The sequence below is a fragment of the Eucalyptus grandis genome, chromosome 10 (assembly GCF_016545825.1).
Source record: "Eucalyptus grandis isolate ANBG69807.140 chromosome 10, ASM1654582v1, whole genome shotgun sequence".
Taxonomy (NCBI): Eukaryota; Viridiplantae; Streptophyta; class Magnoliopsida; order Myrtales; family Myrtaceae; genus Eucalyptus; species Eucalyptus grandis.
The window spans coordinates 9,364,124-9,615,361 of record NC_052621.1 but is presented as its reverse complement, the minus strand read 5'-3'; the positions used below and the strand labels follow the sequence as shown (position 1 = coordinate 9,615,361).

At 39.3% G+C, this 251,238-nt stretch overlaps 19 protein-coding genes and 1 long non-coding RNA gene across 45 annotated transcripts; 7 read left to right on the top strand and 13 right to left on the bottom strand.

Moving 5' to 3' along the window:
* Positions 1 to 1,876: 1,876 nt before the first annotated feature.
* Positions 1,877 to 4,453, bottom strand: LOC120288895. Of its 6 annotated transcripts, none has more exons than XR_005546804.1 (3): positions 4,237 to 4,453; positions 2,536 to 2,661; positions 1,877 to 2,348 (listed from the first exon to the last, which is right to left on the bottom strand). XR_005546804.1 is itself a non-coding variant. In XM_039303131.1 (3 exons), exons 1-3 carry the CDS (start codon positions 4,357 to 4,359, stop codon positions 2,098 to 2,100), a joined length of 432 nt encoding a protein of 143 aa, XP_039159065.1. In that variant the 5' UTR covers positions 4,360 to 4,453; the 3' UTR covers positions 1,877 to 2,097. The 6 variants fall into 6 exon arrangements, 1 of the variants encoding a protein (XP_039159065.1); XR_005546803.1 differs by having other exon boundaries at positions 4,241 to 4,453; XR_005546805.1 differs by having other exon boundaries at positions 2,536 to 2,593; positions 4,241 to 4,453.
* A 1,906-nt stretch (positions 4,454 to 6,359) lies between these two features.
* LOC104421601 (ENHANCER OF AG-4 protein 2) lies at positions 6,360 to 19,756 on the top strand. 4 transcript variants are annotated; one of them, XM_010033611.3, is made up of 13 exons: positions 6,666 to 6,801; positions 6,966 to 6,992; positions 7,381 to 7,457; positions 8,899 to 10,890; positions 10,973 to 11,456; positions 13,290 to 13,398; positions 14,067 to 14,179; positions 14,265 to 14,452; positions 16,086 to 16,779; positions 16,861 to 17,374; positions 18,496 to 18,591; positions 18,705 to 18,802; positions 19,492 to 19,756. In XM_010033611.3, the coding sequence occupies exons 2-12, from the start codon at positions 6,969 to 6,971 to the stop codon at positions 18,770 to 18,772; spliced, it is 4,359 nt and encodes a 1,452-aa protein (XP_010031913.2). In that variant the 5' UTR covers positions 6,666 to 6,801; positions 6,966 to 6,968; the 3' UTR covers positions 18,773 to 18,802; positions 19,492 to 19,756. The 4 variants fall into 4 exon arrangements, with proteins under 4 accessions (XP_010031912.2, XP_010031911.2, XP_010031913.2 ...); XM_010033610.3 differs by lacking the exon at positions 6,966 to 6,992 and having other exon boundaries at positions 6,360 to 6,801; positions 10,982 to 11,456; XM_010033609.3 differs by lacking the exon at positions 6,966 to 6,992 and having other exon boundaries at positions 6,361 to 6,801.
* A 2,366-nt stretch (positions 19,757 to 22,122) lies between these two features.
* LOC104421600 lies at positions 22,123 to 27,659 on the bottom strand. 5 transcript variants are annotated; one of them, XM_039303589.1, is made up of 4 exons: positions 26,939 to 27,659; positions 26,183 to 26,362; positions 24,743 to 24,824; positions 22,123 to 23,287 (listed from the first exon to the last, which is right to left on the bottom strand). In XM_039303589.1, exons 2-4 carry the CDS (start codon positions 26,199 to 26,201, stop codon positions 22,489 to 22,491), a joined length of 900 nt encoding a protein of 299 aa, XP_039159523.1. In that variant the 5' UTR covers positions 26,202 to 26,362; positions 26,939 to 27,659; the 3' UTR covers positions 22,123 to 22,488. The 5 variants fall into 5 exon arrangements, with proteins under 5 accessions (XP_039159523.1, XP_039159522.1, XP_039159524.1 ...); XM_039303588.1 differs by having other exon boundaries at positions 26,183 to 26,316; XM_039303590.1 differs by lacking the exon at positions 24,743 to 24,824.
* A 1,973-nt stretch (positions 27,660 to 29,632) lies between these two features.
* LOC104421599 (photosystem II stability/assembly factor HCF136, chloroplastic) lies at positions 29,633 to 35,535 on the bottom strand. Its single transcript, XM_010033607.3, has 8 exons — positions 35,069 to 35,535; positions 34,390 to 34,625; positions 34,152 to 34,282; positions 33,204 to 33,336; positions 31,746 to 31,868; positions 31,497 to 31,571; positions 30,351 to 30,466; positions 29,633 to 30,044 (listed from the first exon to the last, which is right to left on the bottom strand). The coding sequence occupies exons 1-8, from the start codon at positions 35,451 to 35,453 to the stop codon at positions 29,978 to 29,980; spliced, it is 1,266 nt and encodes a 421-aa protein (XP_010031909.2). The 5' UTR covers positions 35,454 to 35,535; the 3' UTR covers positions 29,633 to 29,977.
* Positions 35,536 to 36,726: 1,191 nt separating this feature from the next.
* LOC104421598 (succinate--CoA ligase [ADP-forming] subunit alpha, mitochondrial) lies at positions 36,727 to 42,863 on the bottom strand. Its single transcript, XM_010033606.3, is given in 8 exon segments — positions 36,727 to 37,082; positions 37,085 to 37,165; positions 37,767 to 37,848; positions 38,711 to 38,772; positions 39,065 to 39,188; positions 40,946 to 41,116; positions 41,467 to 41,676; positions 42,596 to 42,863. Coding segments are annotated over 8 exon segments (999 nt in total). The 5' UTR covers positions 42,809 to 42,863; the 3' UTR covers positions 36,727 to 37,026.
* Positions 42,864 to 45,356: 2,493 nt separating this feature from the next.
* Positions 45,357 to 74,819, bottom strand: LOC104421597. Its single transcript, XM_010033604.3, is given in 16 exon segments — positions 45,357 to 45,951; positions 48,243 to 48,419; positions 48,975 to 49,889; positions 49,999 to 50,522; positions 53,265 to 53,397; positions 53,476 to 53,897; positions 53,900 to 53,956; positions 53,959 to 55,452; positions 55,455 to 56,506; positions 57,498 to 57,769; positions 60,045 to 60,265; positions 62,507 to 62,770; positions 63,027 to 64,525; positions 65,291 to 71,280; positions 72,092 to 72,812; positions 74,283 to 74,819. Coding segments are annotated over 16 exon segments (14,277 nt in total). The 5' UTR covers positions 74,621 to 74,819; the 3' UTR covers positions 45,357 to 45,753.
* A 2,007-nt stretch (positions 74,820 to 76,826) lies between these two features.
* Positions 76,827 to 81,272, top strand: LOC104421596 (endoglucanase 5). The gene is made up of 11 exons (XM_010033602.3): positions 76,827 to 77,085; positions 77,177 to 77,389; positions 77,788 to 77,988; positions 78,190 to 78,276; positions 78,410 to 78,574; positions 79,009 to 79,132; positions 79,285 to 79,448; positions 79,717 to 80,050; positions 80,187 to 80,231; positions 80,455 to 80,496; positions 80,593 to 81,272. Exons 1-11 carry the CDS (start codon positions 76,876 to 76,878, stop codon positions 80,877 to 80,879), a joined length of 1,872 nt encoding a protein of 623 aa, XP_010031904.2. The 5' UTR covers positions 76,827 to 76,875; the 3' UTR covers positions 80,880 to 81,272.
* Positions 81,273 to 86,151: 4,879 nt separating this feature from the next.
* Positions 86,152 to 94,965, bottom strand: LOC104421595. Of its 3 annotated transcripts, none has more exons than XM_010033601.3 (13): positions 94,403 to 94,965; positions 94,073 to 94,150; positions 92,908 to 93,065; positions 91,569 to 91,644; positions 91,068 to 91,135; positions 90,681 to 90,939; positions 90,072 to 90,155; positions 89,846 to 89,952; positions 89,691 to 89,744; positions 89,514 to 89,597; positions 87,373 to 87,536; positions 86,804 to 86,954; positions 86,152 to 86,702 (listed from the first exon to the last, which is right to left on the bottom strand). In XM_010033601.3, exons 1-12 carry the CDS (start codon positions 94,731 to 94,733, stop codon positions 86,810 to 86,812), a joined length of 1,608 nt encoding a protein of 535 aa, XP_010031903.2. In that variant the 5' UTR covers positions 94,734 to 94,965; the 3' UTR covers positions 86,152 to 86,702; positions 86,804 to 86,809. The 3 variants fall into 3 exon arrangements, with proteins under 3 accessions (XP_010031903.2, XP_039159544.1, XP_010031902.2); XM_039303610.1 differs by having other exon boundaries at positions 86,152 to 86,710; positions 90,072 to 90,167; positions 94,403 to 94,964; XM_010033600.3 differs by having other exon boundaries at positions 90,072 to 90,167; positions 94,403 to 94,963.
* A 2,852-nt stretch (positions 94,966 to 97,817) lies between these two features.
* On the top strand, positions 97,818 to 102,982 carry LOC104421593 (eukaryotic initiation factor 4A-3). Its single transcript, XM_010033599.2, has 8 exons — positions 97,818 to 98,219; positions 99,012 to 99,252; positions 99,335 to 99,415; positions 99,821 to 99,928; positions 100,034 to 100,153; positions 100,817 to 100,984; positions 101,269 to 101,355; positions 102,556 to 102,982. The coding sequence occupies exons 1-8, from the start codon at positions 97,903 to 97,905 to the stop codon at positions 102,667 to 102,669; spliced, it is 1,236 nt and encodes a 411-aa protein (XP_010031901.1). The 5' UTR covers positions 97,818 to 97,902; the 3' UTR covers positions 102,670 to 102,982.
* Positions 102,983 to 109,532: 6,550 nt separating this feature from the next.
* LOC104421592 (MAP3K epsilon protein kinase 1-like) lies at positions 109,533 to 126,824 on the bottom strand. Its single transcript, XM_039303126.1, has 24 exons — positions 126,551 to 126,824; positions 125,448 to 125,582; positions 123,982 to 124,002; positions 123,685 to 123,758; positions 123,494 to 123,584; positions 123,332 to 123,415; positions 122,737 to 122,838; positions 121,799 to 121,930; positions 120,650 to 120,721; positions 120,128 to 120,231; positions 118,661 to 118,751; positions 118,098 to 118,487; positions 117,009 to 117,335; positions 116,887 to 116,923; positions 115,717 to 115,904; positions 115,535 to 115,618; positions 115,141 to 115,238; positions 114,965 to 115,048; positions 113,108 to 113,880; positions 112,618 to 113,003; positions 112,406 to 112,540; positions 111,046 to 111,452; positions 110,470 to 110,584; positions 109,533 to 110,057 (listed from the first exon to the last, which is right to left on the bottom strand). The coding sequence occupies exons 1-24, from the start codon at positions 126,608 to 126,610 to the stop codon at positions 109,881 to 109,883; spliced, it is 4,167 nt and encodes a 1,388-aa protein (XP_039159060.1). The 5' UTR covers positions 126,611 to 126,824; the 3' UTR covers positions 109,533 to 109,880.
* Positions 126,825 to 131,812: 4,988 nt separating this feature from the next.
* On the top strand, positions 131,813 to 135,669 carry LOC104421591 (ABC transporter F family member 4). 4 transcript variants are annotated; one of them, XM_010033596.3, is made up of 4 exons: positions 131,813 to 131,971; positions 132,488 to 134,729; positions 134,995 to 135,043; positions 135,169 to 135,669. In XM_010033596.3, exon 2 carries the CDS (start codon positions 132,512 to 132,514, stop codon positions 134,705 to 134,707), a length of 2,196 nt encoding a protein of 731 aa, XP_010031898.2. In that variant the 5' UTR covers positions 131,813 to 131,971; positions 132,488 to 132,511; the 3' UTR covers positions 134,708 to 134,729; positions 134,995 to 135,043; positions 135,169 to 135,669. The 4 variants fall into 4 exon arrangements, with proteins under 4 accessions (XP_010031898.2, XP_010031896.2, XP_010031899.2 ...); XM_010033594.3 differs by having other exon boundaries at positions 135,165 to 135,669; XM_010033597.3 differs by having other exon boundaries at positions 134,990 to 135,043.
* Positions 135,670 to 138,218: 2,549 nt separating this feature from the next.
* LOC104421590 (alanine--tRNA ligase) lies at positions 138,219 to 148,819 on the bottom strand. 2 transcript variants are annotated; one of them, XM_039303444.1, is made up of 24 exons: positions 148,591 to 148,819; positions 148,301 to 148,527; positions 147,760 to 147,998; positions 146,933 to 147,073; positions 146,354 to 146,500; positions 145,957 to 146,109; positions 145,391 to 145,520; positions 145,123 to 145,219; positions 144,814 to 144,934; positions 144,127 to 144,186; positions 143,689 to 143,739; positions 143,511 to 143,606; positions 143,153 to 143,254; positions 142,499 to 142,621; positions 141,925 to 142,068; positions 141,764 to 141,835; positions 141,552 to 141,627; positions 141,118 to 141,260; positions 140,913 to 141,021; positions 140,636 to 140,823; positions 139,777 to 139,866; positions 139,255 to 139,437; positions 138,988 to 139,167; positions 138,219 to 138,577 (listed from the first exon to the last, which is right to left on the bottom strand). In XM_039303444.1, the coding sequence occupies exons 1-24, from the start codon at positions 148,722 to 148,724 to the stop codon at positions 138,506 to 138,508; spliced, it is 3,078 nt and encodes a 1,025-aa protein (XP_039159378.1). In that variant the 5' UTR covers positions 148,725 to 148,819; the 3' UTR covers positions 138,219 to 138,505. The 2 variants fall into 2 exon arrangements, with proteins under 2 accessions (XP_039159378.1, XP_010031895.2); XM_010033593.3 differs by having other exon boundaries at positions 148,301 to 148,819.
* Positions 148,820 to 151,112: 2,293 nt separating this feature from the next.
* On the top strand, positions 151,113 to 161,914 carry LOC104421589. Of its 4 annotated transcripts, XM_010033588.3 has the most exons (8): positions 151,113 to 151,531; positions 152,524 to 152,931; positions 153,744 to 153,817; positions 153,911 to 154,309; positions 155,066 to 156,437; positions 157,935 to 158,056; positions 160,437 to 160,578; positions 161,040 to 161,914. In XM_010033588.3, exons 1-8 carry the CDS (start codon positions 151,354 to 151,356, stop codon positions 161,684 to 161,686), a joined length of 3,342 nt encoding a protein of 1,113 aa, XP_010031890.1. In that variant the 5' UTR covers positions 151,113 to 151,353; the 3' UTR covers positions 161,687 to 161,914. The 4 variants fall into 4 exon arrangements, with proteins under 4 accessions (XP_010031890.1, XP_010031894.2, XP_010031892.1 ...); XM_010033592.3 differs by lacking the exon at positions 151,113 to 151,531 and having other exon boundaries at positions 152,872 to 152,931; positions 153,744 to 153,824; XM_010033590.3 differs by lacking the exons at positions 151,113 to 151,531; positions 152,524 to 152,931 and adding an exon at positions 153,275 to 153,470.
* An 804-nt stretch (positions 161,915 to 162,718) lies between these two features.
* LOC104421588 (probable splicing factor 3A subunit 1) lies at positions 162,719 to 168,177 on the bottom strand. 5 transcript variants are annotated; one of them, XM_010033586.3, is made up of 4 exons: positions 167,953 to 168,177; positions 164,478 to 166,731; positions 164,052 to 164,353; positions 162,719 to 163,270 (listed from the first exon to the last, which is right to left on the bottom strand). In XM_010033586.3, exons 2-3 carry the CDS (start codon positions 166,632 to 166,634, stop codon positions 164,084 to 164,086), a joined length of 2,427 nt encoding a protein of 808 aa, XP_010031888.1. In that variant the 5' UTR covers positions 166,635 to 166,731; positions 167,953 to 168,177; the 3' UTR covers positions 162,719 to 163,270; positions 164,052 to 164,083. The 5 variants fall into 5 exon arrangements, with proteins under 5 accessions (XP_010031888.1, XP_010031887.1, XP_010031885.1 ...); XM_010033585.3 differs by having other exon boundaries at positions 162,806 to 163,501; XM_010033583.3 differs by lacking the exon at positions 162,719 to 163,270 and adding an exon at positions 163,282 to 163,874.
* Positions 168,178 to 168,994: 817 nt separating this feature from the next.
* Positions 168,995 to 172,413, top strand: LOC104421586 (large ribosomal RNA subunit accumulation protein YCED homolog 2, chloroplastic). Its single transcript, XM_039303815.1, has 8 exons — positions 168,995 to 169,127; positions 169,335 to 169,381; positions 170,268 to 170,447; positions 171,192 to 171,281; positions 171,440 to 171,532; positions 171,593 to 171,673; positions 171,855 to 171,900; positions 172,128 to 172,413. Exons 1-8 carry the CDS (start codon positions 169,058 to 169,060, stop codon positions 172,184 to 172,186), a joined length of 666 nt encoding a protein of 221 aa, XP_039159749.1. The 5' UTR covers positions 168,995 to 169,057; the 3' UTR covers positions 172,187 to 172,413.
* Positions 172,414 to 172,661: 248 nt separating this feature from the next.
* LOC104421587 (anamorsin homolog) lies at positions 172,662 to 176,620 on the bottom strand. Its single transcript, XM_010033579.3, has 8 exons — positions 176,466 to 176,620; positions 175,789 to 175,936; positions 174,695 to 174,861; positions 174,476 to 174,580; positions 173,986 to 174,148; positions 173,767 to 173,903; positions 173,237 to 173,311; positions 172,662 to 173,067 (listed from the first exon to the last, which is right to left on the bottom strand). Exons 2-8 carry the CDS (start codon positions 175,928 to 175,930, stop codon positions 173,029 to 173,031), a joined length of 828 nt encoding a protein of 275 aa, XP_010031881.1. The 5' UTR covers positions 175,931 to 175,936; positions 176,466 to 176,620; the 3' UTR covers positions 172,662 to 173,028.
* Positions 176,621 to 179,117: 2,497 nt separating this feature from the next.
* On the bottom strand, positions 179,118 to 183,056 carry LOC104421584 (delta(24)-sterol reductase). The gene is made up of 3 exons (XM_010033577.3): positions 182,957 to 183,056; positions 180,232 to 181,503; positions 179,118 to 179,787 (listed from the first exon to the last, which is right to left on the bottom strand). The coding sequence occupies exons 2-3, from the start codon at positions 181,477 to 181,479 to the stop codon at positions 179,332 to 179,334; spliced, it is 1,704 nt and encodes a 567-aa protein (XP_010031879.1). The 5' UTR covers positions 181,480 to 181,503; positions 182,957 to 183,056; the 3' UTR covers positions 179,118 to 179,331.
* Positions 183,057 to 195,413: 12,357 nt separating this feature from the next.
* On the bottom strand, positions 195,414 to 205,112 carry LOC120289197 (tricalbin-3-like; the record flags this gene model as incomplete). Its single annotated transcript, XM_039303827.1, is given in 10 exon segments — positions 195,414 to 195,850; positions 196,228 to 196,337; positions 196,423 to 196,794; positions 196,797 to 196,869; positions 198,881 to 198,979; positions 199,065 to 199,174; positions 199,365 to 199,567; positions 200,342 to 200,360; positions 202,050 to 202,291; positions 204,301 to 205,112. Coding segments are annotated over 9 exon segments (2,019 nt in total), but the record flags the coding sequence as incomplete, so codon positions are not given.
* A 2,592-nt stretch (positions 205,113 to 207,704) lies between these two features.
* LOC120288701 lies at positions 207,705 to 209,794 on the bottom strand. The gene is made up of 3 exons (XM_039302796.1): positions 209,361 to 209,794; positions 209,072 to 209,185; positions 207,705 to 209,040 (listed from the first exon to the last, which is right to left on the bottom strand). Exons 1-3 carry the CDS (start codon positions 209,783 to 209,785, stop codon positions 207,705 to 207,707), a joined length of 1,875 nt encoding a protein of 624 aa, XP_039158730.1. The 5' UTR covers positions 209,786 to 209,794.
* A 9,048-nt stretch (positions 209,795 to 218,842) lies between these two features.
* LOC120289007 lies at positions 218,843 to 227,547 on the top strand. The gene is made up of 8 exons (XR_005546942.1): positions 218,843 to 219,032; positions 219,591 to 219,667; positions 220,876 to 220,975; positions 221,658 to 221,728; positions 223,461 to 223,523; positions 224,498 to 224,542; positions 227,144 to 227,209; positions 227,537 to 227,547. It is a non-coding gene; the product is annotated as an uncharacterized LOC120289007 (long non-coding RNA).
* Positions 227,548 to 251,238: the final 23,691 nt, after the last annotated feature.

Below are 251,238 nucleotides of genomic sequence, written 5' to 3'. Positions count from 1 at the left end.
CCGCGTGGAACATGTTGACGTTGGCATCAAATCCGAGAACAGAGGATGGCCGCAGTGCTCATTTGACAGGCAATGGTAGAAACGAGCTGCAGCAGCAAAGAACGATAGTGACCTGCCACCGATGCGCGAGCAATGGCCGCGAGGTGGTGTCCCTCACCTGAAGCTTCGCAGGCTGTGTTGAAGTTATATTTTCATAGTTATATTTTGGGCTTGAACCAATAATCTAAATTGGTCGAATATGAATCAAGTGTAAGCCCACAAAAGCCCATATAAAATTGAGCTTTGATGTTTTAAACTTTTTTCTAGCAAAAGTTATGATGCGTTTGTTTGCGTTTCGTTTAAAAATTGTTACGAGACGAGAAATAGAAAAAAGTGTTTATTCCAGGGAGCGATTTTGAACAAAAACGCGTTTAGTAAACTTGTTAGGGAATAAAAAATAAACGAAACACGTTTGGTAAATTTGTATAATTTTTTTATTTCTTTTAGTTTTTCTATTTTTCTTATTTTTCCTTTTTTTTCTTCTTTTGGCGGTCGGCAGGCCTCGGCCATGTCCGGCGGCCAAGCCGACGAGGGCGGCGGCCTCGCCCGGCCACGGCGAGGCTCGCCGGCCCCGGCGAGGCTTGGCCTCGCCCGGATCCGGCGAGGCCGAGCTCGCCCCGGCGGCGAGCTTGGCCTCGCAGAGCCACCGCCCGGCGACGCCGACTCGCCCAGATCCGGCGGCGAGCTCGCCCGGCTACGACGAGGCTCGGCCTCGCCCAGGGGGACGGCGAGCCTCGCCGTGGCCGGGCGAGGCCACGGCCCTCGTCGGCGGGTCGCCAGGCCATGGCGAGGCGGCGGCCGGCGAAAGAAAAATAAGAAGAAAATAAGAAGAAAAAGAAGAAGAAAATAGAAAAGTGTTCCTCAAATGTGTTTGAAATAAGAAACACAAATTTGTTGTTTCTTATTTACATTTTTTTTTGTTTAAGGAACAAAAAAAAACGAAAAAGTGTTCAAAAAAAAAAAAAAAAAAACACAAACAAACGAGCCTTACTGATCCATTATCCACTTCTAATTCTAAGACATTTAAGTTGCATTTGGCGATCAAAATAAAATTCTAGTTAGAATAAAATTTATTCTATCTTATATTTAATGCCTATTTAAGATAGAATAAAATAAGATATAAAAATGATATAAACCGAAAAATATTATCCCATAGATAAAGTGGGAAATGCGGAATAGGATTTAGTTCTTTTCTCTCAAATAAACAAATTTCTTAAATTAGTAAATTAAAATTATATTGCAATATAAATAATATTTGAATTCTAATATAAGAAATACAAAATAAAAAAATAAAGTATAGTTATATAATTTAATCTTATTTTTATATATTAATTTAATTATATCTTATGATATAAATTCACTATATAAACATATATTTATTACATATTTTAGGTGTTTTAATATTTTATATATATTAGTAATATTTTATATCTAATAAAATTTTGTTAGAGAATGATGGAATGGGAAGAAAGAAATAAACAAAGAAATTAATTAAAAAAAAAGAGGAAACTAAAATAAAAAAAAAAAAAAAAAAAATAAAAAGTATATAAGAGTGCCATGAGAAATTTTTATTATCTCCATTTGTAGAATTTGTGATTCACATGCACGTTTATACTAAATAATATATATAATATGATATGAATATATCCAACTTTATTATTGTAATCATCAACAATTGATAAGATATAACAAAATCCTGAATTTCATATCATATCCTATCCAATCCTCTTTGGTTAGAAATCCGAATGACAAAACGTAGCTATAAAGTATATCCATCAAAAACCGTCTAAGGGAGGAACCGAGCGGCTTCGTTCATGTCGATCAATACAAATGCTTAGCATGGCTAAATCAGGACTAATGCCCTCACAAACCCAGAATCAACATAATATTTAATAGTCTCAAGAAAGAAGTACACAAGATTATTCCACAAAAACCAAGCTTCTAACTATCCCCAACAACCAAAAAAGAAAAAGAAAAGATACAACCACCATGAATCAAATTATATGTATCTTCAATCCTCTAAACAGCTATTGTATTACAAATGGTAACGGTTGCTTCTTAATCCTCAGAAAACATCACCTCAGAAGCAGCTCTTAGAGAGAATGCTAGAGCAGTAGTAACTCGACCGACTTGAGGTGAGACATCATCATCACGCAGAACAAGATTCCTCCCTATCCAAAGGCATTCAAAGCCAGTTTCATCTCCTTGCTTTGGCATACTGAATAGCCATGTGATTTCCATAATCCCACCACTAGCCAAGCAGGACATGCTTCCACATCTTTGAGCCATATGAATTTGCATAAAGTTAACTGGCCAGAAAATTACTTAAGTGCTCAACCAAAAATGGAATTCCTACATTTTTCATAAAATAAACCAACCAGAGAAATTACTAAATACTTCTTTTCCACATGACTTCGAGTAATATTCGCAGACAGCAAGATTCCTGAAGCTGCCCGACAGTGATATAGCAAGTATTTCTGGGATCAAGAGTTGTACCACTTCTTTGAGCACCAACGTAAGAGCCAACAAACAGATTTCTCGCTTCTGAGCTTAGCTGCCAGACTTACTCCAGTTAAAATAATTCGCATGCATCTGCATTGGCTTTCTAACAAATAAACAGAGCTGGAAGACAGGAAAGTGGACCTTCGGTTTCAAAATTTTTGCATAAGCAACACAGAACTTCAAGTTTGCAGTATCAAATGCGATAGCAAGAGCATCTTCATGTTTATGATGAACTTTTACAACGTGATGGACAAGGCAGTAATCATTACATGTAGCATATGCGGAACCTCGAAATATAGCTTGACGAAAGCTACATAGTCCTGCTTAAAGGACAACCAACGAACAAGGCATCTTTAATCAACAACATCAAGGAAACAATCAGGTCAATGAAGAAAGTTTCAGTTTCTAGGCCTTCCCTCAATTAGAGCCATTTCTCAATGTGAGTGGTTTAGAATTGTCAAAATGCCCTCCTGTGGGAATTGGTAGCTGATAGGATTCATGTCCATGCATCTAGAGTTGCTTGTACACCTGCCTTAGAGATGCTTATTCTCTGTTTTTTAGTTGCTTCATGACTCTCATCACAACCTTTGAATATAAAGCTAAGTTTCGATATTAAGAATATTGAACTTGTGTGGGATTTTAATTTTGCTATATAGTTCCAATCCTAAGATTAAAGAAGAAAATATCTCGGTAGTGGCCTGATCATACAGACCCTACCATCATTTTACATAATAGTCTCCAGATTTGAATCACTTGACAATTGACATTATAAAATATCTGACCTTTCTTCTAATTCTAGGATAGATATGAGGTGAACCTTTAAAGTCATTCTTTGATTTTTGATCTCACAAGATATCATGTCAGTGACATCCTTCAGACACTCATCAATACTAACAAGGACCTGATTTTAACATCCATTCTTGCGAGTGATCAATCTAAGTCTTTTTAACTTATAAAAACTCAATAGCAGAGCGCCAAGTAGAAGAACAAAGAGCAGCAAAGAAAAATCCCAACAAACCTAAAGCTTTGGCACTTCAACCTGCGGGGCAGGTACCATATCCAAAAGAAAACTGAGTTTTTAATCGAACTTGTCCATAAGACCACTGCAAATTCCTTTTCAATTCTCATGATTTATGAGGAGACAATTACATTTTGCGATAGTAAGTATCATTCCAGTAACACCTACCCGATTGGCCACATTAATGAAGTACTGAATTGCAGAATTCAACGTAAGTTCATGAAAGACCAGCTACACAGGACTAGCGAGCCACTACTCGTGCTCCACTCTAAATAATCCAAAGAAACATACCAAGCCGATACTGCAGTGACGACGCTACTTCGCGCTAATCCACATTGTTCCAATTACCCTTTTTTTTCTTTCCCCACTCTATCAAATTCGCCATTCACTAGGAACTACATGAACTCAGCACCAAAGCTGATATCCCTGCAATTTAGCGCCTTTTGTGGGTCAATCTACAATTTAATGTTCTCAAATCACGAGTTCCAAACAGCAGAGACCAAAAAGAAACGCCCGCTCTCGATCTGCAGCCACTTCACCGGACACGACCAAAAATCAACGGAACGAAAGCTACAGATGTATGAATCCGCGGAAAACGGGGATAAAAAAAGGAAAAAAGTTAACTGCAGGGCGAAACGGAAAAGGATAGAGATGAACATCAGAGCGAGCAAGCGTACGGACAATTTCCACGGAATCCTGGGCCCGAAGCGAGGCTCTTCCTCGTGGGCGAGCCGAAGAAGCCAAGCCTCTCCGACCTTGACGCGTGGCAAGCGATCGCGATACGAACGGCCGCCGCTCATGGCTTCCGGAGCCGCGTCCGATCACTCCCCCCTCTCTCTCTCTCTCTCTCTCTCTTCTCGACGGGCCTGCGTATAATTAGAAAGGCGCGGTAATTCTGTGCGAAAACCACGTGTGATTTATGAGGATATTAGATATTAAACTTATATTCAGGATATGACCTCGAGAGGAAATCATAAAAAGAAAATCATTGGTATCATTGGAAATAATCAACTAATTAAGAATATTCTCATTATCAATCATAATTTATATCTACATATGTTTGTAAACAATTTTTCGTTATTATTTATGCAAATATTTTTCATAAATAAATTTCATTATTGATGATAACTTATATTTAAATATTTTTGTGACTAATAATATTTCGTTCATTTCGTGGGCAAGAAACACACCAGCAGCAGCGTGCGTTATTAGCAGCGCAAGTAATTGTATTTTGAAAATAAAATTTTAAATTATCTATTTTTCGTAAAATAAATGCATTCAATGAATAAATTATCTAGATATTTCGACTTAAAAAATTAAATTATGCAAGAGTAATATTTAAATCAAGAAAAATACTAAAATAAAAATCAATTCAAATATATTGCTCCGGCACCAATTAAGAGGATCTTCATAGAAGTCTCCTGTTGAAAATAACTTATTTCTTTTGGATTTTTCAAAAAAGATGGTAATGTTATTTTCTTATTTTGGTGTAAAAGGATGAAAAAAAGAGTGAAGTCCTCGTGAGAAGTTCAAAGAGTCAGAAATTAGAGTTATTCGATACATTTTTTTAAGCGATTGCAGCAATTTTAGCCATGAGAGGCAATGTTATTATTTTAAGGGATAAAAAAAATAAAAGCCCTACAGCTTATTAAAAGTGTAATCCAGTTTAAAAATTGTCCTTCCATTCATTGCATATTTTGAAAATTTTAGGATTTTGTAACAGATTTTAGGACTTAATTATACTTTTAAAATTAATTTTAGGGCTTTCATTATATACTGATCTCTAATATGTATATCTAATAGCTCGAAACCTCATAATTGAAACACCTATGTTATTGAATTAACTTACAATCACTTTCAGAGAGTCGTTTTGCTCGGTTTTAAGGCATCATAATTTTAAAATATATTTTGGCAAATGTAAAACCTATTTATGAGGCAATTGTCACATGTTAATGACAAGATACAGTTCAACCACAATTCCGTTAGATAGGATTAATGGGAATTTAAAGAAAAAAACAAACAGTGCTTGTTAATAACTTTCTTAGTACAATGGAGAACTAAGAAGCTCTTAAAGTTAACGATGTTCGACCCTCCAAAAGAAAAAATTAAATGGTTATGAAAAGTGTAGTAGTCAACTATTCGACGAAAACGACAAACTGACTCGTGAGGTAACAAAATGCACCAATGATTGATAAAAATCTTAAATTGAGTTGATGATTGTTTTGTTTTAATTTTTCTAACGTCTATGAGGTAGTCTACTCCAATTTGATAAAAGGTTATTCCAATAACGAATGCGTTCTGATTTGTTAGAATTGGCATAGATTAGTTCTAAAGAAATGCGATTTCAATCATTACCAAAGATATTCTAAACGTTTGCTAGTGAATATAAGCAAGCGCCACTCTCTGCCCACTGCCAACCTTGTCTCTAAATTTGGCAACAATAACCAATCACGTGAAGTTTTAACATCGGCCGATTTATGGGCATTTTCCATCTCAAAAACATTAAATGAGACGAAGTAACCCTAAATATTTACACGGGGTATACATTATTTTAAAAACGCTTTTTGATTGAGTTATTACATCACGTGCCATTATTACATGGTATTAGATGATTACCAGCCCAGAATTCATCATAGATCCACACATATTCTCGTGAGATTTCGGTTTTCACCATTGCGGTAAAAACTTATTTTTAACTCGAGGTCAAAAGGGGAAGAAAAAGAAAAAAGAAGTAAAAAGGAAATCCAAAATCTGCACAAAAAAAGTTCACACTTGCATTTGCCAATTTGCCAAAACTCTTCTCTGTCTTGCACATCATAACACACAAAATCTTCTCTCTCTCTCTCTCTCTCTAACCGCCTCAATCTCTCTGTCACACTCCTCCCCCCCTACGGTTCCTCGCTTCGATTGCGAATGCGGCGAAGCCCTCGCCTCCCCCGGCCTCCGCCGCCCATGACCTAGCCGCCCACCACTCGCCGGAATCCACCTGCCGGCGGTGTCTCCGGCGAAGCGCCCCAGGCTTTTTCCCCTCTACGCTGCCGGGGTCGCGGCGTTGAATCGGCTCGGGCTTCGATTGGGAGGGGCTTTAGGGTTTCCGATTCCGGTGTTTCGGCTGAGCAATCGAGTGGCCTATGGCTGGAGGACGCAAGAGGGGAGCGAGCAAGGAGAAGAGTAAGCGTCAGTTGAGTTTGGGCGATCTCGTTCTTGCCAAAGTTAAGGGCCACCCCGCCTGGCCTGCCAAGGTTCGCGCTTTTGTCTCGGTTTTCGCTCGGTATTCCTTCGATCGTTTCGCCTTTTTGGACTTCTGCTTGGGCGTTCAAGCGCAAGTTTTTGGTTTTTTCGTTTTGTTGCTTTCTCGTGGTCGGAAAATGGTTTAGTTTGATTTAATTCTGCTCATATTGTGCAGTGAATGGGTCGTCGGCCGTTGTGTTTGGTGAGGCTGGTCTTTTTTGGCTCTTTTACTTGCTCGCATTTTGCACTGTTTCTGCCAGGCCCTTTGGAAGCGAACCTTTCTTGATGTGGTTCCTTGGATTAGTTGGAAATAGAGGCGAATGGGGTTTAATTTTTCCATTTGGGTTTTCCAAAATGAATTGGCATATCCAAGCACTGTTTTTCGTGCTTTACGTTGCGGCTTACTAGTGATATAGGTTTGTATCCGGGCTATTCAGTAAGATCCGAAGTGGCTTTTTGTGTTGATGGTTATCGTTCAAAGTTTGATGCTGTATTGATACCTTGATTATATTGACCATCTCAGTGGGATATGGTGCGCATCTTTTGTGTGACGGTTGCTCTGTGAATGATAGTTGCTTTTGCGTCTTCAGATTGGCAAGCCAGAGGATTGGCAGCAGACTCCTGACCCCAAAAAACACTTTGTGTATTTTTTCGGAACACAAGAAATGTAAGCTCTATGAGCTGCTTGTACTGCTTGTTTATTTATGTCTGAGTAGTTAGCTTAATGGCTTTATTGAGTTTTGTGTTTACTTTTCTTCCTTTCATTCAGTAACTAAGTATTGTGTCTGCGAGCAGCTCTCTCCGTCATTTTTTTTTTTTGGGGGGGTAAACCCTAAAGGTTTTTTTTTTTTTTTTTTGATTTATAGACTGGCCTAGTTCATGTACTCGTGGTCCCTCATGCCCCTTTTCTTTGAAGAAGCAGACACCGACAGAAGAATGAGAGGACAATCTGTTGATTAGAATCTCTTCCTTCTATCATTTTGCCTCATGCCATGCTTTCGATTGTTTCTTTTTAAAGTATATCTCTGTCCGTAGAAAGTATCTTTTGATGAACCATAGAAAAAGGAGGTTGTGCTCTAGCCTTGGTAATTATTAGGAGCTTTCGCCTTGAGGAGTGAAGTCACCCATTAAATCAAAGTGTGAGTCATAATTTATCTTTACACTTTAGATACAAATGAAGAGCTGCCTTCTTTTGGATGCAGTTACTCTACAGGCTACAGTCTGTTGGTGCAGGAATAATGTACAAAGATGAAAGGACATGTAAAGTAAAGGAATACTTTATAAGCTAGAGTCTGTTTTCTTTTCTCATCAGGTCTCTTTGATGGCTTTGCCATTTTCTTTTTCATTTTTGTTATTTATGATTTTGGATCCCAACCCCACTTTGGGGAAAAAAAATCTTTAGTAGGTCTATTGAATAAATGCAAACGGTCAGATTTTCGAAAGCCCACATTTGCTTCATGTTTTAGCATCTGTGACCCACTTATATTCTTGCAATGAAGTTGGATTTTTAATTGTTAGTTCGATTGTTTTGCGGTGTGGACACACATACAGGATCAATGGATAGGTAACTACCCTGTGAAATGCTCTCACAAGGTAGTTACTTCTTTAAATCCTAGTGTTTGAGCATAATGGGACTGAAACTGGGCGGTGTCAATAACAAATGTGTCATACTTTGTATTAGTAATTATTATGTCATTGTTGTCCTACTAAAGTTCATATGAAAGCACTTGTCCTTGTAAGTTGGTCAATCACTTTTAAAGCTCCCATGCTTACATTGCGTTTGCCATTTACTTGGAATCTGGTGCAACAATTGTAATTTTATCCCATGTTGGCTGGAAAAGCAGGCTTTGCGAGTTGCATTTGGGTCACCCAGCAAAATAAACCCTTAGATTTTTTAGCATATGTTTTTATCAAGCTAAATTGCTCTTAAACCTGTTTTAGACTTTTATGTTTTTTAAAAGAAAAATGGTATAGGTGAAGTTGACCAGTGTTATTTCTTTCCAATGATTTATAATTCATATTTCATCTGATAAATTAACCTCGACTCGTTGTATAGCTTCACATACCATTTTGTAATTTGGGCATCTTTTTATTTATTGGCGTCACAGAGCTTTTGTTGCTCCTACGGATATCCAACTATTCACTAGTGAGACAAAGACCAAGTTGGCGGCTCGATGCAAAGGTAAAACAGCCAAGTACTTTGCCCAAGCTGTTAAGGAAATATGTGCTGCTTTTGATGAGTCACAGAGAGAACAGTCAACTAGTATGAGGGGCGACACTGATGCATCTGACCAGGGGTTTGAAGTTGCTGCTAATGATGGCTTAGAGCAGGAAGGGGCAGAGGTTGATGCAAGTCTTAGATGCGATCGATATGGAAGCATTAAAGAAACAGGCAATGGGGACAGCTCTGGTGTGAGCTTAAAGTTGGCGACCTGTCGTCCTGAGCAACATGAAGGTGATCATCATGATGTTAAGCCTATTACATCATCGCATGATGATGGTGACTCATCTCCTAGGGTATTCCGTAGGAAGAAAGAAAAAGTAAAGGATGGCCTGCAGTCAAAGGAGAAGTTAAAGTTGAATTTAGATGAAAATTCTCGCTCCACTAATCAAAATTCTGCTAGTGGCACAAAGCAGCTTGGTGGTGGATGCAGAGCATTGGCAAATGGGCATAAAGGAGAATGGGCTAGTGGGACAGCAAGCATATTGAAGAAAACAGGCGAAGAACGTAAAATTAATCACACTTCTGTGACATCAATGAAGGAAGCTGGCTACTCTGGTGGTGCAAGTCATCTTGAGCAACTTAAAGGTCAAACCAAAGGAAAAGTGATCTCTGGTGGCATTAGAGAAGGATTTTCCTCAGATGCTGGAAAACTAGACTTGGTTGTGCCTGTTATGAGGAAGGCAAAAAAAATGGACAAGAATTTTGAGGAAGCAGATGCCAAAGAAGATGTAGAGACGAACTCTGAGGATGAGGATGAGGATGAGGATGTGCCATTGGGGAATAAGGAGGTTGTGCTTGCACTCACAAAACCTATTTCAGGGCTTAATGGTGCTCTACATCCTCACAAAGATATGAAGCATGAAGAGATGGGGTTGGATGCCAAGGGACATTTCAGAAAAAGCGTCGACAAAACTACTTCCAGTCCTAATGTTTATGGTGAAAAAGCAATTAAACAGTCTGAGGATAAAAAGTTTGTACTGCATGCAAGAGAAGGCGATTTAATCTCAAAAGGGGAAGTTGGTATTGTACGATCTGGCAGCTCCGGTGATGAAACTGTCCTACCTCTGACAAAGCGGCGTCGCAGGGCATTGGAAGCTATGTCTGATTCTGCTAATTCAAGCATTGATGAAAAAGAGGAAAAGCATCGCTCACTAATAAAAAATAACGTGCCTTCTAGAAGCATTGAAAATTCATTTAGTAGAACACAAAAGAAACGAAGAGCTGTTTGCCTTGTCGAAGAAGGGGATGATGAAAAGCCCAAAACTCCAGTTCATGGGGGATCTGTCAAGAATGTTATGGCTACATCAAAGAATCTTGGTAATACTAAGGCTAGCGAGGCACGCCGTGGGGGCTCCAATGTGGCGCAGGAAAATGCTAAAAATGTAGCTGGAGTTGAAGATGGAAAACAAAAGAAAATATTGGAGGTACATGAGAAGATTTTATCACCTTATAAGCCAAATGCGTCTGAGAAGAGACCTAAACGGGAAATATCTTCTCATGTCTCTAGTAGTCCAATGAAATCAGAATTTGAGCAGACATCACTTCCGAATGTTGAAGCAAACTTAATATCTCCCAAGAAATCTCCCCGCATTCTTCCAGTTACCAAACCAGTGCTAGAGCAACAGAAACCTACTAAACATGTGGTTAAGCTAGCTAATAATGGAACACAAAGACAGGCTTCATCTGGTCCGGATAAGAGTTTAGTGCGGAGCTCTGATTTGTCAAAAAATTCCCAAAATCATCCTACATCTCAGAGAAATAAGGCAACTTCCTCTGCAGAAAGGCTGAAGAGTACTCCCAGAACAAACACAAGGACAGGTGACTCATCCTCTCTGGCAGATAGTGGCACTGAGTGGAATGGTCTGCAGGATGAAAGGTAAGAATTTATTGATATCTCTACTTTGCATTGCTTGTAGGGGTAACTAAAGGTCATTATTTGATGACTCTGCTTTGCTTAGCGATGTCAGGACTGCTGAGTCTGCTACGTCTATGAAGCATCTGATTGCTGCTGCTCAGGCAAAACGAAGACAAGCTCATTCACAGATTGTCTCTTTTCCCAACTCTAGTTTTTCTACTTTTTCTCACCCCGACGGGCAAGGACCAAGCCCAAGTCCCTCTGCTGTTCAGCATTTTATGCCTGCCTCCAGCAGCTTGATACCATCAGAACCAGGGGGATTGAATCATCAGAAGAGTTTGACTTCTCCATCTACTCGTGTTCCCCTTTATGGATCACAGAATCAGATTGACACTGAAGATTCTGAAGATAGAAGAGTTAGTTCTGCACAAAGGCATCCTTTAGGCTCACTGAGTGGTGGTACTGATGCAGCTGTTGCGCGCGATGCTTTTGAAGGTATGATAGAGACCTTATCGAGGACTAAAGAAAGCATTGGACGTGCAACTCGGCTTGCAATCGATTGTGCCAAGTTCGGATTTGCCCATGAGGTATGTCTTTTGGTGGAACAAGCTTTATCAGTTGCTATTTATAAACCACACGTGCAAAGTATTGGCTTTCACATGGAAATGTTGACAATATGCATATGCTTTCCTTCCATCTTCTTGTGATGTTTTTTCTCAAAAGTAATAATTTTTCTAGTGTTATGAAAGCAAAAGAAAGTGGCAATGTGTCCTTTGGTGTCTTACTTGATAATATGTTAAGATACCAAAGAATTTTCAGCTTGGTTATTAGTCTGACTACTGCCTGTTGCTTATAAAGTTTAACTTGCTTCATTGTACATGGGTTGGCATCCTTTAAGTAACTTTTTTAATGAAAAATATTATCGTTAAAAAAAGAAAGCCAGACTCATAATTCATTGTGGTGCCGGTTCAACAATGAATACATAGACTAATTCCCAGCGGCATCACAACATAACAAATTGAATGGATTTATGTGTTCATTGTCGAGCACTGCTACCATGATGAATTCTCAATTTGAACTTAGCTTATGGAGCATAATTCGATATGTCTAAAACTTTGGTGTTGGGGACTTGAATTTTCATTGATAGACTTCCATTGAACTGAATACCATAAAAATCTCATTTTTGGGTTTTAGGAGCTACTATTATTATTATTATTATTATTTTGAGTTTTTAGTAGAAACTTTGAGGTGACAAGAGCTCTAGTTTGGTTATGTTCATTTGATCCTTACTATCATGCCCACAAGATCTGATAATCTTTGATTACTCAATTTTCTTTAGATCAGGATAGAATAAGTCTCCCTAGCATTCAAGATCGAGGTAGAAAAAGTCTATGAAATGGTACCTGTTGTTCTCAGGGTGGATTTTTGTGCAGCTTTAAGGCAGTCTGAGATTCCATGTAGAGCTTGTCCTTTTGATAATAATTTTTGGTTTTTTGGAGGCAGGTTGTGTGTTTTGATGGAGGCTTGAGACTGTTGCTTTAGTGGAAAGATGTAAAATGCATAATTAAGGGCATATGTTGATTTCACATTGTATGCTTAGAATATGAATATCTGGATCCTTGACATTTTCGTTTCTTATTTTTGAGTCAAAAGGATTTGTAGAAACATTTTTCAGCAAGCATTTGGATTTTACTCCTTAGTTTTAGAAAGAGCATTAGAGTTATGGACTATGGAGTGGTCCATATAGCATGTTTTAAGAAGAATTACGGAGGAAAGGCTTTTCGCTTTTGCACAAGAGTTAACTTCAATTGAAGTCTGTAACTTCTCCACCACTTATATGGTCGAGCAGCATTTTCACATTGTAGGCGTCATTAGTTTTCTATTTGAAGCACAGTGGTCAATTTGCCTGCTCATATCATGAATTTTTGGATGCCTTAAATTGTTATCATGGGTGAGCTTTCTCCATGTACAAACTTAAAGTTTTAAAATTTTTTGGATGGTAGGAAAGATTTTCCAGTCTTTTTCTAAATGTTACTGTGAGAAATAATTAGTATTATACTATTGGTCTCCAGTCATAGCATGGGATGAGAAAACCTTTTTTATATGGCCAAGATGAATGAAAATATTGGAGGTCCATGTTTACCACCCTCCGGGTGTTATGTTATATTATTATTATAGATGCCAGGATTTGTCAAGCTAGGTATGTAAGGAAATCTCTATTTTTAGAATGTCTAATGTCGAGAGGTTGTTTGGCATGCATAACATTGGCCTTTGCGATACTTATGTGTGTTTTAAGTCTCCTCTATTTAAGAGCAATAAGATGTTACATATATAGCTCTATTGCTGATTTACCATGGAAGTCCTTGCATTCGAGTTATGAACGAATTATGAACTGTTGTTTGTTTGATCATTTTTTGCAGGTTGTGGAACTTCTTATTCGGAAATTGGAAAGTGAGCCTAGTTTCCACAGAAGAGTGGACCTGTTTTTTCTTGTCGATTCTATTACTCAATGTTCGCATAACCAGAAGGGTGAGTTAATTAGCTATGAGCATACAAATGTCGCTAATCCTTTTTTTCTTTTTGGTTCTTGTTCCCTTTTTTTGAAGTTTTGACTAACAGTGGGGAGATAAGAGGTGTTTTAGAGAGAGAGAGAGAGAGAGAGAGAGAGAGGGGTGTTTGGTTTGTGAGGCCTTTGTTTTGGCTGTTTTGGCATGAAATAAAGTAGGAACCTTTTTTTTTTCTATAACTAAAAAATTAGGAGCTTCTTAAAAACTTTATTTGGTCTGGCTGAATGATGGTAGAATGGTCCTAAATTCTCAAAGCACGAAATAGCATATCTCCAAAATGCTTTTGACTTTCTAATGAGTAAGAGGCATGATTGCATAGATAAAGCCTAAACCAGATTGGACAAAATGGCTAGTTTTTGTGCCTGTTCCTCTCCCCCACCAAGAATGTGGAGACCAAAGAGTTTGTGATTGTTCCTTTTATTTCAATCTATTTTTCCTAGCCAAACAGAAAGAAAAGAAGACAAGATCAAAAAGCTATAGCACTAAATGATGCATTTGTCGGTAAAATCCGACGACAACAAGCTTATTAATTTGAGGATTAGCCTCCAGATTTTTTCATTTATTGACTCTGGATTTCCGGAAGCAGCAAGACGATTGAGTATTTATCCAGTGGTTTTGTACAAACTTTAGGTATTGCAGGAGCATCGTACATTCCTGCTGTTCAAGCAGCTTTATCACGTCTTCTTGGAGCCGCTGCTCCACCTGGAGCCGCTGCTCGTGAAAACCGCCGCCAATGTCTCAAGGTTTTTTTCTTTTTTGTTTATTTTCAGTGGAGTAGTTCTTTAAAATTTCATTTTCCCCCCAAAGTTAATCTTTTCTCCCTAATAGGTTTTGCGGTTATGGCTTGAGAGGAAAATTCTGCCTGAATCTATTCTTCGGCAGCACATGGATGACATTGGAGTTTCCAATGATGAAACAACTAGTGTATCCTCACACAAACGTCCTTCTCGTGCTGAACGTGCTGTGGATGATCCCATTAGGGAAATGGAAGGCATGATGGTTGATGAATATGGGAGGTTTGTGATGTCCTTCTTGTCTTTCTTCATGTTTGGGATTATTTTTTACCCTGTTTTGGGTGTTCGTATGAAGGTTATGCTCTCTTTGGATGACATGGTCCACATGAATTCTCAATATAAGCTAAGCTAGGCTAAGCAAAAACGTGAGAAATCTCATGATTTGTCATGAGCAATTCGCATGCTTAGGTTCTTGTGGATAAGTCTTGATATTACCCATCTGCATTGGCTTGCTTATGTCAAAGTTCGGCATTCCTGCTTTACTTGTCTTTTGTTATTGTATCTGCTTTGTACTTTGAGACCTGGACATGCAGCATCGGTTCAATTATCTTTCATTTAGTCTCGAGGAAGTTGGTAATAGACACACAGACTGTGGAGATTTTACTTCTCCTTAGTGGGTTTCGTTCTTCCTGACCAGTCAGGAAGTTAGAAAAAGAGGGAACCATCACTTGTTCTGAACTTCTCCTTTCTCATAAGTATATAGTGTTGGTTAAGGTGGAGCCTTGCCTCCTACCTCTTCAGCCTGGCCTAATGCCTATAGTTATAACTAATTTCTAGACAATGATGAGTTATTTGGTTTGCAGTCTTTTTATTCTGTTTTGTAGTTTCAGTTAGCAGAATCCCGTATAACTCTGAAGTGAGAATTAAACATAATTTGGCCATAAGATCCTCTTATGATCCATAAATGATTTCAGCCTAGGAAAAGGAGAGGACATATGGTCTCTATTCTCCTGAAGCTGAAGTTGTTTACATAAGTTGAATGTGGTTAGCTTTGTAAATGGCTTGCCATCCCCTCTGGTGCCTCTTTATTGAATTATCTATCTAAGAAAAGGAAGTTAAATGTAGTTAGGTTTACAGTCTATTCTTGGCACTAGCTTAACTACTTTACACTGCTTGTGTAAGTGTGTTAACACGCTGTCGGTTGTGGACAGTTGACTGCAAGAGTCATAGTTTCTCACACTCATCCTCTTTCCCCATGAAATCCTGCGGTATTTAGATTCTGACCCTTGGATCCCTTGTTACCTTGCGTTGACAGTAGAGAGCATTGTCGATAATTTGAGGATACTATCAGTGCTATGGTAAGCTTATTAAGGTTATGGTCAGAATTCCAACTGATAAATCAGATTATGGGGTGCCACCTGCATTGAAGGAACCCTTCACCTTATGGATAGGCATGTGATCTGTTGAGCAATTACTCAGGTGTGAATGGAGTGTTAAAGATCGCGTGGAAGTCATAAAACCTAGTTTCTTTTGATTGCTGAAAATCATTAGAACATTGCTTTGCGTTAGTAATTTGGGGGATATGGGTTTCTGTATGTTTGACAATACAATGCTCTCTGCTGGAACTCTTGGAATATGTAGCATTTGTTACCGTTAATTTTTTGGTAATGATTTTTCTGTTTCTTTGATAGCTCTTTGAACTCTATTGGAATGTACCGTTTTGTTCACCTGTATGGTGCCTGATCTCATAGCTTGATTGCGATGCCTGTAGAATGTTGAGACAGACATTTATTAACACCTGCTGTTTTCCTTCTGAAGTTAGTGAACTACTGTGGCAGTGTTTTTATGGGTCTTTTGGTTTTCTAACCTTCACCTTCTATTATAAAAAATCATTTGACTTTTGCTTTTCTACCAGCAATGCTACATTTCAGTTGCCTGGTTTTCTACCGTCTCATGTATTTGAGGATGATGATGAGGAGGAAGACCATGAAGATCTTCTTAGTATTCCTTGTAAAGAAACAATTGACGCATCACCAGTTGAGTCGACTCTTGGATCAGCAGAGCAAAGAACATTTGAAGTTACTCCAAATGACAGGAGACATTGCATCTTGGAGGACGTGGATGGTGAGCTTGAAATGGAGGATGTTTCAGGGCCCCCTAGGGAAGAAAAACCCTGGATCCCACATGGTGCTGAAACGGAATCACAAGAGCCTGGATCTGACGTGCTGCAAGTATCTGGCCCTGACAATTCTGTTGAGTTCAGCTCTCTTTCAGAGGGCTCGCCACCATTGCCACTTGACTCTCCCCCTCCACCACCTCCTTTGCCATCTTCTCCTTTTCCGCTTCCTCCACCACCACCTCCACCGCCGTTATCCCCCTCTCCGCCACCTCCGCCGCCGCCACCATCTCAACCATCTCTCCCGCCACAGTTACCTCTTCCTCCAGCACCTCCCTTAGGGCCTCCTCCTATATTGGTAACCCAAACACCAATGCCCCCTCACCATTCACTTCCATCTCAGTCACTTGTGTCGCTTCCATCATCATTCCATTCTTCACCACATTTGGCATATCAACCACCTCTTCCTCGTGAATACTGTGCTCCCGCAACTGTAAGTGTTGTTTATCTTGGTCCTGTTATTTCTCAGTGTTCTATTAGAGTTCGCCTTTAGGCTCACACTTCTATATTGCAGGGAAACCAGTCAGTGCAAATAACTGCAAATAATCCTCATGGCCTTCCTCATGATGCTTCTGCAAAGGGTGACTTAGCAGCACAGCAATCATCTTACTTTGCTTCGGCTGGTGGCAGCTGTCAAGAATCTTCTGGATTTAATGTTTCAAGGCTGCCAGATTATGGGCATGGTGATTCGTATTTAAATCCTCAAGCTTCTCAAGCCAATCAACAGTTCCAACAAGGAAGTAGGCCTTATGCTCAAAGACCCTTGCATGCTGTGCCACCTCAAAGTGCCGTGCCACCTCAAAGTGGGGCATCTCATTATTCATATGCAAACCCACCCCTTCAGCAACATCCTCAGCACCCATACCCTCACCAATTTGCTTTGCCGCCCTCTGACAGTGGGAGGCGATTTGGTGCTGATGAACCATGGAGAATGAACTCTGGTGAATTTAATGCCGATAATCAAAACGGTCCTTGGATAAATGGAGTAAGAGGTCCTTCAGGATCGGGTGGAGTTTATCCTCAAGAAGGTACTGTACGATTATTGTTAATATGTCTATTAGTGTTCTTGTAGTGCTAAACAATTTTGTGTGCAACTTACTGGTATACTATGGTTTTTGTTGCATCACATCATGTTTGCGTGACAAGTAACTCTTTTTAATCACGGTTACGTTAGTAAGTGTTTGAATCCTTATTTCATGTGCACCAGGAGCTCTCGGACTTAATATGTCTATCAAGGGAACCCAAACATCGGGCAGCCCTTTTAGCATGAAATTTTCACCTGATATTTTTGAACTGGTGTTACGCAATTGTTTAAATTTCTTCATGCTCTGTATTCTTTCCTTTCGCATACGATAATTTTAGACATTTGAAGATTTGTATAATATAAACTTGTTTCTCAATTTATCTGGAAGATTTCTTTCTTTCCTCGTAAGACTTTCTCTATTATCTAGGCTGCATATATCTTGCTTGAATAGAAATTAGCCTGATGTATGTATAATCTTTTCATTTCCTTGTCCTTGGTCTTCCTTCGAACCTCTTTTCTATTGTTTCTACTGCTATCATAATCAAAGGGGGTTATTGTTTAACTAGTTCTACCCCAAACTTTTGGTGTCTTTCAAGTTCACCTGTAATGTAAGAACAACTATTAGGTGTTGAGAAATTTAGGAATGAAAGTGTAGAAATGTGAGTTTGGAGATCTCTCCATCCAGATGTCTAATAATGGAGCGAATCTCCATTCCTCTTGACTCTTCTCTGAATAAGTTTTGGGTTGTTTATTGTTAACAGTGTAGACAATCTGGAATGTCCTCCATACATGCATGTTGAGATGAAATGAGTGGACTCTAGATAGCAACGGAAGATTTTCTCTTAAGTTGTATGTTTGATTGGGTATGCCTAAGTTGACTGCCTTTGATGTTTTGGACAATTTAAGTGAACTGCTTGTCTGCTGGTACACTACTTGGTTGGATGCTCACATGTATGCTCAATTTTCACACTTCCAAATGTACGCATTCCCATGTGCTTCCTGCCAATAAAGTTTGCTGAAATTTTTCTCTTGGGTTCCTGGAAAATGCAAGTTAATTAAGATACATGTTTGTTTAATGAGAAGACATTCTGCAGGTTTTTATACTCATATGTGTTACCATGGCAGGTTACTTTCGGCCTCATTTTGAAAGACCACCAATGAATAATGTGGGTTTTCAGCATTCATCAACTAACAATCATTCAGCTGCTCCACCAGCCCCAGGTGGTGATGTGATTTTGGACAGCTGGATTAAGATTTCCAGTGAATTTTTGTTACGTTCATTACACAGGCTCCAATGATTCCTAGAATGACTGTTTTATTTATTAATTTTGCAGGTCACGGTCCTAACATAATGCAAAGTAGACCAAATGTATCTGCCCTTAATATGTGGAGACCAGCTTAAGAATGTGAAAGTAGACTTCCAGATAACCTGGTGAGTTATCTATAGAGAAATCTGCATCTGCCACAGTTATCCTGTGTAGTTCCATTAGGCAAGTGGTCTTTCTATTCCATTGCCAAGATGAATTAGTTTCTTTCTCCTCCTCTTCCCTCCAGCCCTCCCACCCTGCCTCTCTCTCTCTCTTTTCTCTCTCTCTCTCTCTGATAGTGTTAAAGGAAATGGCTATGAAAGATCATTTGGGAGAAAAAATTGGACAAACACCTGAAGCTTAACATTGCTTTCAATGGAGACCATTTTATCTTGCTTATTTGGCTACTTTTGAAATTGAATGCTGAGGGCTCACCATGAAAGTCATCATATACTGTGGCAGTAGAATTAGACAACTGGGCTGCCCAGCATAGTCTTTGGTCATAACTTTCTCTCTTTAAAAGATATGCTTTTTTCTTTTCTCTCTTTAAAAGATATGCTTTTTCTTTTTTGAATTTTACTGCAGTCTATTGTTTTAGACTTTCTGATGATGTTGATAAAAAAATAACCTAATTCGGTCTAGCTCAATGATGTTCACTTGCCATAACTGTTTATGTTTTTGCTTATAAGTACCATGTTGTTTGTGAAGTTCCTATCAGATGAGTTGGATTGATTTTCCCTCGAGTTGTTTGTACACATAAAAACAGATTCCCATGGAAACGTTTTGATCTTAGTTTTTGGTTTTGCAATCTCAGTGTTGCAGGTACTTAAACAATTTGGACTCCTTCAAATTGAGGTACTGCTTCAACCACTCAAATGCAGTGTTGAAGGATCTCGAGACTTGCAGGATGGTGTATATTGTAGTCTTTCCTGCCAGATGTATCCTGGGAAAATCCATGTATAGGCCCATGTTTTTTGGTTAGTACATCTTGTTCTCAATACTTGTAATTATGCAGGTATATTGTACAAGAAACAATTTTTGAAATGAAAAAGAATAGTTGGCAATTCATCTTTCCTTTTTATTTTTTCCACAAAAGCTTTCATGATTGAATTTGTTCAAATGCCTTTAGTCATCTCATGGATGTGATTTAGTCAGTTCATGGACTTTTTTGGAGTATCCCTTCTCTTTTGGAATTTGGTCATATTATTGCTCATGTAAATGTATATTGTTGCTAGTCTTAAACCTTTTTGCCACATGGCTTCATGGAACTGGACCATTGTGTTTCCTTGGCCTTCTTCAGCCAACATTTTGTTGCCTGACCTTGACCTCGACCTCTTGCCATTTTCCTGCACCGCTGCGTGGTGATACCCTACTATCTGATCCTGGTAAACCACCCATCCTGCCTTTCCATGTTCTATAGACTCGTATGTAACTATGACAAGAGGCAAACCTTACTCTGGTTCAATTTGTGGATGGCTTGGATGATCCCATTTAAAAGGAATGATAATTGTAGCCTGCTGGATGAAAAGATGATGGATAAAAGATCTCTGCTAGGTATGACTTTAACTTCGCCTCAGTTGTGCAGTTTCAGCAGTAAGAGCGCCTAGAAATATGGTCAATTCTTTTTTCTAAAGGATTCTGATAATTATGATATTAATATGCGTCTATAACTGCTCCCATCTTTGGATCTACATCCCAGCACACGGGTAATGAATGGTATTGGGATCTAATCGTCTTTGGCGTTTCTTTGCTAAGTTCCTCCAATGCAGTTTAATTGATTTTTTTCTGTTATTATATACCTGAATGCTCTGTTTAACATAATTAAGTAAATCCTTTTCTTGATTGCTATTTTTGTCTGTTTGGCATTGTGTATGGCAATTCTTCTTTTTTCATTTACTTTTATTACAATGATGCCACGATCCGAGAGTGATGCTGCAACTGGGGTGTTTACTTGCAGTCCAGACAAAAATGTCCACTTAAACTGATTATGAACTTACACAGTTGGGAATGATATGGGCAGTTTGAAAGTTGAATTCATAAAGCTTTAAGGAAACTTATTAACATTTCAGGTGGGTGCATGTCTTGATTCTATATAACTTGGAAAAATTTAATATTTGTTATGTGCGTAGTTGTTTTTTTTTCTCCCTTTTGGTTTATTTCTTTTTGGAATTTTGTCATCATCCGAATTAGCTTTACTTCCCTCGGATTGAAGTAGTACTTGCGCATGAAAAGCAGACGAAGAATTTGAACCTTTTCAGTTTTTAAGCCCTAAGTTTGGTTGCCTACCAAATGCAAGCTTTTGGCCGAATCCTTGGATATTTGTTCTTCAATTTGCTGTTAGCTGACCAAATGAATTTTAGTCGAATGGACGGTCTAAAGCAATGCTAGTGGTACTCAGAATACGAGTCAGTTTCTTTAGTTTCTTAAGTAATTAGTCTTGTTAGCTCTTAGTGGTCTTATAAGATGGGGTAGCTGCTTCTGGGATTTGATTATTTTCCTTTTGTCCTTTTTTCTATTCACCTTTTTTTTTATTCCCTTCAAGCGTCTGCCTCCATTGTTTTGAAGGGAAAGCTAGTAAAGTTCAGATCGCCAAATTAACTGCTTCTCTGGTTGAAGAACACAAAGTGAGCTGAAAAAAGTTAAATGGTAAGCCCTTCGATGCCAGGATTCTACCTTAATACGTATGAGCTGAAAAAAGTTGAATGGTAAGCCCTTCGATGCCAGGATTCTACCTTAATACGTATGTGTTGATGTTATTCAAACAATACCACCTCATCCAATCTATGGCATCTAACCGAAAAGTCCAGTTTTTCCCTTCACAAATCACCTTTTCCAAACCAAATCTCGACTGCGTAATTTGACAGGATGAACGTCTTCCGATCACAGCGTTGGCCTTAATTCTATTCCCACAATTTGTAAGCCTTCGATTTTGCCTTAATACTTCCATATTAAATGTCAGTTCTACCACACTGTTAACTGATCGGTTAATTTCACGCAAGTTAACGACCAACTATTCTAATTGTCTCTCGGAAAAATTCTCATAGCAAGTACCAAGGAATTTCCTCAAATGCTGAAGAGTCCAAGAACTATTTGGTAAGTCGATGTCCCTAACAATTCACTACTTGAGATTTCACGAAATTTAAGTCCAGCCCGAAAAGAAATTTACCACACTTCATATCGTCCCTAGTATTGTCTATACACCGATGTGCAGAAACGAATTGTGCAAAGTAGTCCCATACTGCCGGGGACTCGTGCATGCAACTTTCATTAATTTCACAGATCATATAGATTTGATTGAATCACCAGCACGTGGGAGGATTCATGAACATCACTAAATGTTTTCTCAGCATACCTCTTGCTGACTTTTGCTTCTTAACCTTTGTACCCAGGAAGCGAAATTACAGTATTGAGAGTGAACACAGCGAGAAAGCAGGAGCACTCCAAGTTAAAAAGCACTGATCTCGGGTTTTTCATCAATCAACATGGCATAATCTACCTCTAACATCCCCCTTGACTTTGAACATAACATTGTACAACAGTAGATGTTCAATAAGATTATGGTGTCCAATTCAACTTCAACATAGAAACAAAAGTAGACCTAAATAAATCCAGAGTTAATGCTCCTGATGAACTAACTACATTTTGGTGCAATATACATATGTCAACTATCTTCTGAACACAAAGCAGGATTGACATGTATCGTATAACTTCTTATCCTTATCTCTCTCCTTCTATGTACCATTATGTGCGTAAAGCTGTGGCAAAAATTGGATCTGAACCAGGAAAGTGAGTTATTTACCTCTATTAGCCATTAATCGAGTGCAGTTTTGTTTCTTCGGCCAGGTTTTGGCAAACCATCAAATATGGGTCTTGCTCTGGCCACAGTAGAAAGTGCCTGAAAGTCTGGCTTCAAACTCCACTTAGATGTGGGCCAGATGGACGACAAGCTACTATTGCTTTCCTGATCATGCAAATTTGATGTGCTTGATGACTTCCTCACAACAGCAAACCCATCGACCACGACCGAATCCCCTAACCCTAGAGGTATAGGATTCAAACTGCCTGCTTCTGCATCACTGGCCACAGAAGTTCGGCTTGCAGCTTTGGATCTCAGAGCTAAGCCCTTACTTGATGTGGCTGAAAACCCACCACCACTATTATCCTCCAACAACATTTCAGGCATGTTCGATTTGGACAAAAAATCCGCTTCTGACTTCTGACGCCTTCTGATCAATTTATCATTCCATCTCTCAGACTCACCTTCTCTGTCCTCTGCAAATGCTGCATCCTTGGCAAGTTCACCATTTTCATCAAGAAGAGTGTTAACTAGACTCCTGGTCTTCCTATGACGGCTTAAGGGTGGGTTAGAAGTTGGCAAAGATTTGGTAAATGGACCATCCTCTAAATAATGAGAACCTCCTTTTCTGTAAACTGCCATCTCACAACCTTCAGATCTGGCTTTCTCATCTGATTTGAGTCCATAATATCCTTGTAATGAACTCATAGCAGGGGAAACTCTCTGCTGAGGAGTCTGCATCCTTAGGGTGTGGAAGGACTCAAAAGGATTGTGATGGCCCTGCCGAGGTGGGGTCAGCTCAAAGCTGCTCCTTCTGCACAAATTACAAAGTAATTAGACAGTGATCCCTATGTATCAAGATTCACAATCCCAAGAAAAAATATACATAGAGTATCATAAAAAGGGAAATCAACTTGCATTCTTCTTCAGATTTGCAACATACATAAGCAAATGTCATAAGTCAGGATGGAACAAACATTAGCTGGTGACTTTGGTTGCAACTAACTGTGTTACCAGTATTTCGTTCCCTCTAAGGTAAGGGTTTACATCCTTAGTGATCATCTAATATCCAAAGACGCATTTCAATTAGGGACGCTTCCGGCATCAAACACTAGACTTCATATTCTAATTCTTAAAAATACAATTTGATTGATTAATCAGATTATCCATCAAAGATTTAAAAAATTTATAACATTAACACTTTCGCAGCAGCATCACATGGCATTCAACATTAATGGTTTTTGGAAGATTAGGCAATAAGTGCCTCCAGTGAAGACAAACCATCAACCCAGAGTGGAGTACGGTGGCTAGGTCAGATTCTGGGTTCTTCTACAGCTTTGATGAGTATGTTATAAACTATTTTGAGTTATGAGATCACTGAGTGATGGTCCACAATAGCCCAATGGATGGAAACCTCACTGAAACAATCGAATGGCCTATGTGGATATACTGTAAGTGCTTTCATAATCTTTAACTTAAAAATCGTCAGATAGATCAGACCTGAAGACATTATCAAGTCATGAACTCAATGGTTTCTTGAATAAAAATTAATATAATCGCAAAAGACTGAGCGTCAACAACTGATTAGCCCACAGAAGCATCGCTTAGAACATCAGCCCTGCTAGTCATCAAGTCACCATTGCGCAGCACAGACCAAAACAACCGTTGGAGACAATGTAACTGCCATTTTGATATTACCGATGCCCTTGACAACTGTAAATGGACACTTTAATTTCTGATCATAGAAACAAATCCAATCCCTTCGGTTTAGCTTCAGTAGAGAAGCATCCAAGTAACATCCTTACAACACAGACATGACCTTACAACAGCAATGACAACCTGACACTGCCAAGTCACATCCTTAATTGACTAAGTAAAATAACCTCTGCATCACATCTGAAACTTTGACAACCATCTAAAGCATCACTATCCTGCCTTAAGATTTTTGTGCCACAAATTAATTAAGCATTGGACTTGTTTAATGGCCCCTCAGTTTATATGTATATAGTTCTTTAGTTTTATAGAAAAATGAAACATGTATATGAATTAAATATCAATCTTGTATTTAAAAATCTCAACATTTTTATGTGCTACCTGAATATGCTCAGAGGCCTTACTAATTATACAAACTGCAAAATGGGTAGAAAAAGAGAAAGATAAGACAGTGAAAAACTTGCATGCAAAGCAATTATAGCAGGAAATTTCACCAAACTGAAGTAAACAGAGTGGTGAACCTCCTTGTCTCTTATTCCACAAAAAAATGACCAACCTTGTCTCGAGGTAATTACTGGAGTACAATTTTCCCCATTTTTTCCTTTGGTGTTGGTTATTGAGAGGATCCTTCCTCAAACCTCCAAGCATAAATAACAAAAAAAGCAGCATGGTGTGGTCAACTAATTTTTGTTATTCCAGCAAAAACATCTCCCATGAACCATCTCGCATATTTACCATGGAAATAAGTATAGCCAGAAAGATGTGAACTAAAGTATTGTACAAGCAACCAAGCAGCATGAATGATGTTGTTTGACTTGATTAACAAAATCAAAACAGTTGCTACTGATAGAAAAGAGTGATGACTATTTCCACAGTACACATATGCAAGGAATAAACTCCAATCAAAAAGATGATATGGCCAACAGACCGTTTAAGTTTGAAAAATGTTTTCCTTTAACGTAAAAGCAAAATTCCAAGTTTTTCATTTTTTACTGGAAATTAACTTTTCTTCCTTGTAAATACAAAAATTAGCTCTAATCTTTACCTGCTCCTGAAAGGTATATTTGGTAGGTCCTTAATTTGCAATTAAATAGGTCAAGCTCAGAGAATTGTGAAACAGCAGATGGATGATATGGCCAACCTATCATTTTAGTTCAAAAGATGTTTCCCCTTAATATAAAAGGCAAAATCTCAATCTTTTCCATTTTTACTCCAAATTTTTAACTTTTTTCTCTCGTAAAACCAAAGGTTAGCTCTTACCTTTACTGCCTGAAAAAATAATTTGGTAGGGCCTTAATTTAGTAATGAAATAGGCTAAGCTTGGAGAATTAGGATGTGCTGAACACTCAAACTCGACATATTCCATGGCATATACATGCAACTAGGTTTTTGGACATATACAGTAAAAAAGGTTGGAATTTATTTGGGACCAATGGGTCATGCCAATCAAAATCTAGCTTGCCCCAATTCCACAAAATAAATATGATAATTTGGGTTTCTTAGCAGATTTTTCTCCTTTCTCATTCTAAAACTGGCTTTCTTCTTCCATGAAACACCTGATACCGACATTACCATTGGATCCTGTCTATCTTGTAATCATGAGATGGTTTAGGTACACGCCATTAACATAGAGTTCCACATAATGATAGTAGTAAAAAACCCATTCAACAAGTTTTTGTTCGAAAAGACCTATCTGCCACTGTGGCTGGTCAGTCATATGAACAAGATCTGTATGGACATTGCTTAATTGCACCTTGCCTTTCATTTACAAAATTGTCTCATAAGTTCCCTTGTGACAGCAACTATAACCACAACTTAAACTAATGTTTAGCCTTCCGGAATTATCTCTGGTTGCTGGCAAAAAGTACTTTATCTTCCAGCTGCAGTGAGTTGTACACAGAACAGAAAAGGGACTGGACCTCCGCATAGGCCATACTGCGATGTATATCAAGCTACTATAATAACTGCCATATAAGGAAAATAAAGGAATATGTACCCTGGAGTATCTGAACCATTTGACAAACATGTAGTAGAGGGAGGATGCCTTCCTGGCAGAGGAATTTGGAGTGACTTGAGAGCAAACATCTGAATATCTGTGGTTAGGCCATTCAATCGTTTAATGTCAGCCACCTGAAGGTATCAATGGAGAAGCGCTCCCTTCATAAGTGACCATCATCTGGGTAACAGAAGGAAAATCGAAAGGGAGACAATAATGCACATAAACTAAGGACAGAAAAGTCTGGACAATATATGTGCAGGCTTGCAAGCGTGCCTGCTCTTTGTTGAGGTCTTAAATGATACGTGAGAAATCAGCCATTGAAATGACAGGGGGGCCATCAAAACATTAATCTACTCAAGCTAGTCCCAGCGATAATTTCATCACCGATATTCATGTTCTCACCTCTTGAATATCCCCTGCTACTTTTTATTCTTTCACTTGGCAATAAGAAAATCACGTTCTTATTATAAATGTGGAAAGATCAATATTTCTGAACATTTCCATCCGTTGATCACCTTCATACGCTACTTCAGGGAAACGTAATAGAAGAATCGCTAACAAAACCGCACATCAGGTGTTCTCAGCGCATTGCATAATCCAATGGAATTGGGATCAGAATCAGAATCAACTCCAAGCTCAAGTATCTTGATCCAACAATCCCCCACATAAGTGCCACCTAACGACGAATCGTCCCTTCCGACACTCATTTATATCATTCCAATTACGAAAGCGCAGGCAAGTTAGCATCCGTACCTCGACACCGTATCTGATGGCGACCCCGGCAAGAGTGTCGAATTTGGAAACCGGATGTTCGATGTAATTAGCACCGGACGAGGACGACGACGAGGCCAGCCGCGAGGGCGATCCCGGCGAGACCGGATACAGCTTCACAGCCGGCGAATCGCCGTCTCCACCGTACAAATCATCCTATACCCGCGGCAGCCGAAGAAGCCGCCGCCACCGCCGCCGTCTCCTCCATTGCCATTGCCATTGCCATTGCCATTGCCGGCGATCCGATCCGTGGCGTTACCGCCGTTGACGGAGGAGAACAGGAACTCGTCGCGATCCGCGCGATTTCCGTTCCGCCGCTCCTTCGCCATCCCCCGATACCATCCAAAAAGAACACAATGGCGAATCAGGGAAACGGAAACGAATCGAACAAGCGATCGAACGATGCGACGACCTCCGGAGCTTCGCGGACGTTGCGGAGAGAGAGCCGGGGGGCGCAATGTCGAGACCGGAGACGGGGGAATTCGAGGGTTCGATCTGGATGGAAGAAGGGGGGAAAATGGAAACCCTAGATCGGGAGGGACGAAGGAAGAAACATGCGAAGGAGGGAGGGAGAGAGGGAGAGAGAGAGAGAGAAGATGGTATCTTCTGGTTTTGCACTTTGGTCCCAAGGATTGCGGGCTGAACTGAAAATGTTGAGATTGAGAGGTCTCTCTGCTCACCCTCTCCCTCTCCCTCTCCCTCTCTCTCTAGGGGGAGAGCTGTGCCTTCTCCTTCAATTCAGGGGAGAAAAACGAAATACATTTGAATGCTTTCTTTTTTTTTAAAAAAAAAAAGGGAGTTATGTAAATATATTATAAGAAAAAGATTTTCCATGATTTGCTTGTAGAGTAGTTAAAATGATTATGATACAAATGGTCATTGAATTTTGACTTAATATGTAATATCATTCTTGAAATTTTCATTTGTTTGATATAACCCATAAAATTTATTCCGATATTTTTCATACAATGTAAAGATAAAATTGAACATTTATCAAAAAATTTAAGGATCATATTAAATAAATTAACATTGTATATTAAGTTGAAATTCATAAATCGCATTGCATAGAAAATATTTGTGTCATTTACCCAATTGTCAAAATAAGAAAAATATTTTATTAAAGTAATCAAAGAAAAGTGAAAATTTTTATCATGCAAATTTTTTTCTCTCCACATAAAATATTTTTATTGTTTTTAAGAGTGAATATTTTCCCCTCTCAATAAAATTACACTTACTAGAAGTTTCAACGGTTTGGTTGCTCAATTAATGCTTAAAAACAATTTAAAAATGATTTTAAAAAATTTAGGTCAACAGTCATGCTAAGGCATAGTGCATATGAATGTGTAAGTATATTAGGATAAAGGACTGAGTACAAAAGTAGAGTGATAGAAGAATGGCCTTTGCGGGATAACTCATGAGGAAATTCTTCTTCTTTATTTATTTATTTTTTTAAATTGAGTGAGACAATATTGCAAAATCAGCACACCATCTTATAAACTGTTAAGTTTGATTTATTTATAAGATCTTCAATTCTACGGTTAAAGAATCTGATCCAACATGAATTCATCATGAAATTTTTTGAATCGGACGCAACACAGCCTAACTAGAAATCGATGCACATGGGACACGTTTTAATCGGAAACATATTGTGATTATAATCGCGCAAAATGACGCAAATGATGCGCACAAACGTGCACCGTCGACCTCTCGCTCCATTCCTCAGAATAGAAATGAGAAGTCAATGCTGCGGCACCTATCGCCACCAATCAGACTTAAACACCATGAGTAGTATCATCTACAGGTGATCATAGGCTCGGAGGCTCATTTGCGTAGGTCGGATCAGGCTCTGAGGACTCAATGGACTGGTTAAGGCAACCAAATGCCCTTTCGGCTCCTTCCTATCTATGTAAATATGTTCATATTCAATGAATTTTAAATGAATAAAATTTAATGTTTTTTAAAATAATAGATCGATCTACAATTTTTTTTAAATGTTAGATTTTATAAGTACTGTCGGCTATTTTAAAATTTTAAATTATTTGATAAATACGTGATTTAATAATTTAATATTATATCAATTCCCGATTTTTGCCTCGGTCCACCGCAGGAAAAGACCAACACCAACACCGCCATTATCGCCACCGCATCCACTCTAACTCAGCCGACAACACCATTAACTCCAAACGCGGAGCAATGCAACTTACATGAAGGCCGCCACCACCAGCACTAGCGCCACCGTACAAACTCCATTGTTTTTCATGAGAGAGAGAGAGAGAGAGAGAGAGTAAAAGCCACCTGAGGCGTGCCGGTGCAGGTAACTAGGGAGAGCTCTGAGGCGATTGCTTCGGCGGAGGAGGTGATGGCGTGGTCAGAGGAGGAAGCAAGAAGGGGAAGGGAAGTATTGTATTCGATCGTATTAAGTAAACTAATATCTATACAAAAAAAAAAAAAAAAAAAGCATTTGCTTTGTAGATGAAATAGATAAAAAGGTTATATTGCAAAATTGAAGTTCACGAATTCAGCTCATCCAATTGACTAATATCTTTGTTCCTGCTCCTGAATACATAAGCAAATTTAATTGGACAATTACACTTGCAAAAGAATTGCTGTGCATTGGGAGAAGGTGATGTTCACCAAACTTGTCAAAATTACGATGAGAACTAAATGCTGGGTAAATGTAATCAAAAGGTATAAAGGGCATAAGAGCATATCAGCGAGATATGGGCTTACAAAACTTCTTATAATGCAATACAACACAGGCCTGAAGAATAAAAATTGGCTAGCACGGCCAGAAATCAGACATAAGTGAAGGGTATCTGTTCATCTACAAGAAAGTTTGTTCAATCTCTTATCTTGAATGGTCATCCAACCACGAAGCAAATTGGCCCCGTGGATGCGATCAGATTGGCAATCCAACATACAAATAAAGAGAACTTAATCTATAAACTTACGGGAAGATGGTGTATTGGCTGCTCAGAAAGAAAATCATCACAAACTTTAAAGCACCTAGAAGATGCAACTTCATCCCAGATACCGGAGGAGTACACCATCGTTACCCAACACAAATCCCTTCTTGTCATTTATGAACCTGAAAAAGAGAAATATCATATGCCAAACTTGCAGGGCAGTCTTTCCGAAAAGCAAAAATCATGTCATAAGGAATTAAAATATGTAAGGAGGCAGTTAAGAGAGTAACTTCATCTCTGATATTTTTTACAGCATGCGCAGGGAATGATGGACTACCGATGGAAAGCACAGGAAGAGCCAACATACTGGAAATGTGTAAAAATTAAGAGGTATAGATTTTGAGAGATCAAATCAGAATCTAACTTTTCTTTTCTTTTTTTTTTTTTGGGGGCGGGGGGACTTCAAATATGATAAATAACAAACTCACTTTACTGAATAAAGATTGGCAGCGATGTTGTCAGCAGCTTTTTCACGGATCCATGTCTTGCCACCATTGTTTGTTCTCAATAGAATCCCACTACCCCCTGCTGCCCAAGCCTCTTCCTGCAGCAACAGTAATGTGATCAGCACATGATGATGGATGAACGAGGAAGATCATACACTTTGGTGGAAATTTGTAAGACCAAACCATTCTAATAAACAACATAGAAAAGGCACATATTGATGCTTGTTTTCTCCTTTTAATTATTCAACTCTGAAGAGCTTCTCAACAGTTCGTTTCTATCCAATGAAAATTTGAACTTGCTCATTGATCATTGTTGATTGGTCAAATGATTGAAAGTTCTGATAACAAAACCTCGAATAGCAATTTCATGCAAGAAAGCTTCCACATTTGAATAATATCACAGTGAAATCAGAGTGGCAATATGAATCACCAAACTTGTATGTTCAAGGAGTTATTTCATGTCAACACTGTGATTAACAATATATTTGTTAGCAACAAAGCTGGAGAAGGAAAAGCTAAAAGGTGACTCTCAATGGAACTAGAAAGATTTCATCCCTAAGCTTTTTATAAGATAGTAGAATGAGATTAGCATCCAATTCATATATTTCCATTCAAGTACAGATTTTCTTTCATTTAAATTTCAAAAAACTGCAAGACTTGTGTGTTTATTTGAGTGCCAGAAAGACACTGAATAACTGGAACAGGCATCAATTCAGGCAACATTAAAGGCTGATGTGTGGTCATAAATCAAAAATATGTTGATATTGCTTAATAGAACATGCAATTTAATGTTAAAATCTTGTATATTTACTATGACAATTTGGTTGCATTGCATATTAATACATACAATAGGTGGCTATATGAATTGGAGAATGTGAAGAATGATGGATGAACATCATCTTAGACAACTCATGTGTAAAGTCCTATGAAGCATGTCCAATGTACCATATCTTGCAATTTAATAGGCTTGATCTTTGTGTATGAGAAGTAACTTCATTAACACAAGTAGAGAAAAAAATCATCTGCATGTTTTTAAATCGAACCATCCTAGGAATGGCATGACCCGTCACAGTAAAGGACAGATGTAACCATGCAGCAAGATGACCCTAATAAAATGCATAACATTACCAGGGAACGGTAGCCAACATCAAGAATTCCAAAACCACGACTTTGTACAGAGACCTCTTCAAAGTCCTCCCTGATCTGAGAGAAAACATGAGATCAAGTTGAAGAAACCAAGCATTCTTTTTCCTCTCAACTAAATTGATACTCCAACATTACACTATGCCAAAGACTCAATAGTTTGCTAGATGTACAAGAGTCCAAGAAATCAAAATAATTTCATTTGGAGCCCATAACATTACTCCATTAACTTACTCCAGTGCCTTTGCTGAGATAAAGTCCACCGCCACGAGCAAGAAGCCAAAGACCACCATCTGCCCTCCATCCCATGTTTTGAATTCTTCTTGCGACTGCCCTATTATGGGGTTGCCAAAATGGCTGAAAATAATGGAATGAAGTAAGCAATGATCTCAAGGTTCAATAGGAATCAATGAAGCACACGACACAGAGCTGCCCCATGAATGACGAATGAAAAGAAATGTGATTTGAACTTTCTAGAGGGTAATGACTAACTAGCAAGTGCAAGGTAACACTAAATGAAACTTCAGGAAGTGATTTTACATGGATAAAACAGTATTTGCGGAGATTTTAGTTTGTCCAACCTGGATTAATCATTTCTTCATACATTTCTCAATATCATTTCTAGATACCAGTAGCAAATCTGTGAAGCATCAGTATAAACCTCGCTGGATGTTTACACCAACCAAAAACTTCTCAAGCTCAACATCCCTGCAGTATCATTGCGTATATCCTGCGTATATACTGCCTAAGGACCAAAGGCATTTGGTCCTGTTTGTAAGGTGGGGTGTGTTTCAGGGTGTTTGCTGGGTTCAAATCCCAGCTTAAGCAAAACATACATGAATACTGCCTAGGGTAGCAAGATATCATTTTTCTCCAGTTAAAACCCACTCAGATGGCATATCATGAATCTGTGCTGAGAAGTTAAGCACTTATATTTTACCCATTTATATGACCAGATTTGAAGGCATCTTATCAGTTTTCAAATGGCCAATGGGAACTTGCTCTACCTCTCTATTCTCTATACAGTAAGCATATCTCAAGCTAAATGTCTCTGACAATTCAGAATTAGATCAATGACTTCCAGCAGAATGCTTCCTCAACCAACAATGAAATCCCCATCAGCCTGTTATTATCCCAATCAATCTTTTGATCAAACTTTCACTAGGCAGCAAAAGAGATCAATAATTAGGGATGGGTCATATAGGTAACAACTTCAGTGCTTAACAGAGGTACAAGGGGTTCCAAGATGAGAGATACATGTATGACAAGTGCAAATCATGAAAGCGTCATGAATTTAATAAGAGGCAGAAATGTCTTCTATCTACTCCCGAGGGTTTTTGTAGAGTAGAGGGATTGGACGCTAATATACATCTTTACATCTGATGAGGACCTCACACATGCATCCTGAGCAATCAATTTTCTGTCAGTGAAGACCTTTCTACTCACTTATCCTGATGAGAGATATTGATTGCAATAAAAAACTTACCAAGCATAGCAAACATTCTCAGAGGTTCCTTAATTTTAGGTTATAAAGAAAGGATCATACAAGTGTTTGGCCAATGATTGCCCCTAGGGATCCCGGTTAAGCATTGCTAACTATAGTCTCATTGACATGATCCATCATAAATTGGGCATAGCAACTTCCATATGTTTTTTGCATGTTCACACACAAAAACAAAAACAGAAAAGTACCTGCCCAGGCTCCCAAGTCAGGTAGAAATTACCGCGGCTGGAGACAGCGACATAGTTTCCCTCAGGTGACCGGTTAACTGTGTTAAAAGTTCCAGTATAGTAACTCGCACCACTGATCCCACTGGAAACTGTTCTGCATATGCAACAAAATTATGTAACCCTCTTCACCAATGAGGTTAACTTGATAGACCGGAATTTTTTTTGACACATTCAAAGAACAAAGTAAGTACAAGCTTTGCTTCAGAACAGCTACAAACCAAAGTACTCATTATGACTGCAAATGAACAGTATCTATAGGAGGCAGAAATTTCAAGTTAGTGGAATTTGCTTGAAGTGAAAAACCTTGAATTTCTCCAATAACAACCATACACGTGGCTCTACTTTGAGCAATAATATCTTTTCCTACCCCATAAACACTGACTTACACTGTGAGAAACTGATGCACAAACAAAATATTTTATGGAAATATCTCGCAAAGAAGAATGTGATTGTGCAGGAACTGATACACATACAACATATTTTATAGAAACATCTAGCTTATCCAACCAAAAAAAAAAAAAAATAGTTGCAATCACAGCATAAGAACGGTATTATAATTAATCAATTAATTAACTAAAATAGTTTATGACATAGATAGAATGAGAGAAAATCTAATTTCTCAAAGAGGTTGGCAATTTTTTCTAGCAATTGCACTGACCATGAAGTCATCCATTCTTCATGCAGGGTAGAGTTCTCAAAGAGTTTGAAACGTTAAAACAAGCATATCTAAGTCAAGAGTTGAGCATTTCTCTTAAAGCAGCATGATAATCCTAATTAAGTAGAATCTCATTCACTTATACTGGGGAGGTGAATATTACATCCATATGGACAAGCTTTGACATTTCATTAATTTTAATAAAGAAGGCTTTGCAAAGCAACCGCTAAGACATCTTCGGAGTGCAAGCTGACCTATTCAGGGTGGCTGAAACAGTCTCTTGAACCGCGGCCCTCCAGTTATAGCCTTTGTTCGATGTGATATATATTGCCCCTTGGTCTGTCACCATCTCAGCACTCTTTTCTCCAGTTGCCTTGATGTATACCTAGAGTTTAGACATCATGATTGACAACAATGTCATTACCTTGCCCATGGAGTTGGATCATAAAGCAGACTCTCCGAAAGAGCAATTTAAACAGTAGGAGCTCATACAATGTCTCCAGGAAGTTGAGAGCTCAACGGTATTCTATCCCAGGTTTCTCCGGCATCCGAGGTGTACAAAAGAATAGCAGGCTTTCCAACAATCCATCCTTCTTTTCCTTTGAAGCTAATGGAATTAAACCTGTAGTTGAAATCCTCATCTTCTGCTGAAGCTATCGAACGTGGAACCCAAGTGCTTCCGCCATCTTTCGTTTCCAAAATGGTCTGCCTGGTCCCCAGAAGAAAACCTAAGCATCACATCAGGCAAAAAAGGCAATCAGTGGATAAGATTGAGCGGCTAGTATGATTCTGCTCCTTCATACATCACCCAAGTTGCCCGATCCTTCAATAAATGTAAACAGAAATCAAACAGGGAAAGTATTTAGAAGCAGATTTTAGCTCCTGCTGTTCTCAACAAGCTTCCCATTTACATTTCCAGTCACGACCAAACCACCTTATATTTTCCACGATAGGCTAATGGACTCCCTCCATTGCATAAAATTGTTGTCAGCAGGAAACTTATCATTGAAGTTTCATAAGGTACACTAGATTGACACGCCTTCCAAACCAAAACGCTCTCGCCATCGGAAGCACATTTCCACCACAGAAATTTGCAGAGCACTACGGAGGCTGAAAGCGCAGCAATTCTAATCGGAAACAGACGCAAAAACCGAGGAGCATTTCGCCGTACCGTGGCTCGAGTCGTCGGGGACGAAAGCGATGTCGAGGAGGACGACGCCGGGGTCGATCGGCAAGTACACCCTCTCCCACTCGGAGAGGCCGTCGTCGTCCGCCCTCGCCGCCGGGAGGGCGGCGAGAGAAGCGGCCAGCGACAGGGAAGTGAGCGTCGCGAACTGCCTGCGACCGACGGGAGCCGAAGCCGACTGCTCCGACGAAGAAGACGAAGACGGAGAAGAAGAAGAAGAAGCGGAGGACGAAGAGGAGGAGGAGGAGGAGGAGGCTCTGGTGAGGAGGCGAGGGGAGGAGGAGGAGGACGGCGGCTGGAGGAGGCGAGGGGTGGCGCCGCCGCCGGTGAAGAAGGAGGCCAGGGATGGCTTCAGTGCGATGATCGCCATCTCTTTCTCTCTCTATCTCTCTCCGTCTTTCTCTCTCTTCGAGCGTGGTCGCTCGCTTATCCGGACGGGGGTGAGTACGCTCTCTCTCTATCAACGGCTACGCGGGCGATTTTCGCCTCCTCAAATCCAATTGGATGGGGGGACCCACCGCCCTCCCAGTTTCTGGATCACTTTATTTCTCCATTTTATTTCCTTTTCTTTTTAAATCGATTTCTCAAAGCTAAAAAATGAATGCCCATAATCTACTGCATATGCTTCAAAAATGAAAATACATAATTTCATGGCCTTCTTGAACTAGCTTTAACTCTTTGTAGTTTTCTATGTTCCGCCTTTTTTAAGCATATGAGATTTGGACTTAAATTAAATGTGGATCGAATTTTATGAAAAACCATTAATACAGAAAGTCTTTTCAACTTCTAAAATCTTAATGAACAAGTAAACGTAAATCTATAAAATATTCGAAATTGACCCATAGTTTGGTTTTCATAATGTATTCGAATTTGCATAATTCTTTCGGCATGAAGTAGTTAACAAGAAATATAAAATAAATGTGTTATAACACGAGCAATCGAGAACTACAAAAAATCTATCGCATCACGATTGATTTGCGACAGCATTTCTCTTACGAATAAATGTGTTATAACATGCATTGAATTCGAATTCATCTGAGCCTCGGATATCACAATTATTGATTTTTACGAGCTCACAAAAATAACGAATAACGATCTAACGATTATGATGCACCGAACCCGACGGTGGCAATTGGCATGGCTACTCAACAAAGAAAAGGCCAAAAAGTTGACATAAGGACGTTGGATAATATTTTGCAAACAATAAGGCATATTCGTTTCCAAGTCCCCTTTGTCTACCTTATCTCAAGATGATCCCATGTCATATCGGTCGCCAACCAACTTGTGAAGCAATTGTTCAGACAACGAGAGTCTCCTATAATAATAATAATAATAATTCAAAGGAGTACAATGAGCATCGAGAACAATGGTAATGAGATTGTACTGAAACCGGCTCGGAGAGTATCGCCTTGCAAAACAAAAACCCATTAGTTCTATCCTTCGGGTGCCTACTTTTGTACACATCCTTAGAGACGGTTACCTCAAACTCGGTGGCGTGTTTTAGAAGCTGAATCATCCGCCACGATTAAGGGTGACAGGATGAAACTTAGCCTAAAGCTCGCTTTGATGATGAGTTTATAGAAGAATCTCACTCACCAAGGGAAAAAGAAAGTGGGGATTGGAGAAGAACACAGAGGAAAACATCAGTAAATAAAATGACCAACGTCCTGCTTTCCGATGTATTAAGGAATAAATTTCTCCCTCAATAGAGAACGGGGAAAATATGACTCTGATGAATACAACATTACGGTATCAACACTAGTCAGTCCTCGCTTGTCTATAGTGTTTATTTATCCAATGATTTGCATTAGTGAAAGGGAAAACCCCAAGCATGAAACGAACAAACATCTCCAAAGACAGATTATATAGAGAAAAATGGAGCATCGACCTTGTTTAAGATTCTGCAATACTATATGAAGCCAAAATGCTGAGAGTGAACCGGATCAATCGACAAGGCCTCTCTGCTTGAAGACCTCTAACATGGCCGCACCAATTTTGCGGGAGACTCCACCACTGTAACACCAGCTTCCCTTAGAGTCTTGATTTTGTCTTGAGCAGTGCCCTTCCCTCCGGACACAATAGCTGTAAAGCAAGAAGAGAGCATTGGTAAGAATTACAGAGAGCAGGATAAGGAGAAGGAGAAGGTAAGTATCAAAAAGTTCCGGACACAACAGTTTAAAGGATCTGAAGGAGAAGGTAAGTATCAAAAAGTTTCATGAATGCCGGGACTCGGTGAACACAGGATATTTGACACACTCGCCCCTAGACAATTTAGCTGTCACTGTTTCACCTATATAGAAGCCCCTCTTCAAGGCAGGGTAAGAATTACAGAGAGCAGAGTCAGAGGAAGAAAACAGTTTGCTCCACTAGCAAGATTGATACAGAATCAGGCATAAAATTATAAATGAGAACTAGGACGGTCTGGTCTAAAGGATGAATGCTTGGAGGGAAAATGGATAATCAAGATAAAGTGAGCACTGGACGACATTATGTTGGCTTGTCTGCATAAAAGCTAGCTAAGTTCCTAAAGGACTTATCCCCCGTCATGCTCTCCTCTGAATAATTCCTGAATACTTAGAAAATGCCAATTCTACTGAACTTTTTTGGTTCAACAAAGATAAAATGAACACTGTTAATATAAGCATGAAATGCATCTAGAGGTCAACAAAGAAAGAAAAAGTACCTCCAGCGTGACCCATACGACGCCCAGGGGGAGCAGTCAGTCCAGCGATAAATCCTACAACAGGCTTCTCTGTCTTGCTTTCCTGTTTGATACATCACATTAAGTAAAGATGTCGATACATAGACTAGAAATAATTAGACAGCAGTATACTGCATATAGAAGTAACCTGCAGACTCTGGAAATAGTAACCACTATCCTTCAGATGTCTCAAATCTTAGTTGTATTTCAGAAAAACCCGTACAATATTGCATTCCAGGAAACGCAAACAAATGTGCCGAATTACCACTTTCACACCACGATTTAGAAATAATGCAACCAGACATGGAAAATTTTAACTCCATGAAGAACATTCTAATGAGGTATCCATGGTAAAGAAGTACCCAAGTCCATAAGCTCAAGAAAGCAACACAGGCAGTAAAAAAAATAATTTCTGAGCCAATGATTTTCCTCCAGCAGCATTTGACTGTTCTCTATCATGAAATACAGAGGAAATTTCAATAATGTCCCAGAAAGTAAACTAAGAAGTGAGAAAGGTGGAAACCTACTACCGAATTTGATCTATTTCATAATAATGACATGCCAACTATTTATCTTTCTTGCTGCTAGCAGCCAATTGGTCATGTGGACATAGGTAAGCAAGTTGAAGTTTTGAATGAATGCTCCAGGAGCTACAGGGGAAATCAGCTCAGCAATATCATTAAAATCGAAGAAGTGGAAATTCATGCCTTACGCCCAAAAAAAAAAAAAAAAAAAAAAAAATGATTAAGCGATGAAGAAAAGGCCAGATTACAGAACCCACATGTATACATAGGGATATACTATGTACAGCAGCAAAAGCTATTTGATGAAGCAATCCATAATAGGGACAACATAACATTTTTAGATTGCAAAATTTTGTAAGCAAACTGCAAATATTATGTTGGAATTGACCTATAATTTCTGACCTGAATTAATGCAGCAGCATCCTCTTCTGCAGTGCCACCAATTTCTCCAATCAGAATAATCCCTGAAGCATGCATAAATTGGTGAGTAACTACCTTCGAATCTATCGCATTCTTTTTTCTCATCAGTCAGCAACTGCTACCAGTGTTACAATAGTAAGGCAACTTAGGTAGAGCAATCAAATCATTATATGGTAGATAGATATATGCAAGCAGCATGTCCAACATTAAGTTCAAGATTTTTGGAACTTCAAAAGAACTCTTATGAAATCAACCAATCAACCAATCAACCAAAGGGCAAGAAGAGTCCACTCAGTGAAACTTCAAAATTATATGGATGAAAGACATGCGATCTACCTTCTGTCTGAGGGTCTACAAGAAACTTCCTAATGCAATCAACAAAATTTGTCCCGTTGAATGGATCGCCACCAATGCCGACACAAGTTGATTGTCCCAGGCCAACAGCAGTTGTCTGGAAAACCTGCAAAGAGTTATAAACAGAATCAGTTTTGTGCCAATCTGTCTTGACATGAAGATGTACAGAGAGACTAATGAAATCGAACACCTTTACATAAACACATGGAACTCAATCTACAGCAGGGTTTTCAGAAGCCAGTGGCCTGGGGTGATCAAAGATTTCAGGATTCACCCTTGCACACAAAAATAAACCAAAACCTCTCCTATATGTGTACATGGTTCAAGCCAGCCATCAGGGCAATGACTGTGGATTCGCTTATTTCTTCACCAACCGCCAATCAAAACAGTGAAAGGACCAATAGTTGCAGAAGCCTAGAATGTGAGGATCAACGTAATGGCAGAGATTCTTACACGGTTTGAAGTTCGAAGTTCAATGCAGTTCAGAGATAATTGTTGTTTAAACAACGCAAAGTATGAAGATGCACAAGGACAGGAGATCTCATATCATGGAAAGATATTTAAAGGGTCTAGCTTTTTCTGAGGGTGAACAACATCACTTCTCTTTTCATTTGATTATTTTCTGAGTAGAATTCAATAGAAAACTTGCATTTCTTTATTTTAAGACTCTGGTCCTCTTTCTTGAGGAAGTAATTTTTATGGGGATTAAATAACATAATTGTTTCTATTCTCAAATATTATCCAGTTTTATTAATTACTTGAAAATTAAAGTTCATCTTTTGTTTGTGATCCTACAAAGGTTCAATATCTCGTAAGCTGAAGTTTGTCATGCATCTACAAGTAAATAAAACTTCATTTTCTCCACATTTTTTTTGTTATCCCACAAGAAATGCTTAAATCCTTAGACAGGCTAATGGAAGTGGGACACACAAAGTACGAGGGTTACTATGTATTTTGATTCTCTTTATATAAGTTTGGGTTACCTCTCTTTTTCTCTTGATCAGTTATTGAGTGAGTTGTGTCTGATTCAGTGACAAATTCTTAACTACCACATTTAACACTTCAAAATCACATATTCTAGGGAATTTCGTTGAGTTTAATGTGCATGAAACACAGGCATTCGAAAAAAACTCAGGACAACCCACTAAGAATAATACAAAGCAGAGCAACTGCTTACTGCCACTTGATTTGCTGAACCAGGGAAGGCTAGCAGACTAGAGATTTTCCTTTTTTGTTCCCTCAGAATAATAATAAAATAGGTTAAGGACTGCAAACATCAAGTCCTACAAGACCCACTATCAGGATTTCAACACTAAATCAGTTTTAAGTGATTTGGCTGAGATACTTTGCTAAAAGTGGCCCAAGTATCTTTTTCTGATACTGAATATAGAATTCAGCCAAATTTTTTACGTTAGCAATACCATAAATGTACTAAGGATGATAGTAGAGGTCCCTCAAAAAAATTCTAATAAGTTGCCATGCCAACAAACAATTTGCATAGAAAATCTCCCGATCAGAAGAGCCAAAGAGTAGAAAATCTCCAGATCAGAAAAGCCAAAGGGAACAAGAGAAGAATATCTTTATGGCAGGAGGATCTAATAAACAAAAAATATTACTTTTAATCCCTCCACTAAAAATGCTCAAGTTATGCACATGAAATGTGAGTGCTCATGCATGCACCTGTTCCTATGTAGCAGTTATGTGTGCCTTGGGGCCAAAAAGAAAGATTTACACTTTCGTGAACTCAAAAAGAAATGGCATTGTATCGCCTTGTCATATCATACCAAAAGCATCTATCCTTACTTTGGAATGTATCAACTTATGAAAAGACAACCTATTGATGTTAAAGAAAAAGAGACTTACTGCTTCGTAAGTCAAGGTACCGGATCGAGAAACTATTCCTATACGACCAGGCTTGTGAATGTATCCGGGCATGATCCCAATTTTACATTCACCGGGCTTGATGATACCAGGGCAGTTTGGCCCGATCAACCGAGTTTTCGATTGGCTGTTGATAGCAGCCTTGACTCGCACCTGAAATTGGAAACCATTAGCTTTAACAATTATGACAAGCAAAGGGTGAAAATGTTTAATTCCACCATTTCTGATATATGTTTGCGTGAGTAAATACTTTATTGTAAGAACAAAATAGTAATCATTTCAACTTTGGGAAAATCTTTCTTCAATCAAATTATTATTCTACTGTTTTGTCCTTTAAAGAGAATTATTTGCTAGATGAGCAGGAAGAGTCAGCCAATCCCCACACATTATCACTTAAACATGTAGAATATTACCAAGACACTTTATGCTGCCAATACAACTCTCAGGAATAATTGCCTAATGGCTGCATAAGAGCAGTGTCACATAGGTAAACTTTAGCTTACCATATCATGTTGCGGAATCCCTTCTGTAATACATACAACAAGATCCAATTCAGCTTCCACTGCTTCCATGATAGCAGCGGCAGCAAATGGTGGAGGAACATAAACAGCAGAAGCATTAGCCTTGGTTTCAGCCTTCGCTTCAGCAACTGAATTGAATACAGGAAGTCCCAAGTGTTCTGTTCCACCCTTCTTTGGTGTCACACCCCCCACCTGTATACAATTTTATCCCATGAAAATTAAAAAGCAGCTAGAATCACAGGCAATAAAATAGCTGCATCACCCCATCTGCTACGGAAGTGAGATGAGCTGAAAAATAGAGCCTTCTCCAACAATAGTCAAGGTAAGCAAAAGTAAAGATTTAAAAAGCATCCGAACTTCAATAGCTTGGTAAGACAAATGAATGACCAAACGTCCAATGAATATCCAGTAATAATTCTGCTTCTGCCTGAATATCGGATTTTTCCATTACTGGATAACAATAATTGCCACATATAACATGCCTCAAGTGTGCTAGGCAGTTTACGTTTACAGTTCCATTAATCAAAAGTACAATCGAATCTGCTACAATATGTATGACCAAATGCATAGATTACCAGAACAGAACAATAGCATTTGAAATGTGCGTTCAACAAAGCCCAACTAAAACAAATCAGAATGTGAAACTGCATGAAGTAGCTAAGATATCCCAGAAAGACCCAATTCACGAGCTTTAGCAGAAAGACACAGAGCCATCCCCCATCGCGACTCACAAGCCGTGTCGTATTTCCAACTCTTCGAACGCATGATCCATAAAAAAACAAGCCCCGAACAACACCGCCGAATCACCTCGTGGCCCGGAAGAACAACAGTGACATAACCCCAGATCGCCGACCGATCTCCCCATACCTATCGACCGAGACCTAATTCACCAGGTATAAATTAAGCGTTCTCATCGGCACAAGATCAAGCTTCTTACGCCGAAGATCAAACCAAATCGCATCTCCTTCTAACGGAAAAAAAAAATAGAGAAAAAAGAAAAGAAAACGCTGACCATTCTCCTACCACGTCGAGATCAAAACGAATACAAAACAAAGCGCACGCGAGCGTGCCATTACGTCTGCTTAAGGGAGAGAGAGAATGAGAGAGGCACCATTTTCGTGCCATACTCGATGGCCTGCTCGGTGTGGAAGGTGCCGTTCTTCCCGGTGATGCCCTGGCATATCACGCGGGTGCTCTTGTCCACGAACACCGCCGGCTGCGGCGGCGCCGCGGCGGCCGCGTAGCCCCGGGCCAAGCCGAGGAGAGGGGATGGTTTCTCCGACGCGATTGAGCCGATCAACTTCGCGGCGGCTTGCCGAGCCATCGCCTCTCTCTCTCTCTCTCTCTCTTTCTCTCTCTCGCGATCGAATTGAAGTGAGGAACAAGGAGGGAGACTTTTCTTTTAGATGGGCCCGATTTCCGTGCAATGCTAGATTATGTATTTTGGGCCCCAATTGACTCGGCCCGCTTAGTCAATGCTAGAGATTCATAACATGAGGCCCAACTTTTAGGCCCAAACCCGCCCATCAAAATTATTTTCTTTTGTACATGCACATGATAACCATTTTTATTTCTGACTAAAACTATTTTTTTGTTTTTGAAAATAAATTTAAAACAGAAATCCGTTGGATAATGCAGTTTCATTTTCTACTTTTAGAATAGATTTTTAATTCAGAAATAAGTTGGGAACAAAAATGAGAAATCGGAATTTTTTACTTATTTATTTTTAGAATCGAAATGAGATATATTGCTTACCCTCCCTACTAGCCGAGCACCCACCTATTGCTATCCATTGTCTGTCGACTACGGTTGATCGCTACTGCCACCCAAGATGAAGAAATTTTGTGTCGATATCAAATAAATTTCCATTCCAGAAATAGAAATTATGCGTTATTGTTAAATGCATATTTTTGCTTCGAAACTTGTCCAATGAATAAAAATACATTCACGCCCTTAATGTCGCCCAATCAGATCAGACCAAAACTGGGTTCTCTCAATAAAAGTTATTGTCCAAACCCGCCCACAAACACTTCCGAGTCCCCATGGCTCAGACCCAGATCTGGGGGATGCAGAGTCCCGCAATGAGTCCAGACTCCATCTCGGTCATTTTCATTTTCGATTCCGGACTTACAATAATCACGTCTAGCAAGACCGAAATAGCTATTACGATTGTGATAGAGAATGCGTTAATTAGCACGGACAGAGCACGAATGTCCTATCGGTGGTGTCCGTAAGCTGAAGATCGAACTCACCTTTAAATAGGTATACATTTGCGTGCAACCGCCCAAGTATCTTTTTGATATGACGAGATAAGACTTTCAGATTGAAGTACTACTGGTAAAATTATCATTAATAAAATAAATAATTAAAGCAAAATAGTCCCCGTACACAATTGTCCTAGGCACATCTTCACATGCAATATTAATACATACACTATTATATATTAATATGACCTCATAATAACCTCATCTTGATTATTCAAAATGGCATATTTTGGAGGTTAGAGGAAAAGTATCATAAAAGTTTTAAACCTTTTGTATTAATGCCATTTTAATTCTAGACATTTTATTGGAATTAATTCAATTTTGAACCTTTTAACTTGGTGTTCATAAACCTTTTATTGATGTCAATTTAGTTCTAAAATTGTTGATTTAATGTCAATTTAGCCCCAAATATTTTGATTTAATGCCAATTTAGTTATTTTGGCTAATTTTGACTAGATGTTATGATGTGAACATTGGCAGCTAACGTGACATGACTAATGTTGACGTAGACAACTTTTAATAATATTTTAATATTTTTAGAATTATTTATTTATTTATTTATTTTCTCTTTGTTTTCCTTTTCCTTTTTCTTTTTTTTTCTTTCCCTCCTCCTTCCTCCAGCCGACGATGAGCTAGGCGACTAGCTAGAGATGAGAGCCAATGAGTTTGAGGACAGCCTCGCGAGCGAGGCTCAAGTCCTCGCTAGCGGCTATGAAGGCGATCTCGTGCTGGGCAAAGGAGGCTTACCCTTGTCAAGTTTGATAAGGGTCCGACCTCATCGGCCATGGGCGAGGCCGAATCTCGCTAAATGGGGTGAGGTTGAGCCTCACCTAGCCACTAGCAAGGGCTTGAGCACTCATAGGAGCGACCTCACGTCTCTAGTCGGCAAAGGCTTCGGCCTTGCTAAGGGCTAGGCAAGGCTCGACCTCACTAAATTTGGCAAGGTTGGGCCTCGTGCTACCTTGCATTGTCACCGGAGACGGCTCGAGCCTCACCAATGATTGGCAAGGCTTGTTAAAGGCCAATGAGGTCTTCCCGACCCTTGCCCCTAGCTAGCGGGGCAATCGGCTAGAGGAAGGAGGAGGAGAAGCAAAAAAGAAATAAAAAGAAAAAGAAAAGAAAATTAATAAATAATTCTAAAAATATTAAAATATTATTAAAAATTATTCATATTAACACCGACTATACTACGTCATTCAACCGGCATCCATATCTACAATATTAGGTCAAAATTGGCCAGAAGAATTGAATTAACATTATATCAAAATGTTTATGATTAAATTAACACAAAATCAAATAAATTATGACTAAATTGACACCAAGTGAAAAGAAGGATTTACACCAATAAAAGACTTAAGACTGAATTGACACATAAAAAGATTTAGGACTCTTTTGACACTTTTCCGGAGATAAGATGAATCTCTATCGTGCTCTTTACTTATATCACAATTAAGATTTTGCGCAACTTGATAGAGACAATATACGAGGGTGACTCGGTCTCTTCCAATCAAGTCTAACCGAAAACGATTGAAATTATACGAGCCTCCAAGTATTAGCGAAACATAAGTTCATGCTGCATCTGCTTGCTGTGCAGCTTGCCCGCCCCGATTTCATATTAACAATAATAAATTGCCATCTCTGATTCTCAAATCACTAATTACAATGTCGTGAGCATGCTCACACCAGAGATTCCAGGTCTTGAAAACGCCGACAAAAAATCGATTTCTATACCGTTGTCTACATCATGTATTTCGACTGCATTCTGTACATCAACAGGCGATATTTACTGTACAGCAATTGGCACGGAAAGATTTCTACGAAGCCAGAACCACAGGATGACCTCGTCTAATATTTACTTGCTAATTGAGATGCTACCGACATTAAATATGCACTCACAAATGACGAGTTCATTCGCTTGAAAATTCCACCTATGAACAGTTCAATAGATGCCGTTACCCTTTCATGCAGCAAAGAGAATGTGAGGATGCCCATACTCAGTCTGTGATCAAGGCCGAAATATTTTCATGGTTTTCATCACCTGAAGACGACAGAAGGGACACCTTGAAACAGCAGATGAGCATCTACGGCAGAGGACATGGCCACAGGGAACAATGGCAACATCCACTTCAGCACTCAAACATACCCGACAAACCCACGCCGCCTTGGCCATGTCAGCTTCTTTAGAAGCCACGTCAGCCTTCTCCTGCAGAAATAATACGAAAAGTTGTTGATATCATGTTGGTTTCAGTAAAAAGACATTCCCATACATAGAGTAGAACACCTGGGATAAATTATGCAGTCAATGGGATTTTACAATGGAGAGCAAAAACTTGCATTCTTTATTGCAGATACATAGGTTGCTTTTGTGGAAATGACAATTGTGATCTGCAGTTAATAATCTAGTTTTATTTAATGGTACCATGGGTGGACCAAAATATGACTAAGGTTGTGCATCTTCATTAAAGAGGAATACCATATGGAAACAGTAATGCTGAACAGGTACACAAGGCAATCAAAATAAAAGTTACGCGACAGCTCAGGAGGGCCCCTAGGTGACTTTCACGGTTTTAGCAGGAATACACTAATACAATCTGACCATGTATCGTTGGGGTGATTTTCTATGAAAACAGATCACCCCTTCCAGATGATGCCTCTTACACTCGTGCATATTATATAGATGTAAGAGCATACCAAATCCACTACAGAGAACACTGCTTAACTATGCCCCTGGATATACAACCATGTTAACAAAGTCTTGGTCTTTCCCCTGTCTGGACAGAGATCGACCAGTTTTGACACCATTATGAAAAGTGTCGATGTTCGCATCCATGTCAAGTCAAGGAACCTCTGCATCTTCCATACGACAAATTAAACATTATCACTCTCAATGGAAGCTCATTCTGAATTTGCAAAAGGTGCTGAGATTACCAAGAAGCTAACACTTGCCATTGTCTATATTGCAGTGTTCAACACTGGTCCGATTTCTCAATCTTCTGGGGTGAATTCTTTTGACTTGACATGCTCTTCACCCAAACCCAAAAAAAGAGAACGACCTAAACAAGGGAATGTGGCCTTTGATAGCTGAAAATAAGTTGCTCATGACAATGGCTAGAAGTGCATCTCGAGGACCATTACTGAGTAATGGTAGAATACTGGGGTCATCTCTAGGCACTAAGAAGACAAGATGAAGTGCATGTGCCTCAGGCTTACATGCACAACTTCATAGATGATGGTCAGCTGATATCCTCTGTCTAAACCAATGTAGTCAAAAGCACTCACATTGCACGGATAGGTGCTTGGGTAAGGAGAGGCCATGACTTCTCACTTCTAACCAAGGGCATCCAGCTAAAAGCGCATTTTTGGCTATAAAACAATCATGCGCAAAGGGTTAGAAGTGCCAAACTTGATACTTCAGTAAGTTTTTGAAATCTAAAGTGCCTCAAAAAACCTTTTTCTCCATTATTTAAGAAGGTTCAGCCATAGGGGAGGGTCAAAAAAAAATTTGGGACCAAAACACCTTTTGGCCTTTTCAAGCAGAAGCCTGTGGTTCTTTCTGCCCTAGTTAAGCTTGCAACAGCAGTGTTCTGGCTCACGAGTATTTTGCTCTACAAATATGTAATTTAAATATTGTCTACTTCCCTTTAAGATTCTTAGTACATCCTTATTTTGAAAAATGGCAGCTTCCTCCCCTTCATTGTGCATTTCTTTCTACGCCTCTGGCAGCAGACAATTTTAGTTGCTAGCGCCTAAGGTGCATCGTTCACCTTTTGGATGACAAAAACACCAAATTTCATCATCATTGAGCAACTCAGAAAGCCTCCCTTCCTACTGCCTTTCTAACCCAAATTGGTAAGCCTATTGTTTCTCTTTCATCTTCTATCATCTGAACAGATCGATCCTGGTCGCACTAATCATACGTAAGGTACCTCTGGTGTTTTCTCCAAAATTTTCTGTTCAGAATCATTTTCTAATGTCACCCTTCCTGCTCACTCTACGACTTCTGTTAGAGGAATTAAAATAGAGAAAACTGATTATTCCCCTCTTTCTATTAAATCTTATGTTGGACAGGAAATAACTAGTTGCTGTGTCACTTTTCTCCCTGGTTCTGTATCCGTTATTACGTTCATTCAAATCTTCTGTTACTTCACTTTCCTATCCTTTCTACTGTTTCATATGTTTCTGAAGCCCTTTTGTATCTGCGTCAGAGAGCTGTTATTGAGGAAGAGATGTTGCTTTTGCAACAAAACAATGCTTACGAACTTGTGCACCTCCCTGCCGCTATGTTTGTTGCTGTTTGTGAGTTTATACAGTGACATATAACCCTGATGCTTCAATTGACAGGATGAAAGCTCATTTGGTAGATAAAGGATACTCTCCAAGCCCCTGGTGTAATATATAAAGACTATCTTGTTGTTCGAAGCACAATTCTACCACACCAGCATCATATACCAATGCAAATGAGAGAAAGGTGCAGATCAAACATGCAACTGAAACCTGTTCAAGTAGAAGTGCTGCTTGAGATTCCTTGAGTTGATCCTGCAGGGAGATGGTATTTTGCAGGAGAGACTGCTTCTCCACATCCATATGAATCCCTGCAGCAGAAAGCAACTCCTGAACTGCTTGAACCAGCTCTCCAGCAGAAACTCGGCCATATCGAAGTTCTTGACAAGACTGCACATGTGAACAACAGAAGCATTATTAGCGACAGTCAAAGCCTAAAAAGGGATATCCTTTTCACGGACTATGTTTCTCAAAGTACATGGAAACAATAGGCAGCATTTATGAAGATGGAATAGCATTTCCAGCAATAAAATAGCCAATGAAGGATCCTTAGCTCAGGTACAGCAGGAAACTGCTTTTCATAAACCTTGGAAGTAACTCATCCTATAAAAACAAACAAAAGATACCCGAGTCCAGAGTGCACAGATTAGGAACGGCATAGACTAAGTATGCTTGCCTTGCCATATTGCTTATTCCTTAGTCCATTCTAAATAATTATTTCCTGAAGTTTTCCAACTTTCCCAGGAATAACTAAACTATAATTTCTTGCTCTGTGCATATGGCACAGAGTTGAATGTAAGAAAATACAGTGTAAAAGTTCAAACTTTTATCAGCTAATTTCACCCCACTACAGAGTTGCCAGTTGTCACAAAATGGGATCAGCAGAGTTTTCTGCACTTAAGAATCTATAGTATCAACCAAGCACCACACAAGAACTAAGCCAACCTGTGAGGATCTCGCTCTTTCTGTTCCAGAATTTTCTGACATCGCTATATGAGTCCTTCTACCAATAACTGCAGGGGCATCATCCTGTAAGCTTGATGATGAAACGGCAATTCCCATGGAAATATTTTTGAAAGAGAAGACTTGTGAAGACAAAAGCAGTTCTGTCACTCCAGCCATTGTTTCCACCTTCAATCTGTACAATGCCTGTCCTGCCGATGGACTTACATCTTCTGGAACCCTACCATATCGCAACTTTTCTCCATTCTGCAACCTCCAAGCCACTATTTCTCCTCTATAGAAGGGTCTCAACGGGTGAAACTGCACTTGCATGGCATCTTGAGGTTGTATTTCTTTTCCTAGCAAACTATTGCTGCAGTGTCTTTGTTCAAGTTCTCTCTTGTCGGAACATATTTTCATAACATCGACAACAATAGATTCAGAACCTTCAGGACTGAAAAACAATGACGCAATCGGCAAAGGAATAGGGGACCCTAAAAGCTGGCTCACAACAATTGCAATGACATCAAGTACAGAAATACATGCTGGAGGCTCAGCGATCATAATGCAGGCCTTTGCCTGGTCAACAAAGTAAAGAGTTCGATGGGGAGATCCACCCTCCCACCCAGGAAAATAGGATTCCTTGTCTACACGTGTAATTTCAATATGACCTGGAAGAAGAATAAACTGAGTATTGAGGCTCTTTACAAACTGCAATTTCCCTGCCACAGTGTCTAAGGTTTTTTGTATGAGTTCCAAATTCAGATGACTAAGTGCAGGTACATATCTGGACATGCTTTTTACAATGGTACATATAGCACTGTGAAGAGATAGGCTGCGCAATCTATTTTTGATGGCTGCTAGTGGAACTGATCTGATGCAGTCCAAAGTTTGCAACTGCTCTCTCTGACAGAGTTCCTGCAAAAATATGCCATTTCCGCTAAAGAAGCAACTCAATAAAATCACTTGCATTTCTTGCTAAAAGAAATTGACTAGCATAAAAAGAATTAATACAATATCATTTTACCTCAATAACAACATCAGACAGTTTTCGGATGCCAAGGGCTTCACATATCTTGTCAGGAATAAGAGGATGGACAAATCTTAACCTTGAAGTATCAATATATTTGACGAATTGGGAGCCATGAGAATCAATGTATACACATGACTGCGCGTGCACAAGTCTGCAGCCATCGTCAGGGACTACAGCTTCTGATTTCAATGCAATGCCATCAGTGACGTTCACATCAACAATCCCATCAGAGAAGAAATACAAAATTTCCATTACAGCACGAAGTTCATTTGGATTTAGACGCTGATATCCACAAGTCTTCTGGAGATCTGACAGAAGACTCTTTGCTGATTTAACTGAGAGCATGTCTTGAAGTCCCAAATCTTTAAGAAGCTTAATATAAGGAAGATATATAGAAGGAAGTTCAAAAGCAAATGGCGACAAGTTAATCGTGAGACGCACAAACAGAGAATCAGCTGTCACCAAGCGTGTACCATTGGCAGCAGGCAAAAATGCCACTTTCTGCAATTCTGTAATATCTGCAAGTATGAAAATAAAATCAGGAAAGCAAAAACGTAAAGACAGCTTGCACGTATCAAATTCTATAAGCACAGAGACTAATGTTATTGAACGCACACAATTTGCATCATTATGCTAAACAGATGCAAAAACACCTAAAATAGGTCAATGCAATCAATAGATATACTTGAAGATGAATATTAATTCCAGCCTGCAACTTGCTTTCCTGTGTCTCTGACATTTGGGGAACCACAACCAACTGATCTTAAAGTTTAAACTGTTGAGTAAGGCAGGGTTTAATAATTACATGTAGCACTCTTCCTAATGAATCGTAGTAGCCTAAGAGTAAATTGTGGAAAATAACAATGGGGGAAATAAATTTAAAGGCTTAAAAAGATTTGAAGGCTGTACTTCCTGTTATTATACTGTGTGAATTTTTGTAAAACCACAACTAACCAATCAAAATGTTAAGCTGCTAGATAATTTGCCTTTTTTTGGCCTTGATAATTTGCGCGTGACAAAAGATATCACATAGGTGCAGCTGATGTGGTGCCAACAGCCCTATCATATTAGGAATGCAAAGGCCTTTCCTTTGAAAGGAGACTTGGGAAGAAAAAGTTTTGCTATTGACCAACCCATACCTTATTACCAGTTCCAGTCTCTTTAACAATAACATGTTCAAAGAATTTTTTATTTATCCCATCCTTTCATAGAAGAATGATGTATAAGGATGAAATGGTAGATGAAGGCTAATGCTAATGCAAATATAAGGTCTAATTCTGTTTAGATTAGCAAAAACCAGCTAATCCCTCAAAATTGTTGAAGAACCAAACTAGAGCTTTCTTTGCAGAGAGAATGCAAATTGACAAGACCACATCAAGAGAGTTGAAGCCCAAAAGCTTTAAACCCTCTATTTATTTGATGTAAATCTAAAAAAGCACAAATAAATCCCCATGAGTTTCTCTACACTAAATAAATCAACTCTAATGAAATAGCAAACAACATACAGAGAAATATAATAGACCATACTCAATAGTAGACAAGTCATCTTTCCAGTGATACCAAAAAAAAAAAAAAAGTTATCTTTCCAGTGATATCCTTGGAGAATGGCCCAAGTGCTTCAATAGCTAGTAGTAAAGATTCAGTGCGTGGAGTTTATGGAAATCAAAGTTGAGTGGCCTAAATCCATGTGACCAAAGTACATTGACTGTCTGTGAATAGTACCCTTCAATTTTCAAAGCATTGACTGTGATGTACATGGTTATTTTTTGTTATAACAAAAAGTTTCCTTTTTATGTCGAAAGTGCCCATGTCAATATTCACGATTTTACCTATAGACTGTTCCTAAATATCTTGTTCATTCGCAATGAAATATCTTCTTTATATGCACGTTTTTGGGTGGGCTTAACAAGGCCCTTTCAACATTATTCAATTACATAATGAGTTGAGTATTATTATCTTCTCTACAACTGAAAAATTTAGTCAACTCGAATAATAGTTTGATATCTTTCATGTCTCTATCTACGGATGGAAGCAGGCTGATTTAATTGGGCTAAACTTATAATGAGTTTTAAATTTTAGGTTATGGAGTGAGTTTGGAGTGCAATGTAATAACAACCATACTGGGTCAGGCATGGGTTTGGGATTTGTTTACAAATACACCAGAACTGGAACTCACCTATAATATTACCAAAATGTCCATTTTGGGGGAAAAACACAAAATTATCAGGTGAATCCCATAAGACCTGAAACTCATTTTATTTTTCAACAATATTTCAAACTCAAGGCATATTTTGATCAATTAGATGTGTTAAACGGGTTGTCCTGTGACTTGTTTAATAAATCTGTTGTGTTTGGGTTATTACACAATTAATTAACATGTCTTGCTTGGGATGGACATAAATTGGACATGACACTAAAATGACTTCATTATTGTCACATCCAAGGTTTCAATGAGCCTTATATTCATATAGAATCCCTCCACCAGATGGGGATTGAGCTCTTAGATTAGGTTTTCTGACGTGATTTAGTAAAAGTGCTGACTTTCTAGCATGGCTGTGAGATGACTCATTATGCAAGCTTTAATTTTTCAATATGGTCACTGACATGGCAAACTTAATCATGTGACAGTCAACAAATATATCTGTAATTTTAGTTACTCCTAAAATCATAATGGTTTTGTTGATCCATCTGAAATTTTTAACTTCTTTATCAATTCCTTAGAGCTGATTTACTTGTCCACGTTCCAGATCCAACAAAGTTCGAGATTGAGATTTAATTAATTGGGCATTATATTCACACTGGTAATTCCTTGTTGACATTTCTCTCATATCTTAATTTATACAGAACCTTGCTTCTATAATAAAGGTGCATTCTGAGGTGTGAAGGAAACTTTCAAGCATGGATAACATTTTCCGGTGGTCATTGTACTTTGGGTCATTTGCATTTGGTTCACTAAACTTCAATTTCATCCAGTAGAAGTATTGAGATTCACTTTGGATGTTAGAAAATTCAACCCAAAATTTAATCTGTTAGTTGTAGGAAGAATACTTATATGCAAGACCAATGAAACTCCATCCATTAGTGATGTACAATAATGCTTTAACACCTCCTCTTATATGTGAATCGGACTAATACTGTATGTAATAATGCCCTTGGAAATGAAGAACGGACAGCCACACAGGCGAGATATACTTAGAACATAAATGATGTGAATAATTTCACATGAAAATTTTTTAAGCCTGAATAGAAGATGATAGTACCTGAAGAAGAAAGGGAATCCCACAACTTATCCAGGTATTTTAGAATCACTAGGGTTGCATCATTAACTGTCATCATGCCAGATGCTATTGGCCAGTGAGCAAGTGTGTCTTCGCCTCCATTTCTTCCAATAACCTAGACCAAGATTTTCAATTTTAATCATTAGTTGTGTGAAGAATGAAAGTTAAACCAATTCAAACAAATTAATTGTACCTGCAAATGTTTCAGAACTCTCGAAAAATCTGGAGGGCTTTTTAGGTAAAGTGATCCCCAAGAGTATTCAGGTGGAATAAAACTTTGTCTGGTCAAAATGGGAGAGCAACTCCAAGCCAAAGGCCAATCCTTCAACAGAATGGCATCACTATATGAAGTAAGCACTCTTTTGCCACCTTTCCTGCCAGCAACACTTGGAAAACCCAGCTCAGCAGGAATGCACGCAATCTTGCCAAGATTATTGCAAAAGTTGTTACCATATAGGACAGCGAAGTTAGCGAAAATAGAATCAACAACAGATCCAGCCAATGCATATATTTCCGTAGGGACTCCATTCTGAGAGTTCACCAAGTCTGTCCCAATATCATCTGAATCCCCTATGCCTTTCATCCATTCAGTTGCTAGATACTCGACTCTTTTGCACATTCAAGTATTATGTCTACTTCTGTCGCAGTTCGTAAACCTATTTTCCGTAAGATGGAAGCCAACTATCTGTAGAAAACCTTTCTCCAGGAAATTTTCTCCTCTCACCAGAGAACACAGATGCCAATAACGAATCACTTGGATCAAACAAATCCTTAGCCACAAATAAATCTGGGGAGAACTCATCAGCACTTCTGATAAATTTAGTCTCTTTCAAAGACTCAATTACACTAGATTCCACCTGGATATTTTGCCAATTCATGTATATATAGAAAAGTATATCCTCCTGCTCAGCCTGAGGTTTCTTGTCATACCCAGGTAAGGCAAACCTTACCAAAATCTGTTGATCGTGCAACTCAGGGATACCAAGTGCTCGAAGTAATTGACCTTCAGTGGATTCTGTATCATAAGCAAGGCAATGCTCATGAGAGGGCTTAAGAAATGAATTAGAAGATATGATACAATGGTTTTCATTGCACAATCCTGAGTATGCTCCAGCAACTGTTTTATAAATAGGCAGCAAACGTATTGCTTCAAGTTCTTCTGAATCATAGATGGAGCGATTAGACAAGAAATCGTTCGCAAAAAGGCTAAAGAGTTCATCTCTGTCTGAAGCCGAAAAGGACGTAAGTTCAGGAACATAGCTAGCCTTTCTAGCTGCAACTAACTTGGATGTGATGACTTTCCCAAGTGAGTGGCCCAGTGGAGGGAGACAGTTGCAAGAAGCAGCACACTCGATAAAAGCTGTATCAAATGTTGGTATACTGCACTGATTCAACAAGGACAACAACCATGGATACTTAAATTTCACAGCTTTGAATGCAGTAATGTAGGGAAGAGTTGAAATAGATTCAGAAGGGCTGTTTAGTACAAAGTCAGTTCTATTATCTTCAGAATCAACAATTTCCAAGGAAGATGGATCTGTCAGTGGCGGAGGAATAAAGATGAGATGACTTTCTTTTACACGGCACAAAATTGACCTTCCAAGAAAAGCAGGTATTAGAGGCCAATCAGAAAAGAGAGAAAGGTCTGACAATGAGCCATTGAAATTTTTCCAGAAAAGTTTAATCCATTCAGGGGAAGGACCTCCCTCAGTACCAGACCCAGGTGTATTTTCCCATGAAAACCAGGGAGCCAAGTTCGTCGCCATAACATGAGCCACCCAATTCTCATGGAAAAGCAACTTCATATGCCTAGAAAGTAGTGGAAGAGAGAAATTCTGCAATTTTAACAAATACTGAAGAGTAGAATTTGAAAAGATTTCAATCAAAATGGATCGATCCATTACTTTTGCATGGATAAATTTTGCGGCTAAAGGAACCATCAGCTCTTGTTGTTCCCTGCTTCCAAGCCACAATTCAGTGATCCCCAGCCTAGTAAGATGTTCTGCTGCTGTTGGACATGGTAAGCCCTTAAGTTCTGCAGCTACGAAAAGCAGTTTATGGTCTACGATTCCATTGCCGCCATTGGAAATAGCAGAATTGCTGTTCCTCGGAATTAAGGGCACTCCAGCTCTACCAATATCTTCAACCACTCCTCTACTGAAATCAAAAAAGCTTTCCCCAAACTTGTCACCATTTCAAGTGCATCTCCGGAACTATTGGCACCATGAGTAGATTGATTTGGACTTTGGAAATTAGAAACTGACAAAGATGCAGCACCAGCGCCTGCAGAAGTAGATTTGTTAGAAATAGAATGGTTATTACTCCCCCCCACTGATGTACTATCTTCATTAGAATTAGTCGGTTCTGTGAAATGAATATCTGATAGGCAGTACTCCATAACATCCACATAGGTGTCAACAGACCGAAGAACAGGAGATGATGAACGAGCTCTTAAGAGGTCACGCACCATCTTTGGTTTAATTTCTTGAACTGTAACACCAACGGACTGAATCTCAGCCACCAATTCCCATGATACAGAGAAAACTGGATATTGCTCCTTGACAAAGTCACAAACTGTGGCGGGAAGCAAGTTACCACCCACCGCACTCCCAGGCTGTGAAAGAAACATTCCCTCACTAGCTTTTACCAGGTTACCCGAGTATAACTGCCACACAGGGAGGTCAACTGCACGAGCATAGAAGGGCCTTATCAATTGCTGCACTATGCATTCCCAATCCGCTCTAGGTCCATTAATTGCCACCAAACCACTTTCACTGGTATGTTGATCTGTCAGAGCAGACTTAGGCCAAAAAGAATATATCTGATCTCCATAGGCCTTCACAGACAAACTAAGTACATGGGCTAAACCAGGTTCTATAACAGAATTCGAAGGCTCTCTCCTCAACTTCTGCAATTCCATCACCATTTCAGCGTATGAATCAAGGACGCATGACATCAATTCTCTATTCCAAGTCTCAATTAACTGATCTCCAGCATCAAGCACTATATCAACCAATTCCTTCTTATCTTGGTACCTGAAGAGATAACGACCTTTGTTGTGGCAGACAAGGAAACAACCGAGGACTGTGACTGGTAAGTGTATATCACTAGACAAAGGAAGAGGTGACAGAATGGAGCTGCCTGGACAAATAACAGGATGACCATCGCGGGATACATGCGCAGCAACTCCAGCAACAGGTGTAAGATTGTATGCCATATACTTCCTGCATTTTATCATTCATGTAAAAAGACTCCATTCTGACAAAAATATTGCAAAATCTACAGAGATGTGAATAGGAGGAAAAACAGAAAAGCAGACAGGACAAAGAAAAGCTACAGTTGGAAAGACTCATACTTAAAAGCAGATGGCATTCATTAATTAACAAATTCACAGAACAAAATGATGAAGTAGAGTGTGCCCATTTGTTTGAATACACAGCTCAAGAATGACAAATAAGTAGCAGTGTAAACCACCAGAAATACTTCTTCTATATATCTTGGCAAAGATTATATTATCCAGAATACCCCTCAGGAACTACTGGGAAGCAAACTAGAATATCACACACTGAGTAAGGAAGGGAAAACAGTCAGGAATGCAGAGCACCAACACTATGAGAAAAGAGTTTTGTCTTTAAAGTTCAACGGCACATGCAAGGTTGGTAATTCACATGCCGCAGACATAGTGATATCAGGGATTAGTTACTGCTGATGCAGACAGTGGTTGTTGACATCATCCACTGTGCGGTGCCACTAAGGGCCAACTATTGCCACAATCAGCCAGCACTTTTGGCAGTCAAATAATCCAATGCCTGACCAATCAGCCAATCACCATCCTAAGACTCAGAGATACTACACATGCTCCACTTCACACACCAAAAATGCCTTTTCTTAAGCTGCTTTTAATAAAACATTGGTGATCAAAGCTTTTTTAAAACAGGCAGTATTTTGTGTCAAATAGATAACCGATGAAATTCAACAACCACCACTTCCATACTATGCCCCTTGTAACATCCACTTGCATATGTAAGAAATGACTTTCAGGGGGTTAATTTTTATTCAATGACATAAAATAACACAAAAAACAATCAATGTGTAGGATCAATCTGCTTCTTGGGAAACCAATAGCCAAGAACTCAGAGAGAGAGAGAGGGGTACATCCCCAATTCAAACTGTAAATCAAAAGAAGTTGTGAATATACTGAAGTTTAAAGAATACCTATCAAGAGCCATATTTCTAGTCTGGCCAGAACCAAGGCTAAGCACAACAAGCCATCTGTCAACAACTCTAGTAGCTCCTTTATGGACAATCACATCTATACTTTGAACTTTTGTACTTGTGTTGGAGCTGCTAAATAACCTTGATATCTGAAATTTTCTCCACTTCTTCTCTGAAAAGGGGTTTCTAGTGACAGCAAATGATGAATCAACAGAAACTGAGTACTGCTCTGATGGCTTTGCATATCCTTCCTCCCACGTTGAGATTGTCACCTATTCAAATGCACACATCAAGTTAGACATTGGAATCACATTACACAGAAGGTTGTCCAACAAATAAGCATCACTGGTGTAGAATCAATAGATACATGATTGCTGTCACTCCGACAAATTACTGTTAAGAGATGTCTGGGTTTCTCCCCTCACTAATCCAGGTCTGAGACAGGAGGACTTCACTAGAAGTGCTGCCTAAGATAGAATAACATCATGTGGATACATCCAAATAGATAGAACATGTGTCTCCCAAAAATACCTAATGCCTTCTTTCAGTAAGTTCATTTGCAAAGATCTTTTCCCCCTAATATGCTTATCAATTGCAGGTCTCTATTGGCTAGCCCATTGATTTTTTTTGGGTGTGTATAAGTTGTCTTTAAGGCTTGGATTAAGATCACTCAGCTAGACCTGACAGCTACCTTAACTACAACTTGAGGGGAAAATGATGTGCACGACTGCACAACTATGCGTGAAGATGACTATCTTCAGTTTTAATAGCATTCACCCTGGAATCTGCTTGCTTTCCCCACATGATGTTGCCAGATATGTAAAATGTTCCAGGAAGAATCTCCAAAATGCTAATCTTACTGATGAAGCCATCATCAAAGCAACTCAACTCCAAAAGAAGCTTGAAGTCTAATTAGCTGTTAGCTGTCTAAGATAGATGATTGACGACAACAATAAAGACAACACCAATTAGAGTCTTATCCATGGAAAGTGGTCAGCTATTTTAATATATTGCACCATGCTCTCAATTGTGTATCAACTGAGAGATCTAAGTGCTCGAATTTTATTTTATTTTTTCACTTTATCCTTTTCAGTCTTCCCACCCATATTTAAGTCTCCTTCTTAAAACACATCTTCTCCTTAGACATCCACAGGTAGCCGTTCCACATGTGAAAACCACCTTAAAAGAGCTTCTCTGATCTTAACAAAAATTAAGCTACCGTAAATCCAACAAAGCATTCTGATCTCTATATATAAATGTGCATGTTTGTGTTTCACTGCCTAGCACTTCGTGCCATAAGCAGTGCAACATTAAAAGCCATTGGGAAGACAATTTTTCTGTATGTTTTAATACAGCTTGGTAGTTCTAGGCAACATATTTCTCAAGCTATTGCTACCTTTCATGCACGAAATTACATCAATTAAGTTCTTGGGAAGTTAAACCAACCACAGACAAAGAAATTGGAAAGGTACATCATCATGAAATTTTCTTTAGTTATCATAAAAAGGAGGGAATGAGCAAGCATGTAGATGAAGAGTGTTGTAAATGCTTCCCTAAAGTATGGCACTGTTTTATTTGTACTGAAACAAGTGGAAATGTAAGACTTGTCGATTATGAAAATCTGGAGACAGGCTTGGCAGAAGGTTCCAGTTACCAAAACTGGTACCGTTTTTTAAAGGACAATAAGTTAGATATAAGTTTGAACACTCTCAATTAATGTGGAACTTGCAATTTAAACCTGAACTCCCACTTTGCCCAGTGGAGTAATTATGCTTTCAGCAACCAATTTCTAAGCTCCTACTATAATATCCCAACAATGCAAGCTCATTCTACGGTTAGATAAGGAATTATTATTCTGTTAAACCACTAGAAAAAGGAGTTCGCATAAGTATGTAAGATATTAGTTTTGCAATCGTAATTCAATTGAACAGAGTTTTGAACACAAAAAGGAATAATCCTCCCAATAATGTAAAACCACTTTCAAACAGTTCTTTCATTAGTTAAACTTCTTGGGAAACCTTCTTTTTTTTTTACCAAAAAAATATCTTTTCTGAACTTTTTATGATATTGGTCACTGCTCAGCTCAACAGTTGTCAGTTCTATGAGAAAATAAGGCTTCAAAAGCATTATTTGTAGCATCAAAGTTTGCCCATGTTAAGAGTCTGTGAGATTTTGTGGGACCACTACCAACTATTCTAAAAGTTTAAGCCGCTAGATGAAGGCACAGTTTAATATTTAATAACTCTTAACACTCACCCTCACGCGTAGACTGGACTTTGGCCTAAGCCTAAAGGCATGGAAATATATAATTGGGGGGCAAATAGGGGCCTGGAAAGATTTGAACTCAAGACCTCTTACTCTAATACCATGTGGAATTTTGTAAGACCACTGCCAACTGTTCTAAAAGCTTAAGCTGTTAGATGAAGGCGTGGTTTAATATTTAATTACTCTAACAGAGTCAAAAAGCAAAATCGGTTTAATAGTACAAGCAAGGTAATGCATTACTGAGACCTGAGGGATCTGCGATGTAGTTAACTGTTTCCTAACCTGCAAGACTGACTTTAAAAACAGAAGAACTCTTGATGCATGCTCCAAAAATTTGTCAGTTTTCGACTCAATGTTCTTCAATCCCATTTCAAGTCCATCCTTCATGCATTCCTGTGAAAAGGGCATGCGGACCAAAGTAGAACCAGATGGTGACCACAATTCATCTTCATCAATCAGCAACGCACTAAACTGATCACGAAATCGTGCCGTCAAATTAGTACCTGAAAAGCCATCAAGCAGTAAGCTTCAATGATTCAGCTATTAGCACGAAGCGCAGAGCACATAGTGCCAGAGGATTATACATTCATCCAATCAACTGGGTAAATTGATCTTAGAATATTGAAAAAGTAAAGGTTCTACAAAATAAAGTACCAGTAGAAATATCTACAGATTGGGATATGAATATGGCAGTGAAAATGTCAATAATAGCACAAAAAGCAGGTAACATGATGAGATCATTTTTCCCATATATAATGAAAATACAGAATCTCAATCAAATTTAATTCTCCCTTCAGTCTTAAGCCAAGCTAATACAGAATAAAACCAATGAAACAAAATATGGTTCAACTTACTCAATGCTGACACTGAGAGACAGCCGAACAAGGGCTGCCATCAATCCCTAAAGACAGGCCAACATCCATTTCCCATGCATTTTAAGAACTTGTATTTGACTAAGGCTCAGTTTGTTTGCAAAAAACAAATAATTAGAAAAACACTTTCCTAAAAATGACTGCCTCGTATCACTTGAAATAATAAGTCAATGGAAAAAGTTTCATTACCGACAACAATTTATATCTAAACATTTCATAAACAATGAAAATATTGTTCTTTCATTTTTTATTTTATTTTTTTGGGTAAGCAATACACGTGGTGATTTTAAGGAAAATGTTTTCCAAATCATTCATTTTCCACGAAAGAAATGGAGCCAAAGTTTTTAAACAGATAAAAAGACAAACATTGACAAATTCTTGATCAATTGAGCTTATAATAGGTATAAATAGGTAATACTAAGATATAGTTAAACTCCTATTTGTTTTAAAACAACATAAGCCTTTAGAACTGACAATTGCGCCTCAAGTTTGATCCCTCGTAACCCCTATTTAGCCCTTTTTAGGTTTCCTTCACTATGCACAAAGTGATTCAACAATTCTTTCACCCACAAGCATCAGGTTTGCATGCATAAGGCCTTCGCTGTCAAATTAGAGTTCACGTGAGGGGGAGTGTTTTAAGGTATAAGTATCTTCTGCACCTTTTCTAACAGCTTTAACCTTTTATGACAAGAGGTTGTAAATATATATATTTTTTGCTGGAAACAAATACAAATCTATCATGAGAAGATCCTGCTACATCTCTTCTGAAACTGAGGAGGGTACAACACCTACACATCCAACTCCCCGGCAATTTAGAATGTAAAAGCTTGAATGTAGATACAAAAGGCTAAGGCAAATGTAGATAAAAGGCTAAGGCACTTGTTGTGGGACTTCAAGGGTAAAAATCATGAAAGTCACCCAATTAAGAGTTGACTTTCACAAAGGTAACTATCTTTGTGCATGGGACATGCTAATCTTCATATTCTTCCAATTTTTTTTTTGACAACTGTATAAGCAAATCCTTTACATTTCTTTTGCAATAAACAGCATGCACTCTCCATCTTGCCCAATTAAACTACTTTTTTCAAGCCATTGAATTAGAACCTAAATCCCTCACCGGAATTCAAAAATCCCTAATCCCTCATTTGAAGTTGCAAAATTTCATGATTTGTACACATAATCCACTAATGATGCACAAATAAAACATGGTAAAATCACCTCAATCTACTTATTCCTACTCCCCTGCAATCGCATGACATTTTAAAAATAATGGAACTGTCAAATAACACTTTTTAGCTATTGCTTCTGGCTGACCTATCATATCCTGTACTGTACCTTGATATAAAGTCATAACACTTAATTTTCCTATCAAAATATTAAGGAATCAATTTGAATAGCATTTGACACACAAGTTTTAAGACTTTCAGCACACGTTTCCTAGTTCTCATATTGGTGACTCACCTTATGATAACAATGACTATTAACTAAGGTGGTAGTGGGCTCTGCACTACTTCCAGCCCAAAGATCCTCTAATCCCCCTAAATCAGGAAACTGTTAATTACTGAAGAACGTGGCCTAATCTTGTATTTCAACAGTTAAAAGACAAGTAGACTAATGAGCCATGCAAACCAACAAAAGAACAAGAACTACCAGAGGCAGTTTCTCTACTATTGTTGCTGTCTTCTGGGAATATAAGAGTTACTAAACCCATCAGCTCATTGCATCATCCAGTTAATCTCCACCGGTCCATAGCATCATTTAGTTTTAACAACAGATGAAGGAAGGAATTAAATCACATTGAACAAAGAAAGGATATGGGGGAAGTACAACAACAAGATATTAATAAGAGAAGCACAAAACAGAATACATCACCTCTCAATGAAAAAGCTTTTGCTGCTGGAGCAAAACTTGAAGGTGCCCCAAGAGCTAAACCCCGAGGATCAAATATATAGAAGTAGCCCGAAGAGATGACATATAGGATATCACAAAGAGCATAACAGCTTAACAATCCCAAACCATAATTTAGGGTATCACCACATAGCCTCCATGGAGGGCGAAGTTGAAGACTGCTTATTTCCTCAGTACTCAAGGTAACACCTTCAAGAATAGCCACTAGACCAGGACCTTGGAACTCCGCTGAAATTGTTTCAACAATATAAGCACGATTGAAGATAACATGAACAAAAAAAAAAAGAAAAAAAAAGCGGTCTCTGCTGTATGATATGACCATCATTACTAAACCTGTAACACGCAGGCAAGGATCTCATGGGTGTGGCAAGTTCTATTCAATACTCCTTCAAAAAGCAATTTCCTCCATTTTGGAAGTACAGGAAATATCCTAGGCAAGAAGAAAAGAATTTGGATAAAAAGCATAGGCGTGGCTTGGACATACCGAGATTATGCTGCATCAGAGACTGGCAAGCATGTTTTCGTTTGTCAATTATCAGATGCAGTTTCTTAGCTTTACAGCAATCTGCCAATTCAAGAAGGTCAAACAATAAAAACTCATCACCCCCAAAAAAGGCCAAAAGCTCTTTTACTTTGCCATAATCCATGCATGGTAGATCTCTAGTCGTCTCTTCATCCACTAATGAGAGGCAACGAAGTGATTGGATGCCCAATTTACTTGCCAAATCATTGCTGATACAATCATGCACAAACCGTTTCTCTAGAAGATTGCTAGTGTCGATCCAAGGAGCATCATTATAAACGAGGTCCCCAGCCCACCTCAAAGCTCCTGAAGAATCAGGAACCAAAATGGAGGTTCTAGATGACTCAGAGAGAGGTATATCCAAGCAATAATCACCAACAGCTTCTAGGATACGCACAACAAAGTTTAACTGATCTAATGATAGTGTAGAGCCTTTCAAATCGTTTCCCAAATTTTGTAGCACACGAACGTAATCATGAAAATCAAAACTAGGTTTAACACCTAACGCCAAGAGCAAGTCCCTAAATTCCACCAGTTCAGATGGAACAACATACAGATAAGGATAGAACTTCACTGGTGAATCAAAAGCCAGGGCACTTGCTGGTACAAAACTATCTCCTGTCCAGACCCAGGAAATACCATCAAGTGCTGATTTTAGCACTTCAACATCATCAGTACCCATGTACTTTTGTAATTCTCTATAGAGGGATAGGACTCCCTCTTGTAGAGCATCACGAAAAACAGGTTCCACAGAAGAATGTAATTTAAGTTGACCATAAAGCTTTGATATCTCAATCAACTGCGTCAGTAGGATTGTTACAGGTGGGGGATCCATCCAACCAAGTTTACCTATCAAGTACATCGAGCAACAATCACCACCAAGTATGTGCATTGTTGAAGATACTATCCACATCTGTGATTTAGGCCTCACAATGCTTGGTGCAGCCACTTGACTGGTGGATTTCAGCCAGGGAAAGCCCTCAAATGGTGGATCCAAACAAATAGGACACCAAGCAATACCCTTCAATTCAGACCAGAACTCTTCTTCTGATATATCATCAACTACTGTGTCAAAGAATGGAACAGGGTCTGCTTTGTCTTCATCTCCATTGGAGTCAAAATTATTATTACTTCCATAAAATGCACTGTCGCCAGGAAGTGTGCTCAAATTGGATAACTCATTGGAAGGTCTTCCCCCTCCATCACCTGAGATTTTACATGCTATATTATCTAGCATGCCAAGCAGCTTTGTGCCATAGTTAAGAGCCTCCAAATTTCCACTATTGTAGAGCAGTGACACTGATCTTGCACAATCGAGCAAAGTAGTATAATTAAACGTTCTTCGAAGTCCAAGATCGATTAAGATGTCCAAAATATCAGGATCTGAAAACTTCTCAGAAGGAAAGAAAGCTTCTATATGCAGTATCTTCTGCAGCTCAGACACACGAGGGTCGTAAAGCCTGACAAAATATCAGCCAGTGATTAAAAGAAAGCATCAAGTAGTTGAATTTGATGTATTTATTTTCCACTAATTAGGAACACACCATGAAAAAAAGTCTTACCTAGTAGCAGTTATGTCCATAAAGCAATAATTGAAAATATATTATTAGTTTTTAAAAATAAGTGAGGAAAAAAGTGCAATTGCAGATACACAACTTTTATTTATAAACAAACATATACATATACATATACATAACAATTACCTTCTCAGTAAGCAACAGCTCCCTGAACCAACTTTTTCATTTAATAAAGAAAATGGCATGTATGATGAGCATATGAAGCATGAGGAAAACAACGCTAACTATAATAAATAACCTAGTTAAGTAGTGTTTATTGTTAGAAATCCCACCCTAAAACCGTAAGCTATTTGATGGAGGGAGATACATACATAAAAGCCATTATAAATCTTGTATACAAGCAATGTCATAGTGTAATGCCCTCCCAATCATATGCATGCCAAATTGGAACCATGTGGAGGCCGGACTTGGAGTAGATGAATTGGGAGCAAAATAAGCAAAAACGATATAAGAAATGGAGCATTTTATGGACCATGAAGACTTGAAACTCGACTATTTACAATGTCAGAAATCAAATCTTAAAGCTTAATACAATAATAGGATAGAGAAAAGTAGAACATTCAAAACACACTTAAAGCATCCCTGATAGATTTCAACCGCATCCACTAGCACTACAAAAAGATAATGAAGAATAACCCAATAAAGTACCTGGATGGCTCAAGCCAACATCCGTCCGCTGCCAAAACAAAAGGTATCACACAAAGAATAGATTTAATAGAATTATCTTCATCAATCAAAAGCTTAATGTCGTGCAGTATTGCTGATATAGCATCTGGCTCATTAACAAACTCTGACATGTGCTTGAGTGCATAATCCTTGTAGAATTCCAACTTTTCTGGCTCTTGAACTTCTAAGTACCTTTTCAGAATGATTTTTTCTCTCTCTGTCTCTGTACGTATGAAGTCATCATTCAGGAGATCATCACGTACACCATTAGGTTTAAGCAATTTAATTGGTCTATTCAAGCTGACAAGTTTTCTGCTTCTATATGATTCAAAAATCGGAAGGGATCTGATAATACTGATATGGTGGTCATCCACTTGCTCTTCAAAAAACCATTTGGACTGAAGAATGAAACTCTTCAGTTCATGCAGCTCACCTTCTGACACGTCACTGAAAAGGCTATAGATGTTCTCGGGCTTACCAGTAATAGAACTAAAAGCTTTTAATATGCCAATCGCTGTTGGAGGTTGCACAAACTTGTCCAGCTGAGGATGTTCAATTATCATGTCGGGTCTTAAGAACTGACAACCCACTTTCACCAATAGACAGGACATATTCTCGCTCCACCCATGATTTATTAACACATTGGAATTTTCTGTGAGTCGACAGAGAAAATTGCTGCCAACAGGCAGTATGGGCCACTTTGAAAACAATGACAGGTCATGACAACTTAACTTTAAGTAGCTCCAGAATAGATTCATCCATTCGAAGCTTGGGTGGCCTTCATGTCCAGGCGACCAGTTCACCTGTGTAGCATTCTGCCATTCTGCTGGCAAAAATTTCACAAAAAGTTTCTCGAGCAAGTGGCTTGAGAGAAATGACAAATTTGAGTCTCCCCTTTTAGCTATATCACAGAGCTTAACATGAACTTCTTCTGGAATCCCAGAATCAATTAGCTGATGTGGAAGGAAATCTTTCAAAAGGCCATATTCTTCTCCTTGGGCAATGTAAATTCTTTCCCCAATCCCATTCTTGTCAAAAGTTGTAAATGAACCATCAGCAAGAGGCAAAAGTGGCAAACCATACAGATTTTCGGTTTTAACTGTTCCATTTAGATCAAGCAAGCAATACTCAAGGGTCAAAATAACTCCATCCCGATTGCTGAAATTTCGTCGCCGTCGAATCAACAACGACCTTAGAAAATGAGGTGTGAGGAAATGCAGTGAAGGGCATGTCTCTGCAAATTTCTCCACAATAGGCTCAGAAATCATCACTAAAGGTAAACCAGCATCCGACAATGCTTCAGCAAGCTCATATGCCTTATGGAACTTAAAATCAGGAAAAAGAGCTTGTTTGGCTGCTATCCACTGGCCGCCCCTAGCTTTGGTGTGCAGTACACGAAAACCAAGGTTAGCAATGGAAGCATAAAGTTCGTGCACCATTGATACCCAAGGTTCTAATCTTACTGCCGTTGGCCAAAACGAGAAGAACAAATCACATGGACCTATCTCCACTGCAAGTTTCTCAAGCAAGTGACCATACGCTGGGGCAGCCACATCCTTAAGGAGGTAAAGATTCCAATCAGAGCGTTTTTTGCCATGCCCTGCCATGTCATTCCCAAACCAAATGTCTCTCCTGTTTGATGACAACTCAAAGTATGCATTAACATGTGCAGGAAGACCTGTGCTGATAGGAAGTGGGAGAAAACAGAAGGCACGGCCCTCAAACTCCTGCTTATCCTTAGTTGATGCCACAGCTACTTGAAATAGCTCTGGGATGATCAAGGAAGCATCCTCCTTCCAAGAATCAGAATCACTTTTATCTTCAACTGTTTCAGAATGTAGATGAGCAGCAACACAAGCCCAAGGAACAAAATTAGCAGACTTGCCAGTGGAGGTTGCTAAGTTGTCCTTAGATCTCCCGCCACTCAAACATTCACTGGTAATCCAGAAGTGTGATAGAGCACCGCACGAGCCTTGCTCCCTGACGATAACCTTTTGACATCTGCAAGGGTGATCCTTACCAATGGATTCAACCAATTTTCTCACAAACTGACCTTTATCCATTCCACTGTGTTTATTTCCATCAATAAAGCTAAAAATCTGATGCGATGCCTGATGTTCTGCTTGTGGCTCTTGGATCACATGCTTTTGCACACGATGGAAAAGTTGCATCTCGTGACCAGTTCCCTCCTTGACAAAAATGCTGATAGTTTTGACATTGCGTAAGAAAAGCAAAGCATCAGAAACAACCTCAGAGAAGGAAACAAAGAGAGACATGACATCTTCGGGAGTGTAAGTTTCTTTCTTTATTTGGCTTCTAGAAGCAACAGTTGCATTCCTAAGGGGAAAGCGGAAGAAGGTACCAGGAAATGGATGTTGCAAGTCACAGCCAAAGTGCAAGAAAGGAGAGAACTGATCAGGGAATTGTTCCAGAATATTTCTCCCTGCAAACCTGATTCGCAAGCCTGGGTGAGAAGGAGTGATCCCAGGCAAGTTACAAGCATGGGGATCAAACATGACAAGATTTTCCCCCGAAACAAATGCAGGAATGTCTGTAAAGTGGTATACACAATTAAATCCCAGCCCAAATCTTCCAATAGCAAAAGGCTTTTCTAGTTTGCTTTCCTGACCAATTCGTGAGATGGCATATAGATCTTGTGGACTAAAAACAGAGTCATTAAAGCAGCACAATGCAGGCCCCTGCAATTCTCCCATTTCGGGAGAGAGAACAGAAGAAGTCCCATACTGGGTTTTATCCAAGAGAAATGTCACCTCTGAAGCACCTGCATCCTCTGCATTCTGGACAAGTTCAAAAAGGACTCCTGGTCCATCTGCATACATTTCTAGAATATGTTTAAGTCTCGTTGTCAAGGCTTCATGCTGTCCAAAAGCTTCAGCAGCTCCGTATAAACTTAAATTCATGGAATCAGCATTCTCAGCTAGCAAGATCCTCCGGAGAGAGCAAACACCAAGCTTCTCTGCAACATCATTGGAAATATTCCCATGAACTAATTTTTGAACCCTTGTCTTTGCATTTAAGACACAGTTAGATCCACTACCAAATGAGCTATCAGAATAATCCGGGCTTAGCAACCAGGGTGCATCATTATAAACCAATTCGCTTGAAGGGAAGAGTCTGCCAGAGACATCTGGTAAGTATATCTTAACTTGATCCTGGACCTGAACTTCGGATAGATGTTGCACAATCAGAATGGCAGCCCTGATTTCCCGGGGATCAAGAGGCAAGGAACCTTTTCTCATAGCCATTCTGTGTAGGATATCAACATAATCGACAGGCTTCAAGAACTCCCTAACACCAAGCTCTAAGAACAATTCTCTAAACACAGCTAAGTCAACAGGTATGACACGAATATAAGGAGCCAAATGAAGAGGACCATCAAGGACAACCTCATCTGATGTTGAAAATCCATCTCCAACCCAAATCCACCTACTACCTTCAAGAACAGCCTTTACAATGTCCATTTCATCTGTGCCAAGCAGACCTTTCAATAATGAGTATATCCTTGGCATAGCCAAAGCCAATTCTTGCCGGAGCACCAGGTCATCCACAGTCTCATTATTTTTCCCAAGTTCGAGCAGCTGGGCAGCAATCACGCTTCCCCCAGGCATGGAAGACCATCCAAGCCCATGTGACAGGGCAGTGGATGAGCACTCCCCATCCAGTATCCGCATGCTTGCAGAAACAAGCCACAGGTCCCTCTCCAAACGTACAAGCTTTGGAGGAGCCACATTGGAAGAGACAACAGGCCATGGCAAAGACTTAAATGGGGCAGATACCAGAACAGGGCACCAGCAGATCATTCGAAGATCATTCCAAAACTTTTCAAGGTCAGACTTCAAGTTGCGAGGTCTGAACGCAACAGCAGCAAGAGAAACCATTTTATTTACCTTTCCCTGTTCATCCTCCAACTTGTCTGGCAGCCACTTCATTGCATTCACCTCTAGAAAAGAAAGCAGCACTTTGCCTCTGTAATATGCCTTCTGTGGATCCTCATGGACCAACCTCTCCACCTGTTGTGCACTTTCAATTATTGTCTCCGGGGAAATCGATGTCCTTAGACCCAAACCTTGCAGCATGTCCAAAATCTCAGATTCTTGAAAAGAACCATGCGGGAAACAATCAGAATTTTCCAGCAAAGTATATATTTCTTCTACACGAGGATCATATAAGACTGAAGGACATTTGATCAAACCACTCTTGGTTGGAACAAATTCCAAACTTCTCAAGCATTCCCTCAGAAAAGGGTCCTCAAGACACAATTGCGGCAGATTCTTCAACACCGAAAGCATAAGGCCATCGCGGGTTTCAGGTTGCAAATCCCTTAGTCTACAAAAGACCTGCTCTCTGTAAAAACGCGCCTTTCCCATTCTCTCGATTCCATAATACTTCGAAAAGATCTCCTCTTCAGTTGTTGAAGAGATCATAACAAACTCAACGCCCAGAAAGCTCTCTGGGATATCCAATGGGGGTAAGTACTTATGAGGAACTTCTAAGTCAGCATACTCAATATTCAGATCAGATCCAGGCGAATATACCTTGTAAATTGGAAGCTTCCTGCACTTTTGAAGGTCAAGATCATTCACACGACCTCCAATGTACCACTTAAAATCGAGAAGAAATATTCGAAGAACATCCCTTTCTTCTGCTCCGACACTCTGGAAAGTTTGAGTTATTCCACCATTCAAAGAGATAGAGTCAAAAATAGATTCCAGGACACCTGTGATGTTACTTTCCCATATAAAGTGCGACAAATCGTGATGTTCAACCCCGAAGTCAGGACTGAGTATCTTGCATCCAAATTTTGCTAGGATATCTTTCATCTTGTCACTCAAATCATTCCCCCTAATCAGTCTTGATCTTCTAGAAGCTCTACACAAATGACCAGATGTGGATGGTAAAATTGGCCACTCACTAAACAAAGACAACTTTTCACACTCAGCTTTTACATACTGCCAGAACAACAAAAACCATGACGGAGTTGGATGGTCTCGACAATTCTCTGGGTCCCAGAACACAGTGTTCTTATACTTCCAATCCCCAGGTACAAAGCTGGGAAATAATTGTATGAGATGATCAATGCTGAAAAGAGTAAGATTGGCCCTTGAGGATTTAGCAATAGATGTAAGTCTGCCCAGTAAGTGGAGAGGGATATTGCGATCAATCACTCTATCCAAGACTTTCTGAAGCAGCATGAACTCAAGTTCATTGCAGACAAAGTAACATGACCCTTTTGAGGCATCTGATAATGAACAAAAGTCACCATTTGCAAGAGGAAGCAAAGGAATGTCATAAGCATGAGTGCCAACATCAGCATCAATCAAGTCCTCAAGACAATATTCCAACAAAACAAGTTTGGCAGACTTGCTCAGGGATCTTAGAATTCTGCATCCTTTCAGGTGCTGCCGTACATTATGTGGAGTGACTACTTTCTGTTGAAAAATGGATGCATAACTCAAGATCATACTAAACAATTGATGGGACAAAGAGACAATGGGCATTCCTAGCTGAATCAAGGCTTCCCCAAGTTCTTTGCTTCCATCAAATTCTGCATCATGAAGAAAGGCCTCAGAAGGTGAGACCCAATTTCCTCCTTGAATCTCAGAATATAACACAGGGGCATTGGCAATGTTTCTGAATATGTACTCGACTAAAATATTCCATGGCTCTTCAAATCTACCAACAGGCCATAAGGAATAGTATAAATCAGTTGGACCAAGTACCTGTTGAACACCAAGCAGCAACCGTGCAAAAATAGGTGCTACAAGATCTTCCAGAAGAAGCCTGTTCCAGACAGAACGAACTTTCCCACTTCTATCCATGTCATCTCCATACCAAATTCCACGACGATTTGATGACACCTCAAAATATGCATTGACTTGCACTGACAGTCCAGTTCTCACAGGCAACGGAAGAAAACAAGATGCACCACCAAGCTTGAGAACACTTGTCTGCTAAAAGAATAAAGAGCATGAATTATTTCTCTGAAGGAAGCTCCTCAGGAAGATACTGAACTGTGAAAGCAAAGAGGGACTTAGACAGTTTCAAGGGCATCCATTCAGCAAACTGGCATAGCAAAAATAAGCAGGAAAGGAGAAAAGTTTCCCTAAGATGACATATATAAAAGGATTTGTATTTTAAGGAGATGACACAGTCAACGAGTGATAATCAATGTTCCCAGTTATTCCAATTGACAGAAGTGAACAGGAGCTTTGTCGACTTGATTTTATCTTAAAAACTGATGCAAGCAGTCTGCCTCGCCCTACTAGGAATAACCATGGAGGCAGATCGTCAGGAATAATATGTGTATGATAAATACATGTGAAAGTGTAAGAGATTCTCAGGAAAATTGTTAACAGTTTTTTAACACATTTCAGCACAGCTGCAGGGCGCAGTTTCAATTAATTCTTCTTCTAATAGATATTTTAAGAAAGAAGTAAAAAGACAGTCAAAAAGCCAATGTTCCATTTACAGCTCAGATAACAAGTCTATGTAAATAAGTGACGGCAAAATATTCCCTCACTAACGAAATTCCCAACAATGGATTAGTTATAAAATCATGCCAACACTGCCTTTAGATCGGCTTGGAATCTGATAATATTATCTCCTTGAAGACATCAACAAAATGTACAAAATGAATGCAAATTCTACACGAGAGCTCCTCTTAAAATAAGTACATCCTGTAGTCCCATAGAACACTCCCCAAATAGATAGAGAGCTGCAAATAAGTTTCTCTATGTTGAGAGAGAAGGAATTGCGAGTTACATCAGATGGTGATATGCATGCTGCAACAGAAGCCCAAGGCAGAAGGTGCATATCATGTTCTCTTGAAGCAGTTGATGCAAAAGAAGAAATTCTACTGGATCTGGATGCCATTGCTTGAACTATGTAGAACGTATCGACCTTCTTCTCAAAATTATTCCCACTGGATGTTTCGCTCAGGAAGTCCAGTGAGAAAGAATCCATCTCGCTATCTTTAGAATCAGCTGATTTTGACATGGTAAGAAATGCCTGACGATGCAAAATTGTCTCGCTATTCGCAGAACAAACAGAACAAGAATAAAGCTTCATAGGCTCAGGTTGTCCAACGTCCCAGATATACATTTCAATAGACAGAACGCTCTTAAGAAAAAGCAGCGTTAGAACTCCCTCCTCATACAGCTGAGTGAACATTGAACGGATATCATCCTCCTCGTAAGCTTGCCTAGAAAGCTTACTGTTGACAGCCTGATCAGCATTTCTCAGTGGAAACCGAAATAAAGTTCCAGAAAACGAACTTTGCATGTCACAACCAAATGCACAATATGGAGAAAACTGATCCTTATATATTGAAATAGCTGAAGAATTGACAAAGTCAATCCTTTTTCCAGGATTTGCTGCAGACACCTGAGGAAGATAAACACCCTGAGGATCGAACAACACAACATACTTCCCACTCACGAAAGAGGGCAAATCAGTTAAATGGTACACCGAATTGAAGCCAACCCTGAGTGACAAAATCATAGTTAGGATGAAGTCAAGAAAAGATTCAAAAATCAATGGACTGTGACAATGTTTCTAAAAAATAGAACATCAACGGATCTATTTCACTTAATTAAAAAACACATGATGGGAAAGAAAATCCAAATGGCATGCTTAATTAAAAAATCTATGATGGGAAACAAAATCCAAATGGCATGCTTGTCAATCAATGAAGGAACGTTGACATAAATACCCGAAACCAAACAAAAACACAAAATTAAATCTAAAGCTAAAATCAACGACGGCATGGAGACTTGATTGCCGCTTCAAATTCAATTTGGGCATCTAATCAGGTCAATATTGTTTCGCGGTATATGTCCTTGTGCTAGTTTTAGTCTATGATTGACCGATTGCTTACATCATCAGCAACTATAGATTGTTACTTTCATGATTATGTGACATAACCTTAGGCTTATAGAGCTGCTCATGAACTTTTTACCAAAAAATACCAATCTTCTACCTGTGGATGGACTAATTTTGCTAGTCCATTTTCATATAACATAAGAATTGACCTTGCTCAACTTTGCATGTCGACAAAAAGTACTTCTTCAAACCAACTTGATAAACGATATCTTGTGCTTTTTATGTGAAATTCCTCCACAACAAACTATGAAAAAAAAAAAAAAAAGATATCCCCATTTACATTTAGGGTGTGTGAAACTGCAGATATCCTCTTCTACCAGAACCTAGTTAAAAGTTGCCACTTGGTACAAGACACTCGTTACACGTCCAATCAAGGAAATTGTATGCACTAACTCTACTCGTGCTATGTAGGTGATTTGAAAATTGAAGCATTCCATATTGAGTATGCTTAACAAGTGCCCCAGGACAATAGTTAACAAGATGCTCTTTACCAACATGCTTCTAAAATGAGTTATTTCTTTTGGAAGATAAGAAGTACACAATCTCTAGTGAATGACTGAACCATATGATGTGAACTGCATCTATTAGTAACCCATATACCCAGCTTGCTACCCAATTTTGAACCCAAACTGTGATTCTCTCAGGAAACCCAAACAGAAATCTTGCGACAGGTTATAGTTCTAAATCAGACCACACATCTTCCACATGCTCTAGAAGTCCAGAAAACGTGCTCAGGACTGCAAGAGATCAAAAGCTGCACTGTCCTCAGTGTTCATAATCCTGATTAATCACATGCAGCAACAGCTGAACCACTCATCCCATTGCAGAATCCAGGAATGCATCAACAACTTAGTACTCCCAAAAAGTATTTTACAAATGGGAGGAATTGCTGCTACTACAGGGTTCTCATAATTTCAAACAAACTACCACAGTTCCACTCTCTTCCTGATCAGTAAACTCTGACACTTCCATGTTACAGTACCAGAGCCACTCCCGCTAGAGGAAATACCGAACTCAGCACAAAACTCCAACCACATTCATCATCCATGTAATATGCGGCGAACGCACGTACCCGAAGCGGCCAGTCTTCGTCGCCTGCGAATGCTTGCTACTCCCACCGATCCTCGAAATGCTGGCGAAGTCCTCCTCCGAGAAGATGGCGTCGTTGTAGGCCAGCAGGGCGGGGCCCTGCCACTGCGCGAGGGAGTCCGACAGGAGCGACCCCGAGCCGTGGGCGCGGCGGTCCAGGCAGAGGCGCACGGTGGTGGCGCCGGCGTCGTCGGCGTTCTGGATCACCTCCTTCAGCACCGTGGTGCCCTCGGGGTAGTTGAGCAGGACCTCCCTGATGCGCCGCGTCAGGTCGACCTTCTGGCCGAAGTCCTCGATGAAGATCGCCGGCGAGGCCGCCATCGCTTCGCTCGCGGCGGGCGGTTCGATGATCGGGCGGCGATGAGCCCGGCGCCGGTGCGCGGCGGGGCTTCAAGGCATGGCGCCGGCGAAGACGTTCGGGAGGATCGCGATCGGAATCGGAATCGGAAGGTTGGGGAAGTCGGTGGAGGATTCTGGATTGGGGAACAAGCGAGGATCGTCGGTCTGGTTTCTTGTAAAGGCCTCCGTTCGCGATTACGTCACGGTCGCCGTCAGCACGGACATGAAATTAAAACGGCGTCCTGGATGCACGGGAGTCGCCGTCGGTAGTGGCTCGGCTTTCCGTCCGCAAAAATTTTTACTTTTCTTTTTTTTTTTTTGAAAAATATGATTCGGAAGAAGAGGAGGAGACGGTGGAGTTTTTTTCTCGGGCCCCGTTCAAACGGGCCCACGTCCCGTTTACAAAATATTCCCATCACTTATGGTCTTTTTAATTTATCTACTTTTTGGTTCAGATGACTTATGGTAATTTTTATCAATGTCGTTTACGATTTTTAGGATTTTTTTCTACGAAATTTACGAGCCCAAAAGGTAATCTAGGATATAAAAAGTATCCTGCGAACCAAAAGATTTGTTAACAAACTTATTTTGTCATTTATAGTTTGAATGTTTAATGTGAAAATAACACTTTAATTTACGAGATGAAAAAGTATTTTATAGACTCAAAAAATACTTTGCGAACATTACAAAGCCAAAAGGTATTCTACAAAATAAAAAAGTATTTTATGAACAGAAAGATTATATACAAACTTGTTTTGTCATTCATGATTTGAATGTTTAACGCAAAAATGATATTGTTATTTATGAAGCAATAAAGTATTTTACCGACTCAAAATGCCTTTTACAAACTTTATTTATCATGTACAATTTAACATGCGATATTATTACAAAATACCTTATGGGTGAGTAGGTAGGTAATTTACGAAATTAAAAAGTACCTTACAAAATTTATTGAACATGTACGATGCAATAAAAGATACTATTGTCACCAAAAAAAATAATAAAATAAAATAAAAGATACTATTGACAATAAATACAAATGAAGAAAATTAACTCATGCAACCAAAAGATTTTTTTAATCGAAAGGGTAGCTAGAGAAACTTTATTCAACTTCATGACACAATAAAGATAAATTACTACAATTTATTTGAAAAGGTAATTTATGAACTAAAAGTTATCTTAGGGTCCACTCACATACAGTTTACTAATAAAAAGATCATTTACGAACTTCATCTAACAATCATTATATAATATGAAATATTACTGAAGTTACTTTATAGAAGAGGATTTTACGAAATGAGAAGTTATTTTAAAAACCCAAAGGGTAGTGTACGAGCTAAATTTATAAATGACATTACCAAAGGGTGAAAAGTAAATTATAAAATTAAAAGATTTTAACAAAATTTATCATTTACCAAGCACTTAAGTTCTCATATTACGAAATCTATAACTATATTACTAATCAAACAAGTAAATACAAATTCGACATACAATCAACGTCACGATGAATTTAGACTAACCACGATCATGAAGATAACCAAAAATTTCATTAAATATCCAAAGTTGATATCACATACTCCAAAATGGTGGACAAAAATGGTACTTTAAAAGGAGTCCACCAAAATAAAAAATCTCTTATTCCATGCATATGCCACGGAATAGAAATAGGTTGACTATCTGCGATCCTATCTTATAAAAATTTATATTCATTTCCTAATAAAAAATAATTTGTTACCTTTATCATATTTTTTTTTACTTATACTTCATTTTTGGTCAACATTTTTTTTCTTATTCTGAAATTCTTGCGCGCACAAACGTGTGTGCCTCAACTTCGCTTCCCTCTCCTCCTTTGGTCGCCTACCGAACTGAAAATCTTGAAAAAAGAATCATAATTATCGGGAAAAAACGCTCCTGATTAATTATTCCATTATTATAACTCCCTGTAAAGGTACTCGTTGGATTACCCGACACGGAGACCAGATGGGCGGCCCAGATGGACCCACGTCACTCGTCTTCCTCTCAGCTTGCAAGCGCACCGACGTGGGCAGCTCCAGGCTTTCTTCTTTCCATACAACGTGAAGGCTACCACCACCTCCTCCTCCAACCATCCTCCAAGAAACATTCAAGCCTTCTCTCTCTATGTCTCTCTTTCTCTCTCTATTTAAGATCAAGCTTATGCACATTCTCTCAACTGAAATTTAGAGAGAAGGGGGGAGGAGATCACGGTGGAGCTAAAGATGAAGTCGTTCACGGGGCGTGTTGCGGTCGCGGCAGCGATATTGATCTCACTCAGCATGTCCGGCAGCTCAGCCACGGCTGCTGGCTACGGGGATGCGGTGGAGAAGAGCTTGATGTTCTTCGAAGCGCAGAGGTCGGGGAAGCTCCCTACCGACCAGCGGGTCAAGTGGCGCGGCCACTCCGCCCTCCATGACGGCTTCTCTCAAGGGGTCAGCCTCTCTCTTAGTCTCATCGGTTGTCACGTTTTGCTATTCATGTAATGCAAGCTGAGAAGGTGTGGGAATGATCTGAACTTGGCAGGTGGACTTGGTCGGAGGCTACTACGACGCCGGCGACCACGTCAAGTTCGGGCTCCCCATGGCGTTCACCATCACGATGTTGGCATGGGGAGTGGCCGAGTTCAGGAAGGAGATCACCGGCCTGAACCAGATGGACCACACGCTGCGGGCCATCCGCTGGGGCACCGACTACATCCTCAAGGCTCACCCGCAACCCGACGTTCTCTGGGCTCAGGTACGCACCGCCATATATACATCCCATTCACCTGCCGGCTGCCGAACCCGGCACGCCTCTCGATGGTCGAGCCGAGTCTCTCTCTCTCGCTACCATGATTTGAAATGAAAAAGGCAGTCGGATGCAGTCTTATGAACTCCCGACGACCGACCCGAATTCATGTTGCTCCATTTGATTTACTGTCGCATTGCGTTCGAAAATTTCTATGAAGATTAGCAGGATCTTTCAAGAGAGATTGGCAAAACGCAATATGGGTGTTTGTTGACCAAACTCACGTATATATACAACGGCTAGTTAGTTGAGAAGAGTCTTGATTTCTCTCAACAACCTCTTTTATATTTCAACAGAGCCTTGACGATTTGCTTCCATGAAGCTTAGAATCCTTTCGGTTTTTTCAGGTGGGTGACGGCAATTCAGACCACTATTGCTGGGAGCGAGCTGAGGACATGACAACTCCTAGGACCGCTTACAAGCTCGACCATGAGAACCCCGGCTCGGACCTCGCTGGCGAGACTGCTGCCGCCTTGGCGGCGGCCTCCATGGCTTTCCAGCCTTACAACTCCTCCTACTCCAATCTCCTCTTAGCCCACGCGAAGCAAGTGAGTCAGCAGCTCTCTCAAACAACGGAGGCAAAGCTGTTGATGGGATTTTGAAAATCATGTTTTGGAATGAACTCACCACTTAAACTTACTGTCCAAGGATGATATTTATCTAGTAATCGATTAACTCAATTGAAAAGAAAACAATTATGTTCTACTTATACATTATGCTAAAGCAAGTAAGTGCAAATAAACGTGCAGCTGTTCTCGTTCGCGGATAGATTCAGAGGCCAATACGACGACTCGATCCAGTCTGCTCAGCAGTTCTATCCATCCTCCAGCTATTCCGTAAGCACAAAAGAAGTCTTCTTTCCATTTTTTTTTTTTGTGGTTATATAGTTTGTTCAATCACCTTTTAATTGGACAAATTATCGATATTTCGAGATTTATTGATCTGTTTATTAACTTTTGAACGTTGAAGGATGAGTTGCTGTGGGGGGCGACATGGCTGTACAGAGCAACAGGTGACCAAAAGTACTTGCAATATGCAATTGACAATGCAGAATCGATGGGAGGGATCAGCTGGGGAGTGAAAGAGTTCTCCTGGGACACCAAATATGCTGGCGTGCAAGTCCTCCTCTCCAAGGTAATTTCTCATTAGATCCGGCTGGCGGGCGGGCGGGCGGGCGGGCCTAGTGACCTTAAGTTAAAAGGCCCAGCCAGCTCAACTTTCAAGGCTAGGTCCGAATATTTCGATCTAGGTTCGGGGCTATGGGCGGGCTTGGATAACACATTAGACCCGCATGCCCTAGCTCAGCCCAGACTTAGCAAATGATCATCTTTGAGATAGCTCAATTCCTGGATTTTCAATCTAAATTCACATCATCATGTGGCCATAGCTACTTTTAATAAGGTGCTTGTCTGATCCGACACCTGCTAGACAAGACCGATTGAACCGATGCATCTGCTTTGCAAAGATTGATCATCGGCTCTTAATTTTTTTGAGTTGATCTAGTTCCATAATCCCAATAGCTTAAGTTGATTTCTTGTACTTAAGTCACTTGGCCTCTCTGATGGCAGGTACTGATGGACAACCCGTATAGTCCGCATGCTTCGATTCTAAAGCAATACCAGGCGAAAGCAGAGTACTTCATGTGTGCCTGCATGCAGAAGAACAACGGTTACAATGTCAACAGGACTCCAGGTTGGCTGCACAATCTCTCTCTCTCTCTCTCTCTCTCTCTCTTGCTCTTCCAGTTCTTCAAATCGCTTAAGCTACTTTCGCGTGAAAGCATCCGATGGATTTTGAGTTTACAGATGCGCCTACGCGACGATTTACTGTTCTGTGATCCTCAGGTGGGTTGATGTACATGCACGAGTGGAACAACATGCAGTACGTGTCTTCCGCATCGTTCCTTCTTGCTGTTTACTCTGGTTACTTGTCCCCGTCGAAGGCCAAGGTCACGTGCCCGAACGGGGAAGTTCAGCCTCAGGATCTTCTCAACTTTGCCAAGTCTCAGGTATCCACATACCAAGTTACTTGCTTACCAAGGAACATCAATAACAAGTTCATTACTGAGTATTATCGACGAGAATGCACTTTGGTCGGATGCATCCTAGTTTGCCGAGAAACTCAATATGCTTTCGCTTTCATTTTCTGATCATACATCAAGCACATAGGTCAGAAAAAATGAGGCACTCACTTTACATAGGAACGTGTCTGATTATTTACTAGATATCCTCCCAGTTTTTTTCTGAATTGACTGTATTATCGATTGAATCCCGCAGGGCGATTATATCCTTGGGAAGAATCCTAAGTCTATAAGCTATCTGGTGGGATACGGACAGAGTTATCCCACGCATGTTCATCACAGAGGCGCTTCCATCGCCCCTATCTCTGTCCTGCAGTCTCCAGTTAAATGCGTGCAAGGCTTTGATGCGTGGTACCACCGCCCTCAAGGGAACCCAAACGTGATATACGGTGCCCTCGTGGGCGGTCCGGACAAGAACGACGGGTTCTACGATGACAGATCGAATTACGAGCAAACCGAGCCCACTCTTTCAGCCTGCGCTCCGCTCATAGGCCTCTTCTCCAAGCTACAAAGCGCATACGGAGCGCCAGGTAAAAATCTCAGGATACGTGCCCAACATAACATCAAACCAGTGAGAACTAGGGGGGCTACTGTACTTGAGCTGCACTGAAACTAAACCGTGTGTTCTAATCTTCTCTGCTTACTTAATTTGGCTCCTTGGTGTAGGTTCCTATCAAGATCAAAGACCAGTGACTCCTTCAACATCGCCTGGTGAGTCGACATTCTTGAATTTTTTTTTTTCCTTATCTTCTATTGAACTGCATGTTCTGAAGTATTACATGTTTCGACTTACTTATCGTCTTAGATTACACTAATATATCGGTGTATTTTTTACTAGCATAGCTCCAGGAATACTATTTTCTTCTTACCATCAAAGCTAAAACTTCACTTTCATAAGGGGAGATGAAGATGAACGATTCTTCTAATTTTGCAGGCAGCTACTCCCAGAAAACACCACCGGCCTACACAGTTCCGAGTGAGTGACACGAACTTGTTTCTCATGTTCCAGAATGTGATTTAAATCAAAGTCCTTATAATTTGAATGTTGTGAAACTTTTCCCAACTTCTACAGAGTCCCCTGTTCAGTTCCTTCACTCGATAACGAGTTCGTGGAGTCATGGAGGGGCGATGTATTTCCGGCACCAGGTCATCATCAAGAACACATTGCAGAAGCCAATCTCGGATCTTAAGCTCCAGATGGAGAATCTCTCAGGGCCTTTGTGGGGACTCACACCCTGCCAAGAAAAGAACATCTATCAGCTCCCTCAGTCGCAGGTCCTGAAACCTGGGTCGCAGTACACGTTTGTGTATGTTCAGGGTGGTCCTCAAGCTAAAATTTCAGTTGTAAGCTACCATTAATGACTCTAAAAATTGAAAAGTGAGTTCAGAGCAGAGTTAGGAAGACCTCTCTGCAATTTTTCTGATTCAAGGAGGAAAATTTTCCTTTTAATTGGATCGCAACTGTAACACGGAAGTTTCCTTCATAATCACATAAACATGAATTACATTTTGCAAAGGACCATGCGCAGGACAATGGGCATGGGGCCTAAGTGTATGGGGGGTCGGCACGGGCAAAGATCCAGGATCGAATCCCAGATAAAGCAAAAAAAAAAAAAAAAATGCGCAATGATTTCTTCCTAATCCTGTGCTATCTTCATTTTTTTACATAGTGTGCCGGTATCTTGATACGCCTGACAATGCCTTAAAAGGGCACAGTTGAAAAATCAATATCAACTGTTAGATTACATGAAAGATGAGATTTCGGTTCCTTTATGTAAACCTCATTGCAGAAAACTCTCGAACTTCTGCCTTCTCTATCTTCAAAGACAAAATTACAAGTCTGAAAGATATGTCCTCATTCTTGCAACTTGAAAGGGCAAGAAACCGCTTGAAACATGTCGCTCTTTCTTTCCCACTTTCTCGAGCTTTCATTTGCATATGAAGTTTGAAGGTCGCCGCTCTTTTTGCAAATAAAGCTGTTTTGCTGCACAAGGAGAGTGACTGGTGATTGGTGAGAAACAGAGCCCAAAGAAGGAGCTCCAAAGAGGTGAGATCAGAGTTCTCCACTTAATAAACCATTCTTGCATTTTAAGGTGCCAAAGTTCAAGGAGATAGTTTTAGGCTTGGATTTTAAGGAGCATTTGCTCCATGCTTCACATGCTAGTAGTGTTGGTTCTCTGAGTTATGTTGTGAATAGTACTAGGCTTGATTTTTCACGTGCAGTCCGGAGAATGGATACAGTTAATTCAGGTGAATATTGTGATGCTGTGAAGTGGATCCTCATGATTTGTGGGTGACGACAAGGGTTGAGGCGTTTTTCAGAGGATGCAATTCAGATAGTGTAGCATAAACTGGATTTGCAAACCAGTGGCTCACGCCGGAACTTCAAGGATGGTCAATTTCTAAGCAGTCATGCCTTTACTTCTTCCGTTTGTGCTACGCGTTGGAAGGCATTTTATTGAGACGCGATTTCGTTGATGATAAGTTGGAAATATGGTGATAATAAAAGTAGCTAAAGACGTCACGCGGTCTAATGACTTGGTTAGTGATGTTAGCCCAGGACATCGTGTTGATGGCTAGACGCTTGTTGAGGTCTTGGGAGAGCCATAATGGATGATAACCACCATCACTTGGCTGCAAAATTTGAGCAAGGTGGAGATTTCCGATGCTAGATACAAGTCTGATATAAATAAGAGATGGAATTCTTCTTGATTATTATACACTAAAGCAAACTACAGGAGAGCTAGGGTTCTCTCTCCGTGAATTTCGAAAGTGAGTTTTTGGAGAGATTTGGAGATAACACGGGTTTTAATTTGACTGAAATCTAATGATGTGTTATTGATCGAGCATATACTCACTATTTACTACACTCATAATGGAATTCCTGGCTACTTGCTCTCTCTATGAAGTAGGTACCGAAACTTCCCCCGCCTTCGGATTACCCAATGTTCCTCCATCTTTTGAAAGTTCTTCATGCTTAATAACTTATTGCAATATCCGTCAGCTGTTATTTCCCAACAGGAGCATGTAGAAGAATATTGTCAGTTAGCTGCTATTTCCCTCTAATGCGTTGTTCGACAAATTTAATGACTTTTCCTATGCGAACATAACAATGCGCTCCTTGTTGCGGACGGCGATGTTGGATTCCGAGGGAGTTTGAATTTCACAGCTGTCTTTAAAATAAAAAGAGATGCTACAAGCAAAACGCTATATAAAGCCTGGAGTCATTTCGGAGCTTGAGGATCGAAAATGGAGCGGAGGCTTTACAAAGCAGCAGCCGAAGGGGATGCGACTTCTTTGCTTGGTTTGCTGGAAGACGATCCGCTGATTCTCGACAGATGCATGGTGTGACCTTCCAAATAGACTCCATTACAAATAGCAGCAATGCCTGGACATGAGAAATTCATAGGCGAGATTCTGGATCAAAAACCTAGAGCTGGACTCTCAGAAGTTATCCCCCTGCACCTCACGACAGCTAAAGGTCATCTTGGAGTGGTGAAGAAACTATTGAGCGTTAATACGGATATGTGCTACGCTCATGACAAATATTGTAGGGACCCTCTTCACCTTGCAGCGGTTAAAGGCCAAGTCGAAGTTCTAAAGGAACTGGTTTGACAAAGTCCTGATGCAGCACGTCATAAGATGGATTTGACAAGACTATATTGCATTTGTGCGTGAAGCATAATAATTTGCAAGTTCTGAAGCTTGTGGTGAGACTGGGAGATCACGAGTTTGTTAATTTGAAGAACAACAATGACGACACTATACTGCACCCAGCTGCCACAGATAAGTAAACTGACGTAAGTAGAAATGCACAAGCCCCATCTTATAATATAAAGCACCTATAATTGTCTTCTCTTTTGTATCTGCACAAGCCGATCGGTTTAATCTTGGGTTGACCTTCTCATATATTCCCTTGATACATTCGATCATTGTTTTGTGCGGACATTAAATTTCTTGATGTCCTATATCACAGTAGAAGCGAACTCTCCAAACCTGAGCGGTGTGACGGCATATGTCCTTTTAGCATAGATTGGAAAACCTGGAAGGCACTTGGACAACATAAGAATCCAGAGCGACAAATGCAGATGTCCATGCCCTCTCTAGGAGTCAAATTGAACCCCTGATGATGGGATCCTTACCTCCAAATATGAATAATCAGCATATCAAATTCCCCGTGCGGCGAAAATGATGGAAGAAGAATCTTCATAAGCAGTACGATAGACTTGAAAGGAAAAAGAACGCACTGATGGTTGTAGCATCTTTAACAGCAACAACGGCATTCCAAGTCGGAGCCAACCCTCCGGGTGGTTCAGACTACGTGCCAATCTTGGGGGTTAACTCAGCAAGCTTTATTGCATCCCTCAGCATCATCATGTTACTTGTCAGCAGCCTCCCTTTGAGGCGTAGGTTTTTTCATTTTGGTTCTGATGGTGATCGTGTGGATCGCTATCGCACCCACAACGCTCACCTATAGTTTCTCAGTATTAGCTTCCATGCGTGAATGGATTCTGACGGTCGAGATAATAAAAGTTGGAATCTTTGTGTGGATGGGCTTTATGAGTCTGATTTACGTGGGGCAGACGATGCGCCTGGCACTAAAGACGAATTGCTGCGTCGGGAAGATAGTCAAACGGAGAAGATCTTCTTCCTCGACGCTCGAGCGCCAGGACAGCATCGTTTGATGAGGATGCTCAACCATAACGGTGTAACGCACGGCTGCCCAAGTGTTCAGGGGAATATGCAAATGGGAACATGGTCAGGACTGTATTCAGTGCTCCTGAGTGCCTTGCAGCATATTATAAGAGCAGAAAGAGTTGCCCGGTTTGCTTGCTACTTTTCCAAAACACAACGGTATTGGCTTCGTACATGCAATAAGAGTGAGAAATATGTAAGTTATGGAAGAAATTGTGTCTCTAAATTATTCGGTCTCGTTTCAGTTCAAGCACCTCTTTTTTTTCACTTGACTTCTTGAGTTAATGAATGTTGAGACTGCGCTTGTGTTTTCAGAGTAGCAATTGTTCAATTTCCGTTCTAGACGAGTATGTACTCTACGTAGGCTAACTGCATGACTTGCTTGCTGTGCTCTTTGTCAAGAATAGAGATGTTGTCTGTAATATTGATTTTTCTAACATTTAGTGCGAAATTCTCAGTGTGGAAATAAAAGAATTTTGTTTAAAAAATAAATAAATAAAAGTGATAGTTGTGAGTCTGCATGAACTGCAATCTACATTCAAAATGGTTTCTAGGCTAGGCTTCTAGACAAGTACACACTCAGCTTAACAGCGGGTTGAAAAAGGAAAAGAGAAAGGCATGGATAAAATATTTGCATTGACTTTACTTATGGGTATATGTTCTCAGTTGTGCTTTCTTCATAACTCGTGGCTATTGGATTATTGAATTTTCCTTTACTTTCATTTAGGAAAAATATCAAAAAAGTCATAAACCTATTACTTTAATATCAATTCAATCGTAAATTTTTCAATTAAATATTTTTAGTCACAAATATTTTCACATTGGTACAAATTCAATATATCTAACCAATCTTATTCTTTTTTTTTTCTTTCCCTTTTTTTCTCTTTTTCCTCCTTGGACTTTCCCCACAGTGGTTGATAAGGCTCTAGCAAGGCTCACTAACCATTGGGAGAGGGTCGCGAAGCCCTTGCAAGTGGCCAACAAGAGTCACGGCCCTCACCCAAGGTTGCGGGCGAGGCATGGGGGCCATAGGAGAGGCCAGCTTCTCCCTAGCCTTGCCATTGGTGAAGGCGGCCTCACCCACGGCCCTAGGCGAGGGCCCTAACCCTCGCTGGTGGCCAGGGAGGGGTTCGCAACCTCACCCAGAGGCTAGTGAGCCTCACTGGAGTCTCGCTAGCCACTATAGGGAAAGTCCAAGAAGGAAGAAGAAAGAAAAAAAGAAAAGGAAAAAAAAATCAAAAAAGATTTGTTTAAAAAATTGCCTCGCCAACGTTGGCTAAACAACTGGTACTAGCCGATGTCCACATCAGCATCAGCCAAGTAAAATTGGTCGGATGGACTAAATTGATACCAATGTGAAAAAAATTAGGATTGAATTGATTCAATGAAAAAAGTTTAAGATTGAATTAATACCAATGCAATAGGTATATGATTTTTTTAGGTACTTTTCCCACTTTCATTTACCTGGCCTTCAATTTACGCACACTTAACTAGTCTAGAGGAAGGGCGAATACACGAAAAGAAGATGAGATTTCAGTTCCTTACTCATACCTCATTGCACAGAATTCCCAAACTCTTTCCTTCTCTAACCTAATGGATATATTCCAGAGACGAAATTGCAAGTCTGAAACATAAGTTCTCCTTGCAATGGATATATTCTAGACACAAAATTGCAAGTCTGAAAGATATGTCCTCCTTGCAACTTAAAAGTGGAAATAACCGCTTCAAACATATCACTTTCTTTCCCACTTTTTTAAGCTTGTATACCGGATAACAGCTTAAAGATTGCCAGCTTTTCAATGCACATAAAGCCTGCTTCCCTGAAAGATAGAGCCTGAAAAGACCTCCAGAAAGATGAGTTCAGAGTTGTCGAATTATGAACCCAGAACATTGTCCCTACTTCAATCACCCATTGTTGCATTTTAAGGTGCCAAAGTTCAAAGCAATCAATATTGACTATAACGCTCATCAAAGTTCGCTACGACAGAAGATGGACTGACAAAAAAGGATGGATCGGTTTGAAAGGCTGAAGGACCGTTTCGACAGATACGTAAGATCTCAATATGTACATTCTGCTTAAGTACATCTCAATATTCACACAGAGAGCAAAAGAAAAAACAGCAAAATTTCCATTCTCTGATGGGCTGAAATGTGGAACTGCGAGAAACAACGGCTTGAGCATTTAAAACTTAACGAGATGACACATATATGAGATGGGCTGACAAAGCAAGACGCAACTAGGGCACACCGAATGGGTTAGTTATGGAGCTAAGAACGGAGGCTGCGGCGGTGCACCGAATTTCAAATGCACCAATTTCCACTTCAAACATTTGGTCCATTCTCCAGTGCAAGGATGGGAAAGATGTCGAATGACAAAGCTGTGCCCTGTCTCCTCCTTGATGTGCTTCCTTTATGTTCCCGACATCGGAATCGGATGTGATTCCAGAATCCGTAAGCGAGTAAAGATATCCAAAATTCCAAAAAAACCTATGAACATGGGAAGGGCAAATAGCATGTCAATATAGGGAGACAATTAGTTTCACCAAAACGGGAGACATTTACAAGAGAAAAACAGTGAATCTTATTACCTTCAACTATGACCCCCACAATGGTTCCAAAGAGAAATATTTCTCGCTTCGGGTAGGAGCAGCTGAGGGTCCGGGTGGAGGTGCATGCACTATGATCGGAAGAACCCACTCACTTTTTTCTCTTCCCTCTACCAAAAGAGGATGCTCATACCTAAATTTGTAAAAATCGAAGAATGTATCAATTACTCAATGGTATACAAGTTGGGTCTGATTAGGGTTCGTAGCAGGAACAGGATTATTTTCCAACTAGTAGGATGTCGGTTGGAACAATACTGATATAACATAGCCTTCAACTTTCTCATCTAATCAGAATTAAGCAGAAACTAACATCAAGAGAAGTTAAGAGAGAATTACAACTGGTCGTCCAATAATACATTATTTTGTAAGCTGACTAGCAAAAATGACCTTTATGCAAGAAACACTAACTTCCAAATGTTACATAAGAAAACCTTCTATGCAGTAGCTGAGTAAAATCAGAGAAGACACCTCACATTACCCAAGAATGTCATGCAGGAAAAAAAATCAAAAAAAGAAAAATAGATGTGTATATTCATACTGCTTTGTCATACCTCGTCCAGTCCACGTTCTTTGGGGTGGTATAAAATTCAAATCGAAGAGCCCATTGCACAGAGATGCGGGGAGTGGAAAAGGACATGGGCCCATCCATAGGGATGGAAAAGAGAAAGCTAGTCTGCACCAAATCTGCAACAACCTCGTGGTGATCACTCTGAACCTATAAGCAGAAGATGAAGCAGAAAATCAAAGGTAGGGTAACAATATGGGAGAAAAAAGAAAGAAAACAATCAATGCACTCAAAGTAGCACCAAGGTCAGGCACACGGAGTTCTTCATGTTAAAAATTAGCATCTCAAATTCCTCACTGTTCCTTCATCAGCATAACAAAAGTATCAGCAGTGACAGGCAAATGTTTTAGTGACCTCAGCAGAATTAATCTGTATCAGGATCCTTTTGAGTCATAAAAAACTTCAAACTTATACTAGTGTGACAAAGAAGAAGTATCTTCTTTATCACCTCCTTCTTAGAGGACAAAATGTGTCCAAAGTTGAAACCTTATCACCCAACTACCTTGCTCATACTCTCACCATTGTTCTGTACTGATGGAGCTTGAAATCAAAACTGAGGCACGTGCTCACAATGGATCAGTATATGATAAACAATATCAGACTCTGTCTTTAGACTTGGAAGCCCTATAATATTGGTCAATACTTTCCCACTCTCTGTAGGTTGCCAATCATCAAAATCCTTTGTCAAGGCTCCCCAAGGGAGCCTTGGGCAGCACTTAATGCTATTGCACTTTTCTGTATAGAGTGCTATATTGCAGCACTGGCAGCACAGTTACCCCCAAATAGGTGTATTAGCATGAAATGCATTAAGACAAGCTTCCCAAATACGACCACAAAAGAAGAAAGCTGCATGAACATGTACATCATTGCACTTCTCGTGAGTTTATATTTTGGCTTTGTAAAAACTAGTAATGCTTACTAAATTTACCTTCGCTAAAGACCCAAAAAAAAAAAAAAAAAAAATCCCAGCTTTGAATCATCTAAATTTGGTAGAAAGGATTGCATATTTAAATATTGAAAAACTTTCTCTCTTAAATCATGCATCAAATTTACATGCGTAACTAGTATTTAGTCAGAGAAAAAGCTGGAGGTCAATTCATTCAGCTATATTTCTAGATAAAGACTGCGTGCCTGACTTCTAGTGACTTAGTTTGTGAGAACAAACGTCTTCTAACACGGTATTTGAGCACATGTTAAAGGTTCGAACTCAGACAATCCTTCTTATAGTTGTTCTGCTCGTTTTACCACCTGCTGTAATTTTGTTCGTCTTTCATTGTCTGTTGGAAGTGGTTAAATTTACATGCTGTATTCCAGTTGTAAAATCCGCCTTACATGCGAGAAATAATAAACAGATGTGCCCTGTTGGCTTTTTTTTTTCTCTACAAGTTTAAGCTTTTGGCAAAACGGTCTCCAAATGCCAAATGGAAGTTCCCCAATTGATAGCTTTACCTAATTTTATTTTTTTCGAAACAGCAATCTTTTTTCTTTTTGGCTTTCTTGTTAGTGATAATCAACAAATACAAACTTGATCAGCATAAAGAGAGATGCAGAAAAGAAAAATTGCATCAGAGATTAAATTCATGATCTGGTCCTTGGTTCCAGTATTATTTTGGTCATACGTTCTTCCAGTTTAATGCGTTACATTCACAACACCATGTGATGCATAGACAGTGTGAACTAAGAAGGATGAACTGCCAAAGCCAAAAGGCAAACTCTGTTCTCATGCCCTCTCTTCAAGTCAGTTTTCTTACATTTTATCTGACACTAGATATTTTGCAAAAAATTCAAAAGTATCCTTATTTTTCAGATAAGAAAATAGAGTTACCACTGCACCACCGGCACATAAAAGCCGTGCACTTGAACAATGACAACTGTCCACATATATTCTCTATCAAAGATACTAATGTCAACTTCCCTATCCCTATGGCTGATTGTGCAGACAAATTTATCTGGGCGTTCCATTCAGAGCGATATTAAAATATGAAGGCTACTATATTACACTCACTATACTTGGTTCATGATGAAAAAGTAAAAAAATTGGCAAGAAATATTGACAATATATAAATAACTATAGGTGGATATAAAGTTTTGAGTCTAAGAAAAGGTGCTTAAAAAAACTTATGATACCTTGGTGATGGTAGGTGAATTTTTCCTGGAAGGATGGACAAAACGCCTATTTATAGTCTCTGACATCTCCAATGTTATGGAAACCTGCAATGGCTCCAACATTTTATCAACATGTTAAAGGAATACAGAAGCTGCCCCCTTATCATTATTTTTATATCACTTCTTAGATGCAATTACCTCAAGGCATCTCCGGGCTCCTTCCTCAGGAAAAAAGGTTAGAGTTCCACCAATCTGTGAACAATGACTTATTAGAGATAAAAGAAAACAAAAGAAAACCCGGGAGGGTTTTTTTTTTGGGGGGGGGGGATCCCAAGTCACATCACTGTCATCACCGTGTCACTGAAGTAATAAGTTGAGTCTGAGTTTTTTGGAGAAAATCTGAGCAGAACACGGTCATCCATTCTGATATTGTAGGATCTTGCTCGAATAAATCCTTCCTCTACAAAGAAACATTTCTGAAAATAAGTTCATTGACCTTTTGCATCAAGCAGCTATGACAAAAGATGTAATGGTCTCACAATCATTTAGTAACATCAAGAAAATGTTGCCAGAGTCTACCTGCATCAGGGGTAAATGCTCCCTCATGGTTATCTGTTGAAAGAGATTTTCCAAGCTTTGACCGATCATTTGGAGAGGCAACACCTGAAGTATGGGCTTCCACATCCATTTGCAAAGTTAATTCAGTTAGCTTTGTCTGGAGTTGATTGAGTCATTATGATAAAGAAACAAAGAAGCTTTTCATTCTTCATCAGCTAACTTCAGAAGCTTCTCAAAATTACTGTGGGCATTATTGTCAAGATACTATCCTAAGATCTAAAACCTAAAGAGTGGCCCAATCCTAACAAATTCCTAATTTTCTAGGATCATTTTCCTATCTTATGTCCAAATCATAAGATTGGTATGATCATATCTGCAGATTCAAAAGCCATTGTACTTGATATGTCTTATTTTAACTTATCACCATGTTTATACTTCTATAAGTAGTGAGCTTTCCTACAGCACAAGAGATACAACTTAGAGGATATTATAGTCAGCAATCTGATCACAGGATATGATCCTTTAGACACATCCTGATTTTCTTGTTCATCATCAGAATTGTATACTTATAATCAGGACTTGTCTGCAGCATATGTATTTTACAATATAATTCTTTGTAAGCATAATTACCATCATCATTGTCATGGAGGATTTCTGCTGCAGACAGACGAGGAATTGCCATATTGGATGATAGACTCATCCGTTCACCTTCTGCATATGATATATCTCTGCTTGAAGATCTTGCTATAGACGACTGCAAGGAGAGTGAACTCCCAAAGGTTCTATGTATATTTTCTCTACTGGGGTTATATGAGGAGACAGATGATATCTCATCTCTTGAACTATCATAACCTTCCTCCACTCCATCATATATGTCATTTGCTCGAACCTATACAGTATATCAAATTGTCAAATGGTCTTCTCATTTCAATGCCTCAGTAAATGCTGTTGCTGAATACAGAAGCTATTAGCAATTCCAATGGGAGGAAACGGATAATGGAAAGAATGTAGACCTACCCAGTCTGACTCGCCATCCATCTCTTTCCAGTAAATATCCAGTTGAATGGTTGACAAAGGAACAATACCTAAAAAGAGTTCAAAAACCAAAATTGGTCATACAGATAAGATACATAATATCCATCAGAAATGTTTATATGAAATGTGTAAGCAATAAAAAAAAAATTAGCGAAACTGTGCGAGGAAATGTATCCTTGGAAGTAAAGATGACCAGGTTTAGTGTCATCATCAAAAAGCCATCTATTAGACAAAAGAAGAAACAGCCAAGAAATTGACAAAAACAGAAAATGGATAAATTGCCTTATCCAAATCTCAGAAATCAAAGATCGAATGAGTTACATCACATCTTAAGCCCTTGTGATTGCATGTTAGGTAAGGAAAAAAAGTTCCATTGTCATATAGATCCAGAAGGCTATTTACAGTGCTATAACCATATTATGATCAAGAATTATGTGCAGATAGGCTCAACTTACCACAAGAAATTGCGAAAGATATACTCACCTTCACTTTGACCTTCATCCAATAGCAACCCACTGTTTTTCTGATCAACCCAAACTTGTAGCGGCACACGAACTTCCTGTAGTTCACATCATATGCTCCAATAAGAGACATATTGGACACACTACACAACAACAAAACCAGGGCATAGCCTTAAGGCTCATTAACTAAACAGCCACATCATTCATGTATGTCTGCACATGGTGGTAAACAAAAGTAAGTTGAACTATAGACAAAATTAGTCCAATCTGCATGAATAGAAAAGCAGTTTTCATAGCAACTCCATATTTGAAGCACTCAATACAAAACCTTTGAGAACCAACTTGAGCACCATAAGGCTAGCAGGAGGTCTTAAAGAGGATGATCTACAGAAAGAGGTATAATGTAAACAAAACAGATTTTAAAGATTTAATCGAGGAAATATATACGGACTTGTACTGTGAAACTAACTTATTTGTGCCAGATGAGAATCAGAATCACAACGAGAATCTTTAAAGGAAAATAGGCTGCTTAATTAAAACCACATCAATCCATTCCATAATTAGTGGTATTCCACCTTACAAAAGGTGCAATCATAATGCTATTTCCTGAAAGCGCATGATAGAGTTTCCACAAAGTGCATGGGTGGAATTAATAAGCAACTTAACTACAGAAAGAGCCAAAAAATTTCATAGGATCATCTACCAAAGGTTGATCCCCTTGACTGTTATGTTTTGTTGAACGTTAAGTCTGCTCCTTAGCAAAAGATAAAAACATGTTATCTCTATTAAGACATACCACTATTACAGAGCGAGGAATAGCAGCCTGTCAAGTGAGAAGCTGAACTTCTTGTCTTCTCCTTTCCACTTTTTCATAGTTTCAGTAATGCTTTCCCAAAGTTAAATTAGATCCCTTTTCAAGTTTTCCAGTTTTCATGATTCTCACCACATATTAGTAAACACAATATTCAGCTCTTCCTAATCCAACGGGGAAGAAGAATGTCACATTATATAAATCAAAAGACCGAATCTGCCGATTATTAGCAAATCAGAGATATCGCAACTTCAGAAGAAAGTGCCTCATAAGAATCAAGAATGAAATAGTTGAGAAAGATAGCTACTTGTTCATCGCTCAAAGGAGATTTTAGAACTCGAAGAAACCAATTGATATTGCAACAAACTCCATCCCTCATTCTAAGGGAGAAAAAAACAGGCGTAATGTAGTGACGTGGACCTACTTCAAGTTGCAACCAAATGATCATTGAGTACAGTTCAAATGACAAACGGGATAGCAACATTATTTAGCAATCTTTTGGTTAACATGTATCAAATAACAAATATGAAGAATGAATTAAAATACAAACCAATTCAGGGAGATCTTTCGCTGATTCCCTCTGAGAGTGACCAGTTTCAAGAATCTGCCATTGTCCTGATAACATAGTCTTTATATAGTACAAGTAACGAATTGTAGCACCTCTGTACGATGGCGGTATGATGCTTGGCAGCACAGCTCGAATCACATCTACCAACAAGAAGAAAAGCTGATTTGTTAATACACAGAGAGATGATAAAAAATTTCCATATCACACCAAAGAAATTAGTAAAGCATGAAGCACACAACAATTTGAATGATGAAGCATGAATGACAACTTTCCAAGACAACAATGGGTGGTTTTTGTCTCTCATTCAATAGTGAATGGAACCTTGAGCTTTCTAGTACAAATATTATGAAACTAATCTGCCAGTGGTCTAATGAGCCATATAAAATCATGTGAGGAAGAATTTCTCACATGTCGCCTCATTCCAACTAATATGTAAATGAGGTACATAGTAGTCTACTCCAAGGAGACACCCTTAAATTATGCTTCGCATATGTGGTAAAAATTCTTCTATCCCTGGATAAGAATCCCAAATCATCCCTCAATCATCAGGAATCCTAAACTCATTGCTTAAACATTGATCAACAGGATACTAGTAAAATGAAAGCTAGACAGGCTAGAATCAAAGTGACAGCACGGATAGTACTAAAATATCAAGAAGAAACCCAGCTCCTTCTGGTTGATTATTCTAACATAATATAGATTTGGTCATCTTTTGGACATCCAGAGAATGCATGTATCTAGACTAGCTAAGCGATACTGATCTAGAAACGGATTAGCCCTTTTCTATTATAGTCACTCAACTTTAAGTTTATGGACAAACTTTTTTCCCAGATTCATGTGCTTGGATCGACCAGCGAGCTGTGAAAGTCCTTTCACCAACAGTAAATGATTTTTCCCTCTTCTGAGTAATAAACCTGTTTCCCATCTGACAATATTTTCTTCCCTATCAGTACCAGACTTCATGCAGAAACAACAGTAAGAAAGGAAGATTCCATATTCGGTGGAAGAAAAACAATGAACAATCTTGTAGCTACAGATTTACATGTAAAATCTAGGTTAATTATTTCTTTTCACCATGCGAATTTCTTCATCATCTGTCTAACCTTTTCATGCAAATGGAACAACAGAAAAAAGAAAATGCACTTACAGGTTTTAGTGGTGCCGCAAGAAACAATCTGATTTGAGAATATGGATGGCACCGAGCAGTCCATAAAAGCATATTCACCTGTAAACGACAAATTTAACTCATCAAGCCTTCATACTCCATGATTAATCTCTATAAATTCCTCTTGTGGGCACCTCCTCTACAGCCACTAGGATCAAGTCAAACAAGACATACAGTACAATATTCCTCGCCCAATACTCTTTAAAACCCCAGCTAATTCCTACGGAATTCGCAATTCCCGACACTCTAACAACATCCCCGATGCTCTCTTCCCGTCAATTTCATCGACAACAACAGAATCCCAAAGAGTACCTCTGCGTTGCCTGGACTCCGGCGAGGGCTTCTGCGTGGCGAACCATTGAGAGTCCAACTTCTCAATCCCCCTGATCTCGAAGCCGAGGCGCTTGATCAGGAGCGAACAGACCGAGCCGTTCTTGACCACACCGCCCGCGTCGGGAGTCACGATCTCCACCGTCGCGACCACCGCATCGCCGGGCCTGTACACTTCCTTGTCGGTGCGGAGCTTTATCGAGGGCGAGGCGAGCTCGCTCTTGGGGGCTCTGTGCGGGCTGCCGCCGGGCTTCTTGGCATCGCCGCCGCCGCCGCCGCCGCCGCCGAAGATCGAGAACCTCGGCGGCATCATCGCCGGCGGTGCGAGACTCCGGGCGGGGGGCCGCCTTCTACAGATCCATCGACGAGATCCGAGGTGCGGATTCCACGCCCGGACGGAATCGCGGAGCAGTGCGGCGAGAAGGAGCGAGAGAGAGAGAGAGGGAGAGCGCAGATCGGAAATGCGTTTGGATTCGAGGCAGATCCAGCAGGAGATAAAGAGAGAGAGTGCAGTTATTTTAGTTGGGCCGAAAGAAATGACGATCACGGGGACATGGCGATGATGGCGGTAGGCGGATTGAAGGTGAAATTCGACCACTGTACTTGTCACGTGCAAGTCTCTAATCTCACTATCAAATAATGACACAAATAATTCTTCATCTTACGAAACGTGCAATGTAACGGTAAATTTTTAATTTATCATAAAAATTTTGATACATATTCAACTTAATTCATGAATTATATAAAAATATAATTCTAATTCACATATATTTTCGAACACTAAATCAATATGTATCAAAATTTAAATATCATATTAAATAATTTTAAAAATTCGAAGATTACATTACACATTAAACAAAAATTCATAAATCATTTTTTGTCATTTTTCCTATCTATTTGTGCATTAATAAGAAGATCCGTTCATTTCGTATAAAATAATTTTCACAAAAACATTTTATGAATTTTTCGACATTTATTTTACAAAAAATGAACCGGTCAAAGAAAATATTTCCCATCAATAGAAAAACTTCCAAAATAAGAAAAACAATTTCCTCACTTACTTTTTCTTATCTCACATCCTACTAGCCTCTTCTCCTTTCTTTTTTTTTATTTTTTAATTGATTTTTAATTATTTTTCTTTTTCTTTCTTTCTTTCTTTCTTTTTCCTTCTTTTCACGCAATCACCAACCATAAGCAAGCCTCAAGCTCGTTGCTCGCCAAATCGGCGAGCTTGAGTTGGCCACTCATTAGATCTCACAAGCCCTTGGCTCACAGGCGTCAGGCCTTGTCAGATTAGCTTGCCTTTTTAAGGCGAACAAACATCAAGCTTGCATATGATAAGAAGAAAATAAAAATAAAAAGAAAAGGAAAAAAAGTACAAAATATTTTTTTAATTAAAATTAAAATGAGTGCGTAAAGAGAAATTGAATCGAATTTTCCATATCAAACTCAAAATAAAAAATAAAAACCTCTAGTTCATTTTCATATTTCGAACGAATATAGGAAAATATTATCATTTTCCTAAAAAATAACTTCATGAAAAATATGTTTTAGAAACGCAATATTTATCTTGACACAAATGGAGCTTTAGATGTTAATTCATGTTTTGATATCAAATTACCATGATGATTTTGCCGACCAAATCCTCGTTTTTCTTCCAATTTCCCCTCTACCCGGACCCGGACCGCAACATTCGCACGTTGCGCCGCTACATCAAAGCCCCATGCGGTCTCGACAGCCGTCGTCCAGGAGCACAACCGCCACCGTGTCTTGACGTCATCCTGGTTGTCTTGAAGGTACTCTTTCCATCTCATTGGTTTTGTTAATAATACACGTGCGATGAGCAAATCATTTGTACTCGAAAATAGATCGTAAATTATCTCTCAAAAATTAAAAAGAAAGGGCGACTCTCATGTTTTATTAAAGCTTTATTTTCGTTGAAGTACGCTTATGAGGACATACAACGAAAGAAAATTCTCCGTTGAGAATAAGTATAATGTAGACAACTTATTAACTGAACTATTTTAATAAAACCGAGTCCAATTTGATAGATTGATGGATCAAGACTTAAGTTATTCTCAAGCTCTATAAACCTTTTTTTTATGGAGGAATCACACTTCTATGGCATATCCCAACAATTAAAATATTTATTTTCGTATTATAAGTAATTTCTCCTTCATTCAAATGCAATTACACTAAATGATAAAATTTTACACCACGTTTCAAATTGAAAAAGGAAAGAAAAAATCACAATGCTAACAATATCACATCATCTCAAACACGAATGTCCATCGCATTGTAATACGTGTGTATATATGTATGTATATATAGCTAGCTATATTTATTAACTTTTAGCGACGTTTTTCCAAATAATCATATTAACTCATTCAAAAATAACAACAAAACTTAGGCAAAGAATGAAATCTGCAACATAAAAATAAGAAAATATCCAAGGAGACATATGACCTCTTTGTTATTGCAATTCATTTTGTGCGATACATACAATTTGTTTTTATATTTTTTCAAATAGTGGTTTTTGGTTCGGTACATAAAGGAATAGCATTAGAATGAAGCGTAGATGAGAATAGTACTAGAAAATAAAAGATCACGGAAAATCATTCTAATATACATGGGATATGCTATATAAGAGTTAATATTTGTGTTTTAATTAAGGCTTCGAATTTTATTTATTAAATTTTTTGATAAATAAAAGACTTTAATTAATGAACATCCACAATGAATGCACTCCAAGTCAATTTCAATATGATACATTATATTAGATGATACTCTAAATACATGCGACAAAATTCAAATTTAACAGCAAAAGTGATCTATGCACAATTTAACGGCAACTGTGGATAAAGCTTTGAAAAACGAAAAACCCGAACAATCCTAATGAAGTTCGTGCTTAATTTAGGAATGTGAATGGAGATTCGAAAGAAACTTTTTGCTTTATATTAACGGAAAAGGTATTTACAAAAGCACATGAATATATATATTTTTTTCTCCCAATCTGTACTTTTTCGTTGGAATTACATAGCTTAGAAAAATTCCTAACATAAATACTTACCTTTTACCAAAAAAAAAAAAATTCCTAACATAAGAGCCATAAGGATTTTCCATATTTGGAGTGGCAACTCCAATATTTATTTATATACAAAGAGTTTCTCAATTTTAGGGATAAAGCAAATAGATATTTAAATTTTGCCAGTAAGATAAGGATGGATCGACCCACGTCATCTTCGAAAAGATAATAGATGAAATTAAATTATTTATCATTTTTTATAATAACTAGGATTTCAATTTCAAATTTAACTGATATTTTAGCCTAAGTTAAAACCCCGTTAAATCTCGATAACGATCGTCGCGTGAAAACCTAACGTATAAACTAGGGGCATTCATCTTTTCCCCTCCACAGCGAGATTTCTAGAGAGAGATTCTTTTAGAGAGAGAAACAGAGAGGCGGAGACAGGGTTGCGAGTATGGCGGCGGCGGCCACTGCGAGCGTGGTTCCGGCGAACCGGTCGAGGAGGGCGACGATGGCGGACGACGAGAAGCTCGTCTTCGAGACGACCCCGGGCGTCGAGCCGGTCACGACCTTCGACAAGATGGACCTGAAGGACGACCTGCTGCGCGGGATCTACCACTACGGCTTCGAGAAGCCCTCCGCGATCCAGCAGCGGGCGGTCATGCCTATCATCCAGGGCCGCGACGTCATCGCCCAGGCCCAGTCCGGCACGGGCAAGACCTCCATGATCGCCCTCACCGTCTGCCAGATTGTCGATACCGCCAACCGAGAGTACGTCCTTCGCTTCCCGTAAACCCTAGTTCGTGTTCGTTCGTTGTTATCCTCTGTTACGCCGATTCTGCCGGTCTTTTCGGCTCGCCCGTGAGTCGTGAATAGTTTAGGTTTTGTCGTCCGTTCTAGCATAGTTCGTGTGCTCGAAAGGATAGTAGGCTTGATTAACAAATTTCTAGAGACTGTTCCTTTGGTTTCACGTGAATTCCCCTCGTGAAATGGTTATTCTGTTTTTCTGGTGATGCTCTCTGAACTATTGAAAGGCCTATGTTAGAACACTCTGAAGGGCTAGGATTATGATGGCTAGAGAAACAGCCGAAGTTGCCTGAACTTTTTCTGTGCGTGGAAATCACGTTGAGGAAAACCTTTTGCCTGATAGCGCTTCACTTTTTAGCCTTTCGGTACTCCGCAAATGTCTGGCGAGTCTGCGCTGCAATCTGATGTTTGGCAACGCATCGCGCGATTTTGATTGGACATTGTGATTTTGATTTGTTCATTATTCAACTTTCCTTTGAAGTGTAAAAAGGCATTGTTAGAACAGTGGTGATATTCAGGTTTGCAGGGTCTATAATCTTGTAAGAGCAAGGTGGAATTTAACTGTAACATAGGTCGTTATTCTTTTACTGTATGTCAAGCGACATTTTGGTGTTATGGACGACTTTGGTGGGCGGTTCTTATTCCTTGCTTCGGATGCACTTGGATAGATCTATGAACGTTGGTTTATTCTCATCCTAGCCAAATGTCATCTCTTTATTATTTGTGATACTTATGTTGGTCTATGTGGCTATGCAGGGTCCAGGCATTGATCTTGTCACCGACTAGGGAATTGGCTTCCCAGACAGAGAAGGTGATTCTCGCTATTGGTGATTATATGAATATACAGGCACATTCTTGTATAGGAGGCAAGAGTTTGGGTGAAGATATCAGGAAACTAGAGCATGGGGTCCACGTGGTGTCTGGCACACCAGGCAGAGTCTGTGACATGATCAAGAGGAGAACTCTGCGCACTAGAGCTATTAAACTGCTGGTTCTTGTAAGTGATTGACCTTCTTTGTTGCATCAATAATTTTTCTTTTTGTTTCCATCAGTTTTAAATTTGATTTGCGGTTTGCCAGGATGAATCTGATGAGATGTTGAGCAGAGGATTCAAGGATCAAATTTATGATGTTTATAGATATCTTCCACCAGAGCTTCAGGTAATGTTTTTTTAGCAGTTATATATCACGTTCGTTCTTTGAATTGAATGTTTTGTCATTCTTGGATATGCATCGCATGTAGTACAGATGTTGTAATTTCATTGATTTAAATTTGTCGCATTGGTTTTCCAAGAACATATCCATATATTGGATCCCTTCCTTTTCTTTCCGTGTTAATTAAGGCTGTAAATCAACTTTGGTAGTCCACATTATTTGGTTCATGTGCAGTTATGATTGTCACTGTCACAGTACGCCAAAAAAATTGTCCCGCTTATATTTCACTTATACGCATGCAGCATCTTCATTCCCAAAAGGGGGGGAAGGGCTTTTTACGCTTGTTGCTGGCATTGAAGTTCAAGGATCAATGACTTGGTCGAAATCTAAATTTGTGGAATCTGTGTGTAGGTTGTCTTGATTTCTGCTACACTTCCAAATGAGATCTTGGAGATCACTGGCAAGTTCATGACAGATCCTGTGAGGATCCTTGTGAAGCGTGATGAATTGACTCTGGAGGTAATTACTTCTTGTGCTTATTTTTAGTGTACGCACTTGAGTGCGTGACACATTTGGCCTTGAAGCAGAAGACTGACGATCTTTTGTTTTTGCAAATGATGACAGGGGATAAAGCAATTTTTCGTTGCAGTGGAAAGAGAGGAGTGGAAATTTGACACATTGTGTGATCTTTATGATACCCTGACCATAACCCAAGCTGTTATATTCTGCAACACCAAACGGAAGGTAAGGGTTCCATCACTTTTATGTCTAAGTATAGCTATGTATCTTTGTAACAAACAGTTCTCTTGTGCAGTCTTATTGAAGCCTCATTCATTTCCTTTGATTTGTCCAAGTAGGCAGTTTATGTGTGTTTTGGTTGGTTGAGTATATGCATTTGGCATTAGGCTTTGTTTGGATGACTGTTTTGAATTACCATCGGTAGCATGATTTATTTGCCCTTATTTACGAATATATGGAGGTGAGAAGTATATCTATGGGAAAGTAGCATAAACATGCAGTTTGCATTTACACAATGTTTCCACTAGAATAAAATAACCTAGTCGTACCATATGTGTATTGCATACTCAAATGGCAAGGGGGTTTTTCTTATTTGTACAATAGCGCTTCACTGATTTTTTTTTGGATTAGTATAATTTTTGAAGTATAAAATATGGTTGACTCTGGTTTTACTAAGTTCTGGCACATGCTGATATATGCACTTGGTGTTGTAAAGTATTTGAACATTCTGCTTCCCCCAACCTCACTCCAATGCTTTACTGTCTCTCATCCTTTCACATGAATACAGTTTTGAAGTATAAGAAATACATCTGTCAGAGCCATGGCTTTAGTTTGTATTTTTTGGTTAACTGTTACCTATAACTTCCTGTGTCATGCACATTTGGATAGGTGGATTGGCTGACAGAAAAGATGCGAAGCAATAATTTCACCGTCTCATCCATGCATGGAGACATGCCTCAGAAGGAAAGAGATGCAATTATGGGAGAATTTCGGTCAGGCGCAACTCGAGTGCTGATCACCACTGATGTTTGGGCCCGTGGACTTGATGTTCAGCAGGTTTGTCTTTTAGCAAGTATAGTGAATAGAGCACAAATATATCTGAATGGTTACTGTTATGAATGTGTTTGCTTATTAGTTAATTTGCTCCTGTCACCATAAATACTTATATTTAGTGTCACTGGTACATCTTGATTCATTGCTAATTGGCTTGTAGCTTTGGGGGATGGACATAATATGGCTGGATAATGGAGTTTTTAGTTAAACTTGTGCTTGTAAATCATCTTGGCAGTATTGTGAGCTATGAATTGAAATTGACCGTCCTTATAATTCTCTCTATTCAGGTTTCACTGGTGATAAATTATGACCTTCCAAACAACAGAGAGCTTTACATTCACCGCATTGGTCGATCTGGACGATTTGGGCGCAAGGTAAAATTTCTCTCAATCCCATTTTCCGGGGTCTATCATGGTCAGCAGTTGTCTCCTTTCCTCGTGTTGCATTAATTAATTCCAGATTTGTAAAGAAACGGAAAAAGAAGAGCCTTTTGTGGTCTGGGATGATATTCTTGTTCTGATTGCCCTTACAAGTCAAGGCACGCCTTACCTCTGTGAAACCAACACATCCATAAGCCTCCTTTTTTGTCAATGAGAATTGGTATGAGAGAGATGCCAATAGTCTGCTGAAGTTCCTGAGTAACTTTTATGGTAGGGCATTTGGTTCTTAAGAGCAATAGCAGTCTATTTCCTAGAGTTCTGACCTTAGTGGAAAGATTATCCTGTAATGCAGGCATTATTGGCAGCTTAGAAACCAGGTGTGCAATGTCTCTTTTGAAAAAAATACTGAAATATGGCTGTGCTGCTCCAGAGTGGTTTTAGAATATGGCACTCCAATGACCTCCCCTGAAAACATACTAATATGGCTATGCTGCTTGTGGTTTTAGAATATGGAACTTTGATGACACCCATGTGGTTCCATTATGGAGCTGCTCATGAAATTTTAGTCATGTTCACTGACTTCATATCTCAGCTTTTTTCCTTCCCTTTTCTCTCTTTTAGTAAAGTTGCCAGTCTGGGTGATTGATCTGCTCCTTCTCCTAGCCCCCAAAATCATGATGATTTGTGTAGGGTCAAGTTTATTCCCTAACTTTGTTCCCCCAAATTATTTGGCAGAAAAAGGCTGCCTGATTTTTCTTCAATTTTATGGCAAGGACATTTCTTGTGTACTTAAATATGTTTGTGTTTGTTTTTCCATCTCTAATGGAGGACGGGACCATCTTTCAATGAGGCTTTTGTGTTCGTGATGCTTGATGCACTTGGTTGTCCTGCAGTGTTTAATATTCTTCTTCTGCCTTTTTATATTATTTTGAAAAGGATGTTTCTTTGCATAAGATTGCAAGAACTTTATAAAGCTTGGTTTGCTTATTCTGCTCTATGAAGTTGATGTTAATACCATGCTTTTCGCTAATGATTTTGTGTTTTTATGTGTGCTATGTTTGTTTATAATTTTTGTGCACTTCAGTTGGTATCATGCAAATCATGCCCTGGTTATGGCGCCAAAAGAATTATCTTTCGACACTTTTGCATAATAAATGATTGAAACGACACTAATCCTTTGTTGTTGTTTGGCAGGGTGTTGCTATAAACTTTGTCAAGAGTGATGATATCAAGATCTTGAGAGATATAGAGCAATACTACAGTACCCAGATTGACGAAATGCCCATGAACGTTGCTGATCTTATCTAATTGGGAAAGCACTTGATTCTGCTCAATGGTCTGGATGTCGATGAAGTGTGCTGCTGTGTGCGGTTTCAATGGATGCAACATTGATTTTTTTCACTTTTTCTCGATGGTTTGTACGATGGCAGAATGCTCCGATCTTTTTGTGTTGGGAGGGTGACTTGTTTAGTGGTAAATATCTTGACATTGTTGGTGGACTTGTGGATTTTGTGACTCCTTAGCTGACTATTAGTAAATATCTCAACATTGTTGGTTGACTTGGGGATTTTGTGACTCCTTAGCTGACTATAAATGGATTGAACAGGAACGTTGAAATGTAGGGCGCCATTGGTAACGTTCCAGTTTTTCTTTTTTCTTTTCTTTTTTTTTGTTCTTCTGAATAGAAATAGAATGGAAACGTGTTAAATAAATTTTTTTGTTCTTGAAAATAGATTTGAAACAAAAACAAGAAAGAAAAAAAAATCAGAAACAAAAAGAAAAACAAAGTCAATTCTTATCCCTTTTTACTTCGTGCATCAAAGACGTCTTTATCTCTCTTTTTTCTTTCTGTTTCGTGAAGTTTTGTCTCCTCCCTGCATCGATTGATTAACGGTCGCTGGAGATGATGGAGTCATCAACACCTTTCCTCCTCTGTTGATGCAATTAGTCCTGAGAAATGATAGGTGTCTCACTTTCGCGTTTGTTGCTCTCTCTTTCGTAATTCTTGCTTTGTTTTTTGTTGCTCCCGTCTTTTTGATTGGGCTTGATTTTTTTGCTCAATTGAGCAAAGCTATTAGTTCTAGACCATTTGCATTTTGCCATTCTTTTGATTTCTTCCTATTATAGCTCGTTTCATGTCGTTTTTGGAGGTCCTCATGCTTCCGCCCTCAAGTTACAGACCTCCGTCACCGTACAGACCGTTCCTTTGATTTCTTCTTGTTTTCTCTTTCCTTGGACTGAAATTTGGTGAGATTTACGGGCGTTCGGTGGATTACGTGGGCTATGTTGCGTGATTTGCGTAGATAAACATGTTGGCTCGCTTGGAGAGCAACTCTCGATTGGGGTGAGGGTTTTAACGATAGGAAAGAGATGATGGCGCGAATTCTCTGTGCTGTGTGAAGGTCTTTCATTGGTGCATTGCGTTTTCGCTTTCATTGGTGCGGGAGCTATTAATCCTAGAGTTTTGTTGCATTTTTCGCTTTCGGTGGTGCGAAAGCTATTAAGGCTTGCCTTACAAATTTATGAGCCGGGTTTGCTCAATTGAGAGGTTTGCCGGATTTTGACCGCCAAACTCGTGGTAATTGATTTACACTCTAGGTTTCTCTGTTAGCATCGCTCTGATTACGTGTTAAGCAGATTTTGGAATAAGAAATAAAGAGGGAGTGCCAAAAGTTGCTGGGTTTATACCTGCCAATGTTTTGTATGTTAGACAAGTGGAGTGTTGTGGACTTTCTTGGGGTGCATATTCTATGGAACAAGCCCAATATGCTGTGTATTGAGTTTGATGAAACACTCGTTTCCTTCTTCTGTTCTGTCTAGCTGATTTATAGGCACAAAATCCCTAACATTCCTGCCCCTTCTTTTTAGGAGTGCTGGAAGTGAGTTCCAATCTATCATATGGCCTTTTAGTTAATTAGCCAGTATCACTGCAGGGGTTTTCCTTAATAGTCTTGTAGTGCAAAGGGTTAGAGCTTCACTTTGAACTCGAGCACTGGAGCATGAGCCTTCTATTAACGAGTTGCTTAAGTAAAGTCATGATTAAAGCTTTCTCTTATCTGCACTTCTCGACGTTTTGATTTTAAAATGTGATGAATTGAGTCGAGTAACTTTTTCGAGAGAATTACCAAAAAAGTCCTAAGTATTTTGCAATTATAACAATTTAGTCATAAACATATTTTTTGGCCAATTGAGTCCTAAACATTTTACAATTGTGCCAATTCAATCATAAACTTATTATTTTGGTCAATTGAGTCATAAACCTTTTATGATTGTGCAAATTCAATCATTCCGACCAAAATTGACCGGTCGACATTGATGTGGCCACCGACCGACATCGGCAACAAATTTTTTTAATAATATTTTATTTTTTTGAATTATTTTATTAATTTGTTAATCTTTTTTACCTTTTTTCTCTTCTTTTTTTTTTTTTTCCTTCCCTCCTCCTTCCTCCTCCCCCCTCCTTGCCGGCGAGGCGGTTGGTGAACTCACCTTGCCATCGTTAGGGCAAGCGGGCGAGCTCCCGGCCGACGTGGCAAGGGCTCGCCTCGCAAGTTAGGCAAGGATGGCGAGGACCCTTGGCCGTTGTTGGGGAGGGGGCTCACCTAGCCACTAGCGGCAAGGGCTCACCCCGCCAACCCGAGCAATGATGAGGCAAGTCCTCACCAGATCCGATGAGGGGGGCCTCTCCTTCGCTCGGGCTAGCGAGGTGAGCTCTTGCCAAATCCAACAAAGGCTTGCCCCTCCAATAGTGGCTGGGGAACTCTCCTCGGCCAACAATGGCGAGGCAAGCCCTCACCAAATTTGGTAGCAAGGGTTTGCCTAGCCACTGGTGGGGCGAGCTCACCCTCACCCAGTGACGGCAAGGCGAGCTTGCCCAACCGCCTCAATCTGACAACTGGCGAGGGCTGGTCAGTTGCTGGAGCCAAAGGAAGAAGGAGGGAGGAGGGAGGAAAAAAAAAAAAGAGGAGAGAAAAAGGTAAAAAAGGTTAAAAAAAATTAATAAAATAGTTCAAAAAAATAAAATATTTAAAAAAAAATTGTTGCCTCGTCGACCGGTGGCCACGTCAGCGCCGGCCAATCAATTTTGGCCTAAAGGATTGAGATAGTACAATTATAAAATTGAACTTAAAAAATAAGTTTATGACTAAATTGGCACAACTACAAAAGATCTAAGATTTTTTTGATAATTTTCTTTAACTTTTTCTAATGCTAACATTGGCTAGAATACGGCAACTTTCACAAGTGGTGTGGGCTTATATGGGAAATGAATAGATTGGGACTTGGCTTTACCACCTTTTTACATTTACAATTAATTGGTGTGAAGAGGTTTGTAAATTTGGTTTCTCCTTTAGATTGCCGTAATTTGCTTTATGCAGTATTCTCCAAGATACAATGTCCCTCTGGTTATCATTTTCACTTTGGATTTAGTTATTCTTGTTGTTTGAACCTATAACGATTGTGCTCGTGAATTAGGTATTTGGGATCAACTTGTATTGGAAGGTTTTGCAGATTTCTTTTGTTGTAGTTCTAAGCATGTCGTTCCTTTAAGTTCAAACTCGATGCCAATTGTTACATTGCATTTTTGGTTGGAATCTAGTGCCAAAAAAAAAATTGTTTTTGGTTCAAATGGAAACCCTAAAAAAGAAATTGTTGTATTTGATAGCCAAATGTTGGGTGATTACAATGTTATAACCATGTTATGATTTAATGTAGTATTGTATGTAATTCTTACATGATTACGTCATGATTTAATATATGGTTCCTATGTTTCCCAATTAGTCAAGGTTAAAGACATCCCAAAAAAAGGCATTCACCACAAAGTGGATTAAGTCTTTAACCAACTTATATGTAAGTTTATTGATAGAAGTGGTTTATAAGGGAAATCACACATCTTTTAATTACAACAAAAAGAGGTGAAATAACATACGAGTTGAATTCAATAAACAGATAGGACTCCAATATAACAAAAGACAATTGAGGAACAAGGCAAACAAACTAAAAAAAAAATGATAGCTTTAAGAAACATCTTTCACTCTTTGGATTTGGCTGGGATAATATCAACAAAATGTTATTGTCAATGATCCAAGTACATAGGAATCTCACATCAAAGTATCATTTAACTTTTGGTCATTTTGAGATCATTTTAAATATAAGTTTTAATATGTTTGATTATGTTGTTACGGTATGTCGTCATTGTGAAAATTGTAGGATAATAATGAGTGGACAAAATTCCACGAGGATAGATTTCCTCTATATCTCAAGCTATGTTTTATTTTTTGTGATACATATGCTACTAGGGAGCATATAATAGGAAATGCAGAAGATTTGACACTATTGGAGAAAGATGTCAATGTTGGTGGTAATGTAGATGGTAATTCAGTGGATTTTAGTAAACACCATATTGATGAGGGAGTATTTACAGGTAATTATACAACTCTACTTCAATTCATAACAAACACAAGTTGGATAGGACTCCAAATACCGATAAGAAAAGAAAAACTAACCCATATGATGTTGCTAGCACTTGCAAAACCTTATAAAAGATGATCACATCTATAACAAGTCAATCTGTGAGTGACTCTGCCACCTCATAGGTCACATCATTACCTATAAACCCATTCTTTGTATCTTCTGTGATTGATGTCTTAGTTAACATGTCTGAGTTATGACAATTTTACAACAAAGTAGTGGTATATTAGTGATTCATGGAGAGAGGTTTTCATCAAATTTCCAACTGAGAGGAGAAATTGACTTCTCCAATATCTTTAATAGATATTGGGAAATATACTATGGATTACATTGGATTTTTATATTGGGTTTCATTACTCTTTGACTTATATTATTACTTGTTATTTGGATTTTAAAGATAATTATGTTGACTCTTATATTTGTTTTCATATGGCGGCATCAATGCGATGAATTGCTTAACATTTTTAAATTTGATTTGCTTTCACTTTATAATTATGTTATAGGCTTTTATTTGTATGATGGTATAACCGTATAAGTACTATGGAAGAGGAATCAAGTAATGTATTTAATGCGCGGATAGCATCGGTTGAACAGTACTTGAATTAGTTTGATATAGACATAATGATAACATAGTTGTGCACTATTACGATGGGCAGGTCTTTGCATATGAAATAACCTATTAGGGACAATAAATTGTTGAAAGTTGAATGGGTAAGAGAGATTGTTTATGGACATTCAAATAGAATATATGAAGTCTCTCGAATATAGAGATATATTTTATTGAACCTATATGATTTAATGAGGATACAAGATTAATTGAAAGATAATCAGTATGTTAAAATAGATGAACAAGTTGGGCTCTTCTCATCTTTAGTTGGTCACAAGAACTCTATCAAATATTTATGTGAGAGATTCCAACGTTCGGGAGAAAGAATTAGCTTTTCACTAGAGTGTTGAAAGTAGTTCTTAAATTGTCAAAAGAGGTTATCGAACCACCTTCCTTTGATATTATTCTGAATGAAGATTCTTATGAATCTTAACCTTAAAACACTATTTCAAGGTATGATTTCCATATAGATTTTACATCATCAAATACATGAAATTGAAAATCTTGTATAACAGTAAACTTTTATAAAACCACAGGGTTGCATAAGTTCTATTAATGGCATCCACATTCATTCTTCTATGCCTGTGTCGAAGTAAATCCCATTTAGAGGCAAGAAATGGACTACGACCTAGAATGTATTATATGTTTGTTCGTTTGATATGAAATTTATTTTTGTGTATACTAGGTGGGAAGAATCTGCCAACAATTGTTGGGAGTTCTTGGCAACACTTGAGACTCCTCAATTGCAATTTCTTTATCATCACTTGATATTTGTTTTGTCTATAAGAAATAATCTTGCTTATGATTGTGTTGCAGTTGCATATTATAACAATTTCATATATACTTTATTATAGGCAAATATTACGTGGTAGATTTTAGTTATGCAGCACTTCCAAGACTTATAACTCCGTATAAAGGTGAACAATGTTATTTGAACGATTACAAAGGTAAAGAGAGATGGTCCAAAAAAATAAGATAGTTGTTCAACCATAGGCAATCTTCATTAAGAAATGTCATTGAGAAGTCATTTAAGACATTAAAAAATCAATATTTTTTTTTTTTTTCCCATTTTGAGGCATATGTCTCCATTTACAATTCGGAAGCAAGTACTTATTGTAATTGCATATTGTGCTCTTCATAACTACATTTGTAACCAAGATGAGATTGACGAAAACTTTTCTTTATATGGAGATTCGGAATACCTATTTGGACTTAGACAAGTGAAGGTTGTATATGATACATCGCATGAAAAGGCAGTTGAAATAAACACACTTAGAAAAAAATATTGCAAATAAAATGGCAAGGCAACTTAATATGCCTGAGATTCCATGGTTTTATATTTCCAATTTTTGTAATGTTAAACATTTCTATAAGTCATCTAATTCTATATCATTATATATCGTGATTCTATTTCTTAGGCTATGCCACTCTCTAATAAATAGCCAACGAAGGTATTTTTTTTTTAAAAAAATTAATAAGCATGAGTTTATGATTCCGATTACACCTTCTTTCAAAAACTTTATATAATCAACTCTAACTGACATTTTGTAAATTAAATGAAAAAATTGGAAAAAAAAAAAATTGGGAATAGAAATTTTTGGATTGTCTGAACACGTTTTTGTTTTCTAATATGGGGATAGAAATTTTGTGCAATTATCGTACACCTTTTGCTCAAATTTTTTTCCCAAGAACAGAAATAAAATAAAAAAAAGTTATTTCTAAATGGAAACTGTTTTTAAGAACATAAACGTTACCATATATACCCATAGTGTCTCAAGATTTGAATTTTAATTTGTTTGTTATCATCAGATTTTTAGGGTACTTTTAATATGAAAATAAATTATTTGAAAAATATTTTTCTAAAAAGATTGTTTGTATCTTATAAAAAAATCAATTAACTAAAATTAATTTCATTGTCTACTTTTCTTTGATATAAATTCTTTATGACAATTAAAAAAAAAAAAATTATTAACTAATTAAAGCAAAGCAAAAATTATCCACACAAATGTTTTAGGCTTAGTGTCAGAAGGATCTTGCAATCAAACGAAACGGTCAGTGCAAGTCTCAATTACGTCTAGGAAGAAGCTCAACGAAATAGATGGTACAAAACTTGTCATTGCATTGAGAGAAGGAAAACATTATATGACAAATTGGCGACCCAAAAAGAAGCACCAAAAAAAAAAAGAAAAAGAAAAAAGAAAGAGGACAAAAGAGGTGGCCAGCAAACAAAAATATAGCCACCATCATCAGGGACTTTTCGCGTCCAACATCAATGAGGGCCTGCAGCGTCTTCTTTGAAACCGACAATCACTCGAAAACAAAAAAAAAAAAAATCCAAAAGAAGAGAAAAACTGAACAGCACATACATATACATACAATCCCTCCTAAGACAAGGCAATGTACAAAAGGAAGAGATAAAACTAGCCCAAAAGAAAACCAGAGATCACAAGACGGTATTGATGTGAAGCGCCTTGAGAAGGGACGTCGCCATCTGTTTAACTAAGACTTGACCTCCGGAGCTCTGCCCATCTCTGCGTTCCTCAATCAGGTTTTGAAGTTTCTGGGGCAAATTGTTTTCCACAATCAACTGCTTGGGCCGGGGGTGGTGCTCATAAACAGCCTACGACAGTAAGACCACAGAGTCAGTAAATAATGCATAAGCAGGCATGGAGACGCTCTTCCAAAACAGATATGCAACACGACAACCTCTATTGTCAACAAGAGAGTTGTCGGCTTGACAATAAATGAAGTGGTCAGCATTTTGTTCACGTAATGGTAAATGAAACCGATTTTAGATGCAGAAATTAGACAGTAAAAGAATAGACATGCATCATTATGGGGGGAAAGTTGACAACTCAATTTTCTTCTAACCAAAATTCGAGAATTTAAAGCTTCGAAAATGTAACTCGTTCCAACACACTAAGAGGCATGACGAAAAGCACACGTAAGAGCCATGGAGAAAAGCACAAAGCAAAATATGCCAATAGCAACATGCAGACTAATAAGCAAGAGAGAAGTTGAAAGATACGCACCTTAATTAGCTTGAGCAGATTAAGACGGGCAATAGCATCCTGATGGTCTAGCCTTGCAATGAGCAAAGGTGTTAGACCATTAACAGCTAATGTTGTATTGATCCGAGATGATTTGCTGCATGAAGAAGTATACCGGTTATTTAACAAACAATGAAAGTTAAAGGATGCATAGGCAGATTTCTTGACAGAAAATCAGTGACCTCCCACAAGATATAGCAGATTGCACACTACTAAGAGGTAAACAGAAATAAATAGGAAATTGACCAAAATCAGCTTTAAACTGGCTTCTCCCACTCCAGTCTACTTCAGATGAGAGACATGGATACAATCACTGGATACCTCTTACTTTCTATTGAGTCCACATGGCCGTCCTCAGCAACCAGACTCATGATCAGTAGGATCATGGGTCTAAAAAGAAACCGCCTCTCCAAAGATAGAATTACTATCTTAAAAAACATACAGCAAAAATCAATGAAATAGAGCAAAATACCAAGTCTGCTTTTCCTCTTTTTGGACTAGTTGCAGGGTAGGAGAGGCAAGTGAAAGGACCAAGAGTCACAGACAAATAAAACTTACGTAATTATTTTCAAGAAAGGCTCCAAAATGTGGACAAAATGTTGCTCTGGACAACTCTGGAAAAACTTCACCAATTTCTGAACCGCTTCCTTTTTCAACAATGCCTGCTCCACTCTCCGATTGTCATTGTCAAGAGCCAAGCAGACAGCAATGGAATCTAATGCTGTTACAGACCAAAACTCGTCATCTAGCAGACTTAGATACACATCAAGTCCCCCATGGGCTCTCAGTTGCTCCCTTGAATTACGTGATGCGTGAGCCATATCACACAATAAAGGCAACGCATGGGGCTTCAATGGAGAATCTGTCACGATAAAATGCATCAAATGTGGAATGATTCCATTTTCCGCAGCTTGCTCTTGTCTCCTCTTATTTATCTTGCACAAATTGAAGAGTGCATGGAGAACCTTGCAAAATAAAGAATAGAGTTCACAAGCACATTACAAGGTGTAAAACTGTAAACAGCAACTAATCAGAATCCATAGAACAAAGGCATGGAAAAGCAAAGGAACTAAACAGTAGAACTAGCTTTGCTCTTGGATATTGAAACTGAATGACTCTGGCAGAACACACAATGAGAATAAAGAAACGTGATTGCAGGCTGAAACATCATTTGTTTAGATCTTTTGTCCCATGTAAAGTGGTTAATTCACCAGCAAGCTAATAAATGCCATCCGGACAAAAATTCAAAATGAAAATGGTGCTCCCAAGTTTAACTGAAAGGTTGCTATCTTCTTTGAGGAGCCTCAGCAGACGACAAACCACTAAACACCCCACTCATTTAGCAATAATGTAAGTGTTGACCAGTTGTAAAGCAACAAAGTCACTGGCAGGGCAAATCTGAGGTCAAAGGAAACTAGAAATTAGCGAACATGCATTTTCTCCAAAGAAGAAAACATGCATCATCTCCCACGTGTTATTCCTTGCCTCATGTGTCCAGAGCAGTCAATACACCATAGTTTTTGAACTTCAGCAATTGCTATAACTTAAAACCCTAAGCATTGGTCTGTCTGCTTTAGACCTGCCCAGCACCCCTCTGGTTAGAGTCAATGTCCCAAAGCCCAATATTAATAACTTTTGGTTATTATAAAAAATAAGTGGACCGGTTGGAAAGAATAGTTTAATTAGGCGTCCATTACAGTAAATACACAAGTCCTGCACTCTAAAGCACACTTATACAACAAGGATTTTCGGATAAAGTGAAGCAGCAAGATATATATAATTGAAATTGTGAAATCCTACACCAATTATCTTTCAGAAATCAAACGAACCCTGATCAATTCAGTAAACTTAAAGGAGCAAGAGAACTGGAGTTTGCCTAAGAAAGGGTATAATTAGAAGAGATGAAATGAGTACATACCTCATGATGTATCTGCGATATAAGTGGTCCATCTTTAAGTTCAAGGTTCGGAATCAGATATTTAATTGCCTCTGCACGCTGGAGACTTTCTAAGCAATTTGGGTCCATTGACAGATGATTTATGCACTTCAGTATCTTTGAGACCAAATAAAAACAGACAATTATCAGCATGTTCATAACATATAGGAAAAGTACATGCACGATAAGTGTACCTTCAAAAGAATGGGGCGCTCTATCCGATTAAACATCTGGAAAAGACGAAGGAGCAAACCCTGGCTAGACATGTGTGATTTAACAGTTGTATCCGCTTGTGCAAACTCAAGTAGAAGGTCAGCAACCTTTTCTAGGTAGTCTCGGGCTACATCTGCATTCAGAGTTGAGACCACATGCGAAAGCAACCCTGACGATGCAGCACTTCCTGGTCTAGCATTCAAAACACCAGAACCAGATAGCACACCTGAAGTAGTCTGAGATGCAATTCCAGATGTGGAAGTAGCTCCCTCAGATCCAGGCGGTCCTGTCTTCTTATTTACTGTCTTGTGTGAAGCTTTAGGAGTAGAGTCAACATTCACGTTCTCCCTTCTGTGCCCAGTGACTTCTGCTACATACAGGACATAAAATATAGATTTAGGTTTACAAAAATAGGAGATTAAGGCTAGATTTATGAGAAGAAATTTGAATCAGTACTAAAGTATTAATGACCTGCAAATTCAGCCATCACATAATCTAGTTCTCCATTTGTCTTCTTGTCATTAGCAGCATGGAGTAAAGGCAATATGCTTTCATGTCTCTCTAACCCAGATATGTGCCGAACATACTCGAGTTGGCCAGAAAAACGTCGGGAAGGGGGCTCCTTCTCCAACAAGCTAAGAAGAGGTCGTACTTGCTCTTGCTGAGAGGTAACCAAACTGGAATGCCCATTTGATGCACCATCGGTCAGTTTCAAAGGCTTATCTGTGGATGTCCTATTAGCGGAATTGGGAATGCGTTGTTGTCTAAGTTCAAGGTCGCCTCGTGAAGAGTCAACTGCTAAACTGATAGATTGTAGCCTCTCTAGGTCTACGGGAAGATGGCGGGAATCAGATTGACTGGCATCTAAGGTCTGGGAATTCGAAGTTGAAACACGTGAAGGTTCCTGCACTCCAGCTGGCAGAGAATGATCAGCGATTCCATGCCTAACCTTGACATTATCTGGTTGGTCAGCTGCAGAAACCAATGCCTCACTCTGCAGAAAAGTAGGATGACTAGGATCTAATTGACCAGACCGTGGCCTTCTAGGTAAACCATCCCCTGGAAAGCCAGTCCCTCCAGATATAGAAGCCAAGCGAGCAGCCTCATTTAAGCTATATAGTGTATTAATTAGCCTCAAAAGGATTCCATTCTTAGCAGCGATGCGGCAAAATTCATTCCGAGGAGTCGAGCGCTGAAGCTTAAATACCTGCCACATGCCGTCAATAGCCAGATGAACCATTTCCCTGCATTACAGAACATTTTGCCTTAATACAGTGCCAAATTTAAATTGATAAGGTCAAAAGATGGTGACAACAGCCCAAATTAAAGCCAAAATCTCCAGAGAAGTAGATCATATATAGATCATAAATGTTCACCAAAAAGCTCAAGTTGTTAGAAACATAATTCAAGAAGCACAAGGCATGCACGAGAACGTCATCAGCAACCTAAATGCACCACTAAGGATAATCATTCTTCCTTGCTTTAAAGCCATAAGCCACCAGACAGGCTCTGCAAATAAATTACTTGATGGCTCCAACTTATGAAACTAAGTATTAAAGTAGAAATGAACAAATAAAAAGAAAGGATCAAACTATCATAAAATAGAGATGCTAGGATCCAGCTGATCAAGGAAGCTTGGCCTTACCTTCATTTATAAAGTTCGAATGGTTTGATGTATCTAGAGTTGTCACTAGTATAGTGTATCATTATGGGATTGAGTATGGAAAGGTCCTATTCCGACTATCTATATCAAGAACTTTCCAACCACCACTTATTGGATCTCCAAATTACAGAATATTAAGCAAGCCCACAAAAAATACTTGAAAAGGAACTGAAATCCAGTGCAGCTGATTTTTTACAAAATCAAATTGAAAGTCACGCAAAAATTATTGTTATGCATTTCATGAACGAAATTGTAGCACTGGCTCACCGCATTTTAGGCATATTCTTCACAATTTAGGTTAAGTAATCACATACTGGTCTATAACTGATATTGTAGAACAACTTATACATGCTATAACACACCACATCGTCCAGCTTGAAAAATCTTTTTTGACTTTTTTCCCCCAGTTGTATAACCTTAAGTCCTCCAGCAAAATTCATAGGCTAAGATCCAAGGGTGCAATTCTGTGATTGATCATCTTGTCAAATTAAGAAATCACTATAAAAAAATACCAACAGTTAGTAATTTGGCATCAGAGTATGTGCAAATACAATAGATCTTAATTTGCATCCACATATCAAACTTGCTATTGCTTTTCCCTTCATTGCCTACTTCTTAATATAGCCTTGATATAAAGTCAGTAATCAGAGTAGAAGACTGTAGACCTGTGTTTAGCATAGTCAGCCTCCAGAAAGCCCACAAGGACAGGTATTCCCGAGCAAGCTAGGAACATTTGCAGTGTTAAGGAGCTGCATTAAGCATCAACCAATGATCACTCACCATCCTTAACTCCTCCCATCACAACACGAGAAGCCAATACTAATAAAAAGCATAAAAATACCTGGACTGACAAAGCTGCTGGAAAAAATAAGCTGCCTCCATGCGAATTTCCCGAGCACGATCAGGGAGGGGTATGGCAAAGCCCATTACCACAGGGATCTGTAAATGGACAGACTCACTAATAAGGTATCCAATTTCAACAGAAAAATACCATGGTAATTTAACCAAAAAAGCGAAATACGTACACAAAAGAATATTGAAATTACATGCCTTGCTTATCATTGCAGATGTGAATATAAATCCCAAAAAAATTCTCAAAAAGAGATGAGATCCAAAGCAAAATACCTCGAATATACTCATCTTAACAAAAATCTATCACGGGAACTGCATATAGAACAAGTTTCTGGATATTGAATTTACATAAAGATCACAACCTGAATGTTTAGAGCACTTACCAGACCAACAAGGCAAGCATTCTCCTGAAAGTCAGTGTTATCCTTAATTATCTTATTTATAAGTTGAAGCACCGAACATATTACCTGCAAAGGTAGGAAAAGTTGTTTAATAGTGCACTGCTTGCAATGCTTTATGAACTGTTGGAAAACCAAAGATTAGGCAAGAAAATCATATAGCATACACGATTTTTAGGAACTTCTAGCAATTCTATTAAGGGAAGCAAGCCATGTTGGCTGACAAATATGAGTTTCTGATCTGGACGCTGGTGAAATATGCCAATGAGCTTTAGGCAGGCAGAAACAATCACATCTTCCGATTCGTCTGGTCTCAAAGATCCAACTAATCTCCCAAACTCAACAGCCTGAAATGCAAAAGCAGACCAAAGATAGTATTAATTCATGTCAAGAAAAAGTGGACCACCGAAAGATTCTACTGCACATGCACATACCAGTATTTACAGCATGACTTGCGGACACAGTGCAAATACTCACCACAACTTTGGAATAAGACATGACAAATATTCTTTTGATGAATTAATTAAGCAGGAACCTCTCAATTATACCCAGCAGACAAGTAAGGATCCTAAGGGGAGCAAAGTACCACCAACTATCTAATTCCATCAGATTGCAAATCACCTCCATGCATGATTCAATCCTAAAAAGTGCATATGTATGTCATATCAATACAGCAGGTTTTTATCAAGAACAGAGACTGCAGTTGAGCTGAGAAGAAGTGTTATCATCCTTAATTGCTAATTCAACTAGCATCATAACCAGATAGAGACTGCCCGTTCACAGTTGGTATATAAAATGCAATATTTGATACAGATCATTTTCAAATCAGTTGTCCTCCCCAGATAACCACCCCCAGATAACCACCACCAATCAGTTGTACAGCTTTGTCCCTTGCTCATAAATAACCACCAAACAAGGGACAACCCAATAGTATTGGCGAAACGCTACAAGACACGAAAGATGCAATGAACAACTTACATCTACACCCAAATTGATGCATTGGTGGAGGACTAGGTTCTGCTATAGCTCAAGCCATCAAAGACTTCAAAAAGTACATCATCTAAGCAATAGAATTAAAGCAGAAAAGTGCAATAAACATGCAACCAGTGTCAGGTCTCTTCAGCTTCTACCAATGTTAATAGCCAGCAGATATAGACTGAAGTGCTTATGATCTCACTCTTTTTGTCATGAAAGACCATCATCATTGCATAAAAAATTATCATATTCAGTTCCAAATGCATCATACTAGGCAAAGGAAGACAACAGGGAAACATTAGATTTCAGAAAAGGAACTAAATAGCCGAAGTGGTTAAAGGGGATCAAATTAAACCTGCAAGGAAATAGATGTTCTCCCGGCAACTTTTCGTCAAAAACCTGAACAAAAACAACAGAAGCACAATAGTGAGAGGAAGAAATATTAAGAGACCAATAAGATTTGCTCAGGATCCTTTGCTCATACCAAACCATCAATATCAATCACATCGTCCTTCAAAGCATCTATCATTAGGCGTAACAAATTACCACCACCATTATGCTGCTCATTTTCATTTTCCATTTGTTTTTGAACAATTGTAGCCCTCAATTTCGTAGCAAGGTCATATTTCCCAGCTTCATCCGAATGCACATTGCCTTGAGTTGCATGTGATGTGGATGCTGATGAAGATGAGGCTTCAGTTGCTCGACCATTCATGGCTTTATCAATGGGATGGAATAAATCATCCAAGGAAGCATCTCCCGGAGTATCACTGAATCTACTCAATTCATTTGTGACGGGCATCTTTGCAGCCTTCAACAAGATCAAGAAAACCAATTAGATCAAACTATTAAATATGAAAACTTAAAGATTGAGACTCTCAAGATGCAAATGTGTTTTTATGTTCAATCAGAGGATTACAATATCAAAGAATTGGAAAGGGTAAGAATCATAACCAATTCAAAGGTGTCTCCTAACAGCCTCTTATGCATAAACAATAGATGTTCACTGTCAGAAGAAAATGACTCAGATCAAGAACATTATGTCCCTCCTTTGATTTTTTCTATCGAATTTAAGGATGTGGGAAATAAAGATAAACAAAAGGTCAGATGACAAAAATGTTATCTACAGGTCTTCCTCTCATGTAGGCCGAGATTACAGCTAATATCGAAGCATAGAAATTAATTCTGTTCATAGGGTAAACTAGGGGAACGAAGAGAGTCAAATATAGAAACTTCAGCTTTTATAACATGTAGACAATGTGAGATAACTGCCCCCTTAGAAAAACTTTTTGCTTTTAAATGCACTAACAGTAAGAAATCCAAGTTGAAAGGAATTCCTTCTCTACTTTATCTACCAATAACATGTAAGAACCTCGTGGTTATAACTCCTGGTTGACAAAGTTGATTGCAAAACTTATGGGGTTTTCAGACAGCGTCCATCTATTTTGGAAAAGAGACGCAACTGAATAGTAACGTGAACCATATCTCGCAGATTTTCATGACAGCCAGCGTTATGACAACATGCCAGCAACCAGTATAACAAATCCAGATGCAGTGATTTATGCAACTTTACCTTCTTGAAACTGTCTTGAGATTTTGAACTAAAACCAAATGAACCATTCTCGGCATGCTTCGAATTTCCTGTTCCTTCACTTTTTGTTATCTTTCTCTGACTCAACTCAGGAGATCCAATCTCACCATTACCGAGTGCTTCATCATGGTCACCCTTCTCCAGGTCCTCAAGAGCCAGATGTTCACATGAGGTGCCTATCTCCTTTTCTGCATTCTCCACTGTGGAACCAAGTTGTGGAGACGACTTTTCTAGTATGGCTAAAGTGGGAACTTGATATGATGAGAGATCATCTTCTGTATCATCTGCTTTGACAGTATGATCTGGAGAATTATCTTTATCAGATTCACCTATATCCACCTCCACCTTTACATATTCTTCTTTCACCAGATCCTGAAATCCAGGGAACAAACTATTGACACAAAAGCAGAGATAACCATGAAGAAATGCATTCTCCAAGCAGGCGCACATAGCAATAGACTAGTGTATTTTGCAGGCTTGAAAAGCACGTCTATCCCAAGAGACATTACAAAGAAAAAAGCATTTTGGAAGTCCAAGGAAATTACTTCTACTTTTTCTGCGGCAGGGCTTCTACTGACACCCTCATTATCTGCATTAGCACTTTCTGGATCCATTGAAACATCTTCCTGTATATTTCTGGGAGCAAAGAACTATTTCGAGATCAGCAGCCAAAAGAATTTGCAAGTATAATTAACCCAACCACACAATAGTTTTTAAGAGGCCCTAGCAGTTCAAACCAACAAAGAGGAACTTTCATGAATAATCTTAAAAGAGAGTCAGTAAAGGTGTTACAAACCAAAAGATTAGGATAGAAAATAAAATAGTTGTTGGGAAAGCCACATGCACAACAGCTCTAAAATTTGAGGTCAGTGCAATCATGTATGACCTCAACACAAATATTCTGTCCCACTGAAACCATGCCCTAGTATCAAAAGGATAAAAATCTCTAAGAGACTGAACTCTTCCATCAGATCCATTTCGTAAGCCTCAACATTTTGAGGATACAGTTTCCAGTATCAATTCCTCAGTCTTATTGGTTTTGCAATAGTACAAAACTAAAACCACAATTCATTCTATGTAAAGTAAATGCGCACGTCAAATTTGAAGCATGCTATTTCTATTTATGTTAACAGGGAGATATGACACAAAGCCACATTCCTATTTATGTTAATGACACTTCTTTTTTATCTGCAACTATAGTGCAAGCTTACTAGCAACCCCACCATTAAACAATTCAATTTGTCTTTAGAAGAATTACCGTAACGAAGGACCTTGTTTAGAGTTTCCTTGGCCATTGGAAAATGAAGATTCCCAGTAAAATCAAAGTTTAATGAAATAGGGAAGTCTCAATTTGGACAATAGGTGCGACTGACATTTAGGAAAAATGCAAATCATGACTAAATATCAGTGTCAGAGTCAGTCTCCAATCAAGTTATTTAATAGTTTCTTGAAAGTCCAAGACTAACAAATGAGATATTATAATTCCCTCATTTGTAATCCTATTCCAGTTATGATTCCTTTCATATCTGCAGCCTTATAACAGTATAATAATCTCCACTCCAATTCATTAGAAAAACTCTCTCTCGTGTGCACGCGAGCGAGTCAGAGACGAGGACAGACAAGGAGTAATTATGTTTTTAGTCCTAGCGATTAACGCTTAAAAGTAAAAGCCTATATTCTCAGGTAAAATTTTTAAACAATGAACATAAGCTGATCATGAGCCCAACCTTCACACACAATACAGCAAGCAAAATTGTTATACAAACAGATCCGGATGACAAAAGCTATCCTGAGGTAATGTTATTGAAACAATATATAGAAACTCTGATGCCCGTGTAGAAAAGGGGGTGAGTTCAAGCAGATTTGACCCAGCAGGTTTCAAAAAAGAGTTCCGTAGTTCAGCCAAGCCTAGTCATATCAAGTGATATCAGCTCCAATTACTAAAGGATACTACATGCAAGAGTTTACACAAACTTTTCCAATACAAAGAACAGCGCCGTAATTGTACATACCTCAATGTTCCACTATGACGAAGAGAAGATTGCAAGGCACGCCTACAATTTTGTATCCAAGGATGAGAAAGTAATGTTTTTGCATCAGGCCTCTGTCGAGCATCCTGGAATAAGGGAATAGGTGTATGTAAAGAAACTTTAAGAACCATTTAAGTGTATTCTGCAAAATATTTTAGACAAGATGGCACTATGAGTCCACTACAGAAACAAAATCGAACTTCTTGAGAGTGTTTATAACAAAGTTAGTCCAGAATCACTCAGAAGATTACCCCCCAAAAAAAAAAAAAAAAATATATATATATATATATATATATAAAAAAATATATATATATATATATATATAAAATTCCATTATATCAGAACAGGGAAACCAAGAATCTAGATACCTAATAGTTGAATCCGGCATCTATCTTCGCACTATACATGCCCGTCTTCCATTGAATTACACATTTCGCCCCACAGAGAGAGAGAGATCCAAAAAGATTAGATCAAGCCTTTATTTGCTAGAAAAAATCCACATACCTTCTTAAAACACTGACGCAGAAAATCAGTAATATCAGGAGATAGACTATCAGGTATTGGAGGATGATCATCCTGAGGAGGGGGAAAAACAAGGAAAAAGCCATGTGAAATGATTCTGTCTCCACAACTCTAATAATTAAAAGATTATAAAAGGCAAAGAGAATATCTTATTCACACATTCTCTAAACAATGGATCAGTCACGTGCTTCATTGCTCAAGTCTCTACAACATTATGCATAGGAAAACAAAAAAATCGATTGAAAATTCCCCCTTTCAAAAGTGCTGCAGTTACACAAAAGCACTACACATCCTTCCAATTGGTTATACAAGATTGCCAAAAGTAATTCCAAATTGCTAGTTTGACCCCATTGATCAACTAGAAAAGTCATGTACAGTACAAAACATATGTACAATATCCCTCTTGATGCTTCCAGAAAGGCAAACCAACTATTTCTTAGAAAAACACTCTCCCATAAAGTACCAATCTATAAGAAATCTCCATTAGGCTAGAGGAGATACCAAGGAGGGAAAACTGTCCAATAAAAACTTCATTACGTATATAGCTAGATTTAGCAAAAAGGTGTAGCAGTTACCCATGACATCATATATTCTCGTCAGCTGTGCTATTTCATATTCTTAAGTCCATATTCATTTTCCCCTGACAATTTTTATTGTCAAATTTCTAGTTTGTTTTTCACTTTGTAACCGCTTCAGTTTTCATGATATGACCCTGACATAGATATCACACGCATCGCAAGGGGCAAGACAAGCTAACTTATGTTCTATTCAGTAGAAATGCAGGGTAATATGCTCAAATTAAAGGCGCAAATGATAAGAATGTCAAAAATCAAAGTTGATGGGGGTAGATCTTAAAAAATAGGGAGTGGTTGGAAAACATCACAACTTGCCCAAAGTTTAGGTGAAAAGAAAAATACACAATTATTGTGTGAAAAAATTTGCTCGAGTTAAAATACTGAGGGTAATGGGTTGCCAAAATCGAAAGTCCTAGTGGAAAACTGTAAGTAGTAAAATGTTAAGAGGTCTCTTGCAATTATCCTGACACTGATCTCATAGAATTTCAAAAGCAGGAAGGATTCTCCACAAGCACACTCATCGATGAATGGCAATTTAGAAAACTATAAGAAAAACCTGAACGATCCGGAAAAGAGCTGGCATGGGTTGCAAATCATAGTAAGGTGGAACACAAGTGAGAAGTTCGATCACCGTACAGCCAACACTCCAAATATCAGATGCAGCGCAAACCCCTGACATTTCAATCACCTGGAGAATTAACAAGTTTCACAATAATGAGCTTTACTGCAAATCCCACAATAACACAATCAAGAGAGGATCGCCAGCAAAGAATAGAATGCGTTTAAACAAAGGCGTAATTCAACTAGTCTAATTAGTGAATTCGATGACCTGCAGTCATTCTAACCAAATTTGCTAACACAAACAGAGACCAACATGCAGTGCCAGGGGGAGTTCCAAATAACGAACCACTTGAAGCATTACTAAGCAACACAATGATAGTCACTTATCTTGACATAAACTAAAGCATATCCAGACTATATCAACTCCAATTACCAAAATTCTTTAAAAAGTTATACGTATTTACATGTCAAATGATAGCTAACACATACTTATCAATTGAATTACAATGGATTTATTAATTTCTGCCATCTCAATAGAGCATCACAGTTACAGCAGTTACCAACCAGCAGAATTCTGCGCAATTTTCTGGTGAAAAAATAGAAACAAATCAATTGATCACCAACCGAAAGACCTTAGTTTATATTATTTCTGCGATCCAGTTCTGGAAGTTTTGGTCTTCATTACCAGATAAAGAAATTCAGGTACAATTTGTCAATAACATGATAAAAAATTTTGTTGTTAATTCTGATTACTCTGTATTGCTGCGGACACATATGTGGACGTACTGGGTTTCTTACAAGATTATACAGCACTTTTCCCAAAACCTACAACAGGAATTTTAGAAATATCATCTTCTTTCTGAAAAAAAAAAAAAACATGACATATCAAATAAATCTGAATAATTTATACATAAGATACAAGCATATATATACCTCGGGTGCCATCCAATAGGGTGTTCCAACGACAGAGTGAGTGTTCACATCAGCCTCATTTAACTTTGTCGCAACACCAAAATCAGCAAGTTTGACAAGTCCCTGAGAGTACATATGAAGGCAGGAAAATCTCAAAAGTGGGTAATATAAGGAAAAAAACAAAAGCCATGGGAGATGTAACAGGAGATAATTGCATGTCCAAAAGCAGAGGAAAATAAGGAACATGATAGGCATAAAAGAAACAAATAAAATCTCATGACGCGTGTTTAATAACCCAAGTGAAAACGAAATTAATGTAAGTAGTAAGCTATCTATCCCATTGGATTCTTCTAGTCTGTTGATAACCGTGGGCCTCACGGAAGGGGTAGACCCTACTTATGCAACTAGTTAGCTGGAAAGGAAGAGATCAAAGCAGACAGAAACATGGATTACTTGGAGGGAGCATAATGATGCTAGGGCTGGGACTGAAGGAAGATTAAGGAGCATGGAAAGTCAAATAAAGGGAAGAGGTTCCCCCTAAAGAATAGGCCCATTGATAGACCCGGAAGATTGAGAAATTATTCAATCTTACTTTGACGTAACTATAAAAGATTACCTCTTTCGTAGTCAAAATGTTTGCGCCCTTAATATCCCGATGAATGACACCCTGTTCGTGTAGGTAAACCAGCCCTTCCAAAACCTGTGTAACATAGAATGATACAGCACTAAAACACAATATTAAATAAAGAGAGAAACGCAAACAGGGATATACTCAAACCTGAGCTATGTAGACAGCAACCAATGATTCTGGAAAAGGTCCAAACTTGTTTGGCTTGATAATGTTTGCAAGTGATCCATTTTCCACGTATCTATGCAAAAGAAATTAAATTGAGTAAAAAGCTACTATGAAGTCCTTTTCTGCCAAAAATGAGACAGTTTCTTCAAAAATAACTTTTTGAGTCTACTCACTCAAGAATAATGTGGAGATGCGACTTTGTTTTCAAGGACCCCAGATATTTCACAATGTTTTTATGGTTCAGATTCTGCAAAGGCATAGTTGCAACACACATAGGTTAAATACTACTGTCAAGATGCACTCACTTCATAAATCAAACAAGAGCTTAGTTTTAGCAGTAGAAGAACCTGCAGAGAATCCAATGTTCTAAACTACAAGACGCACTACAAACATATAACCTTATCGAGAAAGCAGATTGCAGAAAAAGAAGTGCAATTCAAAAATTTACAGAAGTAAAGATTGAAAGGTACCTTCAGTAAATCAATCTCTTGCTGATCCAGTCAAATATGTCGCACGTGAGATTATATGGAAAGAAAATAGCAATGAGACAGGCTCGAAGCAAGTAAATGTAAGCAGCATATAAAGAAAACAAGCCCTCAAGGCAGAAATGCCCTGATAACAGCTTATAAAATCTACAATTGTCAAAACAAATGTAGATACTGCTAATTCCTAGAATATATAATATACTATGTTATCTCCATCTGCACCCTTAGAATCATCGACAGAAACTAGCCTCAAGGTTCCGAAGCTGGTCAGAATGTAAAGAGAGGATAGGTTAAAGCTTCTACTGAAGTCAAAGACTAGTTCTGCAATATACTAATGCATAATGGCAAGTGTTCCCTTTAAATGTAAGAAATCACTTCAACCGCAGTTATCATTCCCAAAAACCATGTGCTCATTAACAATATTATCCTATGCAGGATGAAACTTATGAAAACTATTTGAATAGCAGGATGGAAAAGGAAATACAAATCTTGGTTCGGTACTTCCAGTGCAATGCTGATGAGGGTGCAAATATATTATCACAACGCTCCTTAGTATAAGAATGAGGTTTTTGCTCCTTGAGATGCTAGTGGAGTGTTCCAGGACTAATTACTCACTCTTCAGGAGGTAGAGGAGACAATGATTTTATCCACCGATGCTGTCATGTCCATAGGACATCATGTATGTGCATATGCACGTGTCTATCTATTCATTTACCCAGAACAACTGCTCTATGCAAACAAATTAATGTGATCAACATGGTAGTCATTACATGACTAAGGGATAAGCATTTAATCATTCCATATGTTGTTGTTCATAAGTGACCAGTAACTTTTAATGTATCAATTACACAGTCCTTGATGGGGAAAAATCAAAATAGAAACACATACATTCGAACAAAAAAATTCAATATCAAATGTTTACTCGATGACAATTTCCAGTCCCTCAGTCGATAATGTTGTTTACCAGGATAGCATCTACTAAAACTAATGTGGACGATTAACAAATCACCCATGCATTGAAACTCAATAAATTAATAAGTCATTTGTACCTTTTTATTTCTTTCATTTTTTTATTTTCCTAGAATACTACAGCAAGTCTGCAATCTTTCCACATTAATAACAAAGCTCAATGAACAAAAAGACAGCATTTGAATTTCACAGATCAGGCAGCAACAAATAATCTGGCCACCCATGGGTTAGTAATCTTCACAAGATTTTTCCAGCCATCCATAAAGCAATTTCACATATTCAGCCATCAACTTTCTCTTCTTTCCCTATATACCATTAGACTTTTATAGCTTAAAGAAGACTTGGACGAGATGTTCCTTAGCTACAAGCTTAAATTTTAGAAATATTGGAGAAATGGAGCTATTGTAAGCTTTCACTCATATTGAGTTATCGAAAGAGAGCATAACAAGAGTCAAAGAATAGCAAAGATCAATGGTGCACACCATAATAATGTTAAGATCCTCTTGGGCAATGTTCTCCAGTGAAACTTGCTTAATTGCCACAAAGTCTCCATTCTCCAAGTCCAAACCCTTGTAAACTCGACCATATGCTCCTTTCCCAATCTCATCTCCAAGCATCTACACCAAATGTCCACAACAAAATTTAAAAATGCTATCCCTCAGAGTCAAAATAATATAATGCATCCAATAATATTCCCCATTTTGCTGAAGAAAGGAAGTATGATACACCAAGAGATAATTACTGACAAGGGCCGCGCAAGATATCTACCACAGACTATTTTCAGATAATGGGAGACTGAAACGGATCTCACTCCAATATCAGAACAAAAGAATAACTTTTAAAGGCAATTCGTAGAACAAATTTAGGATATAAATAGAATTAGAAAAGCAAAAAACTTAGAAAAAAAGTGGACAAAACCATAACAAGATTTACTTATTCATCAGGACTTGACAAGCGCCACTGCACATTCTACATAGCAAAGCACATTCCAATAGGAAACAAGCACAATTATGACTACCCGGGAGAAAATTTCGGTAAATGTTTAACTTTTCTATTTTTCACCCACGAGGATGTTCATTCTGGATGCATACAAACTACAGCTCTTCACGACATACATTAATATTCAATCTGCTCAAAGCGCCACCACCCGGTTTGTTTTCCTATACTTCTTTCAGGGATAAGCAAGTCCCGAAATTACTGAACTTTGGAATTTAACGAGTAAAACGGCAATTCACACGCGTGGTTTAATTAACTTGTCCAGAGAGTAATTAAGACGAGACTGTCGTACAAGGGAAATGAAGTAAAGACCCAAAATGCTACGTGTTAGCTCAGCTTCCGTGCAGACGAATGCGGAAATCGAAACAGAGTGCTCTCGCAATTGGCAATGCCATCAAGCTTTGCCCGATCAAAAGCAGAATCAAAACGAGAGAAACACCGTCGCAAACAAACACCGCCCCCTGCCAACCCCCACCCCAATTCTACACTCAACCGCGCTCGGTACTAATGCCAGAACCCCAAACGAATCGGCCACAGGACATGCAAATTCCGGCTCGTGATCGCGAGGCGAGCGGGCGGAGGAACTCACGTATTTGTTGTCGAGGGTCTTCGATTTGTGGAAATGCGAGGTGGTGATCTGGCGAGACATGTCTGCTCCCTCCTCCGAAGTCCGTCCCCTTCACATAAGGAACCGCGACGGCGGCGGCGGCGACGGCGGGGGAATCGCGCTAGAGGAGCGGGGAGAAACCCTAGGAATCGCACATTGCCGGCGGAATTGGCGCGGCGCAGAGCATCGGTCTCCGGCGACGGGGAGAGGGGCCAAAACCAAAAAGCGCACGAAGGAGAGGTGACAGAAGAGAGAGAGAGAGAGAGAGAGAGAGATGCTGGTGACTTTTAATTCAATTTTTCGCGTTATTTATTTATATATTATTATATTATTATGACCCCTTCAAAACACGAAATAACGAAATTGGAAGCCAGCTCGGATTCCGACGAGCGCCTGCGAGGACTGGCCTGTTTTTGCCTATTACCGTCTTCGTCATTAAGATATTTCCCAAATTGGACCGCCAAGTGATGCTTTTTCCCAACTTGAGTCTCCAAAGGCTTCGTTTGGTAAAGCATTGATGGCAAAAAAGAGAGAGAGAGAGAATGAGTAGAAAAATATTTAAAAAAATTTGAATTTTCTCTCCACTTCCCTCCTCACAAAAAAACTAGCCTATTCATAAATTTTGCACTCAAAATTATCTTCTTCCTCCATTTTCCCTCGCTTTCCAAACACGAGATGAAGAAAGACCAAACTTATCCATGATCCTGTGAGCAGTGCCACGCCGCATTCATTGTACCCGAATTGACGGTCAACGTTGACAAGTTTTATAGATTGATGATAGCTGATAAGACAAGTAATTTAACAATTGATGTTGGTAAGCTTGAATTTAATGGCTGACTAGGTCGTACGCTATTTTTTTCGTACAGAAGGTCCTAGAAAGGTACATTGGTCCACCTCATATAAGCATTTTACCAATTGTGATAAAAAAAAAAAGAAAAAGAAAAAGAAATACGTGTTTATAAATAAACAAATTATGGACCAATCGAGATCCTTGTTGGTTTATTAATTTCTTGGTTTGTTTTCGAAAATTTAATTTGGCATGCAGCTTGTTTCATGGACCAATTGAATCGCACTCTAAAGACATACGTGTTTATAAATGAACCATCATTTATTTAATGTATAGGTCATTTCATTCAAAGAATTCGATTCGGTTCATAAAAAAAATCACACATAATAAAATGAATCATCATCGCTTTCAAAAATTTGAAAAATTAAACACATTAATTTAAACTTCAGTTACTTTATGCTTTTTCCCTATAAAATTAGTTAGGTTGAAAATCATGTTATTAAATTACTATAAATATTTACTTGCAAGCAAATAAGTGGTTAGTTTTACATTCATTATATGATTTCAATAAATATTTACTCTCAATCTCTCATGGGTAACTCCGCAAAACTCATTTAACTATGTAGGGTCCATTTATTTAAAAGAACTATTTCCGGAAAATTGTTGGATAACGAAAAAAAAAACCATTTTCCATAGAATGAAAATAAGAAATTTAGATAGGGGAAAACAACTTCCCTTTTTTGCAAGAAAGATATCACTTTTTCTAAACCACCAAACAAATTAAAACTAACTATTTTCTTTTTCAATAACATTTTGGTGAAATAAATACACCTTTCAGCAATCCCAAGTCATTTTAGGATATATAAAATAGAAACAGAAGAGCATGTCCCTTTAAAAGAAAGGAGTGGACAAAACCAGAACAAGCTTTTCTTGTTCAAAGGAATGGACAAAACCAGAACAAAGCTTTTCTTGTTCATCAGGACTTGACAGACGAGCATCACTCCACATCCCACACAGCATGCACATTCCAACAAGAAACAAACCAATCCAGGATAAAATTTCCGTAAAATGTCTGAACTTTTCCCATTTTTCACCCGCAAAGACGTTCAGAATCCTGGATAAAACTATGAACGAGCCACCACCAGGTTCATCTTCCTATATGCTTCTTCAGGGACATAAGCAGAGTCCCGCACGGCATTCAACGAGTAAAAACGGGCGATTCGTATGCGTGGCTCCGTTAATTGATCGAGAGAGCAATCGAAATGAATGCGGGAAATCGATGAGAGCAGCGCTTTTGCGGAATCAAAGCGAGAGAAACAACAACGTCGCGAAGAAGACCTAAAACCCCTTTCGATTCTACGCTCGAGCCCCGCTCGCTCAGCACACGAAATCCAGAAACCCAAGCCACGGGACATGCGATCGCGAGATGATTGAACAGAGAGAACTCACGTATTTGTTGTCGAGGGTCTTCGATTTGGGGAGATGCGAGGCGGTGATTTGGCGAGACATCGCCGCTTGCTGCTCCGGCGCCGTCCCTCGCAGTCGCACGGAACCGCGACGAGGGCGAGGGGAGTCCCGCCGGCGGGGAAGATGAAAGCCCTAGAAATCGGAGGTTGCGGATGGAATCGGATCGGCGCGGAGGAACATCAGTTTCCGGCGACGGAGAGGCCGAAACAGACGCAGAGCACCTGCCCCGTTAAAAGTGGAGTTTTGTCTACAAGTGGGTTCTGTAAAAATTTCAACATTTCTCTCTGCTTTCCCCTGGATATTGGATAAAAAATAATATATATATATATATAATATATATATTCTGGATTTTTCACCCCAATTTTCTTCCCCTCCGCTTTGGCAAATTTTTTAAGAGTCTTGAGGAAATGTAATTACATTTCCAGAGGCCTCTAATGCATTTTCAAATGCAAATATAATTCGTCTCCGCTTAACTTTTATGATTCTAGCCTTTAATGAGAATATATCTAGCTGCTAACAGGCTAATATAGTGTCCAACAAACATACGCAGCTTAAGTCAGGCAATAATCGCCTCAAGTCACGTGACCTCATTGCACGATCTAAGATGGCGCACTTTAGGTGGTGCAAACCAAGCAATTACCAAGATTGGGCAACAATTGAGTTGTGCTAAGAAATAGTTTAAGAATCTTTAAAATGAAAAATAGCACGAGGTTGTATGTATTTTGCTTGCACACGGCCCTAAAAAAGGTAGACCGGTCCATCTCGTATAAGATTCTCCCTATAGCGATTAAAGCAGTAATTAAAAAATATATATCTGAACCCTTGTTATGGTATTGAACAAATTATAGATCCTCGTCAGTTTATTAATTTCTTGGATTGTTTTCAAAATTTTAATTTGCCAGTTAGCTTGTTTCATGGACCGATTGAATCGTGCTATGATAAATAAATCATCACCAAATTCAAATTATCAAAAAATTACCACACAAGGAGATAAGGGCAAGTCACTGAACATAACACACGTAGTGGGCCATATTCGACAAATCCAAAAGCAACAGCAGTCGAGGTAGAGGCAAATCGAAAACTTAGGTCAACATCTTGCCTTCCCATCACGATGATTAATTTTTGTCGGATGATTTTAACCACTACGTAGATAACCAGGATGTCTGGTGCATTGAAAATGTTGGCTGGACCTATAGTACCGTGCCTCTCCTTAATGAGCTGATGCAGAGCTTGCTTGAGCAAATCGACACCTTCATTAATTTGAGCTACATGTTGCGTTGTATGTCTTAGCATCCGCAAAAGCAACTTGTTAGACGACTCTCTTTTACAAAAGTGCAGACAATAAGTATCAAGAATACGATTGTTAATACGATATGCTTAGTCACATGTATAGAGCATTCTTTTAAATCTAAGGGATGGTCGAAGAGTAGACCGGTCCACCTCTTACAAATGATTCCATCTATATATCAAAATATATATATATATATATATATATATAAGTTATTTTATTCAAATATTTCCATTCACTTCATCAAAAAATTATATTTTTTTTCCTCACAAGATGATTGAATTGACAAGATAAGCATTTGCCTCACGATATAATATTTACTCGAAAGCAGGTAAAAGGGCAAAAAGATTCAAGAGGACATTGACAGAGGCAAAAGTTTCGAAAGAATTAAGTGGTCTGTTTACGTTCTGCATTATATGCTTGGTCAATGGTCATAAATAATTACCACAAGCAAAAGTACTCCAAGATCGTAATAATGTATCGGTGTAAGGAATTCTTAGCCATGGCACTGTAGTTATCGTCTAGGATACCCAATTTTCCATGAATCTATTACATAGATGCCAATTCAATTATAAATTCTTCACTTTTGCTATATATAACCTTAAATCTTTGTTAGATATTCCAATTTAGTCCTTACAACTATATCTCACCATGAATTAATTATGTGGTATCTGGTCATCATTGTCTATCCCAAGTAGCACATTGACTACTTGTAGGTTGTCGTCTTAATGATTTTTGACAAAAATTATTGATCGGAAATACTACATTAGAATTTTCCATAACGGTCTAGGATTGTATTTGGCAAAATTGAAAAATTTGGAAGTAAATTGACATTCGCACAATAGGTTTAGAATTGAATTGGGTAATTTTCCAATTGTTGCCCCATTCCTACCGCGCATAAGATCTATACTTTGATCTATAGTTTGTGCATAAAAAAAATGCACACTTTGCCGTCAACAACAAAAGATTACATTGACTGATCATCAAAAAAGTTTAGAAAGAAATTTGCCAAATTGAAATATTTATGGTTAAATTGACAACGATACCATTTTATATTTTTAGACAATTATCTCCTTAAAGATTTTAAATTTTCTCTTCACTTTCCTCTTCAGGAAAAAGTCTAAATTATTCTCAATTATGACTTGATTACACTTTTTGTAAGTTTTATAATTCAATTGCACTTTCATGACAAGTTTTAGGATTTATAATGCACTTATCCCTAACATAAATAGTCAAAGTTCACCAAAAAAATGTATTTGTATTAGGAATTGTCAGCTACAATGGTAGAGGTATCGTATTTTTTCAATAGCACACTAGATCTACATTCCAATCCCATGATTTTGTACATAGAAAATGCACGTTCCATCGTTAATTACAACTATATATCGACTATCAACATACCAAGAAAGGCGAAATGGATTTAATTTTGCACAATAGAGCCATTGAAATTTCACAATTTAATTGTCAAGAAATCGACTGTCGACGAATAGATCCGACAATGAGAAGATTAGCCGGGGATCCATCCACAAGCGGACGGCCCGCTAAGCCCGCCCCGACTCGATAGGCCCAAAACGCTAATGGGCGGCGGGTACCATCGATGCACGAGGCCCGATTTGTGGCCCGGCCCGGCCCGGCCCGAGCCCGGCCCCGAGGACCGCCGCCTCTATTTCCGGAATATCTACGAGAAGACGGGTCGAATTCGGGCAAGCAACCGTCGAAACCAGCCGAAACCAGCCGAAACCCTAGTCTCTCTCAGCAGAGGAGGAGCTCGCGGAGCAGCAAGGTCCTGTTCGATCGCTCCATCTTCGCCGCGGCTGTCGATCGCCGCCCTCCTCTGGCTCCTCCGCCGTCGGCAGCATAGGTAAAGCTTCGATCTTTGCGTGGATTCTCGATTCTCGATTCTTGATTCGTTTCGCGTTGTACGAGCTCGTGTCGGGTCTTTTTTCGCGCGCGCTTGATCCGCCTGTCCGGCTGTGGGCCGCGAGGTTCGATTCGTCGTCGGTTCGATCGTGTCGTCGTACTCCGATTTTTCTGGTAATTAATGCCGTCGTTTTTCTTTTTTCTTTTTTGGCTGTTGAGGAAGATTGCGGAATTGAGATGCGCTGGTTTTGATTTATTTTGTCGTAATATTCATTGTTGTAGTTCTGCAATTGAATCATCTAGCTATCTTGAACCGGATGTTCATGGTTTCTGTGTGTCGGGTTCGATGTGTTGGCACGTTGTTGTTTGTATTGTTCTCTGTCTTTCTTCCTGCTGGCTAAAACTTTGATTAGGAATCCGTGTTAATCTTTTGAACCATTGCCGTGATATTTATAAGAATGCTTTTTTTTTTTCTTGCGGACCTCATGACTTAAAAGTGCTTTCTTGATATCTGTAGGTTTAGACAACTATTTTTGCTGCTATGGGGAAGAAGAAATCCGAGGAATCGGCGTCAGTCGCGAAGGTTAAGGCAGGCAGCAAGGACGGAGCAAAAGATGGCAAGAGAGAGAAGCTCTCGGTATCAGCCATGCTAGCCAGCATGGACCAAAAGCCCGAAAAGCCAAAGAAGGGATCATCGTCTTCTGTGAGCAGTAATGCTGGTAAATCAAAGGCAAAAACGGCTTCAAAACAAACGGCTTATATAGATGGACTTGACCTTCCTCCCTCTGACGAGGATGAAGACTATGCATCTGATGAAGAAAGCAAACGACTCAGCCGGCAGCAGAGGGCCGCCGAAACAAAGGCCCTTGAAACATCTGTAAGCGAGAAAGAGATAAAGAAGAGAGAAAAGAAGGATGTTCTTGCTGCGTATGCTGCAGAACAAGCTAAAAAGGAAGCTCTGAAGGATGACCACGATGCTTTCACTGTTGTTATTGGCAGTCGAGCTTCTGTTCTTGATGGTGAAGAGGAAGCAGATGCTAATGTGAAGGATATTACTATTGACAACTTCTCTGTCGCCGCCAGAGGGAAAGAACTTCTTAAGAACACGGCAGTGAAGATATCTCATGGGAAGAGGTATGGTCTGGTTGGACCAAATGGCATGGGCAAATCTACATTGTTAAAGCTGCTTGCTTGGAGGAAGATACCAGTCCCTAAGAATATCGATGTTCTTTTGGTGGAACAAGAGGTAACTGGTGATGATAGGTCCGCTTTGGAAGCAGTTGTATCCGCCGATGAAGAGCTTGTCAAGGTTAGAGAAGAGGTAGCCTCATTACAAAACTTATCTTCTGCCGATGGTGCTGATGGGGAAGGTGAAGCCGGTATTGCAGATGATGCTGGGGAGAAACTGGCTGAGTTGTATGAGAAATTGCAGATCTTGGGGTCAGATGCTGCTGAGGCTCAGGCATCGAAAATTCTAGCTGGGTTGGGATTTACCAAAGAGATGCAAGCTCGTCCGACCAAATCATTCAGTGGTGGTTGGAGAATGAGAATATCGCTGGCTAGAGCCCTTTTTGTGCAGCCAACTCTTCTGTTACTGGATGAACCCACCAACCATCTTGACCTTAGGGCTGTTCTATGGTTAGAGGAATACTTGTGCAGATGGAAGAAGACTCTTGTTGTTGTCTCACATGATCGAGATTTTCTCAACACCGTGTGCACTGAGATCATTCATCTTCATGACCAGAAACTCCACTTCTATCGTGGCAACTTTGATGATTTCGAAAGTGGGTATGAGCAGCGGCGGAAAGAAATGAACAAGAAGTTTGAGATTTATGAGAAGCAGGTTAAAGCTGCCAAGAGGTCGGGAAACCGTGCTCAGCAGGAAAAAGTCAAAGATCGAGCAAAGTTTGCTGCGGCCAAGGAAGCATCAAAGAATAAGGCAAAGGGCAAGGTTGATGAAGATGAACCATTACCAGAGGCACCGAAGAAATGGAGGGATTACAGTGTGGAGTTTCACTTTCCAGAACCTACTGAACTTACTCCCCCGCTCTTGCAGCTAATTGAGGTCAGCTTCAGCTATCCTAATCGAGCTGATTTTAGGCTCTCAAATGTCGATGTAGGTATTGATATGGGGACTCGGGTTGCTATTGTTGGGCCAAATGGGGCTGGGAAGTCTACTTTACTGAATCTCCTTGCTGGGGATTTGGTTCCAACTGAGGGTGAAGTACGGAGGAGTCAGAAGTTGAGAATAGGCAGGTACTCGCAGCACTTTGTGGACCTACTGACTATGGAAGAAACACCGGTTCAGTATCTTCTCCGTCTTCATCCGGAACAGGAGGGTCTTAGCAAGCAGGAGGCTGTCCGAGCAAAGCTTGGAAAGTTTGGTCTTCCCAGTCACAATCACCTCACTCCTATTGCGAAACTATCTGGAGGTCAGAAATCTCGTGTGGTCTTCACTTCGATATCAATGTCGAGACCACACATATTGCTGCTTGACGAGCCGACAAATCATTTAGATATGCAAAGTATTGATGCTCTGGCCGATGCACTGGATGAGTTTACTGGTGGAGTCGTACTCGTGAGTCATGACTCCAGGCTTATATCACGTGTTTGTGAGGATGAAGAGCGAAGTGAAATTTGGGTGGTAGAAGATGGAACTGTTCAATTTTTCCCAGGAACATTTGATGAGTACAAGGGGGAACTTCAAAAAGAAATCAAAGCTGAGGTTGATGAATGACATGCTATGCAAAGTGGCCTAGGTATTGTTAATTCTGATACCAGTAGGCGCAATTTTTCTTACTTATATTATAGATGTACTCGTTTGTATTAATGCTTAAGAAGAGATGCAACAAAATGGCCTGTCCTGTATTGCATTGGAACATTATTTTTCCAGCATAAGATTGTAGTCCTGCAAGATGAAGATATTCCTTATACTAATGTGCGAATTGATTTCTTCCGTCTTGTCACATGTTAAACTTACTATGCCATTTAATATTTTCATGTCTTTATTTTCTCTTAGTGCAGTCCTGGCAGGAGCCATCTGCATTTTTGGGAGAAGTTAAGAAACATTACTGTAAGTTTCCTTTTCAAATGTCACACATGTGCATATGCATTGACAACATTGTGTTCATTAGCGTTTTTATCTGTCCATGAAGTTTCACCGAGTATAAACCTCCTTGATGAAATATTTTCAGGCAGTAATAGCCATGGAAAGGTGGGAAACCTGGAATTTCCAACGAGGACGTGCATTCTATTCACCAGTCTTTGTCATGCGCTGCTTTTCCTTGTACATGCAGCTGCGAGCGCACCATTATTTTTTAGAGTGAAACTTCTGCATTTTGTGAGCCGAAGATTTTGTCCCTCGTCACCTCACAGCATCTTATCTGCCTTTGCCGGTACCCTACTCTGAAGGACCCAAAGGATCAGACCCTGAGCATCTCCTTATCATCGAGATTGATGAATGGAGAAATCTATTTATAAGGTGGCTAGGGGACAGAAATCCAAGTTCCTGTTGTGAAATTTTTATTTCTTTTATATTGGACCGGTTTTGCATGGCTATGTCGGTTTCATTTTTAGAGCACGGCAGTTTTCCGTTGCATATGTACATCAGATATTTGTTTCGACGCATATGTACATCATATATGAGATACCAACGCATAAATAAGATTTTTCCGTTCAGCTGCGCACAGGTGGTCAGCATATTGGAAGTTTCCTTGAATCTATGTGGCTTTAAGCATAAATAACATTTCTTGAGATGTTAAACATCTCTTTGTTATGTAGAAAAGGAGCGATTTTATAAATATTTTAACAAAATGATCGCTGGAAGAAAATATTGTCATCATTCATATTTTGAAGAAAATATTTGTTAATTAATTTATTTTTTGCGAAACAAACAGAATGTAAATTATAGAATGGGCAAATCAATACTTACATATACTTCAATGAAAATGACAGCAATTGGGTAATGAAATCTCAAAACTACCAGACTGAATGGATGGCAGTCTTGAAATAAGGGATAATGTCATGGGAAGTTTCCACACCCTTTTTGCTTTGCATGATCTCTCTCTCTCTCTAGATATTTTTCCCAATCGTGTCATTGTAACTAATTTTTGACCAAAAATAGAACTCAAGCTAGAGCGAATCAAGTACGGAGGTTTCGGGTTATGAGATCTCTTAAGGTTTCGGGTTATGAGGTTCAAGCGTCAGTCATAAAATAATCAGCTTATATAGAGTCTTATATTATATAGCATGCCATACCCTCCTCCAGTTTGTTTCTAAAGATCGATGTCCCGATTGTTTAATGCAGCCTACTGCTCCGCGGAGAATTCATCTCACGGATGGGGGATCGATGCTCGCTATACGATGCTATTGAGTTCCTCCTTAGGCAATCGTTGTATGATGCTATCTAGTTCCCCCCTATTCGGAAATACATCTACAGGCGCTTGCTAGCCCCCTACTAATGGTGGGGGGCCAGTCGGTCATCCAACATCGGTGGTGCTAGAGTCAAATCTAAATTCAAATCACTCCTATATGGAATGGGCTGACCAAGCATTAGAGGAATCAACAACTCTTGGTCCTCAAACTAAAGGTGTGTTTGGATGGGCATTTAGAAAGCCCATTAAGCCCCCAAAGCCCCTTCAGCCAAAATATGGGTGTTTGGCAACCAATTTCAATGAGCTTTCAAATGAAAGCCAGCCCTTGGAAATGCTGAAAATATTTTTTTCTTCCTAAACTATCCTCATTAATTTTTTATATTTCCGTTATTGCCCCTATATTTATTTATTTTTTAAATGAAGAAGGAGCAGAGCTAGATCCGCGCCGCGATCGTTGATCGAGGTCGCTCGAGGTCGGGCGACCTCCGCGAGGGTCGCGCGACCCCCGAGGGCCGCCATGGGAGGTCGCCCACCTCGGGCGACCCTCGGCGAGGGTCGTGCGACCCGAGGGGCCGCCTCGGGCGCGGGGTCGCTTGACCTGGGGGCTGCGCGATCCGGTGGCGCCGCTGGGTCTCGCGGTCGCGGCGAGGGTCACTCGACCCGGGCGGTGGTCGCCCGGGTCGCGCAACCTTGCTCACCCGAGGTCGGGCGACCTCTGGCGCCCTCGGGCCGGGTCGCGCGACCCTCGCCGGAGGTCGCCCAACCTCGGGCGACCTCGGTCGGCCTGCCGGCGCCGGATCTGGCTCGCCAGCGGCCGTAGCCCTTCGCCGAGTCCGCGAAGGGTTTAGCTGAATTTAAAAGAAAAAGAAAAAGAAAAAGAAAAAATATATATATATACCCAAAGCCTCTTGGAAAGTTCTTTTTACCGAACACACATTCAATTAAAGTCTATTTGCAAAATTTTTTTACCAAACACAATTGCATTTTTCCCAAGTAGCTTTGGGTTAGCATTTGCATTGGACTCAAAGTTCATTGCAAATTCTAAATAAAGAGACAAAGGAAAAGTAATGGCTTAGCTCTAGCACTTGCACTTGACTCCTTTCGTTCGATGATTATTTTGTTGAAAAATCTAACGGAATCTAACTGAAGCGCTGACCTGGCTGTCGAGTGTCATGCTGGCTATTACATGGCAGCCATGTGGCGCCTATAAGGCCATTGAAACACTAAAATAAAAGAAACTGTAGAGAAGAAATTTGAAAAGCAGAAGAAGAATTCAAGGTCGGGGAGAGAGGAGGGGAGGCCGGTATAGTAATTAGGAATCTGAATAATAATTAATCTGTAAGCTGCTATATTTGGCAACACCTTCGATTGGAATAACTGAATTGAATTGTACAGCTGTAAAAACAACTGTAGATAGTAGGAAATTGAGGAATTTATAAATGTGTATTTACCTCGTCAAATTGAAGTCTGTCTCAATTAGTCTCTTTTACAGCAGTACCTTTTCTCTTCTACTTTTGCAACGCGCGCAATTCGTTGTAATCTGGCAAATGCCCTTTGAAAAGATATGAGGTTGTCATGTGAATGACGTATGTTTTATGCAATTAACAAAGATGCCATTGGTGTCTTCCTATTCGGTACTGACGAGTGACGAGAGAGCAATCAACTCATTTGATTTCCAAGACCGGTCATAGACAACTACAATGTATGATGTTTTAGCTTCTTCCGTTTTTTTCCGTCTATTTCTCAGCAATATTTACCACGGGATAATACTTCTTAAACTAAATGTCCACATGGTTTCCAAGAAAGCTAAGTCTAAAATTCGATCCTGATCATGCAGCGTCAAGTCTACAAGCTTTAGGAAAAAACAAAATGGTATTACGTGTATATATTGATTAATATGCCACTTGCCAATGGGTCGGAATCACGTGAAGTCATGTTCCACCAGCAAAAGTTCATTGGGGAAACGAAAACGCTTTGAATAAACAAGTATATCTGTTGCATAAGTTTATCGAGTAATGAAGAAAAACTTGTTTCCTGGAGAACCCCTATGAAGCATGTACCAGCTGTAGTGCTTCCCCACTAATTTTCATCCAAGAGGTTTATAGTAACCGTACAAGAATTCAGTTGTCTACCAGCGATTCTTGACCTCAAGTAATCTGCCATCATCTCAACTTCATCGATGCAAATGAGACTGCCAGATTCATGGCCTCGTCTAGATGTGAAGCATCCGTCCCCTAACAAATGAGTCAGCATAGAGAGTTAAAGCTCGTGACAGAATAATCAGGTCAGGGTCCAATAACAATTGAATGCAAATTATTCTGGGGAAGAAGATAACGCAACATTCAGCACCAAAATTTTACATTTGGAAGAAAGCAATCGGTGCAATTACACTTCTAGCTAATGCCCAAGTGAAGCAAACTTAAGCCACTTCAGTTTTCCTAGCTTAAGCCCCATGATTCCAGGCACTACTTCCACACCAAAGGTTCAAGAAAATTAAGTAATTTTTGTATTTTATTCGCTTTTAACACATCATCGTTCTCTATTCCAAGCATACCGCCCTTTTATTTCTTGGGACCAGTGAAGACTCGCATGTCAACTAGCACAGCATCAATAAATTGAAGTAAAGACTGTAAAAGCACATTACCTGGCCTGTGGCAAGACCCCCTTTTCCTTTACCGCATCGGCCCTTAAGTGGCCCCAACGCTTCTTCCAACCATTGTGATACTTCCAACTGCTTAGCATTCCCACCTTTCTCCGGCACACCAGCACACACGACTACCTTGTTTGTAGTTTCATCTCTACTGAAAACCATAGCTGAGATCCCCTGTTCATTTTTTATTGAAGCGACGTCACATATTTAGCGGGAGCAAACACAAGTATCCTTGAAGATCAGCAGGGGAAATATTGATACCTTCTGTTCCAGGACCTTAACAACAGCTTCACGAACAGCAGCTGCATCCAAACCAACATCAACCCGAGAGATGCAGAATCCCTTCCCACCAGAGATGGCAGCTTCAGCAGTCTCCAAAGAGACCTCCACAGCTTTCTTCGTATTTGCTTCTGCAATCTTCTTTTGTGCCTTCCTCACTTCAGACTGAGAGAATGCCATTAACAAAACGTTATTAAAAGTACTTAATCGATTCATTACCTATTCAAAAACAAAAGTCCTTGATACTGCCCATGAAATGTTTGCCAAAATGAAAATCACAATCATTTGCAAAAGTTTCAAATCACCTAGCTCTCACAACATAAATATCAACAAATTAGACATGGTATCCAAAGTCAAATTCAACTTGAACATAGTCAATCCCTTTTTACAAATCTACTACTCGTTTTTAATTTTTCACAGAAAGGACTGCACACGATGAGGAAAAAAAAAGTTTGAACCAATGGAAAGGACTGCATAAATAGACCGGTAGTGGCCAGATTCTACCTGAAGAGCAGCAATCTTGGTCCTGATGTCGGCTTTTCTAGCTGCAGGTATAGCTGCCGAATCCACACGACTCTTCAAGGAAGCTACTTTCTGCAAGGATGAGAAGCTTTAATCAGTGGAAGTATCGACAGATTCATCACATATATGATAACTACAGATGAGATGACAGGGAAAAGGAGTTTCAGGCAACAAAAACATCCTTTGCGATTGGAAACAAATTCCACCATTTTAAACACATGACGTAAATGACATCTCTATGGCCAAGAAAGTAGATAGACACAATGAAAAATTAGAAGTTCTGTGATAGGTGCACTGATTCGCCTCTACAATGGGAAATGGCACTGATGATGTCATTTAAGAAACCCTGATTCAAACAACTTAGTCGGTTATATCTCATATCTGCTTAATATTAATAAAGTCAATCTAGTCCTGTTGTTTGTTCTGCAGGAGAGGACTGCCCTAGATGGATATTCAGTGATGTGATCTTTATGGTGTCACTTGAACATAGGTTAATGCCCAGAGAAGCACGGGAGGTACGAAGAATTTGGCCCAAAAGAAAGAAAAACCAGAGATCGGTCAATTACTAGCTATCTAAAAAGCATGAAAGTTGCATCCTTCCAAACTGAATGCAGGTGAAGAACTAATCACATAGACAGTAATTGAAATGATAATACGAAACAAGCAACCAGAACACAATATATGTGAAGACTGCACCACAATTCTCATACTAAACATGTGAAGCATAAGAACATGGAATAATTGGCCAGATATGCTTAGGAGAGAATGACAAAAAGAAAGAAACTTTTGGTTGAGAATTGCTTGGACAAATGCCTAATGTATGTAATGCTTCTACAAAAACCTTTTCCAGCAAGCTTCCTTCAGTTCTGCATGCATCGGTTACTTCCTGTTCAATCGAGTCTGCCAATTCGATTGCCTTAAAAGCACAATCAGCCGTAACAGCAGTTACTCTTCTGATTCCTTTAGCAATTCCCTCCTCAGATAAAAGAGCAAATGCCTTAGCTTCCCGTGTATTTGATATATGAGTACCTATAGACAGAAAATGAAAAGGTCAATTCTTATACATAAATCTAAATCCTGAACTTAACGCTAAGGAACAAAATACAAGACAAAATTACCTCCACAGAGTTCTGCCGAAATCGATAGCCATTCTTCATTATCTGGCTCAGCTAATAGTTCTTCGACTTTTCGACCAATAGACACAACCCTAACTGGATCAGGGTAGATCTGTAACCAAGAGTGAAAATTAATGAACTGTGATCTAAAAAAATATAAAATGGAGCCAATTAAAAGAAAAGAAAAAAAGAAACTTATGTAACTAACCTCCCCAAAAACAGCTCGCAAACCGTTGATCCCCTTGGCATCGGGAAGTGGTGTCTCTTTTGCATATACATCTAATTCAGCTTTTATTTGCTCATTAACAATTGACTCTATTCTTCTTAAAACTTCAGGATCCACAGGCTTACCTGTTCAAGTTTAAATAAATTATTTTTGGACACAAGTAGCTTCCTGACAATGCTATCTTTTTTTCTGATACAGTGGTAATTCATATAAAAGGTACTGAGGGAATGCCAAACCATTTACAAAATCAAGAACAGGAGTCTAGGATGTCTAGAATTGGCATTTACGTCAGACTGGGTCTCTCCGCATACCAAAATTTCAAAGTGAAAAGCCAAGAGTCCCCGATTTTTACAAAATGAATCTCTGTGTTATCAAAGTATCTCCTGTTTTTTTCCTTCCAATCAACAATATCTTACCATGAGAAAAGTCAAATCTCAATTTTTCAGCCAGAACGATGGATCCTTTCTGGTCAACATGAGTACCAAGCACTTCCTGAATTCACAATGAGAAGACAAACATCAGATACTCGAATATACAAGGAGAGGAAACACAAATAAGCTTGTATCTAAATTTGAAAATTAATCAAATGGAATTCGCTAGCTCCATTCCACTTGGAAATTAAGCATACCCTGAGTGCAAAATTCAACATGTGTGTACAGGTATGGTTTGGGGCTATAAGTTGACGCCGTTCATAGTCCACCTGCGCATTGTATAAAAGCAATGAGCAAAACAGACGAAACGTGACATAGGAAAATTACAAAGTAGTAACTAATTTAACTGTGGAAATACCTTACAAATGACTTCATCACCAACATTCAACTTTTTCCTCTCCCCCAATAGGGAACCGATATGAAGAACAAAACCTCCAAAAAGTTGAACATTACAGACTTGGAAGGTGCCAAAAGGCCCATCAAGCACTCCAGTATCATAAATCTACAGGCAATGATTTAGTACAATGAAGAAGGTATGTTATAAAATATGAATCAAACTATGCATGGCAAATTAAATCATGACGAACACGTGGCTATTTTGTACAATGTAGAAGGTATGTTAGAAATAGAAGTGAAACTATAAAAGGTGAATTAGATACAGGCAAGCAGCTAAAAGAAAAGATGTTACAAGTATGGGTTTTCTCAGCCTAAATCTGTGAAAAAGTATGAGCATGCAAATCTGTTGCAGATTTTCACCACAAAGGCAAAAGCTTATTTCTAAGAGCCAACCTAAGTTAAAAGTCGTACTTGCTGCTATACAAGTATGCACACTGGTCAATCATATCATTCAAAAGAAATAAGCCAACAATAGGGCACGAGTCGCCAATTTGATCTCAACAAGCCAATAATTGATCCTGTGAGCAACACAATACCTGACCACCTTGCTCAGCATAGAAACTAGTGCTATCCAGAACTAAGCCCACTTCTTCGCCAGCAACTGCACCTTCCAGGAATCCAGTACCAGAATAGATGGCTTTAATCACACTCTTGTGGTCCTGACATGAACAATAAAAAACCAAGAGAAAACATATTACAGTTCCAGCTCCTGATCCCAAGTTTTATATAGATAGATAAATTATGTTCTATCCAGTGAAATGTAACAAAAAAGGTCAAAGCTTAGATTAGTCGATGCAAATGCTCAAGATCACACTCAAGGAGAGGTGATAGAAGCTGCATTTATCTTAATATTCAAATGACAATCAGAGAGACAGAAACACTCATAAAGAAAACTTGCTTCTCTACTTCATAAAACATTTCACACTTCAAAAACAACACTAAGTTCAGATTCAGTGAGTAATTAAAAAAAAAAAAAAAACTCTTGGTTAATCTTTTATCAACTGCCTCATTATGTCAAATGAAAGAGAGAATTTGCTTCTTTTAGCAGCAGCAACTACTTTAGAGTTTGCCCAAAAAAAAGGGACAGATCGTAAAGCCAAAACACTCACTACCACTATATGGCTCATTTTATACAAAAATAAAACTATTAGCAAAATGATATATCCTGCCCTAAAATCCATGTAACTAACCTGGAACCAAATAAATTTGAAGGAATCGTCAGTCTTAGTAACCCCTTTCTTGGACAATGTAGAGGTTGCTTCAGCATCCAAGACAATAGCACCACCAGCTTGCTGTATATATCCACAGTCAAAAAATTATTTACCACTAACAAATGGTTATAAGTTTAACTCATTTTTCCTTCACAGTATTAAATTCAATTTCAACCAGAAATTTAGAAAACAAACCCTCCACTCCCCACTCCCCTCCATAAAACAAGGTGGTTAACCGCCTTAACAAAACTCCATTATTTTTCACTCCATTGCCGACCACTTCGGAAGACTTAAGACCATTATGAGCAATATATAACAAAGCACAAGCAGACAATACCTTATTTTGGGCACTTCTAGATCTCTCTCTTGCCTCATCCATTGCACTGTTGAAACCCTCTACATCAACTTGCAAACCTCTCTCTTCAGCCATAAGCTGGATTAAGTACAGTAGGTCAGGGCACAAAACAACCAGAAAGCACAAGTTCAAGCATAAAGAAAACATAAACTTTCAATACCTGAGTCAGATCTAGTGGGAATCCATATGTGTCCCACAGAACAAAAGCATCCTGTAAAAAATGATAAATGAAAGTGAATATAACTTGGTTCAAGATAATCAATTCAACATAATATACAGACAAACAGAAACTCCTTAATTTAGAGTCATATACTAATAAAGAGAGCCACATATTAGAAAAAGGGATGCATGGCAAGAAGAAGGACAAACGGATAGAGGACAGAGAGAAAGCAACCACGACAGATTAACATCAGTATATTTCAATGCCTTCAAAACAACAAGTCTAAATAGTTTCATGTGAGAAAAATATCTGGACAATTGAACATGACAAAATAAGAATGACAAGTAAGATTTCAGCGAGTGGAAAATTTCAGAAATCTGTTCTAGAGGAGAAAAGCATTGATACAACTACCAACTACTTATACAATTAAAGGTGTACCTGTCCACTCAATGTCTTTCCCTGGACATCCTGAGCAGCCTTCTTAAATTTCTCTATTCCCTAATGGCAAATAAGAACAAATCAATATATTAGGATATCTAATTAGGATATCTAAATAAAAAATCATATATGCATGATCATTTATGGCAAAATTCAAACAGTTGAAGTATGCAAATGCTTAGGGAAGAATAGGCACGTGAAACAACACTATTGGAAAGCTTTCTTGATAAAAATTTCATGGAAGAATCTTTGGACGGAATGGGGCAGGCCTAAGAGGCTTTGCAGAGACGTTCACATCTAAACTAGCAGGAACTTGATGAAACGTTTTTATTTCAGGCTGGCAAAACAGGACGCCTTACAATGTCCCAACCACAGAAGGATCTATATAATCAACCTCATATGGGGAAAAGGCTGAATTTTCCTAATGCAGAGCATATAACAGAAAGCGGGAACTCCTTTTATTCTCAATTAAGTAAGGCATGTGAAAATAAGCTCAGTTTTCTTGGCAATCATAAGGGTATTTGGGAAGCAAAGTTTATTTGAAGTACTTTTAAAACTGGGCCAGATCTGTATAATTGAATGATTATCATAGTGCAAAAGACTTCTAGAGATCCGAAAGAACAATAACCGGTGAAAAAGGGGGTACTAAGAACTGGAACCCCTTTTTTAAGGTTAATATTCACTAACCTTGAGCAAAGTCTTCCCAAAACTAGCTTCCTCATCTGCAATTACCTCTTGTATACGCAATTCATGTTGCTTCAGCTCAGGAAAAACATCGCCCATCACTTTCACCACAATGCTCACAAGACTGATTTGCCATCATTCACAACCAAAGTATAGCGACTTAGAACTTGCAAACTACAAAAACCAAGAGCTGAAAGTGCAACGCATCATCAAATACCCAGACAAGTTAAAAAAGCTCATTCATATTTTAAAAATTGGAGCAGACGGATACATGTAACTGCAAAATTGTCCAAAACAAATATCCTTTCCTACCCATTGAAAAATCCTTCCTCGGCTTTTAAAACCTCACTTCCATAACGAACAGCTCGACGTAGAATACGCCTAAGAACATACTCACGACCTTCATTGCCTGCATAATACAGTATGAATTGCTAGATTGTTTATTAGAGGCAACATAAAGAGTTTTCAGACTTAGGGCACACTAATTTTATCCCAAGAAAGATGCGGAGAGAATTAGGCAAGGGTATAATGAAACATGCACCCCCCAAGAAAAAAAAAAGACTAAGCAGTGGCAGTCAACCTGGACAAGAACCATCAGCTATGGCAAATGATAAAGTTCTAATGTGATCAGCAACAACCCGATAAGCCATGTCAACTTTGTCTACATCATCTGCTCCAACTTTTCCAGAGTATGGTCGAGCTCCAGTCACCTACACAAAAGTTGGAAGAGCATAGATACTCAAATAAAAAACTGTCTGAGCAATAATATAGCCATAGGTCAGAAAGCTGAAACCCGAAACAGATCCTCTCATCAGGAAATGGCAGAGAACCATTAAATGCATGCTTTTTCTATTAAGGGTAGAAAAGCATAAGACTAGTGGTTCTTTAAAATCCCAAGCAAGATTTAGTATATAGGCAATGTACTCAAGTCGGAATTGGAAATCCAGTTCTTAACTGATGAATAACACTATCATATTATAAACAAAATAAAATGATGAACATTTTTCTTAAAAAATTATGAACTCGTGAAATTAATTTTAACATCTTGCGTTCTACACATAGATAATGACTACTGAGAGAATGACCAATAACCAACATATGCCATCAAATCCTATTTAACGAAAAAATAGCTGAGAAGTTGTATACCTGTCGGATAGAATCGAAAATAGGCATGAATACATCAGTGTCATAATTGCTCATCTTGTTCTGAAGCACCGAGGTCAGTCTCTCAAAACCCAAACCAGTATCAACATGCTTAGCAGGTAGAGGCTTCAGGGTGCCATCACTTTCCCGATTGAACTACAAGAGAGTAACATATGAGCAGAAAGAGAGAGGGAGAGAGAGTAATGCCAATACATCAATAAAAATACATAACACAATAAGCATAACGTGTAATGGCAGATAGTTTCAGCCTCTCTTAACATTATGGACATGCTGCAGTAGCATTATCATTAATGTTCAAAGCACTGATTACAAGTCACGTCATCCTACTGCAGACATTAAGATGTATGAGATCAATGAGTGGTTTTCTTGGAACTCATACCTGAATGAAGACAAGATTCCATATCTCAATGCAAGTAGGATCATCATTGTTAACCAAGGAAGAAGCGTCACGATTACCAATTCTATCAAAATGAATCTCAGTGCAAGGCCCACAAGGTCCAGTATCACCCATCTCCCAAAAGTTGTCCTATTAAAGTTGTAAGAAGGATAACAAGATGAGTAACCAAATTTGAACATAGATGGAACAGTATGTAAAATTGACGGATATGTCTCCTTCAAAAATGAAGCAAAATAATTGGCTGCACATAATAAAAGCAAGCATACAAGGATTCTCCCATTTTTTATTTTTTTTTTTGTCTTTAGAGCTGCAATATATCAAAGAAAAAGCACAAGATCGTTGAACTAGCGGAACATATAACAAGAATCATCAGCTTGAACATGCGACTTCCATCAATGGCTATCAGTTCATGCTGCCATATGCATGCATATAGAAAACAAAAACACTCCTCCATGCAGACAGATATATCAAATCAACAAACTGCACAAACAAGCCCATACTCAGAATCGGGCATAACAGGTAAGAATGAAACCAACGTTTTAAATCTCAGAGAGGACAAACCTTACAACCAAAAGGTAAGACGCGTCCAGGAGGTAAAAATTTAAGCCACATGGCTCTAGCTTCATCATCAGGAGCAAGACCAGCTTTCTCATCACCACCAAAATAGGTGGCATAGATTCGATCTTTTGGCAGCTTGTAAACCTGTGAGACCACAGGTGGAAAAATGATGAGCAAGCAGATTATACAAATGAATACATAATTTCCGAATGGTTTCATTTAAATTAAGAAACTTCAATCATTAAATGACTGAGGCGGAAGGAGCTCAGTTAATAATACATCTTCAAGTATTGTAAAACTGGAATTTGGTCTCACATGAGCAATGCAGAAAGAAATAGCATAATTAAGTCCTAGAGCCACAAAGGTGTGAAAAGCACATCTGACAAGTTCTAGGCCTTCTGACTCAACCTCACATGATAAATAGGGAAAAGACATTGACTTCTTCCTCGAGCAAGGAATAATAAACCATCATTTGACAATCTTGTAATTTCACGAGAGAAAGTGAACGGACCATGAACATCCAAAAAAATGTGCTAAATAGGTATAAGAAATCGGATAACAACGCAGCATATTTGCAGGAACTTTTACAGTCTCGACTAGAATTCTGCAGATGAAAAGAACATGGAGGAGTATATATGCATTAAATGTCCCTGGGGGAAGAGCTTCATGAAATCTAAAGCATAAGGAGTTCCCTGACTGTAAGGGCTGAAACAGTTTCTATCCTAAAAATAACAACAAAAGGTACTTGCTACAACATTGTATTAAAATGCATGCCTGCCCAAGAAAATAATAAGAAAAAATAAAAATGTAGCTATTGTCGAAGCACTTGCCTCCGTGAGAAGTTCCCAGGCCCACTCGATAGCTTCTTTCTTGAAGTAGTCCCCAAATGACCAGTTGCCGAGCATCTCGAAGAAGGTGTGATGGTAAGTGTCCTTCCCTACATCATCGAGATCGTTGTGCTTCCCACCAGCACGGATGCACTTCTGGGTGTTGCAAGCACGCGTCAGTTTACCTAAGGGATTGCTCGGATCAACTGTCCCCAAGAATATTGGCTTGTACTGGTTCATTCCTGTCAAAAGCACAGAATGCAGACCCAAATCCTGAAATGCCCTTTTTACATACTCAATGAAACATATGGTTGGTTGGTCCTACAACACCATCGTGTTGAGCGGAAAAAGATTAACTTTTGATAATCATACGAGGGCGATTGATTAAAACAGAAATACAATCGTGTCTCCTAATCATAAACAAGCACCCAATGTTTCGGCAAAGCGAAATTGCTCCGAGAAATTGGGAGAAGCGACGAGAATCTTCACAAATAAGGCGACCAAAGCAAAACCGATCGAGTCCAATCTCTGAAAAACGCCGCACCTGCATTGGCGAAGAGCAGGGTCGGGTCGTTCACGGGGACGACCGGGCTCGACGGCCAGTTGACGTGCCTCTTCCCTTCGAAGAACTTGATGAAAGTGTCTCGCACCCGGCTGGCGGGCCACTTCTCCTCCACCTGCGGCATGGCGGCGGCGGCGACACCACGAGGCGACTTCGCGCGAGGGGATTGCGGTTGCTGCGGCGGCCGCGGCGCCCGATCGGGGCCGGAGTCTCGCGCCGGCGGGGACGAGTGGAACCGGAAGGCGGCGATCGGAGGAGCGGCCGAGGCCGAGGCGGAGGCGGAGGAGGAGGAGAGGAGGAGGCGGGCGGCGAGGTTCGAAGGGGAGAAGGCGGCGAGGATCGTTAGAGCGACGGCGGGGGCTGCGGAGGCGGTGGCGGGGCTCCGTCGTCTACAGAGGAAGCTCATTCATTTTTCTCTCTCCGGTTTTGGCTCGCAAATGGACGCTGCGCTTTATCGTGGGAACATGTTCGCCACTCAAAACCCTACCCTCCAATCTTCTTCCTCGCCTTTGGGACGGATATATTCACTCTCCTTTTTCCTTCTCCTTAATTTAACTTTTATAAAGTGATTTTACGTTTGATTCCTTCTCCGCTTACTAAAATCCTTATTCGTTTCAGCAGAAAAATAAATGGTTCAAAAAAATATTTTTCTAAAATATTTTTCATTGATTTATCATTTCGAATGATGAAAGTTGATTCCACGTATGCTCAAAATGATTTTCTTCTTTCTTAAACCGACTTAGCACTAGTTCGATTGTCGTATAATCTAGGTCAAAAATTCTATTGTATGTATAAATGAAAACATGGAACTCTTGAGGAATTCTATCCATAGAACAACCTTAGCATGATCTAATCTTTTGGCGGAAGTCAACTTTTCGAGTCTAATGAGTTAGATCAATTGGTTGGTCATGCAATTTCATTGAAAAGTTCATTATAAAAGGAAATCTGTAGAAATTATTTTCAATGAAAGTAATTGGTTTTCATTTATTTGGTAGTTTATAGAAAATAATTTCCTTATTATAAAATGACAAGTGGTTTGCGCCCAACAAAGCCTGATGCTTTGAATGGGTCTACAACGAGGGTCCCTCATTTGTAGTAAATATAGCGCCTCAGTGGGTGAATATCTTTTCTTTCCTTTAGCACGTAATTAATGTGCAAATTGACTTTTGGTTTGATTAGTTTCTTGATGATTGATCTTAACTTATTTACAATGGGCTAACTAGTGAAATTGGCTCTGAATATCATATCCGCAAATATTTTATTCTTTCAACTTATTCAGATGAGTCCCACCATTATATAATTTGAAAACAGAAGTCGTTTTCTATATATAAATGAAACCTCTAAAAAATTTTGAAGTTCCAAGATCTAGCATGAATTAATCTTTCACCAAATCAATTTTTCGAGTCTTTTCTCCCAAGCACAAGTTTATCACAGTTTATTTAATGACTATCCATACAATTAATGGAAATTGATCACAGTAATTATTACTTAATAATTATTTATTGTGGTTATTTTTATTTGATTTGTTCCAAATTAATGCCTATTTTTATATCTAATCACTTAGTTAGATCGACCGGTATATAGAAAACATTTCTTACTTCGGTTGTTTTTCTTCTTTGGCCGAGTGAATTCCAATTTTCACAATATTCATTAGTAAGTTGTTTCACATTTGAACTCAATTTGTCAATTAGAGTAGTTTTTCATAAGCCTAGATCACTCTTGGGTTGTGCATAAATGGATTTGAAAAGTACATCTCTCTAAAATAAATTATTAGATTATATTCACATGTTGTCGGTTAACTAATATTAATTGCTAATAGATATGCATCGACAACTTCTAAATGGTATTGACCCAAAAAAAAAAAAAATTCTAAATGGTTCTTCTATGTGAATTGCTTGCTTATTTTTATAACTACTTGTCTCAAAAGGTTGTGGAGAAAAAGAATCATTATACAAGGAACACCGCTTAAATGCATAAACAAAATCAATCTAAATCTCTAATTTTTCTAGATGGACTTAAATGAATAGCTCCAAACTTAATCGAATTAGGTCTGTGAATTAAAAATCAAGTTGAACCTACCAAACTCTAACTTTTGTAGAAGGTTAAATCCATACTTTTTTGCATTCAATCGTCTTTAAGCCTATACAAAATTCGCTTGATGAGAAATAGCTTTCATCATCAATAACTAAATACTAAGTTTTTTAATGCGTTTCATTAAGGGTCATTTTTGTTGAGTAAAAAAAAAAATTTCTCGCAACAAATGGGATAAAAAAACTAGTGTCAAGCGTAAAGAATGGCACTACTTAAATAATCTCACAACATAAAAAGCATTTAAATTTTCGATTGACAGAGGATGCTTTTCTAAATTAAAGAATGATATATTACCGAAATATATGGAAATTCAGTAATTTAATAGATATCTATATTATCAATCTACGATAATTTATAAAAGAAATAATGACGCAAATAGTCTTTAAACTTTGGTTTAATGTAAAAGTATAATTTCTTAAATTTTAATTTAATATTCAATGTAATCCATGAATTTTTACTGATATTTAATGTAATCTTTAAATAATACAAAAATATTCAAAATAGTAATTCAATTAATTTAATAATAACAATAATATTGAATATTTTTGTATAATAAGGATTAAATTGACTACATTAAACGGATTATTGTATGTTGAACTAAAGTTCATAAATTATATTGAATAAATTAAAAATTCGAGAATTAGAACTAAAATCAATAGATCATTTGTGTCATTACCCATTTGTATTTGTATTAGGATTACGACGAAAATGAAATTACAAAATTACACAGACATCGGAAACGCACAAACGACGTCGAAGGTTCGGTGACCGCCGGCGGATCGCAGCCGGATCCTCCCTCCTCTTCTTCTTCCTCTTGCGCAGTCTCGCGACGGCCGAAAACCCCCAAGGCGAACCAGGGGAGGAGAGACGATTCGAGCCTCTCGAGCTCCGAAGAGACCTCGCCGCACTTCGCCGTCGCCGATCGCGTCCCCGAAGAGCCTCCGATGAAGCCGCCCCTCCTCCTGCTGCTGCTCCTCCTGTCCGCCCTCGCCGGCGCCGCGTCGCCGGCGAGGCCCGATTCCGACCCCGGCGGCTTCGCCGAGTGGAGGCTCGTCACCAAGCAGAACTTCTCTTCTCAGATCAGGCACCACCCTCACGTCCTCCTCCTCGTCACTCTTCCATGTGAGTTCCCTACGAGCGGACATCGACGAAACGCCTATTGTCGGCGTGCCGAGTCCTTCGTCGGCCGAGCTCGAGTGTTTGGAGAGCTCGGTTCGATCCTCACATGGCGCTCTCTGTGTTAGCTTAGTTTGTGATTGACGGTTTCTATGGCGGAGAGTCTAATGATGCAGCTAAATAGTTGGATATTCTCGTGCCTTTTTATTGTTGAGTTTTTCAGCAGATTGGTTTAGCATGTTCAGTGATATTGGTGAAGTGCAAGTTTTATCATTGGCTGGCTATTTCATTTCGAGTCGGTTCAAGTTTCGTTTCATTAATTTGTATTGCATGGTTTTTCGTAGCAAACATCCTTGCATAATTTATGTCTAGTCCGCATGACAGTTTACAGCTTCGCAATACTTACATTGTCGAATAAATGGCTTCATGTCGAACTCTTTGGCTGCGTCGTTCTGACTAGTTATCGGGGGCATGGTGATTGGTGTGTGCGTCCGACTTGATAGATATCTTGATATTGCACATTCAGTTTTGAAACAAAAAACGTGCAGGTTGCGGATGCTATCGGTTGAGGTGAATATCCGGATGTACAAAAAAAAAGAAAACAATTCATGGACTGAATGAGCTGTATGAGTGCTGACGTCAATGTATAGTTCCGTGAGAAGGGTGGTGGACACAAATGGCCTCATTGTATTACCATTTCGTGTTGATGCACATTGTCTTTGACCTTTTTTGTTGCTTTTACTTGAAACTTATGTGCATTTTGTGGTTAAAAGTTTTATGAAGGTGTGGTGGTGTCGAGATGATTTCATAAAACGTCAGCATGACATGCTTGTTATGATAGTGAGTCACCACACCCGTGACTGTCGCTTGTCATATTATATTCACATGGCCGAGTCGTTTTCAAAAGATTTGAAATAAGTTAGGTTGTAGGGGTAAAAGTAGGTCCTACTACGACACAGCCTCTCTGTAGATCTTTCATCTCAGCTTTTCACATGTAGGGTCTGGTGAGTCTCGATCCCTCATGAAAGAGATTGCTCATTCGCTCCATAAAAGGAAAGAAGAATTTGGCTCTTTGAGGCTGATGTTTATGTACAAAAATGTGGAAAAGATGCTGGCGGATGCTATAGGTGCTTCCCAGGAAACCACCATTCTGTATTATCACCATTCTACATCTTATAAGTATCATGGAAGACTTCGGGCACAGAATATATTGTGGTCACTTCGTCCTTATTTGACAGTTCCTCCTGAAAATCTTCCCCTCGAACTTATCAATCTCGAACAAGACTTGAAAAGCTTCCTTGATTCGACAGACAGAGCTTTACTTCTTTTGGAATTTTGTGGATGGGCTCCAGAATTGCTGATTAGGGAGAGGAAGAATGGTACTGAACATGGTTATGTCTCACAGGGTATGTTTATGTTTGTTAGCAATGCTAAACGAACTGTTTTGTTTTAAATAGACGGATTTCCTGGTTTTGAGTGAACATGCTGATTGCCGTATCAAGGTACCGTTGAATAGTCAATATTACTTGGATAATCCTTATCGATTCTGTCTGTGCTATAAATTATATTTGTCCAACATGGTCTGAGTCCATTACTTTGTATTTTATAACCAGTCACTGTATGCTTTGGCCCCAGAGGCAAAGGGAGCTTGGCAATGACATGCACTCATCCTGACATTCTGAGGGCAGCCTCTCCCATTATTCTTTTTGGTGCTATCTAATCGCCAATTTATGAGAAATTTTGTGGTTACATCCCTTTATTGTTGCCTAACTTATAGCACTTTTAAACTTTCCCCATCTAATTATTTCTGTAGTGGTATGGAGTCCTTCTGGTGCCATTTGTTACATGTCATGCTGAATTCGTGTGATCAAGTCCTTTCGTCACCAGTTGTTGCTTAACCATCCAACTTTCTAATGTGGCAAAAATTGACGTGGTTGATGGTCTGGTACTCTTTCTCTCTCTTCTCCCTGCTGCATGTTCACCATGTGTCAATTAGTTGTCGGAAGGACTTGATTACACCAAAAAAGATATAGAGACATTGCAAAAACACTAAGTTAGAGGTTAAGATGGGACTCAGCCCTTCTTTTTAGCCACTTATGTAAGTTGATTTTGAAAACCCATATCAGGCTTGTGTGGACATTAATTTTTTATCCACAGACTCATATATGATACAATGTTCTGAAATGTTGCTAAAGACTAATAGAACTGAACTTTACAGGGGATATTGTTGAAGCCAATTACCATGAAAAGACAGACAGTATGTCGACATTTATTGCAAGCAAGAAGCAGAAGGTGGCTGGTACTTTACTTGCACTTAATTTGATTTTGCTTTGTGAAAGAAAAATCAACAAGTTTCTCTAATGATCCCTGTGTATTTTGGGGCAGAGTTTGGAAAATGGTGTCGCACAATGTGGAGTCCAAAATGCATTCTATGGGATCCCTTCTTTTGGGGAATCAAGCTTGGTCAATGATAGTTCTACCACAGACAGCACTGAGGACGAGAGGCACGGGCTTGGAGTCTCATGTAATTTTGGAGAGTTTCAACAGTTTGAATCGTTCTTCTCCAAGTTTACGATGGCTGCAAGAGAGTTTTTTCTGCCACCTGAGAGGCATAGATTTGGTCTGATTACAAATAGATCATTACTTTTGTCATTGGGGGTTGGAGAAATTAATTCATGGTCAGCAATGATACATTATGCTGGATGTCCCAGTTGCTCAAAGTATCTCAAGAAAGAGGAGGACTTAGAGAGGTTTCTGCAGATGGAAGATCCGGCAGTTGCAGAAGTGAGTCTTCCATTAAGATGTCATCCTTGATCTTCTATAACTTTCTGCACCACTTGTTGCTTCAGTTAGCTGAACATTTAAGATCCTTGACACACACATGCACTAACTCAGGCACTCCTTATGACATAGACCAAGTTTATCAAGGAGAAAAAATTCCAGATGAATAGAATGTATATTAGTCATATGTAATTTTTCAGGCCTCAGAAATAGAGCTGGGTGGCAAGTTGCAGTCCTGAGCATTAGAGTAGTCACATCTTTGTTGTAGAAGAGGTAATAATAGATTCCAGTCATGCTAAGTGGAGACTCTTGCAGCGTGTTAAAATGCATTGTCAGGAGAGATTATGTATCACGTGCCCTATGACTGTGGCCAGGTTGAGCTAGTCCTTATTTTCAAATCAAATCACTCGCTAGTTTAGGTCGACTTCGACTTTAATGATTTTTTTTTAAAAAGAGGACAAAATTTCCCAAGGACCGATTACTACCTTACCCTAATCTTGATTGAGTCTTTAATTTCCTCTTGATCTACTATGTTGGCTTCATTCTGAAACAACCATTAAACTTGAATATTCTGCAAATACAGAAAGTTCTTTCTGAAATAGATACTCAAGTTATGGAAGCTCCAGATACTTATTATGGCTTTTAATATTTCTAGGCCTAGAAGACTCTGTGCATTGTTCCTTTGTGTTTTAGTTTAGTCGCAGCATGTTTCCTTTTTTTTTTTGTTTCCTTTTATTAATGTAAATACCTTTTTTGTAGTTGGAAGATAATGAGCCTAACTTAGGGCCTGCTTTACCAGCAAATAAGCCATCGATACTTCTTTTTGTGGATAGGTCATCGGACTCATCAGAAACTAGAATTAAGAGTAAGGAAGCTCTTGATGCTTTTAGAGAACTGGCGCTGCAGTACCATATTCCCGTTCATATGCGTGAAAAGAATAAAGAAGAGCTGGGAAAATTTTCAGCCCATTCACATCTGTCATCAAGAAGCATGCCTAGGCACCCTAAAGCACCAGGAAGTACATCTAGGCATCCTAAGTTAAAACTATACCAATCAGCTCAGAGTGTAAAATTAGGGGATAAGGTGTCTATCATGATAGTGAATGAGGAAAAGCATGTAACTTTGGATAAGATCTCTACTGATGTGCAAGCAAGTTCTTTGCATGAGGTTTTGGAAAATCTTCTTCAGAAAAACAAGGCAGCCAAGTTGAGCTCACTTGCCAAGAAGGCAGGCTTCCAACTTCTGTCTGATGATTTTGAGATTAAAATAGCAAATCCATTGTCGCCTCAGACAGAAATTCAGCCTAACCAGGCTACAGTCGAACTTTCCAAGGAAGACCTTGTAAATCAGATTGATCGGGACCAGGAGAAAGTAATGGATATTGTGAGCACATCAGCTGCAGGACTTGGAGAAAATATGAATCCCACTGGTTCAGGACTTTTACGTCACGATGAAGAGAAGATAGACACTGCTAATTTGAGCGATGACTTAACATCTGCAGAAAGTGAGCAATTTTTTACCAATACTGAACTTGATAATTTTGAAGATGCCGGGGTGGATGAAATACATTTGTCAAAGGTGGATAAATTAAGGGAACAGCTGCAGTCACGAGGCTTGGAAGGTTCATTTTACTTTTTGGATGGTAATTACCAGCTGCTGAAGGCCTTGACTGGAGGGTTGAAGGTTCCATCCTTGGTAATAATTGATCCCGTTATGCAATGCCACTATCTGTTCCCAGATCAGACACATTTTAGCTACACTTCACTGGCTAACTTCGTGAATGGGTATTTGAATGGAAGTCTTCTCCCATATCAGCACTCTGAGTCTCTGATACCAATGCTTCGGGATGCTGCTCGCCCCCCATTCGTAAATTTGGATTTTCATGAGGCTGATTCTATACCACGGATAGCAGCTAAAACTTTTAGTGAGCTGGTTTTTGGATTTAATCACTCTGAGATTGGTAATGTTGCACCTGCTAGGCGGAAGGATATGTTGGTCCTGTTTAGCAATAGCTGGTGTGGACTTTGCCAGAGAATGGAACTAGTTGTTCGTGAAGTACATCGAGCTTTGAGGGGTTATATGAACATGTTGTCTCATAAATTTCAAAATGCTCAAACACAGTTCAGCAGTGGTGAGTATCTACTTTCTTGCTCTCACTAGGCAAACTCCATCACCTTTTTCTTCTGCATCTCTTTCATCTTGCAATGACATGCCATGAGCTACCCAATTAAAAGCATGTTGGTGTTTTAAGTGGAAGTTTGGACATTTAAGTGCGGCTGAGTTCATTGTTGATCATAATTGGCCTTTTTGTGGGTGGACCTGAGCTAATCCATGTCTTTAGAGTGGCTTCTCAGATCTGTTTAAGCGCCATAATTCAAGTGTAGTAACCTCTGGTTAAGTCATGAATATTAGGGATTTTCTTGGCAAACTGAATATTGGAAATAGTTTGTTTTACAATAGAATGTTAAATATTTCCTTCAGGGGCTATGTTTTCCTTCAACTCTGTTGGAGGAAATGCTCTCCAACCATATCTTTGATTGGTGGTATATAAGGATAGACATCACCCACAGTTATTTTTGGTTAAGTTTGCATGTGAATAATGTCCATAATTTGTAACTTACCGGTTAATGGCATGATTGGAGAGAGTTTTGTACCACCCCTTTCTTTAGGCATCTTAGTCAACATATATCACAACATCTTATTAGAATTCACACTTGAATTGATTTGTAGATGTGGTTATCACGTTTCCCTTATGATTGTTTACTATGATACTTGGAATTGGGAAATAAGTATCAGAGATCGACATGGATTTGAGTTTTTGACTTGTCTATCCTCAAGGTTGACATATTACAATTGGCAGATTATTAGAGAAAGCGATAGGGCTTTGTGGACATTTATTCCCATTTCTTTGCCATTACCTTTTGTTAACTTAATATATCTATTTTATTACCTAAACCAAACAACTTAATAGCCGATATGGTGCAATTCTATTTCAACAACAGTAGCACATATGTTGCACTTTTACCGTTACTGTAACCACTCGTCGGGTTTAATAGCACCTAAGGAAATTGCTGTTGGTAAAGAGTGTTGTTGTTATTGAGATCAAAAGAAGTATATATAGGCTTAGGGTTAAGCCTTGTACATTTATCGGACAGAAATAATATGGTATTCAACTCATAAGGGTACACTTATTGGACAGATATTACTAACTTCTTATGAAGCTTACTGGCTTTGTGCTCATGCATATGCACACATAGAAATGCATGCATGCATACATTCATACATGTCTTTTGTGGTTAGGATATTGATATTTGTCGGTTCTGCCTTTAAATATATGAAATTTTTGTATAGTTGTTGAAATCTGTTGCATTATTTGGCAAGATAACATATAGGTATATTAACCTGCAAATTATTATTATTTTTTTTTCCCAATGAGATGGTTGTTAACCATCATTAGGATGTCATTATAGGTTAAGCTAAGGTGTTGCTTATCGGGGCCTTGTGGAGGGACTATGTAAAACTCTTCCAGTGACAAGATAGGACAAGACTATTAATTAATTTTTTTTTTCAGAAATAAATTTCCACCTGGTTTATATTTTGAGTGACAAAAATGTGTAACTTTTACCAGATTTAGGAAGTTCTTCATATATGGAAGACAACATGGAGGATATGGCTCAAAAGCTTCCTCTCGTTTTCTTGATGGATTGCACAATGACTGACTGCAGTCTGATTTTCAAAGCAATAAACCAGGTATATCTTTTTTGACGTTCATTCATTGCTTTTTTCTCATTACCTCTACTTTTAGATGAATGATCTTGATTTTTTCTTGGTTGATGAAATTATTTGCTCAATTCTTCATCTCTAGATTTTACTTTATACTGTAATTTTGTCAATTGTTCTGATGTAAATGGGGTTGCAAAAACTGCCTATGGACATCTAAGAAACTGCATGTACTACAAGAGCCATCATTGAAGTTTGGCAAAATTATGATGATTACCTTTGCTTGACTCAAGACTCATCGATTTTGCCAGATCTTTTGAGCACACTCATTCATGTTATGCTGACTTGAGATAATATTTCAGTGTTGTCCCTCAAATTATGGATAGAAATGGCATATAGACCAGATTGTTCAACGAGCTCAGACTTGGCCTAACCTAGAGGATAAAGCTGTTGGCTCACTGAGGTCCAATATTTCGGGCATGTTTTTGGGGCCAGGTCTGCCCAGCAAATGACCAGTGGGGCCTGGGCCTGTTCAGACCTGCCCAAGTTTTTGGGCTAATTAAAATTGGAAATAGAAAAAGAAAACTTGAACAATATTTTTGAAGTGTAGAGAGGAGGGTGGTGTATGCATGAGATGACATTGGAAAGGGGGTGCGTGCGTGTCCGAGAGAGACAGAGAGAGAGAGAGAGAGAGAGAGAGAAGCTCTGGAAAGGGCATATGAGTTTAGTAATGGGACAGATGAGACAAAGTAAGGTGCTAGAGTCCTAATGCTAGATTTTGAATTTGGTTGTAAAAATATATTTTACTTTTTAGCTATAGATATTTAAGACATAGTGGGCAAGTATTTTTAAGTAAATTAAAACACTAATTGGCGGGGCAGGGAAGGCCCAATCTGAGCTTGAAATCTCCTGTGCAGGCGCAGCCCTAAAATTGACGTGTGCAAAAATATTAGCCAGGCCTGCCTAAATGGGCCTATTTCCTTGACCACCTATGGGCCATCAGCCCCATGATAAGGTCTAATGGTGTATTTTGAGAAATCCATTGAGCACCAAATCAGTGCATATTTTTTTATGTGATAAAGCATAAGTTCCTTAGAGTGAAAATGAAGATTGAAAACATAAGTACCATAAGAAACCAACAACTCAAAGGAAGGTTGAAAGCTCTAGAAGACTTTAGAACTTGTTAGTATTTTATGATACTGATGTTCACAATGAAAATAAATACTGAAAATGTTTTCATCTACCATTCAGGCCCTCAATCTCCAAATCATGAGCCAATCTGCATAGTGAAACATTCAAGAAGACTCCTTTATTCGATAAAGAAAAGAAAGACCCGGTAGCATTTTCTTGCAAGGATATTATCCTTAAAAAATCTCTGAACTACTTACTGAAAGGAAGGTCTGAGGCGAAGCCAATTACCAATTTGAACTAAACAATTCTGAGTGAAGTTAGGCCATCCTTTTCTTATTGATCTTTAAACTACAACACCGCTCTTCGTTCAGCTTATCCAAAGTTGATGGAGCCATATTTGATACTCAACAATCCATAAATGATCCTTCAAGAATCTCAACAGCCATTTTTTGTATTTTTGCACATCATATCAACGATCTAATTTGAACTAAACAATTCTGAGTGAAGTTAGGCCATCCTTTTCTTATTGATCTTTAAACTACAACACCACTCTGCGTTCAGCTTATCCAAAGTTGATGGAGCCATATTTGATACTCAACGATCCGTAAATGATCCCTCAAGAATCTCAACAGCCATTTTCTGTATTTTTGCACATCATATCAACGATCTTATTGTGTAAAAATTTTGTACCATTCTTCTGTGATGAAAGATGTATTGGCTATTATTTGGCAATATCCCATTTGATCATACATCCAGACCAAATGTGGATTCAGGAAACAAAAGGGGGCGTATTAATACCTTTGGGAGGGTTTTGGTGCAATGAGAGGCCTGTCATTGTAAGTGAGCCAAAGCACAGGCATTGCATTGTGATCTTTCAGAAAGCTCTGTGAATAATTTGGAAATAACTAGTTTTTATCAAATTAAATATGATGTCTGCATCTAGAAAAGCATGAGCTTAACTTAATCGATTTGCAAAAGCAATAGATTAGTGGTCCCAAAAAACCTAGAATGATGTGCATTCTGAATCGAAATATATTACTCTATGATCTGTTTCCTTTGGAAAGAGGTACCCAGTCTAGGGGCAAAATAGCAAGATGCGACTTTGGGATTCTTCTGAAAATTTGCTTCCTTGTGTGGATGATTCCTCTCACCTAGTCGCAGGCAGTCTTTTTAGGTTCAATATGTTGATTTATTAGCTCTTTATTGCTAAGAAGCTATCAATATGGTCTGCAAATGTTCCATGACAACAAGACTCACTTTTGTAATTTGGGATATGCAGAGAGAACGTTACCCAGCTTTGATGTTGTTTCCGGCAGAAAATAGAACTCCTGTGTCTTATGATGGGGATATGGCGGTTGCATCTATTGTCAAATTCTTAGCTGACCATGGAAGTTATTCTCATAACCTCATCAACGAGAAGGGTAATGCTTTCTTTTCCTGCGGGGAGCTCTACCTACTGTAGGACATCGCAGTGTTTATTCAATGAGGAAGATGGATGAGTTGTCAGGATGGTACCCTATTCTGAGAATTAAATAGATGCTCCTTGTGAGCATGTGCAGTTTCTGTATATGGCCTCGTGTGGACCATTTTACTTTCTGTCAGAAATTGACCGTTTCCATTATTCTTAGAACGAAGTTTCCAATAATTGCAGAATATCCATTATCAAGTTCTATCCTCTTTTCTTCATGATATCAGCAAGGGTTGCACAACTTTCTGGGCTATATGTTCCCATTTTCGTTTGTTAAGAAAACTTAAGGTTCAACTCTGTTTACTGTTATTCTACCTCACTTAATCTGCATTTTTCAGAATTTACCATGTTGGCTGTTTGTAGATTGGTTGAAACGTTTATACTGACTAGAAACCTTCTTTCCCTATTTCATAGGAATCCTTTGGACTCCTGCAAAATATGGCATGGGTCAAAATTCTTTCAGCACATCACCAAAGGACCAGTTACAAGACTTTTTGCTTCAAAACACGGCAGCAGACAGAACAGTCAAGTACAGTCGGACCAAAATGCCTAAATCGAATGGCCTAGATGGAGCAGCTTCCCATGTGGTGGCGGGTTCCATCCTTGTCGCCACTGAGAAACTTCTTGGCATGCACCCATTTGATAACTCCCAGATTCTTATTGTGAAAGCGGATAAAGCCTCTGGGTTTCAAGGTCTGATCATCAACAAGCCTATTAGTTGGGATCTTCTGCATGAACTGGAAGAAGGGTCTGAATTTCTTAAGGAGGCACCTCTTTCACTGGGTGGGCCCCTTGTGAATCGTAGACTGCCTTTAGCCTGTTTAACTCGAGTTGATAAGAACCAGTACCTGGAAATCCTACCTGGGATACGCTTCATTGACCAGCTGGAGACGATTAGAGAGATCGATGAACTCAGGGCAGGAAATGGATCCGTCGCTGATTATTGGTTTTTCTTGGGGTATGCAAGCTGGGGTTGGGACCAGCTATTCGATGAGATTGATAAAGGAGCTTGGAACATCAAAGAGGACGCACTGAAGGAATTTACTTGGCCGAGACCATGATCTTTCGCTTTGTTGTACCATCCAGTTTCTGTCGGGATATCTTTGGAAAGCTCATTATAGGAATTTTGAAAGAGCGTCTGAAAGATGGGTGCGTCTTTTCCTAGTTGTATTTGATTATACGTCCCCAGAGAGACGTTGAGATCACATTCGGGCATACCTTTCGGATGTTTAGTTTTATTGAAATTGTCGGTTTACATGTAGATATAGCATTATGCTAGTTTTGAGGTATCTCTCTCTCTCTCTCTCTCTATAACCAACTAGTCATTCGTGAGCTCTCTGTCGATCTACATACGACTCGTCGTGAATGACTGGAGTTTTAATCGAGCAATTTCCCACAACTATTTGAGCCGCATAAATTTCCAATAGAAGAATGAGTGGAGCCGACATTCAAGATACCAAAATCGCTTAAAAAGACGGTCTTCCGCAGGTAAGAAATGCAGCTATGCTTCCCGGTTGTTTTTTGTTTTTTTTTTTTTTGGTAAAAGGCATCCCGGTTGTTCGGTGTCGAATGACGTCCTTTTCACCTAAGAGAATGAATTTAATTTTGAGCATCAAATGCGGCAAGTCATCTCTAGGTAAATTCTAAGGCGTTTTAAATATTTTGTTACTCAGGCTACAAATACAATAGATGACTCATGTCTAGTTCCATCAAACAGGTGGATCCATGATCGATGGATTTGGATCTCAAAGAAAATTGTCCAACTTAAATAAACACATTGAAGCCATTTTAATCCGTTTTCATGCAGTATAAATTTAACAAATCATATCTACCCAACTCATATTCTTAAATCATTTCCGTATTTAACTCAATATTGAAAAACTCATACCAAATCGATGGAACATTGCGAAATGCATGACATCCTTTTCACTAAAGATCGGTTGAATTTTGAGCATCAAACGCCTCCGAGCCATCACTAGTTAAATTCTTAGGCGTTCCAAACATTTTGTTACCCAAATATTTTCTTAATCGAGTTACAAATAGAAATCACATGTCTAGACTCATCAAATAGGTACATTGGGTCATGTTGAAAATGAACCAACTTAAATAAACCAATTTAACCCATTTTATCCACTTCAATGCAATGTAAATCTAATAACTCATATCTAACCCGACCCACATTCCTAAAACTTCATACGTAACTCAATCTGAAAAAACTCATGCCCAAATCCAAGTAAGAGTGCGAAGTAAGTAAACACAAGATTAAGTTAGGGCTACGACATGCCAATGTTGGACATCAACGTTCATTTTCATCCTGACCTTCAAGAGACATTTCTCCACAAACCCAGAACCCGATCAATCCCATAGCTTCCCTCACACAGGATACCAAGTTAGATCAGAAAATGTAAGGAAGGCTCTCTTTCCGGCCAGCAATTCCTCTAATTTGCCCCCATACGAGTCTCTCACTGCCTTTTTCGCCAGGACAAAAATAAATAAAAAATCAGAGTACGCAAACGCCAGCTCAACCAATGCAGGAACTAGTGGCAACTTTAAAGAGCAGGTCATTTGCAATCAAAAGTGCAAGCTAACTGGCACGGTCAAACGACTACTTGACCATATTATTAGCTCAATGACCAAAGTCCTACCTGCCATGTTATACAAGAGGATTAGTAATTTTCACAAAACACTCCGCAAACAATCAAATATCTTGAGAGAGAGAGAGAGAGAGAGGGAGTCGTGCTAGAAAGAAAAGACATCATGAGAGGACAACCATCCTACAACTGCTTGCTATTGCTAGACCAAAATAAATTGCGCCAGAGGTGACGAATTGAGACACAGCATCTCCAGAATACAAGGACGGTTCATCTCCAGATGTTCTGCAGGTACCAAATTAGACTGTGTAAATCCATCCATGTCACAAGAATGGACCCTATAGAAAGAGAAGCTAAATCTAGAGAAAGACTATCATCGCAACTTCCCCGTAAAAGCAATAACTGACTTGTTAAAATTATCACACATTTCGTACAAAGATCTTGACTAGCCCAAACAAAAAGATCCATAAGGTACGGGAGGATCTCACTGCAGGATCCGTCTAATGAAAATCAAAATCAGCATATCTCAAAATGGCCACAGACTTCCAGGGAGCTGCAAGTCCAAAATGAGCAGATTAGTAGTGCCATCAGATAACTCCTACAGCCTAGATAAGAATACTTCCCAATGCCCTTGAACAGAAATTCCAAGGTGCCATATCTGTAGTAAATACTGCAGTATCAGTCTGAAGATTCGGGAAAAAAACAATTCAACACTGACACTGCTAGTCCACTGCCAATTCAACTTCAACCAGAACATTATTTTCTGATACTAAGAGTGGAGTCCCACAAAAACACATGGGTTATATTCATGGCTATAAGAAGTTCCAGAAAGAACCTTTTAACATCCTCATGGCATCAGGGATCTTTTCATCGCTTTCTGCCACCACGTTCCCTCAGAGAAAGTGCAAGAGTTTCCCCATCTTTGATGTTGTAATGCGCAAGAGAAATATTATCCTTGAGGAAACCAGGTTTTCCACTCAGTTTCTGTTTGTTTGCTGGTAATTGTATCTCCCCAGCGATCTTTTCCTTCAGACTGCCCACAGTTTCAGACAAAGACTGCACTGCAATTTCCAAAACCTGGCCCTTAAGATTTCCTTCTTCGAGATTGGGTACAGATACATTAATACGAGCAGGGCCCTGCAACAATTCCAATCAAAGAATTTCAATCAGTCCAGGAACACCAAAATTCAATTACAAATATAGAGAATAAGAAAATGATAGGTAGCAACAGAGAAATGGAAAAACAACAGAGGTCACATACTGGATTTTGGGCCAGAAACTGATCTTCCGGAATAAGGGCAGTGTCATCAAGCTTCTGCCTCTTTGGCTCGGGCTCTTCTGGAAGAGGTGGAGGTGCCTCCTCAGGGGGTGGGGGTGGAGCCATTCCCTGTGACGAAGGAGGAGGCGGTGGGGGCATCATGGGCAAACCAGTTGGGGGAACAGGCATGGGGACAAAAGGTCGGGGAACGGGCATGGGTGTAAACTGAGATCCAGGGGGAGGTGGTGCAGGAATTCCAGATGGATTCATAGATAGATGAGGTGGCATAGATGGCCCATTAACCATCATGTGCTGCTGTCCAGAAGTCATGGGCATTGGAGGTGGTGGTGGACGCATAGGAGATACCATTGGCATACCCGGAGGCCTGGGAGGAGGCATCGGAAATGCACCGCTAGTTTGTTGAGTATATTGGACTTGGTTTGGAGGAGCACGGGGAAGATTCAAGGCAAGTCCTGGAGGAGGAGGGAGGGGGCGAACAGATGGAATCATAGGCCTTGGTGGAGGAGCAGCAGGACCAGGAAGAGTCCTTGCATCATTTCCAGCATCGTTCTGTTCGTCCATGTTAGCATTCTGAGACAAAGCTTGATTTGCAGTGCGTCCAATGCTGCCCGTATGACCATCCCATATGACCTGCTTTGGCTGCTCATCTTTCTTCTTTTCAATCTCAGCCTTCACTGCATTAGAAACTTCTTCCTCAGTCGTACCAAAAATATCTGGACGAGTCCTCGCAAGTCCTACTATGTTCCTAGATATTTCATCATCCTGAGCAAGAGTTGTCTCCCTAATCTTGGCGAACATTCTCTCCTTCTGTTCCTTGTACTTTGGATCAATGAGAGAAATTCTCATGTGTTCGGACATTTCATTAATCGGGATCAGTTCACCAGTAATAGGGGAAACAACAAATTTGGTTGGGTCTCTCTCAGCAGGTATTCTCTCTTCTGGTCTCTTCCAGTTCTTTACTATTCTCATAGGTGGTTCCTCCTCGTTGTCCCGGGTCACAATCTTCCTCTCATCATCATTTCCTTCAAGACTAGCTGCCCTCATACCCTCTTCAACAAGTTGTACCTCCTCCTCATCCATTTCCATTTCCACCTCCCTTCCAGGCTCAACCATCTCTTCCTCTTCCACATTCGACATCTTACTTCTCCGTATAACTTCTTCAATAGTCATTGGAGGTGGAAGGTCTTCATCCTCATCATCTGCAAAATCTATCGACTCGACCACAACAAAATCATGCCAATCTATCATAGCCATTTGCATCCTCTCTTGCTCAATCTCATCTTCTGCTCTTTGCCTTGCCTGTTCTTGCGACCGTTCCCATTCCAGCCGATGCAAGCACCTTTCCAGCACAGTCGTCATATCCACAACACTCCTCTGAAGCTTATCTGTCAACCCCTTTGGAGGCATCAGCACCTTTGAATAGGCATCAGCCAGTGCAGTGAAGAACATAAACATACTATGAGTTGGCTTGAGAAAATGAAACTGAGGATTGTTTATTTCCCTGCTAGTCAACCCAGTTAGGAATGACTTCCCATTTCTAGCCACAAACTGCGCCGTGAGCTTTATAATGTCGAGTTCTTCCCCAGTAATGCCCTCAGGAAGCCGGACGGTGTATTGTTCTGTCTCTGGAGGCTCAAGAACTTTACGAACAGGTTTTAACTGGGCTAAGATGTCGGATTGAATCGACTCTGGAGTAGCCTGTGCAGCAGGGGCAGCTGGAACTGACTCAGGTACAGCAGAATCTGCAGGCTGAGGTGTCTGCTGCGCTGAAGCCTGACTCTGTGCCCGAAATTCAGATAATCTATGCTGGTAATATGCATGGTAAGGATCAGAAGAGTTCAAAAAATTGAACTTTGCATTGCCAGCATTGTTTGCAATAATCCTTCTCTCAAATTCAGGTCCATTCTTCGCGACAAATTGAGCTGTTTTATCGACAATGTTTCTGATGTCAGGAGGAGGATGTATAATTCCAATTGTCCTTGTGTGGGTTGCAACTGAAGCAGGCGCAGCATTACTATTTCCCTCAGTTTCCATTCTATCCTCCTCCGGCTCCTCCGGCAATTGAGATGGAGGAAGAGGACCAAGATTTCCATCAGAAGGTGGGGCAGGAAGGGGCAAAATAGGTGTTGCACCCAACATCTTTGCCTTGAATTATAGTTTACTCAAAGTAGTAGATAACAAGAGGGAAATGCGTCAACAAGTTCCACACCTTTTGCTCAAAAGCATCTCAATCAACCTGGAAAATAATCCAAACACGGATTAGCAAGATAATAAGGATGAATTACTTCCAGCTTCAACAATAAACCACAACAGACTGAACTGGCAATTGTGTTACAAGAAATTGGAGGATAACTCATGATTGAGACAGGCAAGAATTGCCACTAAATCAGAAACAAAAATGTTGAAGAAGAGCAAAAGTGTAATCAAATATAGATAGGATGGCAAATCAGCATATCATCATCATCAAAGTTTGCAAAATATAAACTGATTTTTCACTATAAAAATCTAACCAACAGAACCTCTTAGAGGAATCTGTAATGTGAAATGGCTAGCAAAGAACTGCAGACTTTAATTTAAGCATATTATTTCTTATAATTAGCAAATAAGCAATTCGCTAGTCCCAAGGTACAAGAGGTGCGGACACATCTGTTCAGAGAAACAGATCTAGAAAGCCAGGACTCCAAGCAATTGGGCATATTTCACCTAGCAAGCATCTCTTCCAAAGTTTTGAAACAGAGAGAACATTCTCAGTGTTGACCGACGATATGACGAGACAGTATGGCTGACAGTACGACTGGCAATTTCCGATGCATGGTACTCATATCAAATACGAAACCAACTATAGCGGCACCGCACTCCTATTCTCTCAATCCAAACAACACATCAAACACGCACAGGAGGGCTAATCAGCACAAACCGCAGTCCCTTCGAAATTTTTCATTCAAACACACATTTGGGAATTTTAAAAACTCTGCAGAACATAGTCTCGACAAAATTCATCTAGTAATACACACATCATACACAGAACGGAAGACCCTAAAACTTCCCCGCCCCATCCAGCACCAAGCCTTCACGCCGTCCCGCCCCAAAAACCACTAAGCCATCCTCACTCCTTCGAGCGGAACTAATGCGGCGTACCCATCGCCGCAACCAGATCGACAGCTCGCAATCGCCTCGTCGTCCACAACACTCGAATTCGCCGGACCCAAAAGCAACCGAAAAAAAAAGACAAAAAAAGAAGAAGAAGCCAAAACCTAAAGTCTCTAACTTTATCCGAAACACGGAGAGACATCTCCCGCCGCCACTCAAAACCAAGCCGAACGCTCCATTTCAACGGAGCTAAGCCCGTCCCCGTCGTCCACAACGCTTCGCCATAGATGAATCGGGAGTTAAAAAAAAAAAAAAAGCCCGCAAAAAATAGAGGGACGAAACGACCAAAAGAAGCGAAGGCACGCACCTGCAGCGGCGGCGGAGGTACAGCCGATTCAGTCGCCGGCGGCGGAGGCGCGAAAGGAGAATCGGCCGGCGAGCTGGAGCGAGCGGAGGAGAAGACGGAGAGAGATTTACCGCCGACGAGATTGGGATACGGGAGACTTGAGCTATAATCCGAGCTCGAGATGGTCCAATTTCCCAATCCGTCTGAAAAGCCCTAATCCTCTCGCCTTCCCCCCCTTTTATGTGCCGCTGCAATGCCAAGGGCAGTAGAGAGAGAGAGAGCGTGTCTTAATTTTTTTTTTTTTCTTTTTTTGGTGAAATGTTGTGAGATTAAAATGTTGCCTTTTCAAAATAATTAAAAAAATGGTTTTTTTTTTAACAGATGAAAAGATCAAATCAATAGTGGAGAGACCCCATCATCAATTTATCTTAAAAGAAGCACTTAATTTTCTTAAATAAAGATAAGTGAATCGTCGTTAAAGTGGCACGAACTAAGGAGAGATTAAATTTAGGAAATAATCTACAGCTTTAAATAACATTTTCTTCAAAAATAAATCACCTTAATTCCATTATGAACAGTTTTTTCACGGCGATATTTCATACCAATGGTTTAAATGCCGCACTTATATTAACTCTCTTGAAAAGTTGAAATATCCATTCCAACCAAAAAAAAAAAAAAAAAAAAAAAGTTTAGATATTTAAGGGTAGGATAAGTACAAAATTTAGGTCAATTTATTTCGCGAATTTAGAAAATATTTTTATTATCCATCTAGATATATTTAAATATAAATTATTTTCAATGATATTCAGATAAAATAATTGATTTTTTTTAAAATGTATTTTTAAAATTATTTATTTTTTATGAAATAAAACAGAGGTTTTATAAAAAAATCCTTATTTATAGAAGAAAGTGCGAAACTATTTTTGAACTTATAAAATTGACGTGATTGCCTTTATAAATATTTCGATAAAGACGATTTCGACACCCGTCCTTTTCTCAATAAAAGGCGGGTTGTAGAAAGAAAAATAGGAAAAAGGAGAAAAATGGTGTAGATGGATTTATTATTATACTAGCGAAACAAGAAGATAATAAGTTCCCTCCATATCTTGCTCTCTCTCTTGGTCACATGGCGACAGCCACATATCCTTCTTCTTCTTCTTCTTCTGCACTGTTCTGTCGCTTCCATGGTGCGGCAGGTAAATCATCACCAGAATCCCCAAGAGCTGAAGCTTCCATTTTCCTTTCTCTTCCTTCTGCTCAAATCCCACTTTCAGATTCATGCTTTGCTCCATATGCCATCTTCTCTAAAAGTCATAGAAACTCGCATCGTAAAAAAGGATCATGGAAAAAGAAGTTGGGTGACATTCGGCTTCCTTCTCTGAATCTCTATCTGACACTTGCAGGGAAGTGGCGTCCTCCGGTGCGCAAGCGGTGGAACGTCGAGGCCTCTGTAAGTCCGTTGCTCGCGTTCTTGAGCATGAAGTTGTGAATAGCTACGTTGAAACTGGTGGCAGCATAGAAACTCTGTGTTTGTCAATTAATGCCAGTTTAAGAAGGGTTCTTTTCTTCCCCGCTGTACTCGCGGAACTTCGAAAGAGCTAGCTTATCTCGAGAAAATGCATCTTTTCGGGTGACAACTTTGCTGGGAGGTCTTCAGATTCAGTGTACTCGTTTCTTTGTTTCCAGAATTCTGGATCGCGGGCATTTTTCTTTATGTTATGATTAGTAAGCTTAAGGTGTATGAGCTAGTATGGTAAAATGAAATGGGTTGTTTCTGTTTTGTTAATATAATTGAACTCGAGTTTCTCGGGCCTGTATTCTAGCCATGTAAGGCGCTAAACAAGCTGAGTGTGAGTCTCTTCCTATTCATAGTTACTCACAACAGAATCGATGTTTCGATCTTGTCCAAGATCAACTTGGAGAGCGGTTGAAACTTCGTTAGTTGCCTTTTTAACTTCATCTTGTTTCTAAACTGATCTTGCTTTTCAAGTCTCTATCGTTTAGCAGAACAGCATCTTCTTAGAATTAATATGAAGAACATTGTCCAGTTAGATTCTTGATGATCTGAAGGGCGCATGTCGAGCAAAAAGTTTAATCAAATTGGAGGAACAACTTTAACACAATTCGACCTGTTGCCTAACAATGTGGTCATAATCTATCCCTGTTGCTGTTTTGCAAAATATGCAAATCTGTTGTTATCCGAACGTATAGTGTGATAATTAGAGATAGAATGATCAGACACTCTCTTAGTACTACTTGCTTTAAGATCCCTATAATAATCTCAACACATGAGATTACATCATATGTTCATACTCCCCTATGATTGCCTGGTGCAGATTTCAAGAAGAAGTCAAAAAGCACCGCGCCGTCTGATCACGATTGGAACATCAGACAGCAGGTGGCATGGGAAATGGACCAGCGACTATATCCTCTCTCTCCGAGACTTGCGGTTATTGGATTTGATCGAAGACGAGCAGAAAGACGCCAAGGTTCTCGTCAACCTCAGCGTAGAGAAGGTGGCACTTTTTCCCTCTTCTGTTGGAAATCGCTTGTGGTGGTTGATAATTATGTTATACAACAGTCACAATCGAATTGGTTGATGGCAAACCTTAAGTTTAAACATATATTTCCGACAACCCGTTCACAGTTTTCATCTCCTTTCCCACATTAAAGCCCACACGATACACTCTCGTGTTCAAAAAGATTGCAATTCAATTTCGTCATGATCTGTTGAATCGACTTATATCTCTTAGTTTGGTTATTGTCTGCTGTGTGTAAAAAGAACCACGCTTCCCTACTGGGATAAGGATGTATCGCGAATGAAAGTATCAGGTTTTCACGACCTGGTTGGTAGGTAATTACCGAGTCCAAGTATGCTGAAACGCTCTCAATCCTCCACCATAAGCTAGTTAGCACAATTAATCAATAGGCTAACAATCTGATACATAGGAAATTTCTGTCTTTCTCATGTTATCAAGATCAAATTCAAGGTAGGGATGATGTTTCTGTTCACCCATGAGCGATGTAATTTCAGAGATGGATGACTAGAAAATTCCTATAAGCGCCGATGCACCGTTTTAACGGTGATGACTGAAAATGCTGAGGCTACTCTCTTATACATCTCCAAAGAATCCCTGTCAGTCTCTCTTGTGCACCAACTTTAAGTTAATGTTCTGAATCTTGCAATCTATCAAGCTCTTTCCTCTTTGCTGACAGCGAATCCGTTATTTTTATCTTACTTTTCATTGTTTTTGGGACAGCATGCCAGCTTTGGCTTATCGATCTTTGGGAGGATCACTACATCTTTCACCAGAAAATGCAGTAATTGCTCTTCCCCGTACTGCAGAGAGGTGAAGTCTTCAGTCATCAACAAGTAGATACAGGAACCATGTTAGAACTCAATGGACCAACTCTTTCTTGCCTAGTTCGAATCAAACTTGACTTACCAACACATTACCTTACAGAATTGGTGGAATTGTGTTTATGATCCTTCCTTTTCCTGGTTCAGCAGATAAATACAAGTTTCAATGTTTGGGTTCTGACATCTAATAGACTCAGTCACGCAACCGAACTTCCCGAGATTGGAGGAGACGATCCATCAGTAAGTCTCTTGAACCCTCCTCCCTCTCGCTCTCACTCTCTAACATGCATGTTTCAACAGGTCATCTATGTCAAACCTGGCTATGAAGCTCATCTTGATCAACTTATTCAAGACACTCTTCGGCTTACTACCTCGGTCAAAGTACGGATCCAACATGAGAATAGTAGTTCAAATTTTACCTTCTGATATATCTGATCGTAGATTAAAGAACAGGAGCCAAGGCCATGCTGATTTTAAAGAATATCACTGCGTGTAAATGCACAAAGCGGAAAATGTTTTTCTGATTCCATTTGGTAATACTACTTCGTGATTCCATTTGCAGGATACATGCTCAGAATTATGCGAAAAATCCGAGCCTACACTCCAATGTAAGTGTTCTGGACTGCACCTCAGTTTACTTTGAGTCAGCTTCAAAGTCGGAGGAATCGTTGGAAAGGCCAAGATCCAACCTAGTTCCAATTCCAAATATTTTATCAGAACAAATTGAACCGGACAATTAAACCAGTTCAAGATCAGCCTGGTTCGACTGGTTAGTCAAGTCGGAGTTTGATGCATCGCCTTGAGCTAACTCAGAAGCACTTTTTCTCGTGTGCAGATATCGGTGGTCCAAAGCTGCCTCAGTTGATAAGAGGTGGTGCAGGCTCCTGGAGCTGAAGAACAAGAACCGTTGACCGATTGATGTCAATTCAATCTCTGTTTCTTGCCGTGAGAAGGATATTGTACATGACTTTAGCCGACACCTTTCGTTTCCCCTTGTCCTAATCCTTGCCTAGAGAGGGATTGAGGACCCATTATGTGATAACACGATCGTTACATAACATATTGTGTAAATAGGTCGCAACAAAAAGGTTCCTTCTCCAATAAATCAAGCTTTTCATTCCTGTTCTCGTTTCAAAGGAAGCAATGCCAATAGGCTCGTCCGAACAAAAGGTGAAAAGGGAAGGAAGATTCTGTTCTGGAGTGAAACACAGACCGCACGCCAAATTGTCAAGGCTTCACTACTGAGTAATTTCATTTGCTATTTTATTCATCAGAAGTTGGAGTTAGCATTTTCTTGCTAGCCAAGTTGTGTGTCAATGTGCTGTCAAAATGGCGTCAAGAGGTGGGAAGAATTAGAAGAAGCGTCCTATAAACAACAAAATAAGCCCCACCCACTACTTCTACATCACTGACAAATTGATATGATTGAAGTCGACATACTCTTCCATCAGCCTTCTTTCAAATATTAAAAAACAATAAAAAAAAAAAAACAAGGACATCATCACGACGACACATGAAAGCAATACAATCAGATGGTATACGTCCCTTTGAGTGAGAGACCTTGCGAGACCAAAATTTGGCTCATCCTGTCAAGAATGCACACTTCCTTCCTAATTTGACAAAGATGCTAGAACTTTTCCCATAGGCTACAATGACAGAAGACAAAGCACAAGTGATTCACCACCATCGAGCTTGTCAGTAATCCGAAGTCTATACGTAAGTCGATGCAAAGTGATTCATATATCTGCCGCCAGAAAGTTTGCTGATAATGAGACCTGCAATACGTAATGAACATCCATTAGGAGTGGGCTTTCAGATGAGCTAGTTGTCCAATCCAGTCTGGATGAACGTGGACATGAATAAGCACATAAGCATGCAGTTTATGTGCGTCTGTGCCTCTGTGCTTGTGTTTGCACCAGAGAGAGAGAGAGAGAGAGAGATTACCTTTTCACCAAGTTTGAATGGTGGAAGACCCTTGTAAGGACATGTACTGCAGCGAAAGGCATCTCCCAGACCACACTGCATGGCAATATAAATCAGCAAAATTATAAGCCAAAGGAAGAAAATTCATGACTTAAAAGATTCCCAACATCCTATCCAAAACCTCAGGAATTTTCTATATACAAAAGCAGCCCGCCACAGTAGGAATGAACTGAGATTTCTGCAATTCTAAAAAATTAATCAAGGACATCAATGCTCCAAGAGAACAAGGTATAGTGCAACTGCTACAACATTGCTAAGGCAAGAATCATAATGCAAGTCAAAAGCATAGATCACCCTCAAATCCTATATGGTGGTGTAAAACTTTGAATACCCACAATGTTACTGTTACTTGCACCGAATATCTACCAAATGAAGAAAAAACGGCATCGAATTCTATATTTTTGCATAAATCCTTCAGCATCCACAATCTTACAGCTAATTACACCCATATTTAATAACCAAACAATAAAAGAGCAAAGAAGAGAGCGTACACTGCCACATGCCGATTGAGGATTGTCTAGCTGGTCCACAGAGAGCTCCAGTTTTTCCACCTTCTCCTCTGCTTCAGCTCTCCCACACGTGCAATTCTTGCAAGCTTTCCTAGTGCTTCCAACTTCACAGTCCCCGACTACAAAAGTTGTTTCTGTATTATGAAGAATTCCAAACACAAACGCTCAAAAAACCAGTTCATAATTACTCTGCTATTATACCAGGTGGAAGTTGCGGTTTCTTCAAGTCCTCTTCAGTTAAAAGGCTGTCCTCATCTATCAAATCATCATCATCGCCTATTATTTGAACTTTTGGCAAGCTTTTTTTGCCCTTGTTAATTGCAAACGAGGAGCCAAGTTTCCAAGATGGCTTTGTTGCTTTGACCTGAAAAGATTCAAAAAACAGACCATAAGATGCTTGCAATGCAAAATTCAATAGCATAAAATGAGGAGTTGACAGCAAATTATATGAATTAATACTATAACAAAATAACCACCAAAAAAATTAACCCAGATACAAGAAACCATTCCGGAAAATATCAAAATTACTGCACAAAGGCAATTAATTTAGATAATGGAATGCTTGCAATAAGAAAGAGAAATAAACACTTGGGTAAAAACATGGCCCGTCACTCTTTACAGCACTTTATTGAAGAAGCAGAATAACAAAGGAAAATCAAGATGGACAAAGAGGCTAAAAACTGGCGCTCACCATATAATGCCGTACACCCTCAGAACTTGCCACTGATTTAATTTGAAGATTCTGTGCTTCTAAAAATCCAGCCACCAGCAACTCACGTTCAAGAGCAGAGGACGCCTAAGATCGAAGTTTCATACAATGTTCAGAACAGCATATTATTCACTAAAATCGAATAAACGAGTAAAAAGAATAGCAGATGGTGATAATTGCTGCATCAAATGCATCATCTACCTTAGATGTATCCTCCGCTACAGACGATAAAGCCTTACGAATCACAATGGTCCCACCAGGCTTCAACACTCTTGAGATTTCTTCAAACAAGCCATTACCAGGAAATTCAGGTGACTTGCAGATAGCGATAGCAAAGTCCACGGAAGAAGACTCTACTGGCAGTTTACCTGTCACCGGCCAGAAAATAATCAGAGGAAGCACAATTTGAATCTCCAGATTAAAGCCATATTTGTCAAAATAAAAAGACAAAAACATGAAGAGACAATATGAACCACAACTAAGTGAACCTTCGAGCAATTTCATGCACATCCCCAATAGCTATTCTTCCATTTAAAAATCAGGTTGTCAGTTAAAATCATGACATGATTCATACACTGCGAAAAAAAGGGGGCCTGCACCCTTGCTGAGAAGTATGCACATGTGTGCTTGCGTGTGTACATGTTTGCATGATGAACAATAGATCAAAGATCAAGATATTTTGTCAACTTTCCAAACAACTTCGTCCCTTCATAGAGACAACTAATATATAACAAGGACAAATGGAAGTTACTAAAATGAAGCTCTAATTTTCATTTTGATTCATCTGTAATATGGGAGACGTGGTGACAATAAAACTATGAGCATAACATATGAGATACCCAGAGAGAAAAATTAAACTGACAATTGTGACACAAAACCTACAGACTGACATGAGATCTAAGAAGGCTATATGCTTTTTCAAGAAAAGCTTGCATCGAGAGGTCTCGAATTATTAAGTTTATGCGATAGAAGTTTTGGCTTGCCACCAGTCGAAGCCTCCCATCAAAAGAGCAATTGCTCACAATGTCAGTGACCAAGATTTCATTCATGGCCAAAAGAAAAAAAAATTAACAGAACACAAGGAAAGTAAGCAAGAAAGCAAAAATAGAGTGACCTATCTAACAAATGATCCATTTTGCAAGTTCGTTATTACGAACAATTCCTACAAAGGATTGGACCAATGATGTAAACAATACTTGAAATAGGAACATCCATTGACAAAGGGATCACCCTAAAATTATCAGGCTAAATGGGCACATACGATTCTGAAAAGCACAACGAACATTAAACCGTACCCAAATTAGATGCGTGTGTGATGATTTGAGGATCGCACTGCTCCAATTTTTCACTCCCGGCCTCCCTGATCAAATCGAAAACCGCCTTCACTTGCATGACCACGTCATCGGTCAAAGCCAGCACGGCACGCTGCGTTGCCATTGGATCCTACGAAGAAACCAGAAGGGTTAACGATTCAGCATACAGCCCAAGAAACTCTTCAGAACACACGAAGAACGAAAACCCAAAGGACACACGCCTCACCACGCTAACGAACCACGACGACGCCAAAACTTCCTACGATTAGCTAAACCCAAAAAAAAAAAAAAGATCAAAAACCGAAAACCGAGGGCGACCCGAAACTCGCGACCACCGAATTTACACGCCCTGATAAAGAACGAGCCCTCGAATGTCTCAAAGTTCGCAGATTGCAACCGAATTCACGCCGTAAAGTAATTTGGCGGTCGCGAGCGCCGAAGCTTTCCGCAACAAGACCAAAAACCAAGGGCGACCCAAAACTCGCGACCGCCGAATTACTCGTCCCGATGAAGAACGAGCCCTCGGATGTCTCAAAGTTCGCAGATTGAAACCACGTCAACGCCGGAAGAAAAAAAAAGAGGAACCAAATTACGGCGAGAAAACCAGCCGACGAAACTTAGGAGGGCGCCGATCGGACGGGAGGATCGAGGCGGCTCACCGTTTTCCGGAGCGGGAGGAGGGACGCGGAATGCGACGGGCACACGCGCTTGCGGCTTGCGCTTCGGAGGACGGCGGTCTCGCGCGATTCGGTGGGCGGCTGACTTGAAAAGGAAGGAAACGGGAGGGAGCCGGCCTCCCTTTTTTGTTTTTATATATGCCCCGCGTGATCCTCGCCGACTCACCCGACCCGCTTGAACGACCCGCCCCGGATGGCGTGTCGGCGGTTCGGGTTCGGAGAGGTTTCCTTGCTTGATGGCGGCTCGCCCTCCTCCTTGGTGGCGTTTCGCTCAGTCGAATTTATTGACGGAAATACGGAAAAAAAAAAAAAAAAAAAAAAAAGATGAACATAGTTTCATTTTTTATCAAGTTTGTTTATGCAGATTTTAACTCAAATTCTGAGTAAAGAAATTGTTTTTCTACATAGCAAGCATTTGTATGAATTTAAAGAACTGCTTGATAAATGACAACGGTAAATTTTCTGCGTTCTCCTCTAAAAATGTGAGTTTTCATTTGACCGAAAATGTTTCCTGCGCTGACTATTTTCCTTGAGCTGAGCGACAAGCATTTTCTTAAAATATTTGGCTTGGGTTGTTGTTTGGTAATGGTTAAATATATGTATCTTCCAAGTCTTTGAAATGTTTTTTTATATTTAGAACAACATTTGGATGGGTAAGAGAGAATTAGTCTTATTAGGAATTTAAGTTAGTGCAATCCATCGTTTTGAAAAAAAAAATGATTTTCTAATTTAATTGAGCCATTGTCGGATTTAACATGGATCGATATGGCACTTGCTCCCCTATAAGCTTCTTATAGATTGGTAAGGTAGATATGGTATCTTGTGTTCATTTGTTGAAATCACCCATATGTATATACCAGTGTGAATTAATAGAAAATCAGGCCTCATTCAACGAAGGAAGATAAGAGGATTGAATTGAGGATATGTTTATTTCGTGAAAAATAATTTTTAAAAAAAAGTTCAACATTTTATGATGGATGATACACAAAAAATATGACAAAGAAAGAAAATATTTGCAACTAGAGAATAATATCCTATCTAATGAAGGGTTTTCCCAATTGAGAAACATTTTCCTTATGTATCTCACAAGATATAGATATGTTCCCTTAATAAGCACGATAAGCAAAAGTAACATAACTGCCTTTCGGAATCTAGTTCTAATCATAGCATCTAATTTCAATTGAGAAAACTTTTCCTTATTTATTTTGCAAGGCATAGAACTTTCGCGTCAACAATCACGATGAGCAACTGCAATACGGTTGTCTTCCGGAATCTAGTTCTAATCATGGCATCTAATTCCAATTGAGAAACATTTTCCTTATGTATCTCGCAAGGTATAAAATTGTCCCGTCAATAAGCACAATAAGCAATAGTAATATGGTGGCCTTTTAGAATCTAGTTCTAATCACAGCATCAAATTATAAGTGTGGCATGCACTATAATCACAGATTTATTCTTTCATTTCATATTTTTGAAGGACAAAAGTCAAATTAACCCCACATGAATACATATCTAGAAATGCCTTTCATTTTCACATAATTAGAATATGCATAAGTCTAATCAACAATACCGAATTTGTCTCAAATCTCGATTAAGAAAAGATCCAAATAACAAGGAATATATGTATATGCTGCTTTTACTCTTTTGTTGGGAAAAGCGCGTCTTGATCAATGATTTCCATTAACTCTGACAAAGATTATAGATCTTGTTTAACCAGTATTGAACGGTAATGACGACTACTCAGTAAAAAAACACATATTTACTACTTTGTAATAGCGACGATTAAAAAGAAAATTCATAGTGGGGTGTAACCAAACACCACTTCTGCTTAAGAAGTAACTAAAATAAAAAGAAAAATGGCGCGACTCCCCATGAAAAATGGCAAGCAATAGGATAAATAATAATAATAAAAATATAATAAATGTTTTATTATGAACAAAATCAAAAATAGAGGAATCCAAAACATCGCTAATTTCGATCCGACGAGGAGGAGCCCAGGTGGTACGGCTTTGCCGGGGACATAGAACGAGTCTGTCTCCAAGTTGGGGCCACCCCATGTGCAAAACGTGCAACTAAAGCTGTCTTTCTGGACACCTTGCTCCTTCTTCTCTTAATGCGTCTGATCTGATCATGTCAGAGCGAAGAAGCACCATTCAACCGCACCACATTGTCATGCAGCGATCGATTCAGGGTACTGATCTTGCCCTCGCTAAATTCTCTACCGAGCTAAATTTCCGGCAAGAAGCTAAAGCCGCTCTCGTAGTTGCTCGCGTGCACATAAACCTCGTTCGCCTCATAATGTCTGGCGAAAGAATGGGCGAATTTATATGCACATGCTGCCATGGAAGTTGTTCTTTAGTCCGTTTGCTTTTCTGAGAGGATCTTGCCCATGAAATTGTCAGATTCGGACAGGTAAAATCATTTCTATAGCAATTCTCAGTTTTTGCTACCAATGCCACAAGACAGCATCATTTGCTATGAATCTCGTCATCTCAAATGAACGTAACAGATAACCGAAGATCTCACGATGGGGCCAACAAGCAGATCGACTAGTGCAACAGTAGCTCGGAACGTAACCTGTCGATGGGCTTACCAGTGGAGATAGTGTCAGGTTCTTAAAGCAAATCACATCCAGAAAAAGAGCAAACGGATGGTTATAGATAGCCATCTAGCAAGGGTCAACTCATTAGATCATCCAAAAGAGAATTCAAACTAAACAATCCTCAGCAAATAAAGTTACAAAAGAAGAAAACCCCAACCGTTCTCGTGAACAAGGGTGGAAGGAAATCGAAAGATGACCGACACAGAAGTAAGAAATCCCTGCAAATCTAAAAACACTCCATCCCCGCTAATCTGCAGGCTGATCGACCTCGGCATAAGCTTTTTCGAGGTGCGCTTGCTCCTCTTCCTGCACCTCCTTCTCAGTCTTCCTTCCCTTCTTGGACTTGTAGTACACACTCATGAAGGTCCCCACGGCTTTGTACTTCCTCCTGCAGTGCTCGTAGAGGCCAGCATCGAACATCCTCCAGAACTTCTTTTCACTCAGCTCGGAGACTGCGTACTGGGGCTGGAAGCCATGGTTCTCAATCAACCAGTTCTCCATCTTGCGAACGGCCTCCGAGCCATCAAATTGCTCGCCCCTTAAGACGGGCCCAGGTGAATAATAGACCCCAACATCTGTGTACATTTGAGAGTATTGTGTGTCTCCCTGCCTGCGGTGTAGGTCGAATCCAGGTTCAGGGTAGACCATGGTCTTCATGGGGAGCTTATAGAGCCTGTGTGGGCAAAGCCAAAGGGGGTATACCTGAAATTGAAAGAAAACAACAAATGCTTATGACAACGTAAAAATGAAGGCAACAACCACATTTTGAAGTGTCTTAATTGCTGAAATCACACAATCCTCATTAAAGTTCCTTAAAAAGAACGGGAAACTGTAATGACATGCAATGTATACAACTCCTACTCCAAGTAACTGACTAGTAACAAGAAGAATTGCCCTAAAAACGAGAGTTCCAGGTTCGTTTCGAGCTGTTTCTGCCACGAAGTCACATCCCAGACTTCAGAAAGGGAAAGATCTAGATCTAAAGATACCTTGAACTCTAATCAATAAGATACCTTGAGCTCTAATCAAGTAGCACATGGGAACTTCGCAACTGTCCATGCACTATGTTATTTTTCGTTTATATTTCATCAAAATAATAAAACAGATGTTTCAAAGAACATCAAGCAGGAGCATCAGAAAATTTACCTCCATCTCCTGGTGTACCCACTCAAGAGCATCGCCAACCTTGTACAGTGGAACTAGCATGTCCTGAATAACGTGCATCTCATGATAATAGTTTCGAATAGCTTCACCTTGAGTAGCCTTGAGCAGAGAAACCTTTGGAGGCATCAACCAACCAAGGAGGAACCTAAACCACCACTGATCTGCAAATGGAAGGATCAACTTCCCCTCCCAGTATAAGCACCTGGTGTGCCTATGGTAATATTCTCTGGTAGGAATGTACTCCACGAACTCCCCTCTCTTTAGTGCCCTCTGTGCATACTGATAAAACCAGGGTTTATACCACCATCCTACACTGTTAATCACATTCCCCTTCTTCTTGGCCTCTTCTTTAGAAGCATAGTTTCCAGTCATACACACAGCTTCTGATGGCGAATATATCATTGTCTCCACAAAGTCAGGAACCTTTTCAGAATTGTCCTGATCTCCATCTCGTGGTGCAAAGGAATCCATGTATCCCTGTGCAATGTCTTTTAGATTACCCACAACAGGCTTGTACGTCAGCTTCATATATTCCTTGACAGGGATGAGCTTGATCTCTGCGGAGACAAGAAGACCCAGTGTACCCTGAGACCAGGGGATGGCATAGAAAAGATCAGAGAACTCATTATCCTTGGTCGCTCTAACCACTCGTCCATCTGCTAGAACTATCTCATACGCTACAACAGTATCAGAAAACAGCCCATATATATGGGAGCTTCCCTCAATTCCATAGCCATTGATGAGGCCACCAACAGTAAGATCATCAAGCTCAGCAACAACTGCTAGGGAAAGATTCATTGGCACCGTAACCCTACTGATCTGCCCCATATTGACTAGTGGCTCAACTCTGGCAACCATCCGCTCTCTGTCAATTTCCAGTATATTCCGAAAAGCTGATAAATCAACCTCACAATGCCGGGCCCTTTTGTAGTCAACATTTCGCATTCCAACAGCTATCCAAGGTTTACGAGCGGTGCAAACTAGACCATCCTTTTTGGGGTCCCTTTCTTTCAGACGCTTAACAACTTTCTCAACATTTTCATCATGTTCCTTCTGACGCTGCTTGAATGACTTCCTCTCTGATTTGACATCCCCGAGATATGTGAGGAAATACAAGGTGAAAGAGATTGGGAGCACGACAAAGATGACGATAATCCATCGGAACTGAACAAAATAATCCACCCAGATCTTCTTCCTCTTTGGACGCAGGGGAGAATTAAGATCAGACATTGTGCTTGTCAATGCACCTTAACCCTGCAATAAGGACATTGTTAATAAACCAGAAGAAGATTATTAAAGTTTCAAGCTGAAATGAATGGAAAAACCTCAAGTAACATTCATGATAATCAAGGACCAAAATATGACCAGCTATATTTCTACTTGGAAATGTTTACGACTCAAAGCAGACGGACGTGAAGCAAACAAACTTTGAATTTAACAAATAACGCACATGCACAAATCATAGAGAGAGTAATAGCATGCAACAAGCACCGGTAATTTCCATCTATCTGTCAAGAACAAGAATGAAGGCAAACTTGGAGAGTATTTCCTTAATGAGATAGCCAAGTTCCGAGTTTTGAAAACAAATTAGTGCTACTTCAAATATGCAAGTTGATCAACGGCCTTAGGTAACTTGAGTCAATCCAACTCCACTAACATTTAAACTCAACTTAGTCACAGCCTGAAATCTTTTTGGTCATGACCACATTCAAACATGAACGAGTTTCATTCACATCATCAACCCAATCTAAACACGTGACAAGCACAACATTACCAGCATGCTTTCAAGTCCAGAAACTTCAGAAAACAGTCAACTCAACCAAATGCCGTGTCTTAATTCCAAGTGTGAATTCACATGCAATCCCTTTTATATATATTTTCTTAAAGTAAAAACAAAACAGGATCCATGACCCATCAACACAATAACGACAAACTCAGATCTAGATCAGCAATGTACAACGGCACAGGCTCTGAAGGTCGAAACTCACAGAACAACTGCCATAACGTATACAGTAAAGGCAAAAAGCTTGTCCATTTTATAACTCTAGCCCTCAAAATGTCCACTCCAGAGTCCATTTTACCAACTAAAATCGATTTCACCGAACACGGCACAGAATGTCGCTTCTCCCGGAGGAGCATTTCCAGTATCATTGACTCCCGCGCAGAGGAAACGAAAGAAGAAGTCAAACCAGACAGACCCACACGCGCGCTTGCCCAAAAAATCACTCAACCAGATCTACCGCAGCAGACAACAAAGGAGCATCTTTTCAAAAAGCAACACAAGACCCGGGGCGAACCCAGTATCCTCCACACTGCAGCGCGAATGCCGCACGACGAACCGCAGACGTCGGACCCGAAACGACATGCGCGCAGCATAATCGGGCTCCGACCGACACCACAAACAAAGCAAAACGAAAACTTGCGCGCACGAACACGCCGAAAAAGCAGAGGGAACCCGGCGAAACGGCACGAGGGCCGGTCGCGAGCGAAAATGCGGAACGAACACAGCAAGACAAGAAACTTGCATACAACCACAGACGAAAAGCAGAGGAAACCCGGCGAGACGTCACGAACGAGGGCCGCTCGAGAAACGGAGCCGGCCGGCCGGGGGAGGGGAAATGCGGCGCCGGCGGCGGCGACGGCGGCCGGAGGCGGGAAAGGGGGGGAGCTGGTAAAACCCTAAGCGAAGCGAAGGTTTAGGAGTTACCTGAGCCGGAGAGCGACGCCCGGCGAGAGGACGCCCGGCGACAGCGATCGATTGCAGAGGAGAGAAAAAGATGGAGTGGGGGGCGGCTGTTCAGGGAGTGGCAAAAGTTTTATATAGAGCGAAAGGAGATTTTTTCTTTTTTTCTTACTGATATAAATTAATTAATTAATTAATTAAATCATTTTCTCATCGTCCGAGGACAAAATTCGAATTACTGGAATTTTTTTTCCTTGTTTTGAATTTACTGCAGTCGAGTGTGAATTTTGTCGACAATTTCCACACATCCAGATAAAAGAAAATGAAACTCGGCGACGGACTTTTTTACTTTGTTAATAATTTATAATATTTACATATCTAAATATGAATTGTAATTAATGAATCATAATAAATAACAGTCGTAAAAAATGATGATACATTATGATTCATTAATTGAGAATACAAGTGGAATTGAATACATCTTTGAAACTTATAGTAAAAGAGGTTTTAAATTCTTGAGTATGTAGGTAGATTTTAAATTTGATTATGTGAAATTTAAACGACACCTAAAATTTATCTATCTTATATAGGTCGAACACAAATACACGACGTGCGATCGCATGAATCACGGGGCGCAAGATACAGGGAACGAGGATCACACGCAAAATAGAAATATCAAACTGAGGCAATATTAAATAAAACGGGATGGGTTTTTTTTTTTTTTTTTTTTTTGCCACAGAGAAAGCGAGGGAGATCCAATACGGTCCTTTTTTTTTTTTTTAAAGTACACGTCAAACACCTGTATGACAGTGACTTAAATATGGAATTATTTACAGTTCAGAGAAAAGAAAAAAATTGAAAATATCTGGCGGAAAAATGAATAAAATAATAACAATAATGAGGATCGAAATTCAAAGAAGCGAAATGGGACGGAGGAAAAGAACAAAATAAATGAAGAAATCGAAGAAAGATCAGGGCAGTGAGGGCCCCAGAGATTCGCTGTCGCTCGCGATTTCTGTAACACGTCCCATGTGATGTGACCCACCCAAAAACCAATTTTTTTAAAATTATTTATTCATTTATGTTCCAAGTGTCACCATCGTAATTATTGCGAGATACGTGGATTTTCGATTATTTTAAAGATTAATATCGCGAACGTTTTTTTTTTTATGACTCAAGAAACTCGCGCACCGTACCAACACTGACAAACACGATGCAGTTCTGCACAGGGTAAGAAACCCAGGCGACGCTAGTGGAGGACCCACCACCCTGGCTACATGGGATGTCCCACCACCCCGACGTCGCACTTAAGATCCCGTGCGGCCAGCGGGATTTGAATTCCTCCCCTCTCACAATGGATCATGGGAACACTTATCCAACTGGGCCACCACAGGCAGTGATTTAATATTGCGAAAATTTAAATGAACACGTTATGATAAATTTAATCTTCATTAATTTTTGCTATATTTCTTGAATGTGATATGTAATAGAGGTGTGCATGGTCTGGATGGGCAATTCCCTGTATCGCCCATTAAGAACCAGTTCCAAAAAATTGGAACCGGAATCCACCTGTTAGTTGCATGAATCCACATATCCGGTTCAGTTCCCGAATGAATCCATGGAACCGGTCTTATAATAATAATAATAATAATATCATTTTCTCAAAAGCTCCGATCTTGACAGAAACAACTTTGATTTTCAACCAAATTTGCTGGTTTTTCGCCGCCTAACCTATTCTTCTTCTCCTCCTCTTGCAGCCTTGCTTCTTCACGTGCTTGTTTTTTGCCAACCAATTGCTCAACATTTGTCAAGGTGCACTTTGGACTTTTTTTGTTTTAGCGCCTCTCCATTTGGTGCATTTTGGACTTTTTTTCCTCTTTAATTAATTTTTTTAATTATTTGATTTGGGTTTGTTAATTTGTAATTTCATTTTTTAATATTAAAAATTAATATATTATTTTAATATAATTAATCCGATTTAGGTGGGCGGGTGCATGGATTCGTCCATGGAACTAGGAACCAAACCGGTACCCATCGATTCCCATAAATTGGAACCGGGAACCGGACCGGTTCCCTCAAGAACCACCGGTTCCAAGCGGTGCCAGCCCGCCAAGCGAGTCCCCTAATATGTAATAGTTGATTGATGTGGCAATTTGAAATTTTACTTTTCGTTTGTTATAAATGTATCGATTTATAATTTTTTGTGATATTAATTTAATTTTTACGGGAATAAATGGAATAAATTTATCATAAATGTATTAATTTAGGGTTTGTGATAGTAATAAACTTAATCTTCAGTAAATTTGTTACGAGGATTTTTGTTTGCATTAATCCTTTGTTAAAATTAATTTATTTATTTCCAGTGTCACTATCGTTATTATGTGGAGGATGATGTCGATTTTCCATTTTTTTAGTTTTGTCGGAGGGTGGGAAAAATTATCTGGACGTGCAGAGAAAAGCCAATTAAAAGAGCTCTTAACGTGACGCTAATCATGTTCATAAAGGCGAATATGGGTGGCATCTTTTCAGGGAGTGGCAATAGAATAAATGGAGAAATAGAGGAAAAAAGAAGAAGAAGACGGTAGATTTTTCAATTGATTTTTCGGATCTGTCAAAAAAAAAAAATCTTTGGATCAATAATCTGTCGAAAGAGTGGAGTTGCAAGAAAAGGGTGCAAATAAGCAATAAATAAAAAAAAGTGTCTCCTCTTCTTTTTTTTTTAATTATTGAATTTGAGCGATTGACGGTCAAGAAATATCTTAATAGATGGATGACGTTTAATTTAGATATAGCAAATTTGCCAATTACGAATCACTACATCTCTCCCTTGTAGTAGTAATTTTGAAGGCTGCTCCCGCTTGTGATTTGGGCGCAATGCTTAAATTAGTCAAGTAAATTGAAATGCCTCGTGTTATTCAAAAGAAACATAAAGAATAAAAAATATTAGATCTCAATTATCATGCATCAAGAAAGTAAAAAATAATCATGGCATCATGACGTTGTGAAACCACATCCTCTATAATAGCTGTACTTTTTGATTTTTTACAATGATCATGCTATATCTTAGATTACCTTTAGTATGTCAAGAGTCTACTTTTTTTTTTTTTTGCATACCAAAATGGATAAAAATTGAATTCATTATCGCTCGCACTTCTCAAAACACGATGCTAGTTTCAAGAGGATGAGGAGCCCAGTTTAAAGTTTGAGTTTATACGAGATCAAAAAACCGGATTCATGCAAAGACAATAAGATCGAGGACTGGAACTTAAGTGATCGTCATAAAATAGAGAGAAATAGTATACAAAATTCAGACAAACTTTGGAACACAAGGACAGCTATTTTGCCTCGAGCAATACACAACATTTATAAAATTAAGAACATTTAAGCAGAGATGACGACACGTTGATCGGTCCCTCCCTTGGAGGTGGGTTGCTTGTACTTTCCGCACACGAAGCATTTATGTAGATTTATCTAATTTTAGGGCTGTCAATTATATAATTAAATATATATGTATTTTCAAATAAATAGTTAAATATATATATTTCATCTGTGGACCAACCACATCACGTGACCCAACTAAGACATCCAAACTTAGTTTAAAACGAGTGAATAGTGGATCTGGGAGGGGAAGCACGTGCATAAATAAAATATTATACATGATATAAGAGCAGACTATATCATCATCAATATTATTATTTTAGGATATTGTGTTGTAATGGGATCTGGGGGAGGGGGGTATCGCAGATAAAGTAGCATGATCATATATAAAAGAGAGGGAGAATAAATAAATATTTCTTCCATTTCCTGTAGCCCGCAATTTTCTTTTTATTTGTTGGGAAAAAGAGAGAATTTCATTTCATCGACCCATCCGAGGATGACAAACTCTAGAAATGGCGCCAATTAGAGGTACGATCGATTTGGAAATTTCTTATTAAAAAAAATCAGCAGTGTTGTTGGTACTTCATTGATGCGGAATAATTATTCGACCAATCAAAAATTATTATATGAATGACAATTTAATTTTGAACTTTCCAATTTTAATTAATATAATCCTAAATATCCTCGTCGAAGTGTTATCCCATATCGATTGATAACGATTTTTAAATACTCTCGTATTTATGTGGTCTCCGTTAGCTTATCGACTTAAGTTTTTTTAATTGACTTTATAACATGGTATTAGAGTTAGTATTTTCTCTTCTCACAAATGTGCATCCATTGCCCATTAATTCCACGTGCCGTGACTAAAAGTTCACGAAATGAGATAGAGTTGGAATATCACACGAAGTTGAAGACTGAATTAACATCTCGATAATAAGTTTGAGTTTTTTCATGATGCAAAATAATTGGAGATATTTACAGACAAATTTTCGTGATGAAAAAATATTTAGGATATATATGTCACGATGAGTATAATTTGATTTTTTTTTATGGCATTCGATCTTCAATTTAGACAAAGAGTAAACGTTTATCAAGAATTTCACAAATGGGGATTGGCCCCAAATAATTGAGGTCCCATGTCTAAACATGGACCATCATCCACCTATGGACTCCAACTGCTGTCCTTGTGAAAAGAAGTGCCAAAAGGTCTCGTCTTTACACCCAATAGGCTGTCTCTCTGTCTCCTTTGGGTGAATTTATTATTAAATAATCTTGTTAAAACTGTGTTCTAACACCATTATTAAGAGTGGTTTTTACAGTTGGGAATTCATCTTTTTTTTTTTCTATTCTGGATGCTCCTTTAGTTCCCTTAGTTAATGAGATTTGGACCGGTCCCTTACGATTAACAATGCTAAATACGAGGGGACAATCACCAAAAAAAAACTCTAAATCCATTACAATCGTGCAAATTCAATAATAAGCTTATTGAATATATCAATTTAATTATAGACACTTTTACATTTTGCCAATCAAGTTCATCCGGCCAATTTTGAACGGAAATTGCTAATATGGACATTAATCATCCTATGTGACATAGCATAGCCGGTGGAGGTCAATACTAATGGAAATATTTTTTAATAATATTTTTTTTTTGTTTTTTAGCTGCTTTTTATGTTTCTTTTTTTAACAAGGGGACATTGGGCAAGAGCCACGATGCCCTCACCTGATGCCCTCATAATGGCTAGGTAGGGCTGCGATGCTTTCATTGGCGAGAGTGAGGGATGTGACCCCTCACCGAGATCTAGCGATGGTTGTGACATCCTCATGAGATCTAATAGCCATGACATCCTCATGAGATTTAAGTTAGTGAGGGCATCACGGCCCTCACTAGGTTTGGGCTGGTGAGGATTGGCTAGCGACCCTTCTTGACCTTCAATCCCAAAAAAAAAAAAAAAGTGAAAAAATGAATAAATAAAATCAAAATCAAAAAGTTATTAAAAAATGTAAATGTTAATGCAATCCATGCTACGTGGGACAATCATCACCTATATCAATGAAAAAATTTAATTAGCAAAACATCAATAAATTTCTGACTAAATTAGTTCAATTGAAAAATGTATAACTAAATTGATAATATCTTCTTGACAAAAAAAAAAGTAATTTTCTCAAATAGAAGTCTCTAGAGCCCCAATCAGTTCACCAATCCTAGAGGTTGGTACGATTTGTTTGGCACAATTTTTACCGGAGAACTTTGAGCCCATGATATTTGGTTTAGTATTCCGTGGGGGCTTTAAGCCCCTTGGATAAAATATTAGATGTTTTGTTAAGCTATTTGAGACCTCATTGGCCAAATGCTAGCATTTGGAATACTAAACCCAAATAGGTAAGAACTTGCTTTAGGCTTTTAGCATTCTTGAAATGCTAAGTGAGGGTTTAATAAAAAAAATTCTTTCCAATATTGCCCTCATTGATAATTGTGTTTTCCTTTTTACCCTAAAAACTATTGTTCATCATCTTCTTCTTCCTTAGACTTGCCAATCCACCGATGAAGCTCAGCTAGTGGAGCTTAGCCGTAGGCAGCCAGATTTAGGCACTGGCGGCTAAGCTCTGCTGGCTAAGCTTCGCCAGTAGACCATCTCCTCCTCTCTTTTTTTTTTTCCTTTTTTCATCTCAAAGTTACTTTACAAAATATACAGAAAAATGAGTATTCAAACACTTCTACCTTCACCAGATGCCTATTCCTTCAAAGATACTTAGGGAAATGTAACACCATTTCTCCAAAGTTGAATTAAATGAGCCCAAAAAGGCTTTGGCAAAATGTCAAGACGTTTGAAAATAAAATATCAAAGGCTTTAGCATTTTCAAAGGCACTTTGGCTGTGTTTAGGACAGCATTTAGAATGAGCTTTGCATGTCCAGAGCTTATTTGGGCAAATATTGGGTATTTTGGAAAAAAATTAAACTCACTTCGAGGGAATGTTAGCCTTTCAAAGGCTAAAAGTCCAAAGTAAGTCCTAGGCTACTTTGGGCTTTTACATTTTCAAAAGGCTCTCTATGGTTTAGAATAAAAATTTTGTTCCAAGATTATTCTCACTCAATTTTTGTTTTTCCGCTTTTGCCCTTGTGATTTATTGTTCATCTTCTTCAACCTCAAATCATCAGATGTTGGCCGGCGTGATCGTGATGGGTGGGCAATGGGCTAGAGAGAGGCCGGCATGGTTGCGATTACCCCCACAATCGTCATTGGTGAGTCGTGCGACCTAGCGAGTTGCCACAACCCGCTGCAACCTAGATCTGGGTCGTGCAACCTTCGTGAAGGGCCGCCAAGGTCATGCGACCAAGCAGCCCTCACCGAGGTCATGAAGAGGTTGCATGACCTCTATAAAGGGCCACCTAAGGTTGCACAACCAGGTGGCCCTCGCTAGGGGTCGCTCGACACCAGGCGGCCCTCGCCCTCACCGGTGGTCTATGGTGATTGCCTGAGGTCTTCTAATTGGAGACGTCGACTGTTGGCGACTGATTTCAATCGTCGGCGACTGCCTACCCTTCTTCGACCAACTATTTTTTTCCTTTATTTTTTTTTTATCACAAAAGTCTTTTATAAATATAAATGTCTCCAAACACTATTTTGCTCAAAATGTACTTTACAATGCACTTTTAGATTATAATTTACTAAAAGTAATTTACATTTTGGAAACTTATTTAACCTAAAGTCCTTTGCATTTTCCCAATGATTTTCCCCAAAAATCTAACTAAATGCACCCTTAGTTTAAATGCAAGGTGAAACTTATCCAATTAGTCATAAACTTATTATATATATGCCAATTCAATTTTACATTTTTCAAATTTGCTAATTTAGTTATGAACATTGCGCAAAAGTAATGGATCTTTCTTGTCAATTTTCATTGATGTTAGTAATGTTTTTGTGAAAATTGGCCTAAATGACTACATTGAAACTCTATGTAAGAGGGTTTAGACTAAAATTGAAAAATTTAAAACTGTATTGATATTCGTATGGTAAATTTAAAATTGATTGGCAATTTCCTCCAATGCTAATCCTTCCGAGTGTTAGCATTTGGCATTTTTGACTGCTACTTTCAGGGTTGCTGAACCAGTTTTTTTATCTTACGCATCTCAAATTGTCACAACCTTCCCGTCTCAGGCAGGAAATACAGTAGATCTTCCCAGTAATGTGTAAACGGGAGACCATGAAACATTTTATTCACCAAGCATGATATGCAAATTCATTGGGAGGTAATGTGCGGAATAAATTTAAAGAGGTTTCCTAAAATTAATACTTTATAAACTTTATTCTTTTTCCTTTTTTTTTGTGTAAATTGTTATCCGTTTTAAAATAAAAATTAGCAGTGGCCAAAATTAGTTGATTGCAAAACGGGGATACGTTACTCAGGGAATTCCATGCCGTGCCCAATCAAGAATCGTCCGATCCTTCTTTTTGTATAATGATCATGCGGCATCTTTCAACAATATTCGAATTTGAGATCTACCTCGTCCGGTTCAAATTCACATGGCATCGAGAACCAAACTCGCGCGAGGGCGACAAGATCGAGGACCGGAAAGCGACCAGCCGCTGAAGAACAGGGATGAAACTTCGAATTTGGACAAAGCTTCAGAGACAAAGGGCAGCCATTTTGCCTCGAATTATACACAATCCAGATCGTTTCGTTATCAATCGTGATCTTGAGTCGCGTGATGGACTGCCGATCAATCGATAGTGGTGCGAAGACGAGTAGTCAATCTTGACATTGGAGCCAAAATGCAAAACTTAGATCCAAACCAAGCCATCGGATCGAACACTTCTTAGTCAAACTATAGACTAGCATTGCTGTCGGTCAGATTTATATCATCGTTTCTGACCCAACAAAAAAAAATTAAATTAATGTTGCTTTAACGTCACTGCTGAAACCTTATGAATTTAATGTGATTAAATTAGAGATAACGACAAATTAGTTGGACCATCTCTTGTAGTGGGTTGCTTGTCCTTCGGCACAACGGCGTTAATGTCCATCTGCTCACACATTTTTGCAGATTTATTTAATTTGGGGCTGTCAAATAAATAGATAGATAAATATTATATAGACACACGCAGACACACATCGAATCTCAATTTAAAACAAGGGAAATCTTTGAGTGGAGGCATGTGTATTTATAATATAGGAGATTTAAGAGCAGAAATAATTATTATTATTACTATTATTGTTATTGTTATCGTAATAAGATCTAGGAAAGTGGATTTGGTAGGTACGGTAGCATTATTATAAAGAGGAGAAAAGTTAAGAATCCTCACAAGATTATGGCTTAAATATCAAGGAAAAAAAAGGGATAGAGAAAAATGAGAATTCTTTTTAATTCCAGTAGCCCGCAATTTTCTTTTATTTATCGAAAAGACAAAAAAGAAAAGAAAAAGAAAAAGAGAGAGAGAATCAACCAAATCAAGTAGGGATTGGATCCAAATTTGTGATGCTTGAAGTTCACTAATCAGTCCTCTCATGGGCCATAATTTGAATTAGTAAGATACATCTAAAAATCTTAAACAATCAATTTAGTTATGAATTTTTTAATTTGGCTAATTTAATCATAAATATTTTTACAATTTACCTATTTAGTGATTCCAATAAATTTCAGCTAGCAATTGCAGATATGGATGTTAACCGTTCTAAGTAGCATTATTGGTAATGCTGATAATGAAAGACTTTTGCATTTATTAAAACTTTTTGGAAACTTTTTTTTTCTTTCTTTTGTTTCCTATACCATGATCGAGGATTGACGACCTGTGTAAGGAAATGGTAAAAAAAAGAAGAGAAAAAATTCAGATAATTTGTTGAAAATTGCAAAAATAATCAATTTTAAAGATTTTCAGCCAATGACATCAAAAGAGGTCCAATTAAATTGACTACATAAAAAAAGGTTAATATCGAATTGGCCATCGCACAAGCGGTTTAGGACTTTTTAGACAATGATCTCAACTTAATAGTGATGACACCTTATAAAGGTAAGGTGGGTTTAGTGATTTTTCACTAAAACAGATTGATAGGGTTTATAGTCCTCAATCCATGTCGGTCCTAAAGTTCCATTCACCGCCCGTTTCATGCGCGAATGATTTCTTGATCATGTCGAGGAGCCGTAATCGGGCGTCGCCCACATGCTCTCGCCGCTCCCTCCCTTGTCGAGTACTCATTCAATTCTCGTTCTTTCAAATCGAGAGACGGCAGGACGAGCGCGAAATATATTCCGCGGTGATGGCGGCATCGATGCCTAGGCAAAGATGGTAATCGACTATCCCCACGTGAAGCAAGACAAAGGGGTAGACCTTTTGGCACCTGTCGATTAGGTGGAATTTTGACCATTTGAGGTGCAAAGCTGGAGACATTAAAGACTTCTCCCAAAAGCTTTTCTAAACGCAGCCATCATGGAACTACAGACTGCACCATTTCCCGTGTTGACATTGAGGAGACGTGAGAAAGGACCCAAAGAATCACGTCCTTCCGCTGAAAGGGCTGTCTCTCTATGTATCCTCGAGGTTAGTTTTTAATTAAAAAAAATTGTTAAAAAAACTGTGTCGTAACTCCTAACACATGATGAGCAAAAAAAAAAAAAAAAAAAAAAACTCCTAACACATCATTAGGGTAATTTTATTATTGGGGAATTCCCCTTCCTTTTCTCTCGATATGTTTGTTAAATCGAGGACGTTTGATCTGTGTAGACCTGATCAATGCAGGGGATCCGATGAAGACTGATTTACACACAATTGGCAGGATCTGAACATGTAACCTGTGACTCAAATGGCTGCGTCAAAAATTTCTTGGAGGCCTGATTGATTACGCGGATCGCGAATGGTTTCACTTTGTCAAGATTGACTTGGCTTATCTTCTCTAGAGATGTCGGGCGACCTCATTTTATGAATGATATGATGAATAAAGGCAACTAGAATTTGAGAACCCTATGTTATAAAATTTATGTTTTTGCAACGAGATTTGGAGCGGGTTTCATTATTATCTTATTACGTGACCGGCGTAATAGTCTAGACTATGCTTGCACAAAGGGCATGTTGGTAAAAACAAAAATATAAGTACTCAATTTCCAATGTTGATAATTTTATCGGTTGAAAATAGAATAAAAAATTTGCCTGTTAATAATTTGAAATAGATGTTTGAATGTCATATAATATCTCACTAGACATAAAAAAAAAAAAAAAGGATATTAGTTGGTTACGGCAATATATTTAATAAGATTCTAATTGCCACAAATTATCTTCGTATTAAACAAGTGAAGTAACTCTTCCTTGACTTATCATAGTAAGAGCACGTTTCGTAATCATTATGTTCTCAGGAAGAATTTTTACTAGAAAATAATTTATTTATTTTATTCCTGAGAATAATTTTTGAGTTTTTAAAAGTATTTGATAATCGTCCGAAATTTCTTCTCTCATAATAGAAATGTGTTTCGTAGGATTCTTAATTTTTTAAATATTTTTATTATATTTTTCTCTTCTTCTTCCTCCTTCTTTATGGCTAGTGATCGGCAACAGATTGGATGAGGTCTGGCGAGCTCGTTGGAGGGTCGCCTGGTCACCACGAGGCTCGCCCTTGCCAAATTTGGGCGAGGCCGAGCCTCACGATGGCCTAGCGTGGCCCAACCTTAGGTTGATTGGCGAGGCCGAGCCTCACCTAGCCACGATGAGGCTTAGCCAACGAGCCTCGTCATGGCTTGGCATCGTGGGAGACCTCTTACGGCCTAAGAAATGGAAAAAGAAAAAAAATTAAATTTGATTTTAGGAATCGTTCTTGGGAACGAAAAATACCTTTTTTCCACTTATTGATTCTGTTCCAAATGTATTCTCGAGAACAAAAAAACAAATTTTTGTTCCCTTTGTTTCCGGTAACAAAAAATTTATTAAATGAATTTCTATTTTTTTTTTTTGGTTCTAGAGAATAAAAAGCTGGAATCGGTTGTTTTTAGAAGTGTTATTAAATAGGCCCTAAGTGATTTTTTTACTTAATAGATTTATTGAAGATTATCGAACAGCTTTAATCTCATTAAGTGCTGAATTTTCAATTCTCAGCACTCAATTATATTATCAAAACATATGATTTTCGATCTCCTCCTCCACCCCGTAAAAGGGCCTTGCTTTTCCCATAATTTTCTCTCTCCCAACATGGATATTTGGATTTCGCGAGGGACTTTTGTTCCAGAGGAAACTTTTTGATAAACAAAAATGCAATCCATGAAATTTTTCCCTTTTCATATTAACGAATTCATTTTCTTTTTTAAGTATGCATATCATCTTTGACTGTAACTGATTTTTCTTATTGGCTAATTATTTTCGGCAAATCACATAAGTGAAAATCCGATAATTAATTCGCGGAATGCTTTTTCTTTTCAAATAAACATATACTCAAATTACAAACCAAGTGAAACACGTTATTCATATTTACACACGAGAAAAAAGAAAGTTGAAAACAGCAAGGATACCGAAAAGTAAAGAAAGTGTCGTGCGCGTCCTCTCCCTTTCCCCAGGCCCACTCCCCACTTTAAGAACATGAAAAAGTTAAATTTTTCTTGAAAATAGTGATGTTCATTTCTGGGGCATCGAAAAGCAGATTCGAGGAGGAATTTTCTACCTTGAACTTTTTCCTCTAAAATCCCATTAATTATTCGTGTCTTTTGTTTATATGTTGATATAGCAAAACTGTCAACAAGGTAATCTAAATAGTGAAGATTATTGTGAAGTAATCTTATTTCGTTTGTTCAAGCTTCTGCAACCTGAACAATAAGCAAATGAAAATATTCGTGATTAAATGATTCCATTTACATAATTACTATTGATCGCAATTTTGCATGTCGTTCTCACTTATGCTTTTGTATAATATTGAGGGCCATTACAAGGAAAATGAAGGGAGCGGAGACAGCACTGAGACACTCAAAACTCGAAAGAAGTTACTCGATGAATTTAGCACATTTACTAAATTGAATCCAAACGATCATACATGAAATACCCATGTGAGAACCAGGACTTGTCATTGCTAAAGGTTCAAATTTAGGTTTATTGCATATAGAATCTAATGTAATCGATTTCTCAAAACTCGAGAGAAAGCTAAGAAGATGCGAAATTTAATGAAACTTTAGATTCTTCAAATACTGGTATTTCTTTATCATACAGTTGCCTGGCCTACAATCTCAAGTGTTACAACCTTCTCATCTCATGAAGGAAACACAATAAATCTTCCTAAGAATGTGCAAACAGCGACTCCGCCAATAATGCAGATTATGATCTTAGCTACTAATTCGCTAGTAATTAAGTTTCGGAAAAAAGACCGTCACCTTGTCATATGAACAAAGAACACAGGTGAATCTTTAAGTCACACAAAGTCAGAGACAAAAATTTTCCGCCGCCATCAGAATATTCCTCTGCTAACAGCCATGAATTTATATAATGTGAGAGTAGAAGATGCCATGAGAAAAGAATGTACTTAGCCAACTCCATCACTGGGACGTAAAAACAAGTGGACCGTCGACCATCCTATCAAAAAAAAAAAAAAATTAGTTTCTAAGCCTCTTTTTAACAAGAATAGGAACCATTTTATTCAACAAACATGAAATGCATGTCCTTTGGATGATCAACTGTGGATACAATGCTAGTAAGGGTATGCATGTCCATGAAAACATCTAGTCCGAAACCCATATTACACGGGTTTTGAATCTAAACAGCAGACCTAACTGTCCTATAAAAGAATAGCGAGTAAAGAACATTAAAGCTACCACAGAATCATCCTTCTTGTTTAAGGAACATACATCTCACCTACCATGATATTGCAGTAAAGGATATAGCACGGGCAAAGTGGTTGGTAGGTTACTTAAAGTAAAATTACCAAATCAAAATGAACTAGAAAGTATTACCTTATTGGTGTAGCTGCACAATCAAGGATTAAAGAAACCAGAACCACCCACGTTTAGAGCAATTAACACTGATATACTCGTTACAACTGCAAGCCACAATAAAACTGATCCTGCAGTAGAAGATTTGGGGAAAATCATTGATTAGCCAATGCAAGTAAAAGGCTCCACTTGAGTACAATATCAAAAAGCAAATACCTCCAGATCCTCCAGAAGCACTGCCAGCATCAGAAGGTGAGGAGGATTCAGCATTAACAACTCCTGATGGTACCCTCGATCCTGTCTTTGAGGCTTGGTCTGAAAATCTACTGTTTGCAGTTTCAGATGCCACAATTCCTTGAAATTCTTCACTCACGATTAGTGCTGCTAACACATCCATGAATGATTCCTTATCTGTTCCACTTGAAGTTGTTACCCCCTGTCCATAAGTACTATTTGACTCATCAAAATCAGACTCATCATCTGAGACATCTATCTCCATAGATTCTAACAAGGCTCTGTCGTCTTCTTCATCTTCAACATAACCTTTATATGTAAGTCGAAGCAGTAGCTCCCCTGAGGATCCCTTCTAAACACTCCCCAACCTCCTTGCAAGACCACAACTCTATCTGTGGGTACAGTATCTTGGAGAGAGCCCAAGTCAACCTACAAATGTAGTCTAAATTCAGAAAGATCTTCTGGATGAAAATGTAATACAGTCGAGGAAAGACTAAGTATATGAAACAGACTACTTGATCTTATTAGCAAGTCGCTAATTTGCCATCATATGATTCAACTTAAGCTACGAATTCTATTGACAAGAAAATAACTATCTGGTAGATGAGAAAAAGGTCTAACTTGGTTGTTCCATCAGAAGATTTTACACAATTGAAGCTTGGTGGTAGCATTTTCACATCACATACAAAATTTTAATCTCCAAAAAACACCGAATGGAATTTGAATTCTTAATGACATTAGGCAAAGCCAAATATGGGTTGCATTGTGGACGACAGAGCAATAATCAAGCATGATTACCTGTATTATATGCTTAACTTTAAGATCTCGAGTGTCTAGCATTCTGATAAATGCTGAGGTTCAGAAGAAGAAAGGGTAGATATATACCCAGCCCAATTGTCAGTCATTTAGAATCTATATAGAGTTAAGTTCAGGAACCATTTTTAAAGCAACTTGAACTTCATATCAGAAAAGACATTTTTCGCTTCCTGTCTCTTGACTCTATGGAGAGCTCAAAAATGTGACCTAAGAGCATTCTTGAGAAAAAAAGAAAAAGAAAAAAAAAAGAGATAAACTAAATTTCTGGATTATCCTTAGAGACTAACATATCATTATCCTTGATAAGATTCACAGAGCATTCCACATCCAAATCCATTCTGAAGTTTGAGCTAAAATAGACAAAGGCCAGGATCTGAATCACTGACTAATCTTGACTTTTGTGGCCATCACTTGAGCAAATTTGGGACTTTCCAGCTTACTAGGATCGCAGTTTCTACATTTCTATCCAGATTTGGTCAAAACATAGCTATATATATGGGAATGAAGTCCATATGCTGTTAATTAGCAAGTCAACACAAGTCAGCTGTTTCTGTTCCAATTTTTTCTCATTGTTTATAGCCAAGAACTTAATACTACAAATAGATGTCAAGCCAGAATGATGATCCATAGTCATATTCTGAGTCGAGAGGACATGTTCAGGAAATCCACACAATGTGTTTGGATGGAGGGGAAGGGTTGGGATGGTTAGGAAAGACTAGGAGGGATTAGTCTGGTAATTTAAATCCCTGCGAATCTGTCCAGATAATGGAGGGTTTCAGAGGGATTTGGAGAGACTTGTGTATTAACAAATAAGTTTATTCTCCTTTCTCACTTATACCCTTCTTTTACATCTATTTATAAGTAGATAAAATGATATTTGTCATAATGTATTCTTTATCTCGCTAGCATCCAAATAATATCATAACTTGATTACTCAAAATCCTCTTTTTTTTAACCACTCCATTCAAACTGAGTGTGAGTTAATAAGTGGAGGGAGACTACGTGAACATAAAATCTATTGAAATCCCATAGATAAGCAAAGCAAGATACTTAGACACATGCACGCATGCACATGTATACAAAGCCTATAAACCCCACACACGTGCACCAAGGTTCTAGTTTACGCTAGAAAGTCCAACCTAAGAACTTAAGCTGATGGGGGAAGGGGGAGACTACATGAATATAAGACTCATCGAAACCTTATTGATAAGCGATATGAGACACTTCAACAATTTAAAAGCAAATCAATTCTGCATGACTTAGGAAGAAAGCGCAATAATAATGCAGCAATTTGTTAACCAGTTATTACGAAAAGCAAAGGCACTATGGGATATATGTCTAAGCCATAGATGTAGCCAACAGCTAATGTGAAGCTTGTGATCGTTACAAGGAGGGAATGAACCCAAGAAAAACTAAGCTAAAGAGTATGTATTTGAAAGAAGGCAGACCAAGTTAAGTAGGACCCCTGGGAATTTTTTTATTTTTTCTCTCAGATGCAAACAACATGAGGACAGAAGAGACCAAACTGCATCATAATAATCACTTTTTATTGCACAGTACCATCAATAATTTCCACAAAATCTGCAAAATTATCATAGTGATACTGCTTTTATGGTTATTATACCTCGGCCGTGCCAATAGTAAGATTTGCAAATCCAAGAGCGTCCCTCACTTGAATATGCAGCTTTTGCTTTCTAGGATTTGTAACGAGCATGTGAAAATCCTGCCAAATGAAGTGATTATAATGAGACATACCATACACGTATGAGTATCGTGCAAAACTAGCAAACCAGCGCATACAGCTTTACCTGATTCCAGATTGGCTTTCCAGGAGGCCCAATGACAGTGGTCTGGCTGTTCTTTTTGCTTCTAATTATTTGATCCCCCAAGCTTAGGATAACATATGGATCAGTTTTGCCTGCCACCAGAAGGAGAACAGTGACATTTCTAGCGCAGTAAAGAATGGCTCAGATGACAATGAAGAGGTTTAATCTTGTATAACATACTAACAGAGTGAGTTTAATGCACAATTGCAATTAGAAAATTCTTTACTGCCCATGACGAGCAGTTATAGCCATTACTAATTACAAGTACCAGGAAGTAATTACCATAGAGATAACTAAGTTTCCGAGCATCAACCAGAGTCACGGATAACTCTCCAACATAATCCCTGTTTCCTTCATTCATCTCTCCAGGTCTGAAATCATTCGTGACCGGACCAACTGCTTTTACTTTCTGAAAATCTAAAACAATCTTCTTTGGTCTTACAAATAGCTTAGGCAAATCCTCAGTGAGAAGCTTCGTTAAAAACCTAGAACAAGTGCATGCAGATGTTATTAGTCCAAAGCTCAACATATCTTCAAGTACACACAATGGGAACCAAAACAAAGAAGTAGATCGAATCAAAGCCAGCATAAACATAATACTATGGGTTACTCCTGCTCCTAATCAAGATGGAGGAGTATCATGAGTCAGGAACTTTACATAAGTCTTGACTTAGCTTTATGACCATTACTCGTCTCTCTAAACACCACAATACTTCGGTGGAATATCAACCTTATGACAAATCTTCATGCTAGCAAGTCCTAAACTGGCAGATTGACATGCATTTCATGCAGTCATTGGTTGCTATGAAATTCAATAACATGAAAAAGGTGAAGATGCCAATTTTCAGTGTCCAACATTACACATGCTCGATGAACCTTCATCAGGTAATACGAAGGAAAACTCCCAAGTTCTTAAGAATCCTATTTCAACTCGTTTGATACCATATAATCATGCTACGGACATGTGACATCCACCTTGACTCTCAACCCAGTTGATAAACGTTCGCCCAAAAAGGAAAATGCCCAGTTGAATAATAAATAAAAAGAAAATCAACCTTGACTTACATGGAAAGAAAATCAATTGTTCAATATCATATAATTATGCTACAGACATGTGACATCCACCTTGACTCTCAACCCAGTTGACAAAGGTTCAGCCAAAAAGGAAAATGCTCAGTTGAATAATAAATAAAAAGAAAATCAATCCCTTCACAGATTATACAATAGAATGTGGCGGTTAAAGTCAAGATTCAACTTACATGGAAAGAACAGGAATTGCTGGTTTTTGCACCACCCATGCAGAAAAGAAAAGGCAAAAAGAACATAAATTAGTGTCTGTAAGCCTGCAAACTTGTCATTATGTAAGAATAAAGCAGAAAATCTTTGTAAAAATGCAAATTTAACATCATCACAGCAGACTAAGTTTGACAAACCATGTCTGAGCTACTCAGATTTCATATGCCATTACCATGTCTGAACAATGTCCATGAGATTCAAGTACTCAAATTATGAAGTTTTCATTACATCTTTGTAATATGATGGTAACAAGAGAATAACAGGAAACAATCTATTACTACAGCTAATTTTGTCTGAATTCCCAGGAGATCAAAGGAAGTCTTTGTAATATAAACCAATATCAAAGGACATGTTAGCTCAGCATGTTATATAACTCCTAGCTGTCATCAAATGCCAGCAGCACAAGAATTGGAAAGAAAAGAACATCAGTAAATCAAGACTTGTCCCTTGATAAATAAATAAATGCTTCAAAAAAGAGCACCATGGAGTTGCAAGCCAGATTAGAAAAAAATAATAGTAGGGAATCCAGAAATTATTAACAAAAGTAGCTTTATGTGGAAACAAAACTGATTATTAGCAGCAGCAAATTGTGAAGGAACCACTTTGAAGGAGAGGGAATCTGAATGTGTAGGTTATATTTAAAAAGTCTCTCACTGAAGAATAATCAAATACAGGAATTAAATATTTGTTTCATTTTACACAAAACAAAGTAGATTCGACTGATTTCTTTGCCTTGGGAATGTGTCCTATCTTGAGAGACAGTCTCGAGCTAAAAGGAAGAAGATGTCTTTAAGACCAAAATGTGCTTCCTCGCAGCCTGACGGCTGTGAATTGGAACTACAAAAAGGTTTTCCAATCACCATTGTGTAGCATCTCACAGGCCAGTTAAGTGTCCATGTGCAATTCCAATGCGCAAACCAATTATTCCAGAATACTCATGGCAACTTTTTTCACACTATAAGGTTAATTGAAATTCCTGCTATCATAACTAATTGTTATTATTATTGTGAACTATGATCTGGGTCATTGTTGTAAGTCAGTAACATTTACTCAGTGTAGCTCATGGGCAATACAACAGAGAAGAATTGGCAGCAGGTTTATACAATGTTAGGTTTTCCACGATGTGCCAAACAACAGAAAAGGCAACGAATATGGAAGAAATTTAACTAATGTGACAAATAACCATAACACATTTCACTTTTCTAGCTTTTGGAAGCTCATCTCCCCAAGTGTAAGTCTTTTTACTATGAATTCATTGATGATAATTGGAATGTGAGCATGTGTTTGGTGAGTGTCTTAGACAGGGGCTGATGTACCCTTTTATGGGTTAGCATGGTCCCAAGATCAGTCTCAACATATACATGCACAGAATTCCAAATCCAAGCACCAGCTAGTGGGCCAAAAAACAAAAACACCAGCCCCAAGTGGGACAGTGATAGACTACGCATGAAATAGGAAGTCAAATTCTCATCACCAGCAATGAGATAAAAATTCACAAATATGTAAATTCTAATATATCTTGACCTTTTTGTTTTCAATGGAATTCATGAACTAATCAGCCTTGGGTTTTGTTCAACATCAACACATTCAGGAATATGCTCATAAATGCAATATGTAACCCTACATGTGATGAACAGACAACACCGAAAGGCATTAAAAGTTGCAACATACCCATCAGATTGAACAAGCGGAATGGTGAAAGTTCAAACTTGATCTTTGGAAGTGAAACAAAAGCCCATTGAACAGCTCCCACCCAAGGTTCTGTCGGTATCAATCGCAACTTAACCCAAAGTTCCCCATCAATATCAAAGTCCCGAACGCCAACTGGCACAACGATTGGGATGATACCGAATTTCAGCGAGAGCTTTAAAAGCATGCGGGCACCACCAGTATAGCGAAGGCCTATTTGGTACCTGCATGACAAATAATGGTAACACAAAATCACTTCGATTAGATATTAAAATAATACTGAGAAGAAAGGAAATCCATGCTCAAATCTAAAAGTCAAAGCAAATATACGTGCGGATCGATTTGCCAATAACAGGTAATTCCATGGCACCAGACAATACTCACCAGAATTCCTTTATTTTCATTTTAGGAATAAATTCTAAACCAGTTAGTGACTAATCTAATTGGAAACTAGTAGCCAATTAAAGTTAAGATTCTCATCTTTCAAAATCAAATCAGCTGACAGAACTTGTCCTCAATTACATCAGCTATATCAGCAATCATGTTAAGAACTAAACGTATCTTTAAGAAGGTTCAAGCTCACAAAATGGGATCTGGTGAAGCTAATAAAACGTAGCAAAGAGCTCTCATTGATTAGGTTTCGAAACAACCAGAAATGACAAAGTACCACAAACTTTAGAGGATGTAAGGACAACCAATACGTGGTAGGGGCATGTAAAGCTTATGCTGAGATTATTTAGCATTCCATCCTTCATAGACAATTGATGCAATAAGCATCACCCTTCTGTCTAATGAAACAGCGATGCATGTGAAGATAAACCAAACTCTAGATCTCCGATGTCTCAAACAGTAACTCAGTGATATCCACAACTTAATGTTGTACAACTGACTTCCACTATATTCTACATGTGGCAGGTAAGTGATGCCCATGAAAAAGCCAAGATTGCTTCCACTACTATACTTCAACACCTCAAAATTCCTCTGAAACGATCACGGTTTTGCATTTAAGTTAGCAGGAAGAAAATAATGATAAGTCATGAAATCATCATTGTCTCAGTCAAAGTGGCCTCTCCGTGATACTTGACCTTCCTGTAGACCTAAAGGCTCCTGTAATACATTGACAACTCCTCTATTTCGATACTCTATCTTTATAATATAGAGATATAAATTGTCAACATTTGCTAATTGAATATTGGATGCTGTGCTCTTTTTTTAATAAGAAGAAGAATATGAAACAACCACTCAGATATTAATGGGCACTAACATGTCCTTGAAACAACCTCAGATTTCTAAGGGCAAAACATAAGTTAGATGAACGTAGCATTCAGCTATCACCGTCCCGTATCATGACTGTACGTCTATTAATGATCTTGCAAATCTATCAGTATATTAGTTAACCAACCCTTCGTTGACTAGCTAATTGCTTTTGAGATATTTACAAGCAACAGGCTTCTAAATGTTCTCTTTATCTGCAGTCTGGCACGTACAGTACGACAATTGACTGGAATATTTTTTTCTCCATTTTAAGAGTCCAACAAGGCTGAAAAAAACTGAACTCAAGCTTTGATGTTTCATATCATGGTTCTAATAACGTATAAACCTATTGCACTGTTTCTTTTCATTTAAGATGTCAAAGTTGGCAATGTTCCACAGATAATTAAACTTATGCAGCTAGAGACTTGTATCACAGCACGAAAACACCAGTTGTCAAATTAATTGCCAGCATTCAAAACACGTTAAGATGAGAGTCTCCACCAACATCATTTCTGAACCAAGAAAGTTCTGTCCAATAGCAAAAAACTCTTCATGCCTTGGCAGGCCAGTAGAGAACAGTATTTAAACGAACGTAAATTTGACTATTACCAATGAGAAGACTGAAAATCAAGGAACAAATATTTCAAATAAGATGATTCTAGACAAATGAAGGGCATGAAATTGGATGCAACTTATGGAAAAAGCAGGATGTTCATATATTGGTAACAGCACATATATGGCTGCAATAGTTCAGATACACGATCCAAAAGGTGTTTGTAAGAGAACATACATATAACATAAATATAAAGTGCTCTGACATATCTAGTTTATGTAAGAGATTATCATCATGACTGTCGAAAGGATATGAAAAGAAGACGTAACTTCTCTATCAAGCTAAAGGCACGATTAACTAAAACAATATAAACATGACAATAGATGTTCATTACTTCGAAATGGTATTGAGTCTCAGAACACTTACTGCAAGTCATTAACACGGCGTGAAGTCCTACGCTCCACATTCCTGACCGACAATGGCTCATCCCCAAGCGAGAACTGCTTAATCTCAACCCTCTCAACATAATCAGGCTTCTTCAAGTTATCAATGACGGGTTGAAGCAGCCCGATTAACCAATTCTCAATCCCACCTCTATAAACCTTCCAAAGCTTCCCCAACACCATGTTCACCCACTCCACAGATTCTTTCCTCTGCAAATCCTTCTCCAGGAACAAGGAAAAGCTCGTGGGCACCTGCGGCCACACGCCCCCCTGCCTGATCTCATCGCCCCCGGCTTTATTCCTTTTCCTCCACGTCCACAGCTTATCGAACGCGACGCCGACGAAGAAAAAGAACACAAACAACCCCACTATGTTCCTATTAACCGGGGGCGAGGGTATCGGGTGTATCACCCCGAGCTGCGTCCTGAGCTTATCCACGATGGGGTCCTCCCGGAAGCTGGTGAAATTCGATCCCAACTGGATCGGCGCCGCCTCTCCGGGCAGCTCCTCACCGCCGCGCAGCTCATTGGTCAACCTCTTGACCACGAGGTTCTTTGCCCCCCGCCTGGCGGAGCCGGCGATTTCCGCATTGAAGCCGCGGCTCGCGCCGGCGCCGTCGGAGGGGATCACGCAGGCCCTGAAGCTCCACCGCCGCCGGCTCAACGAGCCGGGCGGGGAGCGCTTCTTCCTCCGCCGGGAGAGAGGAGCGAGGGGCGGGGGAGCAGAGGAGGAGGGCGGCGGCCTCACCGCCGCAGGGGCAGAACCGGAAGCTCGCGGAGGACGGCGGCTGCAGAATCATTTAGCGGCGGCGGCGGAGGAGGAGGAGGGAGGGCGGGAAGGGCGGCATTGGCCAGGGACATGAATATCTCCGGCGGCTCCGTCGGGGGCGGCCCACCCGAATCCGAACCGCGCGGACGGACGGAGGGACGGAGGGACGGAGGAAAAGATGGTGCGATCAGGAGCGGATTCTGGAGAGCTTGAGGCGGGTGCTGAGGAAGTCCGAATCCATATGCGGAGAGAGAGAGAGAGAGAGAGAGATGTGGAGAGAAAGAGGGAGTGCGTGGATGTGGTGGGGAACGTGAAGCTCGTGCGGGACAGACGGTTTGAATTGAATTCAATTGAGTTGAATTGAATTTGGCCAGAAAAGGTGGAGGTGGAGGCGGTGCGTTGGAGCGCGTTAGCGTTTGCGATGACGGGTCGAACGCGGGCCGCAAAACGAGAGAGAGAAAAGGAGAGGGAGTACTTCCGGGTACATGTCAGAGGCCACTCTCTCCTCCCGTTTAATTCAGAGGAGAGAGAAAAGGAGATGGTGGGGAATGGGGATTTTTATACGAGTGATGATCCGGGTTCCGTCTGCTTTTTTGGCTCTTGGGTTTGGACATTTGTACACGTGGGTCGGCGCAGCGGACGCGCTTCTACCCTCGTCCTTCTTCTCTGCTCAATCCTCTCTATCTCTCTAATCTTCTTCCTCCTCTTTCTTTTTTTTTTCTTTCCTTCTTTCTCGCTTTTGCGATGTTATCTCTGAATTTTTAATTTATTTAATATAATTTTTAAAATTTAACCTAATACTTAATGCGATCGTTATTAGCCTAATGTTTAATGTTTAATATAATTCTTTGATTGACTTGAGAATAAAGACTATATATAATTTAAGGACCAAATTAAGTTTGTACTAAAATTTAAATGTTGCATTAAACAAATTAAAAGTTCAATAAATTATATTGTATAATAAGCTAAAGTTCAAAAATTATGTCAAATAAATGAAAAGTTCAAAAATCATATTGTAGATTGAACCAAAATTCATGACTCATTTATGTCTTTTTTCCTAAAACTTACGAGTAATTATAAGATACATTGCTAATATATCGTCCATTTTTATTTATTAAAACCATCGATTTACGAAAATATTAAGAAGAACCCTCCTTGGATAGATCGTGCGTACCAATTCGTCTCACATAAAGCCCGCGCTATGCGCATGCCCAAGTGAACCGGCCGTGGAAGTATTCGAATTGCACTAGAAATAACTATCAGCGAATCAGCTATAAGTCCGACAGAGATACTCGTATGATTTCGTCGACGAAGGGAAACATTGAACATCTTTGAAGATAAATTTGGCTAGTGCGGGTCGAGTCGCTAGAAAGTTTGATTCGCGGCAGCAATGCATCAAATAGAGCGGGTGTTTTACGAGAAAATAATATGGTGATCCAGCATTTACTATCCTTCTAATACCAAAGACCTGTACAATGTTCTCGTCTCTAGTTTGGCATTACACGAAAATCCCGTCGCCCATAACCGCTTCGTCTGCACTGTCATCACGACCACAGTAATTACAAGGTCAAGAGGCGCGATGCAGCGACCAAAAGAACCGGCTCTCAACTCAAACTCGACCTCATGCGGTCCGCTTTGGTATTTGACTTACTGAATTTGGCTTCCATGGTTTTATCTCCCCCGAGTAGCTTTCTCAAAGCCACACAAGATATCCTTTCTTTCCAGAAAGCGTAATGTATAATCTGAATAATACTGATCCATAAGATACATTGACTAGAAACTAGACCGAATTTGAAGCTGACACCCAACTAATCAATAGGATGGTAGTACATCGACCCAGCCATGACAATATGCAATAATTAATCGTAAATACAATTATACATGCTCGCATATCATCAAGCATATCGTTTCTGAATGTTGTCACCAGACAACGAAAGAACCGTAAGTCCTGAGACAGGGGATACAAGGGCTTCATGAATAATTAAGCAAGATCCACCTCGAAGTAGTCTTTCCCCTATCATGGCCAGAAGGACTGAGAGGAACCGAAAACAAAGATCATTTTGGACTTCAAATTCGAATCCATTGACGAGAAACTAAACCAGATTTGAAGCAACACCCGACTTATCAATAATAGCGAGCATGATACCAAACGGAAGAAGATGGAAGGATATAGACATAGCCGTGACAATATGCGACAATCAATCAGAGTTACAATTGGACACTGACAGATCATCAGGCATATCATTTCGGAATTACTGACACCAGAAAGCAAAAGAACAGAAGTCCTGGGACAGGGGATATAACGGCTTCGCAAAGAATTAAGCAAGATCAACCTTGAGGTAGTCTTTTCCCTATAATGGCCAGAAGCATTGAGGGAACCGAATTGGACTTCAAGTTCGAATCCATCAAAAGAATCACAACTCAAGGATCTCAACCTTGTTGTAGTATTTATGGGATGGATTATTCAGGGTGACCAATATTACCCTCCTTTCTTTTAGATAAAGGAATGAAAAAATTGGGAGAGAGAATTTACAACAACAGGCATATTATCTTACAGTGGCACAAAGTGGAGTTGTCAAGAATCTAGACCAACTTGCCATTAGAACAAAGCTTCTCCTTCTACGCCAAATAGAGAGCTTCCAAATAATCATCAATGTAAGCTAGGCATGGCCAATGATCAGTTCTTATTCTAACCAAAGTTGAAGCATCGGATACTTCCATTTGCAAAAGAAGGTGGTACCTTGGTGGAAGAAATATGAGAATATGGATGCAACCCATGTTTCTGCTGGTATAGTTGGCATAGGTTTCCATGTCATCCTCCGCATCAGTGTACTTGAGTTGAAGTGGACCCTCAAAATTGGCACCTGCAAGGGTAGCATCATCGGAGATATCTGGAACAGAATCCTTCCAGATGATATCTTTCATAACTCCACCGTCCTTCACAATATCTGAAAGGGGTTCACCCGTTACTTTCACAACAAAAGGAGCGAGGTACCGTTCGGTGGATTGGATCACAGAGGATGCAGAAACCTCCAGTAGCTTGACTGATCGGGTTCCACTGATTGCAGCAACGCCTTTACCTCCTTTCAGAGGAAAGGTCTCCCTTCCAAAGCTGGAAGTGCCATCACATGCCTCCCAGAGGGATGTGAACAGGTCAGAGTAATAAAGAGGAACTGAGCTGCCGGGGATGTCTGATGGGATAATAGCTTTGAGAAACATGTCTTCTATGCCCACAGAGATGCCATGCAGCTGTCCCCGAATGATATGACCATTTCCTGAATTTGTTTCAAGAAAAACATCCACCATCCCAGGAGTCGGTTCTAGAGGTTCTAATTCTATTGTAACTGAAGCTCTAAAGCTATCATCTTCATGGGCACCATTTTCTATGGCATGAATGTCTGAGTTAACTTTATGGACAGAAGAATCACTTTTCTTTGGAGGCTCTCCAAGAAGGAATGGTATCCGATATAATGGAATAGACCCATATGGCGCTGAAGAAGAAAATCTGAGCACGGTCGCATATATTGCAGGAAGAGCATCTGCTGCATTAGGATTATCTGAAGGAGGACTAAATCCCCAAGTTCGACTGAAGGGATCAGATTCAAATCTCAAAGAGCATAAAATTTTGACCTTAATCCCTGGCATATGTCTAAAATCAGAATACTTGAGAAATGCCTCCTCAGATTTCCTAACATTTCCGAAATCTTGGCATCCATAACTCGTGAGTGGCTCCAGCTGTCGTTCAACGTTTAAGCTTTCTGAAGAAATTGGTTCATCAGAAGCAATACCAATCACTGCGTCATCAGATTTTGGTTCGCTATCTATAATGCCTTTTGCAGAATCAGCATTTGCATTCCCAAATCCCAAATTAGCCAAAGCCAATGACCACGATTGCTTTACAAGTAAAGGTACCACACGCTCAAGGTGTACGTAAGCAGAGATATTTCTAGATTTCCTAGGTCATGAGAAAGTCTTGGAATCTGCACATTGAAAATGTGTCAGATTCTCCAGATGGAGCCATGGTAGGTAGCATCTCCCCAAGTTTCAGCAGTTCTCTGAGCTTCTTACCAGGTACACATACCAACATTCTTAGATAGATCCTGCACAAATCCCATAACACCATGAGCCCAAAATATATTGGATGAAGCTAAGAACATGAAAATAACATGTACCCCATCCCACTCACAATTTTATAATGCACAGTACAATAAACAAAACTGACAGAGCTGGAAGCACAGAAAAGGAAAAGAATGCATCTTTCTTTTATCCCCATACCTTGCATTATCGCGAACCTCCAAATCAGGAAAGTAAAGGCAGGTAAATGCAAGGAGACGAGATAATCTGAGGAACAATCTAGAACTGTGGTGATGCATCATCATTGTCCTACATATTCCAAGAACCTTAATTCCTTGTGACCAAGATCTTAGGCCAGTGTCAGGACCATGATTCTTGACAAGGAAGACGACTAAGTTGGAAAGAACTTCTAGAAGTCCACGAGGGGGGATCGCGACATTTTCAGCAATTTTATCAAATATCGCAAAGTAGGCGACTAGTTTATAATCTACACTGACTTTTGGAAGCAAATGCTTATCTAGAGTCTGCAGCAGTCGCTCTCCCAACCAACAATGCTTATTACAGCCCAAGAATCTGTTGATGAAGGAAACGATAGTGGGAACTAACTGTTGAAACTCCATAGTCATCTCCACGATCATCCCTATAATATGAGAAAGCATCAAAACAATGTGAAAATACCTTGCTCGAGTGAACACTTAACACCATCGTGCAATGGTATGCTGCCCAAAGGTGATGGAGTAAGAACAAATATCAAAGGAAGATAGACAATACCAAATCAAACATTGTATTGTAAGATTGCTAATACAAATAGTTATTCATAATCCATATATGTTGAACTCATAAATCATCTTCACTTCACAACCACCAAACGATTCCACTGACTACCAGTAACTGACTTAGAAGCGCATGCAAAGCACTAGAATTAGTAGCCTCAAAACCAAAACTCTAGAAAGAGTTAACTCGGCATATTATTTGTCCCTTTTTAAAGAAGGAAAAATATTTAGTAGAGCGTGTATTCTAAGGTTGTAGTTCCTTACTGAAACTAGAAACAGCAACTTATAAGGTTTCAAAATTCCTTTCGAGTAGAAGCCTTGTCATCTCCAAGAAAAGAAAGTTTCATGAAATATCAACTTTTCAGGCAATTAGTGATATACTCATATGCAAGATATAAATCATCTCATAAAATCGACCTCCCTCAATGAGTAGCAACAGGCATCTGCTTGAGGCTATCTTTTCCCTTTTAGTTTTCCTAGCAAATGCTTGAATTTTTATTTTTTTTAATATAAACCTGTCATGTGAAATCCAGCTTATATGACTGACAAACGATAAACAGACATAAAAGGCAGAGTATGGCCATAACACAAGGAAAGGAAGTTATGGTATGAAGATGGGGAATCTAAAGCATCATATACCTGCAAAAGACGTAAGATTGTGGAGTCCATAAGCATTTTTGATTTGATGGAATCATCTTCAGAGTGGGTGAGCGAGCCTATTAAGAACTTATAGAAGGTGTGAAATGCCACTGCAGTTTCTGTGCTCCATGGAGGCATCCATTTAAAAGCAGACACAGAGACAAGACCATCCTTAAATAGATTCACCACAGATAATGAATCCGCTTGTGAAACATGCTCAGATTTTTGGCTTTCAAGACACAATGAGCACAAGGCAAGAAGGTCGAGCTTCAGTGCCTTCACGGCAAGAGGATCAAAAACAGTCGGATAGAAGCTCGAGGCCATATCAATAACCATGTTCTTTCTCTCAACTACACGATTCGACATGCCACTGAAAAACCCCAATAACCAATGAAGGGCAAGTATCCGAAACACAGGATGACCTTGTGCTTCCCGTGAAACTGAGACAAGCCGTCGAGCAATTTGACGCTCTTGTCCATCAAAAGCATCTAAGAAACGTGAATACAACATCAAAACCATGTGGCAGAGCACAGGATCATAGGAATAAATCATGCTGAAGAACTGGACCTTCAACATCGAAGCCTGCAACTCCAAAGCAACCGCCACGGGTATTATCAAATGCAAAAACTCCATCATTCCACAAGGGGTGAAAACCTGCGGCCATTCAAGCAAGAACGCCATGGCCCTCCTCAATTCCTTGTAATCCAAAGCCGAACCTCCCTCGTCGGACCCAACACCCGTTGAGGCAAGTTGAACGGGACCAAAGGGACCGAAGTGTTCAAGATTGACACATCCACCTTGCGAGTCACGATATCGTGGATTACCTGAGTGAAGAGCAGGTGGTAGCTCTGCGAAGCGTGCGTGCGCTCGCTCTGGCACAGGCTCCACAGGTGCCCCACGATCTCGGCCAACAAGCAAGGCCAATTCCTCTCCAGCTGCCTCAGGCACTCGCAGGCCATCGCCCGCGTCTGCCGGTCCGGCCCGTGGTTCGGCCGATTGACGATGGCCAGCAGCAATTCGACCAGGCTCGCGACGTCCCGAGCGCAGCGCTCCTCCTCGAAGCCGTCCACCACGGTGACGAAGATCGCGGTGGTGGACACCATCATCTGCTCCTTGAGCGCGTACGTGGCGAAGGCCGGATCGGGGGCGACTGGACGACGGAGCGGAGGGCCTCCACGAGGCGGCCCAGGAGGTGGGGCCGAAGAGGGCGTCGGCGGACTCCTCGAGGAAGACGAGGAGGAGTGCTTGAGGGGGAGCGGGAGGTCGCGGCGGAGGACGGAGGAGATGGCGAGGTCGGCGACGGAGGAGGAGGCGGAGGTGTCGCGGCCGTGCTGGAAGTCCTCGATGAGGGACTCCCACTCCTGCGCGGAGAGGGGCTTCGACGGCGGCCTGTCGCCGGACATGGTCGCCGCCGATCGAGGAGAAGCTCTTAGGAAGCTGCAGGAGGTGAAGCTGTGCGCATGGAGGTTGGAGAGAGAAAGGAGTTGAAATCATAATCCGTACCGTTTAGCCATGATTTCTCTTCCTCGCGGGGAACGGAATGGCAAAAGGAGAATTTACTTTGGACTTTTTTTTTTTATCGCGGTAAAAAAAATGATGGATTTTTATTATCTTTATTTCGGAATAAACACTGTTTCTACGCATTTACGGTTAGATGATAAGCGTATTTGGTAAATTGTATTTGTGAAAGTATTGTGAAGTATTTTGGGTAAAATAGTGTTTTGGTAAATTAAATTTATAAAAGACTTTTGTTATTAAAAAAAAAAAAGAAAAAAAGAGAATTGGTCAGCCAAGGGCTTTGCTTAAGTTACTACCAACCAAGAGCTACCGATTACGCGAAGGATAGGCGGTCCAACGAGGGGGAGGTGGTGCGGTGAAGAGCAGCATCCGACTAGGGTCACCATGTAGAGGACACAGCGCGGTGAGGGTTGTGGCGATCCGGATCGAGCGATCTGGGTCACCACGACCAGATTGAGCGGCATCGGTGACCTTCACATGGAGGCCGTGATGTCGCGCCGTCATGCGACTCACTACGCCACGAAGGTCGCGAAGGCGCTGCGATTTGGTCACCACGACCAGATCCGCGCGACCAAATCTAAGCGCGACGTGGGGCCGGGCGCCCTCCGCACGGTGACCCTTCGTGGGACCCTAGCAAAACCACTTGTCCTTTGCCGCACCGCCTATCCTTTGCCGAACCACCTACACTTCCAGGACCAAGATGAAGATGATGAACGGTTGTTAGGATAAAGCCGAAAAAATAAAAAATTAACAAGGATAATTTTGGAAGAAAATTTTTATTAACCCTCAAGGCAAGAAAAAGATGCTTTAACCGAGAAAAAGAAAAAACTTGCCAAGGCAACCCCCAACCTTGGAGAAAATGCGGTTGTGTTTGGTAAAAAATTTTAAAATGGCTTTTTGGATGTGTGTTTGGTCTTTGATGGGTATTAGGCTTGTCTTTGACAAAGGCAAGTAGGAAAAAAACTTCCCAAGGAGCCAAATACTAAATATTTGGCCCAAAGGCCTTTAGTCCTAAATATTTAGCCCAAAAAGATACTTGGGAAAGTAATTCCCAAATGCAGCTGATATCTTTCTTAATTGGAAGTCCAAAGTCTAAGGTGGATTTTGCCTTAAATAAGGATATGGTATAGCTATTTAGAGTTTAATGAGGGTCTAACTTGCCAGCCGGTCAAACTTTCGTCGACCAACAAGCAAATGCATCTCGCACGCATACTCCGTTAGTCTGATCATGAGTATTTTCGTTCGAAGAAATTTTAATTTTTTTCTCTCTCTTCTGCTTGATTCTTCATCTTCGTAAACCAAGCCAACGTTGTCCTGCTCATCATTTTCTTTGTCAATGTCGAAGATAGGCATTTGATAAATGCCCAAATCAATTCCCTTCCAAAAACCACAACACCTCTCTCTCTCTCTCTCTCTCTCTAATACTTCACATTTCGCAAGCTCGCTTTCACTATACATGCTAAGCAGAGGGCAAGTCTCACCCCACGGGCACAGCTTTACTACTTCCAATCTTCTAATCGCCTCTTCCTTCAATGGCGAATTCAATACCAGCTTCAGCACGCCCTTAAAGCACTTAATCTAGTTATATTACTAGTTAAATAAAAGGTTATGAAAGATAATCTCTTGTAGCTAGTCTTTTTAATTCGCTTTCTGCTATCTTTCAAATTGAAGTTGAAGTCCAAGTTGTAGCACTAGTTCCAGCGAGTGGGAGAACCTAGGGAGCTATTCGGGATTAACCAAGAGGATTGTAATATAACTATCAATTAATTATGGATACTAAGTCTTTGCCAGATCATGACGAGTAGGTAGTTTTCTTCTGTGTGGTTGCCTTTGTTTTATCTTCACCAAGCGAGTTGAAAAAAAAAAAAAAAGCGAAAGACTTTTAGCAGGCAAATGTTTTCACTATTTCTTAAGTAGTTGATAATGGGGGCTACTATGACTACAATGGTATCCTCCTTTCAACCAGTCTATTCTTATACTAGGGATTTTGTTACAAGAGCAGATTGATTATAAGCTAATAAGTAAGCTAGTGAAATCAAGTCCTTTCTTCTGGATAAAGTTTACAGCCTTTGTTCAGGAGTGTCTTTACAAGCGATTTCCTAGGGGTTTATGGGGGTATGCTTACCCCTTTAGGCTCTTTTCTTCATTGAACTATGCAACGTTGGAGTATAAAGCAGTTTTTTTAAAAGGAGGTTTAGTAAGTAGAAGGATCAATATTATATCTATATTTCGCGTGAAAGTTTTCTCTTTATAAAGATTTTGCCTCGAATCAAATTGAAGTTCCTTGCTTTTGCTCTTGGGTCGGACAAAAGTGAGGTGCCTGTTTTGCTTATAGCTTTATTCAGCTAAAGGCTTGCAAATTAACTTGCCTAAATAGCTTTCTTGAGCCTGAGAAGAGAAGCAGCTTAACTTGGTAAAGACTCCAACTCGATAATGGTGTCAAGGGACGGAATGAACTCTATCGTAAGAAAGAGGGACAGAGTCACTTTAAAGTAATGATTCGATCACTAGGGACTGAACCTAATGATTTGTGGCCCTAGAGCCTGACTCTGCTTGCCCACTAGTATAGGCCTACTCTATAATCCGGATAAACCTTTTTACACTCAAGTAATCCAATCACTATAAAGTGGAAAAAAAGATATGCTTGCTTGCTATAACTATAAGGGCTTGCCTTTACTTTAAGGGAGGTACTTGTATATAAGGAAGGAATGAACTCCCCTAAGGAGACTCAAACTCTTTGATAACTTAATATCTTACTCTTTTACGAAGAAACTTGAATTGATTTGGATTTTAGATTTGATTAGAGTTTTGGGAGAAAGAGGTATTATAATAATTAAATATTAAATCACACATTCATTTTTACATCTTAAACTTTTAAAACTATCAACGTGGTCCCACAAAATTATTACATGATATTAAGAGTTGGAGACCCCGAGTTCGAATCTTAAGTCCCAATTTGCCTCTTCGATCACATTTCCGCGCCTAAGTTAAGGCCAAAGTCCAAACTAAGGTAAGGCCTAAGCTTTTGTAATGGTCAACTCGACCGTAATTCCACAAAATTCTTATAAGGAAACAAGAAAAGGAAGAATGGATTTGATACATTCCTTCACGCACCATGATCGCCGCTTCTTATAAGGAGACGAGAAAATGAAGAATGGATTCGATAAATTCCTTCACCCACCGTGATCATCACCGGCATTGGTGGGGCTCTCACCTCTGGCACAACGGCTCCTGCCCGACAACTTCACTGCTCTTCGGCCTCCGGGCTCCCTTAAGACACTGCACGGGGCCCTTAATGCCTCGACTCTTGCTTTTTCAGCATCTCCGTCGTCGAGACCACAACACCACCGATCCCAAGCAACTATTCGAGCATTAATTTCATGCCCATCTAAAACTTCGACAAAAAAGACGATGAACAAGAACTACGATGGCTAGGATCAAGAAGGATACGAACAGGGTAAAAGAGAAAAAAATAAAATAAAAATCTGTGGACAAAAATAGTTTGACCTCACCGACGTTTAACTAGCTGGCAAGTCATGCTCTTTATTTAAGACTAAATGATCGCTTCAAGCCTTTATTTAAGATAAAACCTTATTGTGATTGTTTTTTAGAAAATAATGGCACTTTATATGCCCGTTTGGAATTTTCCTTCATAACACTTGTACTTGGAAATAATTTATTTTGTAACTAAATTTGTTCACGTGTCGTTTTTTTTTTTTTTTTTTGTCAAAGGAATTTTCCATTTATTAACAAAATGAAACATGATAGTAAATCTTAAAAATCACGATAACAAGATGAGCCATAAAGCTTCGAAATGGATGAAAAAGGAGAATCGAGACATATCATGAGAGTATCAATGGCTTGTTCTTCAATAACATATTTATGATTGTTTCCAAGCAAAAGGATCGGTGGCTGAATACCGAATCGCATAACATCATTAGTGATGAGTGTTTCCAAGCAAAAGGATCGGCGACAGTAACACCGAATCACATAACATTATTAGTGATAAGCACATTCCAAAGGGGATCTCCATCTATAGTTATGGCTTTGTCTCTTATTAGGTTTGGCATCTCACCATAATTATCAGAGACCACAAAAATATGTTGAAAAAGATTAGATCTAAGGGTGAGCATGGTTCGGATTGGATCGGTTCACTCTTTAATTCTAGGATGAACCCGCATAGTATGGATCCTCAATTTTTTGAAATGAGGATTGACTTTATTGAGCTTGGGATCAAGAACCAACCAACCCAATAGGTTCGGTCCAACCAACTCAATGGGTTCGGTCCGGTTCCCAAGTCAACTCGGAACCAATCAATGATTTTATTTTTATTTTTATTATCTGAATAGGCAAACCTACCGTTTCAAATTACTATATATCGACGATGTAGTGTTGTGCAACCAAACTATAAATACCAGTACACATTTAACAAATTTAAAACATGACAATAATAGAAATATCACACCTGCTAAAAGCAATAAACCATAAAAACGATTAAGATTGCTCATAGAGATATGGGTTAAGATGGGAAGTTGAGTGAACGAGTGTCGAGTGGCTAGCTGGGAAATTGTTTCTTTCAACTTTATTGAAGACTAAGAGGACAAAGAAGATTTAAAAGAATGAGTACCAAGAGAGGATGTCGTAAGGAATCGTTTAATGTTAAAGATGCTGTTTTGACTTATATTTGTCTCTTTAAAAATTGATATTATATTTGTATTTTTATAAGATTGGTCCCATTTGATCGACCATAAACTCACAAAATTGAGGATCAACCGGCCAGTGCGGTACTGGAATTTGATTATAAAGCTAGATCAAGAGGGTAAGAGACAAAAAAAAGAAAAACAAAAAGTAAATAGGCGGAGAGGGGTAGAGGGATTTTGGTCGAGCCGCTTTCTCCATAAGTGGAAGAGACAATAAAATAAAAAGTATTTCTAAAATTGCTGCATAAAATTTAATTTTTCATTGAATGCACCATTGACGTAAAAATATATATGTCATTGGTGTGTAGATGAATTTGATTATATGATTATTTGTACATACACGTATTGAGCAAAATGATAAACGTAAGAATTTTTCCTGTTGACTATGGATTTTTTTTTAATGATTCCATATATTTGACATAGTCTATTTCTAAAATCACTTCATTTTGATTTGAAGTTTCAAAGAAGGTATTTTTATATCCTATGACTTTTAAAGTTAGCTTGTATTTTCTAATAATATTATATTCAAGTAATATATATTTTCTTGATATATGATGTAGTCATCAACGAAATAAATCGCAATATAAATCTACAATCGTGAGAGAGACTCTAAATCCTAATACAAATCTACGATTGAGAGAATAAATCCTAAGCGACCATGATAATGGTGTACTTGCTCGAGAGACAACGGCCATTTATTATGAGAGACGATCTCTTAATTCACGCAATCCTAATAAATTTATTCATCGTCTCTGTTTTTTCTTGCATACTTTACAAGTTTTTTTTTTTTTTGTTTATTCGAGCAAGAGAGCAGACTCTATTAAATAATAGGATAATATCACCCATGCTCCTCCTATAAATATTCGATATTCAAAATTATTCCAAATTCTTTTGTGTTTAAAGTAATTTCTACTTTTACCAGACATTGACCTTCACTCCTCTCTAAATCCGAGGTGACATTGGTTTGGCGGCGAGGGGACATCGCAATGAGGCGAGGGGACATCGCAATGAGGCTTTGGTCCCTCTCTCTCAAATGTTCTTCCACCTTCCACTTTGTTCCTTACTTTTTTTAACATTATTTTTTTTTTTATAATATTTTCTAATTTGTTAAAAGTGAATTTCAGGTAAGGCCAAAAAGGCACTTCAATTGCAATCTTAAAATAACCCATCATCTTTTCGTGAATATTGTAAGCCATACCTTTTTTTGCAGTCACCTAAGAACTGAATATATAAGATAGTAGCTAGGTTTCAAAAATTTGAAAACCTACTTCGATGAGTAAATTCTAAATTTTAAGGTGAAATTTGGAACTTGGAATCTAGTATAATTTTTCGTGTTCTTCTTCTTCGATGTCTTCGAGCGATACTAGAGCATTCCATGGAGTTCAATGATAAACATGTAATATGAAATTACCAATATGAAATTGAGACTTTTACTTTATTAATATTTTATAATTTTCACGTGTCTAAATATGAATTGTGACTCGTATAAGATTGAGATTTTTACTTTATTAATATTAATGATGAGAGATAATGATTCATTGCAATCATTCAATTAAAAGTAACAATAAATCCTGAAATCAATCATGAGTCCTGTAATTAGATAGATGAAATGATTCCAACGAAAGCAGGCCCCTCTAGGCTTACATGAATTACCTCAATTATTGACATTCCTATATATGCAGAGTATATTTTAGGTTCCAAAATTAATGAATTGTTACTAATAGGTTCAAAATTCCTTTTGGATAGGTAAGTTTCAGATTTTATATGGAGCCTAAATTCGGAGCCCGCATAGAATCTGAATCCTCGCTCACTCACATGTCGCGCAGGAGGATTCGAATGCGTAAATGATGCAAAGCGAACTTTTTACGGCTCGGGGATTGCGCGGCGATGTTTTTCCTTTTTGTCGTATCGGTCGGTGCGCGCGGCGATGTTTGACCGGTGCTTTCCACCGCGTGCTCGCCAGAAGAAGACGACACTGCATTGTGGTCTCCCGATGGCAACGACAACGACAGCAGACACCCCCCCAAAAAAAAAAAAAAAACCAAAAGAAAAAAAACGAAAAAAAAAAAGAAAAAAAATCCATCATCTTCCTCCCTCCTCTGACGTCGCTCCGATTCCAATCTCTGCACAGCTCCTCGAACTCAGATCTCAGTCTCCCTCTGCTCCACCAGCACTCGCGGAGAGAGGCAGAGAAGATGGCGGCATTCACGAAGCTCGAGGACTCGCCCATGTTCCACAAGCAGGTCGGTCGTCTCGCTCGCTCGCTCTGTCGTCGTCGTCGTCGTCGTCGTCGTTCCTCTTCCTCTCTCTTTTTCTCTCGATTTCGATTTCGATTTCGACTTCGATTTCGTCGATCCTCGATTCGTCGTCCTCCTCGCGCCCCGCGCTTCCTCGCGGGCGGAGACCGTCGCGCGACCTCGACGGAGCAGTCTGTTTGCTTTACTCGATGCATTTGGGGAGTAGGTGGATTGCTTCCTCCGTCTTTCGTTTTCGTTTGCGCTGTTCCTTTTATGCGATGAAGTCGATGCCCGGTCGCGTCTTTTGAGGCTTGCTGTTTTGTCCGTACTTTTGCCAAGTTTCGCGGCACCGTTTCGGTCCCTGTCGGCTCGGCTGATTTTGATTGGTTTCGCATGTCGAGGTTTTGATGTTGCTCTTTATAAGACTCGTGCGCGACTTGCTTTTTTTGTTCTCCTGACATTTGGATTATCCGCTCGGCGATTCGGCAGTTAAATTCTGGTTCCTCTGTAGAAGTCTTGACGTTATGCTAATTCGTGGCACTGTGCTCAAATGGGCAAAAACAGATCTTTTCTCTAGAACAGATGGCGGAGGAGTTGAAAGAGCGCTGCCAGCATTTATACAGAGGCTCCACGAAATTTGTGTAAGTGGTTTATACCGTGCCATTCCTTTCTTTTTTTCCCAGTTGTGCAAGTGCATGGCGGACTGGCTCGTAAACGAATTGGAATGCTCAGGTCAATTCCCTGTTTGCAATGCTAAGGTCCTTACTGATTAGTCTACATAGTGTTTCTATCGCCTTGTCCATCGGATAGCAAACTTTTTTGGTGAGAATTTAATAATGTATAGTTCACCAGTGGTACTTCAGTATGAGGATGCTTATGTGCTTTTGAATGAAAAGTACATCCTGTCATATCTGCTACTTTATGCTATGGACTCCCCTGCAGTACTATGCTCTCTCTCCTTGCTCCCCCTGCCTCCAAAATATGCGGGCAATAGTCTGTTCTTGCTATCTCTATGGAATACAGTACCAGCTCTACGATCTTTCATGTATGACCAGGAAAAACTTCCTTACTGTGCCTAGGAGCTTTGTTGGTTCCGCAAAACTTACTTTGTGGCACTTTTCTCTATATATTCTCTGATGCTAGTGGGTTGTTAAGTGGTGATTTCTTCTAATTGGCCTGGGAATCGTATGATTAATTGGCCCCATGGAGTATCTTCAATAGATGTGATTATGTGGCCCCACTGAGGGATTTGGATTTTCAGCTGCTTTGATTTACCTTTTATTGCTGAAACATCAGGGGAGAAACTGTTATTCTATAGTAGTTACTAGAGAGGGTGTGCAGTATCAGCTAGAAATTTCAAATATCAGCTTTTAGGAGGATTTGGCTTTTGGTTTATAATCTTCTGACAGACATGATAATTGCATTGTCTTTTTTGTTCTGTCATTTCAAAACACTATGCTGGTATTGTAGAGCTCCGCTTGGCAATAAAAGTGGTTTGATGAAAACCTTCTAAGTAATTAGTCAATGTTATTTAAACCTCCAACATGTTTTGATGGAAATCAGTGCATATTTTGATAGAACTGGGGTCGTCATGCATTTTCATTAAAACGTGACAGCTGTCATGGCAATCTGCCTTATTTTCTGGCTTTCCCTCATGTATGAACTGGATTTAGAAGTCCTAAATATATCACATCCACCATTTTGGTAATCTAACTGTGTAAAGTACCTTACCTGGAACCTCCATGACGTTTCTAATGTTATTCTCAAATCAAACTTGCCCTCCCACATGTTTGCTCAAAGCTAGAGTAATAGGCCGTGCATTAGATTAATGTTTAATGTGCTCTTTCAGGGCATCTCTTGAGAAGCGTGTAATGCAGACACAACATTCGCAGATTCCTTGGAAGCATTTGGTGGTGGTCAGGATGATCCAGTTAGTGTATCAATAGGAGGTTATTAATATAAGTCCGAGCAATTTTCTGCTTTACTTCATCAAGTGAACCATTTAAAACCCAAATCCCATCATATTTTGCTTATATTTCTGTTTGTTGAATTTTGAGATGTACAATAACAACTCCAGTCTTGTTGTGGTTAATTAAAAATGGTGCTTGTATTTGCAATATCTGCTTGTTTCCAGAATGGCTCTTTTAAATGGGTATGTTGTAGTTGATTGCTGTTAAAAAAGAATAAAAAGTCCTTATGCATTTTAGTGTTCACACTATGTACCTTAAAACTAATGAAGTTGAGCATGCTACCTTCTCATACAATTAATCATAGGAATGAGACGTGACGACTGTATGAGGACATACAACATCATGTACTTGATTAGACTAACGGAGTTGTTTTTCCATTTATTCTACGAATCCCGTGGTTACATTGTCATCTCTGATACAACTGGCATGGTGGGATATGACAATAAGCAAATGTGTTAATATGGAGTGGCGAAGCTAGTGCTTTGTTCAGACTACTTGCTTTTTTTATTTTCCCCAACACTAGAGTTTGGTCAGTCCTTTATTCTAGGTTTCTTCTGCTGAATTTTTCATCAAAACAAATGAAGTAGATCAACTGGTAAATTCCCTGTTCCAGATGGTTTTGAAGGAGATATTCAATTTTTGTTCCATCTACTTGTCTCAGGTCCTGTCATATCCAAGTTCATATCAGCATTTCACGAGCTTGCTTCTTACAAAGAGCTTTTGCGTTCTCAGGTAATTGCTTGTGTTGCATCTAGTAAGATAGCTTAATGTGTTGTAATAGATAGCATTTCTCATACTACTAAGAAAGACATCTTTGAAGGATGATTCTTTCTGTCAGCAAAACTGAAAGTTTCACTAAAGAGGCATGAAGAAGGTGCTGACTCATGTTCAGAAGAAAAGTCAATAAAATAGAGATAATATCTTATTTTTGTTGAGGTATTTCAACAACAAAATTTTTCATTATGCCAAAAGTCTGAAGCTTTAAACTGTCTATCCCAGAAAAAATTTGTTAAGACTTCTGATTGCAAACTAGCATAATTGCGAGAGTAATAGCAGAGATGAACTCTTTCTCCTTGGAGGTTTGTGCCTTGCCAGGACCAAATCTCTTGCTCCATTGAAGTTGTCGTAGCATAGTTCATCCCTTCAGAAGTGTGAGATGTAGTCCAAAACTGTCATGTCTCAGAGCAGGGCAGAAAGATTTGAGGCACCGCTTTCTGTTCCCTTCTCTATAAAACTTAATGGCTTGCAAAGCTCGGCACCTGCTTTTACGGACAGTTCTCAGGTGAAAATCCATCCCCACATTCTTTCCCACTGAGAGAGAGGGCACCGCTTTCTGTTCCCTTCTCCAATGGCTTGGCTCGGCAACGGAAGTTCCAAGGTGAAAATCCATCCCCACATTCTTTCCCACTGAGAGAGAGAGAGAGAGAGAGAGAGAGAGAGAGAGAGAGAGAGATTTCCATTGGAAACTTTTTTTCCAAACCTCCAAGGAAAATCTGGTCTATAACACAGAATTGGTATTTGCCAAGTTCTGTAGAAAAAGATTGCTTTCCTTTCTTACCTTGCCTTGAACCTTTGACCTTGAGGGTGAATATCTTGAGATAGATTTCACTATGGAATCACTGCTTTAGTCCTATGGAATAGGATAATGTCCTTTCCATGTGGAAGAAATTCGGGATATGTTTATTGGGAGACTCAATGTCACGCTCTTTCATGCCAAAAGTGAGTTCTCCTCTCATCCCAGCTTAAATATCCTATGGCTTTGGAAGTCCCTCCAAACTTCTCGAATTGATCAAATTTCCCTGTACTATAAGGTATTTGCCTGCCTTTTCAAGCCCATGTAACTCATTCTATGCTGATTGGTCAGCACCATCTTTTGCAGAACATGATTTCTTCATTTTTGATAGTTTTTTGGGTGTTCTCAATAGCATCAAATCACTTTTGCTTAATGAAGAGAGGTGGGTAGAGAAGAAAAAACAAGAGGTAGGGTTATCAGAGGCTGAGGAAGAGCAGAGAGTAGCTGGAGAGAGAGAAAACCCTGTGAGGCAATGCGGGTGATGTCTGAGATGTGACTGATGGTGACACTAGGTTACTTAATTCATCATCATCAGTAATTGATGTAGTCTTCATCTTCCCCCCAGTTGTTTCTTATCCAAGCATATAGCATAAGTGGGTGCATGAAGAAGCCAAGTGCATTAGTAATCAATACATATGCATGGCCGCTAGTCATTAACCATTTTATAATGGGGGTCTATACATTAAGCATAGCTCTAAATGGCTTTTTATTGGTCTTATGTCATTATCTGCATGCTATATCTATTCTGGAGCTTTTGTATAGCAATATCCACATCATGGTGATTGGAGGCCAATTTCAGTTGCTTGAAATAGCTTATCAGAATTTGATGTGATATAATTTATGGTTGGAAAAAAAATGAAAGGTTGGATATAATATAAAGTTTCTTTATAGGTGGAGCATGTATTGGTTGATCGCTTGACGCACTTTATAAATGTGGATATGCAAGAGGCGAAGGTATAAATTTTTTTCTGGTGCATCCTTTCTTGTTTAAATTTTCCTGTAGAAGGGAATTATGGTTGGAAGGGAGGGGTGCTGACCCATGCACGATATCAGATGTAAAATAGTCATTAACATCTTATTGAAAATTGGTTGACTCTTACACTTTTTGTTATAGTGAAAACTTGCTTGTGGATGTAAATGCCTTCTTCAACGTTGTAGAGATTAGTCTTGTAACCGAGCTCTTTTTGGGTTCATGAGCTCTTCTTATCTGTGGGTTTGCACTCCCTTGGTGCCCTGTAGTAATTTATCCTTTTTTTTTGGTAAATGTAAGATATATTGAGCTTTAAACCAACTATACAAAGATCCGGCTCCAAAATTTTCACTCATAGTGACAACATGTCAGAATGAGTGGAAGGAGCCGAAGTAAAAGAAAGCCAGCCGCAACACTGCATCAAACCTAACAAAGCAACAGCCAAAAGGACAGGCAGAACAAACAACAAAAGATCCGCCCCTATATTAAATAATAAAAGCCAAATACAGTCAACGAAATGCACAAGAGAGCTACCATTAACTAAAAGCTGCTCAGTGAATCACGAATATGGAGCTTAAAGCCATTTATGTAGATGAAGAGAAGATCTAGCACTGGTCATTCCAAACATTTCCTGTTGCTTTTGTTTAAAATATGCATCCCCATGGGACTGTACAATGTTATTTGCTACTCTTATGCTCATCGCCGAAAACCTTTCTATCCCCAAAATGTGCTTGAGTCTTCGGTTCTCGTTAACAATATGAAAAGTGGTGCCATTTGAATTTATTTGCACTTAGTAGACAGGTTTACTTTTGATATGTCAAATTAAACATTACAGTTGCATCTCATTACCATTGTTCATCCAAAGGTTTACTTTTATTGTATAAGGACGTGAGACACCAGTTGCAATGAAACTTTTATGCTCTTGCTTTATTTGCTTGCATGTGCAATTGTTTCACAGGAATCACGACGACGCTTTGACAAAGCTGGATACTCTTATGATCAGGTATTGAGATTTGACTATTTATAAATTTCAAAAGTCTCGTTACTATATGTCAATTTTTGTAATTGCCTCTCTCTTTCTCTCTCTCCCTCCCCCTCCCTCTTTGACACGCACCTATGGCGTGCACGCATGCACACATCCATGTGAAACACCCTACCTGACCAGCCTGCTTTACATGAAAAATAGCAGCATGATTGTGTTCCAACAAATCTGATCATTTCTCAAATAATATGATGCTGCTTATATGTGAATGATGCACGACAAATGCTGAGACTTAAATTAGAAAAGCTCTTGATATTGTGGAAAATTTTATATTAGGAAAACTAGGAAACAAAATAGTGATTATGAAATGACTGGATAACTAAGATGATCTAATTAGATTTCTAAAAACAGAACCAAAATAAGGGCTAAATTAGGAAGAATTCAATCTAGAATAAAGATAAAAATTCTAGGGTTGGAGAAACAATAATGTCGAATGAAAAGGACACTAAGTAACATAAGGAAAAACTAAATAAAAGAGAGGAACAATTAAACCAGGAGAATACAAAATTATTCAGATTTAGACTTAAAAAGTAGGAAAAAGAACACTTTAATCCCTAATACCTGACCATTCTGTATAGCTTGGTCCCCAATATTTAAGACTAAGCTTTTTCCTGAAGTTTCATTTTTGGGATGTGATTGTTGGACATGACAAAAGTTCTGAGGGTATTCTCGGGTCATCTTTTGATTCTCTGTATTGATTATGACCTATGTAATTATGATGTCAACTCTCTGTTAAGTTTTGTTGCCCAGATCTGACAAAAATGATAGTCTAAGACTTAAATGAAAGTTTAAAGACTAAAACCTCATTTTCTAAAATCAGAGACCAAACTCTGAAAACATGTTCAAATTTTTGAGATCACGGAAACAGTATTCCTTATCATTAAACCTAGAAATTACAGTTATAACTCAGGATTAAACCTGCAATCTGCATTGAATTGAAGACGGAAGTCTTTTCATGCTGTACTTAAAGAAAACATTTGCAGTTTGGCATCATAAATGAAAATGAGGTCTTAGACTATAAATTTAGGAGTTTAAAAAACTTGAATTTATTTAATGCAAAATGGTTTACATGAAGTTGCTGGGTATCTGAATACTTTTTAATTTGAAATTTTAGATACTCGACTACTCACAAGCTATTCAATTGTTAGTAGCCAATTAGAATTAGTATTGGAGCTCAAGTCAAAGTTGCTAGGTGGGGATGTTGTTGGTTGTAGAATAGATTTTCCTTTAAAGCTATTTGGAAAATGAGGGTTTCGACAAATGAGGGAATCATTCCTTACAACAAAGATGCAAGTACCAGTAGGTGTTTCCTCTGCAAAATGGAGGCAGAGACCTTGGGAAGCTACTTGGGAACGAATCATTCCTTACAACAAAGATGCAAAGTACCAGTTCGTAGGTGTTTCCTCTGCAAAATGGTGGCAGACCATGTTTTTTCTCCTCCTTTATTTTCTTGAATGAGTATGGTTTGGAGCCATGTCTTGTTGGTTTATCTTGGGTTGTTGGAGGTTCTATCAAGCTAGAACTATGGGCCTGACAGGGCATTCACTCACAGGGCAACAAGAAACAAAGGATTACCTCAATTCCTCTCAGTTTTTTGGTTGATTTGGAAGGGGTGGAATAAGAGAGCTTTTGATGGAGAGTAGTCCTTCGTTTTATTCATGGAAAATTGGCTTAAATTTATACCCTTTATGAAGTGGAAACTTGCGTATGGATGTAAATGCTTTGGTTGATATAATAGATGTCCTTTGTCCTCTTGGTTCTGTGTGCTCTTTTGTATATGGATTTGCACCTAGTTGATCTTTTTACCCTTAAAAAGAGTTATGCTAAGGCTTATTTGTGACTCTCTCTCATTTGTGCATCCAAGGGGGTGACTCATGGATCCCTTGCACCGCTCAAAGTCCCTGCTAGTGGGACACACGAGCCTGCGTGTTTTATGAGTTGTACTGTGGTGACTTTTTGAGCATCTTGCATAGTTAATGTGGTCTATCACTTCTCAGGGATAGTTATCGATAAAGAATTGTGCATAGATATAACTTTTGGGTGACAAGATGTTGTATACATCAGCATTTGGCCTAAACATTTCAAAGAGGTTCCTCTCGAAGGTTATGTTGAATTTGGGTGTTATTATGGCCTAGGTACTTGTGGTGTTATTAGGGACCAAGCCATTGCCATGGACCTAATGTAGGTGGTCTTGAGTCTTGTCGGTTATTTGGTATATTTTGAGGTCCATAATTCATGATAGAATAGTAGCACTACACAAACTATGAAAAACAGTAGGAATCTATGCTATTATACTTCACTGTCCAAAAAAAGGTGATTACTGTCAATGGATGTATCATGTATTGGTCAGTCCTTCACTTTTTGCCTCTCTTTTTTCTCATTTAGTTTGAGCTTAGCTTATTGTTGTGGTTTTATAAGAAGGAACTGATGGTGCACAGAAAGCCATCATATTGGAACGACAATCTAATTTAGATATTTTATATATAGAGGCCTTCTATTCTCTTTCTATAAATCTGTTCTCATTGTCATTAAATTTTGGGTTCTGTATATTCTAATTGGCAGGCCCGTGAAAAGTTTGTATCTTTGAAGAGGAGTACAAGAGGAGACATTGTTGCTGAACTAGAAGAGGTAATTCTTGATATAGGATCTTTGATATCCCTGAATTGTTCATCCTGCTTATTGTGTATCACATTAAATGTGAGAATGTCTGGCACTTTGTCTTGTTGATACAAAAGAGGAAAAAAGGGAAATATTGAATACTTAATTTTTTCAAATCAATCTGGAAGAATTCTTGGGCGTCCCTCCCTTTCTGAAAGGCTTTCTGTCTCCATTTGTTGTCATTTTTGTTGTCGATCTGAGTGATCTTATTTCTTGCGGAGATGGCCTCTTTCAACTTTTGGTCAAATGATCTATTAATTGGATTACTGCGGTAATGGTATTTATTACATTTCTTAGCGATGACAGGGATCTACATAACTCTAAATCAGCATTTGAGAAGCCGCTTCAATCTAGTAAGTTTATTGTATATAATCTTCATTTGTTTTGTTTCTACTTGGAAATTATCTTGTTCGGTCAATGTTATTGCTTCTGATCGTTATTCTATCATTGTTTCAAGGAATGCAGGTGAGTGCGCTCATGAATATTGAAACGAAAAGAAGTATGAATTTTGGAATCTATAAGTGCAATCATGGATGTGCATCTGAGATATTTCAAGCAGGTTTACTTCTTCAGCTTTTGTGGGGTGCTTCTTGTTTTTCCTGTATGCCATGTTTTGAACATCACTTGTTGGCATTCATTCTTTTGGGCTGTTCATGCTTCAGGGTTATGAGTTATTGAGTCAATTGGAGCCATTTATCCACCAGGTACAGTCACAATTGAAACTCGATCAAAATCTGATTATATTCCCAATTGTGCCTTCATGAATAGGAAGTTTTGTGGCTTGTCTATCATCTTCAAATGGCTTTGCATAGGTGACAATGCCATGTGAAATGGGGTCTTTGTCCATCAGAATTGTTTACCCTACAGATCTGCTGATGAAAATGGCAAATGCCAAACTCATCCTTGAGTGTAGCATAGTTTTTCAAAATAATAGTACCACTGTAACCATCTCCATCCAAATGATCTTTCGTAGCCATTTATCTTACATTATTCAAATATTTTATTTTGATTATAGATTGAAGTATAGAGTCATAAGCATGTTGTTATATACAACTACGTTTAACAGCTGCCATATTTTCTATTTTTCATTGTTGGATATCGTCACCGGGCTAGTTTGGTGTACCTCATCATGTCCTCAAAACAAAACTTGTAATTCTATTAATATTCATCAATTAAATTACATTTATTGGAATGTGAGTTCAAGCACTAAAGCAAAGCAATAAGAGTTCCCTAAAGCAAAGGAAGAGTTCCCACACAGGGAAGGTGCAATTGAACATGCCCCTAATTAAATAAGGAAAGCAAACTACTTAGGATCATGAGTTATGTGTGCTTAAATTCTTCACCCTCCTTGATCTTGTGATGCAAATCCTCCAGGTCAAAGATTATTCTTTCTAGATATGTCACTAGTCTCTTCATAATGGCATCAAATTCAGCTACCTCAGGAAAATAGGACGGTTCGAAAGTCCTCTCGGCTCTCTTCTTCAAGTCGCAGTTTCTCACTCATTTTGATCCGCCATTTTAGCTCTCGGCCATGTACGGATGGGTGAGCGAGATCACCTAAAGGAAATAAATGGGAACGTGTAAGCATGAGGCGTAATTAGAAAGTCAATCCATGACAATGATCTAATTGATTTTTCCATTTCTTTTATTCATGAAAAGTTCGTACAAGAAGAGCTATTCCTAGAAAGAGCTAGAAAAATAAACACCCTAGCAAGATCAAATTTCCTAAACATGAACTGAAAACAAATTAACCAAAGTTTTTTTTTTTTTTATTTTCCAAATGGTTCATTGCATGGCAATTTCCTCATTTCATTTCTGATTAACAAATGAATCAAATCAATGATTGACCTAGATTGTCATGGACCGACCCAAGAGTATGACAAAATAAATTGCATGGTATAGGGAAAGAAGACTTACTTCACCAAGGAGAATCAATGGCAATCACATAGACATGCGCATGGTAAGTGGCTCGATTTCTACTCTATAAGGCTTAACAAGGTGGAGCCACAAGGGTGATCGGACTAGCCACGGGCTTGTGGACTATGTCGGGTCCTCATGACTCCGGCTTGGTTAAAGAGCCGACCCGGGTCGCGAGCATGCGGACCGAGGTGGGTACTCTTGACACCATGAAAGAAACTTCGGGATTGAGATGGGCGACTCGTACCGCGAGCATGCGGTCGGAGTGGTATCCATCTCAATACCATCCTAAATGATCTTATGCGGCCCAGGTCCGGTGGCGGGTTGTGTGTGCAAAGTGTAGTGATAAATGCAAGGCATGCATGGCAATTTATATCAAGCAGCACTTCATATATGAAAGTAAACCATACATTCCTACATCTCCCTGCATAATAAAGGTTAGCAAACACTTCCCCTTATACCTCCCAATCTGCAAGAACATTTAACACCTAAATGTTAGGGATGTACTGGAATCCTCTGCCAAACAAAAGCATTTTTCAAAAAAGAAAATTGGCCTAAGTCCACTAAGAATTTCAACTCAAGTCCCCAGCGGAGTCGCCAAGCTGTCGCGACCTAATTTTTTCTGGGTGTGAACCACCTAGGGTTTGGCTAATGGATTGTTAAGCCTAGACTTAACCCGGGCTCTCCCAAGCCCATACCAATTCGCGACTTAGATTCGAGTTTTTAACATGCAATTGATTTTCAATTAGGAGTCGCCACTAATCAATTTATGGTAGGTCGATTAGACACCTAAGTAAAATAATGGGAGAATTATTTTACTTCTACGAACCAGAGATTATGGGTACGAGGACTTGGTTACACTAGATTTCTCTAATGCCCTTTCGGTACCATTCTTTTAATTTTGAAAATGTTTTTGCAGGCAGCTTGAATTAATTTTAAATTCTAGCATGTGAGGTGACCATGCAGGTGCGCAAATCATCAATTTAACACTCAAGAAAGCAAATGAATAAATTGCAGGACTTACCTTATAGCAACGAAAGCATCTGCGTTGTTAGTTTAGAATTCACATCAGCAGTCCTAGATATGATTTCTAATTAACACGCAATTTTTGTTTTGTTTTCACTTAATTAATGAAAATCATGCGATATGCAATGCATGCCACTAATTTAACATGAAATGATATGACATGGCAACATGTCCTAAACCATATGAATAAAAATTTTATGATCTCTTAATGAGCATGCAATTGTTAAATATGCAATCTAAATTAACAAAAATGACTTAATTCTAATGACGTGCAATGCAATGCAATGACGTACAAAATTATTTCATCTAAAATGACATGCGACATTGCAATTTAATATGCGAGCTATATGTCACGCGACATTTATTAAATGGCCTAATCGATGACGGTCAATTTCTAATTAGAAATAAACCTAACAATAATCACTAAATGACGTGCATTTCATGGACCTAATTCTATATGACATGGGCATTTTTATTTTCCTAACAAAACATGCAATTTATCTAGGAGAGATTATCTACCTATAATTGATAAACATGCAACCCTAACATGCAATGACGTGCAAAGAATGCCTTAATTCAACATGATATATGCATGATGATTTTTTTTGTGTTTTTTTTCTATTAATTTCGAAATTAAAATTTTCATATGCAATTCAAATAATGATAAAAACTAACATCCTAAATGAATGTGCTTTTTCTTTTGGTTTTCTTTTCCATGATTTAAAATAAAAAGATAATAACCAAACCTAATCTTAATTCAACATTTTTTGGATTTTTTTATTTAAAACTCGAGATAAGATTGCAATTTTAACCCTAAATCAGCAAATCTAATCCTAACTCAAATATTTTTTTGGATTTTTCTTTTATGAAAATAAAACTGACTCAACCAACAGCGAATAAAATAAGATAAGATTGATATCTAAAAATTGACGAACCATATCTCGCGCATGAGATCGGGTTGGCCAATTTTAAATTAAATCGCAAATCAAATCTCGGGCTTGAGATTGGATTGTCGATTTTTATAAGAGATTGCAAGTCGGATTTCGGGCGCGAAAATCGGACTGTCAATCCCTAGCTTGAGGGGCACTTTCATATTGGGATCTCAATCACATATTTAAAGAGAATAATTTCACTAAAAGAATAAAATAAAAAGGAAAGAAAAAGAAAGCAGTAAGTAAATAAATAAATAAAAACTACCTAATTTTCCTTTTCCTTCCAAGTTTCGTGTTCGTGGCAAGTCACCAAAGCGAGAGGATCGGAGGTCCGGCGGGAAGAAACTCCGGCGGCAGCGGGTGGCGGAGTTCGGGAAGGGGACTCGCGGGTCCGCCATTGCGAGCGGCGGGTCTTTGTGCGGGGATTTGGATCCGAGCGGCGTCGGCAAGGGAGTCACGGACGACGGGCTGGCGTCGCGGGTTGCTCGTGAAGGAGCGCGCAGCGAGGCTCGGCGGGGCGGCACGGGCTGCGTCGCGGGGCTGCGTCGGGGCGCTCGGATCACGGGCTTCACCCGGCGGGGCGCTGCAGGGGACGGGAGGCCTCGGGTGGGTGCAATGAGGAGCCCGGCGTGGATCGGGCTGTTGGGCGCGGCGTCCGGTGAGAGAACCGAATCGGGCGGCGTCGCGGTGCGGAGCAAGGGCGGCGTCAAATCTGGGTCTTCGATGAGGCTCGGCACCGGCAAAAGGGAAGCGTCGAGCGGGTCGGGGCTTATGTCGTCGGGGACCTTGGATTTTGCAAGCGGAGGGACTCGGGTCTTGGATCTTGACTCGGCTGCGACTGGGTCACCGGTGGCTTGGGATCGACGGCGGAGACAGATTTGCAGAGGAGGGTCGCAACGGCAGGGATTGGCACGGCGTCCGGGGCTTCGGGTCGCGACGGCAGAGGCAGAGCTGGGGCGCTCGGGTTGCGGAAGCGGCTGGTGTCGCGGTGGCGCGGAGGTGCTTCGGTGTAGAGTTGCAGGAGCGGTGAGTGGGGCGGAGGTGCTTTGGGGAAGATGATGAACAGTAAAAGGTCAAATCAACCTTTACTGTTTCGGCCCTTCCCCCTCAAACTCACTTCTCTCTTTTACTTTTTTTTTCTTGTGTACTTTCTGCAGGAAAATTTTCTTCTCTTTTTCTTTTCTTTTCTGAATTTTTTTTTTCTCCAGAGAAGCCCCCCAGGTCCGTTGCTTTTATAGGGGTAAGAGATAAGCCTTCGATTTCCCTTCAAATCTACATCCGCGATACATTTTCACCAACCGATCACTATTGATAAAAATTTAAGATTATGATAAATATTTTTCGAAATCCAAATCTCGCAAAGATAAATCGCAATATCGCAATATTTTTTCATAAAATTCATCTCATACCGATAAGAATTCAAGATTAAGATGAGATTTTTTCTAAATCCAAATCTTTCAAGGCCAAATCGCAATATTTTTTAACCATCTGTCCTATCTAAAAAAGATTCATATCTCGAAAAATTTTTAAAATATTATATTCCCATGAGATAATTTTTAATTATTAAAAAACGCGGGCTTGGGCCAACCTCCTCGCTTCGTGGGCCGATCTATCTAATTCGAACTCATCCACCACCGGTCCAATAGATAAAATGCAAATTAAAATAAAATGCACCTAAATCTATATGCTATGCAATCAATATATATATATATTGATAAAATTAAACCCTAATTTCTTAATGCAATAAATGACTAAATGGGTAGCCAAAATTTAGGTGTCAACAATCTCCAATCGGTCCCCTCATCTCTCTTTGTTCGTTTATTTTGTTTTGGTTGAGAAAACAAGTAAATGGATTTTTAGAATAAAAAACAAGTAAGGGATTAGTCTTTTTACACACTCAAGAGACAAAATTAATCAATAATGTTTAATAATGAAAAATATACATATATGTACATATGTATTTGATGGAATTACTAAAATTAATTGAGTAATTATGATGGAATTTATTTTTTAAATATATATATACACACGCGCGCACATCTAGTTTGTCTGGATAGGTGGGTAGGTGGTTCCACGCCTAAAACTGGAACCAAATCGGTACTCACCAAGAGCCAAGAATTGAATTGGAATCGGATCGACTCCCATGGGAACCATTGGTTCCAATTCGATTCAATTCGGTTCCAAGCGATTTTGGCAGTTCCCGGTTCTTTTACACTTCTAATATAATTCCTTTGCTTTTAATAGTCTTTTTATTTCGCAGAAAATATATGATTTAAAAGTATATATTTTTTTTAAATAATCGCTCATATTTCTTATAAAAATGAATGAACAAAAAAATGTTTTCATTGTCCAAAAAAATATTCGAACATAAATTATTGGCAATAGCGTAAATCGAGCAATCATTTTTAAGAGAATATTTGTAAATTATTTATTTTTTCACGAAATAAATGAAGCCGAGATTATTTTACGAAAAATTAACATTAGCCATCACGCATATTGAGACTACTACTAACGTTGATTTTTCAAGTAATATCACAGATTTTATAGGGTGATTTGATCGTACAAATACATATTTGTAGCTTCATCATGTGAGATAGACCAATTTTTACATCAGATGATATTCCGTTTACTTTTCAAGTGCCTCAAGGGGCACATTGGCTCTAATTATTTAGAATATTATGTTAATTTTCAGGCTCACCGGGAAAAAAAAGGAGAAATTTCCTTTTCTTTTTTTTTATTTTTGGCCGGAGAAAATAAAATGGGAGTAATTGAATTGGTATTTCAACTTTTATCTAATTCACATGCACTATTAAATATGGTGGGCCCCACATGAAACTATCCAATCTAACGATGCAGCATCCACCAGGGGGCAAGCAATACTTGCACCATGTTGCTTGGCATCGGCGTTAACTAGGCATTTCCTTTAGACTGCACATTCTTTGTTGAAATATTCAATCTCGAAGGTACCCTCATTCTTTGTTTATAAGAACTTTGGCTTTTGGCATTCATTCTTTGGGAGCCTCATATCTTTGTTTAAACCCACCCAAATACATGAGTTCAAATATTCATCTCATTGCATTCTTTGTTACATCTCATCCTTTTCTCCATATCCATTTTATCATAATTTCATTATATACTACCGAATATGTCCAAAAAGAAAAATTAAAATGGAAGAATACCTTCACCCATGGAGATAGCCATGAGGAAGCCTAAATCCGAATTCATCAGCATATCTAATGAAACCCACATTTACTTGAAAGTTTAAACCAATGAATTGTGGGGCTACTCTATATGATTCTTCGATGTATGACTTTTTTTAACACAAGTCACGAAATCTTTTACCAGAAATGATCGACTTTTTCAAACTTACCAAACATTTCAATAATTTCCCTACATTTAGTTGCAGAACTTAAATCACCAACTTTTATATGAAATTGTTAACTTTATTTAAGTCAATTATCCACATTATTTGATTGTTCCATTTTATATGAATTGTAACAACAATTCCCCATACATGATGCTACGACCCTTATATGAGATTATCGATTGTTATTTGGTAAATTTAACGCTTTGGTAACTAAATCAATTGAATGTTTTTTAATTACTGACATAGTGGTAGGTTAGAAAAATCAAATCAGCGACTCAACACAAAAAAAAAAAAAAAAAGACAAGAAAACGTAAAAAGAAGAAGGGGCACAAAATTTCAGATGGTCCCGTGGCTTGTCCTCTCAAATGGGGTGGACTATCGCCCACCCTTTGCCGGCAATCCTGAGCTTAAGCTGAAAGTGATTCAATTAATGACCACGGTGGTCGGGCCCTATTTGCTTTGAAACAAAGAACAATCGAGGCAATGGTGTGGAGAGTTGAAGACGGTGGCCGATGGAGACGAAATCTTTTGCCACACAGAGCTGGTTTGTCCTGTGCCTCAATTGCTTTTCAACAAAACCACCGGGAATACATCTTGTTATTATGATTTGGGAGTGTGGTATGTGTTTAGAGATTGAAGAAGAGGAGATGAAGCAAGGCGATGTAGAGATTGTCCTTCTCTCTTTCCTATGTCGATCGAGTTCACCTCATCTTCAGCCTCATATTCTGGAAGAAGATTCGATCTGCCATGGCCAAGAATCAAATAATGTTGGTATTTTTCTAAAATCCTTACTATTATTTAGGTGTTACAATGATTAAGTGTATGCTAAACTAGGGATAAGCATGGTTCTAGACTATAATCTGAAATTTAAGAACCAAACCAATAATTTAAGAACCAAACCAATGGGACCTGTAGGTAGGGTAGGTCCAGGTTCCAGAAAATGAGAAATTTATTTCGATGGGTAGGTTTCAAATTCTTAGTTGGAGGAACCTAAAACCTAGCATCCGAAACTTGTAACCTAAAACCTAGAATAAGTTTTAATATTTTTCTTGGTTTATGTCTTTGTGTGATCTCGTGATATTTCAATCGTTCGATAATGAGTGTATAATTCGGAAGCACTAGTTTGAGCTTCCATTTTATGATTGGGATTTTTGCTTTATTAATGTTCATATTTTTTGTGTTTTTATAGTTAATAAATTGTAATAGCAAGTGTTGGTCATTAAGGGTTTTAATTCATTGCAATCGTCAATTAATAATATAGGTGGAATTTAAGTAGATCTTGGATCCTATAACAGGATAGGTTCTAAGTTCTAAGGTATGTAAGGTAGGTTTCACGTTCTAAAAATTAAGGAACTTGCTCCAATGGATAGGTTCTATGTTTCATATGAAACTTGTTTGAAACTTTAACTTGGAACCGCTCACCCCCATGCTAAACATCTTGTGAAAGCTGTTAGGGAAATTTTTTTATGATGTTTTGAAGATGACAAAATAAATCAAAGGATACCAACTTATCTAATGATTGAGTAACTAGGTGAAAGATGCACAAGCCATTATACAGATAATAGAATATGTAAAGGATATTGTCAAGGATTTTACTTGGAAGAACTGGAATATAGACTTTATGTTGGACTTGAACTTATTCGGACTATGTTCAGACGTACGTCTAGATTGTAAAATCTATTTCAGACAAAACATGTCCAGAATGTGACAGGTTCAAAATGACACAAGTATACAACATGATCCAGAACATAACAAGTTCCAAAATGAAGCAAGTTTAGAACATAGTAAGTTCAGAACGAAATAACTTAACAGAACATGACACAAGCCCAAAACATATAACAACTAATGATTTGGTTTGAATTTTACATCAAGATAGATTTGATTGACTCAATCTAATTAATTAACAATTGAATCCAAAAATAAGAACTTTTTAAATGGAAAAGCTCTACTTATACAAACCAAGATTCTATTTATATGGGTGATCAAAATTAATTAGAGATCATGTTTTAGATCTCCTTATCACTTAATGGCTATTAAATCTTCTTGATATAGTTTTATCCAATGGGTATATTAGAAGACGATCATTTAGATATTGTCCAACAGCTAGTTTGGAAGTAAATGAGTATTTATGGAGACTAAGAATCAATGAGCACGAGAGAGACGAAGTGTAGAATCTAGAATTCCAAAATCTGAGTGAACTTCGATCATACATTATCTTTCGCGAAAAGAGTGATTTGCCGAGATAGTGTAATCTATTACTAGGTGTTTGCACTCAAAGTTATAATCTCTCATCTAGACAATAGGCTCTTAGCGTGGGAGGATAGATGTAAACTTGATATAAGCCGAATCATTATAAATTCTATGTGCAATTATCTTATCTCTAATCTCTTTATTTAAGTCCGTTACACTGGTTACTTAAAAGTCTGTTCAATCGCATAATAGATTCTAAACATTTACTAGAAGTCTATCTCTTAATTAGACTTAGAGTTTTAAATATTTTATTTCGCTTTAAATTTATTTTTGAAACTCTTTTATCACCTATTCATCCCCTTTAGGTGATCTTACTAGCATTATCAAAAGCTACACTACTCATTTCCACAGCTCACACAGAACATGTACGAAATAGCTTGCAGACTAACATAATCTTTAATAGAGTGCAACTTCAGATCGAAGCGAGGATAGTAATAAAGCAGCTTGTCTTCATATCCTCTAAAAAGAACGAATTGCATTTTAAAAAGAAACTCCTCCAGCATTCATGGGCTATATACATCTACTAAGGACCAGCTACTATGCATACTGGAGAATTCATCTAAAATGCTTTGCAACAACCAAAAGCACGACCTGAGAATCCTAAACGCTAAGATTAATTGCTCTAATTCTGTACCTTCTACAAGTAAGAGTGATGATGGACAACTTTTGGTGTGATGAAGAGAGAGAAGAGAACACTCTGCAAATGTCTGAGCAGGGAGCAGCAATATAGAATGCAACGGAGGATGCAGGTCGAGCAAAAAGGTACTAACAAGCAGAGCCCAAAAAACCATCTCCGCCAAAACCTCAAGCAGCATTAAGCCTCAGGAACCTTCAGAAAATAACAAGGGGTCCTCTTTGTTCTGACAGATTGCAAACAACTGCTTGGCGTGCTCAATAGCTATATTCCGGCAGTCAATCAGTCTTCTTGGGCAATGATCCTGCAATTCTTGGACAGACCGTTTCAGCTTACACTGTGGATCTCGATCAGTCAAAAACTCACCCAAAAAATTTCCCCTGCAGAGTGTTAAATCAGTGGCGGTAATTGTTAGACTAGTTTGAAGAAGCGACCATCTACATACAAGTGAGAAAGCAAATTAAGGAGATGAGGTTGTTTGCTTAGAGCATTTTGGGTGTTATCATCATATGCTTTATATATCATTCATCTCGAAAGAACAAAAGAGATTAAGACGTTAAGGGGACACCTCACTCACCAGTAGGCGCATGAATGTTTTAATTATTTAACCATATTTTTCAGTCAGAGTTTTGTTCATGTAACAGTGAATGCACCGCTTCAGAATGGATGCACCTAGAAGAAAAAAAATAGTCTAGCTACCCAGTTAACAACTCCAACAGAATCACATAACCACATAAGGATGTCACAAAAAATCAAATGCAGCTACTAAGTTCTTGTTGACAATGACGAGTTCAGAAAAGGACTGTATCCAGTTTCAAACAACAAAGTATCTAATGAGTAACATGCGTCATGGTAAATTAGAACTCAAACTACCACCGCCTGCGGTGGTGCAGCTGGCTTCGGGCTCTCTCCCCCTCACGAAAGGGAGGAGTTCGAATTCCAGAGGCTTCGCATTCGTGCGATGGTGAGTCTGTGGCGGTGGCTCAGTCCGCCTCGGGTTTACACCGCCGGCTACCGGCTGTACGGTGGTTCTCGGATCACCAAAAAAAAAGAAAAAAAAAAGAACTATATAGGAAAGAGCAATGATTGATGTTGCTGCAGCCACTGTATGAATCTTAATACCTTAGCACACGGAAGCCATTAAAGCCCCGACCTACGCCCTTCTCCATTGCCTTCTGGGCTAAAATTTGCCGTTTGTAAAGAGCGCAGATAGCCTTCAAGCAAAGCTCATCGTCTCTTTCCAAATCTGAACACAAATCTTCCACTTTCTTCCATGCTCCTCCACGCAAACTACTGCCATCCCCTGGCTTAGCAGTATCTGAGGCAACCTTGTCTTCATGCGCAAAGGAATTAACCACTGTTAACTTACTAGAGCTGTCTTTGCAGTCTTGCCCTTTGATATTCTTCTGTTCATGCTGTTTGACAATAGCAGTATCTGAGCCAACCTTTTTTCACGCGCAATGGAGTTAACCATGGTTAACTTACTTGAGCTGTTTTTGAGTCTTGCCCTTTGATACTCTTCTGTTCATGCCGTTTGACAATAGTTACATCTTGAACAGACTGGTTCAAAGATTTGTGGAGTCCATAAGAAGCAGGAGTTGATGGGCAAACCAGAATGGAAACATTCTTATTCATCTTTCTTCCACCGGCTTGATTCAGGCTTATACCAGCGCCATTGTCATGGTTATCCTTGTTCTCCCACTCAATTAAATCGAGACACGAACCTCTTTTCCTTTTAAGCTCTCTTTTCTCCGTCTCCTGATCACTCTCCCCAGGATGCCTACCCTCTGTAGGCTTCTGATATGACAAATAATTTCCGCTCGAATGTCCTGACCCAGCTACGCAGTCATCGATGCTACATACCTCAACTTCCTTCAATGGGGTTCTCCCATCACCTGAAAAAGGAAACATATGCTAGAGATTGTACATGTAAAGGGCTTAAATCAGCAAAATCTAGATAACTAGGAAGATCTTATCATCCCGAAAGCAAGGTGACATGCACATCCGCAATCTCGAAAATCCCAGAATGTTTCATATCAAAAGAAATTTCCTAGTCCTGAAAGGCAAACTTCTGATTCAGTAGTCCATCCTCGTGCATTGATTGCAAGATACTCATTTTGCGCCTATTGGTAGCTCAAATAGAGCAGCTTGAACACAGGAAAATTGCCAAAGTACTAGGGTGATGATCAAAATACTTACTTGTTGAGTATTACCAATATATACATTGAAATAGCGACTACCAAAGAATCCAGATCAACGATCACATTGAGCAGTTTACTAGTGACAGTCTTCCAACTCCATTACCTCGCAAAACCACGCTCTCTTTCACAAGACATTTGTCGCTTGAACCTGCCGACGTCGTCGCCGAAGCGCAGGTGCCTTCTCCGAAATACAGCTTCGTCCTCAACTTCCGCGAGGAGGAGGCGCCGCCGCCAACCCCAAAATGGTCTCCTTCGGCCCGCCGACGCCATCGCCGCCGCTATCCCCATTCTCCACGTCGAAGCCATCGGCCTTGCTGGGCACGCCATTCTCTCCTTCCACATCCTTCACCTCCTCCTCGCTCCCCAGCACCGCGGCAACTTTCTTGGATTCCAACACCCTCTTCATCTCGCGCAGCAACTCCTCGCTCCTCCTCAACCTATCATTCTCCGCCTCCAGCATCGCCACCTCCTCTCTCTCCCTCTCCTTGCCCCTCTGCACCTCGTCCTCCAGACTCGCCACCTTCGCGCGCAGCCGCCCGTTCTCCTCCTCCAACATCCTCACCTCGTCCTGCAGACTCGCGACCCTCTTGCGCAGCCGCCCGTTCTCCTCCCTCAGGGCCCCGGAATCCCGCGCCTCGTCCTCGAGGCTCGCCCTCAGGACCTCCTTCTCCTTCCCCAGCGCCTCGATTTCCTCGATGTCGAGCCGCCACACCTCCGACATCGCCGCTAGCAGCTTCGGAGAGCCCTCGACGCCCCGGAACGCCGGCCTCAGCGAGGCCGGCGCCTCGGGAGCCGAGCCGTTCGCGGCTTCACCAGCTTTCTCGCCGCGAGACGAGCGAGCGCGAGGATCGCAGCTGCTCATGTCTGCAGGGGGGCCTCTCGGCGAGAGAGCCCGGCGGAGCGCTCGCCGTCGCCGGCGTTAAGGAATCCTCGCGCCTCCGAGCTCCTCCGACGTCGGAGCGATCGCCAGTACTCGAAAAGTCTTTCGCCGGAGATGGCAGAGGAGAAAGTTTTTGCCCCGTTTTTTATTTTTTGGCTTTTCCCTCTACTGTCGTCTGTTTTTGCCGGGAGATATTCCAGGACCGATCGACTGTTAGCGGCTACTTTTTCGCAGTTCTCTCCGAGGACTAGACGTTCAGCTGCCACCTTTTTTTTTTTGCGGCCCGTACAACTAGCGGGCCCGAGGGCCAAATCCGGGTATCCCCCTCCCCTGGGGAAAAATAAATGAAGGTTGGGAGCGAAATCCAAGCTCCCGAAAAATACATTAGAACCTGGTTGGACCTAAGCAGGTCCTTAAACTGCTTAAGAGGAACCCCCCACTGGAGGGAGAACCTCCTGGGGGTGAGAGTCCCCCAAGTGGGGTCCCCGTATCTCGCCTCTCAGGGGAGAAACAATACTGAGAGGAGCGAGGGGTCTACGGTTGCTGGGTAACAGCAGGGCACCTGTAAAGTGGTTTGGATGCTAATCGATTAAATTCGAAGCCACCCAAGGACCACGTGGAGATTAGCCTTAAGCTAACCCGGGCTGTAGCTGGCTTGAATGCCAAGTTCCACCAATTGAACGCTACAGCACGCCCTGAGTTGGTGGAACTTGGCCGCACCTCCACGTGGTCCTTGGTAGCCTTGAATTTAATCAGTTAGCATCCAAACCACCGACACCTTTGCAGGTGCCTTGCTGTTATCCCAAACAGCCATGGACCCCTCGCTCCTCTCGTATCGTTTTCCCGAGAGGCGGGATACGGGACCCCACTTGGGGACTCTCACCCCTCGGGAGGTTCTCCCTCCAGTGGGGGTTCCTCTTTAGCGATTTAAGGACCCTGCTCGAGTCCATTTTTTTTTTTTTAACTCGGGCGTCTTTGTAGCGTTCAGTTGGCGGAACTTGGCATTTAAGCCAGCCACAACCCGAGTTAGCTTGTTGCTAACCTCCACGTAATCCTTGGGTAGCCTCGAATTTAATCGATTAACATCTAAACCACCGACACCTTTGCGGGTGTCCTCGTTACCTTAGCGGCCCGTGGCCTCGCTTCCTCTCGTATTGTTTCTCTCTGAGAGGCAGGATACGGGAACCCCACTTGGGGGACTCTCACCCCTGGGAGGTTCTCCCTCCAATGGGGGTTGTTCCCCTTAAGCGGTTAAGGACTGCTCGGGTCCATAACGGGGTTCTAATGTGTTTTCCAGGAGCCTGGATTTTGCTCCCAACCTTCAATTATTTTTCCCCAAGGACGGGGATGGATTTGGCCCCGGGCCCGCGAGTTGTACGGGGGCACGGCATTACCCAGCCGCGTGGGGCCTTGTTATCGAGGTTGTCCCCCCCCCACCCCCCACCCCCAGAGCGCTGCAGTTTTAGGTCTTGCCAAGGACCAAAACCAAGTTCTTATGTGTTTTCTGGGAGCTTGGATTTTGCTCCCAACCTTCAATTATTTCTCCCCGAGGGAGGGGATACCTAGATTTGGCCCCCGGGCCCGCGAGTTGTACGAGGGGCACGGCATTACCCAGCCGCGTGGGGCCTTGTTATCGGGGTTGTCCCCCTGGAGCGCTGCAGTTTTAGGTCTTGCCGAGGACCTGCCACCTTTTTTTCTTTTGGCCTTCGAAAATGACATAAATGCTAGTGAGTACACCTTTTTTTCTTTTGGCCTTCGAAAATGACATAAATGCTAGTGAGTACACCTTTTTACTCGGATTTTTAATTTATTAAATATAATTTCTGATATATAATATTATATTTTAACCTTTTAATTATTTAATGTGATTATTGAACTCTTAATACATATTCAAATTGATTTACGAATTATATGAAAGTGTTGATTATTGTACTTATGACTTGAATTAATTGAAAAAAATAAAATCGAACATTTTTATATAGTTCTGATAATGGAACTAATGTTGGTAATTTTGGGAAATTTGACAGTGATTTTCTCACTAGTTGACAGACAGATTCAGGAGTAAAATAAAAATTGGCGACTGTTTTATATAAAAAAAAAAAAAAAAAAGTTAGAGATAAATTTATAATTTGATCCATCTTTTTTTCTTAAAGGGATTTAGGCCTTTCTGACTTTGGTTATTTTAAAGGTTTTATGGGGAAAGATGGTGGCTGACTCTAGTCCGTGTGGGGCCGCGAGATCAGAGTTTGTTCCCATTGCAGGGAACGAAAAAACAATCAATAAATAAATAAATAAAAACAGCTGCATGTTACTTGTAGAAGCTATGATTTGTACAGCTGTTTTCACGATGTAAAGTCATGCGGATGAAGCTAGTAAATCGTCTCGTATCGTATCAGCGTGGGATCGTTATATTTGCAATTCGAGTCGCCTTGCCTTGAGCTAAATAATTTAATCTAATTTTACATGTGAATAACCGAATTATAGTGATAAGTCATCGATTCATGTCACTGAAATTAAAAATATCATGTTGTATTCAATTTTTCCTCTTTGTGTTTTACCTCGGGACTCATGTCATACAAGTGGATTGCGGCTCATCGAGAATTGAGTTATAGGTCGACATTTAAATAGGCAAATGGTAGCTTAGGTCAGATAAAAATCAAACATATTGTTATGCAAAATTTAAATTTACATTTTCAATGTTGCCTACCGGAAAATATGACATAGGGTCATGGACACAGAGCTTTTTCCAGTTTCCTTTCTTGTTACTTTTTTTTTCAGGGGTGTGCAGAGCTTGATTCATCTGTAGCTAATTTCACACACAATCATTTAATATAGGAGTAATTTTTCCGACCCACAAAAATAAAAAAATCATGTATTATGGCCCACCTGAGATATGGGTGTAGGGGCAAAGTGGTTGAACCGTAATGTACATTAAGCAAAAGTTAGAAGACCTTATTAGGCGTTGTTTCATTGTTCTTCCTTTTTCAGATGGGCCTGAGCATTTTCTGATTTGTTGGTGGCTATTTTCGTACCCAATCGAACGGTTCGAGAGTAGTATATTTTCTCTTTTCCGGATGTTTTCCATTTTGGGTCTTTAATATTTCAATTAATTTTGTTCCTTTTGTCCTTTTCTGAAATTTGGTTCTGGTCAAGGGGTGGCTTTCTGCAAACTTATCTGGTCGGCCAAAAGGAAAATGGCTTTTGTTGGTTTCCTTTTTGTTTTTTATGGGCTCTGATAAAAGTGGCTTTTTTGCTTTTTTAAGGTAGGGGAAAACAATGGCTTCAGGCGGTCCGTTCTCTACTCTCGCCCTTCGTTGCGGGAGGAATAAAAGAGTACCACGTCTATTTGCAAGAGCAGTGATTTCCAGAGTTGTTTTAGCAAAATGAAGGTAGGTCATTATTTTAATTGTAATTCATGTTACTCTCCCATCGATTTAAAATACTCTTAATTTTGTATTGCGAACAAAATAATCGAATCATGATGAGTACGTTTTAACTCGCATCAACAACATCGAGTTACGTATTTTGTATAATATCCAATTTTTCTCTTTGAATTCGTATTTTTTCCATGGCTCATGCCATATGGACAGATTGTTACTAGCGTTGTTGATCCTAGTTAAAGATGGAGCATAAGTCAAAAATTTTGAAAGGCTAAACAAAAACTAAGCATCACGTAGAAATCAGTAATTTTATCTGGTGAAATTCTCGTTGTATTTTTCACGTCGCTTAATGAATATATTATATAGAGTCAAAATATTATATAGAGTTAGATCAGATCGCAAAATTTGTGACATCCGAATTTCATCGGATCTCGAATATGTAATTGTCCGAGACGGGTCGACGAGTTTGTCGGTGGACTACGTCGTTGGCACCACTTACGACCCCATTTCATCACCACCCTCACCGTGTCGAGACATCACGTATTGTCACGTTCTCGAGATAGTACCTTATCTAGGAATTTCTTCGTGTGACGTTGCTCACAAGGCTAACATCTTTGGCATTGATACCTTACTAAGCTAGCTTTTCATGCACGCAGAGTCGTGGAATTCCGAAATTTCAGCTACATTAGACCATGCATTTCAATGCAAAGACCTTGGCCACACCACCACCACCACCACGTTTTCTTCTTCATGGACAGCCAAGGAATGAAGACCATTGACTTCCGTTGCCACAGCCGCGTTAAATTGCTTTCCACGTTCTTGCATGAGACATGCAAGGTGTCTCATGCAAGGGTTGAAGTCTTCGGCTGTCTTCTCTTCGTGCTGCCACGAGGTGGAGGGAATTGTTGACTAGGAAAGTCAACAATGAAGGGGGCAGTGGTTGCTTCTTCATTCGGCGAAGACCAACGCAATTCCCTCATTTCTTCGACGCCTTCTCTTCTTCTCTCTCTCGGCAGATTAGGTTTCCCTTGTCCAGCGAAATCCTCGGTAGATTTAGTTAAGAATCCTCTCACCATCTTGCTCGCTCCTCACCGTCAGCCACCAACCTCTTTCGCCACCGGCCTGGAAAGTGCCCCGTCTCACCTCAACTGTAGCTTGCAGCTCCTGGATTCGCCTTGCCGTTGACGCCCCAAACCAAAGGCAAGTCGATATCTACCAACCTATAAGGCGTGAATGCTGTCGTTGTTTGGTGAAACCATCCCGTATATTAAGATTATTTTGGTATGCTCACGCTGAATTGTGAACTCGGAGGTTATCGAGTTGATTCTGAGCTATATGGGAAAGGATTTTATAACTATTGTGGTCGAGTCCGAATTGGAGGCCACGTACGTGCTGATTTCTGATATTTCGAAGCTCTAAGATTTTATATTTGTGAACTACTTTAAAAACTTTAGGGTTGAAAATTGAGATTATTGACCGCCGATGTGCCGATTTCAAATTACTTATGGTTTTGATAAATTGTTTTATTTTGAGCTGTGATGTGCAAGTGCGACTCGAGGCTTAAAGTGTGGATTTCAAAAAACCTTTGAGATTTAAATGTGAAAATGGATCTTATGGATTCGGTATCGAGCTTTTGATTTCGTGAATTGATTTCATCGATATGAGATTGACAAATTTTAAAAACTATTGAGGTTGTATTGTTGTGTCTTTGAAATCCCTATTTTGCATTACTTGATATCATAAAGTGGGATTTTTATAACCCAAAGGATTCTCCATATTGATGATTTGAAAACGTTTTGGCATTGAAATGATTTAACTGCTACATCATGGTTGATGTGTTATTTGCTACCATCGGACCCTTGGGACGATGAAGCCCCGGGAGACGGGTTGCCTAGAGGATCGTGATTGCGATGCCTCTGGATGCCTATGGGACATCACGTCGTGGTGAACCTCAGAGGTTCCTCAGGAGTGTCAGGATGCCTGGACGTATAACTATACACATTCCGGAGGGTAGGGGACACTAGTAACACAGTGAGCCCTGGCGATTACTTGTGATGCTAGGTTAGGTGCGAGATGCTTGGAGGTGAAACATGACACACTCTAGATGCCTGGTGACTGAAATATGGAATCGAAGGCTTTCATGATGCAGGTTGGGTGCGAATGCCTGGAGGGACGCAAACACTGGTCCTTTGGGAGATAGTGATAGTGAATCAAAAATCTATTGAGTTTTAAAGTTGATTGTTCTGCTAAGCTACGCCATTTTGATAGTTGCGCATGATTATAGGACAAAATTATGTGACATGGTATGAGACGTGTCATAATGGTTGGGCCTTATAATCGGGACCCATGTGATTGAAATTATGTGTTCCGGTTATTAAACTGCGTTTCCATTTCATTGGAAAACTCTATTGATTTAATGCATGTTTATTACTACTATTATGCGTACTGATTTGGATTGCGTGGAATTGGGTGACGATAGGCTCCGTAATATAGTTTAGTAGAATTTTGATTGCTGAGTAGTCGTACTCACCCCTCATGGGGACTAATATATTATAGAGTGGTAAAGTCACCGTCGCCAGAGGATAATGACGGAGGCTCAAGCGGAATGGAGTGACGAAGGACGCGAAGTCAACAGCAAAATTTTTGGACACCGACACTTGCTGATAGACGACTTGTGAATAGCTAATGGAAAATGTCAATCTAGTTTTGATATAGCCAAGTATAGGAAACTTTGGCTTTTGTTGTACCGACAAAAGACGTCTATCAAGTTTATGTTGATAAAAAAAAAAAAAAAGTGTCTAGTTATTATTTATGTGTATCTAGCGTGCATCATTTCAGTGTTTAAGGAAGGGAGCTGTTGGATTCGCTTCCGCCATATTATTGCGTAGGGACCAATGAGAAATGTGATAGACCCCCAGACTCGCGGATTCACCGGAATCCATTGGTATCAGAATAAGGAAAGAAGTGTGGCGACCCTAATGGATCGAGGGTCATCGGGGGGCATCACAAAATTTATGCGAGTGAAGAGGCACTTCTATTGAAGCCCAAAACAACTAATTTTTCTTGATATTTTGTGTATTTGATCTTATAAATTGAGATAAACGCAGATAACTGAATTCCTTTGAGAGCCAAAAAATAATCACATGGATTGGCTTAATGGTTAAAAAGAGAACCTTTGAGGAGGAACTATTCAATAGTTTCAAACCACCACATCACTTACTTGGCACTTGTAAACCTACGTGGCTTCACTTAAGATGCAACATGCGTCGCTTGACGTGGAGATACTCTTTTCTCTTTCCCTGACTGAAACAAAGTTCCATAAACTGCTAATTGGCCTCTCGAACCCTTCTTCGGCTTCTACTTCTGATTTGGTCCCAATTTTCGGCTTGTTTATGTCACTTGCCAAAGATTTTGAAGCAAAAGAGACTTACAACGCTGGTTATTCCAATAGCCGTGCTAAGTTTTGGGGGTTCTAGTGACGCCAATGATGGCCGCGAAGGATATTGTGGCAAAGGATAGAGAGTTGGCCAGACTAGCGGGTTTCCTCGACTCTACTGAAAACTTACGTTAAGTGTGGCTTGGACTGGTCACTGCGTCGGTGGCATAGAAGGGAACGACACAAACTTGGCTTGGTTGGGAGGAGCGTGACATTTGACACGAACGGCGGCAATAGTGAAAGTGGAATATTGGCGAATCTTTCTATTTTTTTTTAAATCTTGTGCCTTAATTGCTGAGATTTTGCCTTTCAAAAGCTGAAAAAAAAAAAAAATTCTTCTGCTTTCCTAGTTTCCTTCATTGAGTAAACGGCCTTACACACTTGCCTTGTTAGTTTGCTTTTTCCTTATTGAATACTGAATCATTTCCATATACGCTTAATCGGTGATCTATGTAGCACTGATTCGGACAGGCGACACGAAATACGATACGACACGACACACCGACAAGTCATTTCTCAAAAAATGGGGAATTTCGACAAGTTCCAACATGTTATATATTAAATATATATTTATATATAAATACAAAAAAAATAAATAATAATAAGAGCATAGAATTAATTTATACTAAAAATATTAATTCAACATTTGTCAATATCATTCATTATTCTAATTTGATAGAGATTAAATGAAAAATTCAAAAATTGCAAACACAAAAGAGTAAGTTTGAAGGAACGTGTCTTGTTTTCTTATACTTATTGGAGATTATTGAGTTTTTTATAGTCCTAGACAGAGTTTAGAGTTCATGATATAGACTAGCATGGAGCTCCTCTACAAAACAAGGTTCAAGAAAAATGAAAATCCAGGATAAGAACTCTCAAAGTACAACCAAAAGAAAAGCAAATAACTAAATTCGTCATGGAAAATGTGAAAGATAACTCACAAGCCAATGACATAGATCAAAAGAGATAACTCTTAGGCGATGCCTACAAGAGGCGGAAATAAGCAAAAAAAAAAAAAAAATTCACAACTTCAAGTCGGAGCGACGCCGGCAAGAAGAGGGGCGTTCCATCATCACTCACGAGAAGGTCAAAACTTATAAGTGAGAAACTTGAGAGTTAGAATTTTCTTCTTTCCCCTTTATTTTTGTTATTTTCATTATTTTTTCATATATTTATATTTTGACCCCTCAAATATTGAAAATTATTAAAATTGACCTCGTGAGTGTTGGAATCGCGTGTCGGAATTTCGGACTCGTGTGTCGGGAAGAGTTGACCACGTGTCGGAGTTCTCGACACTCGTTGACCGCATGTCGGAGCATGTCGAGCATGTCGGACATGTGTCGGAGTGTCGAACACGACATGAAGGCTTCCGAAGAGGGTTGGTGCTTCTTAGTCGGTGATTAGCTGAATATGCAAACTATTGATATTTCAAATACTATGAAGGCATGTTTGGTAAAAACTATTTTTGTTCCTCGGAACAATTATTCCAAAGAACGAAAAAAAGAATAGAAACATATTTCGTAAAATTTTTGTTCTAGGGAACAAAAAATCTATATTTTTGTTCCCAAAAATAGATTTGGAATAGAAACAAGAAAAAAGTAGCTTCTTGTTTATGGAAACAATTTTTTTTTCTTTTCTCTTCTCTTTTCTTCTCTTTCCTTTCCTTCTTCTTCCTTTTGACAAGTCACCGGCCTCGACCATGGCTGGCGACCTTGTTGGAGTGTCGCCAGCCCCGGCGAGGCCGAGCCATGGCAAGGCTCATCGGCCTGAGCCTCGCCAGCTATGCCAGGCCAGGGCAATGCCGATCTCGTGTCGCTTGGACAAGGTCGAGCCTCGTGGTGGCCAAGTGAGCCTCCGGTGAGCTTGCCGGCCCTTGAGCCGATCGCCTCCCACCACCATGGCCGGTGACCAGCCACAAAGGAGGAAGAATGAGAGAAAAGAAAAAGAAAAAAATATTAATTTTTTTGAAAATATTAAAAGAAAGAATAAAATTATATAGTTTTATCAAACGCATTTCAATTCCAGGAATATAAATTTTGTGCAATTACCAAACGTGTTCTTATATTCAGAAATTGTTATCGGGAACATAAACAAAAAAATTCATTTATGATAAAAAAAAATTGTTCCTATGAACAGAATCGTTACCAAACGCGTCCTAAGACTCAATTATTCTTTTTAATCATGTATCATTGGTGAAATTTCAGTTTTGATTAGCTCGTGTGGAAGGCCAAAACATCAACTTAAATTACATCCCCTTTAAGCGTCACTTTAGTGGCTCTTGTTGTAGCAACATAACTAGCCCTCAAAATTAAGGCAAAGTGGAAGTGAATTCCAAATCCTTCTCGGCATTTTTGTATGTAAGTCCCAAAATCAAGCTTAGTGATTCCATCCTGCTTGGAGACACTTCCTCCCCAACATTGGGTAGGGAAGTCTTTCTGTAGATTCCTCATATGGAGAAAAGAAAAGCAAACATAACAAGAGAACCAAATTAAAAATAAAAGGACTCCGACCAAAAAAATAAATGGCTAGAACTATTTTGCATCAAACATTAACTACTTGCAAACACATAACCAGAAGATGATGAAGTAGACGAACAAGAAGTTTTAAGCCACATTATGTATCTTCATGCATGCATTGTTGTCTATAGTCATCTCTGTCCTCTGCCACAATATTCTTTGAGGCCGTCGTTGGCATCATCGGTACCCCAAAACTCAGTGCAGCCATCGGAATAACTAGTGTCGCAAGCCTCTTTTGCTTCAAAATCATTGGTGATGTAACTGAGCTGAAATTCAGGATTAAACTAGAAGTAGAAGACGAAGAAGGGTTCGAGAGGCCAATCGACGGTTTATGGAGCTGAAACTGGAAAGGCGACGGCGAAGAGGTCAAACGCGAAGAAGAAGGGGAGGAGGGAGGGACAGAGAAAGGAAAGGAAGAGAGTTGCAAAAGAGAGGGGTCACGAGGGAGGACTTTGAATGAGTTCTTCGTCAAAGAGAAGGGGAGAGAGAGAAGAGGCAATAAATTCTGCATTTAATGTTGCATGTGTCTTAGCCAGGGAGAGAGAGGAAAGAGATCCTCTCGAGTCCCATTTTTTAAATCCACGTCAAGCGAGCATGTCACTTTTTAAGTGGAGCCACATAGGTTTACTCATGCTAAGTAAGCAAGTGATGTGGTAGTTTGAAACCATTAATATTTTCTTACTTCCGAGAGTAACATGTTAAGCACAAAATAAATTTTCACAGGGACACATAAAATTTGAAATGCATTTGACCCGCTTTGTGTGACAACTCAATAAGCAGTTGGAGAATGACGATTGTTATGGACAAGTTAATTTCCCTGAATGAAAGGGGTTTTGTTTAGAACAAGAATTTAGCATGGTTTTCAGTTCCCTACGGTACCTCTCTTAAACCTTACCCTGTCAAGACCAACTTTTAACATTCACTTAAATTCCCATTCCGAACATAAGGCTTTCTGGCCTTAGTTTTCGATGCACAAGATCCTTATGAAGGCAAGTACATAGCAAATTACCAAGATAAGATGTTATTTTACCCTTTTAAGATCTCTAATACTAGATAGAAATTTGAAAAGAAAAAGGAAAACTTAGCTTTGCATGGTTTAAGCACACGAACACACACTTTTAGTTATTGAAGGCTAGTCTTTTCTCAACATATCACAAATCAAGCCTTTTAAAGGCATAGGGGAAAAGAAAGACGAACAAGATTACATCACCGGTGGCTCGGGCATATTAATGCCCTCATAGAAGATTATGGGTCATGCTAGGACACCTCTGACTTTTAACCATGACTCATCCTAAAACATTAATTACAAAGCCATGACTCATCACCATGACTCTTCTTAAACATTAATTACAATGACATGACTCATTGCCATAACATCATGACTCATCCTCAAATATGAATATCTCGTGAGTCATAAAAAGATTTATATATTCTCCGAATAATAACATAAATAATTTCTT

What these genes read in the sequence shown, in the direction of transcription:
- LOC104421590 (XM_010033593.3), bottom strand. Translation starts at nt 148,724, where the DNA reads ATGAGCTTCCTCTGTAGACGACGGAGCCCCGCCACCGCCTCCGCAGCC. An exon ending in CCTGGGAACTTCTCACGGAG is followed by an intron (nt 147,074 to 147,759) that starts GCAAGTGCTTCG and finishes GTGGTCTCACAG; the next exon opens with GTTTACAAGCTGCCAAAAGA. An exon ending in TCTTACCTTTTGGTTGTAAG is followed by an intron (nt 146,501 to 146,932) that starts GTTTGTCCTCTC and finishes CAACTTTAATAG; the next exon opens with GACAACTTTTGGGAGATGGG.
- LOC104421599 (XM_010033607.3), bottom strand. Translation starts at nt 35,453, where the DNA reads ATGGCGATCATCGCACTGAAGCCATCCCTGGCCTCCTTCTTCACCGGC. An exon ending in CCCCGACGACTCGAGCCACG is followed by an intron (nt 34,626 to 35,068) that starts GTACGGCGAAAT and finishes TGTGATGCTTAG; the next exon opens with GTTTTCTTCTGGGGACCAGG. An exon ending in ATCTCAGCAAAGGCACTGGA is followed by an intron (nt 31,572 to 31,745) that starts GTAAGTTAATGG and finishes GTTTTCTCTCAG; the next exon opens with ATCAGGGAGGACTTTGAAGA.
- LOC104421586 (XM_039303815.1), top strand. Translation starts at nt 169,058, where the DNA reads ATGGCGACAGCCACATATCCTTCTTCTTCTTCTTCTTCTGCACTGTTC. An exon ending in TCGCTTCCATGGTGCGGCAG is followed by an intron (nt 169,128 to 169,334) that starts GTAAATCATCAC and finishes TGACACTTGCAG; the next exon opens with GGAAGTGGCGTCCTCCGGTG. An exon ending in CTTCCCCGTACTGCAGAGAG is followed by an intron (nt 171,282 to 171,439) that starts GTGAAGTCTTCA and finishes TTCCTGGTTCAG; the next exon opens with CAGATAAATACAAGTTTCAA.
- LOC104421588 (XM_010033586.3), bottom strand. Translation starts at nt 166,634, where the DNA reads ATGTTGGGTGCAACACCTATTTTGCCCCTTCCTGCCCCACCTTCTGAT. An exon ending in AGTTTCTGGCCCAAAATCCA is followed by an intron (nt 164,354 to 164,477) that starts GTATGTGACCTC and finishes GAATTGTTGCAG; the next exon opens with GGCCCTGCTCGTATTAATGT.
- LOC104421595 (XM_039303610.1), bottom strand. Translation starts at nt 94,733, where the DNA reads ATGATGCCGCCGAGGTTCTCGATCTTCGGCGGCGGCGGCGGCGGCGGC. An exon ending in CTTATTACTTCAGTGACACG is followed by an intron (nt 89,745 to 89,845) that starts GTGATGACAGTG and finishes CATTGTTCACAG; the next exon opens with ATTGGTGGAACTCTAACCTT. An exon ending in AAGAACGTGGACTGGACGAG is followed by an intron (nt 86,955 to 87,372) that starts GTATGACAAAGC and finishes TTACAAATTTAG; the next exon opens with GTATGAGCATCCTCTTTTGG.
- LOC120288701 (XM_039302796.1), bottom strand. Translation starts at nt 209,785, where the DNA reads ATGACTATGGAGTTTCAACAGTTAGTTCCCACTATCGTTTCCTTCATC. An exon ending in GAGGTTCGCGATAATGCAAG is followed by an intron (nt 209,186 to 209,360) that starts GTATGGGGATAA and finishes GGATTTGTGCAG; the next exon opens with GATCTATCTAAGAATGTTGG. An exon ending in GAATCTGACACATTTTCAAT is followed by an intron (nt 209,041 to 209,071) that starts GTGCAGATTCCA and finishes CTCATGACCTAG; the next exon opens with GAAATCTAGAAATATCTCTG.
- LOC120288895 (XM_039303131.1), bottom strand. Translation starts at nt 4,359, where the DNA reads ATGAGCGGCGGCCGTTCGTATCGCGATCGCTTGCCACGCGTCAAGGTC. An exon ending in GGATTCCGTGGAAATTGTCC is followed by an intron (nt 2,594 to 4,236) that starts GTACGCTTGCTC and finishes TAAGTCTGGCAG; the next exon opens with CTAAGCTCAGAAGCGAGAAA. An exon ending in CGTTGGTGCTCAAAGAAGTG is followed by an intron (nt 2,349 to 2,535) that starts GTACAACTCTTG and finishes TTTTCTGGCCAG; the next exon opens with TTAACTTTATGCAAATTCAT.
- LOC104421584 (XM_010033577.3), bottom strand. Translation starts at nt 181,479, where the DNA reads ATGTCTGATCTTAATTCTCCCCTGCGTCCAAAGAGGAAGAAGATCTGG. An exon ending in GGGTACACCAGGAGATGGAG is followed by an intron (nt 179,788 to 180,231) that starts GTAAATTTTCTG and finishes TTTCAATTTCAG; the next exon opens with GTATACCCCCTTTGGCTTTG.
- LOC104421596 (XM_010033602.3), top strand. Translation starts at nt 76,876, where the DNA reads ATGAAGTCGTTCACGGGGCGTGTTGCGGTCGCGGCAGCGATATTGATC. An exon ending in CCGACGTTCTCTGGGCTCAG is followed by an intron (nt 77,390 to 77,787) that starts GTACGCACCGCC and finishes CGGTTTTTTCAG; the next exon opens with GTGGGTGACGGCAATTCAGA. An exon ending in GACTCCTTCAACATCGCCTG is followed by an intron (nt 80,232 to 80,454) that starts GTGAGTCGACAT and finishes CTAATTTTGCAG; the next exon opens with GCAGCTACTCCCAGAAAACA.
- LOC104421589 (XM_010033588.3), top strand. Translation starts at nt 151,354, where the DNA reads ATGAAGCCGCCCCTCCTCCTGCTGCTGCTCCTCCTGTCCGCCCTCGCC. An exon ending in TTGCAAGCAAGAAGCAGAAG is followed by an intron (nt 153,818 to 153,910) that starts GTGGCTGGTACT and finishes ATTTTGGGGCAG; the next exon opens with AGTTTGGAAAATGGTGTCGC. An exon ending in TTTTCAAAGCAATAAACCAG is followed by an intron (nt 158,057 to 160,436) that starts GTATATCTTTTT and finishes TGGGATATGCAG; the next exon opens with AGAGAACGTTACCCAGCTTT.
- LOC104421593 (XM_010033599.2), top strand. Translation starts at nt 97,903, where the DNA reads ATGGCGGCGGCGGCCACTGCGAGCGTGGTTCCGGCGAACCGGTCGAGG. An exon ending in GTGATGAATTGACTCTGGAG is followed by an intron (nt 99,929 to 100,033) that starts GTAATTACTTCT and finishes AAATGATGACAG; the next exon opens with GGGATAAAGCAATTTTTCGT. An exon ending in TCTGCAACACCAAACGGAAG is followed by an intron (nt 100,154 to 100,816) that starts GTAAGGGTTCCA and finishes ACATTTGGATAG; the next exon opens with GTGGATTGGCTGACAGAAAA.
- LOC104421600 (XM_039303587.1), bottom strand. Translation starts at nt 24,855, where the DNA reads ATGCTGCTTTTTTTGTTATTTATGCTTGGAGGTTTGAGGAAGGATCCT. An exon ending in AGTAATTACCTCGAGACAAG is followed by an intron (nt 23,288 to 24,742) that starts GTTGGTCATTTT and finishes TAATTTGTGCAG; the next exon opens with AAGGAGCAGCTTTGAGCTGA.
- LOC104421592 (XM_039303126.1), bottom strand. Translation starts at nt 126,610, where the DNA reads ATGTCTCGCCAGATCACCACCTCGCATTTCCACAAATCGAAGACCCTC. An exon ending in TTGCTGTCTACATAGCTCAG is followed by an intron (nt 123,416 to 123,493) that starts GTTTGAGTATAT and finishes TATGTTACACAG; the next exon opens with GTTTTGGAAGGGCTGGTTTA. An exon ending in ACATTTTGACTACGAAAGAG is followed by an intron (nt 122,839 to 123,331) that starts GTAATCTTTTAT and finishes ATGTACTCTCAG; the next exon opens with GGACTTGTCAAACTTGCTGA.
- LOC104421587 (XM_010033579.3), bottom strand. Translation starts at nt 175,930, where the DNA reads ATGGCAACGCAGCGTGCCGTGCTGGCTTTGACCGATGACGTGGTCATG. An exon ending in TAGCGGAGGATACATCTAAG is followed by an intron (nt 174,581 to 174,694) that starts GTAGATGATGCA and finishes CTTCGATCTTAG; the next exon opens with GCGTCCTCTGCTCTTGAACG. An exon ending in CATTCAAACTTGGTGAAAAG is followed by an intron (nt 173,068 to 173,236) that starts GTAATCTCTCTC and finishes TACGTATTGCAG; the next exon opens with GTCTCATTATCAGCAAACTT.
- LOC104421591 (XM_010033596.3), top strand. Translation starts at nt 132,512, where the DNA reads ATGGGGAAGAAGAAATCCGAGGAATCGGCGTCAGTCGCGAAGGTTAAG.
- LOC104421601 (XM_010033609.3), top strand. Translation starts at nt 6,691, where the DNA reads ATGGCTGGAGGACGCAAGAGGGGAGCGAGCAAGGAGAAGAGTAAGCGT. An exon ending in ATGTTCGCATAACCAGAAGG is followed by an intron (nt 13,399 to 14,066) that starts GTGAGTTAATTA and finishes TACAAACTTTAG; the next exon opens with GTATTGCAGGAGCATCGTAC. An exon ending in ATGGTTGATGAATATGGGAG is followed by an intron (nt 14,453 to 16,085) that starts GTTTGTGATGTC and finishes CTTTTCTACCAG; the next exon opens with CAATGCTACATTTCAGTTGC.